This window comes from Ixodes scapularis, unplaced genomic scaffold (genome assembly GCF_016920785.2).
Source record: "Ixodes scapularis isolate PalLabHiFi unplaced genomic scaffold, ASM1692078v2 PGA_scaffold44__24_contigs__length_19508400, whole genome shotgun sequence".
NCBI classification, from domain to species: domain Eukaryota; kingdom Metazoa; phylum Arthropoda; class Arachnida; order Ixodida; family Ixodidae; genus Ixodes; species Ixodes scapularis.
The window spans coordinates 11,531,488-11,780,973 of NW_024609873.1; the positions used below are offsets into that span (position 1 = coordinate 11,531,488).

The following is a 249,486-nucleotide window of genomic DNA, read 5'->3' on the forward strand; positions in this document are numbered from 1 at the left end:
TGATTTTGATTTGGTGGTTACTCATGTCGCTGGACTGTAGTACGGCTAGCAACATCTTCTAGAGTGCAAAGCTGGGTGGGACGGCGAAGCAATCGCCGCAGAGAATGGGAAGCCAGCCGTAAGCGGTGCTGCGCTCGTGGCCCGTGGATCATACCGACAAGCCACGCTCCCAAACAGATGGTCTGCCCTGGCTTTGCTTCTCACAGAAGAAATTAAATAAAATCTCAGGCTCGAGCGTGAGGCAAGCCTCGTCGGAACCACTAAGGGTTCGGTTTCTGCGAGCCAGGCTAGCAATCAGGGGAAGGCGAAAACTAATGCCAGCGGTCGCCTCGGCCGTCGCTCCCGCTTGTCCCCCTACGCTCGCCTCACCCGCCGGTGGTCACCTCAACCACAAATTAACAATGACCTCTCAATCTGCTGTTGAAATGATTGCCCCTCACAAGCAGAGACGCTCAGAATACATTTAAAAGAATAGCACATGCTATAAAACGATGACATACCTTGCGGTGGTAACCTAACCGAAGCTTGGGCACTGGGTTGCATTCTGTTCGCTTGCCGTCGATGAAGTGGTCCGAGCACACTCTAGATGACGAGTTTGGCACAAAGCCCTCGCGATTGATGCTCGCAGTCCACTTGCGTCGCAGATCGGGTTCAGTCGGGAACGCGTGAAGTACAAATACATTGCATCCGCACTCGCGCTGCAGCTTCTCGTGCTCGTCGCACCACTTTCCGCGATTCTGTTTTCGCTTCGTGAAATTGTTAGAACACCCGAAGACAACGCAGTGGTATCCGGACGACCGTAGATTCTCCGACATGTTGATTTGGCACAGAATAAACCTTCAGAATCAACTCACTCCCGACATTGCAACTTCTAAACGTACCGTGATACACAGGTAAATACACCCACTAGGCCTACTCGCCCATACCCTCCGCTGTTGCAAACACTGTGCGCCCGTGATAATCTGAATGGTGTCTGGGTCGAGGGTGCGGGCGCGCTGGGTTGAGGGTACGCGGAAAAGGTCTATACTCCACATTTTTACTATGACATATATTTAAGTGAGTAAATGTATTGGAAATATGCAGTCCACCTTTGGCCATAATACAAAATTCTGACAAGGATAACAACAGTCTATGCGTATTGCCATCCACCATTTTCCAAATAAGTGTTCCCGCCTATCGGAACATCTACAGATTGATGCTTGAGGGGGTTCAGGACTGAGAGGCTAGGAAACAAAGCGCTCGCAAGGCTTGTCTATCCCTTTCAACCATGTGGGTACAGTCATCGCAAATCCCTGATTTCTAGCCGAATTTTTTTAGAATGAGCAAATCTTGTCTACGCCCGAGGCAGACCACTGAATCGCAATTCCCCCATATTGTGCGACCTTTAAACTGCGGTACAACCTGCAAACGAACTCTGTTGTGCTGCGGCACGAGTCCACGCTGCCTGCTTCAGAGGAAAACCACCGTTTGTGTTGAAGACGACATCCCACAACGTACAGGCTACAACGTTTAACGAACCAGGATAAAATTCATATATTTCAATAGACACAGATAGGCTCACAAAGGGACGACACCGTGATTGTTGTTGTTGGTTTTACTCTTGCATACGAACAAAAGTGACCTGCTCTTTTCTCCAATGAACAGCAAACCCCTCATCGTTGTGGCCCCTATTTCTTCTCAAATCGGTCACAGAGGACATAATCGCGGCAACAAAATTTCGCAAAACTAAAGGCCGCGAAAATTAAGGGCTCGCCAAGATTAAAGGGTTTACAGAACTTTCGTGTGTCACATGATGTTAACATTTCGAGGAGGCAAAAGGTATTGGTTTAAGAAAAAATTGGCCTATGCAAAAAAATAAAAGCCCTTCTCCAGGTTAGGCACGCGAGGTTCTTTTGCACTGCCAGGTGGCAGATTTGTTTCGGCAGAGCTTTCGTTAAAACGCAGTCTAAAAACTAGATATACCTGGCTTCAACTATTTTGTGCTGCATTGTAAAGGCTAGAGTAGCTTCTACAGTGCTTCAGGTCAGCACTTTTGTGAGAGCATGTGGTTTGGTGTTGTATCTCATTTGCAAGGGTCTAGAGAAACTAGAGCTGAGAGAGTTGGGAGCATTCCGGAATAAAAGAACGAAGCATTGAGAGGTGCGCACATGCGAACGGTGCATTTCTTAAAAGTGGATTCGAGCAAAGGTAAAAGCAATATGTGTACTTACGGCGGCCATACTTGCCATACTTGCCTTCCTCAAGCATGATCACTTGTCCCTCGGTAGCATCATCCAGTAAAAAGCACCAGCAACACGCGCATGAGACACCACCGACTCCTGGATTGAATGACAAACCGCCTCAGGCCTTGGAAGTTGATCCGAAACACTCCTTTAGGCCAGATGTTGTACCTGGCGGGGAAGGGGATAAAAGTAGAAATTAACAAATTTATCTGAAGTGATACATTCCTATAGCATAAACTCTAGGATAGCAGGATTTTTTAGGTCAGTGATTTGTTTCAATTAAACACAGAAATGGTTGGTTTAAATGATGAACCAGCAGCCCCCGTTTTGCATAAGTTACGTCCGATGAAACGCGAAATAAAAATTAAAGTTACCGCATTTACTCAAAAATAGGTCGGCCACGAAAATAGTCGACCCCTATTTATTAAAATCACCGAGAGAAAAAAAAAATCAAATATACGTCGACCCTTTTCTTTAGGATCAGGGAAAAGTTAGTGCAAAAGAAAGAAACAATCCTTTATTACAGCACTCTCAGCTAAATCACGGGGCGATGCCCAAAACTTAATCCCCGTCAGAACTTCTGAACATGTCATTGTCCTCTAAAGCTTCGTCAGCTTGGTAGACATCTTCGCAAATTGGCAACAATACCTCGCTGACACCGTTGTAAAATGACGACAAGAAGAAACGGAAGAAGGTGGAGGCGGGCGAAGCGACAAAAGACCAAATACAAAGACGCAAGCAACGCCGCGAGTCGAGTCGCCATGAGCAAAACGCGAGCCGAGCCGCTTCAAACAAGAAACAAAAATAACCTCCTTTTTTTGTTTTAGAGCGCTGCTCTTAGGGGCCCGTTTCCGGCTTGAGCGGCGTCGGCGCCAGCGTCGGCGTCGGCGTCGCCGTCGGCGTCGGCGTAACCGCGCGGTGCATTGTGGGTAAATTTCCCCGCTAAATCTAGCGGAAAATAGTCCCCGCTAAATCCAGCGGAAAAATTTCCCCGCTAAATCTAGCGGAAAATTTTCCCCGCTGGAATTAGCGGAAAAAATTCCCCGCCAAGTCTAGTGGAAAAATTTTCCCGCTAAATCGAGCGGGAAAATTTCTCGCTAACTCTAGCGGAAAAATTTCCCCGCTAAATCTAGCGGAAAATTTTTTCCGCTAAAATTAGCGGAAAAAACTTCCCGCTCAATCTAGCGGGAAAATTTCCCGCAAAATCTAGCGGAAAAAGTTCCCTGCTATATCTAGCGGAAAACTTTCCCCGCTGGATTTAGTGAAAAAATTTCCCCGCTAAGTCTAGCGGGAAAATTTTCCCCACCAGATTTGGCGGAAAGAATTCCCCGCTAAATCTAGCGGAAAAATTATCAGCTAAATCTAGCGGGAAAAATTCCCCGCTAGACCTAGCAGAAAATTTTCCCCCCTAAATCTAGCGGAAAAATTTCTCCGCTAAATCTGGCGGAGAACATTTCCCGCTAAATCTAGCGGAAAACTTTTCCCGCTAAATCTAGCAGAAAAATTTCCCCGCTAAATCTAGCGGAAAAATTTTCCTGGGGGTCGCGTGACCCCCCAACGTCACATGACCCCCCCCCCCCCCCCCCGAGGTCACGCGACACCCCCCCCCCCCCCCCCCGCCCCGAGAACACGTGATCCTCAGTACCCTTCCCTCCTCCTCCTCAAGAGCTGCGCTCCAATTCGGTGTTACAGGGATGTGTAAACGGCTTTCATTTTTTCTTTAGCGCGTTTGCGAGGATTGAGGGCAAAGTGCATGGCGGATCACGTTCCTCTCCCTCCCCTTCCCCGTTGCCCATCGGGGGGAAAGCTACAGGCGTGATGGCAGGCGAAACCCGACGCCCGAGGGATGCGCGCGAGCGGCGCGGTTAACGCGGGCGGGCGGGCTGCGGCTGTTTTCGAGCACCAAAATTTTTTTGAAAAACGGGAAGCGGCGCATATCTACGGCATCGCCTGCTCGTTGACTCGATAGCTCCATGCCCCCGGTAAGGTCGCAAAATTTGGTCGCAAAATTTGGTTGCGAAAGTAGGTCAAACTTCTTTGGTCACGATTTCCGAAAAAAAAAGGTCGACTTATATTCGCATGAATACGGTAGTCAGCCGCGCCACGAGACACACATTATGAAAGCGATTGGTGCAAGCGACCAAGGCGATGAGCGACGTTTTCTAGAAACCCAAAAACCGAGGGACGCAAGCAGCGACAGTGAGAAATCCTCGTCGCTCGTTGCCGGCTCTCGTAGCGTCTCGCCGTCGCTCGTCTCGTTGATCGCTATATTGATTACATGCCATCCAGAAAGGCGCTTTAAGTGCTTACCATTGCATTGGGAGCAGCCTCGAATCCAGCCGTAACCAGTCTTCTTTTTTTTAAGCCGCCCAGGTATATGTTAACATCGTACAGACATCGTTTTCAAGCATTTCTCCTCGTTCATCGGCTTGATTTACATTTTCGGTAAATGACAAACCGTGATGAAGCACAGTTATTCTAGCTCAATATTGTCACGAACACTTGGCACGCATGCTCACACTGAAGCGCACCTAACTTAATTTAAAAGTAGAACGAAAAGGAGACGACATTCGTTTACCGCTTCACGGAAAGACAGACGCCTTCGGATCCTTGGCCTACCGGCCGAACTTCGCATTTCGAAGTCGTCGACGGTCCGGCGATCGGACGAGGCGAGCCGGCCGTGCTGCCCTGATCCAGGCTGACCACACCTGGGTGAACTATGAGAGGAGCCGTCGAGTTGAGAAATAGAGTCGGAATAGAAACGGACCGCCAAACGTCTGTCCCATACAACGAACGAGCCGACGTCCCCCACTCTCCGCCATCTTCTCCGTGACGACGGGAGCTGGGAAAGCGGGGAAGCCGAGCAACGGAAGCGGAAGTCACTGGGCGGCCGCTTTATGTTTCGCTTTTAGCCGACGCCGGTATCGTTTGACGAATCGGGCGGTTGCAGCTGGTTGCGACGAGAGGAACCACGAAAAGACGCCTAGTTGGCCGTGTACGAGTCACGGTACGAGCAAGGGGCCGTTTGCTGGTGTCGACCGGTGACGCGGTATCCTCAGCTTGGTGTCACGATCGGTTTGTTGCCGTGCACGTTGGCTTTGCTATGCAGTACGACTGGTGCCGCTGTCGAATACTTGCGGTGCTCATTATTCGAGACAGTCGCCCCAAAACGTCGCCGTGAAGAGTTGATCGAGGAATTCGTGTGAGCTCAACGTCGGTCTATGTTCCGTTTCGACATGTATGGCATATGTAAAGATACCGATGGTAGATGTTGGACAATTTTTTGGAAGATGTCGGTCGCCTTTCTGCATGTATGATTTGGTGATACCGGTGGTCTTGAGGTAGACGCTTTACGTTCTAAAGATGATGTTCGCCTACGTCATCGGACACAAAATTACACCAGCCACACCAAATCATATCGGCAACCCAACTGGCGGCCAGTATAGACAGACGCGGAGCCATAGCGGTGCCGGTATCTCTAGTTATGCAGAACGTCAAACCAAACTAGCTGCATGTATAATAACAAGAAATTATATTGTTGTCATTCCAGAACTGTAGAAGCAGCAGGCATGTTTCTTGTACGTTTTTCCAATTGGGTATATGAACAAGTGAAACATAGCTGAAATCTACAAAAGGTGTGTCATGGGCTTTTTAGAAGGCGGACGGTCAACATATGTGGAATGTTAACATACGAAGAGTAAAAACAGCGGTAAAGTGCGTATTTAATAAACTTTAATTTCAAAACATTTTCGCCAAAACTAGTAGAGTTTTGCAATCACATCCAACACTAAGACGGACTTGATTTCGTACTTCAAGCCAATGAAGTGCCCAATCCCTGCAAGTGATCGGCTTGTTCGTAGACAATACGAAATATTATGAACCCAGTACAGTGCGAGAAGGAGCGCTGTACCGGTCACAATGTCCGTCACCTCAAACGAGCAGTCCTCTAGCTGCACTGCAATGGCAGCAACCTGGTTGAGGTCTCGGGGCATCAAGATGAAAACCTGTGCTCGCCCAGACTCTCCGCCTGTGTTGCTGTGCATTCAGAGTTTCTCAGCCTTTCTTCGTAGTTGCCAGTTTATTTTTTCTATTGACCCTGCACTTAGAGAAAATGCGGTGAGCGGAAGTGCATCCGCTTCGAGCGTTCCTGCTCGGAATTCACGAGAGGCGAACCAAGGGAAAGACGTCGAACGGCCCACGACATTGAGGACAATGGCAACTGCTCTCTACAGCGATAATCCCTGGACAGTCTTTCTCGGTTGTCGCCAGAAATACCTGGTCGGCTTGGGGCGAGGTCGTGAAGGACAGAACAGCCGCGCCACGTTCATTGCTTTGGTTCGGTAGTGTGACAAAAGTGAGCTCTCCGGAAAACGTGCCCCAAAACGAGCCCAACTTGGATTTGATTCCATCGCCGATCCTGTTCCCTGGATGTACTGTTTTTTTTTTTTGTTTTTTTTTTTGATGCCCCTCAAATAAACCGTGTTTGGATAATGCGACACCTTCTGGTGCGTACACCATTTCTTTCGATTGCTGAGCCTTGCTGAATTTGATGTCCGACGGCGGGCTAATACGGTAGAAACTGCGCTTTCCTTGGGTGGGGAATATTCATGTCATTCGGCAATCATTTGTTTTCACTTACTTTCGTCAGGGTGGAAATTTATCGATATGCATGACTGAGTCGGTGACAGCTTTAATCCCCGCCATCAGCGGAGAAACGGTGTGAAATGAAAATGAAAGAAGCAAGTATTCCAGTCGCATTGGTCTTCCTCGCACACACATTGTTAAAAAAATATACTGCCGATTTCGTTCCGATTTCTAAGAATTTACACAATGTACAATGATTTCCCAATGTTCTCGGGGTACTATTTACGTTATGAAACGCTAAAAGAGCGACAACTTTGCCTGTAGCATTGTCCGAATTCGTGCTTATGTACGCTGCACCATGCGAAATCACAGCCCACTCGGTTAGGATTAGTAGGGGTGCCGGGGAGAGACCAGCCTCAAACCCAGTAAGTATGGTCAAAAAAGATTATCTGGTTTCTGGGGTCGAGTGTTCCTTGGAAATGTCTATAGGCAGAGGTGGAAGCAGCGATTCTGTTTGGCAGAAAGCCCTTCCTCAGCATCTTCCTCTTCATTCCTTCTCACACTCCCCCTCCTCCTCGTCCGAGTAGAGTTGGTCAAAGCGCTGATCAACTTGGAATGGTTGGGTATCCTCCTTTCCGGGATGGAAAGAAGGAGTCAAGGGAAGTCTTCCTTCTTTCTACTTGTTTATCGGCGTCTAAGGGCGTACTGAACCAAAATCTGCATTTCCTCGAAAAAGGCCAGTGGGAGCGTTCTGGAACGCAAGGGATCTCAAAATATCAGATATAAAGTGATATGCCAAACCCATAGGTTTATTTTTTAAAAGTAAGGTACGATCGGGCTATGCTGGAAGCCGGTCTTCGAGAGCAGCCAAGGCGCGCAAGGCAGTCGGGGAGTGACTCTCGATTTCCTGACGTCACAGTAGCCATGTTTCCTCTTCGGTCTCACCTCATCGCCTCGACTACTCGCTCGCATATGGTGCTGGATTCCTCCTTACTTCCTCGGAGGGTGTGTAACATCATGGAGCAAGCTTTCGTAGGAACTCCTTACGTGTATCGTGCCAATTTTGTTTTTGTATATAATGTAAAAACAGAATCTCAAACAGAAGCCATTCAAAAGGTACATTGCTGGCAAGCTAGCACACCCAGCATTTCCGTTCCATGGTTCACTGAAGGCATTTTGGCAAGCAGGTGAGGACCAGATTTCTTTTGCAAATTACATAAGGGAAAAAGAGCATGTGTCTAACAGGCCCACCAGTCGGGCGAACATCCCCCCCCCCCCTCCCCAGTGCCTCTACTGCCAACAGCACGAAAATATAAAAAGTTGCAGGCTCGTCGCTTGCTTCTCGTGCCCCTTCCCTACTGCTTACTTTCAAAGGCGGCGTCGGCTGTGCATCTCCGCACATGTGATGAAAACATGGCTGCTGTAAACTCACGGTAGGATCGAGCTGCTTCTTTCGACGTTGACGACAAAATGTCACAAATATATTTTGGACAATCATCGTGACATTGAGATCATACGCAGGACAGCAAACTCAGGTCGGATGGGTTTGTCTCAACTTCCGGGGATTTGTTCATTAGAAAGAGTATGATTAACCTTCACCAGCACAATGGCACCTTTCATGTCCCTATGCTTCAATTCAAATCTTCTCGGGAATCATCTTCGCTGCAAGAGTAACCCAATTGACGTTGTTACTTTATTAGTTCATGAATTGAAGTTTGAACACTAGCAAGAACATTGGTTTTTTTGTATAGTGTACTTAGGGTCTTGATTGTTATGTATAATACGAGCAACATTCCGCCGCTTTGTGGAACTCTCTACGGCACCACTCGGGCGATCACGTAGTGCCGCCATCCCGCCGCCGTGGCATCCGGAGATCGGGTTACTCGAGCCGCCCGCAACGCGAGCAGGCTGGGCCGTATGAAGATCGTGGAAATAAAAGCAGTTCATACTCAGCCAGCGACTGAAGTGGGCTCTCTCGATATACGGGCCGAGACGCCCCAACATAACATTGGCGACGAGAAGCTGGATACGAACCTACGATGCCTGACTTCTACGGTGGGACACCAGGCCACAAGTCATGACGACGGAGCGGACAATTGAGGTTTTCACGGGCAAGTGATGGTCTTTGTGGAGCGAGCGGCTTAGCTTCTACTTCGTGGCCAACTCAATCACCGATTCGGTGAAGAAACGTGCACTTTTACTAACCTTGTGTGGCGCGGAGACGTTCGAGACTGTTCATGCTCTAGTTGCACCAAGAACACCAGGAGATGTCAGTTTTGAAGAACTGGTCTCAACCCTGAGAACGCACTTCGATCCTCAACCGTCTGAACTCTACAGTCGCTACAAATTCCAGCGTCGAGATCAACAGCAAGGCGAGTCGATTAGCAGCTACGTCGCAGCACTAAAGAAACTTGCAGCCGACTGAAATTTTGGAATAGTGACAACAGCGACCACGACTGCCGTATCGACAACGGGTTCGTCGGGTCAAGCAGCCACGACGACGCCCGTACATTCCACCAAACTGCCACTAGACGTCATGCTACGTGACAGGTTTGTTTGTGGTGTAAAGGACAAGTTCCTGCTGCAGCGCCTGTTTGCGGAAAGGAATCTCACCTTCGAGAAGGCTTTCGAGCTCGCAACCAGAGTCGAAAGCGCCTCAAAACAGCAACAGAGTATCAAGCATAAGACTGACCTCCCCCTCGTTCACAATACATCGAAGGGAAAAGCTGAAAACCCTGGGCGATAGTCCACTCGACCTTGTTTTCGATGTGAAGGCCAACACAGTCCTTCGACTTGCAAATTCCGTAACGAGGAGTGCCGTTACTTTCACAAGCGTGGACATATCGAAAAAGCCTGCATCACGAAGAGAAAGCAAGGTAAAAGTGCAAGCCACTAAAGCAGTCAGCACAACGTGGACTTCACGCCCACGGCAGTGGACCGGCAGCGAGAGGAACATGGAGATATTTACCATGAGCTCAACAGCGTTACACCGCACGGACCGTGTCCAAAATTCCTTGTGACATTGAAGATTGAAGGCAAATCACCAGAATTGGAAGTGGATTCCGGTGCCTCGTGTACCCTGATCAGCGAGGAGACGTACCGCAATGTGTGGCCCCATAACCCTCCTCAGCTCCACGAGGACAACCTGCAGTTGCGCACCTGGACTGGAGAAGGCCTGCAACTTCTCGGTGCAGCGCTAGTGTCCGTTCGCTTCAAGTCCAAAACTTCTTGCTGCCACTACTCGTCATGAAAGGGACTGGATGCAATCTTCTTGGCAGAGACTGGTTTCAAGTACTTCGGATTCGCGTCTGTGGCATAAACCAAACGGCAGTCAGCTCCAGCAGCCGTCATCACACCGGAGATACAGGAGGTCCTCGCACGCCACCCGGATGTCTTTAAGGAAGACATCGGCGGTTACGCGGACCCTTTGGTTGACCTGGAACTGCAAGACGGAACAGCACCCAAGTTTTGCAAGGCTCGTTCTGTGCCCTTGGCCCTGCAAGGACCAATGGAAGAAAAACTTGATCGTTTGCAACAACAGGGCATCCTGGAACCGACGCAACATGCTCAGTGGGCCACACCAGTGGTGTTCGTACCCAAAGGCGACGGCGCATTTCGTGTTTGCGGCGATTACGGGAGCACTGTTAACGCAGCCGCAAAGAAGACATCGTACCGCTTGCCAACAACGACTGAAGTGTTCGCAAATCTGCGCGGTGGAACTGTCTTCTCGACTCTGGATCTGTACCAGGCATACCAGCAAAAGGAGGTCGACGACGAAACTGCGGCTGTGCTCACCATCAACAACACCAGGGGACTATTCCAAGTCAAACGGCTCCCGTTCGGAATTTCTGCAGCACCAGCCATCTTCCAACGCATGATGGAGACCACACTGGCCGGAATTCCGGGGGTGAGTTTTTACCTTGACGACATCATTGTCAGTGGGAAGGGCACTCTCGAGCATGCGGAACGCCTGAACCAGGTTTTATCGAAGCTAAGCAAGGCAGGACTACGCCTCAAGCAAGGGAAGTCCCGATTTGGCATCGAGTCAGTTGAGTTTCTGGGATACAGAATTGACGCTAAAGGAGTGCACACAACCGAGGAGAAAGTGCAAGCTATCCTTCAAGCGCCCGAGCCAACCGATGAGACATCGCTGCAAGCTTTTCTTGGGCTTCTCGCATTCTACGACCGCTTTTTGGAAAACCGCGCGATAGTTGCCGCCGAGTTGTACAAGCTCCTGGAGAAAAATACGCCCTGGAAGTGGGAAAGGAAGCACCAGGCTGCTTTTGATGCACTTAAGGGCTTGATTCAATCATCCACTGTGCTTGCTCATTACGATGAGACGAAGCCTCTTCTCTTGTCTGTCGACGCGTCACCGTAGGGTGTCGGTGCCGTGCTCGCCCAGAAAGATGAACTCGGCGGAGAGGCCCCTATAGCTTTCCGCATCGCGAACACTGGGAGCCGGGGAAAAGAATTACTCCCAGCTCAACAAGGAAGGCTTGGCAGTAATTTACGGTGTCAGTCATTTTCGCCAGTACATTGCAGGCAGACACGTGACAGTTTTAACAGATCACCAACCTCTGCTTGGCATCTTGAGAGAGAAAAAGCAAGTGCCCCAAGTCCTATCACCTAGAATGAGACGATGGTGCCTCAAGCTTGCCACTTACGACTACAATTTAGTCTACAGACCGGGGAGACTCCATCAAAACGCTGATGCACTCAGCAGGTTGCCGCTTCCGGCACGAGTCGACGAGCCCTGTCCCCGGCAGGCGTACTTATATTGGCGTCACCTCCAAGTGTCGAACTATCACCACGTAAACTCGCTCAAATGACCCAACAGGATCCACTCTTGTCTCGAGTACTCACAGCTATTTCAAATAGAGAACTGCATAAACTGTCAAAGAAGCAGTTTTCACCGTACTGCAGACTCGGCACAGAACTTTCAGCGCAACAAGGTTGCCTCCTGAGAGGTTCCAGAGTGGTCATTCCCACAAAGGCGAAGAAAGATGTGCCTGAGTTGTCGCATGCAGGTCATAGAGGCGTAGTGGCTATGAAGGCATGCGCACGAGGTTCCTTTTGGTGGCCAGGTCTTGACAGCGACATTGAAAGACTGGCAAGAAGCTGCGAAACTTGTCGGCGACACCAGAAGGCACCACCCAAGGCACCAATCCCCCAATGGACGCGAGCGTATCGTCCCAGTCTACGAACGGTGGGAAAGTTAACTTCCCATAAATCAAAAGCGCTCGTCTGCAGTACTCCAGTCGGGCGTGGGACCGGCATGGCTACGGTGGTGCCCTTCACGTTAATTTTACTGCGTTCTCACGTTAGTGGTGATGAACTTTCTCTTTTTTCTTAGTTTCTGTTTTGCTGCTTCAATCCAAAACACTGATTGCTTGCTTATCAACACATTCGCAGCCTGAGCACCGGTCGCGATATCACTTTTGACTGTTACGGCGTATAGTTTTATATTTTCTGTCACTGCTCTTGTGGGCATGGAGCTTAACCCGGGTCCCATTATGGCGGAACAGTTGCAGCAGCTCTTGCATGGCCAAGTGACCATAAAAGTAAATTTGCCTCTTTCGAGACCAGACAGGTTGAGAATAAGGTTGCCATAGATGATCTGGTTAACCGTATGACGTCATTAGAATCTAAGATAAATAGACTTGGCCGACTGCATACTGGTATTAAGGAGTGCAAAACTGAATGCGGGAACCAAAGGCGTGGACTTGGGGCATTGATGGCAAGGGTAGATGATCTCGAGAATCGAAGCCGACGCTACTACTGAATATTCTATAATGTCTGTGGCGCAGAGGATTGCGAATCGAATGCCAACTCAGAGAAACGAATTTAAGAAATCTGTGAATCAAGGTGGGGCCTACCGACGGTGGTAATGGAACGGGCTTCCAGGTTAAGGAAGCTCCAGAAAAGCAAAAACCGCCCACTAATTACCTAGCTCATCTCGTTCAAAGAAAAACAGTTGATTTTGAATAACATATGGAAATAGAAAGGAACACTAATTAGTATCTCTGAGGATTTCTCCCATTCGGCACGATCGACAAGGAAACGATTATGAGACATTGCCAAGTTACGAAGAGAGGATGGCGACATAGCGAATCTTAGATATGACACGTTTCTATTGAATGGCACAATGTGCGTCTATGATGACAAGACAAATCAAGTCGTACTGCAGAGATGACTGCGTCAGCCTAACGGACTTAATCTTTATTTTCTTGTATTAAATTACCACAGTATTAAGAATAAAATTCATGAATTTCCAGCACTTGTAGTTTTGGTAAAGCCCTCTAATTCTTTTTACAAAATCCTGGTTAGAGGCAAAATTGGTGATAATGAAGTCTTTCCTGATGGTTACACATGCTAAAAAGAAGACAGAAATGCTCATGGTGGCAGTGAATTTATTTTGGTAGAGACTGATATTTATTCTAGTGAAGTTTATGTTGGTACCGGATCCTGTGAAGCTATATTTCGCCAATTAATATTTTCAATAGCAGGGTACTCACATCATGCACTAGCTATTAGCAATGACAGAAGCAGTACGAACGGAGTGTATCGTTATCGGAGGAGACAAATTTAAGGCTGCGGTCCCACGGCAGCCATCTTGAACAAGGTGTTAGTTCAACCAATAGATGGCGACACGCACCCGTGGGGTGGCCGAAACATTGGTTCACAGTGGGATGGCTCGAGCACCATCACGTTCCCCTCGTGGCCTTGCTCGCGCCGCTGCCAGCTGTGCTCAGCTAGCTCAAGTAGCGTGGCCCAGCAAACGGATGTATGCGAGAATGTCAGGCTGGGAATAAATTGTTCTCTGATATAGGGAGATGCGGTTCGGCGGTTGTCACGGGCTTTCGCAATAAATCTTACCAAGAAGGAATCAAATGTTGATTAACGTGTTAATATTCTATCAATGAAAATTTCTTCTGCAGGAATGCACGCTCAGTAGACTCAATTTTCCAAGACACCAGTGGAAGCGGACGTCAAGTAAACTGCTTCGCGATTTACGGTACTTACCTCACCATTATAATGACAATTGAAATAACGTCACGAAATATTGTGTTTCACGGGGTCCGGAAGATGTTGTAAAGGTTGTTACATTATAGTTCCCAGAAAACAAACGCCGTTGCAATAATTTCGGAAGTACCGACACACATAATGTTGTAAGTACAGCTTAGGAGAAATATGATGAAAACCATCAGAAGAAATAGGAAGACGTTTATTTGCAATGATGACGATACGAATGAACGGCGTTTAGCGACGGCAAGCTATGAGCGTTCGGGAATTTATAATTTCACGTGATTGCTAACTATGGACATGCGTTTTTGTCGGGAGATGGTGTTGCGGTGACGACCTGATATCGGACGACTCGTGGCAGACGAACAAGCAAGTTTCTTTTTAGCGAATGGTAAGTGTCCAGTGTCAAGCACAACAGGTGGCTACCGACGTTGTCGACGTTTCGAACACTTACCGCTTTCGACAAAAGTCCTGGCACCTAGGCTAACTTTCAGGAAAGACTCGAAGTCTTCCTTGAGTCCAACAATCCACTATTCAATCGGTGGGTGGCGAAACGTATCCGCATCTGCGGAGTCACGGGCGATCCGTACTCGAAGTGGCTGGAAGCTTACACGATGCCTGCCATGACGTCCAAACACGTCATTGACGTTCTACGGTCTCTTTTAACTAGTTTAGCCCCACCGAAAATACTTTTCTCTGATAACGCGCCAAATCTTGCTTCAAACAAAATAAACAAGTTTGTGAAGAAAAAACAACCGGCATCAGGCATCACATTAGTACACCATACCATCCTGCAACTAATGGGCATGCAGAACAGATGGTGTGCGAAACAAAAAAAAGCCCTTTTGAAGCTTACGGAAGAAGCAGTTCAGTGAAGAATCGCCAGGTTGTTCCAGCAGCACGCGACGGCCTCATCTTACACGGTAAAAACCCCCGCCGCAGCAATATTCGGCGGACGAACAGCCAAACCCCTCGATCTCATGATACTATGGCTTCCAAACGAAAATCGAGAGATTCCCAGATCGGGAGTAATTGCAGTTTTTTCGGTCGGACAACTCGTCTACGTAAGGAATTTCAGCGGAAGTCGGGCCTTCCATGTAAAACTTGAGTAGAAAAAGCTCTATGTTGGTTGACCAGAAGGTGTCATCTCTCTGAATACGTTGGATATCAATGCCCTTGGGTGTAAATATAACTAAATCACAAAACTCTCTTTGTGTATTGTGTAACTGCCCTTGTATCTGATAGTAGAAGCTATGGTGGTGATTCGGACCTTTCACACCAGGCTCCTTTTTCTTATTTTTCGCCTCATACTCCTTTGCGGTTTAAGTATGCTTTAAGAATCTTTTGGAACGGGGACACTTTACGTCAACGAGGCATTTTGTTCCAAGTAGTCAATCAGGGAATCCTGCTAGAAATCCGTCCCTCCTATTAACGAATAAGCCGCACTTTAGCACAGTGCAGTTTTCCTGTTCCACGTACAGTTGTAAAGCAGTATCCTCTTTGAGTTTACGGGTGAAGAAAGTCTTTGGGTACACGATACTTGAAACAAGTCTGGCACTGTACTTTGTGGTTCGACACCCATTAATGTCGTCGTCCTTATAGAGGCTCATCATTTAATCATTACCTCGTCACCTCATATTGCTCTTCATCAAAATTAAGCACAATAGGCTACCGCCATATTACAATCCAAGAATTGAAAAATTGAGTCGTTCAGTCCTTCAACAAGTTTATTATTTATATGATGTTATTACTTTACATTACCTCGAGACGATCGACGTCCATCGTCGATCTTCAAATACTGATACCTGTACATAAATGAGACGCACAAGGGGGGGGGGGGGGGGGGGGGGGGGTGTCGGTGGCCGAGTGCGTGGTTTAGCGCACACCAACTCGAAGCACTTGGAGCGAAAGCTCGCGCTGCAGAAGCCACTCCGCCCCTGCCCGTTTCGATCTGGAAGAGCATTGTACCGGCGTGCGGTCATGTATACGTATTGCGTGGTGCACGTTAAAGACCCCAGGTTTGCGGTTGTACCGCACTGGCGAAATTACTCATCTACAGCTGAGGCACCACACGCCCACTAAGGCATACTAACTTCCGGCTGTATAAACATACACACAACAATTCGCAATTAGACAATTAATAACAAAGAACACAGCGTGCCGCCTCTTTTCTTTGGATGCCTTTTTTAAACCAGCGAAAGCTCGCGCGTTCTCTCTTTTGAGACGGTTAGAACGGTCGCACATAAAACCCGCGTTTCTCCTACCCGGCCGCTTCCTCCTCTCATTATGTGTAGTTGGTTATAACCAAAGAAGCTATAATAATGGTGTATTATTCGTATTTAGTTTCAGTTTCAGTCAGGGAAAAGGAGTTTCGCGGGAACTAGAGCAAATAAATTAGCTGCGCTTAGAGTATCGGCACTCTCTTCCCCGACAGTGTTGTGAACGCCGCCATTCTGGTGCTTGTGCAGAGCAGGCGCAACTGCTAATCGTCGTGATTCAAAAGTGCGACATCCTTAGCATTAGATTCGGTGTTAGGAAGCTCATGTAATGGTGCTTTGCTTTGTCACACACTGCTTAAAGTGGAGGACGGAAAAGCGTTTCTTGTGATTTCAGACAAAGCTTCAAATAACTGGCAAACATGATTTTAAGCCATAATGTGGCCAAGTGTCGCTACTATGACGCGTAGCTTATTTAATGGCACTATTCATGCTCTTGTTCAAGAGGCTTGTAATACCTTGAGGGGCCATGACGTAAGCCCCGTGGATTCCACAAACCACTACCTTTTGACACCGGCCTCTTCCTCGTTGTTCCCGCTTGTACCAGTAAATTAGCTACGGTTCAGGGTAGCGACACTTGGCCATATTGTGGCTTAAAATCATGGTTGATAGTTACCTGAAGCTTTATCTAAAATCACAGGAAACGCTTTTCCGTCCTCCACAAATGTTCAAACAACCCACGACAGAGCATTGCAATATTTCATCAGCTTCCTAGCACCGCATCTGATGCCGAGGAGGTCGTACTTTTGGATCATGACGATCGGCAGTTGCGTTTGCTCTAAAAAAGACCCAAAATGGCAAAGCCCAAAACAATTTTGGGGAACGGAGTGCCGATACTTTAAAGCTCATTTAGTGACTCTAGGCATGAAGTGAACTCGAGTGTATTACTTTTCTCTTCGTCTTTATTGCTTATTGATTTCAATCATATCGAATAATGAACACATTATATCACGCTACGCGTGTGTAATTTTTTGTCTTAGATTTATTAACCTGATCCAGTACTTAAACCATTCACTTATCGATAGTATATCTTCCAATCTATTTTTTAAATGTGAAGGTAAAAAGACACGGAGATTGATGATGATACAGACGCCAACGCCGCCTTCGGAATTTTTTTGAACACTAGAAATCAGCAGTTTGTCTGCCATCCGCCAGGTAGCGCAACAAAACACCCAAACAGTTTTTAATTGTTTTTAAAATTAGCTGAGCTCTACACCTATTAAAAAGCCAAAGCAAGATCATTGTGGAAATTTAATACATCGCAATGTATATCTATTCCAAACAATAATATTATTAGATGCCAATAAATCTGTTTGATGTCCAAAAAAGCTATGCCTCAAAAACAGGTAAGTTTGAAGGGCTCCTGGAGCGTTACGACTTTGAAAATGAAAAAAAGCCATCGTCCACCTCTTGGGCAACCATTGTAGCTCTACATGTTATAAAAGATTTTATGATAGTTTAATTATTCCTCAGCGGCATTTGAAGTACCATGACTCGAAGCACAAAAAAGTGCTACGTTTGATATAAAATATCTAAACAAAAAAATTTTACACAACATTAAATTTTTTTTCTGCATATTACCTATTATAAGCACTACATCTGTAGCTAATTTCATTGCCCTAGCGCTTGTCGTTAAAAACATGCTTGTGTTGAAATATGTCCATTTTAGGGCAATATTTGGAGGGATGAAAAAAACAGAGTAGTGCAAATACCAAAAAAGTGTATCGTTACATTCTGCTCCGACATCACCTTAACAAAACTGCCATATTGGAACCGTGCTATCTTTAATGGATCGTTCATAAAATATGAACTAGCGGAGCAAGTGAGGGTCCGCGCCATCATATTCGCAACGCTACAAACGCGCATGAACAGTAAAAACCAACATATACATAATATCAAATGAAAGAGGATTGCATTGCCTTTCGAATGACATCAATCCCACAAAACAGTATTTAAAAGGAGATGAGTAATGACCTGCCAAAAAGTACCGAAACTACCACAATCAGTGGGACCGTGGCCTTAATCTACCAAATATTGTATGGAGCGAGCAGGGTAGAGCTGTCGCAACTGCAAGGCGATTGAATCGAGAAATGGCAAACCTGACTGATCTATTTCCACTCTGACAAATGCTGATGAATCCAACACATGGAAGTAATATTTTAGATTTATTACTAACTAGTCAGCCCCACCTTGTCCGTTCTACCCTAGTTGTGCCAGGCATTGGCGATCACAGTGCTGTGATTTGCCACATGAATGTAGAGCATGTGAAAACAATTAGAGATGTAGCCAGGCAAGTGTAAAACTTTGAGAGAGCTGACACAAATAGAAGAAACGGCTAATGAAATGCGTATTATACTGTGTTTGAAAAAGAAGCAGAATACAAAGGAGGGTCTGAAGTATGGCTTTCACTTAAAGGCCACATTTGGAAACTCAGACAGCTTTTTTTTCCATCAATTATATTTAAACAAGAGAGGGTCGAAGTAAACCGTGGTTTTCAAGAGCAGCGCGCAGTCTCACAGAGAAACGGCAAAGATTATATCGTGATTACTGCATAACAACACTTGTAAATTGTGAAAATTAAAAAAGTACCATGTAATTAAAAAAAAAACATTTGCACATTCAAAGATGCGTTTAATGATTTAATTGAGTCGCGACTAAAGGAAAATTCGAAAGCATTTTGGAAGCATGCATAAAGAAATGGAAAAGATCTCATAGCCATTCCGCCGCTCTCTTCCAGCGATGGCGTTGTCCGTGATGACATCGCTAAAGCAGAAACATTTCATCAGTACTTTAGTTCTGTTTTCACTACCGGCTTACCAAGTGACGACGAGGATAGACAGACGTGCTGAAGAGGGATAGGTGATATGGATGATATTCTACTCATTGAACGTGGAATTCAATCACTGTTGCGGGGACTAAATACTTCTAAAACACGCGGTCCTGATGGTTTACAAAATCGCATTTTTAAACTCTGTGCGCGATCGCTATCACCTTCTCTAAAAATACTTTTTAATAAATCACTGAACGAAGCTTGCCTTCCAGCTGACTGCAAAACCGCTGCAGTCGTTCCAATTCACAAATCTGCTCCACGTAATGACGTGGCGAATTTCCACCCAAAAATGCTAACGTGTGTTGCGTGTAAAGACCTAGAGGACCATTTGAATAGGAATACCGTAAAGCACATGAATAGGCATTGTTTATTTAATGCCCGTCAGCATGGTTTCAAGAGAGGACTACCCTGATAACACAACTAAACGAATTTACTCATGACTTCGACTATGCATTAGATAGGCGTCTCTCAATAGATTGTGTATTTTTAGATTACAGAAAAGCTCTTGATACGGTGCCGCACTCCTCACTAATTTCAGAAGTGAATAGCTACAATATTGATCTACAAGTAGTCTCCTGGGTCACCGAGTATATGAGGCAACGAAGCCAGTTTGTCATTGTAAATGGCCCACAGTCGTCTACTGTGCAAGTCACATCTGGTGTACCGCAGGGATCGTTCTAAGTTCCACTTCTGTTTCTGTTGTACACTAATGATATTCCCGAAGGAGTCGATTCGCAGATGACACTGTTTGCAGATGACAGCGTTTTATTTGGAGCCGTCGCTTGTGTTGAGGATGCCAACATTATACAGCAAGATCTTAACCGAAAAATGGCGTATGCAGCTAAATTAAGGAAAACTGTTTTTATGTCATTCACAAAGGCAAACAAATCGTACGCTGCTTCTTTTGATATGAATAACACTATTTTATCAAGAGTACTAGACTATAAATATATGGGGTTAAATTACATGACTCACTTAAAATGGCATACCCTCGTTGATTACGTTTTGGCCAACCCTGGTGAAACGTTAAGGCTTCTCCGTCGTAATTATAGAAACTCCAATACAAACACTCAGGATTTGCTTTATAAAATATACGTCAGATCAGTTATGAAATACGAATGTGTTTGTCTGGGACCCGCCTATAGCACGTGACAAAATAAAACTAGAAAAACTACACAACTTTACCGCCTCGTTTGTTAACGGTGACTATACCATAGATCTCATCGCGACACGCACAAAAGATATGTAAAGATGGGAGTTACTCGAAACTCGCCGAAAAAGACTTCGTTTGAAGTTGTTTCACAGCAGTTGGCACTCGACAGTTGGCATAAAAAGATACATGTACATAATGCGGACGCACTAACAATCGGAGCGTGTTGACCATAGTTTAATGGTGCAAGAAATTTCGTTCAAAACAGAGGTATTTAGGATGTCCTTTTTTTCAAGAACTTTCCGTGAGTGGAATTGATTGTCTCCGTCTGTTGTTGGTTTACCATCAAATAATAACTTTGTTTTCCTGTTAGGTTAAATCTAGCGTTAGTGCTTTATATTAGCTTGCATTCCTTTGCATGGTTTATAAAATTCGTTTATATGTTTTGTCTACAAGCTTACATTTTCTTGTATGGTTACAAGGTTTATGTATTTTTTGATCTATTCATTACCGTGCTGCAGAGGTTTAACTGACATTGTATGCTTTTTATGTATATCCCACCCCCAACTGTAATGCCTGATTTGGCACTGTGGGTATTGCATGAATAAATAAATAAAAAACGGAGAGACAACTAGATGAAAGACGATGGCTACACCTTGGTGGGTCCTCGACGAGGTCAAAAGTCATTGCAGTGGGAACAGCAAAATCCTCCAAGGTGACCTCAGTTCTTCGTGCCCCCGCTAGCAAAGCACTTTTTGTGTCACGTCTTAACCCGAACACCACTGCGGCAGATACTAGCATGCTGGTAAAAGCATTTCAGCATGGAGAATTTATTAGTTGCACTAAGTTTGCGTCATACTCCTAGTTTCAGGTTTCTACAGACGATGCTTGCTTCGAATTCATTAACGTATGCCCGAACGCAGCATATTTCACAAATGTTTAGGGAAGTTTGGCCACTCACATTGCTTTTGTGCCCAAAATCTACTAAGTCATCGGAAATTGCATTCTATTTAAAGTTATCAGAACGTTCATGGTTGTCGCACAAAGGCTGATGAACTCATTCGTTTTTATTCGTTCGAAAACGTTTTTGCTGACAGGCACAATTTCATCTGTTTAACCGAAACTTGGCTTTTAGAAGAGATATATAGCACCTTGTACTTTCCTTCTTCCTCCATTGCACAGCGGAGAGACGGGGATTATGTTAGGACAGGTCAGAAATTTGGCGGCGGTGTTTTAATCGCTATGCCGAGCAAATGGCATCTTACCGAAGGACCGATCTGAAACCTACAAAGAATGTGACTGGAAGGAGATTTCATCAAGTGACTGTTTCAATTATTTCACTGGAAACTGCTATTTTCCTTACCACTTTAAAACCCTGAAAAAAAAAAACTTTTTTCAAAAATAAAATTAAGAGAGCGTGTTCATTAAGCATTTTGCTATGCGAACGTCAAATGGAGCAAGGAACACACAAAACACGTCAGAACTTTATTGTAAGCGGTTGTGCGAATGTTATAGCTCATCTTTTAGAGCTCGTATTTAACCTATATTCGAAAAGTGCCATGTCCGTGTCTGAAGTGTTTTTGTGTGTCCCTTCCCTCCTTTTTCATTCGCCTATCAAGAGGTTTCCAAAATGCCGCGTTCATATTTACGATGAGTTTAATCTCTCTGCTATAGGCTGGTCATCTAACACTACCAGTTAAAACTCGCAAACTACTAAAAAAGCGTCGTGTTTATGTCCCTTAGTTTAACAGACTTTGTCAATACAATCAGCTGACAAACATGTGTAGGAAACGTTCTTGATATTTTTCTATCAAACAGCTTTATAGCATGCCTTGAGTCCATCAGCGGCGCCCTACACTCTAAGAAAAAATGACTACCCTTGGTGGTCAAATGGCGCTTTGGAGGCTTTGACTACCCCAAAAGGCGAGTTACGACCCCAAACCGCGGTGGAATGACCGCCTTTCTGCAAGTGACGACGGCGGGTAGTCACTTTCGAATCTAATATTCACGTGCAGGCAGTCGTAAATGATATTAGTAACTTGGATAACTACTGGAAGACTATAAATGATATGCTTCCTGAGCTTTCGTGATCTTTTAAGATCCGCCAAGATCACATATGTTGTGCAATTCGCGTAAATTGGTGGAATAAACATTTTGTCAGCGCGCGCAGCAACACTGGTCTCCACAGCCGTGGACCGTGGTGGGGTGTAGCGTGTAGCTGTGGCACCATAACAACAACAAGCGGCGTGGGTGTTTGCTGAACAGAGGTGAGGATATCTTTCTGACCTATTTTATTGCAAAGAATATTTTAAAAAGATGATTAGTTGTATATCTGATCGTGTTGAACCATTGAACACTGGGACCGAGGATCGGCAGGGTAAACATGCTCAGAGGTATGTGACTGTGTCGCCCGTACTGTTTTCATCAATCTCGGACTGGTTGAATGTCTGAGCTGCACCTGCTGCACCCGTCGTGGTTTATCTCCTGGCTGTACGTACGTAGTGCGCGAACTTTCCAATTCAGTAGCAGGTTGAGATTCAGTGGCAGCGTAGTACTTATCTTTTACTAGATTGTTGTGTCGTCACAAGCGCTATTTGTGCTTTTACAAGCGCCAGCGCGAGCCCGAACTTGCCCCTCTTTCCGCGTTTGCGTTCTTCTGGTTTGATGTTCTGCTCTATGATTTATTAAACCTAAATCTAAAGATCAATCGCCTCTGCCTCGTCACCCATCAGGACACCCCATAGCGTTGCCGCTCTACCGGCCCTTCCTGGATGTCTCCTGCTGCCAAGTAGCAGCCGGATCGTCAAACCTCCATCATCGTCGCCTCTCCACCAGAGGATCACTACATTTTGGTGCGTCAGCTACCACTATATTTCGGCGCGTCAGCTACCGCTATATTTTGGTGCGTTGGCCGAGCCGGTCGGCCCGTCCCGTTTTTTCGACTGTTTAACTCTTTTCTGGGCACAAAAAGAGCCCCCGCGGTTTTTCACAACGTTCTTGCGCTCGTGCTCGTTCAGTTTTTTTTTTTTTTTTTTTTTTTTTTTTTTTTTAAGGGCAGTATATAAGCTTCCGAGTTTCTTTGCAGTGTTCCAACACTTGTGTTCCTTCAGTTCTTTTAGGACAGTAAATAAGCCCCTGATGTTCTTCACAGTGTTCCAACGCCCGTGATTGTTCAGTTTACCAGTCTGCCTTGCAAGACGGGGCCTTTCAAACCTTCTGATCTTTTCTCCTTGGCCGGTCGCTCTGCTGTACCCGGTTTTGTACTTTACGAAATTTCATTGCATTGAGACACGCTGCCCTATACTCCGTTCACCCTTAAGCTGAGACAGACCCATATATGTAGAAAGTTTGGCCATTCGTTGGGAAGTATAGGAGACAAATGAGGAAGTGCCATTGGCCGAAAGCAGGCTGGGCGTGTTCCAGGGCGTCTTCACAAATTCGAATGTGGCCAATCAGAAGCCGGAAATAATACCCTGGCGGTGGTTGCGAGAAACAAAATTCATAAGTGCGTCAGAGTAACTCTCGGTGACTGAAAATGTGGTACATGTGATGTTTCAATCACGGTCATCCAAAATTATGGTGAAAGAGTGCGACTGGCGGAATGATCGACATAATCCGTGCGCCGAAGGCCGGCAATCTACCGTCTGAGCGGTCACAATCTCCCCGAGCAAAACAGAGTTGAGCGGCACATTTCCTTCTTACATCTTTCTGCATGATCGATGATTGTAACATCCTGTGCACCCTATTTTAAACCATGAAGGGTCACTACATTTCACACTTACGTGCTTATTAAAACCATACACCAACATATACCTATGGTTAAAACAGTTTCTCGCTACTACCGCTAGGGATTCTTTTAGGCTTCTGGTTGGTCAAGAGAGAATGTCAAGCCCACTTTCTGCTTCTGGTGCATGCCCAGGCTCTGCCTGCGCCTAGCACTGACCAAACACTCTCTAAACACGGCTCTGAGCTGAGACTGCAGTGGGAACTGCTTGCCCGCCAAACTAATCAGCCGCCTCCCTTTCATCACCTGACCCAGTCCTCGGTCTATGGATATGAGCGGGAGCGTGATCACGTGGCGAAAGAGGGATGTATAACTGGTCCATTGAAGACGTAGCTTTCACCACAGTTTCAGCTTAGGGATGAATGGAGTATAGTCAGCGTGCAGGATGGCCACCCAGCTCCGGCCTCCCAAGAAGTTGGTGTTTACAATACGGCCGCTGTCTTCATTGGCCTCTTCGGTCTAAACCATATGCTGAAGAATGAGCGTGCACCAGCATGCGACACGACGCTTTATCGATGGCTGCCCGTACGCGGACGAGCTAGCATCTCCTCCGTTCTAGACGGGCGCTTTCGGTGAATCGCTGTGCTGTGAAATTAATTGTTTCTCTTTCGATTTTTCTTCTAAGAAAACGTTTTTATCATAAATGCCTGTGACCACAACAGCCGCCATTAAGTCAACATTTTTCTCTGATTGCAACTATCTCAATTATGACAAACTTTCCTCGGATATTAAGTTTTTCCAATATCATTTGTCATTGATCACTTGTGTGTATTAGAAGATAAGTGTTGTGTTCTGGTATTTTTAATATTGTAGTCTTTCTATAGCTACTGTTAAAAAAAATATTAAGAATGGGAGAGCAGTAGTTTTTCGTTCTGCTTTAATGAGGTACGGAAGCAACATTTTAGCGACTTCTTTGTGTAGACATGGTCTGCTTCATGACAGCAGCTCACAAACAGCAGTCTTTCGTCTATAAATGCAAGAGAGCAATATTAAAACAAATAAAAAAATGTCCTAATACCACCTGGTAGTTGAGGTCTGAGCTTTGTTGGACTGTCTCACGTCACGGGCCCATCAGGAGCTACACCACGGTGTGGCGTGTCCGATGGAGGCGAGCGGGAGCGAGCGACGCTTGGCGCACGTATCAGGTCTAGTACACCGTACCTCGGGCATTCCGACTTGTCAGAATTGTAACGCGCTGACGATAAAGCTGGCGCCACCTAGTGACGGCGATCGTAATTACTATACCCTTGGCCTCGTATGGGCCCGTGACGTTGCGAGCGTGACGTTACGGGTAAATATTCCGAGATTTGCGTGCCGACTCGATGGCTGTTTTTGAAGCGCTCGCCAGAATCTGTCGGTTGGAACAAAAAATATAGCCATCTGCTAAAAATACAAGCGTGCCATTATCATTTACAGATATCGTGGATCATATTTCACTTATTTCGAAGTGTTCTGGAAATATTCCAAGTTTTGATTCTGTACCCCCTTAATGTCTTTCTTCGGGTTTTGTTTAAAAAAAAAATTAAGGAAAGGAGAATCTAATAATTGGCTTTTACTAGTTTGTTACATCGTCACAGACACTATTTGCACTATTACGAGTGCAATTTCGAGTCCGAGCTTGCACCTCTTTGCCATTCTTGTTCTTCAGTTCTGATGTTCTGCTCTATAATTAATGAAATCTAAACCTAAAAGTCAATCACCTCTGCTTTGTCGTTGGCAGGGTTCGCGCTGACTGTGAACCCCGCCACTGCTCGGCTCCCATCAGGGTACCCCATCACCTGGCCGCTCTACCAGCGCTTTTTGGATGTCTCCTGCTGCCAAGGAGCAGCCTGATGATTGAACCACCGAACCTCCAACATTGTTTCCTCTCCAACAAAAAAGTGAAAGTCGTTTACCACTCCCTGTAACGCCGAATCGGAGCGCAGCTCTTGAGGAGGAGGAGGGGAGGGCACTGAGGGCCACGTGTTCTCTGGGGGGGGGGGTCGCTTGATTCCCCCCCCCCGAGGGCACGTGACCTTGGTGGGGTCACGTGGGGGATTTTCCGCTAGATTTTGCGGGGAAAGTTTTCCGCTAGATTTAGCGGGGAAATTTTTTCCGCTAGATTTAGCGGGGAAGTTTTTTCCGCTAGATTTAGCGGGGAAATTTTTCGGCTAGATTTAGCGGGGAAATTCTTTCCGCTAGATTTAGCGGGCAAATTTTTTCCGCTAGATTTAGCAGGAAAGTTTTCCGCTAGATTTAGCGGGGAAATGTTTTCCGCTGGATTTAGCGGGGAAATTTCTTCCGCTAGATTTAACGGGGAACTTTTTTCCGCTAGATTTAGCGGGGAAATTTTTTCCGCTAAATTTAGCGGGGAAATTTTTCCGCTAGATTTAGCGGGGAAATTTCTTCCGCTAGATTTAGCGGGAAAATTTTTTCCGCTAGATTTAGCAGGAAAATTTCTTCCGCTAGATTTAGCGGGAAAATTTTTTCCGATAGATTTAGCGGGGAAATTTTTTTCGCTAGATTTAGCGGGGAAATTTTCCGCTAGATTCAGCGGGGAAATTTTCCGCTATATTTAGCGGGGAAATTTACCCATAATGCACCGCGCGGTTACGCCGACGGCGACGCCGACGGCGACGGCGACGGCGACGGCGACGCCGCTCAAACCGGAAACGGGCGCCTAAGAGCTGCGCTCTAAAACTACTACAGGTAGGCTGGCCCACTTGTGGGGAAGCTGTGTCCAGAGCTGATCTGCCTGGTGTTGGTGCTGGCCTCTTGAGGTGCCTACTGTTGTCATTCGTAGACCATCAAGTGAGCAGACAATTTCAGGAATCCACCATAGGCCTAAACTGCGCGCCCACACAGTCTGTCCCACACCAAAAGGATGGTTGCCTCCCATGTGCGGGGACGAGTCCAAATGCATATAGACAAAAATCAATCAAGGATCTGATGTGGTAGCCAAATAACAGTTAAGAAGAATACTTCCTATCTTTTGCTGAGGTTCTGCAGCAGTGGAACTTAAACAACAGCGGGGAAGTGCTTGCAAGCCTGGTTCCAAGACTGTGAGGTTGAACCTCATAAATTCCCCCTTGTCTCCACATATTGCATGCTCGGATAACCTGATGAACTGCGGGTGATACAAACGGGTGGTGGGGTGATGTACATGACTGTTGTAAAAACTGTTTGAAAACAGTACTATTAATCTGGGTTTGTTGTCGTCAAACACAAGTGTCCTTGGTTGTCCAAATCGATCAAAGATGTCGCACTGGGCTTCCACTGTGGTCTCGGCCGATGCTTCTATCTGCTTTGTGTCGAACAGTATCACGTAACTCTCCAGCTGTACGGCATAATATAAGCCATGTTCATCGTTGCTTGGTATCCAATCAGCTGACCCTAACCTGCACCAGGGGCATTTAACAGGACTGGGCACATGTTTCGCACCTTCTTACATGGTCTTAAATGTCTTTGTCAACACCGGGGTTCCAGAAGATGGTTTGTGCCAAGCTCTTCATGACTCACCTGCCTGGGGCCCTATGTCACACTTTGTGGACTCCCACGGCGGCTAGGAACAAGGAAGTGACGTCAACAACGCAGCAAGCACAGATTAAGTGTTGATTGGTGAAAGTCGCTGATGACGAATTCCCGCAGAAGAAAACAAAGCTCACTTTTTCTTTGTTTTCTTCTGCGGAAATTCGTCATCAGCAACTCTCACCAATCAACATCCAATCTGCGTTTGCTGCGTGTTTGACGTCACTTCCCTCTCCCTAGTCGCCGTGGGAGTCCGAAAAGCGCAACATAGGACCCCAGGATAGGCGTCATGGAGCATAGCCTCCTGTATACTGATAATGCCTGCTCAATTGCCAGTTGCCAGCTATCACTACAAGGGTGTGTCGCCTTCCTATACAAGGCAGAAAATGTGAATGAAAATAAGGCTCTCGTGCGTTCTTGTATTCTTGGTGCTGTTTTTGGCATTTGTCGTGGTACATGTGGGCAAGAACTTGCCGGGGCTGTCATTTCACGAGACCCCAAACAACACTCGGGATCATGGAAAGTGACTAAAGCTTATTTTGAGGGAAGACTGCGTCCCAAATTCGACCTCCTATGTACTTAATAGTGTGTGGTAGGCACCTTTTTGTGACGTACATGAAGGAAGGCTTGTCTGGTCCTCCTTCATGGATTCTGCTGAGGTTCCACTAAAGCCCAGCTTGGCTCAGGCTTCTCTGGTGTCAAAGCTGGATGAGCCCATGTACCCTTCCAGGTCCTGTTTTGGTGCTGCTTGACTGGCTGTTACTGTTTACCTACGCACATCTTTCTCGCACTGCTTGAGGTATATAGTGACGGGCGCCTGACAACAGGCACAGTGCGTCATTATGAAACATGAGCCCTGGCACAGCTAACACCTTCCACAGTGCTTATGTGACTTCGTAGCGGTTGTTACCCCAGAGGACCCTGACTGTTGCAATTCCTCTTCACCTTCTGAACTTTAAAACAAAACCAATTATGCAGCAAAACCAAAGCATGCACTACCTTTCAGCATTTTAGCACCGCTTCTTGGCATCATTGTCGTTGTTGTAATGCTTTGTTTGTTTGTAGTTGAGATGGTGATGTCACAACACCTTCCTTGTCACTCATGGTGCTTGCTGTAGCTTCGCAGAACACAAAAACATTCAAACTGCATACACCTGACACTGCAGTGAAATTACCAAAATATGAGGTTGCAATTTCTGCTTGCGTCGGCCAGCTCCCCACAATGCGACATCGGGACGTGCCATGTCACAGTGTCATAGGACGCCAGCTACGATTCATATGGGAACCATCATACAATGCCTGTCTTTGTTGTGCACGTGTTTCACATCTACTTTGCCAACTGATGCAATGAAAAGAGTTTTTGTTGAAGGCTACTGAGTTGGCAGGTTACAACCGCCTGAGCATTCAGCTAATTGGTGATTTCACTTGGCTACTCGTTTCAGTGGAATGTGTAATCTTGATTCTGTTTGTCCATAATCTATTTATTGGCTGGTTTGTTCGAAAGTAACTCAGTCGGTCTATCTAAGGAAGCCTCAAGAAAAAGCTTTGCTAAGGCAGCACTAGCCTTGACAATTTTTTTTTGTTGAGACCAAGATAAGGCCACCTGATTTTATTTTGAGCAAGCCAGCACACTGCAGAGGAGGAATGACCCAGATTTAGCATGGAGTTATAGGTTTCACATGAGCACATTCCATTTGTAGCTGAAAAAGAGATGTCACTTAATTAGAAAGACAAGTGAAATAAAAGCATTCTTAGGTATTTAGGTTAAGAAAGCTGTGCATACTTTAGCTCAGCTTTCAGTATTTTGAGTACATTTTGCTTTGTAGCTTTGAGTCTATCTATGTAAACTATTAGTTCACTTAAAGCATGTAAAATACATTGGTTTTGACAGACAACTGCACTTGGGCATCTATCATATGCCTGAGCTGAGCCTTCATTTTTTTCAGCTGAAGTGTATCTCTCGCTTGGCTTGATCAGTATCTACTTCATCTACTGAATGCCTTTTTACAGGGTTGCGTTGCCACAGGAGACTTGTGCGCTTGTGGGTGTTCGGTGAGTGGTGTCACCAATCACCATGAGCCCCGAGCCCAGCATGGGTTCAGACCCCCTGCAAGCCTGGCTGTGCTAGGTGTCCCCGTGTCTGATGAAACTGGGGTCTTGGCAGTTGAGCCAAGCCCGGGCTAGGTTTCCTTCAAAGGCCACCCAGGTTAGGCAACACACCACCCCAGCCCACGCCCTGCACAAACAGGCGTCCTGCGTTGGCTCGCCTAAGACGATTCAGTCAGTTGCTTTGCTTCACCACTCCTTTCCTCTGACGTTCTTCTCCATACCTGTTTTCAACCTCTCATCTTTCTGATGTAACAGAATTCTTTGAAAGTGAAGAGGAATTATATAGCCCATGGGTGTTGAAAACCACCAGGGTGTGACATGACGACACCAGATACTTTACTATGAAAATATCTCACCCCATGAAAATCCAATGGCCTGTACACAAAGAGGCTTTGCATGGTTGGAACGACTGGATGTGCAGCAGCCTCAGGGTTTTTGCCTTTGAATAGACCAATCTCACCAGCCAGTTTTATTAAGCCGCCGCTGCCACAATGCATCAAAGAAACTTAATCTGCATGTGGGAGAACCCCGCTGGAGCTTTGCACGTGACGAGACGACACGAGCTGTCTCGTGCACTGCCTCCTGTGAACTAAAGTTATAGCGGCATCACGCATGCGTGGATTGCTTAGTGAGATCTGTCTATTGGGACAGTTGATGGCAACAATAGACGACTGTTCCCGTCTATGGTTGTGGACACCTGGAGCACTAGTCGAGACAGCTGCCTCTGCTGTCTCGGCAAACCCGGTATCTCGGCGTGCCCATGGCAGCCCTCTCCCTTGGTGCGGCATGACTGCTGTACAGTGTGGACGGTGTGATCCTCATGCATTCTCTCAGATGCGTGGTGTCTACACCGTTAGGAGAGCAACATTTGGCAGTGTGGGTGCGCCGGCGTAAATGAATGGAGACAAATGTATTTTTCCTGGTGAAGTATTTGGTGACACTGTCAACTGGCATGCTTGCAGCCAGGCTAGCAATGGCCGTGGTAAGGTGACTCGTATCCCAAATGTCCCAAGATGTCTCTGTCACATTTCAATGACTGCATTAGATGCGCTTGCAAGAATGGGACATTCACAATAAAAATATAGCAATTCACTCGAGATAGATATTGAACATATTTTTTTGATGAACCTGTATATGCTTGTAGTTTAATGTCATTATCACTGCAGGATCAGAAGGTTAATTGACAACAAAATTTGATTGCTTTATTTTTTTCTAGTTTTGTAATTTATGGTTCTAGGTGCATCAGCAAAAGACATAGGCATAGTTGCAAGTGATCACTCCGAAAGTTTGGGTCTATGCAGCATGAACTAATTGTATTTTTGGATAGTGATCATACCAGAAATAGCATGTTGCTATTTCAGCGGTTGCTGCTCGTGAACCAAGGAGACTGGAATTGCAGCTATTGCTACTTCAAGATGTAACGAGATTTCAGCTGCTCGTCAGACCATGGCCAGGCGGTCGAATGGATCCTCAATCCTTTGGGGGGCGTGCTTGTTGGTTTAGATTGTGAAACTTCCAGAATTCTGTTCGCCTTGCAATGTCAAAATGTTGTAAAAGATTTTTCGTGTGAAGCCAGCCTAAAACAAATCTGTTCGCTACATTGTTACAGGTTTGTCACCCTGTTTTTTTGTTTTGTTTTTTTATAGTGATTTAGAACTGTAGTGGGAAACACCAGTGCCCACCGCCGAGCACAGCACCTCATGTGGCAAGCACCAGCAAAAAGATGCGAAAGAGGGTTAGCAGATAAGGCCCACCATGTAATAGATGCCACCAGCCCGACAACCCACAGGACCACGTATTGTATGCAATGAATCAGTTGTCGTCGTTAACCTGTCTCGACCACGACATGCCGGCAGCGGTGGGATCCAGTGTTGCCCATGAGAAGAACAAAGGCTATATCAAAATCATAGGAGACGAGTGAACATTGCAGTATGCCCTTCTGCTATTTGTATTGCAGCCAACAACAGCTTGTCAGCTACCATTGAATAGACCCTTTTCAAAAGTGTGCACCAGCTATACTATGTTCACTCTGCCGGACCAATCAGCCGCCTCCCTCTTATCACCCAGTGATGTGATTGCTGCGCCAATTGTGCCAAACTGTGCCTAAGTGCTTATTCTGCTACACTTGCTACATTTGATCAAAATGTGAGGAATTTGCACCAACATTGCATCAGAACTTAAGTTCAATTAAGTAATACTGAAAATATAACAGCTGCAGGCCTCGCTGCCGGGGCGAATCGTTAGTGTAGGCTCGTGCGGGTTTTCAGGACTTTCGATAATCGTCTAAAATAACATACTATTCGATTTGATTTCGCACCAAGCACTGACCGTGCTTAGAAGTTTAACAACAAGTCTCGTGTTCGTGGTGTGTTCTGGTGGGTTAGTTAACTTTGTTGAGTGCGCTTCTCACCGCGTGGTGCAATGCAGTGAAGCAACAATTGCAAATTAGGCGTCGCTATGTTGCGTGTCTTGCTTCGCCGCAGCACACCTGCATACTAAGGGGAAAGGTACTCCTCCAGAGCGAGACGGGGTGCAAGAAGGTATATATGGACTCTTGTAGGTTTATTTTTTATAGTTTTTTTTGTCTGAATTAAGAGTTGCACTTTTGTTACAACCCCCCTTAGAACTTGAAGGACACATAAATCTAGGTGCTCAAAATGATTGTATTTTAACATTTTTTCAGTGGGATTTCGTACCTAAAATCATCATCCACAGCCGTTTGCGCTGTTCTTCATCAGTCGTTGTCTTGTTGCCGTGTCTGGTGCTTCCACAAGCAACTAAACAGCTGGTGTTTGTTCTCCTAATAATTGCCATCTCTCCTCACATTTGCAGTGATATAAATGAAAATGAAGTGTGCGGTTGTGCTCCAAGAGCTCTTTTTGCTTCTCCAAAATGAACTTTTGGCTGCTCAAACAGCTGCTCCAAAATGGCTATGACCAATCACATCACTGCTTTTATCACCTGACCCAACTCTTTGCGCGTGAGTATGGCCGGGAGCGTGATGATGTGGCAAAAGAGAGGCGTATGACTAATCTAACGAGGACGTAGCTTCCACCACAGTCTCAGCTTAGAGGTGAATGGAGTATGGTAGCTGCAGCACCAATTATCGAAGTCTGCCATTATTTGGGCACACACTGTGGCTGATGTTGCTTGATGTTACAGAGAAAATTGCCTCATCTCAATTAAGCTTATGCGAAATTGCTTGGTAGTCTGACAACACTGAGAGCGTCACTGTTTTAATGTTAGCAAGCGTTGTCGGTACTGAAGCACGGTGGAGGGCAGTGTGTGATGGCATGGCAGCTGTGTTTTCCGCCTTCTGACCATGGAACGGGGACGAACAGTTTAAACAACCTACCGCAACTGTCTGATGAAACTTTCAGAGGCCTGTGCACACGCTGGCGACAACCCGCAGTGTGTAAGCTTGTACAGCAAAGGCGAAGGACTTGCTCCGCTGCTTCGACGAGGTTGTTGCCAGCGTGCACAGGCCTCCTAGAGCTTCATCAAACAGTTGCGGTAGGTTGCTTAAACTGTTTGTCCACATTTCATGGTCAGAAGGCGGAAAACAGCTGCTGCGCCATCGTACACTGCCCGTACGGCTCTCTCTGATGCCTCCACCGTGCTTTGGTACCGACGACGCTTGCCAACATTAAAATGGCGACGCTCTCAGTGTTGTCAGATCACCAAACAATTTTTCATAAGGTCTATTGAGCCTCTTTGACTGGTTGCCATCTTTTTTTTTAAACATGGCATATATCGAAAGCTTTTGGTGCAGTGATTCGTTCCAGGTTGGATGCAAAAGTAACCGGAATGAATTTCTGAAAGGCGGGCTGTTTGTAGTACCAGCTTCCGCCGCTAGCAGCGCTTTGCAGCACCTCTTCCGAGCGAGTTTGCCGACTGGCATTGTCTGCTGCAAATATTTTTTCCAAGCACTTCAGAATCTTTCTTTTTTTTTTCAATGTCTGATATGAAAGAACAACATGGGGTTGTGAATTATTGCGTTAGGTAAAACTGTGCCAGAAACTCTTGTAATGCTTCAGAGAGCTTACAAGGAAGATGCTAATAAGAAATTGCAAGTGGTTTTCTCGCTTTAAGACTGGTGATTTTTTGATCGATGAGCAACCTCGTTCTGGGCGACCTTTAACCTCCTCAACTGAAGAAGAACACAAAATATTTGGGCATTGATCACTCAGAGTTTGTTCCTCTTGGTGAATCTGTTAACCAGGTGTTTTACCGGAGAATTTTGCGACACTTGCGAAACTCAGTAAGGCAGAAATGCCCCGATATGAGGGAAATGGGGAATGATAGCTCCATCACAACAATGCCTCAGCAGACACTGTCCTGGCATGACACCGCTTCTCAACCTCCCATATTCTCAGGACCTCGCCCCGAGCGACTTTTTTCTGTTCACCCGTATGAAAAGTCTTGAAAGTAAATCATTTTATGGATGTGGAAGGTCCTTCAAGTCAGACATTGCAAAAAACAAGGAATGATTTTGAAGCGCTTGGGGAAATTCACAACATGCCGCTAGATCCTTAGCAGACGCCACCGGTCGGCAAACTAACTTGGGAAGGGTGCTGCAAGAGGTGGATGCTGGTACTACGAATGCCCGGCCTCCTGAAATTCATTCCGGTTATTTTTGGGTACCCACTCATACTTTCTTTTATTGTTGAAACTTTGGTTTTATGGCGCAGTATCTTGCTTGGTGTAAACCATATCCCTTTTTGTGTTATACGAATTTTCAGGTATTTTTTTTAAAATGGTGAAGTGACTGTGAAGTTGCATATTTTGATGACTTTATATGTTTGTAATGCATACATAACATTGTTTTTTGGTTAAACGTTCCCTGTTTTCATGTAAGTTTTCTGGTTTGTTTCATATTCAAAGGGTTGTTTCTGGCTTTTGAAAGTATCATTACTATAACTATTATAGTTCGATAGTCCGGTGCTGGAAAAAGACTCCTTTTCAGATTTCCATTTCCACAATGTGTCAAAAGTACCTACAAGGTTGTTTTATGAGTTTTATTTATTTTTTAGAGGAAAATATTTTCAATATAAAATTGTATAATCAGGTTTGGAAAATAAAAGAATACAAACAATTGCCACCTGAGCACTTTGTCTTCATTATAGCCACTTTATATATATATATACACAGTATAGTTTTGGTTGTAATGTCCTAATGTTTTGAGCTTAATACACTGTTTATATCAAGTGCCCCCATACTTGAAAAGTGCCAACCTTTTGTTGTCAACAGAAAACTGAAAGATTTAAAATAACTTGATATCGGTGTACATGTTCCCCAAAAGCAGCACAAAAAAAAAAAAGAAGAAACCTCGGCTATGCTAGTTGTTTTTGTTTCTTTTACAGGTACCCCAATCCTTTTTTTTTTCACACTAGTATAATTTAGGGGATTCTAAAGCGGAGCGAGCAGAGCGACTCATCGGTCACACGATCAACGCGGGAAAGTGTGCCGCCAGCGTTTGCCCGCTACAATTGTCACCTATTCTCAAGCACTAAATTTAAGTGACGAAAATAATCCCTGGAGAAGGGGAACAAGAGGGACAAAGGACATACATAAATCTCCAAACACAGCTGGGTGACTGGTGAACGACCGAAAAGATCCGCCTGGTCCGGGTATCGAACCCGGGACCTCTCCATTACAGGTGGAGCGCTCTACCAATTGAGCTAACCAGGGGTTAGACATCAGTAGAGCAAACGAGTTTTATCAGCCGCCACCAGTCTAACACCAACAAGGGTGAAGCTTGCAATTTTAAGGTTATGATTATAATGCAATTAAATGCAATTAAATTCGTCATTCTTGTCCAGCTCGCTTGCACATTTGCATTTAATTGCATTATAATCAAATTTAAGTGCTTGAGAAATTTAAGCCCAAACATATTTCTAGGCAAATTAGAATTGTAGAAACTTGTGTGCCTTTATTTATGGCAAAGGTAAGTACATTCATACAAAAAGAACAATGAAATTTCAAACCAGTAAAAAATTATTGAACATATCAAATATGCTACACTGGGCTTTTCTGCTACGTCTTTGCCAGCTGCAGTCTCGTGGCTTGTGGTATTCAAAGAAACAGTTGCGTCGCTTGCTCAGACCCGGAGTTACAATGCATTTCGCGCACACAACCGTGCTAAATGTGTTCACGCTGAGCACACAGTTCCTGCATCGAAGTCGGTTGCTCGCCATAGTTGGAAGATGTCCAATCCCGTCTTTTCTATCGTCATCTTGGGGATGACTTGGCGTGAACTTCCTCTTCTTATCGGAGGCGAAGGCAGACTGACTGGCCGTCCTCTTGGCGCATTTCCAGTAGAGATTGGGCTTTCTGATAAACTGGCAATGAAGGTTCTCAGCTTGAGTGGCCGCTCCTTCAGCTGATGGCTTTGGCGCCTGTGAATATTCCAGGCATTCACGACACAGATGAAGGTAGCATGATATATGAGGTACATGTACCAGCGCCTCGATCGAATGGTGTATTTGTACAGCGACACCTGATAATTATGCTGGTCGATCCCCCCCCCCCCCAAAACTGTTGTACATACCAACAATTGCCGGGTGTGTGATGTCAATGTGGAGTTTGGTCTTCCGGTCATACCGTTTGACTTGCTGAATTGACTCAACAGAGACGAAGTTTGACACTAGGGTGACAGCTTTCCTGTCAAACCAACGAACTACCACAATTCCTTTGTCATTGTCAACTCTGTCATCATGTGAGCCTTGGCCAACTTTTCTCAGAGTCTTCTCATCTTGGAATTTGCAGTCTCTCAGCTGATTTTGCCTCAGAGTTCAAACGTACTGTATTCCTCTCGTTAGCCCTTCAACAAGGTTCAAAGAGCTAAAAAAATTGTCAGCTGCAACCTTGAAGTCTTCATTTGAACATATTTCAGAGCAGATGCTCAGGACAGTATCACCCCAAGTCCAAAAATGTAGTTTTCTTTGGAGTGGCCTTGGTATACCTCGAACTGGTAAAGGACACCGGTTGTGCCTGCCCGTCCCCAAAGCGTGAAACCCCACGGCGTCGGTTTGTTTGGGATGTACTGTTTTAGCGAGCTCCTTCCTGTAAATAACACCATTATCACATCCACCGCATTGAACTCTTCTTGTTCAATGCTCTAGAGGTTGTGCTGGAATAATAAAATCCAAAAACGAATCTTCCACAACTTGTCCTCCTTCGCTTCTTTGGTGGGTTCCATGTTGTTTACAACATGCATGCATTGAATCAGCTTCAAGAAACAATTTCTCGACCTCTTGTCAGCGATAGGAGAATACATTGTCCCATTCTCGCAGTAGCATATGACGTTCGTCATTTTGTAAGCCCCATTTTCAGGTATATTCTAATATACTGCTCCAGCTCTTGCAGAGTTGTGTCACGGAGCTGCCGGATTTCTGCGTACTGTACACATTTGTTTGCTCCACTAGCATAGTGAGCATATCGGTCCTTAGAAACTGGCGGAAAAGGAACAATGGTGAATCTATGGCATCCGGCTCAAAGAATACTTTGGAAACTTCAGCATGACTGTTTTGGAGCAATTCCTTTCGCCATTTGTTGTATGGACGAGAAGACGAAGCTACAGATGATCCGAAGGAATTTTCTACGGTTTCTTCATCATCACTTGTCTCGGAGGGCTCAGCCGCGGCGGGGGGACTAATTTTCGTCACTTTCCGACAGATCACTAAAATCGCTGACATCTTCGCCAGCGACGATGTTGTTCAATATGTTCCTAACTTAGGAACCTAAAATTAGAAGGAAAAAATCAATAAAAAAAAACGATTAAAACGTGTATTATTCAAAGCTTTACCAAGAAAACGTATCAGAATTGGTATAAAAATTGTGCCATCAATTACGACTCACTCTATCGAAAATTATACGCAGAAATTTGAAGCAACGTTACTAAGCGGACGGGACTCAAAAACAACAGCGAACGGAATAATGTGGTTGCGCAACACTTTCTGAGCAAAAAAAAAAAAAAAAAAGAAAGTGCCGATTTTAGGACGGCTTACTGTTTTTCGAGTAAAATGACGCCGACGGTATGCCTTCGAGCGAGCTGCTGCGTGCGGCCATCTTGCTCTAGCTGCCAACGGCAGCCTGGCGGGGCCTTGCTGAACTACCCAAATCGGAAAACTCTGTCAGCGTATCAAAACCGATACTGCAGGCTTTGGTCTTAGCCATAGAGTTATTACAATAATAACGCTATGGTATCAGCATCACGCCATTTATTGTCACTTTTTGAGTTATCAAACTCCACGTAGCAAATATGATACGCTGGGCTTTGTGGGGTATTTAACAACACAAGACTAAGAATTATGTTACCTCTAGCCGATTACTGACTAGGAATGCAGATATTATTGTAACTCTTGCTGCTATTACACGCGCGGAACGAGCATGGGGCTACGTGGCATTAGTAAGCTTATCACTGCGTGAATCTGAAACCGAAACTGATCGGGAGCATGCCATGTGGTGTTACTTTAGCCGATTACTTTCATATCATGTTGCCTTTCAAAGCGTTAGATTAAGAGAGGTGTCTAGCCGGCCAATCTAAATACTCAGAACAACTGTATACTAATAATACTTGCAGATACTTTTTGTATTCATCAACTAAACAGCGGCAGTCACCTGCCTAATCCTTGTCAGAACCGGGTAGGGCATATATACGAATCGGGTCGGTTGGTTGTGCCTTGTTGTATTGTTCATATTGCCACGCTCGTCGGCGAACGACCGCGCGCGTGGCCGAGTGGTTACCGTGCTTGACTGTCGCGCAGAAAGTCTGGGTTCGAGTCCACTTAGTGGAATGCTCTTTTATTTGTTCTTTCATTGCGTTCTCGTGAGTTCGAGAACATTCTCGTCAGATCGAGTTCCGAATGTTCCAGTCGCCGAACAATCTAGGCCGATTGTTCCAGAACCCAACGCGCGTACATAAGGGACTCCGTGTGCTGATCTGCAGTCAGTTTTTCGCCCAGCGTGCGACTCTGCTGCTACGCCGACTTCGACGCCCGCGACGCTCCGTTATTATCTTTTGTACCCTTTTACTGTTGGCACAAGTTCGCCACATTAAACGTTTATTTCTTTCTGTTCATTTATTGTTTCTTGGTCACCACCCGTGACATTTTGGTGGAGGTGCGGGGTACCGCATGCCCGTGCAGCGTTCCCCTCCCAGGACCCGCAGTGCAAACCCGACTCCAAGCTCGCTGAGAAGACCACTCAGCGCGGAACCTGAAACTCGGACCAGCCGCCGCACCAAGGGAGGGGATCCGGAGTACGGTTTGCTGCTGGACAAACCCAAGCCGAAGAAGACGACGATGGACAACCAGTCGCAGGCCCCCACCGCTCCTGCCGTCGTCTACCTACCCGTCGCTCCTCGGACACCGGCTCCCTTCCACGGCGAAAGCCACGAAGACATCGACGACTGGGTCCAACAGTACGAACGAGTGGCCCGTCATAACGGATGGACACCGGAACAGTGTCTGCAAAACGCTTACTTCGCCTTGGAAGCCACCGCCCGGAACTGGTTCGAGAACCACGAAGCTTCGATCACTTCCTGGGAGCAACTCAAGGCTGAGTTGCGAAGAACGTTCATGAGCGAACACCGAAGAGAACGCGCGGAAGAGCTTCTTCAAGCGAGGATTCAAGGCCCTAACGAGAGCATCGTTAGCTTCGTGGAAGATGTCCTGCGACTGAGCAACCGCGCCGATCCCGAAGCATCCGAAGCAAAGAAGCTCAGAGTCTTGATGCGTGGCGTCAAGGAAAGCATTTTCGGTGGTCTTGTGCGGAGCCCGCCTACCACCGTCGAAGGCTTCATGACGGAGGCCACCAACATCGAACGTGCCCTTCTAGCACGAGCCACCCACTATCACCGAGTTCCCGGCGTCGGTTCCTTTTCGCCTTCCGGCTGCAACACCACGGACATCCGCGAGATGATCCGAGACGTCGTCCGGGAAGAGATCAAGAAACTTCTACCTGCCGCCGCAAGCCCAGCTTCGCCCTCAATCGCCGAGATTGTCAGGGAAGAAGTCCGGCAAGCGCTGCAGCCTGAGGTTCTCGTCAGCACCGCTCCGGAACCACCGACGTTGAGTTACGCCGCAGTGGCCCGACGGCCACCGCCTCCTCGTCGCACCTATGTCACGCCGCCCCGACGTCAGTCTCCTGCGCCGCAGCACGACCGACGCCACAGCGACCAGGTCCAGTACGCCTGCCCGGAGCCTCGCGCACCCCGCAAGACCGACGTGGGGCGAACGCCCGACCGACGCCCTCTGTGCTTTCATTGCGGGGAAGCGGACCACACCTACCGCCGATGCCCATACCGACGACTCGGGCTGCGCGGATTCCACCCAAGCGACCCGCGCCCCCGTCATGGTGAACGCCCTATCGAGATCGACGAGTACCTGCGACGACCTCAGTCCCCCGAGCCTGCGTCCCGCCGAGAGTTCCGGTCGCCGTCACCGCGACGGCCAGCTTCGCCGATACACCGACCACGACGTGAAAGCCTGTCCCCCCTTGCTCCTCGCCGGGGAAACTAGGCGCGGCAACCCCTGGAGGTGGAGTTGCCGAAGACGACCGACGCCAAGATCCTCCACGAACGTCGGGGGACCCCCACTCGAACGCTACCAGAGACCAAAACGACGCCGCTGCAGTGGTGTCCAATAACCTAAACGTCGTCATCGACGGCCACGACGCATCTGCACTCGTGGACACCTGAGCAGACTACTCAGTCTTGAGTGGGAGGCTCTCCCGCCGCCTTCGAAAAGTCACGACGCCGTGGGATGGACCTCAAATACGAACCGCCGGAGGGCACCTCATCACACCCATCGGGAGATGCACTGCTCGCGTCGAAATCCGCGGTGAAACGTGCCCTGTGAAGTTCGTCGTTCTACAAGACTGTTCCAGAGACGTTATTCTCGGCATGGACTTTCTGTGTGAATACGGCGCCGTCATCGACCTTGGTGAGAACAGATTGACGCTGCGCAAGCCTGTTCCGTCTTCAGAGAAACCTCAAACAGCGTCAGCCGCCGTCCGAGTCGCTGCCGACCACGTGAACCTGCCGCCGCGATCAAGTGTTGTCGTACCCGTAGTGGCCGATGTAGCTACCTGCGGCGAAGTTGTTCTTGAAGGCAAGCTTCAATTACTCCTAGAAAGAGGAATAGGCGTCGCAAGAGGAGTGGCTGAACTTCAGAATGGGCGGACTGTGGCCCTCGTGACGAACTTCCGAAACGAAACGCAACACCTCACGAAAGGTGCAGCCGTGGGCCACGTCGAGGAACTCCGAAACCCCGCCGAAATCACCGTGATTACTGACGAATCCTCGCCGCCTCAGCAACACATTACGGCGCCAGCGCAGCTCGACATTGACCCCAAGCTTCCAGGCCCGAAACGACGGCAGCTAAGTGACCTTCTCGCCGAATACAGTGACTGCTTCGCGACGTCGTCGAGGGTGCGCCAAACCACCATTGCGAAACACCGCATCGTTACTGAGGACGACGCGCGCCCTGTGCATCGGTCGCCGTACAGAGTCTCCGTTAAAGAAAGGGAGGTGATCCAGGAGCAAGTGCAAGAGATGCTAAATGACGACATAATCCAACCCTCAAGCAGTCCGTGGGCCTCTCCAGTTGTACTGGTTAAGAAGAAGGACGGAACGCTTAGATTCTGCGTGGACTACCGGCAGCTGAACGCAGTGACGAAGAAAGACGTGTATCCACTCCCCCGCATCGACGACACGTTAGACCGGCTGCGCCACTCCCGATACTTTTCATCCATGGACCTGAAGAGCGGCTACTGGCAGATCGAAGTCGACGAACGGGACCGAGAGAAAACAGCTTTCGTCACGCCAGATGGGCTGTACGAGTTCAAGGTGATGCCCTTCGGACTGTGCACGGCTCCAGCAACTTTCCAGCGTGTCATGGACACCGTACTGGCAGGACTGAAGTGGCAGAGCTGTCTCGTCTACCTTGATGACGTCGTAGTGTTTTCCAGCGACTTCGACGAGCACTTGCGACGACTCCGAGCAGTTCTCCAAGCCATACGGACCGCCGGACTCACCCTGAAGCCGTCAAAGTGTCGGTTCGCCTGTGACGAACTGAAGTTTCTAGGTCACGTGGTTAGTAACAAAGGCGTTCGCCCCGACCCAGAGAAGACTCGCGCCGTCGCAGCATTTCCAGTACCGACAGACAAGAAGGCCGTGCGAAGGTTTCTTGGACTATGTGCCTACTATCGGCGCTTCATCCGGGATTTTGCAAGGATTTCCGCACCACTCACAAACCTCACAAAGGACGCCGAGAAGTTCGAATGGGCCGAGAAGCAGCAGCAGGCATTCGACGAGCTGAAGCGACGACTGCAGACTCCTCCTGTTCTAGGACATTTCGATCAAGATGCGGAAACCGAAATTCACACGGACGCAAGTAACGCTGGACTTGGCGCGGTACTGGTTCAAGTGCAAGACGGCACCGAGCGAGTTATCGCCTACGCAAGTCGGACATTGTCCAAGGCGGAGAAAAATTACTCCACGACTGAGAAAGAATGCCTTGCTGTCGTCTGGGCAATCACGAAGTTTCGTCCGTATTTGTACGGGAGCCCGTTCCGTGTAGTCACGGACCACCACTCGCTCTGCTGGCTTGCGAACCTCAAGGACCCGTCAGGACGCCTTGCTCGATGGAGTCTACGACTACAAGAGTTCAACATGACTGTGGTCTACAAGTCAGGCCGCAAGCACAGCGACGCCGACTGCCTGTCCAGAGCCCCCATCGAAACACCTTCCGGCAGTAGCAACGACGAAGACGACGAGTGCTTCCTAGGTGCAGTGAACACCGACGACATGTCACGACGTCAAAGAGACGATCCTGAGTTGCGCGCACTAATCGAGCACCTCGAAGGACGAGGGGGTACTGTCCCCCGTGTCTTCTCGAGAGCCCTGCCGACTTTCGTCCTCCGACAAGGTGTACTTTACAAGGAGAACTTCGGAGACAACAGCACACCATGGCTGCTGGTAATCCCCACCGACCTTAGAGCGGAGATCTTTCAAGCCTGTCACGACGACCCGACATCCGGACACCTTGGTTACAGCCGTACGCTGGCCCGAATTCGTGAAAGGTATTACTGGCCCAAGCTGCCGAAGACCGTTCACTTCTACACACGGTCCTGCCACGAGTGTCAGCGGCGCAAGAAACCACCGACAAAGCCGGCAGGTCTCCTGCATCCGATCGCTCCCCCGACCGTACCGTTCCAGCAGATCGGAATGGATCTACTTGGTCCTTTCCCACCATCGACGCAAGGAAACAGATGGATTATTGTCGCCACAGATTATCTCACACGGTACGCCGAAACGAAAGCCCTTCCTGTAGGGACTGCTGTGGAAGTCGCCAAGTTTTTTATCGAATCCATCGTCCTCCGGCACGGCGCTCCCGAAGTTTTGATCTCAGACCGTGGATCATCGTTCATGGCCCAGCTGACGCAAGAAATCCTTCGTCTCAGCCACACCAGCCATCGGCGCACAACGGCGTACCACCCGCAGACCAACGGGCTGACGGAGAGACTCAACAAGACCATCGCCGACATGATCTCCATGTACGTCGACGTGGAGCACAAGACCTGGGACGAGGTGTTGCCATACGTCACATTTGCCTACAACACGGCCGTGCAAGAGACCACCGGGGTGACACCCTTCCAACTGGTTCATGGTCGTAAAGTAACGACAATGCTGGACGCGATGTTACCCCACGAACCGGCTGTCGACGGAAGCGACGACGCCCAGGTGGTTGCCCAACGGGCAGAAGAAGTCCGCCAGCTCGCCAGACACCGTATTCAAGCCCAACAACGTGTCGACACTGGCCGCTACAACCTTCGTCGTCGGGACGTCCACTTCCAGCCCGGAGACAGGGTGTGGGTGTGGACACCGATCCGCCGCCGTGGTCTCAGTGAGAAACTCCTGAAGCGCTACTTCGGACCCTACAAAGTACTTCGTCGACTCGGGGATCTGAACTACGAGGTGATGCCCGACGGAATACGGACTTCATCACGCCGCGCTCCACGACCGGAAGTCGTCCACGTCGTGCGCCTCAAGCCGTACTACGCGCGATAAGACTGCGAACTGTGATCTTGTGCACCGCTTGATACGATTGTGTTTCGCGAGCCTCCGTATGTTCCCATTTTTTGTTTGTTTCGCTCTGTTTTGTTGCCTTTTACGTGGCATCGAGACGATGCGTTTTTAAAGGGGGGAGTAATGCCACGCTCGTCGGCGAACGACCGCGCGCGTGGCCGAGTGGTTACCGTGCTTGACTGTCGCGCAGAAAGTCTGGGTTCGAGTCCACTTAGTGGAATGCTCTTTTATTTGCTCTTTCATTGCGTTCTCGTGAGTTCGAGAACATTCTCGTCAGATCGAGTTCCGAATGTTCCAGTCGCCGAACAATCTAGGCCGATTGTTCCAGAACCCAACGCGCGTACATAAGGGACTCCGCGTGCTGATCTGCAGTCAGTTTTTCGCCCAGCGTGCGACTCTGCTGCTACGCCGACTTCGACGCCCGCGACGCTCCGTTATTATCTTTTGTACCCTTTTACTGTTGGCACAAGTTCGCCACATTAAACGTTTATTTCTTTCTGTTCATTTATTGTTTCTTGGTCACCACCCGTGACAATATGTATGTGCCCGCAACAGTGTTCGGTATCGTGGTTGGTGTGTTGGCGCATGAGTTGTCATAGGTGCAGTACATACGTAGTTCAAGAGCCTCAGGAGAGTTAGTGAATGAAGAGCATTTTTTTTAGTGCATCTTGCGGTTACTACTACTCCTCCTAGGTGGCGCAAGCTGCCGCCTGATTCAATAAGCCAAGCGTTGTGAAGTCTTGTAGCTATTGACTACAAACAGCTGGCTACGGTCCAGCCGTCCAGGCTCTGCGGTCCACTGGGCTCCCTACGTGCCTTTCAGATTGAAAACAATCGTAATAATTGTTTCACTCGGCCACCTAAATTATTGTTCTGTGTCGAAGAGCTGCGAAGTGCAGGCAGCAATGGATAACCACGTCGGTTGAGGTAGGCCCAAACAAGAAGAGATAGGGGAAAAAAAAAGAAAGAATGCGGGGCGTTGGTGCGAGTTGAACGCCTCCCGTCGTGTCGACGAAGGTGCCCAGCGATTCATCGCCGCAAACGACAAGCATACGTTGTCTTCAATAAAGTCAGCATACCCATTCCTCGCGTTACGATTTCTTTTTTGAGCGTTCTCCGCCGGCGGTAAAAATACAGTCAATCTAGCGAGATGCCGTCGGGTGCAATCGCGACGATTCCGGCAAACACGCTGCCGTCCTCCCCGCTAATAGGTACGGTACCGGTGTCTAAGGACGGATGTTTAGAGTGTCTGGTGGCGCCTGGAAGACGTCGAATAGGCGTATGCGCCCTATTCTCTAACTCAGCCGAAAAGCCGTGCTGTTCGCTAGGCCTTACCGGGGAATCCGAGCCTCGCTAACCGTCCGCCATGTTGCTTTTGGGGGTAGTCAAATTTCACTACCTGCTTTTTGACTACGTGTGGAGTTGTCATTTTTACGCTAGGGGTCGTTATATTTGGGACAACTTTTTACCACCCCCAAGGTAGTCACCTATGACTACCTTTTTTTTTAGAGTGTAGTACGTCCCTATGTTTTTCATCCTCAAAGTCTTGTTTTCTTTTGCCATTTACGTGAAAAGTGTACTCGCAAGAATTATTCCAGATACAATTAGAGTGCCGGCGATTACTTTGGGATGTACTGGTTTTTTAGAGATTTTGACTGGTCGGCAGTATTAAACGACGAAAATGTAGACAATGCAACACACGCTTTTACTCATATTATTAGGAATGGAATGGACATGTTTATTCCGAAACAAGATTTAAGATACTGAAGGTTGGGTTCTCCTTCGGTTCCCTTGGGTTCCTTGGGTTCCCCAAGAACTGAAACACTACATGCATAAAAAAGATACTTCCAGAAATCTCATTCTCACAGTGGTTTGTAAATATGGTATACTAGGTTTAGTATCTATGGGAGACTTTTAGAAAAGTAGCAAACATGACAAACGGGTTTCTAAAGCTAAAATTGAAAATATTTTTTACCAAAAACTAGAGGAGTTTTGCAAATTTGTCAAGCAGCACGCGCGGGAAACAAGGAACACTATATGTTTACGGACTGGCACTAGATACATATCTTCTCCATTAGAAGTCGCGAACCTTATCCAGAGCCATTTTCAAGAGTGCTACTCGTCAAGTGTGTTTTCAGCTAGTGCCAAAGTTAACAATCTAAGCTGCCATGATTCTTTGTTGATCAGTCTTGTTAACAAAAGTGATATTTTAAAAGCAATAATGAAACTAAAGTTAAAGTTGTCGGTTGAGATAGCCATGATGCCAAACTTTATTGTGAATGGTGGTGTGAAAGCTCTAGCTCCTCTTTTAGAACACAAATTTAACCTCTATTTGAAAACTGGCTTTTTTGCAGCTTGAGGAAAAAAGGCGGTTGTGGTTCGGATACCCAAAAGTGCGATATGTATAAGGCAAACTACGAACCGATATCTTTATCATGTGATTTTTCAGAGGTTTTTGAGATGGTTATTTATTCGTGTGTTTCCTGTTACTTTAGACAGAAATTTAGCAGTTTACAACACGGGTTTTTACTGGGTCGTTCTGTGGAAATGAATGTCTGTTCATTCCTTGAATATTCAATTATTATAGTTCATTCTCGTGGCCAGGTCAATACTGTGCATTTCAACATGACTAGAGATTTTGAAAATGCGAACCATAATTTTATTGTATAAATTATCCTTGCATGGATTATCACCGGGCCTTTTGAGTTGCTTCAAGACGTATTTGACTAAACGTCAAAGCACTGCTAGGATTTCAGAAAGCTATTCTGATACTTTCATACCAACATGTGGGATACCTCAAAGATCGAACTGGGGGCCTCTCCTAATTTTCGTCTTTGTAAACGACATTGAATTGTGCGTGCAATCATCTCATTAATAATGCTTGCTAGCGAAATCTAGATATTTAGGAATGTGCGCTCATCCTATGACTGCAGACGTTTACAAGCCGATATACAACATATATCTGAATGGTGCCCTGAAAATTGTTTGCATCTCAATCCAAGCAAAACAAAACTTCCATCAATGTCTCGCTTATTTTCTTTTATAGTACGTACTAATCTTAAGTTTCGTAGTGAGATATGGAACTCGCTGACGGCCTCTGGTACGTAACGAATTGAAAGCAGACGACAACGGCGACAAGTTTGCGTGCACCATTGGTTTTCTGTTTTCTGTTCTTCTCAGTCACGTGGGTGCCGTAGATTGTTTTCCGGACGAAAAGATAAAAAAAGGATTCAACCTGGGATATGCGAGAAAATATAGGTGAGGCAAATGAAGAATGTGCGACAATCCCGCATTTTTCGTAAACACCTTAAAGCGGCGTTGAGAGATCAAAACGATGTTTAATGTACACCAGAAGTGACGGCATTATAGATGGCTGCGCCCTTGTGAAAAAAAGGTGTATAGACACTTTGCAGCAGCTGTGCATTGGTGCGGGAAGAAGAAGTGCCTGGAATAGGAAGCTCGATTTCCTCGCTCCTCTGGTAAGCGAGCATATTATTGCTTAATTGACCCGTCACACCTGAAACCGTCGCTATTGGTGACACTGCATTCCGACGTCACGCTGGCCGTGAATGATAAACGGCGCTCCACCGTAAGCTTCAAAACGCTGCAATTGTGGCATACACACAATGAAGCTCAAAGGCGCGCACTGCGAGTCATTTTTAGCACAGACAAGTAATGGCCGGATTTTGTTTAATATTCTATAACCTATGGGCTTTTACCAAAGCCACCGCGGGGGGGGAAAGTGCTAATTTCGTGTACTAACCTAAGCGGCCAAACGTTGTCCCTGAAAATAGCCCTTAAAAATAATACCGAGGAAAGCGCCGACGTCCGGCTCGCGAAAGCAGACTCGCACAGTGCATCTACAATGTTCTGAAATAAAAAAAAAAAAAAAAAACACTAGGACACAAAATAAAGTTCCAGATTCCTTTTGTAGAACTCAATGCAAGTGCCATATGTTTGAATTTAACTGTCAGGAAGCGAGTAAGACTTGTCAATGCGGACCTTAGCATCTTTTTACTGCATTATTCATTCGTCGCAGCAATAATACTACCGAAATTGTTTGTTTCGTCGACATTGTTTTTTTACGTGCCTCCAAAAATCGGCGCTACATATTAGTGATGCTCATTCTCGGAATGCATCCATGAAACGAGCAAAATAAATAAAACCGCTGTGCGAGACGTTTTGAATAAATGAAAGGTCTCAGTCCCGAACTGGGGAAATTCTGGGTTCCTCTTAGCACTGCGTCTAGTAGGGCGAGACAATAAGAACAAGGAAAATGGTATAAAGAACTAAAAAAACAAAGAGGACGGGAAAATATTCCATTTATTTTCTGCAGTAGATTAATGCTAGCCTTTCCTTTTTCTCACGTTTCTTTGTTTCCCGACCAAGCATGGGGAACAAAGAACACAGATTCCGCTAACAAAACGAAAGAGCGAGAGGCAGCCTAGCCCGCTTTCCGATGCTCGCATATTCATATGCCTTTGATTTCGTACAACGTCGCTTCACGAGACAAGAAGAAAGAAGAAAACACAAACGAACAAAGAGATCTTGGGAGATGAACTGAATAGGCAAAAATGTCGTAAGCTCTGTCGGTCATAAAAAAATCATCTCGGTATACGTCTGCTCTTTGCGAGGCTTCAAACGAGGTTTCGAATAAGTGTGCGGAATCCTGACTGGGCCTCCGTCCTACACCCTTGTGTTAGCCCCTCGCTTATTTTCCTAGCCAGTCTCTACCAAAATGGGGTTGAGCAAGAAATTTGCGGCGTTTGAAACCCAAGCGTTCTTTTGGTCTTTGACCTTTGTGGCTTATGACTGAGTGGGTGTCAGACATCGTGTGGGCGTGCTTGGTAATGAAAATAGCTCTATCGTTCGAATCCTCACTCCCGTTACATATCGCTTTCCCGGAGTTCTCGTTCCGGGTTACGCATAATTGAATTTTCAAGACGTATCCGTACTGCCTATATCAACAATTACACTGGAAATCTTTTTTTGTGGTTTCAAATTTTAATGCGCGCGACGAAAAGTGCATATATTAAAAAGAAAAGCCCATACATTATTTTGTCCGTGTCCAATCTCTTCCCTCCCCTCCTCCCCTCCCCCACTTTGTCGGATTCACTGTCCTCATGTTTGATGTCTCCTCGCTGTCTTGCTCTCCGACACATTTTTATCTTTTTAAGGTCGATTTTACACGACACGCAAGTGTTTGAATAATTTACGTCCTTTTTTTATCTCTTTCCTGTGAAATGTGATATTTATCTTCTTTCACTTCCGTGACATTTCACTCTAGCGATTACCTTTCTTGAAGCAGAAACTAGGCATTGGGTATTTCGTGAGTTCAAAATAGTAAAGGACATATGATTGTGCTACACTAGAAAAGAACGTGGACAGGAACGAATACACAACGTTTAGGGCGGACGCCCTTCTTCGAGTGATACACACGAAAAACGGCAAGAAACGAGTCAGAGTCAAAGACGTTATAAGTTTGTCCGAGAAGGAGGGGAAACCAAGAGCGTTAGAAGACGGAGTGCATCTTCTCTTGTCGTCTATCGCAGTAAATTTGTGATCTAAAGCTTTCACAATCATTTTATAAAATCCCGTTTGATTGCCACTTAAAAAAAAAAATCGGCTTCTCTTACCTGAATCACGTTGTCTAGTAGGAATAGTTCTATACAGTCCCAAAGTGTTCTTCATTGGGAGGATGTTTGCCGTGAGGGGTGGTGTGGGGTTGGAGGGGGGGGGGGGGGATTACAGAGTGTTTCGAAGTGCCGTTTCCTTGGTTTCCATTTTTTTTGCCCTCCCCCCCCCAAAAAAAAAAAAAAAAAAAAAAAAAAGTAGCTTTTTTGTTTGTACCGGTTTGCAGATAACCATCCCGCGTAGGCGGTTTCGGCACTAGGCAGGCTTGTGGACATGGACGCAAATAAACGAACGCCGAAAACTAATAGCAATAACTTGCCCCTACTGCCATTAATGGAAAGCAATGATTTTTTTTTAGAACACTTTAAAACAATTACGGCTCCAAAGACAACACGGGTCACCTGACAGCCAGAGTGGGGACATCCTCGAACCGATTCCGGACTGTGCATCCGCCCGTCGTAACCGATGTGGTCGTGATTGTGGCAACCGGGGGCCATTCTGGCTATCGTGTCCTCGCGGAGGACGCCATAAGGCAAGTTCGAAATCCCATCTCACTTGCGCGTTCCGGCTATTTTTTTTTTCTGGTACTTTACCTTATTATTTACTGCAATAGGTAACAAGCCAAGAAGATTTACTCCATCTTCTAACGGTTTCGCCTTCCCCTTCCTATCGACCAATAAATCTATTCCCATTTTTTTGACGTGTTCGACCCTTACTTGTCCCTTGCCGTCTTTTGTGTCTGTCACTTGAAGAAGGGCGTCCACCCGAAACTTTGTGTATTCCTCTCGGTCCACGTTATTCGTTAATGCAGCACAGCCATGTAGCTCTTGCGATTTTCTGTTCAAGCTCGTTGTGCTCGGCAGCGCCCCCATTTTCTTGGATATTTCGTGAGACAACCTGCTATAAAAAGAGAGAGCTTTTGCAAACGGAGTATTTCCGTCAAGCATTCCCAGAAAACTTAATGAAACAATCCACGTTCTCCAGAAATGCTTTATACTACTAGCACTCTCGAAGCGTGGCAACCATAAGGTTTACCATAATCTCTACATAAAAATGAATTACTTCCACTACACCTGCATGCAATTTGTGTTACGATGAGTCGACAGTAATTTCTTCTTTTCGTAGATAACTGTAAGAACACTGACATTCATCTTTCTTATCTGAACGAGTATCCTTCTTTTATTGTGCGCCTTACGAACGTATTATTTCGTATGTGAAAGCATTTGTTCTGATGAAAAAAGGACCATTAAACGGGATGACGTAAAAGGATCGTGCAAGCTTTAAATCACGAAAAGCAGGACGTTTGGGATTCCAGGAGGATTAGTGGTGAATCCTAAAACTGACTGCTTTGCATTCTTTTGCACGGCATGACTGGGCTAAGGCGCCGTAATTCGCTATTTAAAATCGGGCAATACAGCAAAATCCGGACATTCGTTAAACGCGATAGACGTTTAAGTGCAAATTAATGTACCCCATCCGTACCCCAAGCGCGTACAGGACAATGAACTACTCGCTGCCAAGAAAAATAAAAAGACATCTTTTTTTTTTTTTTTTCTTGGCGGCGAGCAAGTACTGGCAGTTTTTGCCGATAGCGACAGAGAAGATGACCTATATTGTCTTTCTCAAGTGCAACCGAAATTTCTCTCCCTTCATATCCATTTACGAACTCGAGTCTATTTTGTTTGTGCAATACCTCAAGCGCTTCCAATTTTTTTGTAAATTTTTGGTGTGAGGTGTTTGGGGTGGACGACGCGCGCTCACGCGACGAGCGCTGGCACCAGCCTTTCCTTTCAAAGCCTTTCCGTGCAGCTCGTGACTTCGTGGAATGCACTCGTGTTTTCGTTCCGGAAATTCTTGACCAGCTTGCTAGAAACAGCGTCTCAGCTAAAACTGGGGGAAAGGGGGGAAAGAAATCATTGCCGAAGCCAGCGTACTAGCTCAGCGGGACTGAAACCGTAAAGAATGGACACTGCGATAAGCCCCAGTGGCCCAGATAGACCAGTGAGAGCTAGCGCTCCCAGCGGGCGACATTAACCATCATCTAGTTCCGGTTCCGGTCAAGTTAGTTTCGGTTTCGGTTTGGGCATTTCTACTACGGTTATCCGGCACCCTTCTCCCTCTCTTTCCTCCTCGCCTCTCTCCATGGCTCTCGGGAGCTCCTCGGCTCCCGGAGCCGCGGTTTTATTTTTATTTGTTTTAATGTTGACCCAGTTTTATTTTAATAGTGTGAGCAGTAACGCGTTACAAGTAACAGCTTAACGATGACGTGTTATTTTTTTCGGTAACGTAGAAACGTACTCGTTACTTTTTCAAATAGTAACGGGTCACGTACTTACGTCACTTATTTCAAGTAACGGGTAACGTAGTTACGTTACTTGTCACTTCTTCGAAAATGAAAGGAAAAATACACTTCAGTGTTTTTTCGCGTTTTTAGAAACCAAGCCACGTGAATTTTCGAGATATTTTTGCGTTTTCCTTTGCATATCTTTTCGTAAGTATTTAGGAAAAACTGTACAAAAAGACAAAAAATATGTTCAGTTTCTGTATGAACATGTGTGGGATTTTTTTTTTTTTTTTATGGAGGTCTCTCTACTAATAATCGCCGCCCGATCGGTATGCGTTTCGATCGTCACCCAGGAAGTGACATAACACAACGAGAAGACAGCGAATGGGTTTACTGTACCTCCCAGTTGCCCGTCGTCGCGCACCGGCAGTCCGGGCTCGCCGACCCTTGTTGTCGCCCGTCGTTCAGAGCTCGCAGTCGGAGTCCGTGTTCAGGCCTGCGGATCGTCCTTCCCACGCCAGCGCTGCGTAGGCTGGCTGTCCAGGGCTATCACAGCCCGAGTCTCGCTGCGGAACCACCCCGGGCACGTCGTGGCCTAAGCCAGATTGCTAGGGCTCGCCGTTTCCGCCGGTCCGTCTCCAAACCTCGCTTGTGGACTGCTCCAGGGTTCGCCTTGGGCCAGGCTAGGCAGCCCGGCTCCGACGTTCCTGCCCAGCTCCAGCCTCGTTCAGCACGCACGGTCACGCGCCAGCTCGTGCCTTCACCGCCGACCGCCTGCCATGTGCCCACTTCCTCGTTTTTCACCGTCGGCTCTCACACTCTCCCCCCTCAAAGCCCGGCCTTCGGGGGACTTCATGGGCCTTAGAGAGCCGCTGGGCTTTATGGGCATCCACTGTTGCTGTTGCCGGTGTGGCCACGTTGCAGCGTCCGAAAGCGGCGTAGGCGGTGGTGGCTAGTAAAGCCGGCAGACAATGCCGACCTGACCGTCGCTCGCTCTCCCACTCGCCGCGATGAAGCAGGGGGCTTGCTCCAAGCTGGTTCGCCCGACGCTGACGGACCTGCCCAGTTTCGCCTAGATGTCGCAGCGGACTTAGAACTGCCCGCCGGAACCGTTCGTCAGGCCGAACAACTGTCAGCCACCCTGAGCGCTTGGGAAATCGAATAGGTCCGTCTTTCCTCCCGGTGGGCTTCCTGGGTGACGCCATCTACGACCGTCTTTCCAAGAAGCTATTCTGCGCAGAACAAAGTGTTAAAACAGCACACAGCGAACAAGTACTCCGCCGCATACTGTGGCAGTGGAGATAGCCTCCAGCGCCAAATTGCCTGCCGACATGTTCGTGTACCATACGGCTAACTCAGCAAGTCCGGATTCCAGAGCTCGCACCTGGGTCGCCAAGAACAGGGGATTTCTTGTGTCCTACTGCAGACTCATGTTATACGTCTTTTCCATCGCGACAACGGTAGTATCCTTTTAAGTCACCGATGTGAACCGGGCAAGCCTCCTCGTTTGTACCTCGCCGAGTAAGCCTAGAAATAAGACACGACACTCGCGTCTTTATAACCCAGGTGCCCTTCTCACCTGGAACCAAGCGATGCGGCAAAACCACTAGCTGCGTTGCTCGACGCGTGAGTTTCCTTCAAAACAGGTTACGATGGTGTAAACCCAGTTCATCTTTTGAGCAAACGAAGGGATCCGAAACCGGTGACGGATGGCCATATACTATAACCGCGTTTCGCAACGGCTACATATACCATGTGCTACTCGATGTAAGCGTCAGCGTCCCGTTCCCTCCACGTGCAAGCCGCCTCGGTGGCTCCGAGGCGAGAGCGCCGGCCTACGGATCCCCAGGTGGCGGGTTCGAATCCCGACCGAGGTGCCCGCAATAGTAGGGAGGCTTATTGCGGAGAAGGCGCCGTGTAACCGAGCTTTTGGTTGCACGTCAAAAGATCCCCAGGTGGTCGAAATTAATCCTCAGTCCTCCGCTGCGGCGTGCCAGATGCCCGTCGTAGGTTTGGCACGTAAAACCCCCAAATTTAACTTTTGGCCGTCCACGTGCATACGAGCCATATGAACTGATCAGTCCTCGGTGGGGGCGGCAGCTCAGCGAGCAAGCCCGCTACAACCATTCACGCGTCAAGGCAAGCTGGACAGCTATAAGTACCCCTATATGTCTACCGCTTCATTTCCGGCCAAGTTGTGACGCGATATAACCTATTAAAGGTCTTGTTGTCGCTGCCACGACCGGCCAGAGTGAAGTCGAGAAAGGATCATATATATAATTTCGTAGCTTTTTTTTGGAACGACCCCCTTCAAGGGAGAGTCGTCCCTCTACCCTTCCTCGATTGTTGGAATGACGCGAAGCAACGAGCCGTCATGGCCCAGCAGTTACAAATCATAGTGCTGATTAACTCGCTTGCCAGTGTTGCCGGTGTCAACCGCAATTTCCGCCAGTTTACCCAACACCCGCTGACAATCACGTCGGCCAGTGTTCCCGTTGTCAGCAGCTATTCCCGGAGTGTTTCCGACACCCACTGTCAAAAACCCATCTGCACCCCGGGCATCGACAAGCGCTTACTTGCTTACTGCACCACCCCAAGCCTAAATCCTAAATCTGCAATGAGCCCTAGCTGTTTTCCTCCTGCCAGTCGTTATCCCACCTTCCAGCGAACCAGCCGTGGCTCTCCTCTGCCTAAGACGACTTTCTTACATCTTAGCCGCGCTCTTCGTCTTCCCCCCGGTTGCATCACCTCCTGCCAACCACTATTCTGGGGTACCCGAGAAAGCGCGTCCGCAACCTCGCCCTTTGAGCTCTTTAGGTACTTGATTCGAGGAGACACCTGCTGAGCTCTGGCGTGAGACAAGTCGCCCAAATTCCAACATACTTTGTCTCAACGGGCATCGTTAGCGTTAGTGAACAGCCCGCTCAACGAATCTGTGTGACTCCCTGGGGACGACTATAAAATCAGAGGCACATCGAGTGGGTCCCTCTACTAATAATCGCCGCCCGATCGGTATACGTTTCACTTGTCACCCAGGGAGTGACATAAAACAACGAGAAGACAGCGAATGGATATACTGTACCTCCCAGTTGCCCGTCGTCGAGAGCCGGCAGTCCAGGCCCGCCGACCCTTGTTGTCGCCCTTCATTCAGAGCTCGCAGTCCGAGTCCGTATTCAGGCCTGCGGATCGTCCTTCCCACGCGAGCGCTTCGTAGGCTGGCTGTGCAGGGCTATCACAGCCCGAGTCTCGCTGCGGAACCACCCCTGAATCGTCGCGTCCTAAGCCAGATGGCCAGGGCTGGCCGTTTTCACCGGTCCGTCTCTAAACTTTGCTGGTAGACTGCTCCGGAGTTCGCCATGGGCCAGGCCAGGTAGCCTGGCTCCGACGTTCCTGCACAGCTCCAGGCTCGCTCAGCACGCGCTGTCACGCACCAGCTCGTCATTTCACCACCAGCTCGTCTTTCACCGTCGGCTCCCACAGATGTTTCTTGAAATATGGCGCTTATGCATACCTCTACCGTCAAAACAGTAAATCGTATTAATTTATAAATTAAGAAATAACGCAAAAGTAGCGTGCGTTATTTTATATCAGTAACGGTAACGCGTCCCTAATATTTTCATCCAGCGTAGGTCTGTAACTTTTCCTTTTATACGCAAGTAACGAGTAACGTATTTCGTTACTTTTTTTTTACAACACTGTTTGAATAGCAAGCCCCAGCAGCACACACACGGTCCTCCGTGCATCCTCAGGGTGTTCCAAAGTTTGTGGGTCGCTCAATAGATTATTTCCGCCCGATTAGGCTGGGCTCCGTTCGCTCTCCAAGAAATCACAGAACGGGAAGTTCGGAAGTCCGGTTGCCAGGCGCTTCTTTTGTTCTCGTGCCCTGGAGATGGCCTGGCTGCCCTCGCTGGCCACTGGCCTCCGGTCCTGAAGCAGCAGAGCGACGGGGAAATACGACGACCGTCGCTCGACGGCCCGCATCAGCTCTCGGTTCCTGACGTTCTCCTCGTGCCTTACGTTCTTTTTGTTTCCTCGCGCTTGCCCCCGCGCTGGCCCCCGCTTGCGCCTCTTTCGGCCGTCCTCTTCTTTGTACGACGCCCCCACAAGTTTTATGGATGTCCTGGATCTCCCGTGAACGTCCATAGGATATATATGCTGCTTGCCAACTTCATTAAATATCTAAATTCGATACTGCGTCTCGCAGTTCTTTCCCCCGAAATTTTATGCATGCGTTCGTTGTGTTCAACTGCATATTTTCTTCTTCAACCTCAACCAGGCGTCATTCATCACGTGACTTAGATTAGAACTATTTAGTCTCTTCAAGTTCTGTAAATAATTATAAAGCATAACAATTAAGAAAATACTCATCGGGGAAAGCGCTTTAATTAATATTAACCAAATTACAGAAAAGCGCCACGTAGTGAGGGCATCAAACGCACTGTTTGGGCCGCGATTCGGCTTTAGTGTTATCTCTTTACGTTTACTATATTCTCTATTCTCAAACCGCGTCTCAAGACTCAAGAGCGCCCCAGCCTTTGCAGTGCTTTCATTCACCCAGTCTCGGATGAGACGCTGTTCTAGCTAGCCGGCCTTGAAAATACGCTTTTTGGAATGCGTCTCCGATTGGTGTGTTTGGCGTTCTATTCTACCAACGTGATAGAGGGGTTTACAGCGATAAACTTGTATCCCGTTTAACAGGGAAATGTGAACCCCAATTGGCCCCGCCATGTTGCACATTTTTGACCACTAGATACGTGGACTTATATATTTACTTCCAGATTTTAACGAAGTACCGTGCACAAATAATTGCTTATTGATCTCTTATAACAGTACCGACCAGATAAGTTATGTTTCGTTTGTTTTTAAGTCCAAATTGTGCTCTTGCGACAAAAACTCTGGCAGCTTCGCAATGCCTCGCTTAGATACCGTCAGCCACGGTGCTGTATTTTGGGCTTTTATCGGTGCTACACACTCACCTCTGGGGCTAAAAGTATTAAAAAATAGTTTATAATGTAATTTTACAGCGATCGCAATAAAAACCTCGGCTCAGTTTTGCATAAACACCTCAGGAATTGGCAGAGACACATGTCTAGGGATCAAAAATGTGCAAGATGGCGGAGTCTCATTGGGGGCCACTTTCAGCTGCCAGTTTATCGCTCTAAGGCCCTTTACCTCGTTGTATTCCTCCCATGCATTGAAAGTGCTCCCGAACATAGACTTATAATGTACGCTAAAGGTCCAAGTGGCGCTACACTCTTAGAAAAAAGGGTATGGATAGTCCTCCCTTAGGGGAGGAACGGTCTTGTAACCTATGTTCCTTTAGAAAGGGAGAAACGTTCGTCCATGAAGGAGGGGAGCAAAGTTCCTCCGTCGCTTGCATCTCAATATGGCGGCCCCGAATCGAGCAAATCGAGCCCAATAAGGCTTGACGAGGACGCTACGTCTCTTGTACGGGACGAGAGCAGCAGCAAATGAAAGCGTCACACGAGCTTTCCGCAAACTGTGTTTATTTCCGAAGCCAGATTCCCCTCACAGGTACAGAAACTTGCGTTTCCAAAGCAGTTACTCAGTCTTCTCGTCGACAGCACTGCGATGTTAAATGGAGACCAACCGATACCCAGTTAGTTCGCGCACTTTGCGTCTTACCTTTGGTGTTCCTCGAGTCACAATTCCTTCGTCAACCGCACATCACGGAGAAGGGCAAACTCCATCCGCGAAACCAACAGCCGATCTCGAAAGAACAAACTCGAAGCACGCGAAGCCTCTGTTTATCGCGTAGCGTGAAAGAAGGTTAAATCGCTAGCCACCAAATGGCGGGGTCAAGCAGGGTAATTGCAAGTAGCTAGGCTAGGTGGCGCTAGGTACCGCCCAATTCATGTTCTACGAAAAATAATTTGCTTCTCTCAGGCCACTACTGCGCTTGGGGATCCTTTACTGTACACACATTACGCTTATTACAAGCATTGGGTGAACATACATTGAGCACATACATGGCACACACATATATCAATACAACGGAACACCACACTAACCCGAACACTACACCCGTGCTCTGCGTTTCCGTCTTTTATACTGGTCGTTTTGAACGTACGGAACTTTTTGGTGACTCGGTAAGCAATAAAAAATATTCCCAGCATGTGGACTTTTTCCCAGCAATGTCATACCTCTGAGAGTATTTGAATGGTTCAGGGGATTAATCTCTTATTAAAAAGTAAACGCTCGATCATGCCGTAATTATTTGAAAGCCAATAAATCAAGCCGCTCCAATGCGGTTTGAAGCCCTGAGTTTGTTTCCCCACACGGCACGTTGTAGCCTGTATTTCTATTGGTTTTTTCTATTTGTGCTGTTCGCACAAAGCTGCAATTGCCGTCTTGAATTAATCTCTGTAGAGCGGATATTCACTCAGCTGGAAGGGATGCTTCACGGGCTGAGAAATCGCTTTTCGATCAACGTGAATGCAGTCAAAGCCGCGACTTGAGGCAGATGTTAAATGTACGGAGCTACGCCATGGCGAGCCCGAAAACGTCTAGCGCTCATCCTAGCGCGCCATGGAGGGCAGTTTCTCCAGGAACCGTAGTATATTTAAACAGCAAAATAAAGGGTAGTTTTTTGTTTTTTTTTTTTTTATTTTCCCTATTATTGTTTTTTAATGCCGAAATTCTATACTGTAAATATACGTACTTTCCGTCATGATTTCGTACTGTTTAGTCCTTGCCAGAGCGCAATCGCTCTCGGGGACGAGACAATTCCGACTGTCACATTGGCCACTGTACGATAGGAGCTTCTACTGTTCAGACCAGCGTTCCAACATGACTATCCGCACGTTGATCGATTGCACGTAATCCCTCAAGTGGCATTAAACCTTTTAATATAAAGCGGAATGTCAACCTGCGACACCCCGCCCCCTCCGATCACGGCCCGACCAGCGGCATCAATGCCCGACAGTTTACGATCTCATCTTCTTGTTACACCACTGATACGCGAACACAGGGTCACATCGGCGATAATTCCAGTCTTCTGTTCACAACCCACAACACCGCCATCACGATGTTGCAGCTATGTTGCTGACACGCACAAACACAGAACCACGTTGAACGCCGGTTGCGCTCGGCATCGGAAAACAGAACCGAACTCAGGACGGAAGGCAACCAGGCAGCCGGCAGCAAAACCTGCCTGTCTTGGACGCAGTTCCTGCGGTTTCCATAACGTCGAAAACGTCGACACAGCTCCTCGTGGTTTCGCTTTACTGTAGTTCCGCGCGAGTCTCGCAATTGGGAGACGGCCATCCCCCAGTGTACGTGGCGCTGCTGGCACTGCTCCGGAACTTCGCTGTTCCTAGCGGCTTCGTTTGCTCGTTTGATAAAATTAGTGATAAAAACGTCAATGCAACCAAAATGTTCTGCACGTTTAGACCAGAAGACGGAATTACAGGCGGCCTTCGCTGCCGGTGAAGCTCAATCAACTCAACAGCTATTTATTAAACAACGTGCGCAACCTGCTCGAAAAACGAAACCGAAAGACGATGAGTCGGGTGGGCGAAAGCTTTCCTCCGTCTGCCTGGAGAAGGTTTTTACCCTTGGCTTCTGCTTCGACCGGGATCTCGGTTCCGCTGATGTCATCGTCTGAGATCAGCAGCCACGTGTGCCTCTTCAGCAGCATCACCTTGGATCGGCCGTCTCGGATACTCCCAACCTTCGGCACAACGGCGTCAGCAACAGCGACATCAGTTCCCCTCCCCTACTTAAACAGCATGCCACGCGAACACTACTCCAGTGGGCTCGGGAGCAGTGACGACGACATGGCTCTCATGCCGCGTTTCTGCATTTCGCAGGTGTGTAAACAATTTTTACTCTACGCTAAAAAATGCGACAATTGTTGCCTTCTTTTGCTCCCGAGCCCAGGAGAGCTGAGTGATATTGCTTGTGATTGTTTTTCGATGGTGTTATTGTTGTTGCGCTCCGGCGACGTCGAGACGAATCCGGGCCCTCTTACTCGTTCGGAGGCTGCTCTTGAGGTTGAATCTCTACCTGATGAGCCCTCCGAGCAGATGCCTGTTATTTTTAACCTTCTGAAAGACCTTCAGGCCCGCTCTATTCATTCGGCAAAAAGTCAGGCTGAATTGGTCGCCGACGTAAAGTCAATAAAGGCTGGTCAGAAAAACATAGAAATTAAAATCGGTCACATCCAGCAAAGGTTGGATACCTTAGAAGAAAAAACAAAAAAACTTGACAGTTTAGATCAAGATTTGGCCGGTGTGTTGGGTTCCGTGAAAGTCTTGACCACCCAGCATGACTCTTTACAGTCGCGGCTAGACGAACTGGAGGACAGGTCACGGCGCGACAACCTTATATTTCACGGAATTCCTGATTCTCGTGAATCATGGCAACAATCGGAAGAACAATTGCGGAAATTTCTTGCGGGAACTGTTGACACCCTTTCGGGCGGTGCAATTGAGCGTGCTCATCGTTTAGGATTCTACTCGGAAAATAAATGTCGCCCCCTCATAGTTAAATTTTCAAGCTACAAAATAAAAGACAGCATACTTTCCGCACGCTCCAAATTGAAAGAAAAGAACATCAATGTTAGCGAGGATTTCTCTCCTGCTACGCGTTACGTTCGGAAAAAACTAATTGAGTTTGCTAAAAATCAGCCAGAAGCACCACCGTTTCAGCTTCGCTATAACAAACTAGTCATAAATAGGAGACAGTACACGTATGACACTGCAACGGAAAGCGTGATACGATTTGCGTCAGATCATACCCCAGATAACCAACAGCCCAGTCTGCCGACACGTGGTCTGAGATAAGAAAACGCGAGGGGCAGTGGACGAATTTTATCTAATGTTTCGGTACTTTTTTCTAACATTCGAAGCGTTATTAACAAGCGTGATTCCTTAACTTCTGCAGTAGAAAGCTGTAGTGCTGACGTAATAGTGCTAACTGAAACCTGGCTGCACTCTCAGTTCCGTGATCATGAAATTTTCCCAGACGCACATCGTTTTTCTGTTTATCGCTGTGACCGCATAACCCGTCAGGGAGGCGGTGTTCTTTTGGCGATATCTAAAGAATTTCCATCTCAGTGTATATATGTCCCCAGTGACTTAGAGATTGTGTGGGCTATCATGGAAGTGGGCCACAAAAGAATTGTCATCGGTGTTTGCTATCGCCCCCCCACTATTTTGTCTAGTTTTGTAAACGATCTACACGATGTAATCAACCTTGTCAGAACTCGCTATCCCACGTTACCTTTATTTTTGTTTGGGGATTTCAATATTCCAAATATAACATGGGATGGCGAGACACCCAGTATGGCCCCCTTTTCCACCTTAGCTAATGAATTTTTAGAAATGTGCTCTGTCTTTTCATTCACACAACTCGTGAAACAACCTACCAGAACGACCTCATCTGTCGCAAACGTCTTAGAGCTCATACTAACACCTCAGCCCGATCTTGTATCTGACATCAGTTATTTACCCGGCCTGAGCGATCATTCCATGCTATCACTACACATAAACCTGTCGCGACCTAAAACCATTAAAAAAGTGAAAACTATTCGAAACTACAGGAATGCGAACTTTGAAGCCATTAATTCTGAATTATCCGTGTTTCTTATTATTATTTTATTATTACAGGTTGATATTTTTTTCAAATTGATATTTTTTTGCAAATTGCAATTACAATTTGCAATTACAAATTGATATTTTTTTGAAGGATTTTGATAAACGTAGCGTACAAAATAACTGGGATATGTTTGTAACCAAGGTTAATGCTCTAACGAATAAGTACATGTCCCTACTCGCACTATTATCTCTAACAGTAACGCACCGTGGTTTAACGTTCGCATTAAACGTCTATCTAACAAAAAAAAACGACTGTTCAGGTCAGCTAAACTTTCTTCAAACGATGCGCGCTGGGCCGCATATCAGCTTGCTTCCGAGGAATACGTAACAGCGATAAGAGAAGCTAAAGCAGAGTATCTTCAAAATACTTTGCCAGTCATGCTAACAACTGACACAAAAAAGTTTTGGCGTGTTATTAACCCAAAAGATAATAACGATATCACCCTCGTCAACAGTGATGGTAATGTCATTCCCTCTAATCAATGTGCCATCGCTCTTAATGATATATTTTCACGCAACTTTTCCGTAACTACAGACGTCCCATTGCCTAATGTAAACTCATGTGATTACCTTGCAATGTTTCCTGTTATTATTGATCCCAGTGGTGTTGAAAGCGTAATTAGATCACTCAAACAATCTTCTGCCCCTGGTTGCGATTTAATTGACCCAAAATTTTTAAAAAGTACCAGTGTTTATTCTTCTATCATTTTATCAAAAGTTTTCCAACAGTCCCTTGACGATGGTTATCTCCCTGCTGAGTGGAAGGTGGGAAAGGTTGTTCCACTCCACAAATCAGGTAACAAGAATTCTCCCCTTAATTATCGACCCATTTCGCTCACAAGCATCCCGTGTAAAATTTTTGAGCACATTCTGTTTTCTAACCTCGCTAACTTTCTTGAATCGAACTCATTTTTCACACCTTCACAACACGGCTTCCGTAAAACTTATTCGTGCGAAACTCAATTGGTATCTTTCACTCATAAACTAAACGCCATTCTTGACCGATCATCACTCGCCGACTGCATATGTTTAGACTTTTCGAAAGCATTTGATAAGCTGTGTCATAAGCTTTTACTTCTTAAATTAAGTCAGCTTAATCTCTATCCCAAACTTCTTATATGGCTCGAATACTTCCTCATTAACCGTTCTCAGTTCGTTTCAGCTAACAGCCTCACATCTCCCCCAAGTGGCGTCCACTCCGGCGTGCCCCAAGGCTCTGTTCTTGGCCCTCTCCTTTTTCTTATCTACATTAATGACCTCTCTTCTTGTGTTTCTTCCCATATTCATTTGTTTGCAGATGACTGTGTAATTTTCCGGGAAATTTTATGTGATAACGATATAACCACTCTTCAATCTGACCTTAACGCCATCTCTGTATGGTGCAAAACATGGTGCATGGAACTAAACATTAACAAATGTAAACTTTTGCGTGTCTCTAGAAAAAATATTAACTCGCCCGTCTACTCTCTTAATAATGTGCCTTTGGACGCCGTATCTTCTTATAAATACCTTGGTGTCCACATTTCATCTAACCTAACTTGGAGCGTTCACACCTCGTACGTCATTAATAACGCTAACCGCATGCTGGGTTATCTTCGACGTAACTTTGCTAAAGCACCTTCATCCCTAAAACTACTACTCTACAAGGTCCTCATTCGCTCTAAACTCGAATATTCCGTTTCGGTTTGGGATCCAAGCCACGAAAACTTGATACACTCACTTGAAATGGTTCAAAATAATTCTGTTCGTTTCTTATTGTCTAACTATAATAGAACTGCAAGCATCAGTACAATGAAATCTAACCTTGATCTGCCATCCCTAACATCCCGCCGCAAAATCTCTCGTCTTTGTCTCTTTCACAAACTGTTTCTTCATCCCTCCTTGCGCGCCGAATATATTTTACCCCCCCAATACATCTCCTCTAGATTAGATCATGTTCATAAAGTCGGGATTCCATCGTGTAGAACTAATGCTTTTTTTCAGTCATTCTTTCCTCGCACATCAGTGGAGTGGAATGGCCTTCCCGCCCCGACAGCAACAATCAAAGATCCCCAGCAGTTCAAGAACGCCATAGCTAACATTGTATAAATAAGAGTCAATTTACTGTACTAATAACCACTGCATTTTTTAACTTTATACTTATACATTGTACCCACTCCCCTCTCTAATGCCTTTGGCCCTGAGGGTATCTGAAATAAATAAATAAATAAATAAATAAGAGCACATATCCCGAGTAATTCGAACGTACTAGGTAACTTGTAACATTTGTCATTCAGGCAGACGAAATAACTGGTCAGTTAAGGCGCTTTTAGTTGAAATTCATGGCATTTAAAACGGTGCTAAAGCGACTTCGTAAAAGTAGTTATACGCACTCTCGGACACTGTTAGCGCGAACACGACGTTGGCGTGTTCCAGCATGGGGGATATACGTGCCAAACGAACGAAGGACATCTGAAAAGCCAAGAGAGACGGCAAGAACTACACAGTAGCACTGAATCAGTAACTTCCTGTGCATGTGCGATCAATATAAATGGAAGACGACGTAATATAGTCCGACTTTCAATAAGGAACTATGCTTTATTCTTTCTGCATTGTGCGAAGATGCTTATTGCACGTTGAAAACATCACCCGCACGCTCAAAATGTTTGAGAACAAGTGCGTAATAAAAGCGGCCGGCATAAAAAAAAAATATACAAAGACACCGTTCATAGCTCACGTACTTTACTCTTTACCTTTTGAATGCTTTTAAAAGCTCGTAAAGATGCAATACGGGGTCATTTGTACATAGTGAAAGGACTGGCATATTAGCAATATATAAGCGTCACCAAAATGCTGGCGAACCTTGAACACGCTCTATATCCCCTTGGATTGTTATTTTGCTTAGAATCGTCGCTTCTTTTACACACCTGCTGTGAAACATGTTTGGGACTGAAATATAGCGAATTTACACATCGTCCACTGAGAAAAAAATGCGATAACTAAATCAATTACACTTTTACAGTACATACCATTTGGTACGACACAAATAAAAGTTTTTCATTTTATTTTCCGGCGAAGAGACAAGATGTACTCGCGTTTCCCCATAGGAATATACTTGACCACATCAAAAGTCGATTGGTTGCTGTCTGCTTCCATTTGCTTCACGGAAGTCACATAGACACTAGCGTCAGTTGAACCTCTAGCGTACATTATAATAAATGGTCCCGAAAGGGCAACAGATGACGTCACAATAGCGGGAGTGTCATTCTGTCGAATGTCGCGATCCTAGTGGTTAATCGCAGAAGTTCCGGCAGAAGGCGCGACCAGACGCGAGGGTCGCTGTTGTCACGGCGTCTGAACTCCAGGCTGCGGCTGTGACACCGCCAGAATCGCGGTCGGTGACATCGTGACGCTTCTATGACGTCACGAGGCGGAAATCGACGCACCACTCCTTTGGAAGCGGTAAGCACAAGTCAAAGTCGGAGACGCGTTCCAGGCACTATACTGTAACCATAATTTCAGCGTTGGACTCTATTGTAATATTTTTTAGAGTGCATGCAGCTCTTAGGCACCCGCTTCCTTGTTTCGCGGCGTCAGCGTCGGCGTTGGCGTAACCTCGCTAAATTTAAAGGAAAATTTGACGTCACGTGACCTCAACACCAATTGAATTCCCCGCTAAATTTAGCGGGGAATCGAATTGGTGTTGAGTTCACGTGATGTCAATTTTCCCGCTAACTCTAGCGGAAAAACTGAATTTGTTCAGAGGTGGCGTGACACCAAGTCATTTACGTCATTTTCACCGCTAAATTTAGCGGGGGAACTGACAAGGCGTTAAGGGCACATGGCGTCAATATTTCAGCGAAGTTTAGTGGGGAAACTGTGGGAGGAGGGGAGGGTACGGAGGAGGAGGATGGAAGTGTATGCAGGAGGAGGAGGGAGGGTACGGAGGAGGGGAGGAGGAGGAGGGAAAGAGAAGGAGGAGGGGAGGAGGACGGGAGGAGTGGAGCAGGAGGAGGAGGAGTAGGGAAGGAGCAGAGGTTATGGAGGAGGAGGAGGGGCATACCCTCCAATCTGTACCCTCCCCTTCTTCTCCTCAAGAGCTGCGCTCTAATTTCGCATTAGAAGGATTTGTAAACTCCTTTAATTTTTAAAAGCACAATTTGTGAGGGACAGGACGATGTTCATGACGATACAGAGAAAAAATTGACACTAGCCTGATGATGCTATACTCGGAAACAACTTCTCTTGGCAACGCAGTCAGAGGTGCAGGCACGCGTGCCCTTCCTCTCCCATTTTGAGCGCTAATTAAAGGGGCCGTGCAACGATATTCGCTTCGGATGTTTTTTACTGCACACAAACTTACTGGCACTAGTGGGACCCAAGTATACGCGCACGCAGCGCCACTCATTAAGAAACATGTTCGTTACGGTATAATTTCGAGGACAAAAGCGAGCCTTTTCGATCAATATCTCCTTCGCAAAACTTGATGACGTGACGATATTTGAATGCGGGTCATAGATTGGTGCGGATCATTGCGTGCGCACTCAATTCGGGATCGTTATAATCAATAGCTGGAGAAGCATTCGGGTAGTGGCCCGTGTCCAGTCGCAGCCAAGACGAGAATAGCTGAACCATAACAATATCTGGAACTCGGCGCGTATCCGTGCTTTGCCGACCCCAGCGCGTCGCTATGATCAACACTGGCGGCGACCCAAGGACGACCCAGACGATGACTTTAACGACAACCCCGACCACAACCTTGACGGCAAACCCAATGACGATACTGACGGCGAGTGTGATGTCGACCACGACGACGAATAGGGCGACGACGTTTGGTTCGTCACTGAACGAGCGGAGGAAGTCCGCCAGCTAGGCCGCATTTTGATTCAAGCCGCACAACTTGCTGACGATGGCTGGTACCATCTTTGTCGCCACTATGCCAAGTTCCAGCCCGGCTACCAAGTGTGGATCTGAACACCAATTCATCGTCGCAGCGAGGAACTGTTAAAGTGGTGCTTCAGTCTCATGGTTATTCGCTGCCTGAGGTACCTAAACCGCAAGCCGTTGCCCGACGGAACATTAACATTATCACGCCACCATTTGCGGCCCGAAGGTGATTCAGGTCGTCCGACTCGAACTAAATCATGCTCCATAGGACTGGGAAAATTTGCGTTTTATGTGACTGTAGTTTGCCCTTTTCTTGTTTTGAGTAGCCCATTTCATTTTGTGTTGCATTGGGAAGATGTGTTCTTTTTTTTCAAGAGGGGAGTAATGCCGCGTGCGAATAGATGAATCAGCAGCGTGCTCGACTCCCACGCCACTGGCTAGGGTCCTTTTTATATTTTTGTTTGTTTTCCTAACTGAAATGTTCCAGATAACTCGAGAATCTTATTGTTTGTTCCAGCTGGAAAACTTCTTAATACCCAAGCGTTTACAAAGGAGCTTCGCATAACAGTGCTTGAGTGAGTCGTTCTTTCGTCGTGATCAAAGCTTTGTTACTTTATTTTCTCGGCACAAGTTCGCCGCATGAAACGTTCACGCTAAATTTTATTCATCAAGTTTATCTTTTAATGCGAAAGTGTTGACTTTCCCAAGGATCGGAGCCGGCGTTGTCTGTACCGGAGGAAAATGGCAGAGAAATTCCCTTCGCACCATAACGTCTCTCAAGATTGCTGAGCCGCGGCCCGCGCGCAGGATAGTTCCAAGGAACGCCACCCCAAACTCCTGGCGCTGCTCCGGCGCGCCGCCGCAGCAGCGCACACCTGCCGCTACCTAGAGCCCGGACAGACTGCGTCCGCAGAGGCTGCCTGGCCGGCCTCTGCAGGGGATAGCGCTTTCGCATTCCTACACGTAAGCAGTCTTACGTGTCCTCCTGTAGTTTTTATTCGTGACAATATTATTGAGTCGATATGGGCACACTTATAACTGAAGATTTTTGTGCCGTGAATGCGGTAGGTCTTAATTTTTTTTTCTACCAACGCAGAAATTTAGATGTGAAGTCAATGGGGAGATTGTAATTAACAAGTGTTAAGGCTATATGAAGGGTATAGGGACTCTATGATGCTGCTAGAGTAGGGCTAAGAAGTTGATGGAACAACCTTCCTATTATTTGATGATTCGTTTAATCAACATCAATATATTATTATAGATCAGTAGAGTTCTGAGTTAGGACAATCCGGGTTACCAAAACAACCATAGAGGCCTGGGCTGGCATGCTAGAAACAGCGCCCCACTTGAAACTGGGGAAGAAAGCACTACCAAAGCCAACACAAGAGCTGAGCGGGACTCAAACTGCATTTCAAGACTCTCGAGCGCCTCATCCTTTGCAGTGACATAGCCTCCTATATACCTTTGCGGAATGGTAGTTTCAAAACGATACCCCCCAGAAAACGTGGTCTAAGAGTTAAAAGGACAGTGGTACCAATCTGAAACCATAGAGTTATTACGATAAACGCTAGAGGTTCAGGTAGCGCTAGTGTGCTGTTGCAGTTTGAAGCAGACAGCAAACGGTCTAAATTTGACTTCCGGTAATGCGCTTCCATGGGAAAACGCAAATGTGTTTTTTCTTCGCGCTCGATTATGACAGCAAATTTTGCTTAGTCTTGTGACAGAATAAAAAGCATGGAACGTTTTACAATCGGATGCACAAAAATATGTGTCAGCGATTTTCTTTGGAACTTATGGCGTCGAACACTCGCTAAAATAGCCAAATGCACAGGTATAATACGTGTTGACGTTGCAGGCTGCTATTATAGGACACGTATTGACGCATATGGTCAATGCTATCAAGCACACAGAGTGAATCAGCTAGACAGGACACAAAATGGATGCTAATATATGTCACGCAAAACAATAAAAATAAACAACAAGAACGAAGCATGGACGTTTGGAATGAAGAACACGTACTAAATTAGTAACAAAGTGTGCTTTAGTAACAAGCTGCTTTTCCGTCATCGGAATGCTATTACGAATAAACCCTACGCACCTTTTAATTGTTCGTTTAGAGAGCAGCTCTTAGGCACCCGTTTGTGGATTGAGCGGCGTCAGCGTCGGCGTAACCGCGTGCGGCATTGTGAGACATATGGCGTCACACGAGACGTAACGAGGGTTACCCTCACTTCCGTGAGGCTAACGTAACACCCTTCAGGTTTACCCTCACGGTTACCCTCACGTGAGTTAGCCTCACGGGGTTACGTTACCCTCACGAGGGTGACCCTCGTGAGAGTAACCCTCTTGAGGTTTACCCCCGTGAGGGTAGCCCCCATTAGGGTCACGAGTGTAACGTCAAGACGTCACCCTCGTGACCCCAAGTGTGACATCATTATGGAAAACACGTGACGTGTGACATCACACGTAACGTCACGCGACGTATGACGTCACGCGTGACGTCACGTGACGTCCACACTCTTAACGTTGCCAATATTCCCGCTAAATTTAGAGAGGAAGGAGGGCATACCCTTTCCTCCGTACCCTCCCCTGCTCCTAACAAGAGCTGCGCTCTAATTGGGCGTTACAGAGAATTGTAAAAGTCTTTCATGTTCTTGCTTGAATTAATAGCTTCTATTGGCATATAACGCTGTTCAACATAAATCCAGCCCTCAATTTTTGCTGACTTCAACACCGCGCAGTAATAAAAAAACATTAACTAAATAAATTATACTGTTATAATGCGAATAAAGCTACATAGTACCCGTTACGAGTAAAGAAACTACTCTGATTTCAATTATTCTCCTGCGAAGAGAAAGATATCACATACGTTTTCCCATAGGCATATACAGGAAGACTAGAGAAGTAGTCTGTTTGCTGTCTGCTTCAATTTGCAAACGGAAGTCCCGTAGACACAAGCACCAGCTGAGCCTCTAGCGTTTATTGTAATAACTACATGTCTGAAACCACCGCGCTTTGCAGATTGATAACGCCCTCTCTCAATAAATTAAAAAAAATATATAGATATTTTAGTGTTTTTTTTTTAAAGATCACTCTAGTTTGCTGGAAGTATGATGCTGAGCTTGAGCTTTTAACTAGTTTTGATCAGCACGTTGCAGTTATGAAGCATATGCCTTAAATCTGAGAAAACATGTGTGCACATTTGCCTAAGAGCTTCCAAAAGGAAGTAAAACACTTTTATTACTTGCGATTTTTATTCATGTGCTGTCGATTGGCAAACAATGATGGTGGTACATTCTTGAAAACACTGTGACGCACCTGGTAACTTGACAATCCTAAATAATTAAAATAAAGTGCTTATAAACAGGTGGGATCGGATTACTCGCCTGTATTTCTTGCACATAACGTAAACCTACTTTTCTCTACCGAAACGTAATGACAGTCACAGATTTGATAATTGTTTCAATGTGATAAAAATTAAATCGACTGATCTTTTGCCGCATAAAACTTCTCACGTCGTAACTAAAAGCATACCCTCAGACGAGCGGTCTGGGCAATCAAGGAGTGGTGACAAAATATACACATTTAGGTGTTGTAGGACTCTGAAAATCGAAGAGCTCACGAAATTCGGACGAAACTTTGGCTATGCTTGATCGACAACAATTCCACCTGGTTTATATCTCTAAATATACTTCTGCTGTTAGACTGCGTTATTATATGAAATTCCTCAATTATTTCGTAACAAAAAGTAAATATATTGACTCGAACATTTCTACCTTTTGCAACCAGCCCGAAAACTAGCGAGTTTTCGGGGATTTCGTACCACCATGTAAAAAGATTTAAGTTGAAACCTTATTATGAAATGTAACCGTACCTAGAAGGGATATACTGACAAAGCCTGGCAGATCGCCACGAGAAGCGGCCACCGAAATGTCGAGCGCCGAACCACACTTCTCCCGAGCGAACAAGTGTGTTTCGGGTCCTCGCCGCTGCAAAAGCTCTGCGCTGACGTCCAGGCTCCCCGAGAAATGGCTCTTTGATGTTCTGTGCTACCAGATCCTGGCGCTCCAAATCTGCGACCGGCCGCTATGTGGCTCCGTCGTCAAAATACCTGGCTTGGTGAGGATAGAGGAGGCTATGTTGAGACGCGTCTGCGTTCCATTCGCTCTGCGTTCTATTTGCTCTGCATTCTATTTGTATCGCGCTTCTCGACACTTCTTTTCCTTCTCTCGGATGTGCCATCGGTGTCGCTCCCGTAGAACGGGTGGGCTTCCCTAAAGTACAGTGCACCTAAAGTCACTGGATCCTGGGAAAGCAGCACCGTTGCCATTTTTACCTGCTAGCCGGACACAAACGGACACTAGCATACAGACCATCGAAACCGGGCAAGGCGATTGGCTAATTTGTCCGTGTTTCCATCGAAAACTTAATCTCGGTTTATTCAAATATTCAAAGCTTCCAGAAGTTCGTTCTAAACCAGTGCCGCCAAGATCAACATGGAACATAGAAGCGTTTCTCGCCAATATAAGTTTCTATGCAATCAACTCATCAATCATGCCCAGCTCCACGGATCTCTTACTTGTTCTTGTGCATTTGAAAACAGTAAAATTATTTTTAGTGCCTCCAAGCACCGGCAGGGCATGCGGTGGTAGTGCAAAGATGTATGCTTGTTTCGCCGGTGTGCGGATATCAAAATATCGGTATGCAAGAAACGTCTCCATAAAGCTACCCGTTACCAGCGAATTTAGATCGGCTCACCAAGAACTGAAGGGTGAAGGAGAAATTGCTCATTTCATGGACCAAGGTAGCGACCATAGGGGGAGCTTGGCGCTCCTTTCCCCAAGATCCAGCGACTTTAAGCTTGTCCGGTTCACAGCGTCCCGCCAAAGTGCTTGTTCGCCGAACAGCTAATCCCCTGGACGCCACTCTCGCGGATAGGCCGGTCTTTGGAAACCACTAGAGGCGTCAGCTTGTCGTAGAAGGCGCTGGCTTCTCTTTCTTGCGGCTGCATGTCAGGGTTCTTGTCCCGCTGGCGAATCGCTGAAAACCCTGGAAATAAGCGATGGCGTGCTGTCTCAGGGGCTCGTGGGCGCCGTTAAAAGGGACTAGAAACCATCTGAATCCTGGTCGAATTCCTTGGCTTGGTCGTTACAGTACTCGCCACAGTGATTCCACTGCTTACAATAAAAGTAACTGTGTTATAATCACATAACGTTCATAATTAGCAATATTATCTAGAAAACTTTTTTTTTTATAATTTGAGATTATCGTACAATAAAACAGCTGTTTTTGTTCGCTAGTTTACCGAGGTCAGTAGCAGAGTACTGGAAATGATGTCCTAAACATCTGAACGAGAACGAATCCACCTTAATTGGCAAATTGGTCTCAGGAACCCGAGAAAATTATTTTGGGAGAAAAACCAAATATACCCAGCACATTATAAATTATCCTAGTTTACGGCAGTGCTATGGCAAACCTTATACTTTTTTGTATCTTTAAATTGTGCACGTTTGAACTTCGTTGTTTCTCAAACATTTTCACGAGGTGCCCCCGAAATATATTTTTCTACAGAAGTAAGACTAAATATAGACTCGAGATAGTTTTCCATAATATTGAAGCGGCATATTTATGAATTTATAAAATTATAACGCGTTTTGTATACCCAAGATTAAGGTGTACACTTTGATTAACTTTGATACTATTTGTAGTGGCAAAGCATCAAAACATATTTTCGACTGAGGAACCTGCACTTTCCGCGTCATCATCTTGAAATTTTGTCACAATAATAGCGGTATATGATAGAATGAAATAGTATCATGGCCAATTTTTTAAAGCGTAACGTTTCGGTGTTATGGCCATATTTGTTTATTAAAAAATTGGCTTCTAAGGGAGCGCTGCTGTAACCCGCTAAGAGATCACGCAAGCTACGATGCCATATATTTCTGGGGATAAAAAAAGGTTAGGAGTTTTTTTTATTTAATACAGTCATCTTCAAAAACTCTTTCTTTTCATTCATCACTCAGCGCTGAAATGAATTACCACAAGATCGTGTCTCGCAGAAAGAAACCTCACAATGTCATTTTTCAATCTTTGGTGATCTTTTTCTCAATTTATACTTTATTTTGTGAATTTGTAATCTATCTAGTGTAGAAACGTATGTTATAGCGTTCGCCGTTTTTCGAGATCTGTGTTTCGCTGTAGGCAGAGCGTGCTCTTTGATTGGAGCTTGTGATATTTACTTGTTGGCCCCTCGCCTACTACTGAATATATAAATCCTAATGGTGTGCAATATTTTTCATCTCAGATGAAAAACAACATTGGAGTCGCAACACGCGTTCCCGTCCTAAACTCGCACCTGAACCCATCAACTGTAGTGCACTTATGAAACAAAGGTAGCTGCAAAAGCCTCGCAAGCAAAAACGAAACAAGAAAGAAGCAAAATTAATTGCTCAGAAACTCTATTTTTATGTCTAAAGAATCTCAGAAACCTATTTGTTTAGAACATTAGCCATTTCGGATGCCATCACTCAAGTTGTGGAATGCAATCACAATGGCTTTCCGTGATGGGCGTCCAAGCCTATTCTGACACCTGCCAGATACTAATTTACATGAAGACCTAATGCTTTCCTTTCACCAATAAATTTCGTGCAAAAAATATATCGTGCAACGCAATAGGCAATGATTGCACCTGCAGCCACTGAAACTCTAATTCTCCGTGTTACTGAAACTGTGCAGTTCATGGCAAAGGCAGCGCTGGGTGAGGGGAGAGGTGGCAAGCACTAGTGGGGCTGCGGAGCAAAAGAGAAACCTCATCTCTTTCGCAACGTTCCTAATTCTCGCCCTTTTTTCCCCCACCTGCTGTCACCCTCCTCTTCCTCCCGGCCTTCGATGTGCTTGCCCTTTCTCCCCTCACCCAGCACTGCCTTTGCGTCCACTGCACGGTTGAAGTGAGACTAGAGTATAGTGAAATTCCAATATCTTCGCTCGTCCTCCACTTTCAATCTTATTATCGGCCGAGCGTCGAACTTTTCCGAAAACTTGTTTCTTGTCTGCAAATTTGCACCTCTTGTTCCCGGCACAGAAAAGCGTTTCAAGCAGCTGATCTATGATATATATTTAGCGATATTGCGGGGGGTCGAAAGCCTTAATGGTACTTTCGAAACTCAAGCAAGTGTGCAAACCAGCTGGTTCAATAGTCAGATGATAACCCAGAAGCGGAGTGAAAACGCTTCGGACAGCACAAAGCTCCAAAATACAGCTCAAAGCCGTGCCTATCTCGAGCTATGTTTGGAGCTTTGTGTTGTCCATCCCGTGTTTGGCCCGCTCCTGGGTTACCGTGGCAGTCACTCCACACTCTCAGAGATAAGGGGTGTAGTACTTGCGCCCCCTGTCCCATATATAGGATTCTGCGTTTGCTGAGATTATTTTTGAGAAAAATTAAAAATGTTTTTCGAGTTTTTTTTGTTTTGTTTTTTTAGGGGAGGGGGATTTGGAGTTTTTTGGAGCTTTCGTTATTAGACTCTGAAGTTCTGAGTTTTAAGATACTTTGTAAGAATACCTTGCAAAAAAACGAAATGCCAAGATGAAGTATCTACGTTCCGTTTTACAATAACTTGGCGAACTGTGGAGGCTGCGATCTCCGCAACTCAATAAGGGCGCCGGAGCAAGACACATGATAACGCTTTATGGTCGAGGCCACTGGGGCCTCGTTACCATCACAGAAACCGCACCGTCCGCGCCAAAAAGTAATTCTAGGTTTCTTTTTTTTACTTTGACAGCAATTGAACTGGCACGATTACATCACTAACGAGAAGATATGAATAATAAAAAAATAAACAATCACAAATTTATGAGTTTAAATTAGGTTTAAACAAAACAAGTGACGCCAGATATGTATCAGCTATCGATTTTTTTCCTCTTTGAAGCGCCGTGTAATCAGCCGTTCCCGCTCAAAACATCGCCAAGTGCCCTTGCATTAGCACCCGTCACAAATTCGCCGCAAAATTGAGTGTATGGTTGTCTCATGAACTGTTCCCGAAGTGCTCGCTATTCTAGCGGAAGGAAATCTTGCTGCAGTGGACGTTCATCCGAAGTCGGTTGGTTTTGGAGCAGCCGAATCTTGGCTACCGAACAACAGCCGGTACTTCCGGGCTTCGCATTTGGCGTAGTGATAAAAATGCTCTCATGACATCCTGTCACATGCCTCACTCCGATGCTCTTATTGGGTTGCGGGGTTTTAGCCTCCACGGTTCGCAGAGCTATCGTGAACTGGAGGATAGAGAGCTACACGTGGCGTTTGAGTTTAAAGAAAAAGGCACGAGGTTTACGAGTGACACATTCATAACCTTATCAGCAAAATATTAGAAATTTCTTGGCAGATGGCTACACCGGTTGTACTCATGTCTGACGCTTTTCACGGCAATAGGCGTTTGCAAAAATCGGCTTCTGAGCGCTGCCATTTTTGCCTGCTGGGCTGTGGAACGCCTCATGAGCGTGGGTTGTTGCTTTGCTGTGCGGCAGATCATACGCTGAGCATGCGACTACAGCTCAGTGACTGGGCATTTTTATCCCTGGTGATAATCGATGGAAAGGTCTATATAAGGGATTGGTTTTTCAATGAATGTAAGTTGCGAGTGCGATAGTGTTTGCGTCAACTTCTCCCTGTCTTTTTTACGGCGCTTGTCTACGTTTAAAAACCAACTGGCCCATATCGCCACATGGATGCAACTGACTGCATTTCGTATTTCTGAGGTCAACGAGGATAATAGGAAACATGTACAATGGTTAAATCCGCAACAAAAAAAAAAAAGGTCACCGGAGGGCGAGTGAAGGTCTTACAAAAAAAGGTGGCCGGGAGGAAGGCCCCAGCTTGAACTGGCTACGTATTCCATCTTGAATGCTGTTGAAGCTGATCAAATCTAAGGATGCCAAACAGGAAAAACCGTGAACCGCTGTCTTTGTACTGGTAAAATGTTCCCAAGTATTGACTGGTCATGCGTCTTCAAACAAAAAAAAAGTAAATTTTTTCAGTACTTTTATACCTGTATTGGTGTTTCAGAATCATTTTTTTAACGTATTTGCAGCAGAAGTATTTGGGAAATATTCATTTATTTTTATTTATTCATATTACCCCTAAAAGCCCTCGTGAGAGGGTATTACATAGGGAGGTACATGAATCGTTCCAATAGGAACTAGTGTACAGTGAACAACATATGAGAATACTAGAAAACAATCAGTATACTTAATAATAAAAAAAATAAAGGATACACTCAAAAACGAAAAAAAAACATACACTCACTCATCACACTGCAATAAAGCTGAGTAAAGGTAAAAACAAAATAGTACACATTTGCTCTGCACGTTCCGGAAAAGAGGAAACAGCAATGTAAAACAGCAAAAGTTAGATGGCATCAGTATCTTGAATTTGTTCTTGAAACTTCATGGTGTCTTTTTCTGAGGCAGTGTGCGATGGTAGATTATTCCAATCGATTGTGGTACGTGGAATGAATGACCGGGAAAAAGAAGATGAATATCTCAATATGCCAAAGGCAAAATTTTTTCACAATCTCTTATTTATTTTTCCGCACATGAATTTCAATATTTGTATTACAGATAGCTTGTTCGAGCATCTCTGCCCAGCCCTAGTGCAAGTGGGGTATTTCACGTTAGAAATATAGTTATATATAGGTTCTGAAAACCTAAAATACAGATGACATACACTGGCCTTTGAAGTAATGAGATATTTCAGATACTTCTGCAAATACAGTGCAAGTGTGTCCCGAAATACGGGTACCAAAATACGGGGTTTTTTTTTTATTTTGCAAAAGGCGACGATCTGCCAAAACATTTAATAAAGCAATATAATGTAGACATGATCCCTAAGTATTACGAGTCAGTATTCAGTAGACAGGGCTTCTCACTCTTCACCGTTTGGCATCGCTGAGTCTGGTGTGCTGCAACGACACCCAGGGACGAATTAAATATGATGTGGTGATGTTTCTTATACCATTTAGATATAGTAGACGAGCCGAATATGTCGTGGACTGAGAGGCTGGTGGTTGTTTTGAAGCTGCGGTGAAGGGGTGAGTTGCACAGTCGCTGGCTATATGAGCTCCCCCGGCCCAACGCCGACCGGAGCAGTGAAGATTCCGCATGTGGCGCGTCGAGCGTGGCCGCGTTTGTGGAGCCGGGCTGTTGAACTCACCCATTTCGTTACCGAAGGGGTTGGCACATAGCTTTTATCAAGAGTGAATTATAAAAGCGTGGCCGATTAGAACTGCCGCCTTCGGCTGTTGGCATAAAGTGCTCGGTGATCTTATAGCTGCCGATGAACGACATAACGTTTTCTCAGTAAAACGCACTCACCAAACGTGCCGGAATCTTTAATCTGCTCTGACACAAATTGTCTTCTTGTTATTTATGGCACATGCTTATAGATCAAATAAGTTATTTCAAGAACGCCTGTTATTGTCCTGTCTTGGCTTCAGACTGAAAGAAAGCTTGTGCAAGGGATTAGTGTTAGGCTAGAAAATATTTACAATGACTGACCGGTTTCGCAACAAAAAGCAGCGCATAACAGGTCAGGCTGAGGTCACTTATGTTATGTAACGAAGAATTTCGATAAGCAGTGTGCATTTCATACCGACGATTGTAAGCGGGATTGTAATCGGCCGTGCTTCACACACACATTCGAAAGCGCGGAATGCTTTCAAACGTCCTACGTCCACCCCATTTAATAACAGAATAGTTTTGCTCCAATAGTCTGGCTTCCAAAACACGGCCACGCTCGACTCGCCGCATGCTGGATTTTTGCTGCTCCGGTTGGCGTTCGGACGGGGGAGCTCATATGGCTGGCGACTGCACGTAAAATGTAGGTCGTGTAAATTAATTGCTACAGCTACATGCGAGGCAGTATTATGTTTTCTGTTTCCGGTAACTTTTATCTTAGGGTTTGTCAGTGTAGAGGAGGAAGCAAAAAAAAAATTAACATTTCCCAAGGGACAAATATTATCATGCTCCGTTATGGTCAGTCGGCAGCCCTACACGGTTCATACGTACATGCAGGGTGGTGAGGTAAGAATCCATGTCCGCCCGTGGCGGAGATAGATTTTAGCACCTGAGCTCCCCGCCTTCTGCCGGTGTTTGTCCTCTTTTTTTCTTTTTGAAACTTACCTTCCCTTGGGTATATTCGCTGATACTGTTCAGAAACCATTATCGCACCCAATGAACGCTGGCGACCGATGACACCGCCTGACAAAGCGTGTCTGCCCAAACGTCCCTGCCTTTTGCCTTCTGACTGTTTTGGACATATTGTTTCTTATCTGTTCTATTGTTGGTGTCCTCTTACCCAAACAGTAACCTCAAATGTTCACAGGAAGGCTGCTCTGAGCCGAAAGAAAACCGGCCGCTGTAAAAGCGAGATGTGATAGCAAAACAACAAATCACTCTCATTGCAAAAACGCACAAGTGATTCGTCAAATTTTTGGCGTGGATTCTTTTCATTTTATTTCCAAATCTGTCAGCTCATTTTCAAGAATAAATGTAACAAGATACATAAATCTATCAGCGTATCAGAATACTTCGCAAAAGTATTTCACAACTGAAATGCAAATAGATTTCGCAAAAGCCTCTTGGTACAAATATAGAGACACTCAAAAGTGTGTCTAAGATCATATCGCAATATTTTCATGTGGTGATGTTGCCCAGATTGTAATTCCTCATTCGTTTTGCATTGCTGCAGACGCCGGGTATTTGTTCACACATAAGCACTGTATGCCTGTGTGGAGGCTGGTGCTCATGGCATTAGCTGCAGCGAATAATAGAAGTTGTCCAGAGCAAATATGTTTTGGCGTTCTACATTAAAATACGTTGTGTTTTTTTCTTTTACCTAACGCAGGATGAGAACAAGCGTCAAGCAGGAGGGGCAAGAACTCGATGATTCAGACTTTTTTTCACCTTGTTTTGGATCGTGAGCGCTTGTTCTCCGTTTTTAATACAGAAGAGGGGCTGTGCATGTTTCTTGCAGAATATTGGCTGTTCAGCATTCAGTACGAACGAATGGCCTTCAACACGCTGGTTGCTCTGGAGAGGCTTTTCCTGGGCTTGAGCAACAGGACTCCAAGGACACTTGTAATAATATTTTGAAACAAAGTTTGCAGACAGGTATGTGGTTGAAGAAATGTTTAGCGAGCCGTTTTAAAAGTGCAGAATACACATTTTTCAGCAGTATTATCAGGTTATTTTTTATTTTGCTCACAGAACAAATAATAAAAGGTTTTATGGAGGCATTATTTCTTTTTCTGTCTTTAAATGTTGGGCACTTTCTGTGATAACTTATACTGACTTCCTGTAGGCAAGGTGTTTAGAATTTATCTTTATAGGGTTCCTCTTCCATAGTCGTCTTCAAGAACTTCATAATTTTCCTTGTACGTGAGCAAGAGTATAGCGTCTTCTACTGAAATATTTGCTTTTTGTTGCCGCAGAGTAATTGATCATTCTGTGATATTTTTCACTGCATGTTTGCAGATAGCATTATTTACGTCATGGCATGGCATACATTGTATTCTTCATTCGCTTGTCAAGGTTGAACAAACGTTCAATTTAACACCTTCTAATCGATGTCACAATGAGCTTCACTTACTGAAATACTGTGTTGGTTCAGTCAAGGGCTAGGCCACTTTCTTTACCATGCTTTCAATTAGTAAATAATGCGCGTAAGGAGACAAGTGATAAGCGAAGCGTGTTGCCTGCAATCCTCTGAGACAAACAAAACATGTACTCAATCTGCAAACAGGAAAGCTCCACATGTTTTGTTTGTGGCAGCCAATGATGTTTACAGTGGTTCAGACGTGCAGTACGACGATGGGAGCAACTGCTTGCTCACTTAGAGTTTGAGAAAGGGGGGCGCCGTAACGCTAACCAGTTGCCCTCAGGGTTATGGTTTGGCTTGCAAAGAGCTCTTTTGTATTACTTCTACATGAAGTGAGTTGTGTTCAGTGTGACTCATTATTTCTTTATCACGTTCCTCGTATGTAGAGATGGGACAATGCCCCCAATTGAAACAAGTGTAAATCTGTTCAGTAAACATAAGCTGCAAATCATATAATAATATCCGATACCCTATATGATTTTTGAACAATTTGCAAGGTCTAATATGCGTATTGGACAAATTCCTGTAAAATGTTCCCTGGGGCTATATTTAATTTCACCTATAGTCCGAGCGTGGCAGACGCTACCAGCCATCCCAGCCAATTCAGCGTTTAGAGAGTGTCACGTGACCATGCGGTCTGCTGGGGTGGCTCAGCATCCACTGGGCTACCCCAGCAGGTGCCCATTCCATGCCAAGCACCCTTCGCCAAGGATGTGTGGAAAGCACCCAGTATGAAGGGTGCTTTCCACAGTTTGTCCTAGGGTGAAAGCACCCTGGGACAAACTGATGTAAACCCTTAAGGATGTAAAAACTTTTACTGTGTACCTATCGTCGCAGGTTAACAACTGTTTTCTTCAAACAAAAACCCGAAGACGAAGCCTGATGCGCTTTGGACAAAGTCAATCCGCACCCCTATCCTCACTTTGACCAAATACCAAACGTCGTGTGTACGTCTGCTAGGTTAGTAAATCCTCATTTCTAGTTTTTTTTTACATGTAGTGTTTAGTCTTAGGTCATGGGCCGATTTAAAAACCTCTTGGTTTAGTACAATTTTAGTTGTGTGTGCAGTTTTGTGTCGTCCGTTTCCATGCTCCCCCCGCTTTTAAGTTATTATATATGTCGACGGTAGATAACTGTTACAGTCTCTTAGCAGCCTGTGACGGCTTTTGAATTCTTTTTTATATCTTCCTCCACGCAAAATATTGTTTCTCCAAAATGAACCAAGAGACTAGGTTCGTCTTCATGGGCAATTGAAGTTCTGACCAAAAAAAAAAAAAATAATGAAACATTTCGCAATGTTATTTGATGGCATTTCTTTCAGTTCCGTGAGGTCGGCCTCGTCTTGATATATGGCTGCACTGGTTCACGCTTTAAATGATCAATTCAGCCTGTACAATATATTGCTATTTCTTTACTAACACGATCGCACGTCGCTACTATGATGTTTATAAATATTTAGCGCAGCGTGCAATTCCTATAGCACAGCACACTGTTGTTCATCGCTTTGGAAAGCAAATAAAAACGCGCACTATTCGCGCATGTAATGAAGATGGCACCGACCAGACGCTTTTTAATAAAGGGTACAGAGCTACAGGTCGGAAGCAGCTTTTTTGGGGCAGCGAAGCAAGCTATAGGCGCCGAGCGCACGGCCAACTAGAGCCCCGATGAAGACCATGCACACACACTCTTCACCTCTTCAGAATTATCACTCAAATGCTTCTCCGAGTATAGAGCGCCGACACACTATAAAAAAGAAAAAAACGATTATGAAGCGGAAATTGAATAGGGGATATTTGACGCCGAGGTGAAATGGATCGAGCAGGCAAATCAAAATAACTTTGCTAGCTTGGCTTACACAGCGTATTTTGGCAAGTCAGAGAAGTAGCGCCCTCTGGATTTGTAAATATTTTCAATCTCAAAAGAAAATCTACTCTGATATTCTTGTATATATATATAAAAAAATGAAAGCCGTTTACAATTCCCTGTAACGCCGGTTAGAGCGCAGCTCTTGAGGAAGAAGATGGAAGCGTACTGAGGGATAGGTGACTCCTTGAGGTCACGTGACCTCAAGGGGGTCACGTGACCTCATGGGGTCACGTGACCTCAGGGGCTCACGTGATCTCGGGGATCACGTGACCTGAAGGGTCACATGACCTTAGGGGGTCACGTGATCCCAGAAGTCACGTGACTTCAGGGGGTCACGTGACCTTAGGGGGTCACGTGACCTCAAGGCGGTCACGTGACCTCAAGGGGTCAGGTGACCTCAGGGGGTCACGTGACCTCAAGGGGTCAGGTGACCTCAGGGGGTCACGTGACCTCAGGAGGTCACGTGACCTCAAGAGGGTCACGTGATCTCAAGGGGGTCACGTGATCTCAAGGGGGTCACGTGACTTCAGGGTGTCACGTGACCTAAGGGGGTCACGTGACCTGGGTGGGTCACGTGACCTCGGGGGCGGGTCACGTGACCTCGCGGTTACGCCGACGCCGACGCCGACGGCGACGCCGACGCCGCTGAAGCCGGAAACGGGCCCCTAAGAGCTGCGCTCTAAAAAACTTGTACCTTTATTAGAGCGCAGCTCTTAGGGGCCCGTTTCCGGCTTGAGCGGCGTCGCCGTCGGCGTCGCCGTCGGCGTCGGCGTCGGCGTCGGCGTCGGCGTCGGCGTAACCGCGCGGTGCATCATGGGAAATGTCCCATAATGCACCGCGCGAGCCCCCCACCGGGGTCACGTGACCTCGTGGGGGGCACGTGACCCCCCCCGAGGTCACGTGACCCCGGTGCATCATGGGAAATGACCCATAATGCACCGCGCGAGCCCCCACCGGGGTCACGCGACCTCGTGGGGGGCACGTGACCCCCCGAGGTCACGTGACCCCCCGAAGTCACGTGACTCCCCTGAGGTCACGTGACCCCCTCCTCGAGGTCACGTGACCCCCCGAGGTCACGTGACCCCCGCCGATGTCGCGTGACCCCCGATGACGTCATCCTCACTGATGACGTCACCGGCATCCACATCGTCATCGTCATCATCACTGATGACGTCACCGGCATCCACATCGTCATCGTCATCATCACTGATGACGTCACCGGCATCCACATCGTCATCGTCATCATCACTGATGACGTCACCGGCATCCACATCGTCATCGTCATCATCACTGATGACGTCACCGGTATCCGCATCGTCATCGTCATCATCACTGATGACGTCACCGGCATCCACATCGTCATCGTCATCATCACTGATGACGTCACCGGCATCCACATCATCATCGTCATCATCACTGATGACGTCACCGGCATCCACATCGTCATCGTCATCATCACTGATGACGTCACCGGCATCCACATCGTCATCATCACTGATGACGTCACCGGCATCCGCATCGTCATCGTCATCATCACTGATGACGTCACCGGCATCCACATCGTCATCGTCATCATCACTGATGACGTCACCGGCATCCACATCGTCATCATCATTGATGACGTCACCGGCATCCGCATCGTCATCGTCATCATCACGGATGACGTTACCGACATCCGCATCGTCATCGTCATCATCACTGATGACATCATCAGTGACGTCACTGATGTCGTCACCGGCATCCGCATCGTCATCAACACTCATCACTCGCTGATGACGTCATCATCACTGATGACGTCATCAGCAACGTCACTGATGACGTCACCGACATTCGCATCGTCATCGTCATCATCACTGGTGAAGTCATCAGTGACGTCACTAATGACGTCATCGGTACCCGCATCGTCATCGTCAGTGATGACGTCATCAGTGACGTCAGTGATGACATCATCGGCACTGGGGGTCACGTGACCCCCAAGGTCACGTGACCCCCCACTGGTTAGTTTAACCCCCCCCCAGTGCCCTTCCCTCCTCCTCCTCAAGAGCTGCGCTCTAATTCGGTGTTACAGGGAGTTGTAAGCGGCTTTCATTTTTTCTGCTACACTTATTTGCATACATAGCATTAACAGCAGCATGTTTTAGCGCTCCGATATGCATAGAAACGACAATATTCTCATCCTTGCAAATAACGGATAGGAAACTAGATAATATGACTATTTTTAATACAAATTAGGCGAACGAAAATATTCTTAAAGTAAGATCGAGTCTAGCAAGCTCACATGCATGAAGGGAAGATCCCACGGAAGACCCTCCAGGTGTCGACAATCCTGTCAACTAAACGCAATTGTCAACATCATGCATGTAAAAATTTGCTAAGCCCTGCAGACCGCAACACATTAAGCACGAAAAAGGTATATCGGCAGTTTTCGCTGTTTTCTTTCATTGCAAATGATGACCTGCAGTCGAACCTCCTAGTTAAGGTTAGACCATGCTCTTCCTTTGCGACTTATTCGCTTAATTTCGTCGTGTTTTCAGTATGCCGTCTACGCGAAATTCGAAAAAAAAGTCTTGGTGCATACATATCGTGCTATACTTGGTAGTTTTCACTCCAACTCCGAGTGCAGTCGACGCCACGTTCCGGAGACACTTCATCGAGTGCCGCCGACAAAGGAGCGCTGTGGTCACGACTTTCGTCGTGTTTTGCGCGTTTCCCATCACCATACTAAAGCCAATCACGCAGAGTATGTACTTCGCGCGATGGTGCGCTTTTGTTCTGTATGAAGAGTGCGATTGGTATAGCCAGCAATGACCGGCCCACAAAGACGGCGAGTGTCGTGACGAGCATTCTTGGGCTGCTGCTCGATCGCCTCGTGGCATTGGCCGCTTGGACTAGATCGAGCCGCGGTCACACCACTAAGACATCGTCTAAAAGACAGTCTGCGTACGCCATCGAAGGCGTGTTTCTCCCTCTTATGGCCAGCCCCGTCATGTCGTACAATAGCGTCCTCTATGCTGCCAAAGCCTGGCAGATCGCCACGAGAAGCGGCCGCCAGAATGGAAAAGGTGGAGTGGAACACAACGGATGAGAAGAGAGCCACGTCACTGGCGCCTGGCTGTGGTGCAACGCCGAAACATACTTATGCCGAACGAACAAGTGTGTTTCGGGTCCTCGTCGCTGCAAAAGTTGTGCGCTGATGTCCAGTTCCCCGAGAAATGTCTCTTTGATGCTCCGTGCTACCAGATCCTCGCGCTCCAAGTCTCGGACCGCACACTCTAGTCTCCGTCGTTGAACTGCCAGGCTTTGTGTGTATAAAGGAGGCAATGATCGTACAAAAAGTGTCAACAGCCATGTTCCAAGCATATATGAAGAAAGCATGCTCTGCACAATACTTGAGGCATGTCCACAAATGATAATTTCGTCATCGTGCCTGCAGCGACTAGTGTGTCCTCTCTATTCATTACGAGGAGTTGCGGCTTTAGTGTGAAGTGTGCACCTATATATCCATGTCGTGCAATGTACCACCACCGCACGCCGATGGCCAATGCTAGTAATGCCCAACAATTACTTTTAAATATTACTGTCGCATGATGAAGTAGTGAGTAGGGTGCGAGGACAATGCTCGTGACGAGGCTCCCCCTTTATTGAGAGTGAGGAACGTCAACTTGGTCACCACGCATTTCATACACTTCCCGCGTGTAGACTTTGGCTATACGAGCGTCGAATAGCGCCACATCTTGGGGCTTGTGCTGAACTATGCGCTCGGTGGTCGATATCCATTTTCTCTCCCTTCCTCCAGATGGCAATACGGGTGCCGCACGTTCGGTGTCCTACTAAATTTCCCGAATTCCGGAGGATCCGCGCGCGGTTTTACGTTGGTTGAGGACCCGTATATAAGCATGTTTAGTATATCGTTAGTACCTAAGAAGCGGTTGGTGAACGATGATCTTAATAAGCACATTCTGGTATGAAAAAAAAAAGAAAAAAGAAACGTGTATAAATGATAAAGTTGAGATAAGGACACTTCCCGGTCTTCGGTTATCAAGAAGCACCGAATAGGCTTCAAACAACAGGCAAAACAAAATTTAATAGAGAGATAATGTGATGTAGTGAAGATATACTGGCAATTTCCGAGTCTAGTACACACTTGGATTAGTTTTCGAGAGCCTGTCCAGTTTATTTGGCTCGTCCTTCATTCTTCGTTTTTAGTGCTGTTTTCATTTGAGATACTTATGAGTCACTCAAAGCCACGCCAGTCCAGATTTTTATCTATCAGATCTCTGGAGCAATTAAAAAAAGTGACAATATACATTCCGGACAATATGAGGTAAAACACGCGACCTAGATTCGGCTGCGACTACAGATTCTTCAAATTTCTTTATTTTATTTTTTTAATTATCAAAGAGTTCTAAGATTGTGGCCTAAGCTGCGCATCCCAATTCTAGTTTAAACCAGAGCTCCTTTAACAATTGGTACGAAAACCGAAAGACGCATGGAGGACCTTTTCCACTCATACTGTCTGCTGTAGTGAAATAGCACTTGTATTGTCCCAAGTTACGCTTTGCTTGTACCAAGCGTGTTTCCTTGAGTCAGTGAGTGATTTGCTTTAGCTACCAACGTCGTCTTCAAGCTCGTCCGAGAACAACGCTTTGTACTCTGCTGAATCATCAGTAAACAGGCGTCACTGGAGGGCTCGCTTAGTTTCAATGCAGCTGGAACTGTCACTCTAAAACAAAGCAACTATCTCGCAAAAAGAGCAAAACGGAAACAAAGAAGAAAAAAAAAACAGTTTGTTTTCCGCTCGTTCCTCAGACAAAACACCTGTGCCCCTGCTGGCATACGTACTCAGTCCAAAATTCTCATGGATGTTTTGTTGGCTTCTCAAATTGTGTTTTTTGTGAGCAGACAAGCCTTATGCTCCATCACGCCTACCGCTAAAACAAACAATTGCGACGGCGCCATGCTTAAACATAAAATGAGAAGAAGCGAACACTGTAAATACCTCGACCACTTGTTTGTCTTAAGATCGCGCTGGACCTATTGTAGCACCTGCCGCCCAAGTGGAAATAGGACCTTTTTTAGTCTGTTGTTAAGACTTCCGCGTTCCTGCCTTGGATGTGGGGCGTAGCCTTGCCTGAGAAGAGCCTTCAGCGCGAAGCCCTCAGTCGCCGATTGCACGCTCAGCGTGCAATGGCCAACCTCCCTTGGAACGAGGACTTTACTTGGTGTACGCTGGCCGTTGAAAGTAGAGCGGACTGCACGTACTCTGAGGGCTCTTTTTTGCGAGCTTTGTGTCCGGCTTTTTTGAAGCCCGACAAGGGCGGACGCACCAAGGGGAAGAGGGAGGAACAAGGTACCCGACGGGCGAAACGAGAGCTCCGGGGTCCGTATACTTTCTCGCCGATACACGTTTCGTAGAAATACGTTTCGTGAAAACTCTTTTATTGACGCACGTTTCGTCGAGACTGTGACATTTTGTGGATGCACTCCACGCGACGTTTCGTCGGCAAAGTATCACCTTTAAAGCATACGATTATTTTTGACAGAACCCCCGATCCTAAATCTTTGTCCGCCCGACAGTCCATTCGTCTGTCCACACTTCCGTCCGTTCATTTCTCGCTAAAATTAGCCGGGAAACTGACTTCACGTTACCTGTACCCCAATTCACTCTCCGTGCTCTACTCAGCGAGAAAGTTGACGTCACGTGACCTATAAATTTTCAGTTTCTCCGCTAAACTTAGCAGAAAATTTGAGGCCACGTTACCTGACGTCACGTGGACAATACACGAAATTAGTTTCCGCACTAAATTGAGCGCGGAAATTAATCGCAGTTTTGGATCTTTTTAACTCCCCGAAACGACTGTTTAATGTCTTCTGAACACATTCACTCTCTCTCTTTTCAAACACTACATCTCATGCGTTATAGAACTTTGGAGATAGATGTCGCTTTTATTTATTCGGTTACCTACAGCGCCCTTAATAGGGCATTATTGTAGGGGGGAAGACAGTACAAGATATACACAGATGCATAGTACATAATAAACAGCAGACTGTGTGACGCGGGAAAAATGACAATGACAGCAATAGCAAACTATGTAGGTGATACCACCACAGCAATTTTACAACAAAAACACCAAGAAAAAGATGATACGAGATTGACAGCAAAAACTAATTTAACAGAAAATTTTGCAGCGTTGTAAAAAATGAGAAACATGGAGCAGAGACAATTTCAGCTGGTAAGTTGTTCCAATCATGTACTGTACGGGGAAAGAAACTATACTTAAATATGTTTATTCTGCACCTGTATTCGTGGACTTTCAGAGGGTGATCTGTACGGGGAGACACATAAGTTGGTTCTTTTATGTATTGTTCTTTATTAATGCCATTTCTGTTATTAAATGTGTTGTAAAATAAGGACAGTCTAAGATATTTTCGGCGGTCAGCAAGCGAAGGCCACCCTAATTTAGTACACATAGCAGACGAGCTTTTTGAGAAATCATAATCGCCAGTCACAAACCGCGCTGCACGTTTTTGTATGCGTGTCAGTCTATACTATACTGTATACTATTCTGTATACTATACTATACTGTATACTATACTATATTGTGTGTCAGTCTTTGTATACTATATTGTTTGAATACAATTAATAGACTCCTGCCGTTCGCTGGAACTATAACAAAACTATAGCGGAGCCACCCAGGCGGTCACGGCAACGCAAAATAAATTCCTGAGCCTTAATCCTCGGCTTCGAGATAGACCACACCATGCGCGATCACACCGCGCTTCGCTCCCCTCCGCTCAGAGAAGGGGAAATATAGACAAGTGTCTGCTCTGTCCAATAGGCACCGCCACGTTTATTTACGTCGACGCCATGTGAACTGCGCTTTTTGAAAGAATACGTTGTTTTCGAAACCGTTGCTTCTATCGTAGTTCAAAAATGACAGAAATGCATTGGCACGAAATTTGAAGGACTACACCAATTCCATGAGTGCTGTAAAACGCAACAAAAAATATTGTATTATGCCCAGACTGTTTTTTTTTTTCACAAGAGCCCTCGCTGAGATTATTATTTCCCCCTTTTTATTGATGGTGGCTACGATTTCAGACACTAGTCTATAGATCTTTCTAACGGCAGTCTCGAACGAAGCGATTTACAGCGCGCATCGCTGGTTTTGAGACGGTACGTCAGTGTTGCCCGACTGCGCTGGGCTGTGGGTTTTTAGTCAGTGAGCTGTGGCAGCATGCGTAGGCGATCTTCCGGGTGCTGGTACAGGCCAAATTGCCGCGTTCTATTTTTTATTTTCTGTTCTAGGGCGAGTATAATTTTTCGGATTTCTAAGAATGCAGTGTACTATTTTCGGGAACAAAAAAAATGAAAGCTGTTTTGCCGAGTCCCTTCGCGACAGAACAAATGCAACTGGAATATTTGTTTCATATTATGTTAATCTTTCTACGGCACAATACACCCAGCCGAGTCAATCTATAAATGTTTTAACCGTGGAAAATATCGGACCACACAGGATATCCGAACTGCATGGATATTCTTACCCACAACATGAAATTCAACGAGTCTCACCAATCGAACAGCATATATTGTACGTACCTCACTTTGCTGCGTTATCCAAACAAGGTTTAAGAAATGTCTCAAATTATACAGCATTTCCAATATACGGTGTCGACGACAGTCACTTCACAACGATCGGACAGAATGCGGCGTGGTTTGGGACGCATGTAGAAGAGAATAGCTTTTTTGCACAGCTTCAAAGCAAATGAACGAACGTGTCTATTCTGTCCCCACACCCCGGACCCGACCCTGCGAGCTGTCTGCCGCGAAGAGCCGGAACATAGACGGGAAGACTTCGTGGAGATTATCTCAACGGAAATAATCCTCCAAGAACGTCGAACTGCCTGCGTCGCGCGCCGCTTGGCGTTCGCTCTCTTCGTTTGTTTCCTGCGAAGGCCGAACAGGCTACGAGCCTTGCTATTTCCTCATTCTCGCAGTGGAAGATAACACAAAAACGGTGAGCATCTTAGACAGGCAAATAAAGTAAAAACTTCCAAGAAAAGCCTGCGAACTCCGAATGCATAATGCGGGTGGGGAGTCACGCTGGCCGGGTTTCCACCGCTCAGGTGGGTGGCAGACATTTCTGGCTTATAGACCTTTTCTGCAAGTGCGCCGCGATCTTGAATTGACGTCACTTCCAGTATGGGCGAAAACATTGTTTGGCCCTTTCCACGCCAATAGAAGGCATTTAGGATATAAGGGTAACCGTCACACTTTCTTGTTTTTCCTCCCCTTTATTTTTTTACTATCTGCAGAATGAAACGTTGGACTATTTTTTCGTCGCCCATACCGGATACACCTGTTCCGTACCGGATACACCTCTCTCCCCCGACCGCCAAGTACGCATATCCGGTATGGACGACGAAAAAATATCAAAACGTTTCAACCTGCAAATAGTAAAAAAAAAAAAAAAAATAGAAGGGAGAGAAAACGAGAATGGGAGACGTTCACGATTTTCTACTAAATGCATTCTATTGGCATGGCGACGGCAAAACAATGTTTTCGCCCGTACTGGAACTGACGACAATTCAAGATGGCGGCGCCCTTGAAGAAAGCGAACACACGCGTCGCCGCGGTCGCCGCGCCCTGATTGGGTGAGGCGTACCGTAACGTCAGGGCGATGACTCCGCTCCGCGATCTCGCATCGGCTCGCTTCCCAGCACCGGTTTCCTGGTTTGGCGCTGTGTGCCGCAAGCTTTTCGAGGCGCTGTACTTCGCTTACCCGGTGTACCAGACGTTGAGTTAGGCCGATATTGACGTGCTTCCGTACGTTTTATAAGCCTGCTTGTCCCCTTTACCTTAAAAATTGGGTTACTAATCCCGAAAGCTATCGGCGGAGGCAATTCCACCGATGAACCTCCCCGTCCGTCCACACGGCTAAAGGCAATTTTGCGAAGGATCGGTGAAGCGGTGGCGCAAGTGTTTCAGACGCTGGAATTCTGTTCCTTACGTGATCATGATTTAGGACGATATTACATCCCGCTCTCAAGGCATTTTAAATGGCATTTATATCATGGGCCTTTGGGTGGTCGGCAAATTAGCTCGCGACTCCGACTTTGCGCTGCCGCTCCGCATACGCTGGTTCGCAGATGTTTTAAAAGCCCTGTGTCTGATTATCTTTGAAGTGCTCATGAAACAGGGTTGTTTTACATAAATGTAGCTTCTTCGTGAACTAATTATATAGTTATACACATATGCAGGCATATTTCTTAGAAGATGCACAATTACTGGAAATTAGTTTGTATGGTAGCAGCAAAAACGGCCGAATTGCCCGCAGTTGCATGTATGATATGTATTGAACTGCCCAAAATATGCACAGCAATAGTGCCGCAATTTGGAATGTTTAAACTTTTTCCTGAAATTTGTATTCCAGCCATGGGTATTCAGAAAATACACCGTTTAGTCTGAATTGTCATTTCGAATTAAAAGAGACACTGCTGCAGTTCTCCAAAAGCTTCCTCAGCCTCCAAACTCCCTACAGCTGAACTCTCTGACAACAGTGGAAAACAGGAGTAAAAGCAAGCATTCGAACGTCTGTCCGAAGGCTTATCTCGGCCACCGAGCTGAGCGGACGTGTCGCGTCGAGCTCCGCCGTTGATCGCCCAGATTTGCCTTTTCGGAAACGATTGCGACACAGCTCAACATTCGGACCATCAAAGGAGGGCTAATGGACCATATCGACACATCCTGTGACCGAGTGAGTTTTGCGTTTCCGCCTTATCTCTACGTCTTGCTCGTCCCCAACAACGAAGGAAGCTAGGCCTCGGGCCTAGCGCCCGGTGTGCTCGCCGACGGCATGGCCGTGCCTGCGGCGGCCTCGCATCTGGTTCCAACCGCGCCGCAGGACGCCGGAATAAAAGACAAAGATCTCACCCCTGCCATCAGATCTACCTCGAATTCCATCGACTGGACTTCTGCTCCGGACTCGCCATGGAAGATAGCCACGACTTCACCGGCCGAGTCTCTTGTCATCCGAGCAACTGTTCGACGGAAGAAAACCGAGACCCCGTACCAACGCCATGACCCTACCTCGAAGCGCTTAAGACACCCGAGTGGATCCAGTGTCGCTACAAGTCTGTGCGAAGCCAGCGAGGACGACGGTGCCGACACCGAAATGGAGCATGTCGCTCATCCTACTGCTACTCTCGACACCGCAGGTCACCACACCGTTTCGTGTGAGTCACCCCCCTCGTTGTGTCTCTAGTGACGCCTGGCCCCACAGCGGCCTCTAAGTCAACAGCCGCCGCTAGCCCGGACAGCAAAGACGGCGACGCTGACGACGCTGAAGTAGGCTGGCAAACGGCGTGCTACCGCAAACAGAGACCGCAGCAGCAGCGGCACTTCCTCGGCGCAGCACTCTCGCCCTTGTCCTCATCAGACCACCCAGATTCTGCCACTGACGAAAGACCCAAATTTGTGATCGTATTCCGTTCCCGGGACAGGTATTACCTCACTCGTATTCCTGCCTGCACGATCCAGCGCGGTTTCTACGCCACGTTGGGTCTACATCCCTCAGCCTGTGACAGGAAAGACACGCCGTACTTGCGAATAGGTAAAGCCACCAACACAATCTCCGTTACGGTGCGAAACCGTACGCACGCTGACCAGTTCCTCGCAATGCGCACCCTCACTGCCCACGACCGGGCAGTTGACGTTGTGGCTCACGTAGCCATGACCGGCGACACCATCCGTGGTGTTGAGCACGGCATCAACCCAGAAGACACCTCCGAAACGTTGCTCCGAGCCCTCCGCAGCAACTCACACGCAATAATTGACGCCAGGCCGCTCGGCAAGAATGGACTAGCCTTGGTCACATTTCAAGGACATCGACCCCCAAGAACTATCTTATATTACGACGTGATCATCAACGTTACGCCCTACTCTCCTACAACCGTGGTTTGTCGGCGATGTCACGGCCTGGGCCACAAAGAACATGTCTGCACCCCATCGCCAAGGTGCCCTGACTGCGGCTGTATTGTGAGCAACGACCACGTATGTGAACGCACGTACTGTGCTAACTGCCGCGTCACCACGCACCTCGCCACAGACCCCAAGTGTCCGGCCAAGCGCAAGGTTGACCAGCAGCTCCAAGAGCGCACTCGGCGGACGGCACGAACCACCAACGTAGACCTCTGTACACCTCGTGTGGACCACCGCAGAGGGAGCAAAGCCCGATGTGCCACCTCCGGCACATCACGATCCCGAAGCAGACCCCGAACTCAAGGCTCTAAAACCGTTGTCGGTGGTGAGGATTCCGTTGAGAACTTTCCGCCGCTGATCACCACATCCAACCGGTTTTCGGCCCTAGAGGTTGACGACCTACGAAGCGAAGCCGCACCCTCGTATCGCAGAAGTAGAAGTCGCAGTCGGCAGAAACAACCACAACAGCAGCATCAGCCAAGTCGCCCCGCAAGCCGTCAACGTAGTTCTGCTGACGGAGGACTCCGTGGCGCTAGGCGACGGTCGCCTTCAGATCACCGCGGCTCCCTGCAACCGACTCTCACCAAACCCATGACATATTCGCAGGCAACGATGAACATGCTCAAGACCGGCTATTTCACTGACTGCAACTCTGAAGCCCAGGCCTGGAGAGAAGAGCTCCGATCTATTTCTGAGGCCGAAAAAGCAGCATCAGAAACACTCCTGCAACTCGAGGAGGAGGCCAAACAATTTGAACTACGCAAAGAACGACTCCAACAAAGACTCGACACGGAAGCTCAGAAACGTGAGCTTCGCAAGGCGAAACTCATGAGGCGACTACGCAAACACGCCGAAGTGGCCTCAGCCCTACGACATAACCACCAGATTGCTCTTTCTCAGTGCACCGCCCAGCAACAGCAGCACTCCCTACAGCAGGAGCAACAGCATGCCCAGGGGCATTACCTACAGCAACAGCAGCCTCAGCAACAACAACAGACACAGCAACAGCATCCCCAACGACAGCAACAGCATCTCCAGCAGCAGCTGCCGCCTCAGAAACAGCAGGAGTCCCAGCTCTTACCGCCGCCCGTACCTCCGAGTAGCTCTTCACCACAGTCACAATATATCACTATAGATCAACTGCACGCCCTGTTTGTTCAACAGCAGCAGCAGCAACAGCAGCAACAAAAACAGCAACAAGAACAGCTACAGCAACAGATACAGCAACTGCAGCAGCTCGTGTCTTTCGCACTTTCGGACCGTACGACAGCACTCTCCAAGCAGGTACCACCGCCACATCTACCACCATATCAAGATGGCGTCCTCACTCAATAAGCCTGCTCTCAAGATCTTGCAGTGGAACTGTCGTGGCCTTGCGAAACAGAGAGGTGAGCTTCTCGCGCGAGTCTCCGACCCTCAATACGCTTTCGACATACTCCTGCTGCAAGAGACGCATACCGACACTGTGCAACTCCCAGGCTACGACGGACACCACAACCCCACTATCGAGCACAAACTCCCAAAGAAACGACACCCAAATCCCCCAACACCTGAGACTGTTACTCGCGCAAGTCGGCGTCTACGTACGCCGCAACATGCCCCATGTCAAGCTGGACACGGCGGCATGGTGCACCCCCACTCAAGAAGTCACCGCTGTGCGCATCGCCCTCGACGGGACTGAGCGAAGGCTTCTCGTCGTCTCGGCATACTGCCGCCCCTACACCGGCAAGACGACAACGTGCGACTTTTCCTGAATGAAGACCTTGCGGGACGCATACCCTACCGACTACACGGTATTTGGAGGAGACCTGAATACACACTACGAGGCATGGAGCTCCTGCTCAACCACACAGCGCGGGCACGACCTCAGTTCTGCCCTTGAGTCTACCGACCTGGCAATCGTGAACGACCTAAACCGGCCAACGCGTTACGGTACGAATACCCGACAAAGCGATAGCGTCCTTGACCCCACCCTTGCGTCTCCCCTTAGCGCCGGCCTTCTTACTTGGACAATCATCGACGAAGATGCCTGGGGCAGTGATTATTTCCCTATTGTCATAGAGATCCCCATGGGCAAACGGAAGCTCACCACACGCTCCACCACAACAGTCATCTGGGACCAATTTCGGGAGACCATCAAGGACAAAATCACCCTATACGATACCTCCGCCATCTCCACTCTCCTGACGACAGCTGCGACCTTTGCAACGGAAACACGAGAGGTGTGCGAGGGTATAGCCACCCCGGATGCGCATCTTCTCTCGCTATGGGAGCGACGTACTAAGGCGCTTACGAAATATCGAAGCACAAAACGCCAATGTTACCTCCACAGAGTCAATCGTCTTACACGCGAAGCGGACAAATATGCCAATACTCCTGAGGCTAGAGCGGTGGATCGAACACTGCGAGTCTTTCGACAAAAGCATTCAGCTGAGTACAGTGTGGAGCATTTACAACGCAATGTATGTCAAGCGCACTCAGACCCACACCGTCCCTGTCATGGCACTGTTCTCGGACGAGAGCACCAAGGACATCCTCGATAAGCTCAGGGCAATCTTCTTCCCCCAGCCGAACGAAACCCCGCCAACCGACGTATATTGTCCCAAGTACAACGACGTGGCTGACGTCCAATATCCTGGAAACCAACCCTTCACCGAATGGGAACTTGATGCGGCTATCTCCCAATGCCACCTCCGAAGCGCGCCCGGCCCCGACGGAATCACCGCGCTGATGCTGCGTAGTGCACCTCGAGGCGCCCGGGAAGCCATCCTCCGTTGGTTTAACTCAATCTGGCACACAGGGCTGCTCCCTGACGACTGGAAGACCTCTTGGGTAACACCGATTCCCAAGCCAGGCAAGCCACCGACAGACCCCAAAAACGTGCGGCCCATATCGCTCACATCCATTGTGGGCAAGGTCACGGAGCCTATGGTCCTCGCCCGCATTCAGTGGCAGGCGGATCAGCTCAAGATATTCCACCCCACCCAAACAAGTTTTTGTAAGAACCTCGGTACACACGACAGCCTGGCAATGATTTACAAAGATGTCGTCGACCTCCACATCAATAGCACACAGCTTCGGGTCCTTGTCACGGTGGATATTCGAAAAGCCTTTGACTCCGTTCCCCACGCATCAATCGTCTCTGCCATGTCCGAGCAAGGCCTGGACGGCAGACAGCTCGATTTTGTGCGTTCCTTCCTTAATGGCCGCCAGTACGTGGTTAAGTCAGGATACGGCCCCGAGGCAGTGGGTAACAACACGAGGCCGAACCACGTCGGCGTACCCCAAGGAGCGGTACTTTCTCCGACGCTGTTTAACATCTTCATGGCCCCCCTTGTCTGGACCTTACACGGAATCCCGCACCTCCGCGCCTCGGCATACGCCGACGACATTACTATTTGGACTTGCGAAGGCAACCCCTCCACGCAACGAATTTCGCTCCAACAGGGCCTAGACGCCATCAATAACCATCTGCACCACGTCGGGCTCGCACCATCACCAGAGAAGACCATGTATACCGTCTTTGGCAAGGGACATGCGAACCTCGATCTCGGCCTTAAGTTCGATAATCAACCCGTGGGCAAAGCACCCAGCATCAAAATCTTAGGTGCCCACTTTGGGTATGGCCCACACGTCACCACAGAATGGGTCAAGACAATCTCCAAAACCTGGAAACAAGGCCTACACCTAATCCGACGCATCTCGCATCGGCTCGGTGGCGCAGGCGAACGCACTGCCAAGCTCCTCGTCACCTCAGTCCTCGTATCGAAAGTCGTCTACGCGGCCCGTTTTTACCGCCTCAAGCGCACACATTGGGATAAGCTCTATACCCTTTACAACGAGACCCGCCGTACCATCCTCGGACTTCCTCGCATCACGGGCATCGCCGAAGTCCAGAAATGCCTTCACCTCATCGATCTCAAAGACACCCTAGAGAAGCAGATCGAGCTGCATGCCGCCCGCCTTCAGCATACACCTCAAGGCCGTGCGATAGCACGCTACCTCGGAGCCGCTGTCTCCACTGACAACGACCTCGCCCCCGCCAAGCCACCCTGGGAACTGATCGATCTCACGCAACACTCCAGTCCACTTTCTCTTAACATGAATAGCAAACGCCATGCGCAGAGACGAGAACATTACGTTCGACAACACCACGCTGAGCTGAACCGTCTCTTTCAGGATTCGACCAACACTATAGCTTATACCGACGCGGCTTGCCACAGCTCCGGCGCATCTGCGGTGGCTGCTGTTTTCTCCCGCCCACACCCGACGTCCCTCGATTCCCCCTAGGTGTACACGAAGACCTACAACTCACCTTCCTCTCCGGAACTTGCTGAGGCGCGTGCTGTGCTCCTCGCGCTCCGGACTCACAAAACCCATGCGCGTGAGGCGCCCGACCTCGCGTCCCGTGACGGCACTCTCACGATCTATACTGATTCCCAATACGTCATCCGTGCCCTTAAGAAGCAACACCTGACACACAGCCCCACAGTCTCGGGCATCTTCCAGACTGCCCTCGGCCTATACCGGAACTACGTCATCCGCACATGTATCCGCTGGATACCAGGGCACGCGGGCGTCGCCGGTAACGAGCGGGCCCACGGAGCCGCAATGGAGGAGATGAATAAGCCTCAACTTGCCCCCTCCAAGTAGTCTCCCACCTCCCTCTTGCTGCCGCCGTCTCCTGACTCTACCGCAGATGAGACCGCCTACGATCCTGATGAAGAGATGCGCCTCCTCAAACGACAATGGAGACGCCGCCTCGATTCTTCCTGGACCCCGGAGCAGTTCCCGATCCCTGGCGGGGTCTTCCGGAGATCGCAGATAGTGCTCCTACGTCGGATCCGTACCGGAGGGGCCCTCACGCCCTATCTGCTTCAATCGTTTGACACCAACCGTAAGGGAAAAGCTGATCCATATTATCCTACCCCGGACCCCAGCTGTCAGCACTGCAAGGACCCGGAGTCCTTACCCAGGCTTCATCATTTAATTTGGGACTGCGCAGCATTGGCAGCACACCGCACCGCAGCCTGGTCCTTTCTGCCCGAAGATGAACGCCCGACTTCCTATGATGACTTGGTGCACTCCCCTGGTGACTGCGAGCGCCGGACGCGAATCCTGACCTCGCTCCTCGACTTTGTGTCGCGAAGCGGGCTAGCAACTTGAATGTAACCCTCATCCCCCTTCCCCCTTTTCATCTAGGGACTTAGACGCCACGCCATAGCTGCGACCGCGTCGCATCGGACTTCTGTTCCTGGTGTAATCCCTTGGTTCAATAAACGTCTTAACAACAACAAAAACGTCTGTCCAGTGGTAGATGATGCAGCACTACTAGCAGAAAATGTGGAACCCGTGAAGGGCGACAGTCTGCGTGAGAAAAGCTTCTGGTATTTTAGCTTCAGGACAATTCGATTTAAGTAAAATCTCAATTTTAGAGCCTAAGGGACTAATAACGAGCTAGACACCTTTGCTTACGTTTGTTATACATTACTTGAAGGCTGATATAAACAAGTCCACAGATACCACCCGTGTAGTTCATTGAAATACTATTCGAAACCAGCAAAGGTCAAATGCGAGCAATGTATATAATAAATGTTCCTTGTTTTTTTTTTACTTTGCCCCTGCACCTGGGCTGTCTTACTTGTGATACTCTCCCCCCGGCCCAGACTGTATTTAGCATGTTGCTCGAGCAGCATGCAGCTTTTCTGCTTCGGCGATCTTGTTCAAAAACAGAGATACAAAAAAATAGTTTACATAACTTGCCGATTCATTCAGACCATCAGTAGCATTTACTGTGCGAGGTGTACATCTATAGTGACGCTCCTGCAATTGTGGCCATATATCTTTATTTTCATATACCATACCAGCTGCGATTCATGCGGTGCCTGCTCTGTCAACCATGCTTAAAATGTTGGTTGAAGTTTCGCCTGTAGCTACAGGCCATACCTTAATAAAGGCACATAAAAAAAATTACACCTCCTACGAAACACACGCCAAAAAAAATTAAATAGAAACGAGCGCGCCGACAGCTAGCGTCGTCACAGCCTCCACAGGGCGAGCGGGGCGAGCCAGGGCGAAATTCTCTCCTCGCCGTGACGTCACCCTGGTTTGCCGTAAGTGGGCGCCACGCGAACTTTTCGGGGCTAATAGGGGTCGCTCGAGTCGCAAAATGGCGAAGGCCAGAGAGCTCTTTTTGCAAAGGTCTATAGCGTCAGGCACGCTTACAACAAGCATCAGCTTCCATCAAGCATCGTCGGAACTGCCAAAGGTTCGACAAGCTGAAATATCATCTGGATGCCGAGAGCCGAGGTGATGTTCGCGGAAAGGCGCTTTCGACGAAACGTCGCAAGGCGTGTCAATAAAATAAACGCGGGAGCCTCTCAATGAAACGTACTGTCAATGATACAACTCAGTGGCGACGAAACTATTTGTCGCTGAAACGTCGTTCGACGAAATGATCGCCACCAAAGCGCCAGGCCCGGCAGTAACAAGAGGCCAATTGCCATTACGCGCCGGCCAACCAAGGTTCAATACTAGGTAGGGAATAGAAATCAGTAGGACTTAGATCGTGATATAAATCACGTTCCAAATACTGATTTTAATCATACCAGTTGTTTTATGATTGATCAAATCATAATCTTTCCCGCAAAAAAAAAAAATCCGGAAATATTTTTTTTTTGCGTTTATATATTATTTTGTGTTTTTTATGCAGGTAATTGTATTTCGTGCTTAACTCAAAGAATCATCAAGCAAGAATATATTAATATAAATCTGATCACGAGCAAAAATAAGTGCTCTTCTGAACAAATGGGAGTGCTGAGCTATGTAATAAAAAGCCCAAAGCTAAAAAAAGAAAAACAAATGGCGAATAATCACGCACACCGTCTTAAAACGCGGCTGAGTTTGATTTCTACCTTTTACATCGTTCGCGTTAGTTACGTAACGTTCTATTGCAAGAAACTCAAAATGCCGAATAAAGAAACGAAAACTAGAGAACAAATGAACCAAGGGAATCAAGTCAGAACACAAAAAAAAAGATTTGAAGCAAATAAAACTTTTTAACTGAGAAATGCAAGCTGCTTATTGTCTGATGTGAAGATAAGTATATCTAAAAAAAAGCTGTTAATTACAGTGCACATAGAATGTACGGTAATTCTTTCTACCCGATTGCTCTCAATGATGGGGCAAATTGATGAATCAATCTGGGATTATTCAAATACATCCAATCGTAAGGATTTACTATTTTCTCAATACAGTGATTTTAATCGTAAAAAATATGATTTAAACCAATTAAATTTTATTCAAACCAAATAAATATTATTAAAACCAAATAAATGTGATTAAGAGAAAAAAAAGAGTTACGCTATTTTAACATTAAAATCATTTTGTAACAGACAATGGTTTTGGGCAGACGTGAGCAAAGGCGTTATAAATAAATGCCTTCAGGAAATGCAAGAAAACGCCATTCCTACTCACTATTTCCTACATTTTTGCAGCCATAATTTTTATTTCAACGTGGGAAAAAGCTGGGGAATTAACAAAGAACATAAGTCCCACATATGATGTCGTTTGTAAAGCGAATAGCTTCGGTAGTTTTACCGAGTCTCATGAAATCTAACCAAAGTTAGAGCCGTTACTTAATAAAGTAATTGATTAAAATTGCAATTACTTTCGGTTAAAAAGGTGTTCAATTAGATTACTTGGCTACTTTAGAGGATAAGTAATTGATTGTTACTTGAAAAGGCAAGGACTACTTCTCTGATTACTTCAAATCATCATGTCATTGTCCCTTGCAATATCGAAAAACAAAGGTGAAACAAAGCTTGCAATATTTAGAAGAGATACAGATTACAGTGTTGTTGTCTGTTTGAAAACGGACAATTTATACTGCCTACTTTTGAATTAGAATCATCTCACTACAAACCACTAATCTTCTTTTGCGCTGTGGAATTCCAATCATTTATGTTGAATGTCACAAAAAGCTTTTTTTTTTTAGTTACACCTTTGCTTTGACAATATCTAGTTTGGGTTTTCCTAGGGCCACCGGAGTTTCAAAGTGTTCTGAGCTGAAGGTAGATTTTTTTTTTCTTTAATGAAGAGGGGCGAGATAGATTGGTCGAACAATTTTACAGGACGCACATGCTACGTTAACCATAAAGCTTCGCATTGAACGAATCTTGTAGAGAACGCTGACTTAACAGTCACAGCTAGATACAGAGCCGCTATGCACTGTTTGTAAAAAATAACACTCTTAGAAGTGTAAACCGTTGTCGCACAGCGGACACGTCAAACGTGTTCGTTTTACACGCAGCCATGTGTGTTTTTGGTCTACACATGAGGTGCCGTGTTGCTCGCTAAAAAGAGTCTTGGAGTCCTCACAAGGCAAATAAACGAAAGGCTATACGAAGCTACACGGGCTACAGATAACAGCAACGGCTAAACACGCCAATCACAAGCCGAAGTAGCGGTGGTAGCGGCTCAAAGAAGCGCACTCCGCGCAACAGCCGTACCGGAGGGAAAAAGAAGAACGATACAGACGTCACGGCCCTATGTTGCTTTAGCGATCAGCAACCCGCTGGCCGCCCGCTAAGGACCAGCGGCTCGCGGCGTGTCGCATTTTTATTATCGGCATTAGTTGAGAATGCGGCGTCCCACGGCCATAATATTTTGGCTGGGGTCGTATTTTGTGTCACTACAGCGATACCAGTAATCTATTTAATTTTGAGTTTTAGCCGGAGTTGCCCTTTAACACGACACACCGTGTCTGCCTTCCGCGAAACAAGGTTGAGCTTGTTCCTTATAGCCTCGTTCCACTAGAGCGACAAACACCGGTTTTTGTCCGACGACACCACAAAGTTCCGTGTCGCCGATGCTGTCCCGCTGCAACGACACACACCCCCGACAATCGCCGACAAGCGACGACAAACGATCGACGACGGACGAGTTCTTGTCTGTCGTTGGACTTGAAGCGCAGCAAGCAGTCCCATCGAGGAACATCTCTCGGAGACGAACTTATCGTCCTCGCCCGCTTGTGCTTTCTGTTGCCTCCCTTCACACCTTTCTACCCTTGCTCCCGGAACGAGAAGCACTTGGCGACCACTCCTCGTTCCCGCAGTGCCGGTCCCTCGATTGCACGTATAGTAGTCGCGGGCGCGGCTTGCTGGCTGGTGCCGGGCGGCCCTGTTGCGAAAGGGAATTTGCTGTGGCTGGTTTTGCCCGCGAAAACTTGGGGCGCGAGGTGGTGCTTCAAGACGCCGAAGTCTACGCCCCTGCATCAGGATGGATACACCCATGTGCAAGGACCGACCAAAGTAAGACCGCTCACCACGAAGTAGGACACGACGTTCCGCGGCAAGCCATTTCGGCAGAAGAGAGATTTGTCATCACGTTCTGTGATAATCGGGATGCCGTATTTCCACCGAAAAACGCCTGCTCTTGACCATTCAAATATGAAGTTATAAACATCCTCACAATTGGCGTGAAATTCTGTGGCGCTCACCTATATTGCCTCGAACGGCAAAAAAAAAAAAAAAAAAGAAAAGGAACGATTCGGGTACTCTACAGGGTGGAACAAGGAGACGCCAGGCTCTTTAAATCGACCGGAAAATTCGGTTTCTTAACCTATCGCGCTACAACTTTGTGCAGCGTTGCCCACAGATGGTGCCTTTTTTCTTTTTTTTTTTGGAAAATTTGCAAAGAGCGAATTTACCTGAGGAAAAAGTAAAGAAAGAAAAAGGCTTAGCTCCTATGAAAACGCAGTGACGCCACCGGTCTGCAAACAACACGGCGCCGTTTCGCACGGGAGACAAGAGATGGCGCAAGCGGTCGCGACGCCAACTGCCGCCAACGAACGAGCAGACGACGCCGAGAGTCGGCCCTTCTGCAGACAAGGAACTGCAGTTCCTTGCTGTCACCGCGCCTGTCTTTTTTTTTTTTTCTTTTCTGCGACTGTCGCCGCCTGCGGAACGCGCGCCGCTTTTGAGTCGAAAAGATCGTCTGCTAAAAAGGCCTGCTCTCGGCGCCGTATGCTCGTTCGTTGGCGGCGTTTGTTGCGCCATCTCTTGTCTCCCGTGCGAAACGGCGCCGAGTTGTTTGCAGACCGGTGGCGTCGCTGCGTTTCCATTGGAGCTAAGCCTTTTTCTTTCTTTACTTTTTCCTCAAGTAAATTCGCTCTTCGCAAATTTTACAAAAAAAAAAAAAATGTTCCATCCGTTTGCAACGCTGCACAAAGTCGTAGCGGGATAGGTTGAGAAACCGAATTTTCCGGTTGATTTAAAGAGCCTGGCGTCTCCTTCTTTCACCCCTTAGTTCAGAAAATGTTTGGTGTCCATTGTCACGACTGTTTGCGGAAAGTCGCCAACGGCAAATTAAGAGAAGCGGAAGCTTCAATCAAGAAAAAAGTAATCGTCTCCACTTTCACCGTTATTGTCGGCGCGTTTTATGCCCAGAGAGCAAAACAGGAAAACCGCGTCGCCAGACTCTGTTCGTCGGTGTATTTTAAAGTGTTTTGTTGACAACTCCAGTCCCACTAGGAAACAAATTTCATTGCCCCTGTGTACTGCGTCGTGTCCGCCAGGTGGGACGGTAGACTCCGAAAACAGGCTGTCTGTCGGTGTCGTCTGTCGCTCGGTGTCGTGTGTCGCTGTCGTTTGTTTTTGTCGTTCGCTCTAGAGACCAGTTGCTCTCGGGCAGGGGGCGCGAGCGCGTCAGCAAGACGCGACCATGTTATGCTGGCAGCACTATCCAGGTGGCGCTGTATCGTTCGAATTTGCACGTGCCACGTTCGAATGGAAGCATCTGTCAGCATCTGTAGACGCGCGGTAACAAAAAGTGTAAACAAAATTAAATAAAAACGAATTATGCAGCTCGCGGCTTCGGCGGCCCTTTCAGCTTTATTTTTTCATTGCGTTCTTTCATAGCTTCCGTGAGCCCGTATGTTTCAATTTACATGATAGCGAAGCCGAAGCTACTTGCAAAGACATGTTCCCCTGAGCCACCGTGCCCTGAGCGATGCTGGCACTGCACGAGCGCGCGTCCTTGGAAATCCATTTTTAAATTTGCTCCAACAAATTGACTCACCTATCAATAAACGTCTTCAACAACAACAACAACACTGCAAGCTCGGAGCTAAACGGAGTATAAAAAGAACTGTAGTGGGGAAGCGTGATGACGCACGTTCGAAAGGCGAGCCAAATATTCTATTGTGCTCGCCTGGAGCGCTGCTCAAAACTTGAGATCTACGGGCCTAGTGGGATGCGGCTATTATAAAACATGGCGGCCAGCAGCCGAGAGCAGGCGAGAGACGAGCTCAGCGTGCCGCGCGCCATTCAGCCGAATTGAGAGCACACAGGACGCGTCTGTTCTCGTTCGATGCTTTTATTTACAGTAAACAGTCTCCCAGCGTGAAAAGGTGAACGTGCAAAGGTACGTTTTTCGTCTTTGGCGGCGTCGGTACCCAGACGGAGCCACGGAGCCGCTAGACAGAAAAAGAAATGCTGAACTTACATAGATAAATAACTCGGGCAAACTATTTGGGATCGGGCGGTAACTTACGCCACCTAGCGAGATTTCTAGCAGCCTATAACAACCAAAAATGAACCTGCTAATACGCTGCGAACGATCACGAGTAGACACCAACCATCTACATCACAGACAAAACGAGTTACATGTATTACACAGCACCGACATATACAATAACCCAACAACTACACAGCACCCGACACTTCCTACTGAACGTGCTGTTCTCCCCGCAGCGTGTAAAAGCTTGGCATCTGCGGGTGAGCTCTTTGGTCGCTGACCATTACAGATTTAAAAAGGCACAAAACACGGCGCAATGGATGGGCAGCCGTATGTAAGAACTGTTTGCATTTCAAAAGTATGGAGGCAAAATCTATAATGTTAGTCCGTTGCGAAAAATAACGGTCTATTAGCAATAAATCTTAAAACGGTCATGAAAGAAGTTTATATTTTTGTTATTTTCATGCTCGACCAGTGTTATTAGCAGTCCGACGAGTTTGAATCACATAGAACAACAAATTATTTATATTTTATTATTATGTATTCAATAATAAATAGAAATGATCCTCACGCAAAGCATTTTTTTATATATTCTTGTGAAGAACATCCGCCCAACTCTTCACTTCCGCTAGTTGCAGTGCGGGAGCAGACGCCTTTACTTTTAGAGCGTTTTGATGCAGTTTGTCGTCGTATGTCGTGTCGGTGTCGAGTGGAGCGGCGGAACTTCGGAGTTTGTGACCGGTGTTGTTCGTGATCACTGGTATGGCGCTGATGCGTCTTTTTTTTACACCGCCACCACCCCGAACTTTGAAGATTCACGGGCCCGTAGCACTGCATTCTGCTAAATCGCGAGCTCCTTCGCTGTTGACGTCGCTTTCCTGCACTCTAAGGAAAAAGAAAGGAGAAAGGTAGCAAAAGCGACTGTTCCTCCTTGAGTATGCATTGGGTCGAGTGTAGCACCGGCGTTAGCGGAAATTTACCTAAATTCTTTGGATTGCATTGTATCTGATAAGTTGCAAGAACTGACGTCGGAATCCTGTTTTGTGAAAAGATATGTCGATGACATTTTGATCTGTTCTTTTCGGGAGGGATTATCCGACACTCTGGAAGCATTGATCAGATCGGCTGCCCCGGAACTGAGGTTTACAGTCGAACGACCCATGAATGGTAAACTGCAGTTTTTAGAGCTTATGATTCACAATGAAAAAGGGCTATGTTGGGAATATGGAAAAGAAAACGCAAAACCGCTGCTATCAAAAAACAGTTGCCATTCAAAAATAGTCAAAGCAGGTATTGTCAAGTCTTTAATCACAAATGCAATGGACAGATCATGTACTCATTTCTTGGCTGAATCAGTGAAAAGGCAGTGGAGAAGGCTAAACAGTGCTGGTTATCAGGATGAATTCGTAGGGAAGCAGTTATCCGTAAAATTCGCAGACAAATGTAGAGGAGAACCAAAGCAAAGGCCAAAACATAAAACTACTGTAATTCCGTACTATCACAAAATTTCTCACAACTTGAAGGCTTGTGCAAAAAAGTTCGATGTTGATCTGGTTTTTAGTTTCGACTATAAGTTGAGTAAGCTCACGCCCTTCCACAAGAGTGTAAGGGAATGCACAAAAATGCATCGAGAAAAATCTATTCCGTGTGATAATGGAGTGGTATACGAAATTCCCCTCGAATGTGGTTTTAAGTATGTGGGTCAAACGTCGAGGTGTATAAATGATAGATTGACTGAACACAAAAGAAATGTCAAAAACCACGCGACTGATTCGGAAATAGCGAAACATGTTCAAGAATGTAATAATTGTATACCACGCTGGTCCGAAACAGAAATAATACACAGGGAAGTAAACGACATCAAAAGGGTTGTAAAGGAAACAATAAGAATGAAATCAATGGGCAACTGCATTAGTCAAGTGTCGTTACAGCTTAGCAGCAGTGCGAAAACCTTCTTGCGGATTTGAGAGTTTTGTTAAGTGGTTGTTGATTGTGAAAGGGTGTAAGTGGTTTCCTCCTTTGTGTCTTCGGTTTGGATCAGGTGGATTGGTGTCTTTTGTTGCCGGGTTGTTTCGGGATTGTGGGCCGGGGAGGAGAGGAGGAGGGTGTGCTATGTACGCGAAGGTCGATCGTCTTTCGGGAGAGAGGAGCTAGGTTGTGTTGGTGAGGGGGCTTTGTAGGATTGTCAAGGACGTTTGATTATTGTGGTGGAAAGAGATGAGTTCTTTGTTATCTTTTGGCTTTGGAGGTCGCGAAGATTCTGTGGTGAAGATTGTGGAGTGTATATAAGAGGGTGACCGAATAAACTTGTCTTTAGCTGTGTTAGAGACGTATCCTCGACTGTTTTTTTCTTCTACTTTGAAACTTCCTCTTTTCCTGCCTCAGTCTCAGGCTAACATCATAATGGTTATGTTCCTCCTTGTTGCGGAGAAGTTGCCCAGAGAAGGGAGGAACGGCAGTTCAGATGGAAGGAGGAGGGCGAGTTCCTCCTAGTTCAGTTGGCGCAGGGGTAGAACATCGCGCTACTGACCAAGTGGTCAACGGTTCGATAACAAAAAAGTGTTTTTTTTTTTTTTTTGTGAAGTTTTTTTTTATTTTTGTTTACCAAAACACACATAAACAAACCCAGTCCGATGAAAGGAAAATTAAAGTCCTTATTATTCTGCGAGACGTTTTCCTCCTCCAGGCAGACCGGAGAAAGCTTTCGCCCTCCCGACCCATCTTCTTTCGGTTTCGTTTTTCGAGCACATCGCGCACGTTGTTTAATAAATTAATGTTGAGTTGATTGAGCTTCAGCGGCAGCGAAGGCCGCCTGTAATTCCGTCTTCTAGTCCAAACGTGCAGAACATTTCGGTTGCATTGACGTTTTTACCACTAATTTTATCAAACGAGCTAACGAAGCCGCTAGAAACAGCGAAGTTCCGGAGCAGTGCCAGCAGCGCTACACACACTGGGTAAGACGGCCGTCTCCAAATTGCGGGACACACGCGGAACTACAGCAGCGAAACCACGAGGAACTGTGTCGACGTTTTCGACGTTATGGAAATCGCGGGAACTGCGTCCAAGGAAGGCAGGTTTTCCTGCCGGCTTCCTGGGTGCCTTCAGTGCTGAGTTCGGTTCCGTTGTCCCGTGCCGAGTGCCAACCGGCGTTCAACGTGATTCTTCTGCGTGTCAGCAACATCGTCAACGTGGTTCTGTATTTCTTCGTGTCAGCGACATCGTGATGGCAGTGTTGTGGGTTGTGAACAGAAGACTGGAATTATCGCCGATGTGACCGTGTGTTCGCGTATCAGTGGTGTAACAAGATGAGATGACGTAAACTGTCGGGCATTGATGCCGCTGGTCGGGCCGTTATCGGAGGGGCCGGGGTGTCGCAGGATGACATTCCGCTTTACATTAAAGAGTTTAAAACCACTTGAGGGATTAGGTGCAGTCGATCGACGTGTGGATAGTCATGTTGGAACGCTGATCTGAATGGTAAGCTCCTATCGTACAGTCGTACAGTGGCCAATGTGACTGTCGGTGCCCGAGAGCGATTGCGCTCTGGGGAAAAGACAACACTACGAAAGTATGACGGAAAGTGCGTATATTTATAATGGAAGTTTAGCATAAAAAAAAAGACAGGCAAAATCGAAAAAAAAAACAAAAAACGCTATCCTTTATTTTGCTGTTTAAATATATTACGGTTCCTGTAGAAACTGCCTTCTAAGTGACGCGCTGGGATGAGCGCTAGAAGTTTTCGAGCTCGCAACGGCGCAGCTCCGTACACTTGCAAGTCGCGGCTTTGACTGCATTCAAGTTGATCGAAAAGCGATTTCTGTACCCGTGAAGCATCACTTCCAGCTGAGTGGATATCCGCTCTACAGAGATTAATTCAAGACGGCAATTGCAGCTTTGCGCGAACAGGACAAATAGAAAAACGAACACTACAATATAAATACTGGCTACGAAGTTCCATGCGGGAAAACAAACTCATGGCTTGGAGCCACATTGGAGCGGCTCGATTTATTGGCTTTCAAATAATTATGGCGTGATCGAGCGTCTTCTTTTTAGTAAGAGATTCATCCCCGGAGCCATAAAATTTACATGTATTGGGTACCGCCCAATACATGTAAAACATGTATTGGGCGGTACCTAGCGCCACCTAGCCTAGCTACGTGCGATTACTCTGCTTGACCCTGCCATCTGGTGGCAAGCGATTTAACATCCTTTTACGCTACGCGGCTACGCCATAATTTCGTATTACCGTGCTGAGGTAAGCCAAGAGGTTGCTTCGGATTTGCTTTTTTTTGAGAGCGGCTTTTGGTTTTGCGGGCGAATGATTTTCACTCCTCCGTGATGTGCGGTTGACGCAACGGTTGACGAAGGAATTGTGGCTCGAGGAATAGCAAAGGTAGGACATAAAGTGCGCGAACTGAGTGCCGGTTGTCTCCGTTGAACATCGCAGTGCTGACAATGAGAAGACTGAGTGACTGCATGCTTTCGAAACGTAAGTTTCTTTACCTGCAGGGGTAAAGAAACTTCGGAAATAAATACAGTTCGCGGAAAGCTCGTGTTACGTTTTTATTTCCTGCTCCTCTCGCTTTGTGCAATAGACTTAGTGTTCTCGTTAAGCCTTACCGAGCTCGATTTGCTCGATTCGTGGCCGCCATAATGAGATGCAGTCGACGGAGGAACTTTTCCTCCCCTGCTTAAGGGACGAAAGTTTCTCCCTTTCTGAAGGAACATATGTGTCAAGAGCGTTCCTCCCTTTAGGGAGGACTATACTGACCCTTTTTTCTAAGAGTGTGGTACCACTCGTGGATACTGCAAGCGTTTAAACAATGCGCACCATCTCGCCTACATCCCCGGTGACGTACTCGACCCGTTGAAACTTATTGCTTCCGTCATCTTGGAGTACGCAAGGTTATCTTGTTGCACTGGTTTCGGTTATAAAAGCAAGGCAAAACACTCGTAGTTCCCGCTCTCAGTACACGTTGGACATCTTCCACACTTTGACACCGGATAACTGGATGAATGAGGGATTTACATTTACTTCAGAGGTCACCCTCGCCGCTTCCTCACCGTTGAGCAGCAGGATCAGCTGGCGACAAGCCGCGGATAAAAGGCTTGAGCATCAATAGCCAAGGTGCACTCAGCGCCGATGCGGGCGATGCGGGTTTCTGTCAAACGGTTGGCCAGCACAAACCGTGACCGTTTCAGCTCTTCGTCATGACACGGTGTTGTAGAAGGCAGTATAAAATACAACTCCACGGACCACCGAAGCAAACGCACTGTTATCGTAAATATTTGCTTGTGATTCCGCCTTTGTAGATCATCTTATTCGTTTTGCTGGAGAGACGCAAACGACGGGCATAACAAAATCGCTTGCATATTCCGCATACCTCCCAAAAGCATTTACCCAGTAACCTTGCGAAAAGCGCAAAACACGGACTACGCACCGTCCTGACTTCACCTGCCTTTTACCTGCTTTAGAGCAGTTTGTACCTGCTAATAGGTATACCTACTAAAACTAAAACTTGAGAAACTAGGGCAGTGCCTTAGAGAAAAGAGACGAAGTTGGGAAAGCTTGATCGCTCTCTAAAATTTGTCAACTCTCAAGTGATTGTACCGTAATAAATGCACCAACTCCCCTTACCAAAATAAAGAAAAAGCACTATGTTCACTTCGTAAAAAATGGTCTCCGTTAATGCATCTGTGGGCAGGTAGAAAATCTTGCCCCAATTTCTTCACACCACATGATGTGAGCAACAAACTCACACGATGTTCACAGGAAAATATCCGTGGTCACTTAAGTTTCCCTGCAATTCTGTATAACCAGTCGTTTGCAGGACGGAATCATCTACTCGAGCAGTGAGCGTCACTGTGCAAACACGTCGCTGTGCAATCGCAGTCCAACACGAACCATAAAAACGGCAGATTTAGGACAACAATCCGGAGTTCATTGTTCAAATAAAACGACGTAATTTTTTTTGAAAGCACCCACAGCTTTTTACACACGCTATCCGTCGGGATACTTCCATATTTTGAAAGGGAACGAAGAAAGATTTATTTTTAAAAACACCCGCTGCGTCCTCCCGGAACAGCTGGATCGGATCAGCTGACGACGGCGGGACTGAACCCGCTGAACCTCAACCCCACAAAAACCACTTTGCGCTCCGTGTTATTGTGGGTTTCTACCTCGAAGGACCGCACCATACACCATGAACGTTTCAGCTCTTTTTCGCGTCGTCGTGTTGCACAAAACAGAACGAGATCGCCGAACTCAACGCAGCGCTGTCGCGAACCTTGGCTTGTGGTTGCGCACTTGTGGACCTTCTTACTTTCTTCGACGAAAATAATCCCTGGAGAAGGGGAACAAGAGGGACAAAGGACATACACAAATCTCCAAACACAGCTAAGGTGACTGGTGTTCGACCGATTTGTGTATGTCCTTTGTCCCTCTTGTTCCCCTTCTCCAGGGATTATTTTCGTCATTCTTGTCCAGCTCGCTTGCACCTTTGCATTTAATTGCATTATAATCATTACTTTCTTCGCTTTCAAAGCGCACACGACGATTACGAATGATACTTTCCGTCTTCCGGGAACATCAGTGGAGCACTTCTTCGGTCACGCCTTCACGACATGTGCTCGCAAACCGACGAGCTGCTCGCGTACCGTCGAAGCAAAACAATACCGGCGCCATGTTAAACGTGCGTTGTTGCCAGAGTTTCTCCGAACAAACAAAAACAACGAAAGCAAACCGGCTCTGGCTTCCAGCGTACATCGGCATTGCGCCGCGGCCCAATTTTCTCTGTCAGCTTTAACTTAAAGATGACCTAGAGACGCAGCAACACTGGTATAAAGTTTTAATATGGCGGCCACCACGGAGCGCCGTAAATTCTGAGGAGGGTGCATAAGAAGCGGCGCACCTTCTTTTGCAGTTGAAGGGTTGAAGCCAAAACGAAACCCACTGCAATGTCACGTGCTCAGATCGAGGGCACGCTTTTTATCTATATTTTAACTGTTTAGAGCGGTAATTATACCCATAACTTTATTTGTCGTGTGTAAGGAACTATCAAGACCCCTAAAATAAATACAACCATGAGGCAAGAGCGAAGCCGCATTGCCATCGACCAGAAAAAATGGCAACGAGCACGTTAAGTGCCAACCAACGTTACTAGAACCACTCCGTTGGGAAACTGCCATAGAGACTGCCATGTTGGAACTTAACCCGAGAATGGGGTAGAAACAGGAACTTTTATGTTTCTGTTTCTACGCCAGTCTCGGGTTCATTTCCAACATGGTAAATATCCACCAGCTCGCCTGTACTTGAACCGTCTTTTAATAGAGACCGCTTTGAAAACGTGGCCTCAATCTGTCCACCAGAAGCGAGCCAATGGCGAACACAACGCTGCCATCTCTCCCGCAGCGGCCACTCGAGGACTGCACGTTACTTCTATTTTGGCTTTAATCAGCCATTTTAGCGCCGAAACAGATAGAGCGGAAGCGGATAGAGGTGTGCCATCCCTATTTCCACAGCGGACGCGCCGCGAATTACTGCCGAAGTTAAAATGCACCTAGGTCGGGACGTGCTACCTGAAAGGACCGCTGAGGCATGGTTGTATAAAAACAATATTAATCGTTCCGCAAAACCTTGCAAACTAAAGATTATAAAAACATCATGCGCCCATTATTTTGTACTAAACTCCAATAAATTTCATAAAAAAAAAATCTTTTCCGCTTGTTTTTACGCAAAAACATGCCTTCTAAAAGCTTAAAGTGACCACAGTACAGACAAATGATAAAGAGTGGCGCTGTTGTCGCACTCAGCTCGGTCTCGGTGGACGCCAGCGGCCCAGGTTTCGACGGCGAGTTTCCCAACTGAGTGCTCTAGTAACGTTGGTGCCAACGTTGCTAGAACCCTTCAGCTGTCAAACTCCCCCCGCGGCGGCCGTCGAAGCGTGGCCCATTTTCTTTTTCGCTCGCCAGATGGCGCAGCGGAGACCGTTAGCCCGGTGCCCTGCGCTTCATCGCGCGACGCGCTGGTGGTTTGTGCAGCAAATAGAATTATTTACGAAAACGTTTCGGCGCAAACGAGCTGGTGAAGGTTTAACATAATTTTAGACAAGCCCCCCAGACTGGGGAAACGACGACGGACAACACAACACACAGAGTCTCAACTCTGTGTGTTGTGTTGTCCTTTGTCTTTTCCCGAAACTCGGGGGTTTGTCTAAAATTATGGCATTCTTTGCCTTGAAATTGTGTCATGCAATGGGCCTCTGATTTTTACAGTCATTGGGGACCTCTTCACATATTGGGGAGAGGCTATAAATGAGCGGAATGAACAGGAGAAAGGAGCAGTGGCGAAGCTGCCCGGAAAGTATCACCGCCGCTCTTTGCGTACACTCGTTACTGAACACGAAAAATAAGCAAAGAAACTTTGTTCTCTCGGTGGCACGAAAAGCACTTAGTGCGAGGCACAAAGACGCACACAAAACGCAATTGTTGAACACGGTTTCATAATAGACGAACTTTTTAGCTGGCGATGGCGACTTTCTCAAGGATTTGAAGGAGACGGTTGGCGTCACTCGCGTAAAAATGCATCGGCGTGCCAATGAAAAAATACAACATTGGCACGTGAACGTGATCTTGTGCTGAACACAACCCAGCTGCGTTAAACTGCACTCACCCAGCTCGTCTAGGACCTTCCAAAACAAGTCCCCACAGAGACCTTTCTCATCAAAGAAAGTGAAACTGACTCATATACAACTCTGACGAAGTGTAGCCTCTTAATGCTGGGGTGCCTCAGGCTGCCTTCCTTGAAGCTCCGATATATAATCAAGTATGCGTGAGAACCAACGACAGGAGCAGCTGAACTAATGTCATGCAGGCACAACTGGCACTGTGTGCGCTTGCTCACTTTGTGTACCACATACCCAGATAGGTAATATGCAACACTGTCGTCTGGTGAACCTCTGAAGTAGCTGGGCTCCTCACTCATTTAGTTAAGACTAACATATTGAAATGTAATTTCCAGTAGCCTAGCCGGAATCTCATTGCTCAAGCTAGCTCTGTTTTATCGATGAGCCTCTCCAGTGGTCTTCAATGTGTCCTCCACACTAACAGGTGCAGCGTTCGGCTCGCCTTGAACTGCTTCAATCGACCGCTCACCTTGTTCTTTTCGGCGCTTGCTTTATGCCGGGGACCAGCGGCGTAGACTTTCCATTTTCCCGGCGGGGGGGGGGGGGGGGGGGGGGGGGGGGCAAATTGAGAAGTTCTTTAGGAGGGGGGGGGGGGCCATTCTGCACGATTTTTATTTACAACGGCAATTACAGTAGCTTATCTTATGGGGTACATTTTACAGCGTATGTATATTGCCATCTGCCCGTCGCTGTGTGCGTTATTTTGTTTGCATGCCACCACTAGAAGTTCGTTGCATGGCACGTAAACTGCGTCTCGCTAAGGATCATGGCCCAGGGGGGGGGGGGGGGGGGGGGGCACGAGTCCCTATGTTCCCCCGTAGTCTACGCCTACGCCGGGGACAGTCTGCGGGTAGGTGCTTTGAGTTTCCGTGTCGGTTTAAAAAGATACTTTGGACAATTCGGGAAAAGGCGAGGCCCGGCGTCGTTTTTTCAGTGCCCATTTGTCGCACGGTATCGCTACCACTTCACCACAAATGTTGTGCTCAAAGACCTTCAAGGTATAATCATCGTGAAAGTGAAGATCGCAAACATAAGACGAGCTCGAAAGCTTCTTGTCCAGCCTTGGTACTGCGCGCTTCCAGAGTTCAAGGCGTTCAGCGTCGCTGGGTGGCCTGAAAAGAAATGTCTTTCTCTCCCGCAGATTGCACAGAATCGTACCCGCTTTTACACTGTGGCACGAAAGAGCGTGGCGTGGTTCATGCAGTTGCAGCACGATGCACAAACACCACACACGCGGCTACGAGCACAAGCGTAACCAAACGGAAACACCGCTGCACACTGCACGCAACGTGTTTCACGTGTTGCTATGCCGGGTCCGCCGTGGGGTTTGAACTTTGGCACCTCCCCGGGCGCCTTGCCGCGCAAACTCCGTCGGTGCATCTATCTTTGCACTTTGCACAAATAGCGCTTAGAATGAATCCCTGACTTTTATGACCAATGAAACACGTGTTCGTTTTGCTCCCTATGCAATAAACGTCGCAGAAAAAATGAAATAAAAACGAACAGCGTTCACCCTTGTTAAGGTCAACGTAAATGACAGCCACAAATCCAGAGGCGCGACACGCGCAGGGTTTCGGTACAGTGGCTGTAGTTTCGGTTTCGTCTTTCTTCTCGCTCAGGATGACTTTAAAGTGAGCGACGCGACTCTGGCTCGAGCGATACATGGAAAGGGAACAAGAAGAAGGGAGACGCGCGAGGGCCGTGAGGAACGCCGGTCGGGCCACCTTTCAATCGGTACTGTAAATAGACGTTTCTTTTTATTTCTCTCTCACTGATGGAGTCCTTTCAGTTATTTTTTTAGACCATCAACATCCGTACACCATCGGCGTTCCCAGTCATCGGGTCCCTGACGCAATCCTAAGAAGAAAACGAACCTTCACTGGCGGAGTCGACAGGATTGCGTCAGCGGGCCCCACCGGTTGGAACGACTCAGCAGATTCAGCGGACAGCGACTCCATTCAACAAGAAGAGAGGCGGCAAGTTCCTGGGCCTCAGCAGCCGTGTTTAACGAAGAAGACTTGGATCGCCGAGACTTCGCGTCGACGCGGCTTCGAGAAGTGCTGCAGACCCACAGCCCTGCGAAGCGTCTACACGACTCGGACACCGTTATCGGGCCGGACTGTTCCGATCGACAGACTGCGGGTGCTTGCCATTGGGACTTGTCAACCTTCAAGGGTAAGGTGATTATTGTGACTGGTGCCCGCCATGGAGCTACGCAGTGGGGAACGGCTTAGGCCGGTTACTTCGTTGGATCGGGATGGAGCTAATGATAACGATGTCGACGAGCGAGGTGAACCGTCACCTCACAGTAGACCAGCGGCGACCGTGGGGACGCACGAGGAAGGGGTCCGGGATGGCCGATCGAGTAGCTCACTTATTGAAAAAGAGATTGAGCTCGTAAGAGAAAAAGAACGGCTAGTGCGTCTAGAGCTTGAACTAGAGCGAGTTTGTGCGGAAAACAGACCCAGAACCAGTGGAGGCGGCTCAGAACTCAACCTGAGGGAAGAGGTGCTTAGCTTTTCAAGGCTCATGAAAGGGGTGTTGACGCAAATGCCGTCGTCCGAACTGCTCGTACCAAGCTGGTTCGACGGTGTCGAAAATGTCTTTGCGACATATGAGGTTCCTGAGCGCCTGAGGGGCTCGCTCGAGCGACCTTATTTTACGGAGCGCATGCGGGCGCTGGTGAATAGGCTGCCTGTCGGTGAAGCGAGTGATTACGGTGCGGTTAAGGAGCGAGTTCTCTTAGAACTCAAACTCTCGCCGGCTGAGTACAGGAGGCTTTTTCTCAAGGCCACTAAAATGGAGAAAGAATCCTGGACTCAGTTGGCGAAACGAGTCGAGAGCTGTTTCGAGTATTATGCTCGAAGTCGCTCGATCGACTCTATTGAGGACTTGCTAGCATTAATGGTATCTGACCGCTTTAGGGATTCCTTGCCCGTCGACATGCAGACCTATGTAACGCTGAATGAGACTGGAAAATGGCTCGAACCAGCAGTGGTGGATGCGCTGGCTGACCGTTTTGAAGAGGGAGAACGATGCAAACAACGCAACAATTCTGCATATGCGAAAAACCGTGAGTCTGAAAAGAAAAGAGGGTCCAGTCCTGTCGGAAAAAAGCATGATAAGGTAGGGCCGGGGTCAATGTCAAACCAATCCAGGGTCAAATGTTTTAATTGCAAAGGTTTGGGACATTTTTCCCGTGACTGTCCTAGTAAACAAGCGCGGAACCGATACTTGAAGAATAACACCGTGGTGGGTTACATCTCAACAAATTTAACACCATCCCAGCAGAGTATATCCCAGGACATAAATGTCAATCGGAATGGTACGCGCGCTGATTTGCGGATAGTGGAGGTGAAATGTGGCGCGATGATGGTGCAGGCGATTATCGATTCCGGAGCAGATGAGTGCCAACCCTCACGACTTGACGCTCAACATCGAGTGCTCCAAGAACGACTGGGACGTTACGGGCAAGCTCAAGCGGGAGTCATTCGAGACCATGTCCACCGAGCTGCTAGCGCGTGCCGAGCGTACCATGGCGTGGGCGCTGATGGTGGCCGGGCTGCGACCGACAGACGTGGAGTCGGTGGAGCTAGTCGGTACCTGGGTGCCGGCGGTCAAGCAGCTGGTTTGCAAGGTGTTCCAACGGGAGCCCTCGACGACACCGCACTAGGACGAGTTGATGGACCGGGGCTGCGCCCTGCAGTGTGTCTTGCTGTCACCCATCTTCAAGATGCGAGACTTTGCGGTGGTGGACGCCCAGCTTTACTCCATCGAGCTGTGCCACAACCCGGGCAAGGGATAGGACAACCGGGCAGAGGTGTTTCCCCGCTGGCACCAGCTGCCCTTCAGCAAGCTGCTCACCATCTACCGGAACAAGCCCTTCAACCTCGAGGCCAAGTACCCGCAGGAGGCGGCGGTGCCCCACGTGGACCTGCAACCGGGCAGCTGCTTCATGGTGAACAAGGCTGTCTCCGCGGCCGGGGGCGAGGCGTTCGGGATCAAGGAGAAAGTGCGTCACAACCTGCGGGGCATGTTCTCGGTGGTGTCCGCCTCGGCCGTGGACCGCAAGCCCGACGGTCGACAGGCAAGTGCTGGGTGTGCAAGCGATGGCTACCTAGCGGTGGCGGGGGCGGCGACTGGCGAAGAGGCACCCACGACCCAGGCTGGAGACCCCGACAAAGTGGCCGAGGGTGAACCTGTCAAGAAGGAGGATTGGCCCAGCCCAAAAGAGAAGCAGGCCAAGGCCACACAGCTCCCGGTGGAGGGCCGAGTACCGCAGCTGAGAGCCTTCAAGATGGACCAGCTTGTGGAGCGCGAGGTCCACATAGTTCACACTGACCGCATAGAGGAGCGACGGCTTTGTCAAGCAATGGTTTTTGGTTCGTCGCATGTGCGAACCGAAGTTTTGCTGTGTCTTTATAAATGAATTGTATACTTTAAGTTGGTGAGATTTTTTTTTGTGGTTCGTCTGACTGAACGGGCAGTTGCGTGTGTCAGGAAAGTAGCCTGGCCTAGAAAGAGCATATGTTCCGCATACGCATTTGTTAATTTTTTTTATCACGTTTTAGTTCATATGATGCAAGTCTTAGGGCACGTTTTGTAGTAACGAGTGTTTTGAGCCTTGGCGGGCACATTCAAATTCGCCTTACCAGAGCGACCAGTGTATGACGGGCGGACGTTTTGTTTTTGTGTGTGATAATTTTGTGACATTGAGGCCCCAAAATTATACTTGTTGGGGAGGTGTGAAGGTCAACGTAAATGACAGCCACAAATCCAGAGGCGCGACACACGCAGGGTTTCGGTACAGTGGCTGTAGTTTCGGTTTCGTCTTTCTTTTCGCTCAGGATGACTTTAAAGTGAGCGACGCGACTGTGGCTCGAGCGATACATGGAAAGGGAACAAGAAGAAGGGAGACGCGCGAGGGCCGTGGGGAACGCCGGTCGGGCCACCTTTCAATCTGTACTGTAAATAGACGTTTCTTTTTATTTCTCTTTCACTGATGGAGTCCTTTCAGTTATTTTTTTAGACCATCAACATCCGGACACCATCGGCGTTCCCCGTCATCGGGTCCCTGACGCAATCCTAAGAAGAAAACGAACCTTCACTACCCCCTACACTCGCAGACAGAACAAGCGGCCACGCGATCTGGAGCAACCTAACCTAGAATAATCAAAGCCTCCTCAAGGTCTCCTCTCCCTCTGTGAAACGTCATCACAGTCGGATTTCGCTAATGCGGCTGTTGGGCCCGAGTCCGATCTCGATGCGCTGATTGAAGACCGGCCTAACATTGACGCAGCACTGGTGCCCAATCTCAGGCCTCGATCGATCTGACAGTGATCAAGATGCGGAGGCCTTCGGCTTATCTAGGTGATGTTGTCTGGAGCCGATTGTACGCCGCCAATGTAAATCAGAGCAACGCCTAGATGTTGGCAAAGGACAGGACACGCTCTGCGCGCTGAGTTCCAGCCATTGGTAGGGTTCAGCTATTATCGTAATCATTGCCGCGTTTGGACACGGACCAGTACCCAATTGCATGTCGAGCTATTGAATATCAAGAGCCCCAATCGCTCTACTCACGCAATGCTCGGTTTCAATCTATGAGCCGCATTCAAATACCGTCACTGGGGGATGCTCGACTTCCACGCTACGTCATCAAGTATTGCGAGGGATAAACTAAAACAAAACACCCGCTTTTATCCTTGAAATTACAACGCAACAAAGAGGTTCCTTGGTGCATGGCATTGGGTGCGAGTACACTTGCGTCCCACTAGTGCCAGAAAACTCTTGTAAAGTAAGACATTTTATTGAATAACGTTGCACCGCACCTTTAAGGGTGAACCACAGTGGAAGAAACACATTTAGGTGACGACTCTGGCCGCTCTTCCCGCGGGGAGCGAGCGAACAGATCGTGTTCGGAGCTAGTCTTAAATCAGGAGTAGATAGTTCCGCGCCGCCGCAGAGGGCGCTGCGGTATGGCGTCCCTCCTCGGCGGCCACGGTGTCGGCGATGTAGCGTGCTCGCCTTTTTCGCGGCGTGGTAGTGTGGTGGTGGAGTGCGGCCAGTGGCTGACCTCGTGTTTTGCTTTAGTGCTGTGTTGATCACACGTGCCACCATCGTGCACGAAGGTGAGCCTTAATCCGGAGACGAGGAAGAAGAAGAGGAAGGAGAAGGAAGAGATCACAGATTTACTTATTCTGGCGACTTGGTGGCGGCGTGGCGGTGGTGAGGTACAACACGTAGCGGTGAGCGAGGGAATGCGGGACCACCGCTGGGGAGAAACAACATGAGTGGTCGGTTTGGGAGGGATCGCACACTTGGGCGCCATCTATCCCCCTACGAGTGAAGAGCGCTCGGTGCGCCGTACATAATGTGGCCGCCGCGTCCGACAGAGAGTCTTCACCTCAATGTTTCTTCCACCTTTGGAATGAACGTAATGTAGGTCAATTTCAGAGCTCCCCTGGAAACGTGGGTTCTGCAGCAGACACAAAAACTAGTGTCGCTGCAGTCGAGTATTGACTGCAGCGACACTAGCGGTTTCACGAGCCTTTTACTGAGTATGCGATAGACGCTCGCCTCACTCCTCTTGTTCTGCTTCGTTTGCGCCGAGAGGCCCTACCGACTTCTGAAGGTGGGGACAAGCTCTGTACAGAAAAGCAGGAAACCTACTGCAAAGTGTAAAGTTGGTGACGCGCACTTTGAAGACGAAGATGTCCTCAAGCACTACTGTCACATTATCAACGGTAAAGAGGCACTTGTTTCTTGTTGGAAGCAATTGCTAACAAAAGCTAGCAATTGACAACAGCCCCATGCTCGGGGACATTTTCTGTCATGTTTTGGAGAAGCTGGATGCTTCTTGAAAAGCAGGCAACGCGCGGGACGGAAGGCGCAACACTCCGCTGCAGCGCCGTTAGTTCTTACGATCGCCCCTTGCGCCACTTCCGACCATGACATGGAATAGGGAGCGGCTGAAACTGAGTCAGTTTCAGTATTGTGGTGCAGGCTTGCAATCGCTCGTGCTTGCTTTGGCCGTGTTCCAAAATTTACTCGAACTTACTCCAGGGTAAATGTTTTGTATGTTGGCGTTGTAAAACCTGCCCCCCTCCAGCGTTTTTCAATCTGTGTTGTCACATGATACCATCTATCGGAGTAACTCGGATCCATTTGGGTAAGATTTGGAACACAGCCATTATTAGCACCGAGAGACTGCAAGCCTACTAGAGGTACCTTCGCGTGCACGCTGCACGTATTTGAGGTTGGTCGGTGTCGGTTGTTTCTGTTTCTCACCCTGGTGGGGCTAGGGCATAAAATAGTCATTGCTGAAAGAACGCGCTAAATACACATCAAACGCTCTATTTAGGAACGTGTTTTTCTCGCCTCACTCGTTGCGAATAGCACACTCAAGTCACGTTAAGCTCATGTCTAAAGCGCCCGAGCAATCCACGACGGTGACGTAGAACGGTCCGTCGGCGTGGATTGTCTGACCGGGATGGTCCGACATTTTGACTGGGTAAACAAGACTTCCCTTTTTCAATGAAGCAGATTGAATGGTTTAAAAAAATAAAACAAGCGTGGCGAAGGCCGCGATGAAAAGACCCTCTGTCGCTTTAACATCCGAGTCGGTTTGTGGCATTAACAAACTTTTAGCTTTCATTGGGTCTGCAACATCTGTACGTCGGAGGCTTCCGTTTCTTTTTGAGGAGCAGTGAAAATCAGTGAAAAGATGTGTTGAGCGTTTTTATATACAGCTTCAAGAAGTCACGTCGAAGAGAAATCATTGAAAGGGAAGGGTAGAAATAACAAACACAAACAATATAAAGCTACAAAAAAAAGCGTTTTTTTTTTTTTTGTTGTGTTTGTTGGAACGTATTTGTATGGTTATATAACGACCCCGGAACGGCTGCATTGAGGCAGCGCGCTACGTAACATATAATGTAGAAAAACGAAATGAAAAAAAAAAAAAAAAATCTGCAAAAGTACTTTCAGCTTGAATTGAAAAGGTAGCCCTTTTCACACTTCGATTGGTTTTGTCAATACGTGTTTGCGTCTATCCTCTACTTTTTTTTTACTTATCACGCAAAATGAATGGGACTTAAACATAGCAGTTCATTGAGCTAAACGATTTCCAAAGTCCACGTACGCTGTTTAGTGAAAAAAAATGTCCATTTTAAGTGAAGAGCTTGTGCCGCAATTGCAAGTAATGTCGTGATTTATCGCTTCAAAACTTCTCAAATATCGTGCATATCTGAGGCCACACCAATACACTTATCCCAAAACTCATTGCGCCTCATTGCGGCGTAATACCACGTTATGCATTGTGCGATTGGGTGGAAAGCAAAATACATACGCACTGCAACGTGAACGGTTGCGGATTTAGGGAAGTAGTCTATTTAGGTATACATCGCACTAACACTGCATATCCCACAATATATTTACCTGGGCTTCATACATATTATAGAGAATCTGAACTATATAAATACCTTTATTGCAACTTAAAGTGAAACACCGCTGTAATGTTCCTTTGCGTTACACCCATCCCCTTTCCCCTTTTTTCTGTTTGTTCTCAAAGTATCATTGTTTCTCGCTCAAGACAGCGTTAAATCAGCCTCACATTGCAACCTATCAGGCAATAGACAAGTCCGAACCGGGACCCGCGTCACTTAGGATGCACATCAAGTCTCTTTGATATATCCAACGAGTCATTGTTTTAACCCGCGTTTCTATACTCAATTATGTTTTTTTCTAATGCCCGAGAATTTACGTAAATGGGGCGGCGGCGGAGCGCTCGGCTTCGAAGTCGATGTCGTTCTCCGAGTCGCGTCCGAGACGACCACGGCTGCGGCGGGGTTCTCCGGACAGGCGACCTGCTGCTTGCTGTAGCAGCACAGCCTCATCTTGCTCTTGAGCCCCGTGTACTGGAGCTGGCTGAAGCAGGACACGAAGAGCCCCACGTAGACACTGGCGATGGTCTGACTGTGGCTCTCGCAGATCTGCTGGCCAATGCTCTTGTTGTACATCGGGTCCTTGAGGAACAGGTCTCCGTCTTTCCAGGTGGCGTTCACCTGAAAAAGCAGAGAGAAAGGAGAAATGAAAGGCGTTCACAAATCTCTGTATTGCGAAATTAGAGTGCAACTCTTGAGGGAAGAGGAGGAGAGGGTACGGAAGGGAGGGTATGCCCTCCTCCTCTTCCTCTGTACCTTCTCCCCCTCCCCTAATTCTTCCCTACTGTTTCCCTCCTCCTCCTCTTACACCCTTCCTCTTTCTTCCTCCCCCAATTCAGTTTACCCTCTAAATTTAGAGGGGGAACTGAAATCACATGACTTGTTGCCACGTCACCTAAAAACAAATTCAGTTTCTCCGCTACATTTAGCGGGAAACTTGACGTCACGTGACCTCATCACCAGTTCAATTACCCTATAAATTTAGCGGCAAATGATAAGTGGTGAGGTCACGTCAAGTCAATTTTTTCACTTAATCTAGCGGCGACACTGAATTTGTCCGCAAAATCATGCGCAAAAACTGAACTTGTGCGCTAAATGTAAAGAAACTAAATTTCCTCTCTCAATTTAGCGGGGAATTGAATTGGTATTAAGGTCAGGTGATGTCAACTTTCCCGCTGAATTCAGTGCGGTTACGCCGACGCCGTCGCCGCGAAACACAGAAACGGGCGCCTAAAAGCTACGCTCTAAAAGAAGACACGTTGGAACGTTTAGATCGTTCCAGCAGTCGCCTTCTGCGCACTGCCGTTTTTCTCTACTAAGCTGTGGAACGCGCTTCAATCATGCGCAAAAGCTCTCTTCTGCAGAACATCAGGCGCAGTCACGACATGTGCCCACAGCTTAGTGTTATTCGTCGCCTGGGTGATAAGCACTAGAAGGGCGCATAGACCTTTGCAATGATCGACTTCTGCCTTACTGTGCTCTGCCCTACTTCCTTCCCCCGCCTTTCTCTCCCCACAGATATGCGTCGAGAGGACACAATAAATGGTTAACTAACAACCGAAGAAACGATTAACGATAGATTGTGCATTATGTACAAAACTTGAAAGTATAAAACAGAGAGGACGAGGACAGGAACAGGACATCTTTCATTTAGCAACAACATAGAATGGCACAACGATAAAACCGCCCCCCAAGGGTCTCAACGTTCTAAAAGAGGGAAAGGAAATACTAGTTATAAAGGAAAGGGAATACACTAAAAGAAAAGTTTAAAAAGCGCATCAGTAATCCAGTTATTTTCGGTTACTTAGAATTAACCTTGGTCATTGCCAGTGATAATGCGGAATTATTCTTGTATGCAGTCCAAAAAGGGGAATTGTACTATAAATATAAAAGTTTAAAAAGCTGTAGCGTCACGACGAGGTGTCAATATTCTAGTCATCTCTGGTGTTAAGAATTCGACCTCTGTCTTTGTCAATGATAATGAAGGTGCAGAAATGTTGTTGTTAACAGTCCCCATGGCAAATGACTCGATGATTTCTCTCCCAAATCTGTTATTGTGCCCGCCCAGTATACTAGTATTAGAAAAATGAGGTGTACAGTCATCGCATGTGCGGCTGTGAACGACAATGGGGTGATACGACTCAGTTGAAGCCTTTGATGCTTCCAAGTTATGTTCTCTGAGTCGGTGGTACAAATAGGTACAAATAATAGGTACAAAACTTTCAAGTTTTGTACCTATTAACCAACACGCTCGTTTTCAACTGTGTGCATTATGCTTTCTAACACTGGTAAGCAGAACGGCGCCTTGACAGCACTCCTTACCGAAGATTTTCTCTAATTTCTGACACAGACCGTGAGATGGCGCTACATGACTGGAAAGGCTAGAGTGCCTTAATACGCACGCGCGCTTTTGCTTGAGTAGCGACATCTCAGCCATTTTTCCGGCCAATCGTTTTTTATGCATTTTGAAGCGCGCGCAGCCTGGTGTCACTTAGAGCCACTCGATATGGCAGCGTAGCTGCCAGAGTAGCGCCACGCTTTTCCCTGTGCCGCCTCTCACCGTGATTGGTCACACGCGGTACCATAGCAACGATCTGAGCTGGCTCGGTTTCCTTAGCAACCGAGTGACTACTCGTCACGTGACCTCGCAAGAGCCGTGATGTCACCGGTAAGATGGCAGCGCCCAGAGCTGGTGGATACGAGTTTGTTCGGTGCGCGGTAGTCGTAATGTACCGCTGCTTGCCGACGATTTCGGACTTCTTCGTGCTCTCTGACGCAGGTATAACGTGAAGATCTAAAAGAATGTGACTTTATACCTTTTCTGTGCAAGATCGCTCTGGATATTAGCACCTGTGCGACAATATCAGTCATATCGCCGTAGCGGTGCTCGTATTCCTGGATGTGTTCGAGGATCGATAAGACATTTTGCATGACATTTTCGCATACGCCTAGCCTTGTTTGAACGTTGGAATGTCTGAGAATCAATGCGAATTGCATGCGTCGCATGTTGGACCTTGGGGAAGTTGTTTCAGCCCCAGGTAACCCCGTAATCATAAACTTTTAGCGAGTGAGCTCATGCGATCTTTACGTTTTCTACTAATTAATGATCTTACGATATAGCTTTTAGGATAACATTTTCGCATTTTCTAGCTCCCTTTGAATGTTGGAATTTCTGAGAATCGAAACGAAAGGTATAAGTCGTGTGTAGGGCCTAGGGGAAGTTGTTTCAGCCCTGGGTCACCGAATAATCACAGCAACCTTAAGCGAGGAAGCGCCTGCGACCTTTAACCTTTTGTACTAATCGACAATTTTACGAATTGACAGTTCTGAAGAATTTGATAAACGTCCTTTCGTTGCAATAGCTTGCATTTGATAGCTGTGTTTTTTTTTTTTTTTTTTTCAAGTGACAAGCTGGCGTTTGCTCAAATGACGTATATGAAATGACCTGCTCTATAAGAATGCATCAGCGCACACTATTAAATTTATATGCTCAGAGGTGTGTTTGTCTTTGTAATTAACAAGTTACAGACAATTATTTTTTATGGGTGTAATATTTATTTTCTGTAGCTGGACCCCTTTTGTACTCATTAATGTCCGTGTGCTATGATGCTATCATCATGTGTGTATGGTTCTAAATATTCTCTTTGCAATGCCTACAAAAGCCAAAATGACGTCAGCCGACCCTAGCTCACAGATTTGTAACAAAAACTGCGTCAGTCGGACGTATGCGCTCGTCAACAATCAATTCGTCGATGAATATTTGAATTCGCGTTCGTGGCCAAAGAGTGCACATGAGTGCACTTGTGAATGATAAGTTCTATGGTGTGCTTAAAAAGCACGGTGGAACCTTGGGGTCATCGCACCGGTGCCCTAGCATGTCACGACCGCGTGATTCCACTGTTCTCTTTTGAGTTGAGGACACCGTGGTTGAGGATTAAAGCTAAGAAAGAAGAAGTTAAAGAATCATGTCATGGCCCCTTTAACACGGGTATGCGTGCTACACCAGATGAAAATATTGACACTTTTCATGCCGGTAAACTTCCGGACGACCACTTGGCCTGTCGGCAAGAACACCTCATATCCGGCGCCCGTCTCTTTTGATGGCGTTAACAATCTTCTGTAGACCACCGTGCTGTCCTTCTTGATTTAACCCCGTCGACTGTTCATCGCACAAAACGAGGTTGATACCGTCGTTGACGTCGCTCCCCGCCAGTCGGTGAAATAATCTCATCTTGAATGAATGATTGGATCTTGAAGAATTATGGTGCTAAACATACATTCTCTTACTATGGGGCAGTCGAGCAGCAGTCATGTCCCAAGGCAATGGTCCTGTCGTGGCCGGCGTAATTGGATTTTGATTGATAGGAGCGAAGTCCGAAAGTACAAGGACGGTACGTTCGTCCCACGAAGCCGACGCCATCCCGGCGGCGCAGAAAACCACTCTCCTTGTCCGTGCACGCTGCAAATCGTCTCATTTTACAGAAGAAACAGGCACCGCTGTTCCGGAGGCCCGTGCCGTACCGCCATGCAAAGCGTCCTTTAGGTCTTTTACCACTTTTCAATGAACGAATGGAGATATCAACTAGATAAAGGTTGCCGCCCGGCGTCGCTAGCAGTACGGTTACCATAGAAACCTCCCAGGCCCAAAATGGAGATCACTATAGGCGCTTCTGACGTCGTGTATCTAGATAATTTTGCGTCGTGTCGCTACTCTGGCAGCTACGCTGCCATATAGAGTGGCTCTAGTGTCACTCAGTTCGAGCTCGTAGCTTTGGCTAGGGCATAGACGCCATATTACCGCCCAAGTCACGCACCGAGTGCGCGAGAGTGTCACGCGCTGACAGATTCGGGGCAATAATGAATGTCTTCACCCTCGGACAGACAGACAAGTAGGCACCCTACAAAAGGCCGCGAAGCGCGCGAGCTCATTCACGCGCCGCGCAAATGGGCTCGCTATTTGCATGGTTTGGCGACATTCATGATCAAACGCGTCTCTGTGGTCAGCCTTAAAGTCACTGGATCCTGGGAAAGTAGCGCCATTGCCTTCCCTACCTGCTAGCCGGACACGAACGGATACTAACATACAGACGACCTGAACCTCGCAAGGCGTGGTCTGGGTCGCCATGGAAATCGCCATCTTGGTCCATTTAAATCTTCGAAGCTTCCAGGGGGTCGTTCTAAACCAGCCGCGCCAAGATCACCATGGAGCGTCATCGTTCTGGAAGCGTTCCCCGCCAATATAAGAGTCTTTGGCACTTTGTGTGCGATTAACTTATTAATCATGCAGATGTCTATGGATCTCTTACAATTATATTGTTCTTCTTGCGTATTTCAAGACAGTAAACTTATTTTTCAGTGCCTACAAGCACCGACACAACATCTGGTGGTGTTACGAAAGTGTAAGCTTGTTTCGCCGGTGTGTGGTTAGCAAAATCTCGGCATACAAAAAACGACTCCATAAAGCTACCCGTCACCAGCGAATCTAGATCGGCTCACCAAGAATGGAGGGGTCAAGGAGAAATTGCTCATTTCATGGACCAAGATGGCGACCACACGGGGAGCTTGGCGTTACTTTCCCAGGGTCCAGTGACTTTAGTCAGCCTTCCACGATTGGTCGAATGCTGACTATGGTTCAGAAAACAACTTCTCATTGACGGAAATAAGAAGAACACAGGAACTTCAGCTTGGACGGCGTTGGCAGTCTTGGTTCCGGAGCTCTATGATTTCAAGTTTCCACCATGCTCATTACAAACAGCATCAAACTTGTTGCTCGCAAGGTAATGATGTCCCGAGAGGGATCCACAAAAAGGCGCCACCCAAACAACTGCCCGCTAATTGTTACTGGTTTCTGGGAAAGTACAGCGCCATTGCCTTCCCTGCCTGGTGGCCGGACACAAACATATAATAAAAACGCGAAGACGACCAAAGCTCGCAAGGTGATTGGCTGATCGGTCTCAGTTGCGTTGGCAATCGCCATTTCGGTTCATTCAAAAGTTCGAAGTTTCGAAAAGGTTGTTATGGACCAGTTGAGCCAACATTTCTATGGGGCATCATCGTACTAAAAGCATTCCTCGCCAATATAGGCGTCTTTGGCAGTGTGCATGCAATCCACTTATTAAACATGCCTATCTTCGCAGATCTCTTAAGGGGCACGGAAACGAATAAAAATTGGCCAGCTAGAAGGGAAGTGCCAATCGCGCTCGTGACGTCAATGGCTATTGATCAGCAAAGCGTACTGTAGTTGCGAGAGTTGCGACTTGGGGGCGTCAACGAGTGACAATCTCACCTGGTAGTAATATGTGGGGACTGTACACCTTAAGGCCTGTACATTGCTTTCCCATAACACCATTCACGGCAGTGCCGGTATTTTATGGGCCACAAGCGTTCGGTTCGCCGTGTTAGTTTTACAGAGCAGCTCGACGGAACCGGTAACTAGAAAGAAGCGTCAGTACCCAGCGGTGGCGACACCTGAAAGTTATGTATACGGGGTGGCATTGTTGGCCTGGCAGAGGAACTTGCATCCTCAGATCGAGCTCCTGCCAAACGTCAGCAAAGAACGGCGATCTTGGTGGTGTGGAATGCACGTTTCAAAGTGCATACCACACCATCAAGAGCGACAGTGTGCCCTCTGTGACTAGTGTTTCTGAGCTGCCGCCACAAATAGACCATATCCAAACAAACAAATAAGATTAAAACAATTTCGTTTCCTTACTCCTTTAAAACCTTAACATGGTATTGGTTTTCTTGCGTTGTTTAAGACAGGACATTTATTTCTAAATACCTCAAGCACCGACGCTTCATGTGGTGCCGGTGCGAAGATGTGCGTTTTTTTTTGTCGGAGTGTGGATATCAAAATCCCTGTATTCAAGTAACGTCGGTATGAAGCAACCTTTCACCGGGATTTTAGATCGGATCACCAAGAACGGAGAGGACAAAGGAAAACTGCTTGTTCCGCGAGACAATATGGCAACCTTACGGGAGGCTATAGCGCTACTTTCCCAGGATTCAGTGACTTCAGTCCGCACCACCGAGCCTGTATATTTAGTTAACGCTGTGGCATAGCTTGGTGAGCTGAAGAAGCCGATAAAGTCGGACGTTCGAAAAAGAATGAGGTCACGATTAGCGTTTTCAATGGCCTTCAAAGGTCTCGGTTCATTTTCGTCTGCTTCAAATGGTGAATACAAAGTTAGCGTGCTACCGCTAATCACTGAAACTGCTGCGCTAAACTCCCTGTGTTTATACTGTGACCGACAACCACGACCCTACAAGATCGAAGACTACAGTCAGGAGCTTGGAAGGTGCGATGTCTTGAAGAAAATCACCGCGTTGGATTTCTACCAGATGAATCACGTATATAGACACTGACCCTTCGGTCTGCTGTGAAAACACAGCGGGCTATAGAAGCTATATAAGGTACGCAAAGTAAATACCCTGAAGTTTCTGGTGATGGACCCTAACAGCACGAAAGTGAGCCTGAGACTGCTCTGGGTACACTTTCACGTACCCGACGATGACGTACGTAAGGTCCCGAAGCCCTACCGGAAGGTGACTGAACGAGAAAAGGAAACATGGCGTGCTGAAGGGTTCTAATGTGTAGAGTCGACGACCATATTAGCCCGAATGGAACTGAAGGCAGGTGTACACATCGAAAATGTACCACACCACATAGAAATATTGGGCGGAGCAGCGCTGACTGTCACCCCAGTTCGTGCGCCGCTCTGTTTACGAGCTGTAAACGTAGAGGGAACTTAAGACGGGAGTGTCGAGTTTCGGAATGTCAGAGTTGTTTTCGATTTGGACATAGTAGTGACGAATCTGTGAAGACGTACGCCAGAGTCGCAGGGACATTCAGTGTGGACGAAGAGCCGAATGGACATATATCATAGACGCCGCTGAGACAGAAGACGTGACAAGGGCTGTCATGCCGGCAACGAAGGTATAATTGTTGCGTGGTACACTTACCACAGAAACAGAAGGGGCGGAAGGAAAAACAGCGGAGGAAAACACCCCATGCTCCCAAATCAATGAGAGTTGCTTGGAGGTAAACCAACAAACGTCTTGTGAGAAAGATAATCAGTAAGCAGCACAGCATGCCACAAACAACATTGAAAATAAAATGGGCACTGACTGCTAAGAGATTAAGCGGACTTTTGAGCAGGCATTAGCAACTTCGGAAGAGGGAAATGACGATGGACAACCTAGGATGCAAGTCATAAATCCAGGGCGATAACGCTCCATTTCTGGCACCTTGTAAACAGAGCGAAGATTTTGTGAAAAACGACTTTTCCCTAGTGTGAGGTTTGATGTGATAAACTTAAGAAATATTAAAGAACTCCAAAGAGCCAGTGCTAACTTTCATTCAGAGTTTGAGCGGATGAGTTTGCTAAAAGACCCTTTTCCAAAGGAGAGAGTTTTCGGTTAGACGACGTGAAAGATTAGAACTAGTCGCATTTTCAAGAAGCGAAATAGCGAGTAGACAATGTTTTCAGAAGAACCAAATATACTGAACGTTGAAAGGTTGAATATAGAATAAAAATTAAAATTAAGTTTTATACATAACGTGTGTTTTTGCTGAAAGTTCTTTACCATACAAACAAAGAGCCTTCATATGGCTAGTCAGAAAAAAAATTGAGTGTCAAATACAAGGTGGTGAGTTTAAATTTAAGCGGAAGACACAAGTATTTTTATATGGCTCACTATGAGCGTAACGCTTTTTGGTGTCGTTACAGCCGGTCGTTAGAGCCAGTTGTTACAGCCGCTTTATACAGCGAATTATTATAGAAATCTATGAAAATCGGCTGATAAAACACTTAATGTTAAAACCAACTTCGTTCGTTTACTTTAGTATGTTCCTTTCTGACACTTTTAGGAGTCGCGGAGTGCGGTGATGGTATTGTCATATATGAAATGAAATAAAATAGACGTTTATTTTCGGCCTTGAACAAGCGGTCTCGCTTCGGCGTGGCTTGTTTGTAATAAATAAATATCTAACGGAGGAAAGTGGGCTGCAGGACGCGTGGTTAGTCACAACCACGAGGTATATCTTGGCCGTCCTGCAAGTAATCTGGGAAACCAAGGGAGATCAAAGCTATTAGAAGATGGTATATGGATCAACTTTCTGCAACAGGGAGTGCTAGAGTCAGTGAAATGGCGGCGATGATCAATAATTGCCACTTCATAAAGTAAACCAATTGGAGAAGTCGTCACTGTCATGGTCTAGTGGCCTTCCGATCTCGGTGATATTCGGGACACACTTCTGTTTTTTTTTTCTCTGAGAATACAATTTTTATTGAGTGATGTTCCGCTTGTCTTTCCTACTGTCCAAACTCATTAAAGGGATGCTACGACGAAATTTCGGCGCTTATTTTTTGGTTTATATATGTTCGAAGGAGCAGCATCACATCAGACACACAAATATCCTGTTAACAAAGACACAAAAAAGACTTTTAAACCAAGTTAAACGATTAGCAAAGAGCACCTGGCGGTTGTGGCTAACGCTACGTTTGTATTACCCGTCTAGGAACCTTGGCAGGTGGGGACGACGTTCATCTCGCCTCCGGCCACTACAAGAGAAGAGGGGAAGGAGGAACTCCCCTCTTCCCGAGAATCCCTTTTGTGTGACCCAGAAGTCGCTAGTGTCCCGCTACAATATTATAGAATATTAACCCGTCACTCAAAATTCGTACAAAAGCAGCCGCTTCTGTGGCTGGAACGACTAGGTCATCCACTCGACGCAGGCACGTAGCCGGGATTTTGTTTCGGGGGGGGGGGGGCGTTGAAGACAAAATGCTGTATGAAGGGGAGGGGGGAGAGGAGGTCTCAGCAAAATGGAAGATTTTTGGGTGGCGGGGAGCCCGGGCCGCATGCCCCCCCCCCCCCCCCCCCCCCCCCGCCCCTTGGCTACCTGCCCATAGCTCGACGTCAGGCTCGTCGTAGCTTTGCTCGTCCCGAGACGAACCACGTCACGATTGCATTGGATGTCACGTGGTCTCCGCTGGCTGTTCTCCGAGTGCTTGCCAGAGTGGGCCGTTTATAACGAAAAATACATCCACCAGGCTTAAAATACAAACGTGCGATTGTCATTTACGGATATTGTGGATCATATTCAACCTATTTTCTAACACGACTGGTATATTTCAAATTTCGTTGAAGCATCCCTTTAAAGGAAGAGCATTCTGTGTATATTGGCTGCTTGGTCGCGGGACCGCGTGACAGCGTAGCTTTCACACAACTCATTTCATAATTATAGGACACTTCTCGATCCATATTGACCGGCGGAAGTACCTCATGTGTAAGCCTCGTCATTGAAGCGTACGGTGCGTCGCTTAGCGCATGCCAATAGCATGCTCCCACTTGTCGCCTCCAAAAACGGCCATCTCGTTGGTAATACCGACGACACGTCAGACATGTCGCAGGACACCTCGAGCTCTTAAATGTAGCTGCGCAAACCCGGAGGTTATGAATATGGAGCCTGGAACGCGTCTACGACTGGCGTGTTAACGTCCTAAAAAGAGCTCCTTCGATTTCCGCGTGATGAGATTATAGACGAGTCATGTTGTCGCCGGCCGCACTCCTGGGAGTGTCGCAGCAGCGATGGTGGATGTGGAAGACGCCTGTTCTGCTCCAGGTTGCTCTCCAGCCTCGAAAGGCTATAATTAAAGAGCAAAATCTCTCCAGCTTGACAATCGAATGAAGCTTCTTAAGGAACTGCTGCGACAGCGACCCTTGCCTTGGCCCGTACTTTCTGCCAAGTCTTCTAGCACCAACATCCGGGATTCCGCAATCCGACAGCATCACACACTAGATCCATCATTTGTTGGCACCTCCGGAGCACTTTTGATGTATGGGTGGGATAGAACGTTAAACCTACCAGTCGAACACGCCCATTTTAGGTACCGTAGACATGACTCCGTATCATTTTGTTCCGACGCTTCATTCGATGGACGGGTGGGCCATATTTTTAATGCGAAAGCACTAACTGTCCCATGGAGAGAGCCGGCGTCATCAGCCACGCCAAACGGCCGATAAATTCAGGAAGCCGTGATCTGACGCATCCCAGCTATGAAGCTGCGCAGAAAGCCACGCAAAACGGTAAATAAAGGAAGCCGAAGGAGGCCGCTTCGCGTCAGGTTCAATCAGCGTCACCCCATGGCGCTGCGTGCCCGCGCCGCCAACGCGCCGGAATCGCCTGGCGCACTCGGGCGGCCGTGCCGCCTCCCGAACGTGCCAACCGACTCCTGCAGCCAATTGCTGCAGCCGATTCCGTGCCGCCGACAGAGCGGCGGCACGGCCGATGTCCAGCGAGGCGCGGCAACTTCACGAAAACACGTCCAAGTTTGGCATTCATGCCTGCACATTCACAACTCATAAGGATTTCTTTGGTGTACCTCGAGCTTTTTTGTTCATGTGCTTTGCAGTTTCAAATTGAAGCTCGCTTTCAGTACGCGCTTAAAAGCAACCTATTGACGTCGGCAAACGCGGCTTCTGGGTTCCGCTATCTTACGGCTGGCTTGTGCACAAGGGTTTCTAAAAAAAAAAGTATATTGATGTTGTTTTTTTTCGCCTGAAAAATAAACTGCGCATTGCCAAGTATTCAGTCTCCTTCCGATTGTAGGTGTAGCGGTCAGTCCGAACAAGGTTCCAATCTTCCAGACTATAGCCATTGTCCTATTCGCCAGTTATAAGTGATTCTTTCACAGTTCAATGAAAAATGGTGACGGACTCAGCACTCAAATACACGCGGGTGAATGGCATGAGCTCCCGGGAACAGGCCGCATTTTTGTATCGAGAAGTTTCAAAAATCTTTTTTAACTTTTGAGTAAGTTCTGAAACTTTGGTATCTGGTTTTGGACTGCTAGCCCTAGATATGGGTGGAGACCAGACATGTACAAGTGACTCAAAAAAGTAATTAAATTAAGTTACTCAGTATTGGCATCAAAAGTAGTTTAAGTACAATAGAAGTTGCTCAAATGAAAAGTAATTGAGTAAATTACTAACTACCATAACGAAGTGGCGAATTACTTTTGAAGTTACATTATATCTGTTATAATAACAAGAAAGTACTATCGGGAACAATATGAGCGTGAACGCGCCTCCGCGTGTCGCCGCTCCCTTTGGCGCCGCCCTGCGGCGCCGTTGTGAAGTTTTACGCGTGAGTGTAAAAATCCTGTTGCTGTTTTCGCTTTGACTGTTAACCCCCGCCTGTCGTCTGTTATGCGCGCACTGGCGGCCGCTCACGCGAATAACCGACACTATGCGACTCGTATATTTCCGTCACAACTGAGACAAACGACTGAACATGAAATGGGAGTTTCCTGTGCGATAACGCACTGACCACATTTGATACGTGATAAGTAGCTGGCTTCCTTCAGTGGGTCGAGATACAGAGATAACAAGCAAATAGATTCAAGGCAAAATATCTGCAAAGCTTAGCCTTCAACTACAGTGAGGCCGGAAGAGATCCAGTTGAGTGAAAACTGAGCTAGAGTTCCTGACGACGAACGGGTCAACACAGTTGAGCTGTCCCTCCGAGGCTACTCTGAAAGGGCTATCTCCAGCATGGCTGGAAGACCGCTGAAAACAGTGAACAGAATAGTAAAAGTATATAGGGACGACGAGAGAGGGATTCAAGATGCACCCCACCCGCGTCGACCACGCGCAATAACAGCCGAAGAGGACCACCATATCGTCACGGCAATTTCCATGTACCCGTTCCAGTAGGCACGAAACATCAAGGCGGCCCTCGATTTTGACGTCAGCGAAATGACGATCCGACGAAGGCTTGCTGAGACGGGGCTTAAAGGGACCATGAAATGATTTTAAAATCGAGTTTCATCCACCGCACGTCGTAAAAGGTGTGAAAAGAAACACAAAAACACAAAAATAGGGAGCCAAAAAAATTATTTGCTATAGAACTTTTAAAAGAAAACTGGACTCTTTTGCGCCTTCCTTCCTTCGCCTGTTCACTACGATGCATCCGCGGAAATAGAGCACGTCAGCCAAATCCAGGTCGCCTATTGGGTAAGAGCCTACCTCACCAGCTCCGCGATCGTAAACAATAAATAGCCGGCGAATGTTTCCTAAAAGTTTTGTTAAATAATATTCAGATCCACATTTTGTAGCATAATTAGAGATGTGTGGCGAAAACTGCCAAATTTGATAATGCTGAGAGCCAAGCGCCATCTATCGTGTGGTAAACAAAGCAACTACTGCGCGTGCGCAGTAGGGCAGGGCCGACAGTTACTTGGGTGGCGGCGGCCGCCGACGAATGTTTATTTTCTTTGTTTTCCTTCCTCTCAAAACTCTGACTGACTGAACGTTTATTTTTGTACGTGTTCTTCCCGCGCGTGCCGACTTCAAGCAGCAAGAAAACAGTACTTAAAACAGACCACGAAGAACAAGAACGCTGGATCCACCGACTCCGACGAAGCGAGGTGCTCAGAATATAGGCCTAGCAGGCATTCCGACTCGGCGCTGCGTTGCTTCGTCGCAAGACCGTCTGCCTACGACCGGCTGGCGTGCTAAGTGGAATATGCCCGCGCGACCCTTGTGGACCCTTCCCGTATTATAGTTTGATCACTGACCTCAATTCTAGGTTAAGAGGTGAGGTCAATCTCTTCCCCTTGTTTTCCGAGGCAGTGTTGACGAACACTCGTCGAAAAGGGACTCTCGTCGATTCTATCTTGTTTTGTGTGATATAGAGCTGAAATGAACGCCGTATGGATTACCTTCGTAACACGGTATGTACACTTCGTTATTGGTATGCCATTTTTATTCTGACAGACTGCACGTCACTGTCGAGCTATAACAGTTCGTGGGAGGTATACGTACAACCCCGGTCCAACCTTTCTTTGCCGAGTGTCGCGTCAGTATCGAGTTGCAATCGTAAAAGAACGGTCCCGAAGCGCTTACAAACAGCGCGAATACAGCACTTCCATCGAACGCGCGCGTCCGCTCCGAGTGTAAACAGGTATTTACGTGGCTCTTGCTGACACTCGTAGTTCAAACGTATCTTTTTTAACGTCGGCTCGCTCCTGCATCTCCGAGGCCGCGAAAAACGCCATCTACGTCGCTTTGCAAACGACTGACACGGGCCGGCCCTTCTGCCAACAATGACAGGGTGGTTGACTTCTGGAGTCTTCACCGGAAGACTCGCTGCACTTCCCAACAGGCATACCGGCGTATAGGACTAGTCCCATGCTGTCGCTGTAGCGCAACATATCTCATTGAATTTCTCTCAGCTGCGATGCGGCGATGAGAGGCGCCGATTCAGGAAATACGTCGGTGACATCAGCGCAGTAAAACCTACCGGCGCACCCAAACTCGTTGCCGCTAACACTCCCATTCTCCTATTGCCGAGAGAACTTCCGGTTCCGGAAACGGTTTACGTCACGGCTTGTTTTGCGGTCAGTTGGAGAGAATGAAAAAGTCGATATTTCAATAATTTTTTGTGTAGAAGTTAATAAACCGAGACGAAAACGGATGCCTGTTCGGCATTCAGTGAACATTGACGGTTTAATGTAAAAGTTATCTGGAAAAAGTAAAAAGGTCATTTCATGGTCCCTTTAAGAGCCGAGTGCCGGCGTCAAACAAGGCTCAATGGTACCGATTTGCACAAGACCACCAAGAGTAGACAGTCGACCAGTGGAGGACTGTCGTCTTTTCTGGAGAGTCAACATTCACGACCATGTGGGACCAGAGGCTGCGAGCGAAACGGCCCGACTGCCATCGGTATAAAACACTGCTTTTCTTTTCATTAGAACCAGTCTTCTGTAGCGCGCAATAAATTTTATAAAATGGCAACTGTTAGATATTGTTTGTTGCACATCTATGACCCTCAGTTTGTCCAACATGTAGCAGCCAGGGGCCGTACCATCGTCAACGTCTGGAGAACGCTTTCGAAGGACGGGCTTGGGCCAATCTTCAGGATTGGGGGGAGCTTGACGTCGCAGATTTACTGCGAAGTAATCGACTACGTCATGGTCCCCTACGTCCTGGATGCTCCCTTTCCCGATGGTGACTTTACCTTCCAGCAGGATCTGTCGCCCGTTCACACATCTGGGATGGTTCGTCGCCTCCGTGAGGAACGCTGCGTCACCGAGCTGCCCTGGCTCCCCAAAGGGGCAGACTTCAAGATTATAGAGAATATCTGGGGGCCGACGAAGGCAGCCAAGGCGCGTCGTCCTCTTTACAGGGCCACAGCTGACGAATTGTGGCGCTTCGTTCTTGAAGAATGGGAAAAGCTGCGGAACGAGCGGAATTTCGTTTCCGCTCTGTTCAGCTTCCTTCCTTCCAGGATGAGAGCCATCGTCGATGCTCGAGGCAGGATGACAACATACTAATGTCCTGTTCTTATTTTGTTATGGTTTGGTTTAATTTGATTGCCGAGGGAAAACAAATGCAACCTCCTACCAACATTTTCGTTAAAGGCAGCGTTGGTTCTGTCCAGAAAAAACAGTGGAAGCCCTTCAATAGTTCTCTATCTAAAAAAAATAGTTTTGGTTACTTTTAGAAAGGACACAGTATGAGCACTCTACTAATAAGCTTGTCGAGCCCATGGCCGACGGCATAACAGATGTATTCACGTGTCAGGGCCTCGTGTTCAAAGAATAAAAGCATTGTGTTTCACTGGAGACTTTCGTGCAAATCAAAACCATTAAGGCTGTCTAGGGCAAACGCAATTCGCGTAGGAAGCGCGGGTGTCCGCCGGATCACGCAATGTTGCACGGCAGACGACAGCTCGAGCGGCCGCCAGGGCGCGCATAGCAGACGACAGACGGGGGTTAACAGTCAAAGCGAGGACAGCGACAGGATTTTTTCAAGCATCCGCAAAACTTTACAACGGCGCTGCAGGGCGGCGCCTGAGGTAACAGTGACAAGCGGAGACGCGCTCACGCTTATATTGTTTCCGATGGTACATAAATGTTTGATTTGTTAGAGAAATTCTGCTAGCGAAAGATAAAGCAGCTGGGTGATTTCAGATAAGATCGGCCAAAGGGTGGCTAGTCGACATTTTTAAATCAACTGATGTTTTTATATGACATTGTCTAGTGTCTGGTATAAACGAATCCCCACTTAGTTTTGACCAGAAAAAAAAATATGGAGACAAGAAAATTCGTAAGGCAGGGAGATGTGGACAGTTGCAATAACGCGCACTGATGGAGGGGGCAAGTTTGAAAGTGAATAATTAAAACAATAAAATTAGGAGAATTTTAAAACTTTTTACAAACAAACTATGGGCACAACTTGCTTGTAATATAAAGTAATAATATTTATTAAAAATTTATTTAGTTTTCTAAAAATTGCCAAACATGCCTGCTCGAACGACAAATGGCAAACTTTGGTAATCTGTATCTCATGAAATAATTCATTCATTATTACATAACTTGCAGACATTATTTTACTAATATATGGCTATTATTGAAAAAATAAATAAGGTATCTGAGTGACACAATAGTTACAATATATTTAGGCAAACATGGGAAAAAAATCAAGCAAAGGAAAATTCCAATGCGAACAAAAAAAAAACACCACCTTCGATGTTTTTAAAATTTGGGTACCCTGTTATACTCTATTTCGGCATTCATTTCTATTAAAAACATGTTGCATCATTGCACTGTGAAAGAAGAAACAACTTCCCAAAGTAGGGTCCTTTTCCAAAGCCTACACTTAGCAGTGTCCTATACAAGAAGTGACTCTGAGTTCCAGTTTCATGAAACTTGCACAAATATTTTATATACATTTATTCAGATGAGGTCATTGATAAAAAGATCGATCGGTCACACAGTAAAAGGGAGGAGAAACTATATACAGCATTTTACATAAGCGTACAAAGTGGTATCATATTAGAGACTAATGATTTGAGAAAAGATGATGCAGTGTGAAGTTGTACCTTCCGGTATATTTTACATCTAGAGTAAAATAAATAACTTTACTTCCACACACAAAAACAAAGATATAATAGTAAGATATTTAGGTTGGCTGTGTATTTACGATTACAAACAATTTCAGGTGACGGATGCCATAGTGCTTAACTGGAGCAGCTTCGATGCTCTCGGTGTATGAATCAATCGTGGCAAGCCGATATATTTTATCCTGCTCGAGGATAACATTTTGGGATTTTTTTATTGTGATCAGATAAAAATTATTAGTAACCACCAACAAAAACAGTAGGTTAAATGCCCCGTGAAGAAAAATGTGATAAATAAGATGTCCCTGCATTCAAAATGAGCAGTCCTTGGGAAATCAAATTCGGCACTTTACGCTAAGGTTTTCCTCGCTGTACCAATTTAATAAAGTTGCTTCCAAGCAGATCCGACTGTCCGTGCTACATATACGTCACAGGTCCCTTCTGTTGATGACTTGCTGAGCCGCCACGCGTGCCAAGACTGAATGCCAGGGAAGGCGCGCACCGTCAGCCACTCTTCTTTTTTTTGTTCACGATACCGAACAACCTCATTTTCGTCCAGATATACAAGATGCACGCCTTTCAGTTTCTTTGATAGAACGCTCACCATGTCCTGGCCGTCTGAATTGCGCTTACTGAACGTTCTCTCAGGTTGTTCAGCGTGACCTGGTGCTTCACGAGTCCGCCAACTCCGTCACATGCATTTTTCCCATGTCCAGATGCAGAAAATAACCACTGGGCTTGTGGGCAATCGTCCTTTGCAAATCGGTGAAGCTGGTAGCGATTCTTGAAATGACTGGCGGCGCCGTCACTTACGTACGTCACGTGCGAGTATACCGCAACGTTGTCTTCAACCCACTCCTTCACTTTTTCTAGAGCCAAGCAAGCGTGAGCGGCGTCGTGACACAGGTCCTCACTGATGATGGCAAAGCTGTTTGTAGATTTTCTTGTCGTCACTACACATGTAAATATCGAAACTTGTTTTTTTTTTCCAGTGATATGCTTGCACTTCGTCAGGAAGCACGAAGGTCCAGTTTTCAGCAAAGTCAAAATGAAAGACAATGCTCCCGCGTTGCATGCACTGTTTTTCATCGTAGATCGCTTTAAATTCCGTTTGCCGGATATGGTTGTGAAGTACCCAACTTCCAACCGTCACTTGGATGACTTTTAGGAAAGTCTCAGGTTCCAAAGTTTTTTTCACAAGGTCGCCGGACTCCCATGTTGCAAGCACAATCTCTTCATCCTCCGGGATATCAAGTTCCTGGAGTGTAAGAAACTGGCCTTTTGGGCAGTGATCACAGTCTACTTGAAGGCACAGTTCTGTTGCTGGGCCGCACAGAAATGCCGAGTTCATTTCACCAGTGTTGAATGTTGAGCCTGTAACGTTCTCTAGAGCGGCAATACAAAGATAATAATAAGCGCAGCGCACACAAACGCACACTTCCTGGTGTGGAATACATTGGACCCATCTAGGGCGCAACGAATAAAATTTCGTTAGCCCAACGCCGGAATCGGGATGCTTGTCTTTGTATATACGGAAGGCCTCTCGTATTGAGCGTGTCATAAAGCGCTTTGGCACGAACGTTTTCTCTCCGTTGAGCATGACAGAGATGACGTCCTTCTGGTTGGGACTTTGGCGCGAACATTGTAGCTCGTCTTTCGTGAAGTACTCTAGGGCAGCAGACAGGTTCTCAGGGCTCACCTTGCAGCTCGTGTAAGGATGCGGCTCATACCACACGCCATGCTTTTCCTTGAGTTTTCGGGATTTACTGATGAGGTACATTGAGGCCTGTGGAATCATTTTTTGAACCGCATTCTTCGTGAGTGTTGACGGCAGGAGTGTAAGCAGTTGACAACATTCCCGGAGAGAGGTGGCGGTTTCAAAGGCCTGCCGAAAGTTATCCACCCACTCAGTGCATGTGGAGCATGTTGGTTCGGACGACCCCGATGGTGCGTCCCTGTCGTACGCAATACGTAGCCTTGAGCGTATATTCTTGACAGCAACCTGCTCCAGTTCTGTCTGCTTTCTCTTGACATAGGCAGGCCTGTCCCGACTTCTTACGACGTTTGGTTGTCTCAGCGGCGACAGATCTGTAGGTAGTATGCTGCGATTTAGATCTTCAATTGCTTCTTCAGCTGGCACAAATATGTCAGGGCACTGCTCTGAGCTTCGCATCGGGATCTCCTTAGTGATGTGCATGAAGCAATGGTAGCACAGGTAGTCCGTCGCACTCACTTTGGTGGAACAGTCAGGCGGAAGAATTTGCTTCAACGAGTTTAGGTCCAACTCGCCAACACTTCGAAAATTCCGCTGCTTTGGTATAGTATTTTTGTGTTTGCAAAAGTAATCTGCACAAAACACTCGTTCGGAGCTCCAGGACGTCTTCATAATGTATACATAAATAATAGAAATTAAACCCCAACTGATGGCATATAATTGCCAAGTGAAAGAACTACTGGGTGCACAAGTGACAAGTCCGAGGCTGAGGAGCTCACTCACTCCAAACGTACATTTGAAAAGAGAGGTCACAACTGAGGCTGTCGGCAAAGCTTGATCCACGTCAAAGGAAGAAAGAGGGAAAGTCTCCAGACAAAAAATTTTGGTCAGCGGCCTTCGAAAAAGACTTTCCGGAATCGCACTGTCGTCCCTCCACGCGCTGATATGAAAGCACCCGAGCTTCTACCACGTGGTTCATGACACAGCCTGAGCCATGTCGGCGACCGGTTCGCGAGGGGTTGGCGGTGGGGTTACGTTGATGGTCACTCGGAATAGCCCTTGCTGTACTGAGCTACCGCCTGCAGTGCCTTATCGCCGGCTGGTGTCAACAACGAGAACACACACACCCTGTCTACACCAAAACTACAAGCGTTCACCGCACACGCGTCGCCGCCGCTTTTAAGCTTTTGTGAAATTGCTTTCTTTTGCCGCGGAGAACCGCCTTATCTTAACTACGCGCCTGAAATCCTTCCAGGCGGGCGTACACAATATGAAGCGTTTCGAGAAATGCCCGTGGAGTAGAACTATGGGAAAATTCGGAGCCCGCGATGTCGATATCGTCGCCGTTGTGTTAGTACGCCGTCGCGTACTGCAGTCCCCCGTTGGGGGAGGGGGGGGGGGGCGGTCTTACTACGATAACATGGCGACAGCGTTTACACTCTATGTATTTACGCGAGCCTCGAGTATTTGGGGATAATGCTGCCGGTTGGTGTGCCCCTTTGTGCCTGATATTATCACCCGTGGCGCCAGCGAGTGAGATGGCGACAGGCATGACTGCTCAGTAAACAGGCGTCGGCGGCCATGTTTTGCTGGTTGAAGCGAACCCCCTTGTCCTTGACAGCGAGCGGGGAAATGGGAAAAAAAGATTGTATCGGCCGTTTTGCCAGAACTAGCGACGAGTGTCGTCTGCGGTTTCCGGCAACTATTTTGCCATAATCGTGAGCTTAGCGAGGAAATGATTTTTGCTAGCCACAGCACACTACCACGCAGAAAGGGAATGCTTGAACATGTTTTTGTTCTGGATATATATCAGGGATATATATGAGAGAGAGAGATGAAGGTAGAGCGGAAGAGGGAATAGCATATAGTGTCGCAGGATAATAAAGTAAACAAAGTTCCTAGTGGCCGATGGCTGCATGTTCTTTTCTCGGATCACTAGTCCGTAATATGATACCTCTTTGTACACAGTAGTTTCTCCTTAATTTAAGTGTGTGAACGATTTCTTTAGTTATCATTGGCCTCATCTGAATAAAAATATATAAAAGATGTGTGTTGGTTTCATGAAACTGGAACTCAGAGTCAGTTCTTGTATAAAACACTGCTAAGTGTAGGCTTTGAAAAAGGACCCTACTTTGGGGAGTTGTATCTTCTTTCTCAATAAAGTGATGCAACATGTTTTTAATGGAAATGAATGCCAAAATAGAGTATAACAGGTTACCTAAATTTAAAAAAAATCGAGAGTGGGGTTTTTTTTTTTTATTCGCATCGGAATATTTTTTTGTTTGATTTTTTTTCCATGTTTGACTAAATATATCCTAACTATTGTATCACACAGATACCTTAGTTATTTTTGAAATATTAGCTATATATTAGAAGAATAATATCTGCAAATTATATCATAATGATTAAATTATTTCATGAGATACAGACCTCCAAAGTTTGCCATTTGTCGTTCGAGCAGGCATGTTTGTCAATTGTTAGAAAAATAAATAAATTTTAAATAAATATGATTACTTTATATTACAAGCAAGCTATACCCATAGTTTGCGCCTAAAACGTATTAGAGTTCTCCTAATGTTATCGCTTTAGTTATTCACTCTCCACCACCTCATGCCTTACGATTTTTCCTGTCCCCAAGTATTTTTTCTAGTCAAAACTAAGTTTGGATTCGTTCATACCAGACGCTAGACAATAACATATAAAAACATCAGTTGATTTGAAAATGTCGACTAGCCATCCTTTGGTCGATCTTATCTGAAATCACCCAGCTTGTGTTTTCTCATAAATGCCTTAATAGTTGGCCTGTTTTGTACTTTTTTTTTCTCATCACTGATGTACTGAGGATGTATTATTTGTATATTGAGGTTTAGCACTGCCTGAGATTGATTTTGCCGACAATGTCTTGTTTGTTTACAGCGTTGCGTAACGTACATGTAAAAGTACTCGATGTAAAGTACAAAGTCAATTAGCGGTTATTGTACTTCAAGTATAGGAAGTACACCGGGTGCAATTTACGTGAAGAAAAGTACTATGGTTACCACACACTTTTAAAGTAGAGTACCAATACTGTTTAAAGCAATTTTACGCGATGCCCTTTCATATCCTACTTTTGTTTCTTTATTTTAACTAGTATGCCTTGCTCCAGGTGTAATCAGAGGAGAATCAGTTGCTCAATTTTAGAAAACGGCGGAAAATATTGAAGTCAAGTCGCTACAGAGCAGTTGTTTTACTCTCGCTGACGAATTATTTAACAGAGTACAATTATAAGGCACCTATGTGTTTCGGTCTTATAGCCTTAGTACCTTTCTCAAAGAAATGGCCAAATGACGCCTGCAAAGACAATAGCGCGTTTTTACATGACGATACGCCATTTTTCGTTTCCTAAGTAAGGGAATCTGCTTTGAAGTCGGGAATTTTAATTTCTTCGGGAATTACCAGAAAATACACTTTAGTAAACTACAAGTACATGCTCAGAGAATGTACTTCCAGCGAAGTACAAGTGTCCTCATCCTAGATGAAATAGGACTTTAAGTACTAAGTTCTAAAAGTATTTCCCTATCAGATTTCTTTTTTTTTCCTTTTTGGGGGAATTATTCACGTTGGGGGAATTATTAAGATTCTCGAACTATTTTCGAATCTCGAATACCTGCATATGCTCAGGTTTGGGAGGAAAAGCAACGCAAAAAGGTCACCTTTGCGTCGCCCCTTAGCACGCGATCCTTCAAGTAGAGCACAAACTACGGGAGCACCAGAATGGTTTCAGAGCGGGTGCTGCATTTTGTTGACTCCTTTGAGTCGACAAAATACAGTGTAGTGTGTACACCTCATATAGTTGGCTAGAGTTCCTGCCTTAAGGTGAAGTGGGGGCAAACCCGTTTTTTGGATTCGCCGTCTCCTTGAGCTTCGGGACGCAGAGTAATGCTAGTCTTCGGCACGAATACCGCAGTTACTGGGCCTAACTTGCGACGTGTCTGTCCGCTCCCCGTGCCACGTAGCAGGGTTGTTGCAGCGGGGCCAGGTAAAAATTATAGAGGCTCTCGGACCATCCAAACCACTTCCCCTGCTCCCCCCCCCCCCCCAAACCCCTTGCCTAAGCCACATGCTTCCCCCTCTTTGCAAATATCAGTTGATCTTCCAAAATCTTATGTATATTTGTGAAGGAATGTTTGTTGACCAGGAAACCTACCACTAAAATTCAAAAGAAATTTGTAATCTGAGTGGAAGTTACTCGGAAAACGTAATTAATGTACACTACTAATTACCGAAATAAAATTGTATTTAAGAGTTATATACTACTTAGGGCAGGTTGCACCTACGCCGCTTAGCGCAAAGCGGAGCTTAGCCGGTAACCAAAACTAAGTTTCGGTTTGGATCGGTTGCACCAAAATCGCGTATCGCTAAACCTAGCACTAGAAACTACGCTTATCGTAAGCGCTCAACAGTGGGCGCTCTGTTTTCGGTTGTTTCTTAATCCTGCATTTAAAACATGGCGGCTGGTTTGTGGCGGTTGACGCGGTTGACGAAATTGGTTGTACAAAGTGTCTTAGGCTACAACAGCGTGACAGTCTCGACAGAATGACCTTCGATTGTGGAAAGGATGCAAAATATTGTCCCGCGAAGAGTTTATCGATCCCTGTTTTCAAGTTTGCTCTCCACTGTCAGTGCGTGTTAGCCCTAACCGAGATACGTACGGAGCTGTGGGGCTCACGTCTGTCTTCCCGTTGGTTATTCTGCCAACTAGCTTATTCATATGTACTCACTGATTTTCGCATAACTGTAACCTGTTGTTATTTACGACCTTGTTTATTTCTACTTGCCACGCATATCCTTCAATCCGATCAGCGCGTTGAATGGTAGCAGTAGGTGATCTCGGCGATCAGCTGATCGTCGACGCTTCTGCCGTTTGCATCAGATTGCGGCGCTTTTAAATGATAAAACAACGAAAATTCAATTCCTTTCGTTTTCTGAGTTTCGAGACAATCTTCAGTGAATTTTTCTTGTCTCGCGAGTAGAATGTTCGCTTCAGAAAACTGTATCATTCCATAACCGCAAATTTTCAAGTGACCGCTCTTTTTAGGAATATTTTGCTTTATATCGTTCATTCGTGACGACGACAAATCACAACGACTACAATGCGAGGTTCGTTCAGCACTGTAATTTGGCAGGCTGGAGCAGGTGATGCGAAGAGACGACCGTTCTCAACGACAAGATGTGACGCACTAGTGGGAGTTTTCATACTTCAAAGACTGCCGCCGTCTATTTGTATGAACTCCAGATCTGCCTATTATCACTCGCGAACGAGCTTCCGGTCCTCTATCAGCAGTAATAAAAAGAACGGTTCTGTGCGACCTTTCCGCGCTCAAAAATTGACAGTTTGTATGATCATCAAGGGATACACTAGTAGAATCGCTTCGATGTATTGGTAGTTATACCTCCTTTCCCCGTAACTAAAACAAAATATACGTAGCTCCATTACCAAAGGGTTTGAGACAATGAAGCCATAGTAAGGTGCCATTTCTGTGGTTGACTGCACACTTTTTTCTATGCAGCAACCAACGGTAGAACACGTCGACCTCAGTTGCGATAGGTGCAGTGTGCAGAAAAAGTAGGTCCACCTGCTGTTTATCGAAAGCATTCTGGTACGGTATCCAACTCACTGGATAGGAGCATTTTTTAAACAAATGGGCTTTTAAGGCAGATGTTGAAAGAGATCAGGTTTGGTTTTTTCCTGTGAGATGAAGGCTTCGCTTGCTTACATGACATCATGACACTAGTTGCGGCACCAGAGACGATTGCCAAAGGGAGTAAAGACCGGGCTCATGTTTGCACCTTTATGTTGGTGGTTAAGACCCTCTTGAACAGCTGCATGCTGTGACTATCACAAGCATTAAAGTTTTGTTCAGCATCCCTTCAAGTATGCGCTTCCATTTGGAATGCTTAAAATGCTGTGTGCAGTGGCGCAGGCAGGGGGGTAATTTGAAAGGTCAAACCCGCCCCCCCCCCTCTCCCTCCCTTAACTCATCGCTTTTTTGTTTTGTTTTGTTAGTAAAGCAAGACAAATATTGAAGGACTACCACCCGAAGGTTGGGGACGGCCGTGCCTGTACCCGTGAATTATAGAGTACATTGACTACTATACGAAAAAGGGAAAAAAGCCCCCCCCCCCCCCCATCCCCCCGAAAATAATTCTTGCTACACCAGTGGCTGTGTGTATGACAAAAGTCATACATAGACATATCCCACCCATGGAGGGGCAGTACGATGTACAGAAATGCTGTTTTCCTGATTTCAAGCTTAGACTGACGACTGAACACTGCACTTTCCGACATTGTGGCAAAAACAGTTCTTCATAACATGGTGTTTGAACTGATTGAAGCAGTACTCCCTGTAAATCTGAGGCTATAAGGCATTGACGTGTTTTCCTAGCTGTGTCAACCGAGCAGTTGCCTTGCAGGCTATGATAAGAGCAGCACTAAGACCATTCTCATCAACTGTGTGTTTGCGACGAGCCTAAGTTCTCCTAGGTATGGCTTCAAAATGCTGAATGGGCATCATGAGCGACACCATCCTCTGACAAATTTCCTGGTCCACAAGTGGATGCTCTTTATTGTAGAGACTCATTTTCACCTTTAGTTCTTTTATTAATTTCACAGCTACCCATTATAAGCAATACATTTTACTGTACTCGTGTATAATGGAGTAGCTTCTACAGTTATATTCTCCTACAATTCATTTGTGCAAGTAGTGTGGTACATGATTTGCACTCGTGTCACTCTGCCCAACCTCATTTTGTAATTAAAAGTCCAGAAGTGCAAGTTGGGCTAGTGTCATATTTGCAGAGAGGAAGAGGTAAACTTGAGACTTTGCCACCCTAAGCAGTCTAAAAGCGCCGCCTCCCCCTAAGCTCACATAAACATACATGTGCACAGATTGTTTCACCCCAGTTCCAGGGTATTCTTGATGGCGGCTACCAACAGCCCTTTTTGTAACAACTTATATGAGGTCGAAGTTACAACGGTCTACGATGCTGTCTGACAATGAGAAGTTCAGAAGTTTGGACTTGATTGTAATAAAGTAATTTTCGATGCATTTCAAGCACTATGAAAATTGCTTGTTAGTGCAGTACCCTACAGACAAGAAGAGGAACACAAAAGTTATCAGTCTGGATGAAGTCGACATTTCTCTTTATGAAGGCGTCTACTCCTATTAATATATTCTTGTAATCATGGGTCAGTGTGTTCTCCCTCCTCTGGGTTTTTCTTCGGGATCCGTGTTCCTTTGATTACTTGGAGTTTACTATATCTCAATCACATACTTGCCTAGAGCCACTTTCCAAAGATAGGCACCCACCCGTTTCTCCATAAACTGCTGTTATAAACAACTGCCTACTCTGGATATTGATAAGTTTGTCACTGGACATAAGAACTTTAAGGAAAAACAGGAAGCAACTGGAATGAAGCACTAAATTGTCAGCATTGTAAGTGCTTACTTCAGTTGTTTTTTTTTGTGCTTCACCTATTGCTGGTGTTTTGCTTGTCTCTAGGCTATCAGTTTTTTATCTCAGTCTCCAACTGTAGCTTTTAACGATTCCCTAACCGCTTAACAAAACTAATGTTAGGAATACTATAGATTTTTTTGCATTTTCTACAAAGTAGTCAGCAACTGTCAGGAGAATCTATTAGTTTATTGGAACTAGCAAATATGTGAAAGCTATGAAAGTGAAAATTAGCTTCATACTGAGCTTAGAAGCACATTACACATATTGTTATCTAATAGGTGATGGCACGAGTGCCAAACTGCACTTACAAAGTTCAATGTGGCCTATAGTAGCAGTTTTTTACTCATACCTACAAGCCTCTAATCAAAGTGACGAGTGTGGTGAATGTGCTAATGTAGAATACCATCTCGAATGCTACAATAATGAATTCAGCATTCATCTGTGTTCCTAGAACCACAATGTACCAGAATGATATTCGCCCTGTGGTGCAGTGTACTGTGCCACAGCATATATGCCACGGCCCTCTCGGTACACATGTTACCACCTGTTGTGCAGTGTCCTAGAAGCTAACAATCGTTAGGTAATCATGTCCTTCAATATATTCCATTTCATTATTAAAATTAAATAGAATTTTTACTTCTGTGCTGTGCTTTGTTGCAATGCACAAGTGTTGTGCGGTAAAGTAGGCATTGTGAAAACACCCTATACTGGCCGACAACTTTTCTTGGCCATGCAGTGGAGGGTACAGGCACGCGTTCCCTATCCCATTTTGTGCGCTGAATAAAGCTGTGCACGGGCTCCTCTCCTCTTCATTGCATTGCCAAGAAAAGTTGTCGCCGAGTATTGGTTGTTTTCATGATGCCTACTTCACCACGCAACACTTGTACATTGCAAAAAAGCACACCCCAGAGATAGAAATTCATTTTAGTTTTTATAATAAAATGGAATATAATCAAGGACGTCATTACCTAACCTAAGGAGCCGATCTACTGGTTGTGAGAGGTGGCCCCCTCCGGGCCACTTCAACCTACCTCCCTGATATACCTGTAATAAAGTTTTTCAGACAGACACAGTATAGTATTTTCGTAGTTCGGCTGCAGTTCGCATTTCAATAGATATGTGGGCTTAAATTATTCTTGGCTAACAACTCGGTACAAGTCCTCGAGTCATGCCTTGCTTATTCAACCGTTTGATGATGAAATTGCTTAGGGGAGTGATTTGCAATAATTAACAAAAACACAAAATGTCCATGAAGGCTGATTTGGGCATCTGAATTTTTTTTTTTTTTTAACCTGCGGCCCATGGACTAGCAGAACCATAATAACTCATCTATTACATAGAAGATCGGAAGGTCAGGTTTGAAAGTTGCGTGTAAAAACCCCAAGTTAGCAGTCGTGCTGCATATGAAAAGTTTGCTTTCTACAACGGCGGCACAAACCATCTAATTTCATAGCTGACGGACTCGAGTTTCTCTGAAGATTAAACGACCCATTTGATATCGACGTTTATGATTATAATAAACTCAAAGGAGATAAGCTTAAATTTATAGAAATAGATAAATCACATATGTAGTGGATAAGACCATACAAGAATGCCTTAAGGCAAATTGTATATGTATTCAGTTACCAAAATTGACTCCTGAAATAAAGAAATCGAGAAATATGTATGGTCGGAGCCGGAATATAGGCGCTAAAACGGATTCATGTTATACGACAGTGATTAAAAATTATTAACACTTCCGTTATCTTTCACCTAAAGTTGGCCACACTGTCTTGTCAGCCCTTTTCATACAATGTTGCTGTCTCCACAGTCACTGCTGTGCAGGCAGTTGTGACTGTGTGGCAGTTGCAGTGGTGCAAGAAAGAATGGCCGCCCCGTCTGTAATTTGTACGCGGCTGTCCTGAGCCGAAATAAATGCCTGTCTATCTATCTACAAGTGGAGGAGTCATTGTTTTTGAGGTCTGAAGGGGTGTCTGGTGCCAATATCTATAAAAAAAAGCATTTGTGCACCATATATCATGGAAATGTTTTGTAGCAAAGAAGTGTGTTTGAATTGATGCAGAAGTTATATGAAGGATCCACAAGTGTCAGCCATAAAGGAGCGGACGCCCGTGCGTGTCGACGACTGATGACGACATTGAGCGTGCTTGTGAACTCATCCTGCCGGATAGACGAGTGGCAGCGAATGATATCATAGTTTGCAAATCAGCCAAGGCTTTTCATATTCACTAATTCATGACAGGCTCGTGTTTTGAAACTTTTTTTTACCTAAATAAAATCTACTGGCATGTATAATTCTTAATCGCCATTGCATTTAAGATTTTTGCTCTCTTTTTCTTCAGTTTCTAATTGAAAGATTTACTGCTCCCGCCAGAAAGCATGGATGCTAGATTGTGCTTTGCCATTTCTGAAGTGTGTTCTCTTTCAGTGGGCCAGGTTTTTGCTTTAGGCCAGTGATTTTAGGAATCTGCAACCTCCCTCCTTATAGGTAGTTGCAACTGCCACAGTGAGAGAAAAGATAAGTATAGGCCTGTTACGTCTCTGTAGAGGCTGCACATGCTCGAACCATTCCTTTAGCCTCATTTTAGAAGGCGCTGAGACACATCCGCAGGGCATTGGGGGATTCCCAGAGGGCACTGAAATGCTGAGGACTGTCACGCTATCGTCGTCGTCCCCAAACCATAGTCAATCATTGATCTTAAACAGTGCTCTTGCGACAAAGATTTCTATCGGGTGACCCAACGTGCCTCCGGACAGCACTGAAGTGCTAAAACTACCACGGGATGGTCGTTGTCCTCAGGTTGTAGTCAATCATTGGTCTTTGATGGTGCTACTACAACAAAGTTTTCTATATCGTGATCCAACTTGCCTCTAGACGGCACCGAAGTGCTGAGAACTACCACGAGATGGTCGTCATCCTCCGATCGTAGTTAGTCATTGGTCTTAGACGGTCTCTTTGCAGCAAAGGTTTCTATCTGGTGACCAAACCTGCCTCCAGAAATTAAGGAACTAAAGTGCTGAGAACTACCACGGGATGGTCATCGTCCACAGATTGTGGACTGATCTTCGAAATAAAAAGTGTGATCACTTATAATTATTCAAAATTATTTATACATGACAATGTAATCCTAACATGGTGCAAACATACAGATGCTTAAGGAACTAGAGCATGTAAAATTTACTGAAAGGCCGACATAAGGGTATTTCAATTCTTATTACAGATGCAACAGAGACATTAAGCGCATTCAAGTTTCACTAGGGGATATCTCACTGTGCTTAGGTGTTTCTGATATTGGGTGGCCTAGACTGAATTGCCCTTTCCCATAATGGGACTATACTGAATTTGTATGAGCTGCATTTTCTGCAAGACTTGCTACTCACGGTACAAATCAAGTGAACAAAGCTTAGAGACAGCTAACCAGGGCCGTGGAAAAAATAATTCATGAAGCTATACAACGATAGCTGTTAAACAAAAAACTGTGTTGAAGAAAGTCTTGTGGGTTTGTTAGCTTATATTTCAATGTATTGGGTGACTATGACTGACCAAGCAATATGTTGTAAGCGAGACCTTCAGTGTTATCAAAAAAATAGCCTGGAAAGTAGAATTTCCAATTGTGTAGTTTATATAATTCACTTCAAAGAGTGTGCAATAAGACAAACCATCAAAGGAAGCTTACAGACATAATTGTTGGTATAAGTCTCCATAAATTTTATGGACAATCGATTATCCTTAATTATTTTTATATACGCTAGACCGGTACATATTTCCATAGTTCAACAAATGTGTTTTTATTAAATGATAACTTCAGTGAGTTGGTAATTCACATATAAAAAGGAACAGTAAGAAAGGCAAATATGAAAATAAAAAACACAGCATTGTGCTTCCAATAACGGGCGAACCTATATGTATAAAATCATAAGAATGAGCAACAACAAGAACTTTATTCCGACTAGTTGAAGCCACCTTTTGACATCACATATTGTGAAGATTTTCAAGTTCATAATCCAAGAGCTTCGAGAAAGCTAAAAATTTTCTCGATTGTGAATGTTTTAGCTTGTTTCCTGTATGCCAGCAGCCTAGCTTCCCTCTCTCACCCTTTTGAAATTTGCAATAAATGAAGTCAAGGTCATAAAGAGGTCACATGGAAAAGTCTGGTTTAATTTATTGTGTATTCTTTCGATTATACGATTATACGCTAACCGAACGACTCGGGTTTGAGCTATTGGCTTGGGGATCCCAAGGCTGCTCAAACCGCTCACCATGGTCGCCTTTTCAGGATATTGACGTACTGGGCATATATAAAGTTGAGATGTAATCTGTGCCTGCGGAGAGACACATCGAGTAAAAATTTCACTTTATTTTTTTTTTTTCTGAACTTGGCAGTGTAAAACTGAAGTCCGTTTGAGGCTGCAGTGGATGTTGAACAACGGTACAGTGCAGTTCTGTCACCTTGCTGATAGCAACGAGTACGGTCGATGCAAGGACCTCGCGACCTGATCTCTCGACGACTTCTATTCGACGATTTCCGGGCATTTTCGCAGTTGCCGTTGCGAGTTCGTCACAGTTTTGAACTTCATTGGTCTCAGGCATGACTTGATTTTAGTAGTCATCTTAGCTGCCTTAAATGTCTTCAGCGATGTAGCCAGTTGAGCGCACTTCTCGCGTTCGGTGGGATTTCGGGCCCCCAATGGCTCTTTTATTTCAAAATATGAGCACGAAAACTACTGTCACTGTCGAAATATTCTGTTACCGAGCAATATTAAACACACAATAACAGATGTAAAAAGCATTCGTGTTTATTTAAAGCTTTGACTCCTCTTTTTGAAAGTGAAGCGAAAAAAGGATTGAATTTGGAGAACTTTAATTCGTTACTCACCGAAGAAATACAGCGAAAAGCAGACGACGACGACGGCTACTACGGCAGTTTTTTTTTTTGTTTACATCGCGAGATTCCTCTCCGCCAATCGTATTCGTCCCTCTGAGAGTTCTCTAGCTCGCTTTGTTTGTCTCTGCATTCCCTAGGCGAATCCAGCGTTTAGCTAGGGGCGCGTCTGTAAAGCCGGGTTAACGTTGGTGCAACCGAAATTTAAACCCGTGCTTATCCGAGCTCTGTTTAGGGCGCTAAGGCTACTTAGGAAAGAGCCGCTTTGGGTTAAGGTAAGCAACGTTGGTGCAACCGGCCCTCAAAAAATTTGTTAAACTACATTATCTTGTGTAGAGTAGTTCAACTACGTACACGTCTGGTGGAGACTGAACGTTCGCCAATGCGAATTTTATTTCTGTGGTATAAAAAAATAATGTACCGTAAATGTTTTTTTTTTTTTTGACACTCTAAATATAAATTGTTCGCTACCAAGCTTTGCTAGGGCGTGCTCACGGTTACCAAACCTGCGTCCAAACAATGCCTTTTTGTATCCATTGTGGCCAGACTAGCTTTTAAAGCGTAGCTGGTCTCAAATGCCCGTCTAGCTATGGTCAATCAGGAATACCATGCACCTATACAGACAGGAGCTTCGTTGGGTATAATGTATGATGTCTTGCGGCCTCGTTAACGTGCTCTAACGCAGTGTCGTGCTTGAGGGCTTAGCGTGATTCATGAGACGTGTCCGACCTCCAGACGGCCGGCACACGCACAGATTGACTACAAGCGGATTACCATTAATAATCCACTCCATGCGCGCTACCGCTCCTTTGAGCACGGACAGGGGCTTAACAGAAATCTAACATTCCTCAAAAGTGGGAACAATTGGGGAACGCGGGTTGTGAAATTAACCCGAAGTGTGTTTTTTCAGCCGTATTCCACGAGAAAACTGTCATGAAGGACCGTCACAAAGGACCTTCAGAAGGACCGTCATGAAGGAACGCCTCCATGAACGACCGTCACGTTCGTTTTCCCTCTCCGTTTAGCAGGAAAACAGATGTCACGTGACTACGCCCTTTTACGTTAAGTCGTGTGACCACGTTATGTGAACGAGACTCACGTGACGTCCATCTCCTGGATATATATTTAGCGGGAAAGGGATGTCATGTGAATGTATATCACGTGATGTCAATTTCCGTGAGGTGCTCCTGCGAGGCAGTAGTTTGTGCTCTACACATGAGCGTGTGCCATTTTTAGCCGTTGCTTGGTTGTAAAGCGATTTGTTAGAATTGTTTATGATAGCTATATTGGGAGACGATGTTATTACGACTATGAAAACATTCTTAGAGAACTTTCCTTGCGCAACTTGTTAAAAGACGAACTGCTCGTCTTGTTTTATTTTTACATAAAGTTGTTCACGGACATATAGATAGTGAACTGGTGTAATCGTTGGAATTTCATGTAAAAAGCTCGTGTGATTAGAAAAACGAGTGTATTTTGTCCCTCTGTATAATCGAAATTGTCACCCATGGGGCGGATACGAATTTGCGTTAATGAATAGTCACGCCACGTTGATGTTTTTTTTTTAGATTTTCAATCTTTAAACGAGAGCTAGATTCAAATCTTTTCGGCTGTTGACCCACACCGTATTTTGTAATAGTGGCAGACATCATTATGGATTTTTCTTTTTGTATTATGATTTATGTGCCACCATATTATAACTTGAAACCTATTGGTTGTTCTGCGCACGAATCAAATAAAGCATTATTATTATTGTTATTATTAATAAAGTAGGAACAATGTTTAAGGGTTGTGCATGTAGAGGACGTTTAGATAAACCGTAAATTCAAGGGTCATTCGCGAGCATCAAATGAATTATAAAAGAAAGAAAGGGATCGTGAGAACAATTAGTCTCTAGTTCAAACAAATAAATTCTGGGTGGCGAAGGTGAGAGGGGTTCGGGAGGATGACTGAGGGCTAAACGAACGAGTGAAATTAATTTATTTTAATAATATTGGTTGCTTGGCCTAAGCCTAATTGATTGCTGTAATGGTCAGCATGGGAACGTCTTTGGAATACCATAAAGGATTGCCTCGACTCAATGAGCCGAGTATTGATAGCACGCAGAAGCAGTCAACGTCCCAATAGAACTATTCCTAAATTTCTCAAGCACCAGAGTGGATGCTATGGGTGCAGTTGCACGCTCTTGACGTGCTGGCATCTGCAGTAGCAGCTGTTCCATAGCAAACGCTTAGAACAAATTTTGCCTTCCATGCGCGTTAGTGAAAGCCTTATTATGTTTATTTACTTTGACTCTTTTATACGGTTAAGGCCAGAGCGCGCGAAGCGTAAAATTACACTTTTATCATTCTCCTCGATGCTTGGGTAATTTAGTAATATATATATTTTTACTGCATCCGAATCAGACGGTTTCAATCTATAATGATGTTATATACAGTTCTTACATGCTAACCAACAATGCTGCCGGCGTACCACTCAACGTTACTGGAGCAAGTAACGTTGGTACCGCCCGCCTTTCACTGCCCACTTCTTCCTCATCATTTCTAGGCTTAACGTTGTCGTCCTCTCCCAAACTTGGATTTGGTTGGAAAACCGTTATTTCCCGCTTGAGTTACTGGTGGGTATTCTCATCTTGCTAGATGGAAAACGTGTTTTACAGCGGAGCTGTCAATTGCTAGGTTCCTCAGGATCGTGTCCGTGTATGTCGACAGAAACCTACTTGGGCATCTACCGCCATCTATAAGCGACGGAGGCAAGCAGAGAACCAGTATGGTTTCCGCAGTCGCTCGTAGATGGCGGCAACCTTTCCAGCTATAGTAGACGAATAGATAGTTGGGCGCGTTGGTGGGAATTCATCGTAGGAAACAGTGCGAAAAACAGTCAATGACGAAGCAGCACACAGTGCATCGAGTGTAGCCCTGCTGGTCGTCCTTCTTTCTTAACTCAAATGTATGCCGCGCTGCGTCGCGAAAACCCTGTAGCACGCGTTCTTTTGGTCCGAACTTTTCGGGAATTTTACGAAGAAAGCCAGTTATATCTGCTACAACCAGTAGGTGACACCAGCTAACATTTCATAATAAAGGGCGGTTTATACTCCGACGTTGAGCGCAGCGAAGGCAGCGTAGCACAGAACGTGTGGATTCCATTGGGAACTCGATATTTGCGACAAATCAGTTTCTGTGTGCGCTGCGCTATGCCGCGGCCGTCAACGTTACGTTGGAGTACAAACGTTCCTTAAATCACGGAGCTATCGCTCACCCAGCCCTCGTCAAGTACTACTGGGTACCTACAAGTACCTATATAGGTACTTGTAGGTACCCAGTAGGGAAGGGCGGTTAACTTTTTACTGCGATTAAACTGAACCGGCTTCGAGCAAACGGGCCCTGGATTATTGAGCACTAGGATATAAAGGAACAAATTATGAGGAAATGGATACGCGATATGCCGTATACCTAGCGGAAGACGAGACAATGAAACATATGATGTTGAGGTGCACAGGGCTTGCTCCCGGCCTCCCGGAGTGGGCGTCGGATTTAGCCTGAGCGCTGGGGTTTGCGGTCGAGAATGGAAGGATGGATGGTACGTGCACTTTAATAACAAAAAGAACATACAAAGACTGATGGAAATTGACTAGGGAAAATTGAATGACGAACAACTAACTAGCACAGCTGGAGAAAGGCGAGACTGAGGGAAATTGGGACTCCCTCTTGCGTGGCTGCGGTCCAAAGAATCAACTTTGTCGCCCAGTGGGCCCGGTGTTGGCGTAATGCCGACATTTGACCCGGGAAAATTGGCGACTCTCTCGACAGGGAGAAGAGGCGGGGGTGATGTCTATAGTTTTTTGCCCAATCCCCCAAAAGCCATCGCGGATATCCCACACCGCCTGGTGATAGTTACAAAAATTGCAGAGGTGAAGGAAATCGGCCTAGGAGGGCGAGGGGAGGAATCATACTGTTTTGTTTCTAGGCTAGGTAGCACCAGCTATACCGGCCGTTACAAGGGATACATTCGTTAGGATCCATCCATCAATACACTAGGTGGCACAAGCTGCCCCCCTTATAAAGGGCACAGCTGTTAGCAATCATGCATTCATCCATCGTTGTTTTTTTATTGTTGTTGTTGTTTTTTACAAGGAAATCAGAGATCGTGCATCATTGTTTCTTATTCGTTCGATGGTTCCTTTAGTCGCGCGGGAACTTTGCCTGACTAACGCGCCGCAGGTTTTGGTATTCTCCTCCGCGTAAGTGACAAGAAGCTTGTGTAGAATCTCGTACTGCACACCACAATCTTTTCCGCAAGCCTTTCAACCAGCAATACATTTTGCGGCTCTGGTGTACAAGGTGACGGGCGCGAGTGCGAAATACATGAAGGCATCTCCAAAAGTCTCTTCGGAAATCCAAAACTTCGTCGCTTCTACGCCGAAGCCTCCTCAGGCAGTACCAGGTTAGTAAAGCCAAAGGCTCTTCCCGCTAACCCTATCACGGTGCTCTCTCTCGCTCGGTGCGTAACAGCGGTACCCAAAAATGTTTTTTTTTTTTTGTTTCTTGGCTGTAGCGGCAAACGTTGCTTTCGCTTTTAGACAACTGTACAACAGTGCGATGTTCGCATTTCGCGGCACTGGAGTAGCGAATAGGTTCGCTCCGTTCAAACGGTCTTTTGCTTGTCATCTCTTCCGCGTGGATGGTCTTGGGAGAGGGACGATCCGCGGATGTGTGGTCACGTAATCAATTCATCCGCGGATCAGCCCGCCGTGTGAATTGTCCATAAATAATTTAGCTGAATCGTCCTTAAGCCTCTCTTTTCAGCCTATTGGCACTCTGGGACACGTGCGGCGCGCCAGAAGCAAAAAGTTTGCGTGTGTACATATGAAGTTTTGAAAAGCTCTCAACGTGATCCAGTGCACGGGAACCCATAGCTTTAACCACCAAACTGATGCAGAGAGTTGTCGCCAAGTACATTTTCGACTTCCCCCACAGATGCATCTACGTAAAAATATCTTGCACAGTATATTTTAATAAGTGTATTATATAACCCTTCTTAGGGACTCGGTGAAACAATATGCGGCTTGCGCATTTCTTGAAGCAATAGCTCTTATAGAAATTTCCTGGCTTCATTCGCCGCATCGGCGTTGTGTTAGGCAGATATTGCTATTAGCAGAGGGGGGTTGGGGACTGTAAAGGCGAATGAGGAGGCTGCCGTTTTATAGACCGAAAATTGCTTTCAAACAAATCAGCGTTTGCCCGCATCAATTGTGGGAACTCTATCGGCGAGGAAGCCAGATTTCTGCAACGCAAAACGTTTGTTCATGCGCAGTGCAGAGCCGTTTATACTGAGAGAGTTTGGCCTTCTTAAGGAGATTTTGACAGTCTGACAACCAAAGCAGCGTAGTCTGACAACCGGGGGATGACTACTTCCGTCCGCCATATTGTGGCTCTGACTCATAGGAACTCTACGCGATTTCTCAGGAATGAACAAGACAAAGAAGTGACGCCATATTGTGTTATCGCGAAATCCGCTTGTTCTAGCGGCCAACAAGCTCCGCCCATCGGCCAAACTCTCTCAGTATAAACGGCTCTGGCGCAGTGCCTACAGCAGCGCCACCACAGCGCCGTGTGTTCAGGACTGGGGGACAGACAGGCTGGGGACCGAGTTTGGGCTATGAAGTGAGGATGTTTAATGACACATAATTAGATTATGCTAGCGTTAGTCAGTGCCATTCTGTCCCCGCCGGGCGAGTCAGCGGGTGCCCCTTATATAACGGCGGTGACGCGATGACCTTGCGTCACAGGCGGGATCCTGATGTGATTGAAGGTGGCTGTCGGCATCGATAAAAATGAGGTCCAACAGCCGGTGTCATTGGTCCAGAGGGTTATGGCTTCGCAGCAGCTGGAGCGTTTTTCGATGTTAGAGGAAGACGAAGACCCGTTGGTGTTGGTCACTTCGGCAGAATTTCGAAAACCTTGGTTCCGAGTCTTCGAGAGGGTCTCTGTCGAGCGATGGTCTTGTGGACCATCCCTGTACGTACGCCGTGATTCGAGCAGGGCTCCGCCGGTGTTAGGAACGTGACACGTGACGTCAGAACGTTGAGTTGGTGTTTTCGTGTTCTCTCTGTCGCGGTACTTTGTTATGCTGTGTCGTCAGATAATTTACGGGAACTGGAAATCGTTTTAGCTCTAGTGTGCGTAGATTTCGGAATGTTCCCAACCGCTCGACTGGGGGACCACGTGGCTTATGGGGCAGCATTTGAAATATGAACTGCGAAGAGGTGCCGTGAACGCTGATCGTCTGCAAGCGCCTTTGTTATTGCTCCGAAGCCAAAGAGGCTGCAGCATTGGCCGATAAGAACGCCGAAGAAAGAATGGCGAAGTAAAATCGCCTGGACCTAATATGTCACGCCACGTGTTTCTTTAGCTGCCATTCACTGAAAAATTTATTAGAAAGAGTGCGTAAATAAACCGAGCCACAAACAATATATTAGCGGTTTTCAAAACGGTAGACAATCCACGAGGCGTTTTGTTAAGTCCAACCCACTTCTGAAGTTTGACTATATCCCCGTTTATTCTTCCCCATTTGTCTAATTTACGACGCCATCGACTACGAGAACGACGACCTACCTCGCATTATGTCCGGATGCCGGTAGTCACGCCACGCCGTCACGCCAAGGTCCCTTACCCAATTCATTACAGAAGCCGGCACTACTTAAATATTCAGCCGGGACAGGCGAGACGAAAACAAACAAACAAAAACAAAACGCAACAAATCACGCGAACCACCTGGCGGCCTCAGCTTGCGTCCGTCACGCGCGTCCTGGGATATCGGGATACACGCGTCCGAAGGAAGCACAGCGACGCTCATTTTCAACATACGGTGGACGGCAGTGGACCTTGCGAGTCGTCTCAGCCAATCGCAGGCTCTGAAACTGTGATGTAATCACGTACCATACGCGGTATTGCTAACACCGCCTAGAATAATGTGGGCGTGCGAACACACTCCTCTTCCTCCTTAGAACGTCATCAGAGCAGACTTGTGGGGTACATATGGGAAGTAATCTTATTTATATTAATTGCTTACTTAGAGTAATCGCGCGATATTTTGATTACATTTCGTACGAAATGATTTCAAAAGTAATCTGATTATACTTGAAAACAGTGAAGTTACCTTTAACCGTTACTATTCTACCCCACTCCAATTTGATGCGCCTATTGTTTTTACAAGTTTTCTAACGCGAAATAAACGCTCAAATCCAGCCTCCTAAAGCGGTATAGCTTAGCAAAATTGGTGGATCGGGAAAATAAGTAGCTTGTAATTTGGTGATTCTTATCCAATTGAGGAAAAAAATGGACGTTTTCGAAACCGGCAGTACAGTTTGTCGGTTACACCATTCGAAGAAATCGGAAAGGTAACCGTTTTCGTTTCTTCTAATACGGCGACGTACACTTGTTTTTTTTATCGAGGGATATCGTACTAGAGTCGAATATTTTTTTAAACGAGAGTATTTGTAATTGACATCTGTCACTTGTGTTCGAGTGACATATACGAAACTGCATCAGAGCCAGATAGCGCCAACTCGGCAATTGGTCACGAGCCAGGTGCTGCGAGTCCTTCGATGGGTTGATGGAACACGAGCGGCCCAGTCGAACGCCAAACGCAGCGCTCTGTTGGGAACGAGCGTTTGACCCTGGTTGGTGGTGTGTCGACTCATGCCAGGCACGGGAGCGGGAGTGGGGCAGGAGACTGGGAGCCGATCAGCGGTAACGAACTGTACAGTATGTACAGATTTAATTACATCCTATGTACAGGTTAGGCGGCTGATCTCAGCAGCGTTCATCGAGGTTGCGAGTTCCAGCAAAAGATAAAAAACCACCACGCTCTTGCGCGCGCTCTTGCACCAGACCGTTTTCTTTCTCGTTGTCTTGCTACCCCCAGGTAGCTCGAGGCTGTAGGAGCGTCCTTTGTCCGGGACGTTCAAAACTACGCCAGATGAGTAGACTTCCCGGCGCTGCCAGTTCTGTCGGGGCAGCCGAGGCAGTTCCTTTCTTTCATGCCTCGGGAAAACGAGGGCGCCAGGTGTGACCGGTCCATCTCGCCGATCGCCGATACTTGGTGATGAAGCCGGATGCCCGCAGGGATACAACAGCTCCACCGCCGACGGGTAAACGGTCTTGAGGTTGAGGGGTCTGCAACCGCTCTGCCGAAAGCCGATGGCTCGCTGCTGTCTTCCAGGCGCCAGAATCGGCGCTGCTACTTTTTCACCTCTCAAACATGCAAGCAGCGCATGAATCACGGAATCACAAAACATCACACAACAGAAATCAGCAAGCATTCACCCCGCCCGGAAATTCGCCAAGTAAAGATCACCCTAATTAATCTCACTGTCATCAAATTCTGCCGTCCAAGCGCGGCTGACCCACCAAACAAGACATCGAGAAGGCACTAAAACACTAGAATGGCTAGAAATCTCTCAAGGCTTTATAGCGTCTGTACAACCCCCTTTCAATACATGCGACTGAGAGTGTCTGCATTCGAGTTCAGCTTCCCCCGCTTGTATGTTACTCGGAAGTTAAACTCCTGAAGTGCTAAGCTCCACCTTAGCAGCCGTCCGTTTTTTGGCGACATTTGCTGCAGCCCGGTCAGGGGACAGTGGTCCGTCTCAAAGGTGAATGGAGCTCCCGCCAGGTAACAAGACAACTTTTGTGCGGCCCAGACTAGACAAGCACACTCCTTTTCGGAGGCGCTATACGCTTCCTCCCGTGTTGTCAGCTTGCGGCTCGCGTAGAGAATGGGATGCTCTTCGTCCCCTTCTTTTTGGCACAGAACAACCCCCATGCCCCGGTCACTTGCATCGCACTGCACAAAGAATGGCTGATCATAATCAGGTGCTCTTAGCACCGGCCGCTCTGTGAGCGCCTTCTTTAGGCTCTGGAAAGCCTGCTCCTTCTTCTCGTCCCACCCGACTTTGTTGGGCTCGTTCTTCCTGAGAGCATCAGTGAGGGAACTGGCTACCTGAAAATAGTTCGCGACATATCGCTGGTAATAGCCAGTCAAGCCCAGAAACGAACGAATCTGCATCTTTGTTTCGGGTCTAGGGAAGCTCCCAACGGCTGCTACTTTAATCTCTGAGGGTCGCCGACAGCCCTGTCCGATTACATGCCTCAGGTAGGTCACCTCCGCTTGCCCCAGTTGGCATTTTTCTGCCTTTACTGTAAGGCCTGCTTTGCGTAGCCTGCGAAACACTTCCCGCAGGTGCGAAACGTGTTCTTGCCACGTTGCTGAAAAGATCGCGATATCGTCCAGATACGGCAGTGCGAACGTGTTAGTTCCACGAAGAACGCTGTCCATGAGCTTTGAAAAGCAAAACGGGGCGTTCTTGAGCCCGAAGCTGAGCATCAATGGGCGGAACGTTCCAAGTGGGGAAATGAACGCCGCATACCTGCTTGCCCGCTCTGTCAGGGGCACTTGCCAATATCCACGAATCAAATCCAGCGTGGAAATGTACCTAGCGGCACTGACTCGTTCTACCCTCTCCTCTATGTTAGGGATAGGGTACGTTTGATCTCGGGTGATCGTGTTGAGTCTACGATAGTCTATGCAAGGGCGGGGGTCTTTGCCCGGCACCTCCACCAGTATGAGTGGAGAGGTGTAGTCGCTCTCGGCGGCCTCGATAACCCCGAGCCGGAGCATGCGTTCGATCTCTTCAGCTAGTATGTCTCTCCGTCTTGGAGAGACCCTGTACGCCTTCGATCGCACTGGAGTACTCTCGGTGAGCTCAATATCGTGGCACACGAGATTAGTACGGCCAGGTCGATCGGAAAACAACCCCTCAAACTCACTGATCACTTTGCGCAGATCGCTCAGCTGATCTTCAGTAAGAACGTCGGTCTTTACTGCCTTGGCTATGACGGTGTCTACATCATACTCTCCCCTCTTCCCCTCCCAAGTAGGAATCTCCGTGGGGACTTCCTCTGGGGTGTTCCAAGCAAGGCTAACTATCTCTTTCCTCCCCACATAAGGTTTCAACAGGTTACAGTGATATATCCGTACTTTCTTTCGTTTCCCCCCCGACTCCACAGCGTAGTTCGTCTCAGAGAGCTTTTGCAGCACTTTGGCTGGACCTTCCCACTGCACCTCTAGCTTGTTTTTCTTGGAAACCCTCAGCAGCATCACTTGGTCTCCCACTTCAAACTTACGCTCCCTGGCTCCCCAGTGATAGTAGAGTTTCGTCTTCGCCTGCGCCCGCTGCATGTTCGCCTCAACTACTTCCTGTGTCTTATGCATGCGATCTAAGAGCTTCAACACGTACTCCACCACAGTCGGGTCTTCCCCTTGGCCTTCCCACGACTCACGCAACATGCGTAGTGGCGAGCGCAGCGAACGCCCATACACAAGCTCGGCCGGGCTGAAACCCGTGGCTTCATGTGGCACTGTGCGCAATGCGAACATGGTTGCCGGAAGACACGCCTCCCAATCTACTTTCTGCTCGAAGCACAGCGCGCGCAGAACTCGTTTGAAAACTGAATGCCATTTCTCTACGGCGTTTGATTGAGGGTGGTACACGGAGCTATGCACAACACGAATGCCACATTTCTCCAAAAATGTGTTCGTGAGGGCGCTAGTGAAAACACTACCCTGGTCTGATTGGATTTCAGCGGGAAATCCAATCCTCGCAAACACAGACAGCAGCACGTCCACGATCTCGGCTGAACTCAACTCTTTCAGAGGACATGCCTCTGGGAACTTCGTCGCGGGACAAAGTAGCGTCAATACATACTTGTACCCTGACTTGCTCACTGGCAGTGGACCTACCGTATCTATGACCAGGCGGCGAAAAGGCTCTGTGATCAGCGGCACTAGTCTCAGCGGTGCTTTGTTCTTCTCGTGCGGCTTCCCCACACGCTGACACGCGTCGCACGACCGTACAAAGTTTTCCGCGTCGCGGAAGCAGCCTGGCCAGTAGTACTCTTGTAACAGCCGGTCCTTCGTTTTCTTAATGCCGAGGTGACCTGACCAAGAGCTCCCATGAGACAACTCTAAGAGGTCCGAGCGGTACTTCTGGGGCACGACCAGTTGGTCGAGAACCCTGCCCTTACGATCTTTGTAATGTACCCCTGCCTTGATCTGATACGGTAGAGTACCCCTGCCTTGATCTGATACGAGACGTTCCGTCTGCTTATGCCATCTTTGGCGGTATCATGCAGTGCTGTAAGGCTCGGATCACTCTGTTGTTGCTCAATGAGAAGCTCTCGGTCAACCTGTAGCAAGGCATGAAAGCTACGCGACGAAGGGGAGAGTACGAGTCCCCCCTCGTCCCCCGTTTCGCAGCCAGGCACAATCTTTCCCTCTTCTATCTCCGCCGCGGTATCGCTTCTCGCGATTTTCCCGGTTTCCCCGGCGGCGCTCCCGTGTCGCGTTGACCCCATTTTGTCCGTAGAAGTGGTCTCCGCATTGTCGGAGGAAGAGGGCCCGTCCGAAGTTGACTGACAGCTCGGTGGAACATCATCCTCACTCCGACACACCACTTCCGCGGCCATTTGGCGCGCCCTGGCTCTCGTTAGCGCCTGCACCTTCCTTTCGCTAAACACTAGGCCCCTTCTTCGCAGCATCTGATCGGATTTGTTTGAAACAAATAGGGGCAGCTGAGCGGCAGATTGCGGGAAACCGCGGCCTCGGTCTCCAGCTTCCCAAAGGGACCTTCTACACTAACGCGAGCAATGGGGAGGCAGACCTTTTGATATTCGACTGCCTGCTTAATCCATGCACATTCCCCCGTGTAGCCATCTGGCCTAACCAGAGACGGGTGCATGATATCGATGGTTGCTGCGCAGTCGCGAAGAACTCGGCACGGGCTACCATTGACTCTTAAGTCGTGTACATAAGGCTCTAGAAGCCTCCGGTTCTCCTCGTCATCGACGTAGTGAAACACCACTTTTGGCTTCCGACATCCCGCCGCGATGTGCCCGCTCTCCTGGCAGTTATAGCACACCGGCGGTTTGTGCTTTTCAAACGACTTCTCTCTTTCGGGTTTCCCCTTCTCACTGGATCTCGACTCTTTTGAGACGTCTTCGCTCGGAAGCTTTTGTTCAGGTTGCCTACCTTCCCCATTACGTTTACCGGCCTTTGCCGCAGGCCATTTGCCGGTTCCGTCGGGCTTCTTAGGTTCCCCTCTGGCTTCCCTCTCGAGCGGACGCTCCTCTCCAGCTTTTCTACGTGAAGCGTATTCCTCGGCCAGCTCCCCCGCTCTCTCGACGGTGTTCACGTCAGGCTTGTCTTGAAGCCAGAACCTCACCTCGTCAGGGAGGCAACGGTAGAACTGCTCAAGGGCCACGCATTCCACTACCTTATCGTGCTCTCCGTACACATCGGCGCTTTTTAGCCACTCGATTAAGTTTGCCCGCAGGTCGTACGCGAGCTCCGGGTATCCTTGTTCGGGCTTCTTACGCATGCTACGGAATCGCTGACGAAAGGCCTCTGTGGTCAGGCGGTACTTTCGGAGCAGACTCGCCTTCGCCTTCTCATACACTTCAGCGTCCTCCTTGCTCAGACGCGCGACAACGTCCGCGGCTTCACACGGGAGGAGCGTCAGCAGTCTCTGTGACCAAGTTTCGCGTCTGAAACCCAGTTTTTCGCAGGTACGCTCAAAATTCACCAAAAAGAGGCCAATGTCCTCGCCTACTTTGAACGGCTGCATCAGTTTAGACATTTTGAAACTCTCGACCTTCCTTTGACTTGACCCCTCTGAGCTAGCCCGCCCGCTGTCGAGCTGCCGCTGCTCCAACTCGAGTCTCCGAAGCTCGAGTTCCTTTTCTTTCAAGTCAAGTTCCCTCCTTCGGTCATGGTTTCTCTTCTCTACTTCTTCCCAGCTCTCAATGATCTCCTCATTTTCTAGATCTAAAGCCCGAATCTTAGCAATAAGTTGTTGTTTTTTTATGGTTCTTACTACTTCTAATCCCAGTTCCTCTGATAGCTGAATCAGTTCCGGTTTCTTCAATTTCGCCCACTCCATGTCTATCGTGAATGCCACCCACGCTCGGAATATCCCTCCACTGAGAAGTGCTCTAATGTCACGCTTCTTCAGTAGCCACTTAGGTACCCAAATGTCACCGATAAATTCCTAGCTATAAGGAACGACACTTGGCGAACCTCCGAACGAAAATGAACACCCACCCACCTCCGATGTCCGACGCATGTGACCCGATCTCCACCGCTGCCTACCAGTTGTTGGGACCGAGCGTTTGACCCTGGTTGGTGGTGTGTCGACTCATGCCAGGCACGGGAGCGGGAGTGGGGCAGGAGACTGGGAGCCGATCAGCGGTAACGAACTGTACAGTATGTACAGATTTAATTACATCCTATGTACAGGTTAGGCGGCTGATCGTCAGCAGCGTTCATCGAGGTTGCGAGTTCCAGCAAAAGATAAAAAAACACCACGCTCTTGCGCGCGCTCTTGCACCAGACCGTTTTATTTCTCGGTGTCTTGCTACCCCCAGGTAGCTCGAGGCTGTAGGAGCGTCCTTTTTCCGGGACGTTCAAAACTACGCCAGATGAGTAGACTTCCCGGCGCTGCCAGTTCTGTCGGGGCAGCCGAGGCAGTTCCTTTCTTTCATGCCTCGGGAAAACGAGGGCGCCAGGTGTGACCGGTCCATCTCGCCGATCGCCGATACTTGGTGATGAAGCCGGACGCCCGCAGGGATACAACAGCTCGTATCCAATCAATGTCCTTTCTCGATCTCGCTGCGGTGACGTGAAAACTCTCTACTCTCTTTCACACAAAGTCCGACAGCGACCAAGGCCATGATACGACGGAGCCAATTTCAGTGGCGTCGAAATAGCATCGTCGTAATGCTCGCTGCCTTTGCGCCTTTTCTATCGCTTGCTAAACTTTTTAGGCTTAGGCTAGGCGGCGCAAGCTGCCACCTGTTACAAAAAGTAGAGCCATTAGCATCCATCCACCCAATCCCGCACGGTGAGCATGGGGGAATTTTGCCCAACGAGGTAGAGGGGCTTAGAGCGATAAACCGGGGTTCCGGTCTGCACTCGAAAGTGAATTTGACCACTCGTCACATGACCAAACCAAATAGGTGACGTAACAGGAAAGATTGTAGCGCCCAGGCAGCGGCTGGCCCCAGCTGGGCCGGAGCTTGTCGGATGCTTTGTTCGTTGTGTTTCGTCTCGGCGAATTGATTTTAGACGCGGAAGCCGCCATATGAGGCCGGTCGAAAGCGACGTCAGAGTTCAGCGCGGTGTCCGACGTAGGTATAACGTGAAAATACGGAGGAACGGTATGCATTTCGGCTGGTGACCGACGGGGATATTGCCACGAAAGAGACACGGCCCTGCGTTGCTCGGACCTCGGACTGACTTGGGCACTGTAGACCTCGAAGATTCCGATGGTCAACGAGAGCACAGAAACGTCACCTTTAACTTTAAGGTGACGTTTCTGTGCTCTCGTTGACCATCGGAATCTTCGAGGTCTACAGTGAAGCGTGTGCAATATTGGATACACAGTTTAGCGACAGAAATTGCGTGAGTCGTGCCTGGCAGTGTGAAACCGTGGTGCCGTTTCGTTCAAATGACCGAAGGCTCGCTTTGGTTGTGTGGCGCAAAGGAGAGCTGCCTCGAAGCTGGTAGTTCCCGTGCCGTGCTAAATGTTGCTGTGCTGCTTCCCAAATCGTGTCGGCGTAGACGTACACTTCCACGGAGCACAGGTGTGCGGCGCACGGAAGAGCTGCCTTCAAGCTGGTAGTTCCTGTGCCGTGCTTTTCGTGATGCTGTGCTGCTTCCTAAATTGCTCTGGTCTCGACGTGCACTTTCACGGAGCACAGGTGTTACAGTTGGTATTGATTCCGCTGATCTGTGGCACGTTTCGTCGACACAAACGTTTCATCAACACTCGTTACGCGAATTGCTAGCTGTACCCTGCGTGGACATTTCAACGCGCGTGTTACATGCCCAGTCCATCCGTTCAAGCCGCTTGGCGACGACAGTCTGCAGCGGCTCATTACCAGAAAAGTGGTCCCACATCCATCTCAGTCCACTCTGTTCACAGCAGTCGCCAAACCGCGCAGGAGAGGATTTATTCGGACAGAATGCCGCTAAAGCGATGCAGCTTCTTAGTGGTCAGGATGGACTCACTTCTGTCAGTTTTGTTATATTGTCACGGATCCTTGCTCCAGTCCTATTTTCTATCTATATTTACTATTCTGGAAAGTTCCAGGCCATGCTCAGCTATCATTATATCTTCTGGTAAAGGTGCTGGGTACTATTTCCAAAGACCTTGACTCTGTGTGCACCCTGGAGGCTCCTCAGCTGAATTGCCCCGATAACGGGACACCCGTGGCGGACAATCCCGCTTCTCGTTATCGATCGTCTTGCAGTTAGCGTCCTGTTAAACCGCAAGACGAGGGAGAACCACAAGGACAAACCTCAGAAATGCATTACGAAGAACCTGAAATCCGAGACAGTCACTGATACCAGCAACAACCACCGAAATTCACTCTTTTGCCAGAAAAACCGAAGCTGACTTAGCCAACAATGACAAACCTGTAACAGCAAATCGCGTCCGTTCCCACCATTGTTTGCATGCCCGCCGCACCTCACACTCCGAGGCCCTTTGACGCAAGGTGTATGAAGACGTCGAGGGCTGGAGTCAACAATATAACCGTGTCGCCCGCCACAGTGAATGGACAGACAACCAGCTCCTACAGAACCTATACTTCTCGTGGAAGAAACCGCCAGGCACTGGTTTGATAACCACGAATCCTTTTTAACGTCATGGGAAGTTTGCAAGATCGAGCTGAAGTGCACGTTGACGAGAGTGAGCCGATTTCGTGATTCTGTCCAGGACATGGCCCCAAAACGAGTGCGTCACCGCCTTTGTGGAGGATGTTTTGTGCCTGATCGAGCACCCACAACAACCCTGATGCTACAGACGACAAAACACTAAGAATCCCATGTCCCTCATTTGAGGGACAGCACTTTCGGAAGCCTTGTCCGCAACCCCACGACAACAGCCGAAGGATTCATATCACCGAGGCTTCCAACATTGAACGTGCACTGCATGCCCGAGCCTGTCACAATCAACAGCTTCCCGGCGTCTCGACACCCGAGTCGTCACACTCCTACTTCGACGCCAACCTCCCAGGCATCGGCGACATCATCCACGTCGTTGTTTGGGAGGAGATCAGGATGTTACTTCCTGCCATCAGTTGTACGGCTTTTATATTAATTGCCGAGATTCTTTCGGAACAAGTTCGACAAGCATTTCAACCGGAGACTTCTTCGAGCGAAGCGGCCTCTAACGAACCGAGGGCGACTTATGACACAAAGTCACAACGACCACCACCGGCTGCCTTTTACTATTCAATGCCAATTCAACGAGACACCCCAACGCCAAAGCATTCCCGACATCGGGAATAACCAGTGTAGATTCGCGTTAAACGAAATAGACCGAGGAAAACGGAGGTGCTGCGAATGACCGACCGGAAACCACTCTGCTACCACTGTATGAGGCCGACCATGTCTACTGGAGGTGCTCGTACCAATGAATTGGCCTGCAAGGGTTCGTGCCGAATGACCCTCGACCACCTCTCAACGAACTTCCGCGAAAGCTTGAGGATTATCTTCGGGGGTCTTTGTTCCTGGTGCCGAAACTACCCCGAAGCTCGTGATCCCCTTCATCTGGACGGGAGGTAAGCAAGACAAAGCAGGTGAGCTGCAATGCAAGGACAGTTGATTTGGTGTCAGGTGTCGTCCAAGGACAATACCTAATAATTTGCTGACACTAATTATCTGTATCTACGCCACGAAGCACACAATTTCCAACTTTTAGGGTGAATGCCGCTGAGGGACTTGATGAAATAGAATGGTTGGTTGCTCTCAAAAGTGGACTGCACCCAGCACCAGACTTCACTTTGCCACACGAGTCTTACACGAGTTGGAGTGGTTGCGGGATGCAGAATAAATCGCTATTACGAAATAGAAGTGAAATGGCTTGGATAGCAAACAAACATTGTTGCCAGCTATCAAGTCAACGGCACAGCAAAAAGCACAGACACGGAAGCAATACATGCCCGAGCTAGCTGCATTGACGCAGAAAACTGCCAGAAAAATTTGCGGGTTAAAAGCCAGCCCTGCAGCCTCAGTGAATCAGATGTCAGTGGCCGCACATGACGTATGATTACAAGACAGCATAAGTCGGTCAAAGCTGCCACTCGACCAAACTGAAAACAGACGTGCCACGAGCGTCATCCAACAACAAGAAGCACAGGTACTACGACTGAACGCCTGACACGAGACTGCCACAGAGACAACTCGATATGTAACCATTTGCAAAGAAACAATAACTATGTAATCAAGTGGAAATAACCATATTTGATACACTAACCAAATAAACATATTTCCGCTCGCCTTCAGAGTCTATGCACAAAAAAGAGTGTTTACCGCACGTGCGGGACATTTTAAGGACACTGCTATCTCTAACCCCTCAATATGAAGTAATGGGACATACCAGACCGGCAAACCGGTTGCGCTGGGCTCCACTCGTTCTACTTCTTCTGAACATCTGGGTCATCCGAAAATCACCTTCAGAGATTTGAAAATGTTGTTTATTAATTTATTCCCTTCAAAAGCCTCTGTAGGCATTGCAGAGAGGATACATAAAACTACGCGCATGATCACTGACATTAGTGAGCACGAAAAGGGCCCAGCTATCAGAAATAAATATTACACTCGTGAGGAATAATTATTGCTGTAACTTGTTAATTGCAAAAACAAACCCACTCTGAGCGTCTAGTTTAATAGTATGTGATGATGCATTGTTATATAGGAACAGATTTCCTATGTGTACGACACAATAGACGCTTTGCAGAACCCCATCAAACAACACAACTGTCACCATTTTTTTTTCGGCGTAAAGCACACGAATGGGCCCCAGCTCACGTCAAACGCTAATGCAGCTTTCGAGTCCAACAGGCGCTGAGCCGAGTTCACAGTGATGGTGGACATAGCATTCTTGTCGAACAAATGCCCAAAGTATGAAGGCCTAAACTAATTAGAGTAGTCGCTACTGTAATTCGTTGCGTCACAATTTGGCAAGCGGCATAGGCTACAGTCTCGGTGAGTCAATATGCACGTTGGAGAGGGGCACTTGACAACATATATCTGCACAGATTTGTCACACACCTTCGCTCCGTCTCTCTAATTGGCTCGAGGGGACTGAGGCGGTAGCCCTTTTCCAAGTTACGGTAATGCCAGGTATAGGCTGCCCACACTTTAGAAAAAAGTATATTGAAGAGACTGAAAGGAATGGTAGTCAACATTTTACAACAAAACTACTCTTCAGGCTAGGGATGAACACGAATACGAATCATCTTATTCAAGTAATTAGAACAAGTAAATAATTGACCGATTATAATGCAATGCACTCTTGATGAAAAAGTATTGCTGCAATAAATCCTACGAAAGTGAAAAATGCGCAGTTAATCTATGCGTAGACCAAAACAGTTATTCTTTTAGCAAGTCGAATAGCTTTGAAGCAGGTGCCTGCAACGATGTATTCATCCCCCCACTCAATAAAACGTCATACTCGTAGCTGAAAATAAGAGTGCAGTTCCCACTCACAAAAAAAAGGAAGAAAAGCGATCGAATGTAGAATCGTCGACTAGCCCAAAAGGTTAAAGATCGCAGGAGCTTCCTCGGTAAAAGTTGCTATGGATATTCAATGACGCAGGGCTGAAACAACTTCCCCTAGGCCCTCGCGCGACGTATACGTTTCGCTTCGATTCACAGACATTCCAACGTTCAAACGAAGCTAGAAAAATGCCAACATTTGATTTCTGAAGTTATATCGTGAAATTGTTGATAAGTGCAAAACGAAAAGATCGCAGGAGCTTCCTCGCTAAAAGTTGCTGTGATTATGCAGTTACCTAAGGCTGAAACAAATTCCCCTAGGCCCTACATCCGACGCATACATTTCGCGTCGATTCTCAGCAATTCCAACGTTCAACCAAAACTAAGAGAATGCGAAAATTTCATGCTAAAAGCGCTTAAGTTCTATCGATCCTCGAACAGATCCCGGAATCCAAACACCGGTACGGCGATACGGCTAATGCTGTCTCACAGGTGTCTGTATCCAGATGATCCAGAGCGATCTTGCGCAAAAAGGGTATAAAGTTTCATTCCTTCATATTTTCACATTATCCCTGCGTCAGGGAGAACGAAGAAGCCCAAGGTCGTCGGAAAGCAGCTGCACATCACGGTTACCGCGCACCGAACAAACTCGCACCCGCCAGCTCTGGGCGCTGCCATCTTACCTGTGACATCACTGCTCTTGAGAGGTCACGTGACGAGTAGTGGTCACATTTGCGTACAACATGGCGGCAACCTGGGGTGGTGCCACTTCCGAACTTCCGGTTTATCACTCTAAGCCCCTCTACCTCGTTGATCCTGCCCAATGCGCGTGATCGGTCCATCCGATGATGGCAAACGCGCAAAAACGACGAAGGTCGTGACGGTGCAATCATAGGCGCTGCTTCATTTGCTCCATCGTGTCATAGCGTTGACTGTTGCGTATTGTGAAACGAAATTGTTCAGTGTGAAACGAAGTAGGCTGTCCTGATTCTAGGCAGTGTTGGTTGCTGCAGCCTTACCGTCATGTGACACTCACGTGGCATTGAAGTGGTTCGGATGGCTCGTTGCGGCGTCTGCTGTGGTCCATCATAGGCTAAGACTGAGTACAGCAGGAAGTCAACTCAGCGAAGAGAAAGCAATGATACAAGCGGAAGTACGATAGAAGGCCCTTACGCCGAGCGCTGGCAAAGCCCCGGAATCCCGTGGGAGAAGATATTACAGAGCTACGAGGAGGGGGGGGGGGGGGGGGAGATTTGGGGCGGTGCCCCTTCTCGGTGGTGCTGGCTAGCTCGAGCGACTGCATATTTTATCGGCGTCCTCACTTAAATATTACACGAGACGCTCGATGCGAGCTTCTTTTTCCGTCGATGGATTGGGAACGCTCAAAGCGGTTTTTGACAGCGAAGGATTTCTGTACTTAACTTGCTCTTCCAGCCCTATTCGTCTCTTTTGTTATTTTATTGTATTTTTGAATTCGCATCCGCGTTGTTTTCAACTTGTTTGCGTGTTACTCGCTTTTGTTTATACCACGTACCGTCACTCTTAAGGCCTGTTCCCACTGGACGCAGATTCGCAACCGTGAATTGGATCCGCGCGTTTTGAACCGCAAAGGTGCTGGGATCGCGCGGTTAGGGCAAGTTCTTGCCAACCGCTTCGGTACCGACACCTCCGAACCGCACTTGCGAACAGCGAAGTGGCAACTAATCGCAACGCGACGCTAACGTCCCGTCGGTGACTTTCGAGGAAAGATGGCACCCGTCCCTAGTAAAGTGTCCTAGCGATGCAGCAGACAAATCGGCGAAGAAACTTGAGGTTCCTGTCCTTCACTCGAATTTAGCGCGAAAATAATCTTAACTGCTTTCGCTCCGATGATTTGGTTCGAGTAAGCTATCTTGCTGGTTATTTGAAGATTTCAAAGACCGTCGCTGCGCTGCCTTCGTCTTTTTTCTATTTTTTTGCGTAGAACATCGGAACCCGCCTCCGATCACCCGCAGTGACGCCTCTTGTACCCACTCAGGAAATATTTTAGAAGTTGGAACCACCTCTCCTGCCTCCTTTCATCCCCACCCCCGCCCTTTGCTGAAATAGAATCCTTGCTGCTTGCCTGGCAACGGCTCTTTAAACTGGGAGAACCATCTACAGTGTGAAATCTCAAGATAAAAATAAAAACATGAACCAGTGGGTGCTTTGCGCTACACTTTCGTTTCGCTGTGTTTCGGTACTTCACAATTACGTGTCGTCGGGTAATTGCCGGAAACCGGAAGTTCCTCTATAATTTTAGTGTGCGTACCGTTCAGGGTGTTCCCAACCGCTCGATCGGTGTCATCTGGTCTACGGGAAGCGCTTGAAATATTAGGTGCGATGAGGTGCCAAAAGTGTTGGTCGTCGGCAAGCGTCTCCGCGTTTCTACCCACTTCCACTCGCCAAGCGGAATATCAACGAATGCGCCTTTGTGACATATCTGCCCACGAGACCTTCGCCATTAAGAATGAAAACGCCCTGAATGGTCTATGTTGTTCCCTCTCTGAAATCTAGGCTCTCTTTCTAGGTTCACCGAAAGCTGCGGCCGCTGCGAGCGGGGTAGGGAACAATAAGACCCGAATCCTACAAACATAAATTTAAAAGAACCTTGGGGCGACTTAATAGCGGGATAACGGTTAAGAGTTGGGCGTATTGGTACATGCGTGTAAATAGATCAGCTTGAACATTTAAACAAAACGAAGCAAAAGACCATCCTTGTCAGTAAAAACAATCCTGATGCACGCGAGATGCTCGAGGTGCTCGCTATCAAGGAACACGCAGCGGATTGCGTCAGCAACCCATCTTACACTGTTCACAAAAGAAAAAATAAAGGGCAATATTTACGGAGTGTCACGCCCCGAACAACAACGGCACGAGCTTGTGGCGGGTCAGTTCAAAAACAATTATTTTTGGGTAGTTTTGGGTAACTGTTTTGTGCAATTTGGCTCAAGTGTAATTATCAGAAGTAATTTGTATTAGTAAAATTGGTGCATTTATGAAATAAGTTTCTCATGCTCCACTTTGGTCTCTGAATGACGAGGCAAACGCGCAAGAAAAGGTTTACACTAAAACACTATTGTCCTTCCATGTCCTTAATTTATTCAAGTTCAAATGTTCTGAAGTCGAAGCTGATTTATTTACAATTAATTATAGGCCTTAGCGAGTTTGCCAAAGCAACATCACAGCGTGAGTTGTAGGAAATCACCGCGCCCAGGGCATCATGAACGCTGTAAGGAATCCCGTTCTATAGAGGGCGACATGAAACATCGGGGACCGGGCGCATTTATCACAAATATAGCATCTATCACGTTCCAGATCACGATCATATTGTCCTCGTCTTCATAACAATTGAGCCAGCCCACCTTGAGTCACCTATCAAATGCACACTCGTGTTTATCATCCACACTTTTCAATCGATCAATCAATACGTATTGCCTGCAAAGACGTATGCTATACTCAGACGGGCGTGTCAGAGTAAGAGTTTAAGACCGTTGCTTTGACAGGTCAGTCTTTTTGACAGGCTGAGCCCGGGGAGTATAGTCGGCGTGGTCCAGAATAGCTAGATATGTGGCGGACATAAATATAATAAACCGTCTCAATATGTCACCGTAACGAAACAAGCCCGTGCCTGAAGAGTCGTACTAGGCTGACGGGCATAGTTGCCCATAAAAAATCACCGAACAAGTCGAGCATGATGAAGATTGCGAAGGTCGTTAACGTAATTCTTTATGTCCCGCACCCGCTGTCACGTGTTTGACGCAAAAGCTGTTCTTCTAGCTATCGTGTCGGCGAGCGCAGTGTCATAGCTGTGTTGCAAATGTGCATTACGGAATTTCTATTGAAGGATAAAGTCAAACCAGTTGAAGGTTCGAGAAGAATACAACCACAGTACGGGGAACAAACGATGCTTTGGTCGAAAGTGTACGAATGGTTCAAACGGTTTGGCGAAAGACGACAGCTGGAGACAAATGAACCGCATGGCACGTTCGACCGACTGCATTCGCGCAGCCCGATTCTTGGTACGCCACACGAATAGGGGAGCATCAAAAACAATGGCAGCGGAGCCTGGACATAGAACGAAATAATTTTTGAAAACTGGCATAGTTTCGTGCTTGTCGGATTTTTCATTTCCTAGACATAAATGTCCCGGTCCAACTTAAATGACCTCGCTGAAGTCTGCCCGGGCGGGCTCTGGCTCTGCCGGCAGCGCTTCCTCCTCTTACCGGTCATTCACACTGGAAGCGGATCCGCGTTCGCAAAGCGGTTGCGAACGCGGATCCGCTTCCCCATATTGTTGTGGGTGCCGCCATCTTAGTGCTTAGTACAGAGCAGATGCAACTGGCGATTGCGATGACACAAAAGTGCGAATCCCTCAGCTTTAGATTCGCTGTTAGGAAGCTCACGTAATATTTCTTTTTGCTCTGTCGCGAAGTGCTTAAACCTTTGCGTGGGTATCAGAAGCGTTTCCCGTGATTTCATATAAAGCTTGAGATAGCTGGCGACCATGATTTCAGGGACCGAGATCGGTAAGTTTTGTCACTCTTAAGCGCAGCTTATTTTGTGTCTTTGGGTTCTACAGCTCCCGCTTTCTGAATTCCGGTATGAGAAAAAAAAAAAAGCGCGGCTTGCCAAACTTGTGGTCCGACGACCTCCCCAATTACCCATTTACAAGCGCGAGCATGTTTTCTTAAGGGCACTCTAACCTCACGAGCGTCCGTGCACGTAGCAGCAACCCCCCCCCCCCCCCCCCCCAGCGTCACGCTCATTATTGTAGCTTCTACTAATGCTCGAATTGTGACACGTGTCCTCTCAGTTGAATACATTCATCGTTACACCTAGAATCTGTTGCAGGTTAAGTGTGCGGGATTAGCTCCTCTCACAAAGGCCATCCACCCTTTCCACTTTAGCAGAGATAGCGCTGGACAGGAGGCGATTTCGTCCTCGCTCCCTCTCCTAAGTTCGATCCATTTAAGTACTAGTGGAAAGTTTTGGGAGGAGAAGCTTGTCCCGCACATTCAACCAGGCACCGACCATACTCCGTCCACCTATACACTCCGTGCAACGCGACCGGCGCGCCGCCGCGCGGCCGTTACCGAAGGTAGGCAGTGAGAGCCCCAGCAAAACGAAACCACGCCGCGTACATTGGTACACACTGAAGTCGGAGCGGTGCGGTTGCGCTGGGTTGACGGAATGAACTGCTGTGTCGTTAAGTGCTCCAATAGTTATGCGTTGTATCTCGTGGGGACGAAGTTTCACAGCTTTTTACCTCGGCACTGTATTGTGGGACAGCGACAACGATGGACCCGTGCCGTACGACGCGAGAAATTTGGTCTCCCGATCATGTCTGCCACTGTGTGGGCACGGCTGACATGTTCTACGCTGCCGCTGTGCACTCTGCATTTGTTTTCGTACCAGTAACGCCTACATATCTCAGCTCTAACTGAAATGCCATCCTACACTCGCGGGTATGCAGTGCGAATTTCTTTAAAGGAATGCCCTCCAAAGAAGTTGCGTCCCCATCGTACGTGTCGATGATATTTCCGGACCAGTATGGCACGCAGTCTGTACTTCATGAAGAGAGATTCGGACGGTACAAAAAGTGACAAATATGAATCTAAGGAAAACTACAGTGAAACTTGGAATAACTGGACAATCGATGTTTGAGTATGGAAGTTTATGTGGTGTACTTTCTTTTTCGATCAGCCTCCTTTTTAATGTGGAAACGTTGACACCCCGAGTCTTGTAGACAAAATTTTTTTTCTAGGTTTAGAGCCACCTATCGAAAAGTTGTTCGAACTGGAAGTACCGTCCAGTGGTCTCTTCCTACCTGTAAAGTGTGCACCTCCCACGGTGAGTGGTATTGTCTTGACAACCTTTGACGGTCAAAACCGGTTCCCATTTAGTTACGACGGCCAAAAATATTTCCACCTGGTTAAACTATGCCACCTCTTTTAGGCATAATAAGTGTTTTGTCAAGTCTCAGCTGTCAAACTACCTGTGTGCCGAAAATCAGCACCTCGCACAACCAGATTACTACACAACAGCTGACCGGAAAAGCCTTTGACGGCCAAACCGTGTGTTGGCCGGCAACTTGGTTTTCTCGGTTTTGAGGCCACCTTTCGTAAAGTTGTTTCAATTGAAAGTACGATGCACTTCCTACTTGTAAAGTCTCCATCGCCCACGACGAGTGGTATTCTCTTGACAACCCTTTCACGGTCAAAACCGTTTCCCATTCAGTTACGCCGCCGAAACCGAATTTCCACCTGATTTTTCTATGCCACCCATTTTTGGTGTTATAACTGTTGTGTCAAGTTACCCAAAAACCTGTCTGTCCAAATCTGCACTTTGCACAACCCGGTTATAACACAACATTTTGGGTCCAATATTGGATATTCCTGACAGCTTTATTCCTTTATTCGTTTGAACCATAACTTTCACACCTGCTGTCTTAATAAAACTTGGTCCACTTAGTGCTCAAACTTAAGGAACATCTCACTCGCCTTCAAATATGATCGTTCCAGCAGTCCTAGCTTTACAGCGACGAGCGAAACAAATTTCCCACTCAGAGCAATTATGGTGGCGGCCGTCTTGCTTTTCGGAAAATCGCTCAAACTCTTTTTTCGACCGCAACTAAAGAAATTAGCCCAAATAACGACTCAAACTCAATATATAAGAAGCGGAGAACAGCTAAATGCCCCACTCAAAATCTCTCCCAGCACTCATGCAACCTCACCCTCAACTTATCGGCTCAAAAAGAAAACGTTCCGTCCGTGCGCGCTTCCGCTGCCACAGCTTCGGACGCGAAAAGGCGCCGCAGGCTGCAGAGCGCGCCTCACTGTCGAACGCCAGCTCCTCCGCTAGCGGCGCTGCGCGCGTTTTTCAAAGCGCCCCCTATAGTTCCCGCACGGAGCGTATAAGCTAACAGGGAGGTAGAAGCCACGCGGTAGCCAGACCAATCTTTAGCCACCCGACCCTGCTATCTCCGCACGGGTAGGGGCGGGGAGCCTGATAACGTGATAAAATAACGCCGTAGGATTGATCCAACGAGGCCGTAGCTTCCACCACCCTTACAGCATAGGGTTGAACGAAAGTATACCCTTACCGAAGAGTCGTTCAAAATCAGTACACGTATATTAAAAGTATACTTTCAGTGCGGTCTTTGTACTGATTGTATACTTTCAGTATACTTAAAGTATACTTCCTCTAAAAATGGCGGAGGACTGAAAGTATACTCGTCCGTGCAAAACTAGTACATGTAGAACCGTAGTGCCCGCGGTAAAAAGTAGTTCAAAATCAGTATACACAAAGTGCACTTAAGTATACTAAAGGTCTACTTTCAGTGCTTGCGGTCGGTGCACTCAAATTACAATAACGGTTATATATATACATATATATATATATATATATATAGTGCAATATTTAACATCAACACACTAAAAACGCGATAGGTAGGCCGATGCCGTTTTTACAGAATATATGGGGGGCTCGGCGGTCATTAGATGAGTAAATAAACGTCGCAGTACGTTGTCTAATTAGCTTTTTAATTGACAGTGTAATTGACCATGTTGAATTTTCAATTTTAAAGGGGCTATGAATAAACTCTAGCCCAACTGAAACAATTTGCGAAAAGGTGACGAGTTTTGGGTTATTCATAGCTAAAACTCTGCCTTTCGTCGCCTGATTAAAAACAGCGCGCTCGGCAGAGCGCAGGATGCTATTCTTACGTAATCCCTTCAGTCGAACTGTTGGAAGTATGATGCTGGAGCATCCACCAAAGGCACGCTGTCAAGAGTGTTCAACTTCGTTCATGCTGAATGCGACAGCACTTTATGAGGGTTGTAACTTCACTAGAAAATTAAATAATGCATAGAACTCCAGTATGAGAAGCTCTCGATAACACAAACAAACATGCCATCACCAATATGCTATGTCAAAATTGCTATAGTCGGTTACAAGTCAAGAAGGTAGCGGCAAAAGCCCCTCAAAGGGAATCTTGTATTCCTCCGCCACCAATCGCGTCCCGTTGTTTCCGTGACTTCACGACCTGTCCGAACCAATCTTGTTCTGGCAAATGAATATTTTTAACATGGCTGCCGGGCAGATTTTCTACGACTCGAGTATCTTGCAGCAATTATTCTGTTTTTAATGCGGTTTTTCACTTACCCGAGCATACGTCGCTAAGTCGTAACCGCGTCCACTTTTATTCGCAATAGGTTCTGCGCGACGGCGTGAGAATCCAGCGATAGCATTGCCATCGAAAATTTCGATGCGGGAGTAAGGCCTAGTATCGTACATACGTCGAACGCCGTCTGCTTTTCTGCCTCGGGTTGCGCCTCAACATCGTGAAGGCATCGGCTTTTCTTCGCAGTGGTTTCCGTGGAGCGACGTTAAAATGCAGCGGTCACCAAACTCTTCTTCATAAGTGTAGTGGGCTGTGCGGGACCGCGTGAACCGCGAACACAGTAAGTGTCTTTACCCAATTTCGACCGTACCTTTGCTGGCGTTAATAAATAGTCTGTCTATTGAAATGACGCTTTCGAAGCACTATGCATTCATCTGTGAAACGTGGCGTCCTTGTCAAGTTTCCGCGTCGCAATCGGCTGCACGGTAATCTACGAGTGCGATAGTACCCGCGGGTACACCCTCGGTCGCAATAATGAGCTGTTACATACAGGTGGCACACAAATGATAAAGCCAGTGATGCGTATGTTACAAACATTTAATTGATATTGTTTTGGACGTTAAGAGGCTGATGTCTTCTTTTGGAAGAAATACCAGAGAATTTGAGGGAAGCAGATTCGGTTCTCTCAAATGCTTCCGAACATTCTGCTTGCTCTCGAGGCGCTGTCAGTCGTATGTTTATGCTTCGAAATCCGGGTACGTGACGCCTGTACCTCCACTCGCTTTGCGTCGCGGCCTGAGGTATTACCGGTAAACACGCACCAATTTTTCCAATTTACTTAAGAAGGAAAATGTGTCCACAATACTGGATCGCAGCGTTGGTTTAATAATTTGTAAAAGATGAAAAGTATGGTCAATAAAAATTGATTGTAAGGGCAGTTTCCTGCTTCATGAATTGTGGCTTTCTTATATGCGAAATATTTGTTTAAATCAAGAATTGAAAACAAACCGAATACTCTTGATCTTGGTCCGAATGCAGGTGGCAGAATGATTTGTCTCTATAACAATAAAATCAACAATGTTTGAATCAAGCAACAGCTCAAACCGCCTAACTGCATTTCTGATGTGTGTTTATCTCTGGATCATACCAGGCCGTAGCCGCGAACGAGCACTTCAGAATCTGCCATCGTCTTTCTGCTCTACCTTGGCAAAGACAGACTCGCGTAAAAACATTGAGCTTCTTGGAGGCAACCTTGCAGTCCTCATTGTCAGAGCCTCCATGGAACCATTGGAAAGAAGGGTCCCTGTTGTTTCATCGACACGTTTCATCAACTTTTTACGACTCGTTTCATTGATACTGCCACACTGTGCTGTGAACTTTCATCGACACAAAAATTTCACGCTGTAGGAACATTTTGTTGTGCGTTTATCTCTGAAGCACATATTAAACTATCCGACCGACCCAGTTCACGACGCTTTGCGGCGACAGTCTCCAGCAGTTAATTACAAAAATGTGGACCCACCCAGCCCACCCGTACATGCCGCTTCGCAGCAGCGTGTAAGGGTGGTCCTACCCCCTGCATGTACCCGTACCCTTGCTCACCAACTAAGCAGCGCACCCCTAACCAAACCAAGATCTTGTCGACGAAACATAGCAAGATATGTCGATGAGCGAGTGTCGATGAAACAATCTGTTGATAAAGCGTCGCAGCGTTGAAACAAACTGTCGGGGAAATGTCATTTGATGAAATGAGTGGCAGCGAAAAAAAAGCCTGTTCCCGAGCCGCGTTACTTAAACACTATCGCAGGCATCATTTTTAGATACTCATTGCCAGAACAAATGCACTCTAAACAAAGAAGAAAATGAATTTCGCGCCCCTCTGCTGTTAAAGTTCACGCCCCGGAATTGGATAAGGGGCCATAAGGCAAATTTGATATGGTTCTGGACTGGACAAGACAACCTTTTGGTACTTCACAACTCTGCCCTTGGCAACAAGTCTCGCTGCAATCTGTGCATTGTGGTTCTTATCAGCTTTGAAAACGTTAGATTTAATCCTGTACATTGCACTAGTACGGGAGGCTAAAAACTGAGGTCTCTATGGAAGACCGCTTCACTTCATCACAGCGTTTCTGCACGACGGACAATCTCAAGCTTGAGCTAGGCCCAGTTACTGGCATTGGCATTCCCCAGATCTCCGTCCTCTCACCAATCCTTCATCAATGTTGTAGCCGACGTTTTCTCATGTCAAGCAATTAGTGCTGCTTTTACGATATATTTCAAGCGAGTACAATGGCGCCTCTTAAATTCAGGAAATCTATGCCGCACTACTTCAGACCGCACTTCGGCGCACAGGGCAGCCTGCTCCTCATCCACCACGAGGTGTTGGCCAACTCGCCAAAGTGCGACCCAAGAGTCATAATGGCCGTCGACTTCAAGGGAACTTTCGACGCGTCTACTCAGCTTCGAAACGAAGCACTAGCACTCGCATTTTGCTCTCCACTGTGCTAACACAAGGTATTGTTATTCACAGGGTGACCTCAGTCGTGTGAATGGCCACAGACGTCCTGTTTATGTTTTGAAACGAGATCATTAGCAGTTAGAGTTAGCTGCACACAGTGCTGACAGACGTTATTGTTATTCTCAGAGTAGCCTCGGACGTGTGGATGGCCACTGGCGTCCAGTTTATGCTTCGAAACAGGTCACTGGCAGTTAGAGTTAGCTGCCCGCAGCGCTGATGCTCGTTATTGTTATTCTCAGAGTGGCCTCGGACGTGTGGATGGCCACTGGCGTCCAGTTTATGCTTCGAAACAGGTCACTGGCAGTTAGAGTTAGCTGCCCGCAGCGCTAATGCTCGTTATTGTTATTCTCAGAGTGGCCTCGGACGTGTGGATGGCCACTGGCGTCCAGTTTATGCTTCGAAACAGGTCACTGGCAGTTAGAGTTAGCTGCCCGCAGCGCTGATGCACGTTATTGTTAATCTCAGAGTGGCCTCGGACGTGTGGATGGTCACTAACGTCCAGTTTATGCTTCGAAACAGGTCACTGACAGTTAGAGTTAGCTGCCCGCAGCGCTGATGCACATTATTGTTATTGTCAGAGTGGCCTCGGACGTGTGGATGGCCACTGACGTCCAGTTTATGCTTCGAAACAGGTCACTGGCAGTTAGAGTTAGCTGCCCGCAGCGCTGATGATCGTTATTGTTATTCTCAGAGTGGCTTCGGACGTGTGGATGGCCACTGGCGTCCAGTTTATGCTTCGAAACAGGTCATTGGCAGTTAGAGTTAGCTGCCCGCAGCGCTCATGCACGTTATTGTTATTATCAGAGTGGCCTCGGACGTGTGGATGGCCACTGACGTCCAGTTTATGCTTCGAAACAGGTCACTGGCAGTTAGAGTTAGCTGCCCGCAGCGCTGATGATCGTTATTGTTATTCTCAGAGTGGCCTCGGACGTGTGGATGGCCACTGGCGTCCAGTTTATGCTTCGAAACAGGTCATTGGCAGTTAGAGTTAGCTGCCCGCAGCGCTCATGCACGTTATTGTTATTATCAGAGAGGCCTCGGACGTGTGGATGGCCACTGACGTCCAGTTTATGCTTCGAAACAGGTCACTGGCAGTTAGAGTTAGCTGCCCGCAGCGCTGATGCACGTTATTGTTATTATCAGAGTGGCCTCGGACGTGTGGATGGCCACTGGCGTCCAGTTTTTGCTTCGAAACAGGTCACTGGCAGTTAGAGCTAGCTGCCCGCAGCGCTGATGCTCGTTATTGTTATTATCAGAGTGGCCTCGGACGTGTGGATGGCCACTGGCGTCCAGTTTATGCTTCGAAACAGGTCACTGGCAGTTAGAGTTAGCTGCCCGCAGCGCTGATGCACGTTATTGTTAATCTCAGAGTGGCCTCGGACGTGTGGATGGTCACTAACGTCCAGTTTATGCTTCGAAACAGGTCACTGACAGTTCGAGTTAGCTGCCCGCAGCGCTGATGCACATTATTGTTATTGTCAGAGTGGCCTCGGACGTGTGGATGGCCACTGACGTCCAGTTTATGCTTCGAAACAGGTCACTGGCAGTTAGAGTTAGCTGCCCGCAGCGCTGATGATCGTTATTGTTATTCTCAGAGTGGCTTCGGACGTGTGGATGGCCACTGGCGTCCAGTTTATGCTTCGAAACAGGTCATTGGCAGTTAGAGTTAGCTGCCCGCAGCGCTCATGCACGTTATTGTTATTATCAGAGTGGCCTCGGACGTGTGGATGGCCACTGACGTCCAGTTTATGCTTCGAAACAGGTCACTGGCAGTTAGAGTTAGCTGCCCGCAGCGCTGATGATCGTTATTGTTATTCTCAGAGTGGCCTCGGACGTGTGGATGGCCACTGGCGTCCAGTTTATGCTTCGAAACAGGTCATTGGCAGTTAGAGTTAGCTGCCCGCAGCGCTCATGCACGTTATTGTTATTATCAGAGTGGCCTCGGACGTGTGGATGGCCACTGACGTCCAGTTTATGCTTCGAAACAGGTCACTGGCAGTTAGAGTTAGCTGCCCGCAGCGCTGATGCACGTTATTGTTATTATCAGAGTGGCCTCGGACGTGTGGATGGCCACTGGCGTCCAGTTTTTGCTTCGAAACAGGTCACTGGCAGTTAGAGTTAGCTGCCCGCAGCGCTGATGCTCGTTATTGTTATTATCAGAGTGGCCTCGGACGTGTGGATGGCCACTGGCGTCCAGTTTATGCTTCGAAACAGGTCACTGGCAGTTAGAGTTAGCTGCCCGCAGCGCTGATGCACGTTATTGTTAATCTCAGAGTGGCCTCGGACGTGTGGATGGTCAGTAACGTCCAGTTTATGCTTCGAAACAGGTCACTGACAGTTAGAGTTAGCTGCCCGCAGCGCTGATGCACATTATTGTTATTGTCAGACTGGCCTAGGACGTGTGGATGGCCACTGACGTCCAGTTTATGCTTCGAAACAGGTCACTGGCAGTTAGAGTTAGCTGCCCGCAGCGCTGATGATCGTTATTGTTATTCTCAGAGTGGCTTCGGACGTGTGGATGGCCACTGGCGTCCAGTTCATGCTTCGAAACAGGTCATTGGCAGTTAGAGTTAGCTGCCCGCAGCGCTCATGCACGTTATTGTTATTATCAGAGTGGCCTCGGACGTGTGGATGGCCACTGACGTCCAGTTTATGCTTCGAAACAGGTCACTGGCAGTTAGAGTTAGCTGCCCGCAGCGCTGATGATCGTTATTGTTATTCTCAGAGTAGCCTCGGACGTGTGGATGGCCACTGGCGTCCAGTTTATGCTTCGAAACAGGTCATTGGCAGTTAGAGTTAGCTGCCCGCAGCGCTCATGCACGTTATTGTTATTATCAGAGTGGCCTCGGACGTGTGGATGGCCACTGACGTCCAGTTTATGCTTCGAAACAGGTCACTGGCAGTTAGAGTTAGCTGCCCGCAGCGCTGATGCACGTTATTGTTATTATCAGAGTGGCCTCGGACGTGTGGATGGCCACTGGCGTCCAGTTTTTGCTTCGAAACAGGTCACTGGCAGTTAGAGTTAGCTGCCCGCAGCGCTGATGCTCGTTATTGTTATTATCAGAGTGGCCTCGGACGTGTGGATGGCCACTGGCGTCCAGTTTATGCTTCGAAACAGGTCACTGGCAGTTAGAGTTAGCTGCCCGCAGCGCTGATGCACGTTATTGTTATCATCAGAGTGGCCTCGGACGTGTGGATGGCCACTGGCGTCCAGTTTATGCTTCGAAACAGGTCACTGGCAGTTAGAGTTAGCTGCCCGCAGCGCTGATGCTCGTTATTGTTATTCTCAGAGTGGCCTCGGACGTGTGGATGGCCACTGGCGTCCAGTTTCTGCTTCGAAACAGGTCACTGGCAGTTAGAGTTAGCTGCCCGCAGCGCTAATGCTCGTTATTGTTATTCTCAGAGTGGCCTCGGACGTGTGGATGGCCACTGGCGTCCAGTTTATGCTTCGAAACAGGTCACTGGCAGTTAGAGTTAGCTGCCCGCAGCAATGATGCACGTTATTGTTATTCTCAGAGTGGCCTCGGACGTGTGGATGGCCACTAACGTCCAGTTTATGCTTCGAAACAGGTCACTGGCAGTTAGAGTTAGCTGCCCGCAGCGCTGATGCACGTTATTGTTATTCTCAGAGTGGCCTCGGCCGTGTGGATGGCCACTAACGTCCAGTTTATGCTTCGAAACATGTAACAGGCAGTTAGAGTTAGCTGCCCGCAGCGCTGATGCACGTTATTGTTATTCTCAGAGTGGCCTCGGACGTGTGGATCGCCACTGACGTCCAGTTTATGCTTCGAAACAGGTCACTGGCAGTTAGAGTTAGCTGCCCGCAGTGCTGATGCACGTTATTGTTATTCTCAGAGTGGCCTCGAACGTGTGGATGGCCACTGGCGTCCAGTTTATGCTTCGAAACAGGTCATTGGCAGTTAGAGTTAGCTGCTCGCAGCGCTGATGCACGTTATTGTTATTATCAGAGTGGCCTCGGACGTGTGGATGGCCACTGACGTCCAGTTTATGCTTCGAAACAGGTCACTGGAAGTTAGAGTTAGCTGCCCGCAGCGCTGATGCACGTTATTGTTATTATCAGAGTGGCCTCGGACGTGCGGATGGCCACTGACGTCCAGTTTATGCTTCGAAACAGGTCACTGGCAGTTAGAGTTAGCTGCCCGCAGCGCTGATGAACGTTATTGTTATTCTCAGAGTGGCCTCAGTCGTGTGGATGGCCACTGACGTCCAGTTTATGCTTCGAAACAGGTCATTAGCAGTTAGAGTTAGCTGCCCGCAGCGCTGATGCACGTTATTGTTATTCTCAGAGTTGCCTCGGTCGTGTGGATGGCCACTGACGTCCAGTTTATGCTTGGAAACAGGTCACTGGCAGTTAGAGTTAGCTGCCCGCAGCGCTGATGCACGTTATTGTTATTCTCAGAGTGGCCTCGGACGTGTGGATGGCCACTGACGTCCAGTTTATGCTTCGAAACAGGTCACTGGCAGTTAGAGTTAGGTGCCCGCAGCGCTGATGCACGTTATTGTTATTCTCAGAGTGGCCTCAGTCGTGTGGATGGCCACTGACGTCCAGTTTATGCTTCGAAACAGGTCACTGGCAGTTAGAGGTAGGTGCCCGAAGCGCTGATGCACGTTATTGTTATTCTCAGAGCGGCCTCGGACGTGTGGATGGCCACTGACGTCCAGTTTATGCTTTGAAACAGGTCACTGGCAGTTAGAGTTAGGTGCCCGCAGCGCTGATGCACGTTATTGTTATTCTCAAGAGTGGCCTCAGTCGTGTGGATGGCCACTGACGTCCAGTTTATGCTTCGAAACAGGTCATTAGCAGTTAGAGTTAGCTGCCCGCAGCGCTGATGCACGTTATTGTTATTCTCAGAGTGGCCTCGGTCGTGTGGATGGCCACTGACGTCCAGTTTATGCTTCGAAACAGGTCACTGGCAGTTAGAGTTAGCTGCCCGCAGCGCTGATGCACGTTATTGTTATTCTCAGAGTGGCCTCGGACGTGTGGATGGCCACTGACGTCCAGTTTATGCTTCGAAACAGGTCACTGGCAGTTAGAGTTAGGTGCCCGCAGCGCTGATGCACGTTATTGTTATTCTCAGAGTGGCCTCAGTCGTGTGGATGGCCACTGACGTCCAGTTTATGCTTCGAAACAGGTCACTGGCAGTTAGAGTTAGGTGCCCGAAGCGCTGATGCACGTTATTGTTATTCTCAGAGCGGCCTCGGACGTGTGGATGGCCACTGACGTCCAGTTTATGCTTTGAAACAGGTCACTGGCAGTTAGAGTTAGGTGCCCGCAGCGCTGATGCACGTTATTGTTATTCTCAAGAGTGGCCTCACTCGTGTGGATGGCCACTGACGTCCAGTTTATGCTTCGAAACAGGTCATTAGCAGTTAGAGTTAGCTGCCCGCAGCGCTGATGCACGTTATTGTTATTCTCAGAGTGGCCTCGGTCGTGTGGATGGCCACTGACGTCCAGTTTATGCTTCGAAACAGGTCATTGGCAGTTAGAGTTAGGTGCCCGCAGCGCTGATGCACGTTATTGTTATTCTCAGAGTGGCCTCGGTCATGTGAATGGCCACTGACGTCCAGTTTATGCTTCGAAACAGGTCATTGGCATTAAGAGTTAGCTTCCCACTGTGCTGACTCACATTATTGTTGTTTTCAGAGGGGCCTCGGTCATGTGAATGACCATAGGCGTTCCCTTTAGACTTAGAAACAGAGTACTGGTACTGCGATTTCGCTCTCCACTGTGCTAACACACGGCTTTGTTATTCCCAGAAGCCTCAGTCATGTAATTGGCCACAGACGTCCCATTTATGCTTTAAAGCAGAGCACTGGCAGTGATGTGTTGTGTCGTTTTTCTTAGACAAAAAAGAGCTTATTTGCAATCAAAATTCCATTTGCTGCGTAGCAAAGATCTTTAGACAGCGGGAAGGGTCAATATGGCATCTGATGTCTTTGCCGTAGATGGGCTGCAAACTTTTGTTTTCGTGAAGTTGAAATCTATACTGGTGATTTATGGCACAGTGCAATGTATAGACCAGCTTAGACATTATCGCAACAAAAATAAAAAGTTTGTCTGGTGGCTGCATTTCGAAATGCTATTCGGCAACGAGCAGAGAAGCATGACAACATGAGACACGGGAGGTTAGTGTTGGTCAAGAACAACAATCCAATCTTAAAGCAAATAAGTGGTCCTTAAAAGGACCGTTTTGTGTTCCGAGATGTTCCACGCTTTCTCCATAATGGTGGCCTTAAGCTTCGTCAAGGGGCTCGACACCAGACAGGTCACTCTCGGATGGGGTGTCCTCTCCATCCAGCTGGATGACGATGGGCTGGATGGGGGCACTTGTGGCACCGCCTCGTCGGAACGTTGCTTCAATGTCAATAACGTGTCTGACAGCATTAATCCAGTTGTCAGTGGTGACCTTGTCAACTTCTTAGTTGAGGAGTCTCCCCACGTCGACAATCTTGAACGTCGTGTTTCGGGCAGCAACGCCGTTTTTGGTCTGCGCCCATATCAGTTCAATGGGGTTGAACTCGCAGTGATACGGTGGGAGCCTGACCACAGTGCAGCCAGCTGTCTCGGCAGCAGTGTCCACACGATACTTTAGGTGCTGTGGCTTCACCAAGGCCACAATGTCGATCAGCTGCTTCTTCACCATCTTGGGGTCCCATGAAATTTTCTTAGACGTCAGCCACTGTCGGATGTCGTCCTTCCGGGAACTCGTCGTCGGCACTGCTTCCAACCGCCGTGAATGGTAAGAAGCGTTGTCCATGACGATAACGCTTCCTGTTGGCAGTTTGTCGAGGACACCGTCGAACCACTTCTCGAAGCGGGCGCCATCCATCTCCTCGTGGTAATCACCGGCTTTTTGTCCACGGAACACGTCCAGGCAGCCGTCGACGAAGCCTTCATCGCTGCCGATGTGGGTGACAATAAGACGCTGGCCCTTCCCCGATGGCTGCTTGAGGCCAGTCGAGAGACCACGCATGAAGGCGTCGTGAGACGAGGCCACTGTCGTGTCTACCCACAACTTTGAGACAGTGTGCCCTGCCGTCACCCACGTCTCGTCCAAGTAAAAGATCTTCCGACCATCTTGTCGGTGACGTGCGATCTCATGCAGGTACTTCTGCTGCCAGGCGACTATGTCCTCTCGTTCAAACAACCGGGAGTTTCGTTCCCTCTTGTCATGCTCGAATCCGATGTCGTGGAGAAGGCGACGCACAGTCCAAGCCTTCAACGAGGGAAGTTCAGTGCTCGCGCAGAATTCGGCCGTTATCTTCTTGACCGTGGGGACCTCGTTCCGTCGAAAGAAACGGTGGACGCACGATCTTAGCGCGCACAACGTGAACTCGCCGTACCTGACTTTGCGCCACCTCTTGCCTTCACTTGCTGGGCGCTTCCGAGAAGGTGTCACAACTTGTCCCTCGGTTTCTTTCGCCTGCTTCCTAATCTCGAGGACGGTGTACACCAACGCCAAGCAGCTTGCTGACTTTGATGCAGGACTCCTCCACAGTGAGGCCGGGCTGGCCGGGCTTGGCGGGCGGTTCGTGTCGCACCTGAACGTACGCGTTCATTATCAGCTGCCGTGCAGCTCGGTTGAGGACATCGCCGCTCTTATGCTTCTTGTAGAGGCGCCTTGGCGTAGGCGGCGAGGCTGCACCAGACTCTCTTGACGAAGAAGAATCGGAGGAATCGCATTCCGCTGTCTCCACGTTGGGATTCATAACGGAAAACGGTGACTTCGGCATTGTTAAAACGCGAATCGCAGGAACTTTCAAAACCCGAAACGCAGGTTTTTTTTAACAAACGAAGAAAATATACGGAATGTACCTAATTCGAGTAGGAAGTTTATCAAGCTAAAACCAACAACCATATATGCACTACTTATAAAAGTTACAATTTTCGTTGCACTGAAGCCTTCTTTTTACGTCAACCTTCCGGAGCGAGTAATTTGCCTCGGCTAGGTGGCGCAAGCTGCCGCCCGCTACAAGGTCTGTCTATAGTCAATATCCATCCATTGAAGTAGAAGGGGCGTTTTCAGCGAACTATCTTCTCGACTGCGGAGGCGTCTGAAGCGGGCGCATCACGCCTATGGGGAGGGGCTTCTACTACCTTCTTAACTTGTAACCGACTATAAGTCACTCTTCACTTTGCCCGCCCTTACCGCGCGTGGTTCTTGAATTGAGGGAAAGAAGTGCGAAATTTGATAAATAAATATCTGAAAGCCCTTTGCTGTTTCGTGAATAGTTTTGATTGTTTTAGGCTCTAATAACGACTGCCTCTAAAACAGCAATAAAAAAAAAGTAAATTTACGGATTTTAATTACTTAAAAAAAATGTTGCCACGGTTATTCACCCATGTAATGTCCACCGAGTCGCACGACACACATGAAGAGTGCATCAACATGACAGTGAGCCCCAATTTTCCTGAAACCAGTTGATTAAAAAATATCACCGGGTATAGCTGACTTAATGTGACAAAGGAATGCTTCAATTCTCATTTCACTGCATACCACGTGGTCCAAAATTTCCCCGGGGAAACGACCGGCAGTGACATAGTATACTTACGTCGCAAATGCAACATGGACTTACGCCTAAAAAAAATCACAAATAGAAAAATTAGCGACATGGTAGGCCACGGAAAGTAGCGTTATCTAACTTGTCAATAATTAATTTAGCTAGTCATTTCTATAAATTTAGCAATTGAAAAGTATACTTTTATTGCAAAGATAGCTTTTATTTTCCCTGAGCAGTATTTGTAACCTTTATTGTAGAATAAAAGTTTACTGTAAAAAAACTGTTAGCACTATTCGGAAGCTAGGCGATCGAGGGCAATCGCACCAAGTGTCTAATGCTGCTGATGAAAAGGCATGCACACGACTTTATTTTCAAAGTGCACCGCCACATGCGTGCGGCCTCATAGGCTAGTAGCTAAATTACGTTTGCAGGATAATCCGGTGTTTTTGTAATGCAGTTCTCAGCGCACTATACGCTGTTTCAGATATCTGCATCCACAGCAATCAAAAGGACAGGTGGCAAAAGAAACTACGGCTAATAATGGGGACATAAGATGCTCCACCTTGCATAGTCGCATACAGCGCAAATCAACTTCTGAACCGCGTAAGCGAAGTGGTCTTATGAATCGAAGCTCGCTCTGAAATTGGCTGGAGAAATCGGCGCCTTCATGTAACAACCTCAAGCTTTCACCGAAAGTGTTTCATGGTGTAGATTTATCTTGCAAAACTCTAAGCATCTCAATTCACGTGAACACCGTCGATCGAGAGTTCCACACTGTAAAAAATCGACATAAATTTAACGTGTCTTTCCCTCGTCAAAAACGACGGGCACGCTCATTGTTTCAAAACACGAGGTTTCCCTCATTATTTATGTGCCGCGAGAGCCGATCCTTCCAGAAAAGCCGAAATCTCAGCGGTGCAAGCGTGCGCTGATGAATCAAAATAGCCTTGCCGTTGCTTCAGATAGTTGAGTTTTACACGGAAAAAGAAAACCGAAAGTTTAGATAAAACCTAAGATAGACGAAACGTTTTGTTAATTTTCTATGAATATAATAAAGTGAGATTATTATTATTATTATTATATTGATTTGCTTAGTTTTGTCTTCAAAAAAACAAAGAATAAAAAGAAGAGACTTTTGAAAACTGCGCAAGACCATCGCTATTGCAATCAGCTTTCGTTCGGCCGTCATTGGAGTTCCGGGGGGTTCGAGCATCGCTTGCTTTTTACGTTTTAGCCGTTTTAGCGGATATTTTCGATAGCTTACTTACGAATACCGCGTTCAATAATAGCAAGCGATTACTGAGAGCTGTGAGACGCAGCGTCGCAAGTGGCGGACAGTCATGGCCGACTGGTGCAAGCGAGGGTGAGGAAGTTTCTTTTGTTTCTGCGAAGTGCGCCGCTGCTTCAAACTTTGTCTTGTACCGTGTGGTTGCTAAGCTATGCTTGACTCTCACTATGCTCTACCCGGTTTTATTTCGTTATTTGAGAAGAGCGTAGTTTCAAAATTTATGGCTCTCTCCGCAGAGTGAGAAAGATTCGCGTGCGCCGGAACCGAAGGCCAGCCGAGGGCCTGTCCTGGGTGCCGTCCCTACGACGGTCGCCCGACGACGCTTTTGCGGAGCGTTCAAGTACAGTCTGACGGCAGTTCAAGCAATCACAGGTCATGCTAGTTCTGACGTGTGGTCCCAACAGCCTCTCGCCAACGATTTGTTTCATAAAGCGGGAGTGAGAAAAAACGTTACAAGAGCGAGCAGCATGATTTCTTCCCCGCGCTGATGCCTGGGCCGTAGAGACGGACGATCTCTTTACGTATGCCGAAGTGGCACGCTTTCCAAGTTTCCGATTGTGTGTTGTGAATAAATTGAGTTTGGATGTTACGTTTTTTAGTGGCGGAGAAATCCGCTACAAAAGGCAGGGCAGTTAGAAAACGCAAAAGCATGAAAAAATGTTAAAAGGACCTGAATATTTGATGGAGTTGAAAGACTACCAACGTACCAACTCGCCCAGTTATTATTTGTCAAAGAATAATAGCCAATACATATAGATTAAATAAATGCCAACTTTTAATTGGATACAGATTTGTAACTGTGCAGTACAGCCCTACCCTGCTCTAGTGCTTTTATTATATCAGATAACATGTAAATATATAGGATAGTTCATAGCAACCATTTATGTCCGACCCTTATATTGAATCTTTTCTCTAAAAGCTCGAAGATGTATAAAAAAAGTGCTTATCATAAATTAAGCCGCACCACTGTTTGTGTAATAGCGTATGACTTGTATGTGTGTTCTCAGCAAAAGAAAAGGAGGCATCAAAAAAAGGCCAATCATTTTGTTTGCTCTGTGTTAGAGCTTCTTTCGGGTACACACAAAATGTGGGTGTCTACATCTAAAAAAGTGTAATTGACATTCCCCGCAGGGCTGCAGGCCTGACTCAGTTGGGCTAGCAGGTTGCAACCTATGGGAACCTGCAGGGACCTGCATCACAAGAGTAAAAGTGACGTCCGCCCACTGATCTTTATTATGGGTGGCTGGATGATGCATCGAGCAGACAGGTATGAAGCCACCGTAAGCAAGCGGCCTGTCCCGATAGCGAGCGCTTGACAGTCTTTTCAACTCTCCCGAGTGCTGGTTCGAACAGCGTTCAGGGTCCTGGGTTTTTTCTTGTCATCCCAAGAGAGCCTGCTTGTTGGGGAGTAAAGTGCAACCGGACCCGAGAAGTCTCCTGGGAAGCCATTCGACGTGAACGTTTTTAAATTCTATTTTATCAAAAAGTGTGAATGTCCCCTATGCTTGGGATTTCATCCAGAACTAATTTCTGCAGCGCACTGGCACATGCGGAAAAGCGCACTGAACAAAGCAAATCTATCGCAATGGTGACTGTGAGCGCTTTGAAAGGTCTGAGTGGCATAAACGACTTTGTTTGCGCGAGCTCAATATTTCATTCATTTTATGAAGTGGTAGCGTTGAGAATACATTCCAGGTACAAAATTTTGCAATCAGGAGTAATGTGGAATGCATTCGCATCCATGGGGTTACTTTTTTGCATGACCAATTTTGAGCAATTTCGATAAACTCGCAAAACGCACACACAGCCCTGAAATCGGCCATTCTCAGATGTTTTCGTTGTGACCTTCATCTATCCATGTGCTTAAAATGTAGAAGCTGCAACCTTGAATCTTTTTTTTTTTTATAATGCCTAAGATTTGAGGTCATAAATGTTGTGCCCTGCAATGAACACTATTACCGGTAGCCGTGGGCATGCAAAGAAAGCACACCACCAATGTCTGACATGTCAGGCTTTCAGAAACGATATTGTTCGATTTTTTTCACCCTTTTGTCAGGATGAAGTTGTTACTATCTTGCCTTCCTCACATAGTGGTCCTTCGAGCGAATTATGTGATGTTATATCATAGAGTGGCATAGGGTAATTTTCTCATCTCTTTTTACGCAGGATGTAATGGCATACCATCATCACATGTGAGAGTGTACCGTGAGGCAGGCTTGGAAACTTGAATAAAGTGATAAGTAGAATTTCAATTTCGGTCTTATCAATTACGCGAAGAACACTGATCATAATGTATGTATGCTACACATACATACTTTCATTTGAAAAATGCAATGCACCTCTTCTTTATGGCCTTTCTCACACAGCTTCAGAGGACGCCGGTACGTCATTCTCACGAGGAATAGAGCTGCCAAAGATTTCCTCGTTAATTTCCTGACTCATTCTTAAGAGTGCATCTCCCGATGGTGGCGCCTCTGCATTATCATCATCAATTGAGTTGTCAACGGCGTTTCTTAACATTTCACGAGAATGGAGCTATATGACATCAAATTTCACAGGTTGGAATACAGCCGTTCAAGGCAACACCTTTGAAAAGTCGGCTTTTTAAATGCAGGCGCCAATTTTTCTGGCCAATTTGAGACCGTTCTTTCCATTCAGAACGCCCGACATACACGGCGTCCCAGATAACTTGCACCATACTTAAAAAAACACGAAATGGCTCCGCAGGAGTGAAATCAACTGTCGTTAGCAAGCGTCTTGAGAAAGTGCACAGATTTGTTTAATGCCCCTGGTTATCTAAATAACTAAGATTAATCAGCTAACCTTTCCAATATTCTTTTAAGGGCCAAGATGTCAATCGCAAAGTTGCAGGGCGCATTAAGAAACACCCAATTAAAGTGTTTGAAACATGATACGTTTTCGTGCTTTTTTCCGGCCTTCAAAGAAAGCACAATCGCGGCGCGCTCGCACGCCGTGATTGGGGAAGCGAGTTGTCACGCGGTATTTGTTTTTTGTATTTTGCGGGCCTTTTTTTTAAGGCTAAGAAAAAGGAGCGTGCAAAGTGCACCTCGTTGAAAATGGTTTAATTGGGTGTTTCTTAATGCGCTCTACAACTTTCCATTTCACACCTCGGCTTTTAAACGAAGTTTAAAAAAGTTAGCTTGTTACTCTTAATCAAATAAATAGGTGCACTAAAACAATTTCGTGCACTTTCGCAAGAGACTTTCTAACAGCGTACAGTTGGTTTCACTCCCGCAGAACACTTCGTTTTTTTTTTTGTTTTTTTTTAAAGTTTGGTGCAAGTTATCTGGGACACTCCGGATATACGTATGGGTAGTGTACATTTAGAAAACTAAAAGCACACATGTAGTGTACTAAACGTGCACATATAGTATGCTAAAAGTACACTCGAGGTGCAGTTATGGTATACTACATATGTACTTGGGGTGTACTAAATGTATACTATTTTGTTTCATAAAAGTGTGAAACTAGTAGGATTTCAGTACATACCCTAAGTTCACTATTAGTATACTTTCGGTATACTGATTTTGAACGACTTTTCGCTAAGGGTACAGACGATTCCAGCACCTGTCACCCAAGCGACAAATCTCGAGTCACTCGCATGCGCGGCGTCTGGTATTCCGCCGAAAAGCCCTCTACTGCGCAAGCTTAGAACGCGTCCCACAAACCCGGTGAACAAAGATGGCAGCACGCAGAAGGCCTGTGTTGAAAGTTTTTAAGGAGACACTAAATAGACTACGTTTTACAGTACTTAATCCTTAGCCCTCTCGGTGACTAAAATTGCTGTTGCCAGTCATTCGGAGTTCTATCTGAAATCAAGAAAAAGGGTTTTCCCTAGTCTAACGAATTGATGAAACGGTCCGTGGTAGAGCAAAATGATATTAGAGAGATTTAGGGAACCGTGTTTGCACATTCGATACGGTACGATGGGCCGTCCAGTTCGAATTGGAGATGTGAGATTTCTGTGGATAGCGCATGCGCAATTCGCACCGGAGGGCCCATCCGTACCGTATCGGTGGTGCTAAAACGGTTCCCCAAAACACTTTATTGCCTGGGCTTCACGATACCGTACCTAAAGCCCAGGTAGTTGCATTTTCAAATCGATCGCCCAATGCGCTCGCTCTTCACCAAGCACCGAAGAGGCGGCGACTACGAGAAAATCCGGGAATGGAGTACCTATACCATAGGCGTAACTTATTCGCTCGCTTTAATTCATCGAGTGTTACCCGCGTTGTCGAAGTAAAAACGCACATAAATTGTGGGCGGTAAAATACGGTACCAATAACTGAAAGGAGCTGTCATTTTAAAAAAAATTATAGCACCCGCTTTTCTGATAAAGAATAAGAAAATTAATGATAGGCGCAAAATTGTCGACATACCATCAACTTTTAAAATTGCGAGAATATACCGAAGTACTCTAGTGCCGTTTGGCAGGGCTTTTGAGCACTCTGTCAGTGATGTAGTACGGTGGCACCGACTTCTCTACTTCTCACATCACTGGCCCGTCAGGACAACCATAGAGTAAGAAGTCTCCATATTATTCAGAAAAAAAAGACACTTTTCAGCACCACAACATCAGGTCAAAAAATGGTGACGCTATGACATTGATGTTGGCAAGTTCGTACGGTGTCTCACATGCTAACAAACCACGCACTAAAAAAATAACATCAAATGTAGATCAACAAAATGTACAAAAAGAAAAAAAGAACGCTTACGCAACTTGTAAGGTGTAACACTGCGAAAGGCAAGGTGTGACGTCGGAGTCGCTAATGTGTCACTTCAGAGCTGATGGACTTAACGGACGTGAAAGGTGCGAGCGGTCAGCATAAAGTGTCCCATAGGCGTTTCGTATTCACGCGACTAACAGACCGGACCAAACTTCCGTAGCGTTTTCGAACTAATGACAGTGTATTAAGTAGGGGACACTTCAGCTGTCTGCGTAAAAGAAGAGCGGGTTTGCGTACGTCACTTCGGGACAAATAGTCACACGTGTTAAACGAAAAGCGGCGAATAAATGGAGTCAAGGGAGTAGACAAGATGAAGTGCACTCTCAACTGAAGGTTTATTGAAACGAACACATGTTTACACCATCCTTCGGGCCATTCGTTTAAAAATTAAAACTCTGCATCTTTCAGGTGCATTGACGGGCACTAGCGCACTTGCTTTTCCTTTGCTTTCTGATACAGAATACAGCGTAATATTCTAAGGCAGTTTTATCTGCTGATCTCCCGGAAATCCTTGTTTGTGCTAGTTCTGGATCACATATGCACCTTTCCCGGTGCGCTGCCAGATTACTCGGCGGGAATTGTTTTGTTAACCCTGCATGTTGTCTTGCTATCATGCAAGGTCATGCATGTTATCTTGCTTGTTATCTTGACATTAGCGGCCCGTGGAATATTTGGGCGGAGTGCCGAAAATGGCCCGCATCAATATGGAGCAAGGTCAAGGGCGCGAAACCGCGAGGTGTTTTACTAACAGCTATCGCTCTAATTTCGTTGTAATTTCGCTGTAATATCGCTGCAAAATGAAACCAAGAAAACCGCAGGATAAATCTTCCCTAAGTCATGGGTCTTGTGCCGCTATCAATAACGTTAAAAAAGGGGTTATATTTGCAATGTCAATTAGATCTGCTAAAATTACAGAGGGCCGTTTGCGAGATCCTGTATGCTCAAAAACGAAAGCCGGCAACCTCCTGCGGCGGCGGTCCGAATCGCCGCAAAGTGAGCACGAGGAGGGCCGATTTCGAAAATGAAGGGGGAGGGGAGGGGTGTCTGTGTGTGTGTGTGGGGGGGGGGGGGTTGGAGGGGGGAATTAAGAATATAACAACTGCCCAAGCGCAAAAGGGGTGCATGGATGTTCTCTTGATTTAGGAGCACGCGACCTAAAATAGCTCGAGCCCCCCTCAATAGATATGTTGGTATTCAATATTACTTGCCAGGATGTGAACATTCACATTAAAGCTACTAAGGGAGAGGCGCAAAACGTTTTTGGACGCGCTCATCTGTCATTCGCAAACAGATGTCTCATTTTCTAAGTTTCTACTCCAAGCTTAATATTCGCCGATGTACATACTATAAGAAAAACTTGAATCAAAACTGCGGGAAAGTTTAGTAGATTTCAAAACTTTGATACAGGAAGGCCAGAGTAAAACTTTAAAAAAAGTCATTCAATGGAAATGCATCTTACGGCGTATTGTCTGTATAGTGATCCTCTGATTCGCGAATGTTATATGGTAAGTCTTCTAAATCCGACTCTGACCCTGTTCGGATCCCGATTAACCACACAGATAGTTCCTTTAAAAAAAGACAAAAAAAAAACAGAGTGCTTATTTCCACTACAAATATTCTTCAAGAAAAAACTTATATTGATTCCTCGTTTGTTAATAGAGACTCCTGCAGCGTTGAGAGCCCACAAGCTTCTGCTCAAAAACAGTCGCGATCAAGAACAACCCTTTCCGTTGTAAGCTTACTTTCCGGTCATTGGGGTGATGTATAATATCAGCCAAAAATGCCAAGTTGCTCAGCCAATCAGAATCAGGATGGATCTGCGAAAATGTGCGTACAAAGCTTCTTGAAAAAAAAAAAAAAAAAAAATCGCCCTTCTGTTGGTGTTTTTTTTTTCTTGCATTATTGAATTGTTAGTTTGTACATTCGAGAAAAGGACGAAGAAGTGACGTAGAGGAAGGGAGGAACGTATCCTATTAACGCACGCATCGCGGCTCTGCCCTCTTTGACGCCTTGAAGTCATCTCGAACCTGAAGCCTGTCACCAATTTAAGCGACGCTGTGAGCCAACCTTAGGAGAGGGGAAGTAGCTATGTAGTCTCCAAGGCGTCCTTACGCACGAACACCGAGGTAGAGTTCACTAAAAAGCGGTGATCCGTTCCTGCTTTAGGGAGGCGCCGGCAACCAATCCAGTATGTTGCCAACCGTCACATCACTTTTAATGCAGATAAAATGTCTGAAAAATAATATTAACCCAATGGGCGCTGAGAAAACGAACCGCTTTTAGTATCCCTTTTCAGGACATATTAGACCTAATTTAAAATATATATATATATATATATCTTTTTTTTTTTCTATGTGTAATGATGGATGCTCGCAACTCACTTTCCTCAAAACATCGTGTCGGAGCAAGCAAGAATCGCGCGTCTGACTGCCACAGCGCTCGCTTCATTTAGCGTCCTCATATTCTGCCACACTAATCCATTTAATTTTATACCCAATTCACACAGCAGCGTAAAGGTAGCTTTAGCTTAGGTCCCTTAGCTGAAGATACCTGTAGTAAACGGCCTTCTTGATTACACAATAAATAAACGGAGAACTTTAAATTAATCTCGATTGCATTCCTCCTAAACCGCGAGAGAAGCACGTGTTAAACAATTATTCGTCAAAATCGGCTTGACGCGCAGTTTTTGATTATTGTGTGTGATATATCACATTTAAAACCTAAATATTATTTGTGTTTCCCGGCAATATTTTTTTTCTACGTCTAAGGACGCACCTAAATGAGTCTCACCTTAAGATGTCCGACCTGTCTGGGCTCATTGGCCCGAAATCATCTGCGGTTACGAGTTTCCAATGCGAGGTGGGCGATTCTTTTCTGTTTAGCATCTCCATTTTCCGGCACATCTCACTAAAGTTGCTAAATAGTACCCGGTAGAAACGAACCCCGTCAAGTCTCACGGTTAAGCCAGTCACACCATCGAAAGGGATGGACAACGATGAAGATAAAAGGTCCTGGGCGGGAGAGTGGGGCGACTCGTCTACAACCTCGAAAAAGAACTCGCAGTGGTCCATCGCGTTCGGATTCGTAGCAGACATTTTTTTCCACGTGCTACCGCTGCCACCTGCTGGCAGGAGTATGCGTTCCTCGTTATTGTAATATTCTATCACATTTGTTTTTACAGTCGTTTGATAATTTACTGCTTATAAATATTCAATTTGGTAGAATGCGTTAAACAAGCGATATTTCTATATCTGTGATTTTTATTTTGAGTTCGTGGGTCCGAGGATAGTGTTATGCCCAAATCAGACGGCAGCGTGGAGGTACCTTTAGCAGAGGTACCTGTAGTAAAGGGAGCTAAAGATCGTGATCACACGGCTCATAAAGGTCCCTTTCGCTAAGGTCCTGTGTTAAACGGAGCTCACCGAGCTCCCTTAACAGCTACAGGGAGTAGCCTCGGACCCACGAACTCAAAATAATATCACAGATATATAAATATATCTTCTTTAATGCATTAGACGAAATTGAATATATATAAGTATCAAATTATGAAATGCTTGTGAACACAGCTGTGATGGAATAATGCATTAACGAGGAACGCCTACTCCAGCTAGCAGGTAACAGCGGGGGCAGGTGGAAAACAATGTCTGCTACGAACCGGAACGCGTCGGACCACTGCGACCTCTTTTTCGAGGTTGTAGACGAGTCGTCCGACTCTCCCGGCTAGAACCCTTTATCCTCGTCGTCGTCCATCCCTTTCGATGGCGTGACTGTCGTAACTTTGAGACTACAACGGGGTTCGTTTCTGCCGGGCACTGTTTAGCTACTTCAGTGAGAACTTTGCGCAAAAATGGAGCTGCTAAACAGAAACAAATCGCCCACCTCGCGATGGAAATTCGTAAACACAGATGATTTAGGGCCAGTGTGGCCACACGGAACGAACGTTTTCAAGCAAGACTCATTTAGGTGCACCCTTAGGTATAGATAAAAAAAAATTGCCGCAAAAGCAAACACAAGTCTATTTAGGTTTTCAATGTGTTATTTCTCAGACAATAATCAAAAACTGCGCGTCAAACCGATTTCGAGAAATAATTGTTAATCAAGTGCTCCTATCGCGGTTTAGCAGGAATGCAATTGACATAAACGTAAAGTGAAAGTGCTCCGTTTATGGAGTTTATTTATCGTGTGATCAAGAACGCTGTTTACTACAGGTACCTTCCGCTAAGGGACTTAAATAAGCTAAAGGTGCCTTTACTCTGCCGTGTGAATTGGGTATTAGCCTCGGACCCACGGACCTGTAGCTGTAAAGGGAGCTTGGCGCGCTCCGTTTAACACGGGACCTCCCTTAGCGAAGTGGACCATTATGAGCCGTGTGATTACGATCTCCAGCTCCCTTTACTACAGGTACCTGTGCCAAAGGTACCTTTACGCTGCCGTGTGATTTGGGTATTATTGCCGTTAAGCAGAAAATATCTCAGGCACTTCGGTTTCGCGAGACGCTACGAAATGTGAGCTGGCGTCAGGCATTCCGAATGGCATTGGAAGTATGCCCATACCTCAGACACGCACAAAGAAGCAAGTACTGGCTCGTGTGAGGATAATGAATAACGATGACCAACAATTTTAGGGTAGTGTACCGAAAACGTGAGGATAAAAAACAAACCATGATAAACATGTGTACTATTGAGGCCAATGTCAGCTGAAACGCCGCGACGCGTGGCGTGCGCTACAGTCAAAGTGGTCATGACACGACATTGGGTTGCAATGTTCATGACTTTACAGAGACGTACTCCTAGTCTAGCCCTAGTAAATTCGGTTCAACCGCCACTCATTTTGAAGCTTCGTGGTATCGATGAAATTACGAGGATGAAAAGGGACTTTTTCAGTCTTGCCTTCGCAAAGCTCGATGGCGTAATTGTGGGATCGTAACCACCTGTCTGACGACAGTCGAGCGCGGCTCATGAATTAGACACCAGAACTACATGAACACTCGACTTCTGCTCGTAAAAATCAATACCTCGTCCGACACTCGGATAGTGGCTCGTGTCTAACCGCGGCGGTGATGAGAATAGCCGAACTCTAGCAATGCCTGGAGCTCAGCACGCGTTTTCTACATTGCTAGCCCCAGTGTGTGGTTGTGATTAATGTTGGTGTTATAGGAGAGGCACCAGGCCACGTGGTCACTTATTCTGGCTCCGAGTTGAGGGGATGAACGATGCTCATATTTCTAGAGTCCATTTGCCGACTTCCATTGCTTAGAAAGAAAAAAATCAAGTTCATTCCGTTATTAACGTTAGGTAGTAATTCTGAGGAATACCGTAAAAAATCGTCTCATGGCCCCTTCAGATTGCCTTTCACGCGTTCTTTTTTTTTTTTTATTGAGTTTAAAAGGGCAATTTTTTTTTATTGCGCCTGTTGTGCCACCCTTCACTTCCTTGCCGTCTGCTACTGAGACGGCGGAGTTCTGAACTGAGGCAGGACTGTCCGGATGGAAGCCTGGATCCTTAGGCTTTTTCGAATCCACCGATCCAATTGGAACGGGTTCATCAATTCAGCTGCGACAAGCTAGTGGTTCTTCTCGTCCCTCGGGGCGCGAGTACTTAATTTCTGGTGTGGCGCATCCCCACGTCAACAGTGATCCCTGTAGGCTTGATTTATGCTATTCACCGTCTCTAGCAACCTTCTTGGCATTATCGCCTTTTCCCAATGCTCTTTAATCCTCAGGTCTGTGGTGTACTTCTATCGACACTCTTAACGGTCTCGAATGTTTCTAGGGTGAACGCGGAGATTCATATATGTTTGAGACCCAACTGTGGACTGATTTATTGCTTGCTTTCATTTCAGGGCGCCGCAGAAATGGTTTCGAGAAAGTGTTCGATAGATTTATGTTGTGTCATACATAACTTTTACGGTTCGAATAAAGGAAGGAATGTGGCCTCTATTTGCTCACCATCAGACAACGTGAAGTGCACAGATGCGCCGCGGGCGCAGGATGTGCTTTGTCTTGGTCACAGCGCACATCGCAGTTTGCATGCAAACTGCGATGTGGATTTCTACAGAAAAATGCGACCGGTGGCTGTAAAAGTACCGCGCGCCACGCGTCGCGGCGTTTCATCTCAAATCGTTCTCCATACTAACTTTTAGCTTTGCAGACCTTTTAGTACTCGTCCGGAAAGAAAAATAAAGAATTGAATTGAATACAATAAGAAATCTTGAGATATAAAAAGGTGATAAAAAATATAGACCTCCGATTTTCATGTAATCTGTATCACAGCAACTTGGCTTACACAAGCAATCTCTAGCAACGAATATTTCACTGACGAGTATTACGTTTACTGATGTGATAGTGATTCAACTGGTTCGCGGGACACTCTGGGAGGAGGGGTGCTCACGACGGTGCATAAGTCATTATCATGTTTTCGTAGGTTTGATCTGCAAGAGGGAACTGAATGTGTTTGGGTGCAAATCAGTTTTCCAGGCCAGCCGAACTTAAACATTGGAAATTGTTACTTTCCACCTCGTTCTGACGCACAATCATTTATAGGCACTTTGAACTACACTTCCGCTGCTGTCGATTTTTTAACCAATGATGCGATGATCGTTGGTGACTTTAACGTGCCTGTCGTTGATTGGAATTCAAGCACGATTAGTGTTGCATCAAGTGAGGCACGTGCTAGGGCCAAAGAAACAATGGAGTTTGTGAAATTCAATGGGCTTTATCAGCTCAATACTACAACAAACGGGGCTGGAAATACGCTTGACTTGTGCATGACTAACGTAGCAGCAATCACTTTCGAGGCTGCTGACTGTCTTCTTGTCTCCATCGATAAGTGGCATCCACCATTCACCCTTTCCATTTTACTTCCTGCCCGGACGTCGGCGACTAATCAATCTCTCGGGTATAACTACGCCCGTGGGGATTACCTTGGTTTTTACAATCATCTTCGCAACGTAGACTGGAGCGTTATTTCACTCTGTTCCAATATCGATAGCGCAGTTCAAGGTCTAACGAACATCGTAGCTGCAGCCATGAATAATTTCATTCCACGCAAAAGTGGTGGAACTAGCAACGATCCTTTTTTGTTCTCCAGAGAGCTACGTGATACTTTACGTAAAAAAGCGAGGTATCATAAAAAGTACAAGAACACCGGCATAAAAAAATGGCAGGTCTGTTTAAAGAGTATCGTTCAGCGGGTAAAAAGCTGATACGGCGTGATCGGGAGACCTGGCAAAATTCAGTTGAACGCAATTTAAAACGCGATCCTAATGCTCTGTAGAATTACGCAAGGTACATGAGGACATCTAGTCGATCGAAAACTATTGGATCGCAAGACGACTCTGGATATACATCTGAGCTGTCCGATATCTGTGATTGTTTTGCCACGTTCTTCTGTTCCGTCGGTAACTTGATTACTCCGTGCACTGTTATGACCGATGCTCCTCTTGAATCTACCCGCAGCTTGGCAGTTCCGAATCTTACGCTTGAAGATGTGCTTTCCGCAATAGATGAGCTCGCTTCAAAAAAGTCATGCGGGGAGGACGGAATTCCTGCTTTCATCGTAAAGGGATGCAGGGATATGTTAGCCCCTGTGTTGCTAGATGTTTTTAACATGTCGTTAAAGGCCAATGTATTTCCTCAAGGATAGAAGAATGCAGTGGTTGTTCTATACATAAATCTGGTCGCACTGACTGCGTTAATAACTATAGGCCAATTTCTATTCTTTGCTCTTTTTCTAAGGTATATGAAACGGCAATGTATAAGCATATTTATTTTCATTTTAAATCGTCTCTTTGTCTCAACCAACCTGGTTTTTGTCAAGGGCGTTCAGTGGAAACAAACCTTGTATCATTTTTGGAACACACTCTACCCAAGGTCACGTCCCGTGGGCAAGTTGATGTTATTTATTTCGATTGCTCTAAAGCTCGTAGATCATGTTTTACTCGCCGAATGTTCAGCGTTGGGCATGACTAACTCCTTTTGCAGTTGGTTGTTTAGTTATCTTGGCGGAAGACCTAACAAAGTGTTGTATGAAGGGTGTTTTTCTGCCTCATATGTTTTAAATACTGGAGTGCCTCAAGGACCCAACCTGAAGCCGTTGTTATTCAACATTTTTGTGAATGATTTGGTAGACAGTGTGCAGCATTCAAAAGTGCTGCAGTTTGCCGACGATGTTAAGATTTATCGCGAAATTCATTCAACTACTGACTGTCTAAAGATGCAAGACGATGTTCAGGCAGTCCTAAACTGGTGCTCAAAAATAACTTAGTACTTAACCCCAGTAAGACCAAGGTTGTTTCCTTTACCCGTAAGACAAGCTGCATTTAGTATCCGCATACCATGTTAGGTTCAGCTATCGCGAGGTCCAATAATATTTGTGACCTGGGAGTGCTGTTTGATTCCCGCTTTTAGTTTACTGAGCATGCATTTCGAAAGTTGTGAATGCTTCTTATCAGATGCTAGGCGCTATTTCCCGAATGAAGCGGAATTTTTGTACTTACGCTAGCATGATTCATCTTTTTCGCGCCCTTGTTTTGTCTAAACTTGAGTTCTGCTCAGTCATATGGAAGAGCATTGGATCGACTCAATCATGTATTTTAGAAAAAAAGTGCAGCGTCGTCTCGCGCGTATTGTTTACGATCGATGGATTGGCAGGCGAATTTATTTTGAATATGAATACTTACTTAATATGCTTGACCCGGTACCCTTGCATAAAAGAAGATTAGCGCGAGACATGACTTTTTTTTGTATAAGATAGTGAACGCTGCAATTGATGCACCTTTACTTTTAAGTGCGATTTCTTTCAGTGTTTCCGAAAAGTGGACCAGATTTTTATTTCTTTTCTACCCGCAGAAAGGTTGTGTCCAGTCCGCCATGACACGCCTTCAGCTCCTTTATAATCGCGATAGGAGCGATTTAGAATTGTTTTCATCCCTTTTAAACTTTAGAAGAGCTTTGTTGGCTACTTGGCGAACATCTGTGCTCTGTTCTTCTCCATTGTTCTCCATAGTTTTGTTTATTTCCTTTTATCTTTTCAAAATCTCGTCTTGCTTGTTTGTTTGTCTGTATCTGTTCTTTTGTTGTTTGTAATGTGTGCGCACTATAAGGCCTCGAGCTTTTTGTGGGCACATTAAGCAGAATAAATAAATAAATAACTAAATAGGTTTTATGGCAGGTTCCACACCATGGCCCTACAGTCGCTCGAGCAGGCACCGAACCGATAGCACGTTGTCATGGGTTCTATGCTGTTGCACCCCATGGAGGTTTGGGGCAGGTGTACGCAAAGTCGCTTCTGACAACGTACTAGAGGTGCCGATATGTGCTCCAAAGCAGACAGCAAGACAGCTTCTTACTACGCCGCACAAAATCTAGACACCTTAAAAGTGCTCTGAGTAGTTTTAGAGATCGCCTAAATATGGCGATAACTCCTTCTGCGGGCTCTAAGCTTTATAGAAATCCGTATATCGTAACAATGCGAGGCCGATTTCTCCATTAAAAAAGCAATCAAAGACTGAAAACAGCGATGTAGTATCCGACGATGGGCAGAACATTGTTCCGGCAGCCAGGACGAACAATGAAAACGTGACATTTCGTTGAGATTGCAAACGCTGTCATTACAGAACGTGTATGCTTTTGTAGATGATAAACGCAAATAAGAGTAGTCCAAAAATAATAATTTTTTGCGGAGAGGAAAAATAATACTGCAATAATCGTCTCAAAAATAGCGCACTATGTAGTTGTGATTTGGTTGTCGGTTTTCTTGTTGTTTTTTGCGGGAGCGATGCGTCCGGCAGTGTTGCGGAATGGGCACCCCTTTCCATTCCAATTCCATTCCAGGAATTAGGGCTTTCGATAATTCAATTCCTTTCAACTCCTAGGAATGGGGACACTGGACCCATCCCCACTCCTGGAATGACTGAATCGTTCCATTCCATCCCTCTAATTCCTAAACGTAAAACTTGGCACTTGACAGCTACATTGTGCAATCTTTCCGACATAAGCCGCATAAAGCTGACATTATCAAACGCAAAAACAATTGAAAAAAATGCTGAATCCCTTAATAAAAGCACTGATCTCACTAAGCTTACGGTGCTGGATTGCCTGCAGTGACTCGAAGCGTCCGTAGCGGTCCATCACAAGGTGAAACAAGTATGCAGTGACTAAAGTCAAAGGAAATAAGCGGGCATCCGCTAGCTTGCTTGTAACTCTAACCCACGTGAATGTAAAACATATAACGCAGAAAACAAGCATCGGAACAAAGACCAAGTAAAAGGCGGACTAAGTTGAAAATGCAGTATAAAAAACAGGCGTCGGAGCAAAGCAGAAGAGGAGAAAAAAAAAGTGAACCTCGCTTTGTTTTAATGACGAAGCAAACCCAGACTTCGCGCTTCAAAGGAGTGCACGCGAATGAACGTGGAGGGCAGCAGGGTTGGCCCCCTGCTGAACGACGCTCCTCAAACTATAAAGAAAAAAATCAATAACTGATCATCTTTCGGCGGCGTGCGAGTCAACGAGTTACCAGAGCTCTGCGAGTTATGAGTCGCCCCCCGCGCCCAGATCTCAGTCTGTGTGCGCGCGTGCATCCTCCATGCCGTCGCGCAAAAAAACAAAAAGACGCAAAACAGGAAGGACGATGAGGTGCCGTGCATGGCGGTTTCTTTCGTTTATTTTGCTTGGTGCTTGGTTTCTGGTTTGGTTCTCGTGTAACACCAGTGAAGCCCGTCTCCTGCGCGTCCCTGTGAAAGGCGCCATTGCCACCGCCCCACCCCTTCCACCCTCTGGTTTTTGCTCTGACGCTTGTTTTCTTGTATTGCATTTTCTTTTTGCGTATAAGCCTGTTATATGGCTCCACGCGGGCTAGCAGTTTCCACCTCATGTTATTTCGGAGCAACTGACTTGCGTACTGGCTCGATATAGCTAAAAATAACCGCCCTCCCCTTCCCCCCCCCCCCCCCCCAAAAAAAAAAATAAATAAATAAATGGAATGAAATAAAGAACCGGGCCCATCCCCTTCTCATTCCATACCGGTCAAAAGGCATGTAATTCCATTCCGATTCCATTCCCCTCAACGTTGCCGCCATTCCATTTCTATTCTATTCGGGGGTCGCGAAAATGCGGAATGGTTCCCGAATCATTCCTGCTCCGGAGTAGCAACTCCGCAACACGGGTGTCCGGTCGTCAGCTCTCGAGCGTCCGAGCTGTAGCGGCGACGAGTTGCGCGCATTCGGGGTATCACTCCACGGTTCCACCGGTCTGAGGCGCGAGCATCCTTCGCTCGCTATTGGTTGACCGTGGGCCTGGTTTCAGAACACAATCCTCCCATCGCCGGAGATGAGTTTGGTGCGTTACGAACTTTGATTGCTTTTTTATTAGGGAAATAGCCCTCGTATGTTCACGGTTGATTGATTTCTAGGATGCTAAGGGCCAGCAGAGTGAATTATCGCCATATTTAGGCGATCTCACAAACCTCCTCAGGTAGCCTTTAAAGGCTCGATCAAACAAGAACACTGGCTATGGATCTTCTAGAATTGGAGTGTAAATCATTTTATTTGTGAAGAGAATGCTTGATCTTAATTTTTTACCTTCTTTTTCGAGAATTTTACGATTGATCGCGCGATCGATGGATGCAGTGCCGTCAAGTACCTCCAAGCGTTTTGTGCAACCACCGCTTGTCTTAGTAGAATTAAAGCTGGGGAGGGGGGGGGGGGGGGGGAGGGTTGCATAATGCTGCACATGTTAATACTTTTGATGACGTTAAATGTATGCTGCTTTATCTGTCCACCCAATGTACGCTATGTATAATTAATAATGTCACATAACACCTGAGACTATGGTGGAAGAAATTGGAAACGTTTCAGTAGAAGTAACAGACGCAGAAAGGGACGTCTCAATGGGACGTCTCTTGAGACGTTTCTTTCTGTGTCCGATCCTTCTACTGAAAAGTTTCCGATTTCTTCCACCACAGTCTCAGGTGTTATATGACATGATTCGCTAACACCAGCTCGCCTGCGTACCGACTGTCTTTTCGCTTACCTATAGCCGTCAAGAGTAATTTCTCACATCTATAAAAGTTAGTTGAATGGAATGAAATGAACGCCTCATATTGTTGCGGGTTCCGCTTGCCAGCTGTTTATTAGCCGGGCAAGACGTCTGGTTTCTTTGCTGGCTTGCTCCGAACTGCTTGCCCGAGCGCTCGCATCGCCCGACCTCCGGCCTCGTTCTTCTCTTTATCGCTACAAGATATATATCGCGGGACTGTTAACCCCGACTAGAGCCACTCGATATGGCAGCGTAGCTGCCAGAGTAGCGCCACGCTTTTCCCTGTGCCGCATCTCACCGCGATTGGTCCCACGCGGTACCATAGCAACGAGCTGAGCTGGTTCGGTTTCCGTAGCAACCGAGTGACGACTCGTCACGTGACCTCTCAAGAGCCGTGATGTCATCGGTAAGATGGCAGTGCCCAGAGCTGGTGGATGCGAGTTTGTTCGGTGCGCGGAGTCGTGATGTTCCGCAGCTTGCCGACGATTTAGGGCTTCTTCGTGCTTTCTGACGTAGGTATACCGGGAAGATCTGAAAGAATGATACTTTATACCCTTTCTGTGCAAGATCGCTCTGGATATTAGCACCTGTGCGACAGCATCAGTAATATCGCCTTAGCGGTGCTCGGGTTTCCGGATGTGTTTGAGGATCGACAAGACATTTAGCATGCAATTTTCGCATTCTCTTAGCTTTATTTAAACGTTTGAGTGTATGAGAATCGATGCGAAATCTATGGGTCGCATGTTGGGCCTTGGGGAATTTGTTTTTGCCAAAGGTAACCGCATGATCACAAACTTTTAGCGAGGAAGCACCTGCGTTGTTTACGTTTTCTACTAATCAACCAGGGAACCTGGGTTCAATCCCCGCCCCTGCCCGTTTCGATCTGGATGAGCATCGTACCGGCCTGCGGTTGTGTATGACTGCTGGCTGGTGCACGTTAAAGACCTATAGAGCTAGCGGTTATACTACATTGGCTAAATTGCTCATTTACAGTGACTCGTCGCAACTTTGAAATGGCTGACCAAGTACACGTTGTATAAATATCCACACAACTCCCAAGTATACTGATCAACGATTTTACGATATGCGCAACGCAAGTTCCTCTGCTTTTTTTAGTACGGGTTGTGGTAACGTCAGAATGCCGAGCTCTGATTGGTTCTGAAAAAAGAATAGTGGGTAGACCCCAAGGCAGCTTGCTTTTAGGTCTACCCACTCTCTTTCAATCGGAGCCACTCAGATCACGGCGTTCTGACGTTACCACAACCCCTGCAAAAAGAAGCAGACGAACTTGCGCTCCATATAGCTTTTAGGATAAAATTTTCGCATTTTTCTAGCTTCCTTTGAAAGTCTGAATTTCTGAGAATCATAACGAAAGGTATACAACGCGTGTAGGGCCTAGGGGAAATTGTTTCAGCCCTGGGTCACCGTATAATCACAGCATTTTTTAGCGAAGAAGCTCCTGCAATCTTTAACCTTTTTTACTAATCGCCAATTCTACGAATTGGCATTTCTGAAGGTTTCGATATAGCTTGCTTTCGTTACAATAGCTTGCATTTGATCGCAGTGTTTTTTGGTTTGTATTTCAAGTGAAAAGCTGGCGTTTTCTCAAGTGACGTATATAAAATGTCCTGCTATATCACAATGCATCAACACATACTATTAAATTTAGATGCTCAGAGGTTCTTTGTAATTAACAAGTTACAGACGTATTTATTTCTTCCGAGTGTAATATTTATTTTCTGGAGCTGGGCCCGTTTTGTGCTCCTTAATGTCAGTGTGCTATGACGTTATCATCATGTGTGTATGGTTCTAAATATCCTCTTTACAATGCCTACAAAGGCCAAAATGACGTCAGCCGACCCCAACTACCGCATTGGACACGAAAACTGCGTCGCTCGGATGTATGCGCTCGTCAGCAATCAATTCGTCCATGGATATTTAAATTCGCGTTTCTGGCGAATGAGTGCCCTGACGGAATTTATCATTACTTGCCAGTGCCAAGTTCTACGGTGTGCTTAAAAAGCACGGTGAAAGCTTGGGGTCATCGCACCGGTGCCCTAGCATGTCACGACTGCGTGATTTTACAGTTCTCTTCTGAGTTGAGGATTACAGGTAAGAAAGAAGAAGTTTAAAAATAATTTCGTGGCCCCTTTAACACGGATATGTGTGCTACACCAGATAAAAATATTGACTTTTTGAATGCCGGTAAACTTCCGAGCGACCATTTGGCCTGTCGGCAAGAACAACTCACATCCAGCATCCGTCTCTTTTGATGGCGTCAACAATTTCCTAGAGACCACCATGCCGTCCTCCTTGGTTGAACGGTTGAACCACCTCGACGTCGCTCCTCACCAGTCGGTGGGAAAATCTCATCTTGAAGGGATTATCGGGTCTTGAAGAAGTATGATGATAAACATATACTCGCTCACTATGGGGCAGTCGAGCAGCAGTCATGTCCCGAGCCAATCGTCCAGTCACGGCCGGCGTAATCGGATTTTGTTCCATCGGAGCGAAGTCCGAAAGTACTAGGACGGCACGTTCGTCCCACGAAGCGGCCACCATCCCGGCGGCGCCGAAAACCACTCGCCTTGTCCGTGCACGTACGATACCATACCAGCTCTCGTCGCCTGACAGTCTCTGGGTGGAAATCGTCTCACTTTCACCGTTCCTCCAGAGAGTCTTGCCGTACCGCGATGCCAAGCGTCCTATAGCACTTTTCAATGAACGAATGGAGATATCAACTAGACTACAAAGGTTGCCGCCCGGCGTCGCTAGAAGCACGGTTACCATGGCAACCTCCCAGGCCCAAAATGGAGATCACTATCAGCGCTTCTGACGTCGTGCATCTAGATAATTTTGCGTCGTGTCGCTACTCTGGCAGCTACGCTGCCATATAGAGTGGGTCTAGCCCCGACCAACGTTGACCCCGACAGCCCGGATCGTGACACCCGACAGCATGACACGGCGGCTTTTGTGACGTCATTTCAAGGCCCTTTAGGACCCCATTTGATGTATGGGATGGATAATGGCAAGGTTATTAGATTAGCTCAGTTACGGAACTGCTCATAGACGCCGCATGGAGGAGCAGTACCCCCCGACACTTACCACGACTCGACTCCCGTCCTTCGACGCGCCGGACGGCTGCTTTGGTAACTGCAGCATATTCTATGGGATACGTGCGTTTCGAAGCGCAGCGTCGAGATGGCGTTGCACCGTACGGTATGGACCACACAGTTTGTAAACCAAAGTCTAGATGGCGCTTGAAATGACGGGAGGCGGACTGGAGTGAGTGAGGGGGGGAACCCGCTTTTGCGGAAGTTTCACAACTGAGGTAATCGAGTAACGTTAATAATGGCACGCTAGACGCAACACTCGAAGACGCGTTGTAGGCGTCGAAGCAGTGCTTACACAACTACGCTCCGGCAGAGCGTGTTTACACAAAACCAGCCGGAGTATGTTATAAACCTTCAATACGGGAATAGTCAGATTGTTTCCAGATTTCAGATGTTTCATAAAGCACCCTGTCGGTCTGCACGTGAAAGCGCGTCGTGCCGATGACACAAGTACTAAATAAGATATGATTACTCGTTCTCATGGGCGGAGTGCGGGAGTGAATAGTGAGGAGGCATCAACCGTCATCACAATGAGTCTTATAATCAATGCTGTTGTCAATGGCGGAGACCGTCGTCTCAATTCCGAAATCGAGATGTCCCTAAATACCCTTAGCCCCTGGCATTCTTTTATTTTTTATACATTTATATTCATTTATTTATTACATTTTAAAAAAGTCAGTCATTTGTCAACATGGTTGATGTTGATATCTGCCATATATACAGTATAACCTACTGCATATACATTTTCGAATTCGATCCTTCTGATAACTGAGAGTTCATGGTGAGCAGATTTTCGCTTTGGAATAAAAAGTCCCTAAAGTACCTACAAGGAGGTCGCTATACTCCGTTTCAAACATAGCGTGCAACGTAGTCAAAGCTAGCGCGCCGGTTCGCACAGCCGACCGCGACTACGTTCGCTCCACAAAATAGTGCGGCCCCTGAAAAAAAAAAAAAAGTCGAAAAGTGTACATCTTTGGAGCTAGTAACTAATAGTGGCGTTATGATTTCGAGGGAACACCAATTCTTTTTCAATAAAAAGGAAAATATAATGTAAACTACTCCAAATTATTTTCCGTTTTCGTTCGTGCGGCACTCGCACTCGCTTCGGGTTTTCGGGTTGTGCGGCTGCCCCTGCCTCGCCGGTTTCGTGAAGATGGCGTCTTACGCGGGAAGCTTTCTTTTCCTGCTCGGATATTTTCGAAGATTCGTTGTGTGAAGATCTCGCAAAAGTGCAAGCAGGTGATCGCCAACGTGTACGCGAGTTCAAGAACGTGTTTCCCGGAGACGTCGGTCCGTGAGGTCCTGGAGACGGTCAGTAACGACACCGGAGTGTCTGGCAAGGTGGCGTCCCCGAAGCGAAGACCTCGTAACGTGAAAGTTCCGAGCACGCGGACAGAGTTGTGAACTGCCACCTGTTATTTCTGGTGTTGAAATCGGCCTTATGGCTTCAAAGTGAAACAAGCCTCAAGAAGGAACTGTGTCGGTGATGAATCGTGCCTACGGCTCCGTCTGCTTGCGGGACCTTACAGGTGCCCGTGATTTGTGGTAGCATTCCGAAGTGTCTGGGTTCTTCTGCCTGCGGGACCGTAACCATGGTCGGCTCCGTCTGCCTGAGGCACCTTAACCTTGGTCGGCTAAGTAAACGACGCACATGCCCGTGCCTGTATTCCGAGGCCCCTGCTTTCCTCGAAGAGGAAACAACACTCGATCCTGATCTCGAGTGCCGTGTGTTGTGTACGCGTCTATTGTGAATCACTCCCGGTTCATGTGGGCGCCGGCACCAGAGCACCGAGATACTGCCGTCTGGATGACTTCTTTCATACACCGGCGAGTATTCTGACTCTGAAGGAAACTTCCATGAAGTCACATCACGTGAGGGAATGCCAAGCCGTCTGAACAATGGCAGTGCGGTCCCCTAATCACAATATTCGTTATATAAAGGACCGTCCACCACACTCTCAAGGTACTCTCTGATTTTCACGCTACCGTATAAATAAACGGCTTTAAATAGAGACGCCCTGGATCTCGACCGTTCTTCCGTTTTGACGAGGCCGGCGCAAGTTCGAGCGGAACACCAGCCCCTAATCTACCTTCTTGTAAATAAAAATCAACAAGAAAAGAGGAATTGAAATATGTACTTCCGCAATACGCACAATCTTGCACAAAAAATCGGTCGAGGAAAAAAAAAAAAAAAAAAAAACCTTTGCGCCCTAAGTGGATTCGAACCACCGCCACCGAGATGTCGGCATCGCCGGCATCGCCGGAGCAGCGCCTTGTACCGCTCGTCCACGAAATCTCGCGGAGTAACACAATTTTGTGTGTTTTTTCATTCGCACTACTTCAGTAGCTTTCCCAGCGTTGCACGCGATGTTTGAAACGGAGTATAGGAAGCTTCGATACTTTTTTTACTGCAAGTCCGACCGCCGCCGACGCTATTCCCGGTTCGAACTAATCAAGCAGCACCAAAAGTACATCGTCACGTTACTCTTTCTGGGTTTTCTATCGCAGACTAAGCCAGACACGCATGGCGAATGCGTCGTGGTCCTACGCCTATTTTTTGTTTCTATGCGTGATTTTTTTTATGCGGGATGATAGCAAACCCACGAAGGCAATGAGTGCCGTGACGACGCACCTTCGGGGCTGCTTGGTTAGCTCCATTAAGATCGTAGCGTCGTCTGCATGCGGTCGGACAAAAATGTGAAACGGAGCGTAGAATTCGTCGAATATCCCTAGAGGATTAGCTAAAATCCCTAAAGCTAGGGAGCATGTCCCTGCAGTTGACAGCCCTGGCCACACTTCTACCTCAGGGGGATCAGGTCATCGCTCACCACGAAGCGGCACCAGCCGGCGCAGTCGTCTCGTTCGTCATCCGGCAGAGAGTCGTTGAAGGTGTACAGCAGCGCCCCGACCTTCGTGCCGTTCTTATGGACGCCGTACAGCTGGCAACTGCACGCGACGTTATCAACTCTCGGCATCGCCACAGGCCTCGGATCCTTCCTGGCTTGAGCCCTGTAAGTGGGACGCAGGAGGAAACGCAATTAAGGAACTACAGGTTTTCGCACTCCTTTTAATCCGTATGCTGGACAATTTAATCCATGTTTCATTCAACCTAATTTGAGCGCCTTTCAATTTAATCCCAGAGCTACCCGATTTAATCCAGGGGTCTGTCAATTTTATCTACAAAATGTTGTGGGATTCTAGTTTACCCCAAAGTCCTCAGTGAGGCAAATACCCACTACTTAACTCGTCGGTTGCAATAAAGCGGGTTTCGACTTACCTTGCTGATCGCTGTGAGGCAACACCCACTCCGTAGGTCGCTGCTATGGCGGCTACGGCCGGGTCCGTCCGTTGCCTGCCGTTAGGCTCCGATGGACGGAAGACCACACGAAACACAGGGATATCGTAGAAACGTGTTTATTAGGCTTACGCCACACGCTTTACGCCCGTAGGCGGAACAAAAGAGAAATGAGGTTGGCGCTGCCTTAATTGACAGGATCACCAGGAGAAAGGTCCGCGCTGCCTGAACTGGCAGGATCACGGAAAAGGGGGAACAGTAAAATAACGATGAATGCTCCGTCGAGCGTAGCCCCCCCTCACCAAGAGCCCCGGCCACAGGTGGGTGGCCGGCTTATGTAGCCTGCGGGAAATAGACGCGCCCGGGGAGGCCGGTAGAAGGTCACTCGAAAACGGGACGCGTCCATAATCACTCCCAAGGGTGTGCCGATGGCGCGTTCACCCAAAAGGGCAAGGGAGAACCGGCCCCTTCGGGGAATTCGGCCTCGTGGTTCCTTGTATCCGGGAGGCCGACGCCATTGGTGACGACGACTCCCACGGCCTGCTTGAAGCTAGGCCTAGATAGGGATAGAGGGAACCCAATGGTTCCCACACTCCCCCCTTCTTAAGGCTTAGGTAGGACTTGAATAAAACAAAATGTCCTACCGGCTCTTAAAAACAAAAAGAACAATAAAAAAAACGACCGCGTCCGGTGCCTACCCCCACATGCCGGGGTTCACAAATACGGTCTGACGCGACGTTCCCGGCGTTCGCTCACCGTCGTGGAGGTGGTTCGTGGAGCCCTTTGGACGGGAACAGCCGGCCCCTGGACAGAGTGTTGTCCGTCGCCGCGCGGGTCCCGAAGTCGAAGGGCGGGCAGGGCCCCGCGCAGCTGTCGGTCCCGGTGGCGCGCGTAGCCGGCGGGTCGCTGGTTCGGTCCCCTGGTCCGCTGGCGTCGCGGGGCTGCTCGAAGAATCGCCAGCACCCGTGGACCAAGAACGCCGTCGAAAACTCCGGAGCCAGGAAACAGGCTGACGCAGCCCCCGAACGGCCCGAAGCACCGTCCTGGCTGGAGATCCTCTTCGTGGATGTTACTGTGGAGTCGTACTGCGGCAGAATGACATCACGGTCTCACCGCTTGTGACGACTGCTCTCGCCGTGCCCCTACGATGACGTAGTGACACACGTGAGCCTGGGCGGCAGTAACTGACCAATGGGCGTTACGCCTACCCTTTCCCTCAGATGCCGTATGTAGGGGAATCCCCGTACGGGATGATCCGGAAGCGAACGTTGAGGTGGCCTTGTATTTAGGTCACGGCTTGCCAACAATGGTGGCTGACGCGTTCGCGAAGGCAGCTGGTGCATTCTTTGCCCTTGCACTTCCCTTAGTGTGACATTTCGCCACTTATTGGGACTGCCTTTGCGAAACTCCGGATATTAGTTTCTCCGAGTTCGCAGATTGTAGCGGGGCGCCTCGGTTTTGGCGTCGTCTCGCGTTTCGCGTGCATTCTTGCGCAAGAGTGGCTTTGGGTTTTGCTCCTCGTTTTCCCTTCTGTGGTAGGGTTTGAGATCGTAAATATGCACTGGCCCTCCGACTTTTCGTGACTCTTGGTCAGTCAGCTTGTACACGAGCGGTGAAAGTATTTCTCGCACTTCGTACGGGCCCAGCCACTTTGGTGCCAGCGAAGCAGAAAAGCCTTTGCTGGCATCGCTCAAAACGTGATTTCGTCTGAGCACGAGATCGCCTACTTTGTAGCGGAGATCTCGGCGAGAGCGATCGTACTGAGCCTTTTGTTTAGCTCGCGCTACCCCGAGATTGTGACGGGCCTCCGAGAAGGCTTCCGTCATCCGAGTTTGTAGCGAGCGCGCGTGTTCAGTCTGTGTCGACTGCGCGTCGTTTGCCCCGGCGTTCGCCCTGAGGACACGGTCCATGGGATTCGCCAACTCTCTTCCGAATGTGAGGAAGGCGGGGGTGAAGCCTGTCGAACGATTGACAGTGGAACGGAGAGCAAACCCAATTTCAGGAATGTATGCGTCCCAGTCGCGGTGCTTTTCGGCAAATGCTGCCAGCATGGGTTTGATGTTTCTGTTACATCGCTCCGTGATGTTCGCCTGCGGGTGGTAGGGTGTGGTTGTTTTGTGCTTGATGCCCAGGGCTTTGCAAGCGTCCACAAATACCTTCCCGACGAAGTAGCTTGCTCGATCTGTTAGGAGAGCTTCCGGGAACCCGCATCGGGTGAATACCTCCATAAGCTTCTCCATGATCGCTCGGGCTGTCAGCTTTCGTAGTGGGAAAAGTTCTACCCATTTGCTGAAGTGGTCCGTGACAACCAACAAATATTGGTGTCCTTTGGGGCTCCTCGGCAAAGGGCCGACCACGTCGCAAGCCGCCAAAGACCATGGTTCTTGGCTGTGGGTCGGCTGCATTAGGCCCGGAGGTTTGCCGCCTCTTGGTTTGAAGCTTTGGCAAGTGTGGCACGTGCGGGCGTAGCGGAATACGTCCCTTTTCATGCCCGGCCAGGTTGCGATGTGACATAACTTTGTGTAAGTCTTGGAGCCGCTCGCATGTCCGGCCAAGTGCGAGTCGTGATAGTAACGCATTACTGCGCACCTCAGACTTTTTGGCACTACCACCTTGAACACATTATCTGTGTCCTTCTCAGATGGGATATACTTCAGCAGGAGCCCATCGGCGTTCAGCAGAAATTGATCCAGCGTGTCAGTACCAGTACCAGATACATCCCGACACTCGGCGTTAACTGCAATACCAGCAGTCGTACGCCCGGCGGACGCACCGCCCGACTCCACGGAGTCCAACTCACTCGAGAGCCCGTCGATCACCTTTCGACAAAACGGATCATTCTGCTGAGCTTTCAGTAGCTCTTCTTTGCTGAACACGATCCCCACTGCGCTCACTGCGTCTACGTGGTTCACGCTCTCGTCCGAGGAGGTCAGTGGTGCTGCCTCCTTTTGGGACTGAATTTCGGCTTCGCCGGGCATTGCATGTGCCGTTGGCTCGGCCCGGCTCCCCGCGGAAAGATTTGCGCAGTCTACGGGGGCTCGCGACAGTGCGTCGGCCACAACGTTTGTGCTGCCTTTCCGGTACCGCACGACATAGTCGTATTTTTGCAGTAGCAAAGCCCATCTCGCCAACCGTCCTGCGGGTTCGCGAAGTCTTGACAGCCATATTAGGCTCTGGTGATCTGTTTCGATCGTGAATGTGGTCCCGTCGACATAAATGTCGAAGCGCTTTAAGGCAAATACAATAGCCAAGCACTCTTGTTCGCAGGTGCTGTAGTTCACCTCTGCCGGCACGAGCGAGCGGCTAGCGAAAGCCACGGGACGAAGCACACCTTCGTGTTCTTGGAGCAGGACCGCTCCCAAGCCCAGTTTGCTCGCGTCCGTTTGGATCACGAAAGGCTTGTTCAAGTCGGGAAGCTTTAGTTCCGCGGTGTCCGCCAGTGCTTTCGAAGTGCAGCGGAAGGCTGCCTCCTGCTCGGGACCCCAACTCCAGCTCACGGCTTTTCTGAGTAGCCGCGTTAGTGGCGCTTGGAGGGAGGCGCAGTTCGGGATGAATTGGCGATAAAAATTCACCATTCCCAAATAGCGACGGAGTGAGCTTACGTCCGTTGGTGCGGGGAACTCCCGGATAGCTTCTAGCTTCTCGGCGTTTGGCGCAATGCGTCCGCAATCGAGTGTGAAACCGAGCAAGTTGATTCGGGTTTCGGCTATTTGAGCCTTTTCCGGGTTCAGCGTGATTCCCGCGGCTTTTAGCCGGTCGAACACATCCTTCAGGTCTCTGAGATGATCTTCGAAGGTGTTCGAGTAGACGACAATGTCGTCGAGATAGGCCATTGCATGTTTCCATTTGGCTTCTCCCAGTATGCGGTCGATCAACCGCTGGAACGTCATGGGCGCTCCGCACAGACCGAAGGGCATTCTTGTGAATTCGAAAAGCCCGCGGTGACAAACAAAGGCCGTTTTCGCCTCGTCACCCCTCTCCATTTGAACTTGGAGGTAGCCTCGGCTGGCGTCTAAGGTTGTAAAATACCGTGCGCTGCCGAGGTTGGACAGGATCGAGTCAATGCTTGGTAGCGGATATGCGTCTTTCCGCGTGACGTCATTTAGACGGCGATAGTCGATGCACAGACGTGAAGTGCCGTCCTTCTTTGGGACCAACACGACGGGGAATCCCCAGGGACTGTTTGACCGCCGGACAACTCCGGTGTCGATCATTTCATCCAGTGCAACGTCAATGGCTTTTCGTTTAGCCAAACTAACGGGTCGTGCGTTTTGCCTCCGAGGGAGCGCATCGCCCGTGTCGATCCGGTGTCGCACTACATTGGTGCACCCGGGTCGATCTGTGAACATCTTGTCATAATGTCGTAACAATGCCGACAGACGGGCTTTTTCTTGCCCTGACACGCTGCATGACTCAGTCAGCAGGGGGTGCGTTATCTCCGATGCTACGGCGCTCGCTTGCAACCGCGTCGGAGAGGGTTCACCTTGGGAGGCTGTTGCCTCGTTTCGGCTGCTGCTGCCTGCCCCATTAACCAGCGGTTTTTCTGGGGTTGGGGGTTCGCAGAAAGGTTTCAGAGGAGCGAAAGTGCCCTCTCGGTAGCCACCGCTACTCACGTCGATCACGATCCCTGTTTTGGCGAGAAAATCTCTGCCCAGGATGATCGGAACGGAAAGACTGGGGAGATGAACGAAGCGTTGCCGTCTTGCTCGATTCTCCCATCTCGCAACCAACCGGACGGTACCGCTTGAATGTGCGGTGCCGCACGCGAGTCGAAAGGTCGTGCTTCCCTCCCTCATTCGGACAGAGTTTTGCCGGAGGTGGGTCAACACTTCGTCACCGAAAAGCGATGCGCTTGCGCCCGTGTCGAGCAGCGCCTTGAACGTCCGACCAACGATCGTCAACGCTATGAATGGCGTTGGCGTGCCTGTCGGAACGCCTATTCTGTAGGCGGACGGCAAAAGAGTATCTTGCTCCGTGCCGTTTAGAGCCACCGGGTTGGTTATCGGCGGCTTTGCTCGTTTCCCGACTGTTGGAAACCGGGGTTCTGCCGTTCTGGGCATTGTCGAACCAGGTGGTCGGCGCTGTTGCAGCGAAAGCAGCGTGGTTGCGCAACCCTTCTCAAGTCGCGTCGCACGTTCTGCTGCGCGCCGGGCCTTTCGTCCTGTGCATTTGGACGCATTGGCCGCGTTTGCTCCCGGGGCGTCGGTAACTCTTGTCTGTTCCGATCTCGCCTTTGCCACTGCGGCGCGGGTTCTGCTGTTCGCCTCTCGTAAGAGTATGGGTCGAGCGCACGATCTGAGATGTCGTACGTGTTTCGACCCGGTCCGTCGGCGTAGTGGGCGGCTTCGTGCCTCCTGTTTCGGGGCGCCGTCTCCCCATTCCATGCGCAGCGCGGCTCAAGTGCCGATGACGCAGGCGGCGGAGGTCGGTACGCTCGGGCGGCTAGAATGTCTCCCTGGATCCGCCGAGCTTCCGAGGCTAGTTCGTTCAGGTCGCGGAAGCGACTGCCTCGGAGGTACGCCGCAAAAGTCGGGTGCGCCTGTCGAATGACGCGCTCTACCCGCTCTGCATGTGGCGCGGAGGGTTCTGCTAGCTCGAAGAGCTCTTGCATCGCCCTTACGAACTCCAACAGTGACTCGTCTGGGTGTTGGGTCCGTTGCTCGAGCTCTCTCCTCATCCTGCGCTCGTAGTCAGCGGGGAGGAATTCCTGGCGAAAAGCCTTTCGGAACTGCTCGATAGTCAGCAGCTGGTTTCCGGTTAGACGGAACCATCGCGCTGCTTGGTCCACCAACGAGATTGGCAGGATGCGTTCCAGTATCTCGTTGTCCGACATTCCCATGGCCTTTTGATAACTTTTCAGGTCCTCGAGGAAGTCCGTGGCGCTCATTCGGTCTCCGTATCCTCGGTATGTCGGGATAGGAATTCTGACCGGTGGCCGCGTGGGCGGCGGGGGCCTCGTCGCTGTTTGCAGCGCTCCCGTCAAACTCTCGATAACTCGTGCTGCGTTATCTAGCAGTGGCTGGTACGAGTTTAGCGCATTTTCTCTTTGATGAGATACGCTTTCGGCTGGCGAGCTGTACACTGGCTGTGGGCCGCCGCGTGCCGCCGTGTGTCCCGTTGCGCATAAAGCCGCTGAGCTGGGCCATTGCTCGCAGACGGCGGCAGTGTCTTCCGTTTGTGCGGAAGCTGCAGGCCAGTCTGGGGTCAGAAGGTCATCGCAGTACGAGGCTGTATTTGCCTGTTGCGTCGCCGCGCTTTGTGCGAGCGCGGAGTTGACCTCGACAAGCGCAGGTGCGCTTCGCTCAGCAGAGTGGGCTGGCGCGTCGCGGAGGGGGATGCCTCGGGCGCATTCCGGACATGTTGGGTCGCCTCCGCTTAGAAGCAAGCTCGGCTCAAAAGACACTGCATTGTGTCCGTGCGTGGCTGACGTGGCCACTAAGCCGTTGGATGGCGTCGGGCTTCGGGCGTTCGCCTCTCCCTCCGTCCACGAAGTCCAAGGCCGGAAATTGGCCTGGTTCGCTGCCATTGCGAACGTGCTGCTTTGTTTGCAGACACCGGACGGGCCGCACGTTGGGGCGCCAGTTGTGGGATTCTAGTTTACCCCAAAGTCCTCAGTGAGGCAAATACCCACTACTTAACTCGTCGGTTGCAATAAAGCGGGTTTCGACTTACCTTGCTGATCGCTGTGAGGCAACACCCACTCCGTAGGTCGCTGCTATGGCGGCTACGGCCGGGTCCGTCCGTTGCCTGCCGTTAGGCTCCGATGGACGGAAGACCACACGAAACACAGGGATATCGTAGAAACGTGTTTATTAGGCTTACGCCACACGCTTTACGCCCGTAGGCGGAACAAAAGAGAAATGAGGTTGGCGCTGCCTTAATTGACAGGATCACCAGGAGAAAGGTCCGCGCTGCCTGAACTGGCAGGATCACGGAAAAGGGGGAACAGTAAAATAACGATGAATGCTCCGTCGAGCGTAGCCCCCCCTCACCAAGAGCCCCGGCCACAGGTGGGTGGCCGGCTTATGTAGCCTGCGGGAAATAGACGCGCCCGGGGAGGCCGGTAGAAGGTCACTCGAAAACGGGACGCGTCCATAATCACTCCCAAGGGTGTGCCGATGGCGCGTTCACCCAAAAGGGCAAGGGAGAACCGGCCCCTTCGGGGAATTCGGCCTCGTGGTTCCTTGTATCCGGGAGGCCGACGCCATTGGTGACGACGACTCCCACGGCCTGCTTGAAGCTAGGCCTAGATAGGGATAGAGGGAACCCAATGGTTCCCACAATGTAAATGCAGGCATTTGTCTTCACTGGTTGTGTTTCGCTTACACTTTTTGATCAATTCGTGTAATTATTTTATATAATCGGATTTTTTTTTCGCAGACCATTAATATCTTGATTACTATTTCGATCACTTGGGGTTACTTGTCGTATGATTGACATGTGGATTACTCTTTTGGTAACCTCGAGTTATTAGTGGTACACTAGACTTTAGCTGAATTGAAGTTTTGCTTATTCTTTCTTATTACTTAGACTTAAGTTATTGATACAGCTCAGATGATATAAGTTTATTTTCAATTTGTGATTACACGTTTTATTACGTTTTCCTATTATTGACACCGCTGACTTAAACTCGCTTCCTCTTCAAATTATTTCGACCTATTCATATCACAATTTTAATATTAAAATTTTAACAAACATTTTTATTGCTCCCTCCATTACTTCGAGGAATTATTGCCAAAGATATAGCTTCGTAAATGTTCATTTGATATTCTGATTACTTTTTGGTTATTACAAACGACTTTATAGACGCAAACGTTTCGTTATTCAGTCGACCATTTCGAATTAATATTAGCAAAGGCGACTTCATGATAAGTGTTTGATCACTCCTTTGATTAATCCGTGTTACTATTAACCCAACTGACTTCAAAACAACTAGATTCAATTCATGGTTAGTTTTATCTTTATGTATGTATTTTTCACATTACTAAGTTAATATTATCCCTATTCACATCTTGATAACTTTCTGTACCTATCACCTATTTGACTTTGTATTGATCTAACTAACCATAATCCTCACTCTCATTAATGCCTTTAGCTTTTACACCAGCCAGTGATTTATTCGCAGCCAGTTACCATTTTGATCACTCTTTTGATTACTTCGACTTACAAGTGACCCAATGAAGTGGCATTTGATTTAATAATATCACGATTTCTCATATCATTCTTTCGAGCAAATTATAACTTACCGACTTATGATGATCACGAGTAACAGTATAATTACTTTTTTATTACTTCAAGCAGGGTTGGGCAGAAATACTCGAAAATGTATTTGGAAATACAAATACTGGGATACTTTAAAATAGTAGCTAAAATACTGATACTGAAATATGTCTGTAAAAGTGTATCGCGATACGTATCGGAAATACATTTTAAATAGTACGCAAGAAGTATTCGGAAATACAAATGCAGGAATACATTTTATGGAGGCCAGAAATACAAATACATAAATACTGATACTGCAATACATTTTTCAAATTTATTTGAGACCAAATTAGATGAAGCTTGGAGTTGAAAGTGGAAGTTTTTGATTCTGAAATTACTTTCCCGTAGGCTTGGCACTTTGCCTTGAAGGTAGTGATTTCAGACGACGAGGAGTCTTCATTGGGTTCAGAAAAACGTTCCATCAAGGAGTGACCGTGGTCCCTTCCCTGGCATCCTGTCTGTCTGACGAGGGATGCGAAAAGACTTCGACCTCTAAATAAATTCTCTGTCATCCTAAATCCCATCAAAACGTCATCACGCCCCTGTCAAATAAGAACACCCCTGTCAACATTTATCACATAACGTCACGGTGGAATAAACTAGTATTCTTTATCTGTAGGTGTGGCCTTGAACATGGAACTTCAACACGCTGCTGTACGAAAGGACAATACATACTTTCATTGTCGGTTACCTCGCTGAAGATCGTGCAGGATTTTTGAGAATGGTGGACCACCTGAAGCATCCTGGAACACATGCCTTATCTTCTGATACGGTTGAAAAAACAATACGGTGGCATCCCTGTTGTGAAGATCCTTCCTGCTGACCCTCCGCCACCGACGCATGGATTGTAGTCATCAAGTTTCGTCTTGCATATTCCAAATAGAGAACTTGTGGATTGCGACCTGATATTGCCGGCAGAGGTGTGAGCTCTCCGAGAAACAGCGCTCTCCGAGAAACGACCCAAACGAAGTCTGGGTCGGCACAGCGAAGCCACGTCTGACCTCTTTCCTAGGTTTCGGATCACCAGAGCAGCGGGTCACTTTCACGTCGGCTGATGACGTGCCCTTGAGCCGTGCAATATTATGGGCACAGCCGCAGAAGCATTCGAATATCTGTTGAACTTCACTGCGCGAGTTATCCTACTATTTTAAGTCAACCACCGCCAGGCTCGTGCTGCAACGGACTGTGACTTAGCTTTGCCGGATGGGTGTACTGTGTACGCTAAGGCAAGAGAGACGGTTAGCAGCGGGCTTTGGATATCCGCAAACAATGACTCAAGAAACCCTAGCTAAGGACCTGCGGCGCAAGATGCTCTGACTCCACTCCTGGCACGCAACCTGGTTCGAGTCCCCGACCGCACAACAGTTCTCAGAAGAGAAAAGAGCACGCATAGAAAAATAGTTTGGGGAACCGGAAGGAACCTTCGTCAGCATGCATACCGATGCCCCAGCATCTCCTTGACCCTGGTGCCCTCAAAAGTAAATAAAGAAAAGCGTTCGGATTTTTTTTTTTTTTGGTGGGGGGGGGGGGGGGGGGGGGCGGGGAGTATTTCTCAAGAAATGTAACGAAATACATTTCACCCTGATTGTATCGCGATACAAAGAAACATTCCAAATGTATTTTGATACAGAAATACAGATACTGCTGAAGAAAATGCATCGCGATACAGAAATACAGATACGCAATGTATTCCTGAAATACTATCGCGATACATTTGTATCGCGATACTGCCCAAACCTGACTTCAAGTATCCATCGACCCAAGGGTCTTTAATTCGCTCTAATAGGCGTCTTGATGACTAATATTCAACCCATTGATATTTTATAATCTTAATTGATGTGATCATTAGTAGTTTGATTACTTCGAGTTACTATTTACTCAATAGACTTCATGTCAGATAATTGACATTGTGGTGCTTCTGTGATTACTTCGAGTTAATATGCAAATAGTTTTTCTATTATCAGCTCAATTCACAATATTGTTACTCTTTTGACTACTTCGAGTTACTTTTGACCCATTTATTTTAATACGGCCTAATTGACATTATCACGACCTTTTTGATTACTTGGAGTTAATATTCCACCAACTGAATTATTAGGAGCCTAATGGACATGATGATTACTCTTGATTACTTCGAGGTAGTTTTGATTACTAGTGACTTTTGATTACTTTGAGCTGATATTCAACCAATTAATTTATTATAAGCCTAGTTGACTACATGGTTACTCTTTTGATTACTTTGAGTTACTATTGACCCAGTTGACTTTACTTTGACCTAATTGACATTGTGACAGAAGCTTTGATTACTTTGAGCTAATATTCAATCAATTGATTTATGAGCCCAATAGACATGATGATTACTCTTTTGATTACGTTGAGTTACTATTGACCCAGTGGACTTTAATCGGCATAATTGACATTTTGGTGACTCTCCTGATTACTTCGAGTTATTTTATTATCAACTGATCTAATATGAGCTGAAATCACTTTAATATTACTCTTGATTACTCCGAGCTATTCTTCATACAATGAATTTTAATTATGACTGCGGTACCTTTTGATGGCTCTTTTGATTATTGCAGATTCAATATTCATCGAATTGATTTATTATAAGCCTACTTGACATTTTGATTACTCTTCTGATTACTTAGAGTTATTATTGACCCAATGAACTTTAATTCGGACCAATATACCGAGTGTTTGTTTTTGTTCTTGCAGATTTGTTTAAAAAAAAAAAAGCCGTGAAAGCTACACTTACGCGATTTGTGCTTGTGAGTTATTCGCCCAGGGGGACATTATGTGGATGGCTAATCTTTGCGATAAGTGAACTACTTAATTAAAATTAACTAATTAACTTTTTAAGTAGTGAAAATCGACATATGGTTCCAATTAGAAGCTTGCTGAGCGTCGTCCGAAACCTCTATATCAGTAATTTTTAGAAAAAGTTTGAGCGCGTGAGAAGCGCAGTAGTGCGCTGAAGTTATTACTCGTGGAGCAGGTACAAGGCTGGTGATAGATAAGAGACTGAAAAATTGCGCGGGAACCTTACCGAAACGGCTAGCATTGTACCTGCTCCACGACTGGTAACTTTAGTGCACTACTACGCTTCTCACACACTGAAGGTCTTTCTGATAATGACTGATTTGGGGGTTTTGGACGACGCTCAGCAAGTTTCTAATTGGAACCTTATGTCTATTTACACTAATTAAAAATTTAATTAGTGATTTCTAATTAATTAGCCGGCTTATCGCAAAGATTACCCACCCACATAATGTCCCCCTGGGTCTAAAACTCACACGCACAAACCGCATAAGTGTAGCTTTCATGGCCCTCTTTACAACCATCTGCACAAAAAAAAAAAAAAAAAACTGTGTATATGTTAGTGACTATTTTTATTACTTCAATTGATAAAACCAATTTATCAATTGTGAGCGCACCCACCGTAATACTACTCTTTTGATTACTTCGTGTTGCTCTTGACCCGATTGACTTTAATGCGGCCTACGCCACATTATGTTGACTCTTTTTATTACTTTGTTCTAATATTCAACCAATTCATTTATTATGAGGCTAGTTGACATTATGATTACTCTTTTTATTACTTTGAGCTACTATATGAACCCAATAGACTCTAATTTAGCATAAATAACATTTGGTGGGTCTATCAATTACTTCGAGTTACTATACCACCAATTTATCTAATTATTATGAGCTCCAAACCATATTTTTATTACTTCTTCATTACTTCGAATTACTGTTGGCCTATTGGACACTACATTCAACCAATTGATGTAGTATGATTTAGTACATCAGTATGACACTACATTCAACCAATTGATGTAGTATCATTTACTACTTCCTATATTCAATCGATGTAGTGTGATTTACTATTTGCTCAAAGTAATAAAAAGTTTCATGAAAATGTGAATTGGGCCTAATTATAGTTTTGTGGGTCAAAAAACCCTCGAAGGAATTGAAAGTGTAATAATAATGTGAACAGTGCTCGTGATAGATCTGTTAGCGATATAAAAACTGTAGCTAATCAGGGACGTGTTCAAAATGTCAATTAGGACGAATCAAAGGCCATTGGGTCAATAGTAACTCAAAGTAATCTACTCATCATGCCTATTGGGCTTATAAATCAATTGGTTGAATATTAGCTCAAAGTAATCAAAGCGTTTATCATAATGTCAATTAGGCCGAATTAATGTCAACTGGGTCAATAGTGACTTAAAGTAATCCAAAGAGTTATCATAATGTCAACTAGGTTTATAATAGGTCAATTGGTTGAATATTAGCTCAAAGTAATCAAAAGAGTAATCAAAATATCATGTAGGCAGAATTAAAATCCATTTAATCAAAAGTAACTCGAAGTAATCAAAAGACTAATCATAATGTATATTGGTGTCACGGGTGTGCCACTAGAAGAAACGAAGAAGAGAAGCGGTGGAGATCCTTTTGGAATCGGCTGGAGCTTCCGGTCTCGGCGACGCCCCGACCCAGAGGCGAGGTCTCGGCGACGCACCGAGCCAAAGACGAGCACTCGGCGACGCACCGAACAAGCCCGGGCTACGCTCCGGGGAACTGGGGTCAGCCTGGTACATCGTTCCGCCAGTTCGGCATCCGAACGCTGAGCCCCAACCGCCCAACCACGAGCAAGTGTCCGTGAGTGGATCGACTGGGGACTTGTCACGGAGACGGGGACTTACTGATGCACTGCTTCTAGTTATCTTTTTTTTTCTTCTTTCCTTTCTGCTTCTTTTGTAAATATATTACTTTATTCTCATTCTCCACTGCCTTCTTGTCTCTACTGACTCCGCGTACCTCCCCGGCGTGACAATGCGGCTCATGTTAACTCAATTAGCTGAATAATAGCTCAAAGTAATCAAAGCTGTCATCGCAATGTCTGTTAGGCCGAATTAAAGTAAACTGGATGAAAAGTAAGGCGAAGTAATCAAGTGAGTAATAATAATGTTGATCGAACTTCTAATAAATGAACTGGTGGTATAATAAACACTGGTGGTATAATAACCCGGAGTAATCAAGTGTCCCCAAAATGTCAATTATGCCGAATAAACGTTGTTTGGGTTAATAGTAACCTAAAGTAATAAAAATGGTAATCATAATGTCAATTGAACTCACTTAAGCTCATTATAAATAATTTGGCTGAATATTACCTCAAACTAATCAACAGTCGTCATAATGTCAATTAGGCCGTATTAAAATTCATTATTCAAAGTAATTCGTTGTTGTCAACAGAGTAATACTGTAAACGACTAGATTTCGCGAGGGCCTAATTTTCGCAAATTCCGCGAATCGCCTACAATTCGCGAAAACTACGTCCCGCGAACAATTCGGGCAATATGTGAACGCTACGGAAGCTACATCCGATTCGCGAAAACTAGAACCCGCGAATAATTTCAAGTTTTGAGCTGTGGCTTGATTCGCGAAAATTTGAGCCCGCGAAAATTAAGTCGTTTACAGTAATTAATATTGTAAACTCAGCTAATAATAGATCACCTATTTGCATATTAACTCGACGTAATCAAGAGGCACCACAATACCAAACAGCTGGCATAAAGTATATTCAGTAAATAGTAACTCGAAGTAATCAAACTACTAATGACCACATCAATTCAGCTTATAACGAATCAGTTGGTTGAATATTAGCTCAAAGTGATCAAGTCATCAAGATGCGAATTAGAAGGAGTAAAAGTCTATTAATTGGGTCAAAAGTAACTCGAAGTCATCAAAAAGGTAATTATAATGTGATTCGCGGCCGTAATAAATCGGTCAGTCTATAATTAGCTGAGAGCAATGTCAAGAGTAGTCATGATGTCAATTAGGCCGAATCAGACTCCATTTGGTCAACAGTAAGTCGAAGTAATCAAGACAGTGATCAAGATGGTAACTGAGCTGATAATAAATCACTCGGTCGCATAAATGCTCAAAGTAAACATAAGAGTAAATATTATGTGAATTAGACCAATATAAAGTCAAATAGCTCACCAGTTGTGTACTCAAAGTTATTAAGATGTCAATAATTCTGATATAAACAATTTTGTGATTAATATATCGGGGAAAGATAAAAAGTAACCACTGAGTTAATTGAGTTATTTTAAAGTAAGTTGGGAAGCTGGAAGCACGGAGTAATCAAGGAAATAATCCTAATCGTAACTGAACTTTTATGTAGTCGCAATTGTCAATTATATTTCAAAGTAATCGACTGGGTAAGGAAAAGTTTCGTTCTATAAAGTTATTTGTGTCAACGATAAATGTATCACGTAAAACTAATCAGACGGACAAATCAACTTTTAGAAAGTTATATTTTTGTCAATAATTCCTCGAAGTAATAAGGGAGTAATCCAAATTATTTGCGGATTTTTTTTTTTATTTTGTACTTTGTTTTATTAATGGATCAATGTAATTACGATTGCAATCCCTACCTCCATTAATTTTCAGATCAAGTCAGAAGTGTAAATAATAGCGCGAAATTATCGAAAGAATAATCCCAAACTGCAATTTCTCTTTTATTATCTGAATCGTATTAATAATAAGTCGAACTAATCAGAAAGAGTAAACAAAACGCCAATTCAGCTAAATTAAAGTCGAGTGCGCCACTAAGAACTCAAGGTTACCAAAATAGTAATTTACATGTCAAGTAAGCTTCGTCCATAATGCGCCTATTAACTCCAACTAATCAAAGTAGTGATCACAATGTCAGTTGTCCAAAGTAAAATTTAATTCTATAACCAATTACTCTAGTTATAAGAAATGTAAACAAATAAGCACATTGTGGATAAAATTCACTGACGCCGGTACTAAATTGGGTAGCACTGGGATTCAATTGGATGGCTCTTGAAATCAATCGGATGGCACCCGAATTGAATCGATCGTCGTTTGGCTAAAAATGAGCGGGAAAACCGGTGGACGCGTCGCGCTGATAAGGTAAGATTTTGCTCTTTCGTGTCCGTGGCGTGTAACCTCGACGATAACATCGCACTGAGGACGTCACGGTTTTCGCGTGACGTCACCAGGTTTTTACAAGCCTCACCGTGACGTTATCAACTTGACAGACGTCACGCGACGTCTTGATGTCACCGAAAACTGTTACGTGTCGTGAGACTGATGCCAGGTCACAGGTGACGTTCTTACGTCACATGGGATTTATAAAGGCCACCATTTTAGAGCCTCCGGATTATGCCAAAGAGACAGGCAGTTTTTTTGTTTTTGTTTTTTTTACCTTACACTCTTGATTTAAAAAAAAAAAGACATAAACTCCATCACAGGAGCCGAAAGCGCAAGTGCAGACTTTTGCAGGTTTAGAACATTAAAGGTGCCGTAAAACGATTTTTCTACTTTGGCTAAAAACTACTCAGAATCACAACCGAAAGTTCATAACAAAATAAACTCGACTTGGATTTTTTTTTAAGCTATGGCTGTCAGAAAATAAATTCGAGAAATATGAACAGCGTTCACCCTCTGAGCTCGGAGCCAGAACAAGCGGCCACGTGGCCTGGTGCCTATCCTATGCCACCAACGTTAGTCACGACCACGGGCCGGGGTCGGCAAAGTAGAAGACGCGTGCTGAGCTCCGGGCATTGCTAGGATTCGGATATTCTCATCACCGCAGTGGATGGACACTAGACACTACTCGAGCGTCCGCCGAGGCATTGATTGTTGCGTTCCGAAGTCGAGTGCTCACGCAGTTCTCGTCATTGATACATGAGCCGCACTCGACTGTCGTCAGGCGGGTGGTGGTTTCGATCCCACAACTACGTCATCAAGCTTTGCGAAGGCGAGACTGAAAGAAATAGTCCCCTCTTATCTTCGCAACTTCACCGCAACAAAGTAGCTTCTGAATCAATGGCGGCCCGTGAGAGTGTACTTGGGCCTGACTGGGACCGGTACGCATCTGTAAAGTCATGAACATTTCAACCCGATATCATTTCACGACCCAGTTAAGACATCAGCTGCGCCGTCTAAATCGGAATCTAAATCAGAGGTAAACCGTCTTATCTTCAACCTCAAAACAGAAGTCTCCCTTGGTCTCAACACTAAACTTTCTTTCGCGTACTAAGATTTTTTGAAACAATTGAAAAGAAATACACTTTTTCTTTTTGGTGACCATTTTGCGGTCGCGCTGGGGAAGCGACGTGCGCGCTTGCACAGTCGTATGGTCGGCACATGCGGTGCGCGAGTGCATGATCGCTGGGGGCTTTGACCTCGTAACCGCAAATAAAAGCCGCCGCCCCCCCCCCCCCCCCTAAGGAGGTTTGCCGGTTTTGCTACCATGCAGTCTTGTCAACCAGTACATTTTCCGCCGCGCCTCTCTGTTTTCTCCAGGGGAGCCTTATCGTTTGCTCTCGTGCAATTTTTTCTCTCGCCATCAAATATTTTAGTTACGTCACTTCGCATTCCGTCTTCTTTAACTTGTATCATATCGTGGGAGTGCTTATATCGAGACCCAAAGCGGTCTTCACCAGGAGGGTTCTTTTCGTGAGTGATCGAGAAGACGAAAGAGAAAAGAAAAAAGAACAAGGGGGACAAAAAGGGAGGGTGTATCTCAAAACGCCCCATTTGCATTTGAACCTTGCCCATTTCGACCCAATCTCGGTTGGTCCTTCTCGTTAGAACCTTCTCATAAGATCCGAATCGTGTTTTTCGCAAATGGACCCATTCTCATTTCTCCCGTTCGCGCTACGACCGAATGGCACTAGTTCGGCATGCTTCGAACGTCGTTATGCCTTCGCGGCTTTGTTAATGAGCCACCTTGCTTGGGCCCCCAACATACCATCAGCTATATGTTATGTGTAGAGGTACGCACTGAGAATCATACATTGATGCCTGCTTCCCTTCTTCTAAGCAAACGAGAACAAAAGCGATGAACATTTAATTTGGAAACTTTGTTTGAACAGAAATAGCACACATAACAGAAGTGGTTCTCAACCATTGATGTTTTGCGGACGCCTTGTAGAAAGGCGGAGATGATGGAGGACCCCGTTCGGGGTGAGGAAATAGAAAGGTATAGGTTATCATGATAATGATTTAATAAATCAATATAACTGATTGCTAGTGTACAGTAGACTTACCTCATTCACATACACACGAGAGCACTCTGCCGAAAATTGAAACGTTTCTTCTCAACGTGAACTAAGACAACTAATATTGCGGTGCCTGACTGATGAGACAGGGCTTCGCGGACCCCTAGGATGACTTCTCAAACCATCTTTTGAGAACCACTGCATTATAGAAGTGGTGGCATTGTCCCAATTCGAGAGACCTCGAACAACGTGACATTTCGGAATATGATCGGGCTGCGATAAATAGTTGGTCTGTTTTATTGTCAGCTAGTAGCTTTTAACGACGACCTCGACGCACTGCTTTCAAGACGACCTCGACGCACGACGACCACGACGACCTCGACGCACTACCGGCATACTCTCTCTGCTTTAGCAGAGAGAGTATGCCGGTAGTGCGTAACACACACACACACGCGCACATACAAATTATATCAATGTATTAATATTACCCTAAAAAAATTATTTTGGTATAAAAAGAGTCAAGTGCGACGGGTCAAAGCGAGATATTTTTGAGAATGGCTGTTTTGAAAAGGGCCAGGTGAAAAGGGCGAAACGATAACGGGCCCAAATGAGGAGGGTCGGAATGCAAAAGACAAAACGGGAAAGGACCGAATGCGACAGGTTCAAGAGAGACGATCTTTTTGAGAATGGTTGTTTTGAGAAGGGCCAAGGAAGAAGGTCGAAACGAGAACGGGCTCAAATGATAACCACCCAAAAGGGGTGGGGGTTGGTGGAGAGGGATTGCCAACCGTTTCAAAATGCCCATTTTCTTCTTTATTTTTTATTTTTTTTGGAGGGGAGGGGGTATGGGGCTCTTGTGTTTGTACCGATTTGCGAACAACCCTCCCGCATTGGCGGTTTGGGCACTGGGCAGGCTTATGCTCTTAGCAGTAACTTGTCCTTACTTGTGTTAACAAAACTGTATTTTTCTGCTGTTTTTTTTTTTTTTTTTTTTTAGCAAACGGATTTGAAGTGAGCACGCGTCATCCGGCACCTAGGGGGGGGGGGGGGGGGGGGACTACCTCGAACCGATCCCGAACCGCAAGTCCCCCCGTCGTAACCGTTGTGGTCGTGGTTGTGGCGGCCTGAGACTCCCAGGAACCATTCCGGTTGTCGTGTTCTCGGGAAGTTCGAGATCCCGTGTCACTTGCGCGTCCCGTTTTTTTTTTTTTTATTTATTTTAATAGGTGACAAGCAAAAACGTTTTGCCCCGTCTTCTAACGGTTTCGCCTTCGTCTCCCTCTTGGCCCTTGTACCTACCCCTATTTTTGTGATGTGTACGAGCGACCCTTGCATGTTCCTTGCAGTTTTTCGCGTCTATCACTCGAAGAAGGGCGTCCGCCCGAAACGTCGCGTATACCTTCCTGTCCACGGTTTTTTTCGAGTAGAACAATCAAATATTTGCGATTTTTTGTTTACGTGGTAACGTTTGCATAATTACCAGTTTCGTTTTAAAAATGCATTTAGAATCATTGACTTTTTCCTCTCAAGAAGGAACTCTTAGTGGGTGCGTGCCAAACAAAGCATGCTAAACTATGAATTCAAAAGTTCCCTAGACAAAAGTTAAGACGGTCTCGGGTAAACTTAGGGCCGGTTGCACCAACGTCACTTAGCGCAAAGCGGAGCTTAGCCGGGAACTTAAGCTTAGTTTCGGTTTCGTTCGGTTGCACCAAACTCGCTTATCGCTAAACCTAGCACTAAACTACGCTTAACTTGAGCGCTCAATATTGGGCGCTTTGCTTTTGGTTGCTTCTTAATCCTGGATTAAAAACATGGCGGCTGATTTGTTGTGGTCGACGCGGTGGACGAAATTGGTTGTGCAAAGTGTTTTAGGCTACATCAGCGTGAAAGTCTCGACAAAATGACCTTTGATTGTGACAAGGATGCAAAATATTGTCGCGTGAAGTGTTTATCGACCCCTGTTATCAAGTTGGCTCTCCACTCTCAGGGCGTGTTAGCCCTAACCGAGATACGTACGGAGCTGTGGGTCGGTGGGGCTCACGGGGCTCACGTCTGTCTTCCCGTTGGTTCTTCTGTCAACGAGCTTATTCGTATGTACTTACTAATTTTCGTATTGTTATATCCACCTTGTTTATTTACACTTGCAGCGCGTATCCTTCAATTCCATCAGCGCCTTTGAATAGTGGCAGTACATGATCTCGGCGATCAGCTGATTGTCGACACCTCTGCCGTTCGCATTAGATTGCGGCGCTTTTAAGTAATAAAACAACGAAAATTCAATTTCTTTCGTTCTCTGAGTTTTGAGACAATCTTCAGTGAATTTTCCTAATCTCGCGAGTAGAATCTTGGCTTCAAAAAACTGTATCGTTCCATAACCGTAACGTTTTTGGTGATCGCGATTTTTTAGGAATATTTTGCTTTATATCTTTCATTGGTGGCGACGACAAATCGTAACGACTACTATGCTAGATTCGTTCATTGCTGTATCGGGGCAGGCTGGGGCAGGCGATGCGAAGAGACGACTGTTCTTATTGGCACAATGTGATGTACTAGTGGGAATTTTTTTTTTTTCTGAACTCGACAGTGTGAAACTGAAGTCCATTTGAGGCTGCAGCGGATGTTCAACGACGGTACAGTGCAGTTCTGTCATCTTGCTGATAGCAACGAGTACCGTCGATGCAAGGTCTCGTGACCTGACCTCTCGACGACTTCTATTCGACGATTTCCGGGCATTTTCGCAGCTGCCGTGGCGAGTTCGTCACTGTTTTGAACTTCATCGGTCTCAGGCTTGACTTGATGTTAGTAGTCATCTTACCTGCCTTACCTGCCTACTTATATCGATGATGTTTTGTCTTCAGCGATGTAGCGGGTAGAGTCCCCGATGGCTCCTTCACCTCAAAATGTGAGCACGAAAACTACTACTACTGTCAAAATATCCTGTTATCAACCGATATTAAACACACAATCACAGATGTAAAGAGCATTCGTGTTTATTTGAAACTTGGACTTCTGTTATTGAAAGTTAAGTGAAAAAAGGATTGAATTTGGAGACCTTTAATTTGTTACTCACCGAAGAAATGCAGCGAAAAGCAGACGCCGACGACAACTACTACGGCAGTTTTTTTGTTTTTTTTTACATTACGTGATTTCTCTTCGCCAATCGTATTCGTTTATCTGAGCGTTCCCTAGTTCGCTCTGTTTGTCCCTAGATTCCCTACGCAAATCCAGCGTTTAGCTAAGGGCGCGTCTGTGAAGCCGGCTTAACGTTGGTGCAACCGGAATTTAAACCCGTGCTTACCTGAGCTCGGTTTAGGGCGCTAAGCCGGCTTAGGAAAGTGCCGCTTTGGGTTAAGGTAAGCGGCGTTGGTGGAACCGGCCCTTAGAGGTTTTTAAAGCCTACGTGACTTGATTCATACTTTGTAGTTATGAGCCTACCAGTATCGTTTCCTTCACAAACAGAACTAAACCTCCCTGTTTTTGAACACCGAAAGAATACCGCGTCTTGCACGCCTACAAAACATTCATTACAAGTTTCCTTCGTCGAGATGTATACTGTCCAACACGTTTTCACCTTTTTTTCTGGTAAAAATAGCTCACTAAAAATTCAACGTGATGTGATTAGAAGTAATCTAATAAAATCTTATGTTTTTGTTACAATTAGTTGCTTCTGATAGGAACGATATCTGCCCGAGTTCGTTGTTAACCTGCCAAACTTTGATACTTTTACATCTATTATCTGCACTCTCCACGCCGTTTAAAACATACTCTCCTCGTGTGCTCAAAAAAACCTAGCGCTCATTTTTAACTGTTATACTATGATTGTTTAATATCGCCTGACCTTTCCCCCTCCCCCCTCCTCTTACTCAAAGCGTTCCCCAAATGAATGAACTACTAGCGCAAGAATTATACGAGCAGGCCCTATTATTGTCATAAACCCATCAAAGTGAATACGAGACGACTTAATCTGCATTTCAGCGAGCTTTGTTGACCGGGAGTGCTTCTTTCTTTTTTTACTTCCCGTGCCCTTTTGAAAAGGAAGGGGAAGGAACTTCAATGCGAATAATATTTTATGAGCCAGGCTGATTTTTTAATGCTGTCATAGAGTGCCGTATAACATTTTCTTGAATGTAGGCTACCACTGACTGAAAAGAATAAAAATCCGTCGTGCGTAGAATGACGCACCCTGAAAGGAAGTAGCCAGCGTTCGGCACGTTTAAATCCACTCTCAGATTCATTGAAGCGATTGAGTGTATATATGTATGCATTACCCACACATTACGTTTATAGATGGCGGAGAAACGATGTAACAAATTTATAAAAACGACATTAACATTTGCTTTTTTTTTTTAAAGCAGATCTGATCAACTTGTTTGTTTGTTTTTTTTACAAAAAAAGAGTTAAATGAGGTAGATCAAATAACAGTGGAAACTTTAGAAACATCTCGCATACAGCATACTCTGAAAACTTTGGAAACATGTAAATATATTACAAAGGTTACCGACTTTCGTCAGCCTTGGCAGTTGAATAGAATAAAGTTCCCAATTATAGCGCCGCCATGAATAGGCCTCTCTTTCTCAACTAGGAGATCACGCGCAGTCCCCAACTTCGAGATGAGATGCTCGCCTCGATCGCTAAGTAGACAATTACGAAGCTTAATGATTTGACATTAGCAGAAGTTCATTGTGGTATCTAAGAAAGCAAATAAATTATACAGAGTGCTTCTCTAACGACTGAAGATAATTTTAAAAAAAAATTCAGGCGAATTAAAAAAAAAAAGTTAAAACAATATTTTTTTGGAATTGCGTGGTCTACCGCAGCGGATGTCATCTTGTGAAGAAAAAGAAGTGATAATTAGCAATCTATACGCCTAATATCCCCTAATTCACTTTCTTTTTAATTTGTTATTGCTTTCGCTCACGGATTTTATTTAAAGATTAAGAAAGCCCGTCGTCCAAATATGCGGTAGCAATAAAAACTAACTTCTCTTCAGATCTATATAAAGGCTGCATGGGAAGCCGTTCTTGGAGTGCTACGCTGCTTTCCCTGCGCTCAGAGTTTGAAAGCTTTCAGTGCCCGAGGCTGCATCAGTGTCGCGCGGTTTTTCTACAACTACTGGACCCTTAAAGAGGCCGCGCATCGATTTTGGGTAGGAATATCTCTCACGTCACACAAGGTTACTGGCACTTGACTAAGAAACCTTTATTCGCCGCCGTGTAATTCCGAGAATAGATCACTGATCTATACTTTAAGGCGCTGGGTGGCGCATAGCTGCCCTCCGAGCCTGGCACAAGTGAAGCCACCGGAAGTTTGATGCTTGTTTCGGAAGTCGAGCGTCTGCTGGGCTTTCTGGTGTACTCAGTTCATGTTTTAGTCCATTTTTTTTTTTCTGTGTTTTTGAGCGGGTCTTTTGGGAAGCGTGCGACAAGAGAGTGGCGCTGCTGTGCGACTCCCAACAGAGTCGTTTGGCGGGAACAATAGTTCGAACGGCTCGCCCCCTTTAGGTGTTGCACGCTCTCTATTCTTCGTTTTAGCCCAAGTCTAGACGCAACATATGCTACAAACGCGAGCTCCGGGCTTTTAGTGTCCCTGCCAAGCACGCGCGAACGTGCAGTGCAAGCACTGTTCGGGGCAGCATTCTCGCTCCTATAGCATCGGCTGTTTTCGGACTTAAGCTGAAACAAATGTAATAATACAGTTTTTAATTAAATCGCGAGAATAAGGCGTTTGGGCATGAGACATTTGGAACACTTGATCAGTGTGCCGAATTCGGAGGCGCGTAAAACTCTTTTTGACCTGATGTTTCTTAGCGTAGAAAAAACAATTAAAAAACAAGGTCCAAAGCGCGCATCATGTGCCAACTATTGATACTCGCTTACGAAATGATGTAGTCTATCCCAAAAAACAACAGCAAATAGTCTTACCCCTCTTCCATCCCCCTTTCCCAAGAAATAAAAGTCACAACATTGAACTTTGGATAAACACTTTTACAAATATCGTTGCAACACACGTGTGCATCAACGTGCACCCACCGTGTGACGTGTGCGAGACTGGTGCAACTGTAGTCGGTGACGGGTCGAGAACTCGGGGCGAGTGAAAAAAAGGTTGGGGAGGAAGAAGCAGGTGGAATGCTGGAGAGGAAAATAGGAAACACGCCCCATTTTTCAGCATTCCGCCTGCTTCCCCGTCCCTCGCCTTGCTTTCCCTCGCCCCGGGTTCTTGATCTTTCACCGACTACGGACACACACTAAATGTGCAGTAGTTTGACGAATTCTGTATCCCCCGACGTTTGTCAGCATGATCATGCTAGATCAAATTTGGCTTCTCCTGCTGTATACATTTCACAATGCACGTCCCGAATGTATGGCTACATAGTTGCGCTCCGCTAACATTAGGTAAACGGTGTTTATACGAGGGTGTTTTGTTTGTGCTACCTCCATGCTTTGCTTCGCTCTGGACATTGACCTCATTAAGAATGTTGTTTGTGAAATCATTTTCAGCCTAGTTTATAGTCTCTTGTTCGTAATTATTCCCCTTCCATCCTCCATTCTCAATGTCCTGCCTATTTTGTTTTCAATTTGAAAAAACTCAGGATAGTCTTGGTCTTAAAGTGTTTTTGTTCGGTTTCTGAAGTGCTTTTGCGGTACCGGTGAACATCGACATGAAAGGCAAAGTTCCCGAATATACAATTTGCTTATTGGCAGAAAAAGAAGTATTTACGCCACTTAAGGTCGGACTCCATGAGGTGATTAGCCTGCGTAAAACCGACGAATTGTGCACGGTGGCATTTGCTCTGCGCCTGACTTCAGCACAGTGGCTGTTGCGCTGCAAGTAGGCATAGCAAACGTGCGCATGCTGTCAGACAAAATATGTCGGTTCTTCGGATATTTTCTGAAGGGAGTCCAGCCTTTAAAGTTCCTTCCTAGCACTTCGTGCGCAGCACTTCTCCAGGAAAGCACTTTTTCAACGCTTAAGGTGAATGTATTTCCTTGAACAACTATTTTTACACAATGAGTAATCCTTAAGCTCTCGCTGTCCCTTTTATGTGCTTTCAGATAACTTATTGTGTAGTCTTTTCTCCAACAAGGTATTAATTCCACCCTATTATTCTTTTAAATTTTTACAAAATAGAAAAAAAAAGTGCAATATTGGGAGACACGTAAAACTCTTTCCGACCTAATGTTTCTCAGCATAAAAAAAGGAAGGAAAAAGCAAGGTCTACAGCGCGCATCACGTGCCCACTATTGAGACTCGTTTACGAAATGATAAAGCCTGTCCCAAGGAACGGCAGCAAATAGTTTTACGGTTTACCCCTCTTCCTCCCCTCCCAAGAAATAAAAGCCAAAGCACTGAAATTTGAACAAACACATCTCCAAATATCGTTGCAACACCCGTCTGCTTCAACGTTCACTCACCGCATGACCAGATGCACTGTGCAGATTCCAACCAGAAGCAGAAGGAGCAGGGCGATCCTGGAGGAACGCGACCTCATTTCGTCACCTGTTGACACGACTTCGCCTCGCCAAAGCAGCGACTGCTCTCCACCCAACGTCGCCAGGATGACTTGGAGACCCGACGGCCTCAAACAACCTCACCAGTACCTCACACGTGCCTCGAAGACAACGATCCATCAGTCGCTGCAGACGCTTGCCTCCAAGATTTTGTCATTTTCCCGTGGTTAAATATCAACACTTCAATCTACATTGCAGGGTTTGTTTTCTGGAATTCCTTAAACAAGATGGTGGCTGGAAAGCGGTTTGCACTAGAAGCCCGATCCGGGTGGTAGGCAGTTCTCTGCAGGAAGTTTGGGTAAGTGCACTTCCAGCAGTGGGCTGCAACTTGTTCCCCGCACGAGCCGTATGTTTATGCCTGCGGCCGACGGCCCGTGAGTTGCTGCAAGCTGTGCGTCTTTGAAAAGCTGCTGCTGCTGCTGCTGCTCCCGCCCTGTATACGGCAGCTTGTTCGACTGCGTAAGCGAACGCCGGGCGAGAGGCGTGCTCGGCTTGGAAAGCGACGTCACGCCGACAGCTGCGCTTCTTCGAAAGACAGAAACTCCCTCTCTTTTCTGCCCTTCTTTAGGTTAACGAGTCTTGTTTTTCGGTTAAGTCAAAGAAAGAGGCTAACCGAGGAGACAGACGGGTGAGGCAACATCTCCCTCATAAAGATTATCGGTCACTGCTGCTGGAGCTCCGCGCGGCTGCCGGCGGTGTGACTGTGAAAGAATTGGAGAACGACGATGCATGATTAAGGTGATTAGACTTCTCGACTTACGTGAGACAGTGCCGGTTTTACAGTATCTGTCCAGCTATTTTCCCTCCCCCCTCTAAGTCAGGATATAAGACTGTGAAGTCTCCCACGTTTTTCTCTGTACAGCAGCTACAAGTACCATGTAAACTCAACTCTCAGGTCAGAAAGACAACCCGCGCCACTAATACTAGCACCAGTAGCATTAAAACGGCCTAGAGCAAATATGCCTTCTCCAGCCCATTTAATCTCGTTAATAGATAATCAGACAATTGCATCCGGAAGTCGTTAGAAACAGTAAAACATAATTATATTTTGTTTCAAAGTATGCAAAGAAACATGACCGTACTATACTCTCAGAAATGTTGGCATGCATAGTTTTTCTGCAATGATCTTGATGCACCAATCGTTTATTTAAATATAAAAATTTAACTAAGCGACTGATGAGCACGAACATCATGTCGTTTCTGTTGGCCACTCAGTCGCTTTACCAAGAGTACCATATCTTTGGAACTATGTGTACAGATTTGAGCGCGAACTCGTCTTGCTCGGTGACAAATAATCAAATGTAAATCGATCTTTGAAGCTGCAAGTATGTCGCAGTTCAGTGTGAGCCATTCCGTCCCCCCGCCACATACACACAGATGAACACACTCACACACACACACGCGCGCGCACACACACGCACGCGCACACGTACACACACACATTACCAATATGTTATATTATGCTTGAGGTAATTCTACCACGCCTGCAGGCAAGTATCAAGCAGTTCCTGCCAGGCCGGCAAATCTTTTCCAACCTCTGCTAGCAGGTTATGCGATTCCGGCCGATCAGGTCGGGAAAGTGTTCTTTCTATATTACAGTGAGGGCGCAAGTAAGCTGGTCTAATTTTATGATTTTGTTGAAAAACCCGAGGCTTGGCAATAATACCTAAAGCAATCGATAGTAAAAGAACCAGGGAAAGAAGGACAGAATTAAGACATCTCAAACTCAGCTGAATCAATTATTCTGTATACTCTCCTTCCTGCTGTGCGGATCCATGAGGCGCGTACGAAGGAACGGACAGCGAGCAATTCTAATGCGTACTTCGCCGATGCAGCACAGATGTAGTACATTTCTAAAATAAGGACGGCACCATACATACAGTTCGATAACATACAGTCGCATACAACATAAGAATGCGCCAGATAAAGCTCACAACACGCCATTCACGACATCAAATCGATCCGCGGACCATTAGGAAATGCAATAACTACGAAGGTTCACGTAACGTGTGGGCACGTGGAAGAAAAAGACGTTGGGGCGGCCCAGGGCGCTCCAGAGATAGGCCCGGTAGTGTGTCTCAATATTGCTGGGCTAGCGACCCAAGCAGCCTTGGATGGTACTCATTGCATGCATTCAAATTACTTGTAATAGAATATTTGTTTTATGTAATTATGTAATAATTTGAAGAAAGGTTTTAGGAAGTAATGACAAGTGTAATCTGATTACTTTTGGATGTAGTAAATTACGTGTAACCGTTTGTATTTTCCCCTTCCCTTCCTAATGGGGCCCTTTGTACAAGCTTTCTGCCTAGGAATCTTGGAGCTAACTCTGCGGCAGGAGAAGATAAGTAGTTTATAAATCGGTTTTTCTAATTCAAATATGGACCGAATGAAAGACCCGTTCTAAACCGCAAGAAAAAAAAAAAAAACTGATATTTTTATTATCTGAAGTAACTGGAAAAGTAAAGGCTACTTTTTTAAGTAACTGCCAGTTACGTTTTTTTTTTATTTCATCAAGTAATCTACTAGAATACTTTTTAACTTAAATAAATAAACGTAACGTGTACAAGACTGCATGAAACGTTTAAGGCACTCCCAGTGCCCGGCACTCGACTGCTGGGTTAGTTCGGATAAGGGTGCTCCAGTGGCACAGTTATTTTGGGCCACAGCTCAGTATCTTTCGGAGAGTTTGAAACCCTAAAAGAGCCCGAATGCGTTACGGTAGAGCCATACTTGACCTTCTTTGGCCAGAGTCTAATTGTTTTTGCCCTAATTAACGAAACAAATACAGAGTTAGGCTTCACTGATGGTAGTTTGGCTGTCATACGGCATCTTTGGGCATGAATTGCTGAACAAGCGCCGGAATTACAGCTTCACTTCTGGCTGTTTGTTTTTTACGTGGAAACTTGGTGCTTTAATCGCCAAGCAAGTACCAGATTAAGGCTTTACTCTATGTTTTTTTTTTCTTTTTTCTTTTGTTTATTGTGTCTTTGCCTCAAGTCTGTCTTGTTTGCAATTATATGGCGAGTCAGAGAAAAAAACATAAAAACGCCGAAGAAACGTACTGTGGCACTAACTAGCGCCTTAGAGTGAAACAAGATTAGGCACAAGTTAGGCCCAGAAAATTTTTCAAGCTTGGGATGCCGTTTTTTGTGTTTGCCAGGTTTTGTCGATCTAGCGAAGGAGCAGTACACACCGATCCCCACGGACTTCGGTGCGACGTAGATGCACCTCGGTAGCGGATTATTTTCTCATCGCGGACGAACACTGATTAGCGGTAATGAGGGTGTGAGAGGAGTGTTTTGTGCGCTCCTAATTCGTATCTGATTGTAGACGAAGGGTTCCGAGCAGAGTGCAATGTTAGCCGCAGCTACTGCATTCGCGTTGCTTCTAGAGGCGCTGACCACCACTACTGTGGCAGCGGCGGCTAGCGCGACGTACAGAAGGATAGGCATAGTCAGTCGTGTTCGTACCAAAAATGGGGTAAACAAACCCATGCTTAGGCGACACATAGTGCACGTCCCTAACGATGAAAGGTACGCCGGCATCTTTCGTGTCATGTCAGTTTTCCCAGTGGACCTATTCGCCAAGTTTAACTGCGAATAACTGGTGCGTAATAGGGTAACTGAAACGCGTCATCGACCGGTCTGTTTAACGCGTGATACCGCTCATGCATTATGCATTGATAGTAGTCCCGATATGCCAACAAACGACATCAAAGGAATCGGCGTGTCATGCCTCGGGACGTCGCGATCCCGGCGGTTGGTCATAGATGTTTCGGCAGGAAGAAAGAGCGAACGCGAGTGTCGCTGTAGTCGCGGCTTCTCAACTCCTGACTGCTGAAGTTACTGCGAACTTTCATGCTGCAGAGTGACCTGCAGCAGAACAGCCACCTGCTTTATCCACCACCACTGCTGTGCCACCGTTGGGATTTCAGAAGAGGACAGCATAACACTTGTATGCCGTCATCCGCCCAAATATTAATGGACTATGAATGAGGACGCGATGAATTCACCAGTCTGATAGGCGTTACAGGCACCATTGTGTGCGTTATATGAACACAATAACTTAGAATCGAAAAAAAAAAACGTATTGTTGCATGTATCGTTTCCTTTTTCTGAGAAATTATTCCAACTGAGGTCAGTGAAAATTAGCATGGCTGCACGCCGTGTAACTGTATAAGGTGCTTGCAATGCCAACGCTGGGGATCTAAAATGGGCTGTAAATATTGGCGCCTGCACATATCAATCTAAACTTTTCGACAAAGGTGTATTTCACAGGTGGATCTTTTCTTTCAAACTTACAACGTGTAGCTCCCTTTCAATAAAAAACAGTGCCAAAAAAACTTATCAGGGTCAACGGTAGATGACGGCATAGACGACCGAATTGAGTGGCCTGGCGCGTTTGTCGCACGTTATGATAAATGGCGATACGTGCATGTTCCAGCTTGCTTTAAAAAAAAAGGAATCGAAATTCCTTGCGACGGCCATGGTCTATTAAAATGAACGTAATCTTTCTTGTAATGTTATGCCCGCGTCCAACTAGAGTGACAGACAGAGACAAAAGACAGCGACCAGCCTCAAACCGATGCAGCATGCTCCCGATGGCACCTTTGGCAGGCGTTTAGTCGTTCGGTGCTCGTGAAGTAAGCACGAGCGATTGCAAGCCTGCCAAAGATACCCTCGCGTGCATGATGCTCGCGTTTGAGCATAGCCTCCGTTCCTCTACAAAGCGTCTCAAATCGCGAAGGACTCTCGTTTGAGGCTTGTCTTTGTCTTTTGTTTCTGTATGTCACTCTGGTGGGACGTTTAAGAATAAATGCGGACAATGATAACAAAACTTGAAGTAACAAAAATAAAACAAAAACGCGCTTGCAAAACGACGGCGCTCTAGCCGCCGACGAATTTCGTCTGCGTGTCGTCGGCTTTCATTCGTTGGTCGGCTACAGCTTGCGACGCTGCTCCCGACGCCATTTATCAAACAGATGCGCCAAACACACCCCGCCACTCAACTCAGTCGTCTGCGGCGCCGTCCGCCGTTGGCCCTGGCAAGCCTTCTGGCCCCACTGTTTTACAGAAAGGAACCTGCGCCTTGTAATTTTACAATATTAAACCTACCTATGAAATACACCTTTGAAAAAAATGTCAATTGATACGTACAGGTGCCGATATTTACGGCCCCTTTTAGATCCAGCCTAGGTATTAGGAACTGCCTATACTAGGCATCAACCGTATACTTATATGTATACTTATTACGGAGGAATAGACCCAAAGTGAAGAAGGTTGCCAAAGAGTCTGGTGGCATCGTGACACAATGTTGTGGCCTCAACAAAGTACTGAAGGACTCAGCTAGACGTGACGCTTATTTACGATAGTTCCGTAGCTTACCTGTAATAGCGCTGCAAGCTCGCGAGCTATCGATACCTTTCTTTTTCGACAAGCTACCAAGAAAACAAAAAAAACCGCATTCATTTTAAATGCAGGCCTTGGGATATCATTAAAGCTAGCTTAAACTATATGAAAGCGCTTTCGAAGGCAGTTTTGAAACCAATTATACATAATCTTTGCTTTGGCAAAAAGGAAAAGGGTTCGGTGCACCTCAGGTGTGACGCATATCTTGAATATTTCGGAGGTTTCGTTGGTCACATGGATGGGGCTTTTCGGTCTTTGAAAGTGGTGATGCGTTATCGCCCTAATATCGCAGGCTTCCAGACAACCAAAAGTGAACCGCGTGGCCCGGAATGTTCAAGAAATTTTGTACGCAAAGCGTCGCCCTGTTGAACGCCGCAGGGAAAGAGCAGACAAAAGAGCGAGTGTGGTCCAACCTAAAATTATTTATAAGGTTAACTCGATTGCAAGCGAAAAAAGAAAACTAAAAGTGATTTTGATTTATTTGATTCCCAGTTGGTACCTACGAGCGATTCGTGTACATAAGAAAATGGAAAACGGCGTACGTTGACGCGACTTTCAAGGGTTTATTTAAGCACATACGACAACGCCAAGTTCATTCCACAATGAAAAAAAAAAAGACTTAATATAATCTCACACTAGACTGTAACGCGACACCCGAAGTAATAATCCCTTCGTTGGCTGCCACCTCGTGTTGACCTTTCCCAATCAATGAAGACGCCCCCCAAAAACAGCGTTAACAAAACCAATTGGGAACGACCAGCTATGACATTCACGATTTTCTCGTCCAAGCTCTCAGGATTTTACTAGTCCATTCGACGCAAAAGGGCGGTCGTTAAAATAAGGAAACTTAACATTCGCCACAGCAGAGATCAAGGAATAAGCAACTTTAAAAGCGTATGAGCTAGGTTAGACTTGCAGATTTAGGAATTTATGACATCCATCGAATATGAATACGCTTTCCTTTCTATTCAGTCTTCAGTCGCAAACAACTCCAATCGTAAAGTGTTGGTGGGGACCGACGCCCTAAAGTGGAGCATGAATACGTTCGGAGAATCGAAACATCGACTCAAGTTTTACGCAAGGGTTGCTGACCTGACCCTTGGGGACAGCTTGAGCGTGGCCACCTTTCTTAGCAATTAATATTTGAGGTAGCGTACAGTCGCTCTAGTCACTGACAGGATGAGGTCGGCATGGAGGTCCTTCGATTGCTCCGCCTCCAGGTCAAGGTTCGTAACTTCGATGAAGCTTCGACGTCACGTGAGCTTCGAGCGTGCACGCGCAGCACAAGCACGGTGGAAGGCGACGACCGCGTGCTGGGGACCGGGCGGTCGAAAAAGAAACGCCCTGCCGTTCTCACTCAGCTAGTGAATATAGGAAATGACCACTTTAGCTGAACCGCAACTCTAAACGAAACACAAACACTGATGCTGTTGCGTATTCCACGTACTTGATGGCGGCACTGTCTTTTTAGAACGAGCGAGGCAACGAAAATCCGTACCTACTTAAACTTAAAAGAAAAAAAAAAAGACATGGGTGCCCCTTCACGTGCGTCCTTCTTTTCAGAACTCATCACCCAGGAAACAAATGCTGAGTTACAGTTATGACATCTTGTGACGTCACGTGACATCACACACACACGCACACGCTTCTAGCATGTGCCCAGCTCATTCATAACACAGTCTGTGCTCCAAAGTTTTTGTCAGCAAAATCAGGCTAATGAAATGTTTTTTTTTTTTTGCATTTCGATTCGCATAAAATAGTCTATTATAACCAATATTAATTACATAGGTGTTTATTGTTTTAAGGCTGCGGTCCCACTGTGGCCATTTTGGAGAAGCATAAAGTTTGACCCCAAGGTGACGACACCAATCCGAGTGGCCGATAAACCTATATTATGCGATATATTCTTGTCCCGATGTGATTGGGCAAAAGCCACTACACTTTCCAACAGCCATGTATCTAATATATTTCAATATGTTGATGATTACCTTGTTCTCCTTCAACATCGCACAGGTGAGAATGAGACACATATATACAACATCATCCAATCTAACTTTTTAGAAAATGGCCAAGGTATCAAGTTCACCCCAGAGTCACCAGTGAACTCCATCCTCCAGCTTTTAGATCTAAGACTGGTGTTCTCTGACAACCCCGCTTGCTCGATGTATTCTTTTACAGTATGATTCGGCTCATTCCAAAACTGTAAAAAGAGGAATCGCAAAAAAATTGCCTGAATACAGCTCTTAAAAAATCTTGCGTAAACTCAGCGGGGGAAAGCTTCGATGCTCAAGTACAAAAACTGAAAGTGTCGGGATATCCGAGTTCGATCATATATGATGTCACGAATCCTTGATGACCTTAAATAAAAAAACGTGACACTGAAAAACACACGAAACACCGACTGACTGTTCTGCCATATGTACATTGCTTGCCTCTCAACTTGAAGAGAACAGCCGCGAAGTTTCAAGTCGGAGTCGTGCTTTCAGCTCCGGAGAAACTAAAAGGCTCTGCCCTAATATCAGTTGCCAACAGCATCAACAGGCAGAGGGCACTGTAAAACATCAACTCAGATATGCAGAGTGTTAAAGTGGAGTGGTATATCAAATACCATTTACTTACGGAAATGTATATGTAGGCCAGTCGGGGCCACGATGTACGATACACTCTTTAGGTGAGGACACGGCGGGGCTGAATGCGCGGCGCGAAGAATGAGACGCAGAGCGTTCGACGGGCGTCTGAAAGGCTGCATCATTCCGCGGCCAAAGAGCGCAACTGTGTGAGTGCGGAAAGAAAAAAATCTCGTTGCCATGGCACCCCGGTACACCGTGGTCATTCTGCACGTGCGACAACCTCGGTGGAGCTCTGCGCGGGTGGAGCATGGGGCGGCACGAGCCGTCTTGTGCACTGCTGCCTGCCTCCTGCGTCTTACACCATGTCGAGGGGTCGACGAGCCATCTGCCGGCGGTGCTTGAAACCGTAGTGACAGCGAGAAAGAGAGAGAGTGAAAAGTGAACTTTATCGGCACGTCGCGAGGAGCGCGCTGTCCTCACCTGAAGTGTATTATCTTATACTGTGGTCGGGGCAATGTATTAATACGAGATTAAGAGACCATGCCCAAACATTGAAATCAACACCATCGAGACATCTTGCGGTGCATGTCAGGGACTGCAAATGCCCATCATCATTCAACCACACCAAAAAACTGAACCGGATCCGTGACAAAAAAAATAAAAAAAATAGAGAACTGCACGAGGCTCAAGACATCCTCACCAGTGGTGAAGAGTGTATAAACGCGCCATCAGTGAACCTAATACAAAAAGAACTACAGTTCCTTCGGTGTTTCCCTTGAAGACTTGAAACAAGACATTCAGTTCTAGCGGTATTTTCCTTGAAAACTTTTCAGGCGTTTGCTCTGCGTGTTTTTTTTTCTTTTTTCTTCTTTCTTTCTTCTTCTTTTTATTATTTTCTTTTTGCTTTATAGACCGTTTCATTAAGGTCATAGCAGACAGGTAAAAGAGAAAAAAATGCACTCCCCCTCTCACCCCGCATGTCGTCCGCTCCGCCGAGTGGGCTGTAGCTAGCGTCCGTCTGGCGTGCAAACTCTGTTTAAAATCGCGTCAGTTTGGAACTTTCAAGCGCAGATGAGCAGATTTTGATATGCCAGTTGTCGTGTAATATTATGCTAGACAAAAAGACTCGCAGGGTCCAAATGCGCTGTTACCTGCGTGCAAATAAAGAAAACAAAAAAAGGGAAAACTGTGTCAGATTGGCCGGTCTCTATGGCGAAAAGTTAATCCGGTTGCTGTACCTTTTTTACTATACAAAGTTCGTACTGATGTAGGCCTTTAGCGACCATGAGTGGAAGTCTGAAATAATAAACAAAACGTGCTCTGCTGCCGCAATATATGAAGTAGTTTAGGGTAGTACTGCCGGCTGCCTCAACTACTATTTAAGTAACGGAAAAAAGATATGCTAGTTGATCATTTAGCAAACTAGAACAACAGAGAGCTATAGGCTGATTTTGGAGTAGCCACAACTATTCTAAGAACGCGAACCACTTCACAACGGCAGCCACGAGCGAGAGTTTGATGTTCGGTAGAGCCCGCCGATACAGCCCAAAAATGGAGAACGGCAACCTCCCGGTTTGCCATCTGCTAGCAGAGTCGGGCGCGTGCCCTCTCTCTCGTTTTACCCCGCCGAACCCGCTGAACTTCCCGGATGTGTGGAGAGGGCGCTGCGGTTTAACAAAATGGTGCCGCCCAGAGAGCGCTAAATGGAATGATCTATAGACAATTATTTTTTTATGTGACAAGTTCTTTGCCTTTAGCTCAAATTAAAATAATTTTATTTCGATTTCTAAAACTAAATATGTTGTCTGTGTAGATGCAGTGAGTGGATTTGTATCTTTATTTTCTCCTTTTTCCCTTACACTTTGTCGTTCTCTAGATGCTCTATTAAATTGGACAGCTTTAAGTAAGCGCTCTGCCCCTTTCCCTCCTTTTCTTCTTAGTCCTTTGCGCTTTTTAAACCACCGCCGAGAAACTGTGGTATGGCTCGTGGCGCCGATGTTCCGGCTAGTCCCCTGTGCACGTTGCACGTTCACCGCGTGCTCTCTCCCGCGTCCCGCGGTGCCAGCGCAGGCTAATTTGCTCGGCTGCTAAGCATAACAAGCTTAGGCCAGCCAGCTCATCTACCGCAGGATACCAAACTGGCTGGCTAGTTTTCTTTGAGTGCAGTAATTGCTGCATGATTTTGTGCAAGACATCAAGAAGTAGGAAAAATATATGGTAGCTTGTTAATTGTTCGTGAATAAAAATGTAATTGCTGGGCTTAACCGCCTAGCAGGCCTTGTCATTCAAGACACAAGTTGACAACGACGTCGGCTAGAAAAGTAGTGACGCTTGGCGATTGAGTTATCAATATGGTAACAATTGAAAAGTGGATGTATTACAGAATACTACTTCAATGATCAAAACGTTGGGGCTCAAACAAGCTGGGGATGGTTGAAGTTGAACATATTTTAACACAAAACCCCAAGCCTGGAAAAACAAAAAAGAAAAAAAGCGAAGGACTTGTTTTGTTATGCCCAGTGTTGTAGGCATTACCGAAAAAAGTAATGACATACGCTACTTGTTTCTTATAAAATAAAGGGACTGGTCTACGTTATGTAAAGATAGAGAAAACGCGTTATAGACAGCGTTACCGATAAAAAGTGGCGCACGTTACTTTTGCGTTACTTCTTAGTTTATTCATTAACAGCTTTTACTGTTTTCACGTTAGAGGCATGCACCAGTGCCATATTTCAAGAAACAGCATGTCTATCCAGAAATTGATCATAATTACCATATCTCTTTGTATCGAAAGCATTAACTGTCCTACGCAGCGCAGTCAGCGTTGTCCGTAACCCCGAAAAACTGCACATAATTTCCAGCTGAGCGAAGCGAGCAATAAGTTCTTATTGGCTGCGACGCGTCATAGTTCCAAGGAACGCCACTCCACAGAGAAGCGCCTTCTTCCTAGCGTTGCGGCCCGCGCGCCAAAAAAAAGGGAGAGTGTGGCGCGCGCGCGACCGCGGCTGTCAGTCGCGTCCGGACAGGCGGAGGAGGGGGGGGGGGGGGGGGGCGAGAGGGGGAGCGGGGAATTCCCCCTTCCTCTCCCAGTGCACTAATGTATCACGTGTTCTACGCTCTGCTTTAAGCCATGTCGCGCCTCCCGACCGGCTTCTGCCGAGGGCAGCGGGGAGCACTGCTTGTAGGAATGCGCTGCGTGTGCAAATCCTTTGCCTTCCTACGCGTAAGCAGTCTTAAGTGCCCTCCTGTAATTTTGACTGTTCCACCTAAATACTCACAATAA

General features: G+C 46.8%; 1 protein-coding gene and 2 pseudogenes across 1 annotated transcript; 1 reads left to right on the forward strand and 2 right to left on the reverse strand.

Moving 5' to 3' along the window:
* Positions 1 to 7,823: 7,823 nt before the first annotated feature.
* LOC115327148 lies at positions 7,824 to 12,999 on the forward strand (annotated as a pseudogene).
* Positions 13,000 to 111,511: 98,512 nt separating this feature from the next.
* On the reverse strand, positions 111,512 to 113,058 carry LOC115327147 (annotated as a pseudogene).
* A 7,346-nt stretch (positions 113,059 to 120,404) lies between these two features.
* Positions 120,405 to 238,203, reverse strand: LOC8028953. Its single transcript, XM_029988089.2, has 3 exons — positions 238,127 to 238,203; positions 212,942 to 213,122; positions 120,405 to 120,740 (listed from the first exon to the last, which is right to left on the reverse strand). Exons 1-3 carry the CDS (start codon positions 238,201 to 238,203, stop codon positions 120,405 to 120,407), a joined length of 594 nt encoding a protein of 197 aa, XP_029843949.2.
* Between the last annotated feature and the right edge of the window lie 11,283 nt (positions 238,204 to 249,486).

Excerpts from the sequence above, each read along its gene's own strand:
- LOC8028953 (XM_029988089.2), bottom strand. The coding sequence starts at position 238,203 with ATGAGGTCGCGTTCCTCCAGGATCGCCCTGCTCCTTCTGCTTCTGGTT. Across the intron at positions 213,123-238,126 it reads ACAGTGCATCTGGTCATGCG|GGCTCAAGCCAGGAAGGATC; the intron begins GTGAGTGAACGT and ends TCCCACTTACAG. Across the intron at positions 120,741-212,941 it reads CCGGCTGGTGCCGCTTCGTG|GTGAACGCCACCTGGAAAGA; the intron begins GTGAGCGATGAC and ends CTGCTTTTTCAG.